We start from the raw sequence: 288,358 nt of genomic DNA, 5'->3' as shown, positions 1-288,358 counted from the left end.
GAAATTCACAAAGTTCGATCACTGGAGAACTTCAGATGGCCTGTAATACCAAAAACTGGCAAAACACTCTGGCACTGGTGTGTAGGCTGCCTCCTCCTCTTATGCTCCTCCAAATGAGATCATGCAGTGCAGGTGATGAATATCAGCTGGTCCACGCCCTCCAGGGATGGCTGCCAGGCGCCCCCTGAAGGATGGACAGGGAAACAGCAACCCCAACCACAGACAGGAAACACCCAGGAACCCAACAGTACCCCCCCCTCAACGACCGCCACCAGGCGGTCCAACCGAAGAGGAGGAAGCATTGAAATCAGAGATCAAAGTAGAATCCAAAAGGAAAGACCCAGGCACCCAAGAGCGGTCCTCTGGGCCATAACCCTCCCAGTCAATGAGATACTGCCACCCTCTACCCCGCCGCCGGGAGGCCACAATCCGACGGACCGCATAAGCCGGGTGCCCGTCCACATCAAGGGCGGGAGGAGGGGGCTCGGCAGGAGGGCACAAGGAGCTGGTCTGAACAGGCTTGATCTGAGAGACGTGGAAGGTGGGGTGGACACGAAGAGAAGAGGGTAAACGGAGACGAACGGCAGATGGACCGATGACAGATTCAATAACGTAAGGACCAATGTAACGTGGAGATAACTTTCTAGACATGGACTTCAACGGAATGTCCTTAGAGGATAGCCAAACCTCCTGTCCAGGTGAGTATTGTGGTGCAGGACGCCGCTTGCGGTCAGCCACACGCCGATTCAAGGCCGCAGTACGATTGAGCGCAGAAATGGTCTTATTCCAAATCGACTTACAGCGGCGGATGTGGTGCTGAACCGAGGTGACAGCAATTTGGTGTTCATCAGCAGACAGCAACGGTGGTTGATAACCTAGGGACACTTCAAAAGGAGAGAACCCAGTGGATGCAGAAACATGAAAGTTATGTGCGTACTCCACCCAGGGCAGAAACTGAGACCAGATGACAGGATTGGAGGAAGTAACGCATCTGAGAGTGTTCTCGAGTTCTTGATTCATCCTTTCAGACTGACCGTTGGCTTGAGGATGATGACCAGAGGTGAGAGACACCTTAGCTCCAAGAGCCGCGCTAAACTGTTTCCAAACCTGAGAGGTAAATTGCGGGCCTCTGTCAGACAGGATCTCAACAGGGATACCATGGAGTCGGAATACATGTTTTATCAAGAGTTGAGCGGTCTGGAGAGCTGAAGGCAGTTTTCTGAGGGGAATAAGATGGCAACATTTAGAAAAGCGGTCGATAATGGTGAGGATGGTCGTCATGCCCTTGGAGGGGGGCAATCCAGTAACAAAATCTATGGAAAGATGGGACCAAGGACGTCTGGGGATGGCGAGGGGTTGTAACAGACCAGCAGGACGCTGATGTGAAGGTTTGTTTCTGGCACAAATTGGGCAGGCCAGGACATATTCTTTGATGTCCTTATGGAGAGAGGGCCACCAAAAACGACGAGATGCAAGAGCAATGGTGCGACTGATCCCAGGATGGGCTGAGAATTTAGAGGTGTGTAGCCAATGGATTACTCGGGCCCTAACGGAGGGAGGAACATACATTCTGTTCGGGGGACCAGTACCTGGATCAGGTTCGGACTGTAGAGCCTGCTGAATAAGACCTTCAACCTCCCATGTCAAAGTAGCCACGGTACAGCTGGGGGGCAAGATGGTGGCTGGAGCCTTTTCGGACTCATCTGGGGAGAACATTCTGGAAAGGGCGTCTGGTTTTATGTTCCTGGAACCTGGACGGAAGGATATAGACAGGTTGAAACGTGAGAAAAATAGGGACCAACGTGATTGGCGGGGGTTGAGGCGTTTAGCGGACTGCAGATAAGACAGGTTTTTATGATCCGTCCAGACCAGCACAGGATGTTGCGAACCCTCCAGCCAGTGCCGCCATTCCTCCAAAGCAAGCTTTATAGCAAGGAGTTCCCGATCGCCCACATCATAGTTGCGTTCAGCGGGGTTCAACCTACGGGAAAAAAAGGCACAGGGGTGAGTTTTCCGATCGGATTCTGAGAATTGAGATAGGACTGCTCCTACTCCTGAGTCTGATGCGTCCACCTCCACCACAAATTGCTTGTCAGGATTTGGCTGAATGAGAACAGGAGCACTTGAAAATAGACACTTCAGTTGAGAAAATGCAGCATCTGCCTCTGGGGTCCAAGAAAAGGGTACTTTGGATGAGGTCAGGGCAGTGAGTGGTAGGGCTGTTTGGCTGTAATTGCGAATAAATCTGCGGTAAAAATTAGCAAAACCAAGAAATCTTTGAAGTTGTTTTCGTGTTTCTGGGATAGGCCAGTCAACCACCGCCTTAATCTTTTCTTCGGTGGGTCTTATCTGTCCGCCCTCCAGGATGAAACCCAAAAAGGTGACTGAGGATCTGTGAAACTCGCATTTCTCGGCTTTAACAAAAAGTTTATTCTCTAGCAACCGTTGAAGAACCGAACGGACGTGACGATTGTGGTCAGACAGATCTTTGGAGAAAATCAAAATATCATCCAGATATACAAAGACAAACACGTTCAAAAAATCACGCAGCACATCATTGACCAGGGCTTGAAAAAAAGCCGGGGCATTAGATAATCCAAATGGCATGACTAGATATTCAAACTGTCCAATGTGTGTCTTGAAAGCCGTTTTCCATTCGTCACCCTGACGAATACGGAGCAAGTGATATGCGTTTCTGAGATCAAGTTTGGTGAACACAGTGGCCCCAACAACCGGTTCGAATGCAGATGAGAGCAAGGGCAAGGGATATTTATTCTTAACTGTTATCTGGTTCAAGCCTCTGTAATCAATACATGGTCTTAATGTGCCATCCTTTTTACCAACAAAAAAGAATCCGGCACCTAAAGGTGATGATGAATGCCTGATGAGTCCAGCAGCTAAAGACTCCTTAATATATTTCTCCATGGCCTCCCTTTCAGGACGTGAGATATTAAACAGACGGCTGTTTGGGAGGGGGGCACCAGGAAGGAGGTCTATGGAGCAGTCATATGGACGGTGTGGAGGTAGAGAAAGAGCATGTGACTTACTGAAGACTGGAGATAGGTCATGATACTCAGCTGGGATTAGGGACAGATCGACAGGGTCTGCATCCTGCTGCTTCGCTGGGGAAGGACCTGAAGGAACTGCGGAATGGAGACAAGTAGAGTGACAAGAAACCGACCAGGATTCAACATGCTTTTTAGACCAGTTAATGTGTGGATTGTGGAGCTGCAGCCAAGAGAATCCCAAAACAATGGGAGAGTTAGCAGCAGGAAAGACAAAAAACGAAATGACTTCACAATGGTTCCCAGATAATATCATTTTAACTGGTTTGGTCTTGTGGGTGATCTGGGACAAGGCTCGACCATTCAGAGCGGAGACCCTTAATGGGGTTGAGAGCGGAATAGTCTCAATTCCCATCTGCTGAACAAACTGGGAGTCAATTAGGCTTTGTTCACAACCCGAATCTATCATGGCCGATATCGAAATTGACTGATCTTTGTTGAATAGAATGGCTGGGAGGAGAAGACGAGGGGTTTCATTCTTTCTGAGATGGTCCGCCAGTACGCCAGCACCTACTGACGGACCTGAGCATTTAAACGCAGCCCACAGTTTGAGATGAAATGCCCTGATTCACCACAATAAAGACAGAGTCTTGACTTAAGCCTACGTTGCCTCTCTTCTGGCGTTAATCGGGCATGCCCGACCTGCATGGGTTCGGGTTCCGGTAAGTTATTCTGCGGAGTAGGAGTAGGAGGGGCGTTTGAGAGGCGAACAGAAGGAAAAGTTTTTGTCGGAGGATCCCTTCTCCGCCTCTCCCTTTCCCTGGAACGAATTCGATTATCTAAACGGATGGTAAGATTTATGAATTCATCCAGGGTAGCTGGCTCATCTAATGTAGCCAGTTCATCCTTTATTTGTTCGCTTAGGGCGTGGAAGTACGCACTTTTGAGTGCAGATGGGTTCCAACCCGAAGCTGCTGCTTTAATTCTGAAATCGATCGCGAATTCAGAAACTGTACGTTGACCTTGTTTTAAGATCCATAAATTCCGCGAATCGGAAGTCTCATCTGCATCTAGCGAAAAAATCATCTTGAATTCCTTTATAAAATCATCGAATGTGCAGCCGTAGGTTAGTGACGATGAAAATCTAGATTCTGCCCAACTGAGGGCCTGACCAGAGAGCTGGGAAATGATAAAGGATATCTTTGCATTGTCATGAGGAAAACTTTCGGGTGAATAATTGAAAAGAATTGAGCATTGTAACAAAAAGCCCCTGCATTTACTTCTTTCACCAGAAAATCTCTCAGGGTTTAGTGGGCGTAGTTGAGAAAACATGGGCTGGACCGTACTCACGGAACCGGTGGAAGCAGGTGGTGCCGAGGGTGGTACAGAAACTGGAGCTGGAGTCGTGGACGCCGCTGATGCGGAAGCCAGGGAGGTAGGAGGCTGGCGAAGAAATGTGATTAGTTCCTCTAATCGGCTGTTGGTTTCAGCTTGGCGGTTAGCCAGCTCTTGTAAAGCAGAGTCATGCATTTGAATTTGAGTGTTTTGTTCTTGAATGGTTCTCCGAAGGGCTTCTGCTGAGTCAGATTGTTGGCCAGAGTGTTCTGTCATGTTGGGTTTTAATCGTCTGACCCACATGCAAGAACACCCACAGAACAAGGGAAATCAGTAAAATGATATTTATTGCAGGGAATGACAGTCAGAGGAAAAGGGGAAAAACTGGTCCGGAGAGGATTCGATGCTTCTGGTTGGAGCTAAGGGTGAGAGAGTATGGTGAGTTCGATGACTGGAGGAAATGGTAAACAGCAAAAAACTTAACGTTCTTACTTCAGCTGAGATGATACGGACCGGGGGGGGGAGGTCTGAAGGATCCTGGGCGGATTACTTGAGGTTGAGTGTTGCTGCTTCGCTAATGGTGGTGGGGCAGCTCTGGAGGGCGGACGAGATCTGGGCGGGTTTCGTTATGGCCGGAGAGAGGAGGGCAGCGAGCGTGGAGATCCGATCACCAAGGTGGGATTCAGGGACTTGGGCATCCGGTGGGCAATAATCCACCGGCGTCACAAGGAGAGGTTCTGCGCTGGATTTCCACTAAGGGGTTCACAGCTTCAGTAGTGAGAGTTCCTATGGAGGCACAAAAAAAACAAAGAATCACTAGAAATTCACAAAGTTCGATCACTGGAGAACTTCAGATGGCCTGTAATACCAAAAACTGGCAAAACACTCTGGCACTGGTGTGTAGGCTGCCTCCTCCTCTTATGCTCCTCCAAATGAGATCATGCAGTGCAGGTGATGAATATCAGCTGGTCCACGCCCTCCAGGGATGGCTGCCAGGCGCCCCCTGAAGGATGGACAGGGAAACAGCAACCCCAACCACAGACAGGAAACACCCAGGAACCCAACAGATTTAGGATTGTAATGTGGTTAAACTGTATAATACTTATTAGTTTGGAAAAACTTTTCATCTTACAGTGATTAATTAGCTTAGTTTTTTTGTTTGGTATCTATTTATTCATCTTGATACCACTGAATGGGGACTAAGGTTGAAGGTTTGTCAACAATAAGCCATTTCAATTGTTTTTCAATATAGATACAAAAAGAATTCTTTCAACTAAGAACAAAAAGTTTTTAATGGATATTCCTCCTTATTACAGATGACACAGATGAGGTTTAGATGATTCCTTCTTTAAATAATGCAACATAAAAAGAGGGACGAGCAAACTATACCGATCATATTCTGATGACTCACCGGTATCACCGCCACACTCGTCTTTATTCACACGCTGCGCTTGCATTTTCTGCACACATGTTTTTTTTTTTTTTTCCACAACACGCCTACACACAGAAACACACACTCTGAAGCTGGGCTACGGGTGTTTCTGCACACAGTGTTGGTGGGTAGCCTCTTAAGCAGTCGGTCTCATTCTGACATGTTTTCTGTCTCAGTGAGTACAGGCAGGACAGCAAAAGCAGATAGGACTCACTCACTTCTGCTCTTCCTGACAGCAATGATGATCACTGGGAATCTGCATTATATCCTGCAGTGTTTTTTTTTTGTTTTTTTTTAGGTGGATCTTATGATTTTTTTGCCTGTAAGCAAAACAAGATAACAGATGGCTGGGAAAGCTCAAACTGAAATTAGGATCTCACTCACATTTTAATCAAAGGGATGTTTCTGTGATTATTTAGGGATATAAAATGTGTTCATTATCTTAAATTCAAAATTTCACACATTTAAATGTAAATCTTCACTGGTTAGACCAGTGGTTCCCAACATTTTCAGCTTTTAAATCTCAAAAATACAATTACACAAAAATTTTCAGCATCCAAGATTTCCTGTTAAGTAGTTTCTATTTGTCAGAATTGTTTTTTTTATCTCAATATCCTCTAATTCATTCTAATGGATTGTTTTCTTACATTTAATTTTGAAGAGGATCTCAATACCTCATTAATATTGATCAAAAACACACAAAAAAAGTGAATTTAACACTTTCTCTGACCTACCTCAGTTAACCAATATAAATGCATAATAAGCATAGAGTCAAATCTGGTCTGAATTATTTTACACTTATTATAGACTTTTGATGCAAAACAGCACACACTCTGATTAGATTGTGTGCTGAGGCCTGAATGATGGTGGGATTAATATGATTCCATTTATGATTCCTGATATGGAGTCACTTCATGCATATTTTACTTCTCTTTTCTGTCAGATTAACATTTATTAAAGTTCTCTAATGCCAAAACCATAAAAAAAAGAATGGAGGTAGAATGGGAGTTCTCATCAAGCTCATTTCAAGTATCAAAGCTTTTTCCTGGTTGTAAAGGTGATAAAAAGGGGAAAAGCTGAAATGAGATCCCATTGGTGGTGGTTGAGTTTATGAACAACTTGATGCACTTTACAAGAACTGTGAAAGCAATTATACTCAGCAGGCCTCAGAAGTTTGTTATGTTAGAAAAGTGTTCTGGTTAAGTTAAGACAATAATGAAAAACATATGGCTTATTTTTGGACGATTTCTCACATTTTCGGTTGGGGAGTTGGAGATTTGCTCCTCCAAATGATGCAAACGAGGCTTGAAAAGGTTTTGGAGTGAAAAATGCAAAGAGTGCAAGAAAATGTCTCATGCAGCTGGTAGGACAGTTTTCAAATCTGATCTAAAGGTGTGCTGGATTTACCTGATTTACCTGCAAACAGCTGCTAATATGGATTATTATAACCAGGACTCCATACATAAGCTACTTTGCTCATTAACCTTTTAAAGGGGAATTTTTTAACTGTAAAATGAGACAATTTTTTATACACGTGTTGATGTAATCAATGTTTCAATGCAGAGAAACTTTATGTACAGTATTTTAGTTCATATATAATTTAATAATAATGACCTGCTGTAATTATCCCCAGGAGTGCATGGCTCAGTTTTAATTACTTAATTCATCTTCAATTAACTTAAGTTTGATACAATTATTCATAAAACCATATGAATGTTTATTTTATTTTACGTTTTATTTATTCAATATAAGATTAATTTTAAGGTTTCTTCTGTTTCTGTGTTTTTTTAAATATAGTTTAATAAAATTAAATGAAACGTTGCTTCTAAGTTTGCCCCTCTTTCACAGGGGCAACTTTCAAGTTGCATTGAAACAGTCAGCAGGATAATGAAAAGCTGATTAATCGTGTTAGGACCTATATTTTTGGCGGAGTGATACCCAGAGACGAGGGAATTTCCCCGTCTCCTTTTCAGTGTACAGTGTTACTATAGTAACCAGATGCCAGTTCTATTTGAAATAAAGCTCCTTGGCAACCATGGAAAAACAAACGACTCTTAAGTTTTGCGGGCACTACGTTTTTATCGGAACAACGTCACCTTTTTTCAACAGTTTTATCTTTTCAGCTCAGCTGAGGAAGGAGCTGTGACATGTCAAAAACCAAGAATGAACTGAAAGCTGACGGTTTCACCGTTAAGGCCTTCATGAAGAACTCCGTGGTTGGAGCACCTCCACCAACAGGGGTGTTTCAGAAGCGTCCGCCCAAACCCACCACCTTCCGGGTTTACTACGAGCGCAGGGAGCTCCCGATCTCCGTGGACCATAACAACAAAGGCAATGCCATAGCATGGAAGGTGGACATCGAGAAACTGGACTACCAATACTACCTGCCGCTGCTCTTTCACGGACTTTGTGAGACTGTGTACCCATACCAGTTCCTCGCCCGAGAGGGGATCCGAGACATGCTGAACCGGGGAGGCCCCAGGATCCTCCCGGTGCTGCCCAAGCTCATCATCCCCATCAGGAACGCCATGAACACCAAAAACCATGACGTGATGTGCACCACCTTGAGAGTCATACAGCATCTGGTGATGTCCGCAGAGGGGGTCGGTGTAGCTCTGGTGCCGTACTTAAAACAGATTTTACCCGTTTTCAACCTCTTCAAGAACAAGAAGAGAAACCTCGGAGATGCCATCGAGAGCCGGAGGGAAAAAGAGAGCATCGGTGATCTGATTGAGGAGACTCTGCAGATACTGGAACATTACGGTGGCAAGGATGCCTATAAGCAGATTAAATCAATGGTACCCACGTATAGTCCCGTGTAAAGACTTGCCAGAGTGAGAGCTCTTGGACAGTTGACTGTATTTCATTTATTTTGTTCCTTAAGAAGTTTGTTCCAAAGCTCTTGTTTTAAATATACCAGCTTGTCTGAAAAGTACATCATGTTAGTGTTGTATCCATTTATTCATTTAATTTACTCATATCTGTAAGGAAATTATTGGTATAGTGAGCTTGCTTTACATAGTTTTACAATTTTTAGATAATTTTAAGTCTGAATCCCATAAAGTTGGATTATCCTTACCAGAGGCTGATTCAAGAGAATGTGAGCACGTGGGCTCCAGCTAGTTTTGGTACCCATATCTGCACCATCTCCTCAAAAATATTTTTTTATTTGCTGTTGCAGGATGCAGTTTCCTGAATCTATATAAAATAAATATATCCAGAATAACTTTCATTCATTTTAGATTTGTTGCTAAAATTTTGTTATGACAAAGCCGTGTTTAAATCACCTGAAGAAGAGTAGCATTTGCTCTTATTGTGAAGAAACCAGTAATTGCCAGGATTTTTGTTCTGAGGTGGAATGTTTTGTATGTTTGTGTGTAATAATAATAATAATAATAATAATAATAATAATAATGATAATAATAATAATAGTAATAACTTGATGAAATTTTATAATGAAATAATTGTATTATGCAAACAAATATTACAAACATATCATAAACAATAAATAAATACATTTTTCCCCATCATCACAATCTAGCAGATACAAGTGGAGTGGATTTTTTTTTACATCAATCAAACAGCCTTATATTTATTGTTTTCGATATATTTATGATCACCTGATCTAATACATGAACACATGATTAATCACCTTGCACAAGATCTGAATTCTTGTGCAAGAATTCAGATCTTGTGATCTGAATCACAAGATTCAGATCACATGAATCTTGATCTGAATCTTGAATTTAAATATTTTAAATTAAATATTTAAAACAATTTTACAGAAAAATGATGTATAATTTTCTTCTTGCATAAGTTAAGTCTGCTCTCAGTACAGCCCATCAATGCTTCAACTATTATGTAAATGATATTTTCATATTTTCAGACATTTAGATGTAAGAATTAAATGAAGATATGATGTCTTAGTGTATTTCTTAGACATTATATATTTGTTTATCTGTGCAGCATAGTGAGAAATGATTGATTATATAATGTTATAAATAATGTGTGAAAAGGTACAAGAATCCAGAGAGAATAAAACGCTCTTGATGCTCTCATGCTGTTGAACCTTCTGCTCCACACTTTGGAAATCTTAATTAAAACCAGACTATTAGCATAATTGTGTCCTAAAATTATATCAGTGGAAATGTTGTTTTGTTTATTTAGAAACAAAAAGTTGTGTTTTCTGAGACAACCCAAAACAACTATGTATTCTTGTTTATAAACAGCAGCTTAAATAGATAAAATGAATACATATCTTAAATGAAGAAAATATGTACTTTAAACATGCAACTGCATTAAAGTGTCCCCACTACTGCAGCTTTAAGTGTTCATTTTAAAAATCAGAATGAAGGCATCTTTACATTGGTCCTGACTGAGTGATTTTGACCTTCAGTATAATTTCTGAGGATCTGTGACGAGAAACAACCCTTTCTCTAACAAGGACAGGCGCTGAGTCATGCTTATTGATGGGGCTGTTTAGCTCCAGATTGAATGTGATTATTCAACTTCTTTTCTTTGGAGAAAAACCCACTCTCCGTTCTGTATTAGAGGTTTGTTCTTTATGTATCATTTTCAGACCCAGATACAGAATCATTATCTAATTAGTTTCTTCAGGCTACCACAAATAATTACTTTGGCTTCAGGGGTGAAGATAAATGTTGCTTCACACAGGGGTTTTCATTACCAAGTTCAGCAAAACATTGTGGGTGCAGATTCAGTAATTCATATTCTTAAGGTAAATTCATTTAGTAGTGACAGGATTTATGCCAAAGAGCAGCAGGCAAAAATGGCCAAAAAAGTGTTATGCTAAAGCACATGAATGCAAAAAACATTATTTCTTTCAATAAAGGATTTCTTCTAGCAACCCTTCCACTGAGGGCAGATTTGTTGTTTGGTTTACTGATTTTGACCCTTTATCTTAACATTGTTGCTCTTCCAGAGTTACTTCCTTCCTCTTGGATGTTTCTTTAAATATTGCCCCTGTCAAGGAGCCACACAACCCAGCTGTACCACTTTTACAATGATTTACTTAGAATATGTTATTTTTCCTTTTCAGATTTTTATACCAAAAACGATGGGTGCATCTTCAGGGAGGACTTACAGTATGTCAAAATAATAAACAAAAGGAAACTATCTGAAATATCAACCAAACTTATGTACTCAAAATAAAATAAAATAGGTAGAATTGAAAAAAAAAAAAAACTAACACAAAAATACATACATTTAAGGAGAGAATATGTAACTGTAGGTGTTGATTTTGCCATGCTGGTATCCATCATACAATAATATCGACCTGAATAGTTACTATAGTGATAGTAACTATCACTATCAGAATAGTGATAGTTACTATCACTATTTTGGATCAACCTCTAGTTTCTGCATATGTTTCTCAATCATAATCATCTTGAAATGGTTTGTGTGTCTACATGCATGTTTTCCACCTAATGTTTAGCAAATAATTGGTGCAAGAACCTCTCAATACTTATTTGGATTTTGCATCACAACCACAAAGATACAGAAATGTTTTATTATAGGTACTGGTTCTGCAGCTTTACGCTTCATAAATTTGGAAGGAAATTACACCCAACAGCGTATGAAACACAGCAAATCTGATACAATCATAGCCCAAATTGTCAGAAAAAAAACTTGACTAAAAGTTTAGTTCACAGACACCTACATTTCCCTCTTTTGCGATTTTGCTTGGAGCTGATCTTGCTGAGAACAATCACACAGTGACTCATGCCTTGAGTGGGCCTATGTTTGATTAATGAAACAGTAAGCTGCAAAGGTAGAGTTAAAATTATGTTACGGTCCCCTGTTGCAAACTCTCTGTGAACTCTGGTCTTTAGTACTCTGTTGGTTTTTCATTTTTTAGAAGCTAAAGTAGGAAACATTTGGATATTTGAGTTGCTTTTCACCAACATCTTTATTTTGCTACTGGCAAGGAGGCTGCTTATGAAGTGGCAAATGTCAAGTTAGAGCTGCCAACTTCTGAGAGAGATAAAAAATAAAAACAGTGTCATAAAAAAATACTTATGGTAGCTTTACATGATCTGAAGTTGTATTAATAAAAAAAAAAATCTTGTTCCTGGAGTTTCATCCTGTTGTCCTAATTTCCTCCACTTTCTCCTCAATTCTCTCTCCAGACTATTTTGGCAGAGGAATTAATCTGCCGTTGGTGTGCGCCTCTGTAATTACAGTGGAAGTCCGTTGCTGGTTGGCCTGTGCATGCCGATGCTTACAGCTGGCACCCCAGTGCCGTCAGCGTGATGATGAAAAACTAGGTCCCTCATCTTCTTAATCACACATATGCAGTTAACAGTGATTTGAAGGTGTTGATTAAACACATTGTTGAAGGGTGGAAAAAATGTCCTGAATTTAACTGAGGATTTTAGCTCAGAGGTGCTTTTCAGGTTTGCTTTTGGCTATGAGATTTTAAATTAAGATGTTAATTTATGCTTTAATAGGAGAAAAGAAAGCAAGATGGGTGGATATCTCAGTTCTTCTAAACATGGTCCTGCATGGTTGAAGTGATGCACAATTGGAATCATCTACGAAAGTGGAAGCTGCTAAAAGGACAGCAGAGTTTGCCTGAAACAAAAGAACACGATTTAAGATTAAATCAAATGTATAACATATTCCAGTTATAAAAGAGCTCAAATCTGGGGACAGTACCAAGAAGATTACTGAAACCACTTTATTATAGAGAGAGACAGAAGGTAAACTGTTTGATATTGTTTCATACAGGTAATGAGAGAAAATGACTCAAACCCCCAAATTAACATTAATAAGGCACAAACAGATTCACAACAGTGTCCTGACCACATATTCAGACCTTCATTTTTATGGAAGCATTTTATTTGCTTCTAGAAGTTTGAACTACTCTATGCAGACACAACAAGCACAGAGAGTTCGGGTGAGTGTGTCTTTAGTTAGCAGGGTTTATGTGCTTTAAATGAAAGTAAACAATAATGATGAAATGATGTGGAAAAAAGTCTGCTATGCATTATCTAAACCTGATCTGTAAACAGTAACACTATCAGTGATTCTCGGAAATTGCGCATTCCAGCATCTGGTTTGTATCTGCTGCTAAGGGAAACAACACAGACTGTTGGAGAAACAGGGGCCTGATCCATAACATCTTAAGTTTTTTTTTTTTTTTTGCATATTTAGGTCCCACAGCAGCATGAACAATCCATTACAGATGAAGGTCTCTATTTTTTAGGAAAAAGAATGTCAGTGATGAAGAGAGTAGAGGTGGGACAATGCATCGGAAAAAAATAGTTCTTTTAGGTTTCTATGAGGTTAGAAATGAATTTCAATGGTAAAAATTCCTTTAAAGAAAATAATTTGGATCCAGAGATGTTGAATATTATGTTATGGCTTATTGTTTTTTAGAAGGTTAGGGGAAAACGCTAGACAGAGAAGATGTGATCATTTTCCTATACAGGGTGGTTATCCAATCAGTAACTATGTGACAGCAGATTTGAACAACAATGCATGGAGTACAGTTCATGCATCTCTAATAGATCCCTCTGTACATGAGAGCAAACCAACTTTCTTTGTGTAAACAGTATTTGCAGGAAGCAGAAAGATGCATTTGCATTCATTGTAATCATGTCTGTGTACACTAGTGTCCATGAAGACGACCCAGCTCACTCCTCTCCAATAGGAGAAACTGACGTTCGCTGAATTAATGAAATTCTCTAAGTGTGTGTGTTTCCAGAACAGTGGAATTAATTCTCCATTTGATCCCGTTTGATTGTAGATTACTCAGTGTTATATGGTAGTGCTTGTGTATAAGAGATGGAGCTCAGAGGAGAGGGGGTGTTAGCAAATCCCTCTCATTCAGAAGCTGCTGCTTGATCTGTCATTCAACTGAAACAGAGTTTGACAGAGGGTGGAGCGGTGGGGAGAGGTCCTGGAAATAAGAAGAGAAGTTGCCAAAGGAGAGAAATATTTAGATATAGTAATGAGAGAGGTCAAAACTGTGATAGCAAAATATTGTCGTGGGAAAAAATTGCCTGCTTGCAGATTTCTTCTGTTTTCTCAAACTTGCATGTCTTAAAGCATCAAAACATCCATGGATAGGTTTCAGTAAGGAAAAACCTATCCAGCCAACCTGGCCCTACAAATGAAAAAGTAATTACTCCCTTGAAAAATTCTGAGTCAACTGTGATTAATCACATTTTTTGAAATAGCATTTTCAATTTCACTAGTTACAATAATGCCTGATTACTGCCAGATTTGTAGAATGAAGTAATAATCATAAGTTGAACATGTCAGAAAACATGAAGTAAATCTCAAAGAGCAACCCATCCGCTAATTCAAGGTCATTTAGAAACAGATAAGAAACAAATCTATCAGACTGAAAAGGTTTACCAAAACATTTCCAAGTCTTTGACATAACAGTAGACCACAGTGAGAGATATTAGCCACTAATGGAGAAAACATGAAAAAGTGGTGTACTGTCCTGAGAGTGTCAGGCTTTCAAAAGTTACTCCAACAGCGCATTGAGAACTCAACCAAAACATCACAAAATAGCCCAGAAGAACTTCTAAAGTACTGCTCAACAATAAGAAAGAGACTGGGTAAAATAGTTAGCATCACAGAAGGGCTAATTTTTTACCATGATGCCCTAACAGTGACTCGCTGGTTTGTTTGTGGAGGTGTGAATGTGTACTCGACCTGTGATGAGGACCAAAAATGAGAAGTCTAGTCCGCCTAAAAACATAGGTCTCAGTTTGGTTGAATTAAACTCTGGCACAGTTCGAATGCATCAGCGACAAGTGGACGAGGGATCACTCCAAAAGCAGGAAGTGGACAACAGCACAGGACATTCTGGGTAAATACAACCCAAAAGATGCTACGGGGAGAAATAGCTTGTTAAAATTTGACGGCACTCTATTTTTGTTTACGTTGAAGAAGGAAGTTGTGTTGAGTTTCTTCTTCAGCAATTTTTGTGTTGTTTCCTTCAAAGGTTCTTGGTGCAGCGCCATCACAGGCAATGGAGGGGTCAAGTTTCTCAAAGCGAACGATACCAGGCTGAAAGAGTAACAAGTGTTGCAATTTTGTTCCCCGATCGGACCAAGTCTATTGGATTATCAGGTGTGACACCCAAGCAAATACTAACTTGATTTCTTCAGAAATCACAGAAATCAGAGACGAAGATCCATAATACAGGGATCCAAGTATTATGGATCCCTGTTGACATTCATTTGTAGGTAAGTTCTGTACATTCATTATCATCTTACAATTAAATGTTGGTCATTATAAAAGTTTCAGAAAACAAATCCTTCAGTTTCAAGAAAATATCTTCTGTTGTCCCCCATTTGGTCAGATCTGGGAGTTTTTTGTATTTTTTGTAGGTGTATGCAATTCATCCAACATTTCTGCTGCCTTTCACATTGATGAGGTTAATGCTTTTCGAAAGTGAAACACAATCTGTTGTTTTTGTCTTGTAGAGCAGGCCTGAGCTCTGGCGATCCCATGAGAGACCGGTCCATAACTGACTGTATGCCAGGGCTTCCACAAACTATCGATTCTCTGGTGCACTTTAGCTGTAACCCAACTCCCTGCCTCCTCATCAATCATTTCTTTCCCCTCCTCTCCCTATCTGCATCCCACTGCAGCATCCAAACTGGCCTTCCAGGGTAGTGGGTCTAACTGGAAAGTATTGATCTTGATCTTGGCACAGCCCATCTGATTACATTGTGTTTTATGAGTTGGTGGATGGAGGCTTTATTGTTTTAGTTGACCACATCTGGTTTTCTGGTGATGGTCTTGATGAGGTCAGTGCAGGGGGAGAGGAGCAGGGAAGAGGAGGCGAGAGGGAGGCAGAAAGAAAAAAAAAAAAAAAACAAGGGAACAATGGAGAAGGAGAAAGAGGCAGTGATGTGTTAGACCGAAGAGTTTAATCGATACACTAAAGCATGACATCATCGTTTAGCCGGTCAGGAGGGACACCAGGCACTCTGCCAGTAACCGACAACTACCAGACCTCCATCATGAATCATTAATGTTATCCGCTCATCCATCCCTCTACGCTGCCTGAGTCCGGTCTGAAGTTACAGGCCGGGGCACCTTCAGGCTGAGCTGTGTGTTTGTCAACAACAACAAAGGATCCTAATTCTGCTACGCTAAAGAGCTATAATGCATACACTGCAGGTCACAGGTAGATGCTTAATGCTCATATTGAAGTGAGTTGTTGTACATTAGGAGGGAACTGAATTGAATAGAAATAGATTTTATTGTCCCACAGAGGGGAAAGTCAGAACCTATATGCAGCATCAGACATATAGGTTCACAAAAAAGTTCCAAAAGGGTTGAAAACATATATAAAAAACAAGATTAACAATAATAGTAATACTAACAAGATTATAACATGAAAACACTGTGGTTTATTAGAATGGAAATATTGCACTCACTATCCAAATAATATTCTACTGAGTAGGAAGGAAAAAATAGGAAGGTGTGATCAAAATAAGAAAAAAATTCAATATTTTGACCCTTTTTTAGCAGTTGACTTCAAATTTATATTGTGTTATTCCAGTAATTTAAATACCAAAATTGTACAAAATTTTTCAAAACTCTGAATTTAGAATTTTTTTTCTTTAAACAAATTGTACTAGAAAATGTTTTATTAATTGTGTTGTAAATGTACAAAATGCAATTTATTTATTTGGTTTAATTTACTTATTATTTTTGCTGTTGCATATATTTTTATATTTCAGTTGCTTTCCCTTTTTTGCCTCTATTTGTAGCTTTAAAATGATTGATTAACAAAATGAGTTAAACAATGTTAAATGTTTCAAATGTAAAATAAATTTCATAGACCTGATTATAAAAGAAAGAGAGAACAGTTTTCTGACATAACTGTCAGATGGGATATTTTCTGTTAAATACTTTTGGTCCCTGTTCGTCAAATGAAGACTTGCAAAGATTTGGGAGGTGTTTTGTGGGACGAATGACAAAAACACTCAAACAAAAACTTTTTTAAATGTCAATTTGAGCTCTATTTTCCATCCACACTGGGCCATTTCTTGTATGTTGTTGAGAGTTTATTTCTCTTGGTAGTTGCAAATTTTAATGAGTTAATAACGTTTTTATTCCTCATCACTACTTTGTTTTTAAATGTCCTAGATATCTGAAATCATTCAACACATACACACACACCCATACCACAAAAGATCACACATTAACTTAACAAAGCTATTAGATGACAAACAGTAGACATCTCTCAGCTCCTGCAGCTGACCTCCAGACGAAGCATCCAATCTCGTCTAGAGGTCATTTATTTAAAAACAATCTCACGTATGCGCAGACGCTCAGGTGCTGCAGGTAGACGACGCGTACGCGCTCAGCCGACACAGCAGACAGACAAGCTGAAAGTGAGAGTCTGGATGGATAAAAGGAAGACATATGAAGTTAGTTAGTACTCCTGTCTGGCAGTGAATTGGTCTTAATTAAGTATTAATGAAGCAGGAAGAGCCCCTTGTAATCCAGCACTGACTGCAGCTTTGGCTTTGATGAACCAAACATGTCCAAATAGATCCACATTCTCTCTGCCGCAGACGATGGGAAGGTCAAAGATGGTCAAAGCATGGCGGGATACAAACACATTTTGTGATGTGAAAAAATAATTGCTCCCTTATACAGATTTTTCCGTAGTGAAATTCGAAGCGCTTGTCAAGCATTTCAACTTTTTCACACTGTGGAGAAAAAACAATATAAATGAACTTAAGAAGACAGTTTAAATTCACTTTCATAAGATATTGTTTATTGCTGTTATTAATAATGACTCGTAATAGTATTCTACATAGCAGGGACAAAGTAAACTAAAATATGAAAAAATATATTTTTAAAAATTCTTTTGCACACCCTACATCTGATTAGTCTAAGAACAAAATACAAATTTAATAAAAAAATTAGTAATAATCCAAGGTTTCAATAACTGTAACGTATAAAAATATAAGACCTCCTTGATTTCAGTTACACAGATCAATAACTCATTGAGCCATTAGGAATAATAAATATTTATTACACTGGGCAAATCGGTTTGTGTGAAGGTGTGAAGGTGCATTTCTCTGCAGATGAAATGCTTAAACACAATGAAAATAACGACTTGACTTTGTGTAAAGAATCTTTTCTTCAAAAGGTTGATTTGCTTGAATCAAGCAAATCAATATTTCTACCAAAATGCATGCTTTGTTACCTAAAATATTAATTGCAAAGTTAGCAGAAGCCTGCTTTGTGATGGTAGGTAGCGCTTACATCTGCAGTCTGCAACATTTAATCAGTTCAACAGCAAAAACGACCTAATTTCAAATTGTCACATTTGCAAAGAGCAGAAAAATGTATGTCCAGAATACCAAATACACTAAAGAGCACTGAGGTGACAACCAGCTAATGATGCTTCAAGAATTAGATTGTAATTCTTTGGAGAGCACTTACTATAAGGTTAGTGAGAGCACTCAAAAAAATAAGAGATGCTTTAATAAAGAGCATTTTCATTGAAGGTATTAAAGCTTTAATAAAATTTAATAAAACATCAATTCGATGAAGGAATCTTTCATTTAAAATCCCACTCCTCTAGTCCAGTCAAAACAGTATCTATTAAAAAGTGCCTTTTTGTTATCGTTCATTAATGTAATTGGCCATATGAAGTAATTTTTGACATTTTAACAACAGCCCACTTGTTGACAAATTACTGCAATACTCTTGCATTTGTTAGAGGTCACTGAGAGAAAGCAAGGTGAATTTTCTCTGACTTGATTTAAAGTCTGTGACGCATCCATCTGGCAGTTGGCTGATGGGAACGTTGGGAGCTCTGGTGACCTCTGTCAGCATGGTTCTGACCCAACCAGTTCAACACGTTGATTCTAGATATTGGATCAGGGTTTTTGAGCACTTTTGACAAGTTACAACAGGCACTGCTGAGCAGGAACTGAATATGGCTGGGTTTTCAGCACTGCTCTGCAACATACATTTTCTCTTATACTTTAAGGTGACCTATCGTGCTTCCTTGCTCAGGTTAGGGCTATGTGCAATGCAGAACATGTTAATTACATGTTTTGCACAAAATCCATCTTAGATAATGAGATTTTAGTCAGTTCTGCCTATTTTGAGCTGCTTTAGGGCATCTTGTCACTTTAAATCTAAATAAGCTGCTGCTGGTCACGCTCCCCAACTCAACCTTTACACTCAAACTATGAAACAGCTGCAAACAGATACTCAGTTATACAACCATACATTTTTGAAAAGCATAAGTACACAAAAATGTAGCAAGTGGTTTCTGGATAGTAAGTCAAAAACAAAACAATTGGGTTTTGCAGCAGCCTGTGTTCGGCTTATACAGCAGTAAAACCAGCTGACCAAAGGTGCTGGAGCCCCACTTTGGTTGCTAGGTGAGGGGCTGGGCTTTGCTAGGGTTGCTAGGTAACAGTGCAGAGTGATTCCACAATAGGGAGGTTTTGGAAATGACTCGTTTTCTAGATACCAAAAACATAAACTTATTGCCAAAATGTCTGGGTGTTTTTTTTAAGCGATTGGACTGTTTTTAAAAGCAGTTGAGACCCAAATGGAAGTACGAAAATGTGTAAAATATGAATTTAGTATAGTAGGTCCCATTTAAACCATGAAACATGTCTGATAGGCTTGTGTAGACACAGAATGCTGGTCCTCAACACCGCCTCAGCTTGGTTGGCTGTTAAAGAAGTTTCTATTTGTGAAGAATAGCAAGTCCTGTAAATTCTTATTTTTTGTCTGAGTTTTAATAAGGAATGAAACATTTCCTTCAAGAGAATACCTTCTCACCGTGAAGGTTAGTCACACATTTATACTGACAGTAATTTAATTACATGCTTATGTACACAGGCATGTATGTGGAGAGATCCTTACATTTTCACATATAAACTGTCTTCCACTTGAGGATACTGGTGATTTCTGGGGAGCAGTTGCCATCGTGACAGGGCGACAGAATATCAGACCCTCCGTTTGTGTGTGCGTCCTGTCACACCCCAGTCTGAGCCAGTGTTGATTTGTGAGGGTTTCATGAGTGCTTTGGCACAGCACTGCATGTGTCGGGGTGTGCGTGTGTGTCTGGGTCAGTCTGTGAGTGTGTGTTGCTGGTGACAAAGCAGAGGAAACACTTGAGCATGGCTGTCGGCACTCCAACCAGGAATAGGCCTGAAGAACACCTACTCACCAGATAAGAGTCTCTTTTCCATTGAGCCCCAGACTGAAACTGCTTCTGACAGCTTTGACTCAAAGATGAATCATTTTCTCCCCCAGCACTGACTGGTGGTGAGGGGACTTCTACAAGCTTTATATGCTATCTTCCAACTTTTATTTGAAAACTAAAATACAGTAGAGGTGAAAGGATAAGAGGGTATTCAGAGTTTGCTTGAAGAGAATAACCTGTGAGAGTGAAGCAGTTATGTAATTACATTTAGATACAGAAACAATGAGGACACCCCGCATTAGCATGTATTTATATGCTTCAAACATATTCTCTTCTGTGGATATTAAAAATAAATTTTAGCAACATGAAATTGGAATTGAATAATTGATCAATAAAAACTGATGCAAAGACCATTTTACAGGATTTTGGTAAGTTTTGACTTGTATCGAGGTCTCACCTTTCAAGCTCAATCCTGAAAGCAGACTGCAAGATGCTAAAATAAGTCTTAATTAATCATGTGAGGCCCAAAGAAAGGCAACTCATACATTGTTTGAGGATTGGGTATGACATTTTTAGTACCAGACTTTTGATATTTCACAGGAGAAAGAGATGCTAAACGTTTCCTAATGGTACAAACTAAATGTTTGCTGAAGAACCATGCATGGTCGAGCTGACGCTGCCTTGATGCAGTAATTACTGGAAAAAAGAGTCTTTTACTAATATTTAAAATGGTTTGATGTTCTGAAGCTGTTAAGCCTGACAAACATGCAAAAAAGAGGAATCAGGAAGGGAGCTAACACCTTTTCACACCGCTGTAAATGTTTTGAGATATAGCTGTCTGTACAGAGCAGCATCACAATAAGAGTTTGAAAGACAAAATTATGTTGTGACAGTATAGAATGAGACATAATCTGTGACAAATATCAAGCACCACTGCCTTCTCCCAGTGCTCCAAGTGCTAACTACAAACAACCAATCAGAGCCAGGAGGCAGGTCTTAGTGCTGTCAATCATGCCTCTGTGCATGTCGCTCATCCCTCTCTTGCTCACCCCTTGCTCTGTGTGATGATACAGCTCAGTCTCCATCAGCAGAGCCTGTCGTGAAAGCTAAGGCTAGTTACCATGGCCAGTGATGATGGCGGATAAATGGTTTTCCTAAGGTTGACTGACAGCACTAACACGCACCTTCTGGCTCTGATTGGTTGTTTTTTCAACCACAAACAGTATATTTCTTCAGATGACAAGGAGCTTCACAGATTATCTGTTTCACAATATACTGTCACAACATGTACATTATGTTGTGACATAATATTCATGATAGTTGTAGCAATTATGTAAAAATCATATTTTTTTTATAAAAGTTACTTACTGCAGCATTAACATAGAACATTTCAAATGTGTGTAAAACCCAGTTTACTTCAGGTGAACCATCTGTATCTCCTCATTGCTTTAACAGGAAGCTCTATGGATCACGTTATGTTGGATATTAATGGCTTAAGGGTCTATTTTCAGGTTGAGTGCTGCAACCTGAGACGACTGGCAGCTGTGTGGACCTGGGCTGGGCTGCGGATCGCACGCACTCAGACAGGAAGACAGATTGGACGCCAGGGTTTAGGTGTCCTTTGGTGTGTTGGAGCGCGCTCGTGGCAGTGTGCCCCAGAGGGCAGGAAGTGGACATGGACACCAGAGTCGTCTGATATGTGGAGAATCTGTCACATGGTGGAATCTGTTGAGTTGGGCCAAGGACAGGCCAAGACTTTCCCACAGTGAGAATTAGTCAGAGTGAAGCAGACAGGCACACTCAGACCTGCATGTTCAGCAAACAATCTCTGATAAAATACACATTTAGATATGAAAACCAGGTTGCCTGACTAAATGAAACTATTCTCAGAATAAAGGCTCAAGGTAGAAAGACAAACATGGGAAAAGAATAAAGCCCTGATTGATAATATGCTGATAATCTGAAGTGCAATCGAATTATTGTACCTTTGTAACAAACTACTTCAGTGGGAATAGTCACAAAAATGATAACAGATTAGATTCACACCACCATCAAGATATTTTTATTTATTTCATAAATTCAAGGACTTGAGTCCTTGAGTGGTCATATTGGACTGAAAATGAAAACAAGTAGAAATAATGACTCTGCTGCTTCTATATTGAGACTCAAGGCAACAAAAATAACCTCTAAAAACTGATATGTGTTCCTGAAGAAAAACGTTGAGGACAACAGATGAAAATGCTTCAAAATTCTATATTGTAATCCTTTGTTAAATTCAGAAGGTCACAATGCGGCATATGTTTATTTTCCAAAGAAATAACGCATATTTTAAAATTACAACTGGCTGGTAGATTTAACATGTTTTATTTGGTGCAGTCCTCTATTCCCTCATTTTGTGCTCAACCTGTGTCTCTTGGATACACACATAAAAATACAAAATTTTTTCAAATATTTTTACTAATGAAGGTCATTATTAACACCGGTTCTCTGCATGCTGAACAAATATTCCTAATTTTCAGATGAGCCTGGCAGAGACATTTGCAACAATTCTGATTCTGATCAGTATTTATTTTTGTGCAAAACTGATTAAAGTTAACTAAAAATGGATGTTTTGAATATTATGTACTGCTGACCACTTGTATTTGCAGGGATTTAGGACCATAGCCACCAGAGAACACCAAACATTACTGAATATTTGATAAAAATGCTGCTTATTTAGTCCAACTCCATTTTAATTTTGTGAAACTTATAATTCGACTTCCTTCTTGATTGCATTATCTAACACTGTTGTGTTAATCTGCCCAGTTGGCAAACACCTTTTCCCTGTAAATAGAAAAAAGAACAAAGTCTGCAGACAACAGCTGCAGAGTAGCGGATAACCATCACGAAACACAAAAAGTCAAAACAACATATCAATAAATAATCACAGATCAGAGACAAAGGAGCAGTAAGCAAACAGGAAAGGCACCTCTCCTCCTTCACTCTGCAGAGGAAAATCTTTCTTCGATGCTGAGGGTCTTTTTCGACATGCATGGGTGTCTGCTGCCTGTAATTGATTTGACTTGACCCCATCATACACTGCTACTCATCACAGCTATTAGCTTGAACTCAACTTAGAGGCAACTCTGAATTTGATTCAATCTTACTCCTGCAGCTTAACAGAAACCGCCTCCTCCTGAAAGACAACCTGAACAAAAAAAGTCATAAAATGTTCAGAAACAAGTGACGTGAGTGTTAAATGCATGACAAATCTCTGGATCTCAAGTCTTTCCATGTGGTTCAAACATTTTCTTATATTGTTTGTGTTGGTCTTGCTTTCTGCATTGAAATGACTCCTGATCCTGATTTCTGCATCTATTTGTCGCCGAAATTTAATTTCAGGAAATTAAATTTTCATGTTCTGTTGAATTTTCTTAAGCTGCTTTTCCTGTTCAGTCTTTTGTTTTAGATTGTTTTTGACATATCCCTGTTATAAAGAGGTTCACAAAGCCTCCAAATGAATCGTATCTTATGAAGACTTGGTGAAGATGTCACTCTTTGCTGTGGTTCTTGAAGAGTTTTCAATACACAAATTCATATTTAGTCTTTTCTAATCATGCATGTTGACAAGATATAATTAGCGGATTGGCCTTTAGTAAGATAGTTTGTTTTTTCATTTTTACCTTCATCACACATTTATACACTAGAGAATAAGGACGTGTGGATTTATGAATTTAAATGTTTCTAAATCCTGGTTAATTAAAAAAAGTAACATTTCATTTTCAATTTCAATTCTAATAATAATCATTATTATTATTATTAACTCGGAGGTCAAAAAACAAAAACGTTCTCAAATTAAAGGATGAATTTCTCAGTTTCTTTTTCCACAGTACTGCACTAAAAGAGGAATTTATTTAAATCTGTACTTATTAACACATTTTTACCAGGTGTGCCAATAAGTGTTGAAGACACTTATTTTTAATAACATCTCAACTATATAAAAATCAGACCTCGTTATGGGGCTCTTCTCTTAACAGACTATATTTAGCACTTTTTTTACTGGCACTGCAGGAATCTCTCCCCCACTTAAAGGGATTCCTCTCAGAATGATAGAAACTAATTTGTGCGAGCCAGCATGCTCATTCGCACAGTAGCAGATGTCTCAGCTGCTGCATCGTAAAGCTCATATTCACCAATAAGCAGCTCTGACATGAAGCTTGGACCACAACATGACCAGGGCATTTGTAGCTCATTATTTCCCTCCACACAACACTTACACACACAGAGTCTCGTACCTCCCGCAGGAAATGACTTGTTGACATCCTCATTCTCAACGCCGCATCTACAGCTCTCCCCACAGATAACTGACACTAATTAGGTGAGACACACATGCATGGGGTTTCAGAGTTGAGACAAGGGTTTAATGGATGAGTGGAGGGAGGCAGAATGCAGCGGGATGCGTTAGCTACAGATAGTTTGAATAAAACCAGAACACCCTGTGAGTCCATAATGAGATTAGAATGTGGAAAGAACATTTATGATTATTTTGAATCCGCCAGGGAGCTTTGATTCCTAAATCGTGTGTACTCCTCAATAATAAAGCACTTGACATGCAGCCTGCACACGTTAGCTCCGCCTGAGCCTGACAAGACAGAAAAGGAATTTAAAATGATATCTACCCACTCTACAACTTGTTCCCGCCGAACAGTTTAGGTTTACACGAGAATTTAAGAAGGCTGAATAACTGAGCAGAAAGCGTACAAATGTCTTAAGGACCAAAGGTTTCTAAACTCTGGGCTTGCAGCACTATGATGCAAATTGTTTACACTGATGTTTGGATCATATTAGCTTATGCTGGAGGGATTATGTTCACTTTAATGGGTTTTTTTGGTTTCAGTTTCTGCTTAGACTAAACAAATACCCACTTTCCCATGATATGAAGAGCTGAGCTAGTTTATACAATGTGGTAAATGCAAAACAATTCAGCTGAGCTGAAAAATTGCATGTTGATCTGACTTACATTAGCAACTATTCAGGTTAGATGGCCACTCACACAAAGGCAGTGTCTCAGTGTGCTTTGTGTAAAATCCTATCAATAAATGAGATTGCTCATTTGATAAGATTCTCCAAGGACTCGCCAAAGATTTTAAAGGGGATCTTTTATGCAAAATTTATATTTCCATTTGGGTGTCAACTACTTCTAAAAACTTATAACGTAAAAAACTTATTTTTTTGGCAATAAGTTAATGTTTTTTGGTTGTGCCGTTTCAAAAACCTCTTGATTGTTAAGTTACATTCCACTGTGTCATTACTTAGCAACCCCAAGTCAATAATCGCTACCCAAGAAAGTTAAATAGCTTTACCGCTGCATGCGCTGTATAAAGGCAAGTGATACTATTTAGAAACTACTTGCTGCATTCTTGTTGGTTGTTGCCGGAGTCTCTTCTTCTGCTCTTCAAAAATGTACTGTTGCATAATTGCACATGTTTTTGAACCATTTTCATGTGCAAGTGTGAACGTTGAGCAAGGGGGCGTGGCCAGCAGCAGTTTTATTTAGATTTAAAGTGACAAAAGGCCTAAAATAGCTGATTCTGAAAAGTAGCTCAAAATAGGCAAAACTGAGCATACTAAAATGTTCTCTAAGAATTATTTTGTGCTAAAAAATGTAATGAACATCTTTTGTATAGCCCATTGATCTATCCTAATGTCTTCAACGAAGTATAATAGGCCGCCTTTAGTACTGCATTTAAGGAAAAGGGAAATGAAAGACATGGAAATTGTGAATTATGTGAAGCCGATTTCCTCCTGTATCTCAAGTATACTTCAGAGGGAATCCTACTGCATTTTTTAAAGAAACTCAACATAACACAAGGCCTCATTCACTGTGCTGAACAAGCTTTCTGAAATGTAGGCCAGGAAATGCTTTAGCTTCACCAGAAAGAAGGGTTTATCAGTGAAATACACAAATTCATTGAAGTTTTATTCACGCCCATAAAATATGCTAGACAATGCAGTCAAAGTGAAGGATGTTTGGGTTTTCCTCCTTTACCCAATCTTGTATTAGTAGAGGATGAAGGGATTTAGATTTTTCTCTAAAAACCTCAAGTTTAATTGTTTTATATTTGGCGGTGAATATTTTTCACAATAATCTCACCGCTATTGAAGTCCTGTGAAAAATCTGTCCCTTTGTCTTGTATTGGTGTTATTGTGAAGTGTAAAAAAAGAGGACTTTTAATTATTTATGATGGTTTTTCTCAAACATCAAGTTTAAATCACACCACTTGTATGGATCAGTATGGGCAGGTTTTGTTTGCTTTTAAATAATTAAGAAATTAACCACTTATTGTGTGATTATCATCATAACTTTGCTACTTTTTCTTTGGAAAAGCTTTTTTTTTTGGTAATACAGTTATCAAAATATTGATTCCTTAGTCCAGTGCAAAGTCAGGTCAAAGTACAACATGAGATCCTGACTTGCTTCACCAAAGGAACAAGTGGATGCTCATTTTCTCGCTGAATCAAGCAGGGATTATTTATCTGCACAGAGGGCTGAATTACTCGGCCTCCCTGCTGCTGGCTACTTTAATAATCAAGGCACAGTCTGGTCTGCTGTGCCTCTCTTCATTTGATCCGGGTTTAGTTCACTGCAGTTCTGGTCAGTGGCAGTTTGCAGGGTTTCGTTGTGCAAGCATACAAATAATCTAATGGGGTCAGATAAGATTCTGGCTAGAGTCCAGAGCTCAGTGAACCAACCAGAGAAACACACGAGTCATATTTAAGTATTTCCCCCCATGCCTATCCCTGGTGGTTGATACTTCTTCAGGAAGCTGAAACAACATCATCATCATTTCTCAGTTTCACGAAGAGACAGGAGATCAACATGCTCAAATCTGGTACATATGAGGGCTGAGGAGATTAAACCTTCATCCCACAGCATACTAGACATAATTAGAACGGTTGCTTTACTCTCCGGCTGCAGCCCAAAACAGATTGGGACATCTTTGTGTAAATGTGCAGTACAATGGATGAAATCTGGCAAACAAGTCAGAAACAGAATTACCAGGTTCTAGTAGAAGCCTTGACTGCTTGCCGCTCTCTACAGTCATCCTTAACATGAATGCCGTCGCAATTATGGGCTTTTATTAACACATTTCAACCATTTATAGTGCAGTTTAATGTCATAAGCATTGGGTCACTTGAAGTCATTAACACATTTACTTTCATATCCTGAAAAGGAGTTTCTTTGAATCAACCAAAAATATCTATAGCTAATTTTGCTAGCTTTTCTCAATGATGATGTAATGGTGACATTGCATCATAATGTGGACATAAAGGCCTTTCACAAAGTATCTTTGTAGATTGAAACAAGTCTTTATGAAGGTCCATAATTCAGGAATAAAGGTTGGTTGGCCAATAGAGATGAAGCTCATCTTTGCTGTAAAAATGCATTTAATGTAATTTGTCTTGTTGTTGGCTGGAAATAATTTAATTCTATTATATTAATGAGTTTTTTCCTATGAAGATATTTTACAGCTTTTGTCTATAGAACAAACAGATCCAGTCTATATAGAGAAATATAAAATCAATGTAACATAATCATAAAGACAGATGCCAAATCAATTACCTACATCCCATAGTGATGTTCCTTATATGAAAGCGCAGTTAAGCTCAGTTGAAAAAGTTTTCTAAGGATTTCCCAGAGGATTGCATCAAGTTGCTGACTTTGCAAGCAATACGTCTTCCTGAATAAACGTGTGGCAATAATGCACAAATAACTGCATTCAGTCAACTTTGCAGCAATCCTTCATAATGAGCATGTTTGAAAAGTCTTGTGCAAAATGGCATAAAATAAACCTTTTTGCACATATTCTGTTAATCCAGAATACCTGCTCTGTAGAGGCTTCAGATACCATTTCTCCCTTTATTTCCAAGCTGTTTACTACACATTCTGTCTACTACAGGTAATATGTTGCCTCATAATGACTACTTGATTGAACCCCACTGAAAAACATTTTGAACTATTCCTTTAACAGGTCCAAATGGACAAATTTTCCCCCTGAAGGCAGTGATCCTGGTATTGTTGGGCCTGCTCAGTTCTGCAACAGTTCAACTTCCCTTTTTTTTTTTTTTTTTTGGTTCGTAGTTACCATGGCAACAGCCAGGGAGAACTCTGTTATCATCAGACGGATCAGCCTACAAAAATTATTTTTATCTCCACTTCCTCATTTCTATGCCTCACGCAACCAGAGGACTGAGTGTCCTCGTGGGTTTCACGCTACAGCTTGAGAGTGCGGCAAATTTTTCAAGAGTGTGAGAGGAGCTGAAATAAAGGAAGGAAAAAGGACAATCGGTGGATTGTTACTCGCAAAAAACGTCTGAGTGTCCATTCGGGCCTTCATCTGCAAGAACAGATAGAAATGAACACAGTGGAAAAGTGGTGACTGTAACAGAGCGTGAATATGGGAAGGAAGTGAGCACAGAACATATATTTAGATGAATGGCTTCGCTCTTCAATTGCTTCACTAATGAGTAATCCTATGGTTCATTCTACAATAAAGAGCTAACGGAACATTTACCACAAGTTCTGCTGGTTTTTAAGAACATATCCTGAAGAATCACAACCATTTTTAATTGATCTGAATTTAATATTCGGTTAATTAGAACAAAAAATATGTGTAAATGTATATTGTGGTAAAGACGATTCTTCACCACATCAAAACAACTCTGCATCTCATTTCGATTCAGACCCACATGCATAAAAAGTGATGCATGCGAACATCCTGCACAGCATTTTCTAGGTCAGGTGCAGGACAGGAGAGCTAAAGTGGTGCAGAGTTGTTTTTTTTTTCTGTAAAAAGGTAGGCAGATTTAAACTGGTACCTCTGTCTGTCAGGTTCTCTAGAACTATGACAGGCTGGGATTCAGACCAGAGAGCACAAAACCTTTTTCCTTTAATTTTACACACACGCAATTCTGTGATCAAGATCACTGACATTCATCAAGTTGATACTGAAAAGAGTTTTTAAGTTGTTTTCCTGAAGGAGCATTTATTGCTAAGCATATAATCACTGATGTAAGTCATTTTTGAAACCTTAACTTCTTTAAAAAACTGCTGCTAAATATATTTGACACATTCTCTATAAAAATGCAAAAGGCCTGGAAAAATATTTATGTTATGATGGACTATATGAGATTGAAAACACCGGGAAAAATTCAGAAACAACGTTTTGCTGAAAACATCCAATAAACACACACGTTATAGAAAAATCAACAATTATTTCTTCATCAAACTGCAGTGCAGCTGTTTCTGACTCTTTAATGTTGAGGATTAAAAGGCTGCGTCTCAGTGCTGCTCAAGTTTCAAGATTATCCAGCTGTAGAGTCGTGTGTGACTGCATGGTGACTGTCTCACATCTGGCCGTCGTTTCTACTTCAATTTGTTTCCAAGGGGCAACAGAGGTGAAATATGAGGACTTAGATGCTCTGGCCTTGACAGGATGGGGCAGTTCAAAGGAGTCTATGTGCTAATGGGCTACAAATCTGACTCTAGGGGATATAACAGATGTTTCATTCATCAGTCATTAATACCAGATAGGAGAATGAGTCTAATAGCTACTTCTTATGGGGGGAGATGGATGGATCTTTATGCAGACAGACTTAAAGTGGGATTCATAGATGACAATTTCTATTTCTCTGAATAGTGTAGCTGGAAATGTTAAAAATGCATTTAAGGAGATGTGAGACATTTATAAAGTTAAACTGAAGAGCACAAAAAACATGCAATCATCTACTCTTCCTAAAATGATTTTTTTTCAACTCATTTGTGAAAAAAACAATAGTAATAAATCTTATTTCAATTCTGAATCAGTTAGGATGAGGTCTGAAGTTTGATTTGGTAACGCAGGTTTTGAAATTAGTTTTACTGGCATTGATTTAGACAAGTTTCAGCTGTGGAACTTACCTCTTCCAAGGCCTACTTATCACCCATCATTTGCTTCAGGTGAGATGAATCAGGGCAACTTCTAAAACATGAAGGACGTCTGATCTTGAGGAATGAATTTGGACAACGCTGACCTTTGGTAACTAAAGTGAACCTAAATACTATCTTCCAAATCCATTCTTAATTTAAAACAAAAAACAACAAAAAAAATTGTATTGATCCCAAAGGGAAATTAAATAACAAATCCAATTTGGTTTTCACCAAACATGCATCATGAAAAACCTCTCTGGAGTCTTGAGTTTAGATTTTACTTACCAAAGCCAAGCCATGTTACGATATTTGTTTTAAAAATAAGTCGCCCAAAGAACTAAATTCATTCAGTGATTTTTAAAAAACAAATTAGATTAGGTTGATTTCAGACAACAAAGCAGAATCTGCAAAATAAATAACATAAATTAATAAATCTTCAATCTCTGCCTGTTATTCATCAGTTCATTGTCTAAAAAGGAGCAAATAGAAGTAAACTCTCATATAACTCCCTTATTAACTTCTTTCCTCTACTCAAACAAAATGTAAATGCCAAATTTCTAAAACTAACTAAAGCATGTCAAAGCTGATTTATAGCTATTTAGTTGTTGTTTTTTTTTTTGTTGTTTTTTATTTTTGCAGTTTCCAGAGTTAAAGTTTCTTCAGGTCTTGTCAAGGATTTTGATACTTTTAATTGATGTCACTCTGATATCTATGAAAGCCAAAGGACTTGTAAACTCAACTCTCTGTGACATCAGTTGGTCACATTTGCCAATTAAAAGCCTGAATGACCTTAAGATACAATCAGTTTGAAAGGGGCGACCAGAGCTCTGTGGTAGAAGTGCTATAAGTTGACTAAATAGTCATATAATGAAATATGATCTTATTCTTATTCTATATCTGTTGATTTTCTTTTCCCTTATTCTAAAAAGAAGACAGAGAATGATATCATGTTTTGATTGTATCATCTCTTCTTTATTGCAAAAAAGGGCACAGTTTTGTTTATTTTTATTTTTTTCAAGATTAAATAGTGTCTCTTTCTGGAGTGTTTTTACCAAAATGTTATAATTTCTGTCACTTAAAACCAATTTATTGGACTTCATTATCACTCTCCAGAGATATACCCGCATGTTTGCGAGTCGATGGTCACGTAGAGCGGTAATCAGTCGCTGCTGTTAACCTTTAACTTCTGAGCGGATGTGTGACGCACTTTCTTGGGCTGGTAAGCATCTGACCCTCGCCCTGTCCAACTCAACTTACAGCAGAGAGGAAGAGGTGATATCGGGATTAAGTGAAAGAGACACCAAAGCAGAAATGAATTAAAGAAAACGGAGGAGGTTTCAGAGACGGTTTAGAAAGATTAACGCTCGAGAGAAGAAAACTAATATATTTAAAATCATTTTGCCTTGTTAGACACCTGAATTCTAGCATTAGGATCATTAGTCTAAATCTATTAACAAGAAAAGCAACAAAAAAAGAGTTCCCACTGGCCTCTGCTGATTTAGGGGACAAACAAATAGAAAACCTGAATTTGTTTGCTGTTCAAGAACAAGGTCAAAGTAAAAAAACTCTCACATGGCTGCTCTTGCGTACATAAAGACATCCGGTGCCCACAGTCACACACATCCTTCAGTACACATTAGCAGCTGAGATCAGAGTCTGAAAGAAAACTGATCTTCCTTCCAATTTGATTACGTCTAACCTCAGAAAAGCTGCTCTGCACAACCAAGGCATGCATTTACTCCTGAAATGAGATTTCACGGCGCTTTTACTCTTTCGGCAGCTGGCGCTGCGTGCCGATGAGATGTCAGTGATTTCTTTTCCTCAATGTTTCTTTCTAGACAACTCACTGTGGCTCAGCAGCTGACAGGTAGCACGACACAAGGTTTGCTCTTTACAGCTGCTTCAAACAGAGCCATTTGAGTCTCAAAACAGCTTAAGAAATGCCATCAAGTTTTCATAAATCTAGTATCTTAGCTTATTTTCCCCATTAGTGACATTCCTTTACGTAAAATATTACTTTAAAAAACTTAAACTGAGGTTTTTAGAAGTTAAAAATAGCAACAAAGTAATTGTTAGACTGTTCTGGTTTAAAGATTTTATAGTGACGTTCTAGAGAAGTTGTCTGGAGTTTTCTCATGGATCCCAAAACAGTGAGCTACACCCTCCCCCACATGTTGCTTAACCCTGCTCGTCAGTAACTGGCTGGAGGAAGACGGCTACTCTTTTCCCATGGTTACAACACAGAGAAAGTGTCAGTTTGGAAATATTTCCAGTCGTTGCAAACATGCACAGACATGGCGTTAAAACTAGAGGAGCATCACTCATCAGTCCTATTAATGGGAGGGTGTTTTAAATCTTTATTAGACAAGTTTTAATATTTTGTGCAATCAGTATTTCAAAACTGCCACTAACTTGAGTGGATGGTTTTTTTCTCCCCAAAGTCTGTTTATAAAAAAAATAAAATAACTTTAAATTATATCTTTGAACTTTTTCAAATTTATCAAACTTTAATGAAAGTTAACTTCTTTTTTTTTTTTTTTTTGCAATGCCAGCACTAAAATGAACTTTTACAGGTTTTTTTCCGGGTGCATCTCTCACATCAGTCTTAACATTAACACAACAGCTGGTGCATTTCTCTATCTAATTAGTACAAACTAAAAAACATGTTTCAGCTGCAAATAAATATCAGTGGCTCTTAAAGTAAGTCATTCTTGCACATCCAAAATGAAATGGTGCACAATATGTCACTTGAGTACAGCTCCGGAAGATATTAAGAAACCACTTAAAATGATCACTTTCTCTGATTTTACGTTTCATAGGTATATGTTTGAGTAAAATGAACATTGTTCTTTTATTCTATGAACTATTGACAGCATGTCTCTGAAATTTCAAGCAAAAATGTTGTATTTATTTGCAGAAAATGAGAAATGGTCAAAATAACAAAAAGGATGCAGTGGTTTCAGACCTCAAATAATACAAACAAAACTAGTTGATACTCATTCAGAAACAGCAATACTAATGTTTTAACTGAGGAAGAGTTCAGGAATCAATATCTGGTGGAATAACCAGGAGGTTTTCAATGGGGTTCACTGCAGTGGGCTCTTAATTTTTGTCAGAGCTGAATATCATGAGATTCAGTTCTAAGTGGTTCTAACTAATGCTTCACACACTCCTCATCATCAGTGAATGGCAAGGTTCACCTGAGAAAAATTGCTCAATTTGGGAGACATTTTCAGAAAGAAATGTGTTGGCAGATTGTAAATGGGGAGTGACCATCACAAAGTGGTGAGAGGGAAAAGTTTAATGAGATTGAGGCGAGTTATTATAAACCCGACTCAGTTTCATCTGTTTTGTCACTACTGTGAAAAGATGTGGAAGAAAACCCAAAACATTTGATCAAAATTATATAGATTAATAGCAATTCTACTATACAAAGGAAATGTATGCAAATATCTTGATAAAAACAAAAAGTCTGAAACATAATTTTATTTATTGTCTTGACAGCAAACAAAATCATTTTGGTCATCATAAACAATAGACGTTTAGTTGTATTTTCTGACACAGCTAGAAAAAGAGTATTTACTTTTTAATACAGTATTTGTTAATATTTGGTTTTAACTTTATGAACTCCCAGTTGTCTACAACCTTTAAAGTTTCACTTATAAACAGATTGTCTCCACAAGTCTCTAAAGGTGCTCTGAGGTGATTAGATCCAATTATTTTTATAATAAAGCCCTTTAAGCTCAATAGGTCTTGACATGCGGTCTTTTTGTGTAGAAGTTGGATAATTACACTCTTTAAATCGACTACATACCAACCTGAGTTGCATCTGAAGTGCAATTATCCACAACTAGATTACCTTGTAGAGCTGGAAATCCATCGTAAATCATGCATCTTTCTTTGTCAGCCAGCCTGCAATCTGTTTATGAGCCATCGGATTTATTGTTACTATGAAAATAGTGTCATAGGAAACCGCACTCGAACTATTTCAGATTACGCAATGCTGATAAGCGTGTGGGAAACCCTCACATTGTGCTACCAGGAGGCCCGATCCTTCAGCTTTTAGTGTCATTTCTGTTCAAACAGGGTGGGGTTTTAATTTCCTTTATATCACCTCCGCTGTCAGTGTAATATCCGCTCTCATTTACTATGAATTAAACGGCTCACTTGGTTGTGCAACAGCTGAAATCTTTGCCAAGGCGAAGCCGAGCAATTGTAGTGGGAAGAAGAAGCTGAGAGGGCATCGCTGGAAGAGACGAGGAGGGAAGAGCAGAGATATTTATAGCCAGCTCATCTCACGATGGCGTCTTTGGAAGCTTTTTTTCCTCTCCTTTCTTCCTAACTGTCATTTACTGTTCACATACACCAGGGGTGTCAAACTAATTTTAATTTTGGGCCATATCAAGATCATTAATGTCCTTAAATGGCCATTTGTGCCCAAATGTATTGATAAAACCCATTAACACACCGCTAAGATATGAATAAATAGCTCTCTGTGCATTTGATGAATACTTTTTAACATTAAATTATCCTGAATCTCTTTTCATATTGATCTAATTTGGCAGCATGCACATAAAAACTGCTTTGATTGGTAAAATAATATTTAAGCACAAAATTGTTATCGTACAAGTTCTTTTTATGTGTTCTTCTAGAGTTTGGAAGGTATTATAAAAACTTATGAGTGATTAAATATTTTAACATAAACCTGGTGGTCAGAAATAACACGAACACGCGTTAAAGAAAAAAATATTTCAAGATTTATTTGCTGTATAAACATGTCTTGAGTTGCTTCCATACACTGTACAATACGTAAGGTCAATCACTTTTCTCTCAGTAGACAGAAAGGTGACACTGCCCTGGTTAACATGCCCATCCTTTTTATACAGAGACAGATTGCATCTTTTTTTTTTATCATTATTTTTAAAAAAACGCTTACAGCACAAAATAAAACAGCTATTCAACGTGACTTTTAAGCTGTAACACGATGCAAGATGCATTGTCAAAAAAGAAAAGAAAACAAAAAAAAACAATATCCCTGAAGAATTCCTCACTGAGGTAACATTTATCAAGTCATTCACTCCTCCTTTCATTTTGTTTTATCGTGGCACCGCCTCCTCCCGCTCCTCTATCTGCTCTCGATTTTTCACACAACCTTCCTCTCTCAAGCGCATGTACTGTAGCTACAAGTTTAAGGACACGGAAACGTCCGTTCCCGTGATCTGGGAAATTTACAAACAGAGAAAATGACTCTATTTCTCTTTTGATGTTAGAAAGACACCAACACACACACACACACACAAAAAACCATACAACAAAAAAAACACTATTCAGAAGAAAGCAGCTCAAAATAAACCATGTTCTCTTTAAATAGAAAAGCTGCGCCTTGAAATATTCCTGTCCTCTGGTGCAAATGATCAAGTTCTCGCTGCTCACCGTTTTATTGTAAATGGGATACGAATCCAAACAAGGAACCTCGATCGTATTGTTTTCGTAATATCAGATCAACTTTGCATATAAATTCAAAATGTATACATATACTGAGATTATACAGTATATTCATATTGAAAGGCCACAGGAATAGCATATTATATCAAAATATGAGGAAAAAGAAAACATTTGTAATTATTTAAGCTGGGTGTTGAGACAAATACTGGCATGCTGAAGCACAGCTCTGGCTGTGTAAAGCTTTGGGTGTGTAGGCGTGTGGAGGGGTGTGTGTGTGTGTGTGTTTGCAATGGCCTCTGATGATGGATTCATTTGCACCAGGTGAAATGGTGCTTTAGTCCAAAAGCTCATGACCCCGAAGGATCCTGAACAGTTACACAGAGCAGATATCGTACAAAAGGAGAGGAATTTAAAAACGTTGAGGTCTTAGATGTACAAAATTCTGCAAAACAAGGTGTTCTGATATACTGCAGAGTAACAAAGAGGACCTCGTGTGACCCGTTACGGTAAGAAGGCAGCGTGCCTCTCTGCTATTACCGTATTCCTATTTAAAAAAACCAAAAAAAACAGAGAAATATTTTTTAATAAGTGCGATTACAAGAGTATTGAACAGTCAGCGTTAGAAAGGTTATATAAGGCCAGCTTTAAACCAACGAGGAGATCCAAATGCTGCTTCCCACAGAGACCCGGAGCTTTGTTTCTGTTTAGACCCCGTCCACATCTGCTCTTTAACAATCAGTTACTGATAGACGCTGGGCTTCATGGAAAAATGTTCCTGATTTACGAGAGAATCACTTTGGATTTAAACATCCTGTACTTTATTTTTTGAAAAACTGCTTTAAATCATCAGCTAAATGAAAAGAGATGCACCAATTGGTCAGGCCGGAGTTGAATAGGGTAAACTTTCCTTTGAATGGCTCTGCTCAGCAATTTGAAACCTCATTTTTGGTAGTGATTCATTTTCCGCAAAGGAATATAAAAGCCCAGATGAAAGAAAGGAAAGAGTAAAGGAAAAAACTGAAGAATTATGCCCAATAGACTATTGTTTTTTAAATGCGTCCACATAATACGGCCTGTTATCATTTTCTAAATGTTGCATTCAGTTGCAAGCTTTGAAGTTACAAGACAGCTAAAATGAAAATGTCAACTCTAAATGGTTATGTGGTTTTAAAAGGCTTAGAATCTGTAAGCTAGACTATAAATTAATCAGGAAAAATCACTTAATTTTGTGTTTTTACAATCTTATCTAATCTAATCATATCTTATTTGGTATGAAAACGTTTGCATTTTGTGAAACCGGGTGGTGGCAGAATCATGCTGTGGGGATGAACTGGAAAGCTGGTTACAGTTTATATGAGAAGCTGGATGTTCTTTTTAATCTCAGTTCCTGAAAGAAAGAAGAAAGAAAATCTTCATTGGTCACAATTGGCACTAAAGTTTGACCTTAAAGAAGTCAGAAAAACTTGATTGGTGCATCTCCATAAATAAAGGAAGTATTAGTCAATCAAACATTTCCTGTCTACTTTTAGCTTTTTAAAATCTGACGACTGCCTTGTTTTAGCTCTGATTATTTGGCTTCCAGCTTTGCGTGCGATTACAAATGACTCCATGATTACACAGACTATTTTTTCCCCTGGTCAAATAAAGGGAAAGCTGTGTGGCATTTGGTAGATTAAGAGCTAGAGCAGAAATAGCTGCTTTATTTCATTTCTTTTAGTCTAAATCTTAAGATAAGATTATTAAAACCTTCAGCTGAGTGGCATGGTGTATGCTAAGATGTTATCCTGCGTCCAAATTGACTCAAAGAATGAAGGAAATAATTTGCAAACAGAATAGAGCCATTTGTTGGGAATTTTTCTTAATTCTGTTGTTTTGTTTTTTTTTACTTTAGCACTTCCTCTAAGCGTAGCAGATGTGCATGTTGTCCCAGAAAGCCATTTATACTTTGAAAACAAAAAGTCCTCCCATGTTTTAAAGTAACATCCAACCCTTTGTTACAAAGACTGTTAGAGAGCACACAGCACCACAGCATGCTCAGGTATACAAAATAAGATCCATTTGCTTAATACCTGTAATATATAAATTCCCTTTTCACTATTAATATATCTCTCTGGTGATACAGCCAAGGCTTAAAACTATCTTAAATGAAATGGGTGATCCTTACTAAGAGCCTTCTCCTTTGCTGTCCCTTAATGCAGTGAAGGGACAGTCAGTGCAGTCTGTCTCTGAGGCCGGTCCCAGTCCACAACACAAACACCAAATTACGCCCCCGCTGTCCCTCTTCCTGGTGTCCTTTTTGGCAAAAGCAAGACCGCTCAGATAAGGTGCCCAAAAAAGTTGCTCTGAACCGTTAATCACTTCCTCCTTTTGCTCTCAGGGAAGTTTCCACAAAGAAAAACATGAGAGTCTGAGTGGGCAGAGACCAGTTTTGGCAAAACAAGCTTGTGATGCAATAACGGAAATAAGTTCAAAAGAGTTTGGTTTCTCGCTGAAACGACTAAGCTGGTGGACACAACCCTGTGGCTCCTCACCGGCAGCTGAGCGGGCAGTGGTATGGGGAGGGAAGCCAACTTCCAACCTTCACCCAGACCCCCGACCTCAGTCCGGGACTCCAGGTCCCCGTTCCCTCCCCACTGCACTGCGCAGCTGTCCGGACTAGTCGCAGCCTGGGACTGGCCTCTCCTCTGTCTGCTCTTCCTCTTCTCTGAATGTCTCTTTATCAAGTGCCAGCACATCTATGTCGGCTACACCACTGTGCAAACTGCATTGTGTCACAAAAAATTAAAAATGAGTCTGGGGGAAAAAAAAAAACAAACTCCAACAACTCTTCCCTTTCTTTAGTTTTACAATCTCTTAAGCCATTTTCAGATTGAATCACTTTGTTTTTGGACAAAGATAAAGAGTATATCATTATATAAACATACAGATCTGTGCGTAAATGTACATAAAAATATACAAAAATGCATATAGACATATTGAATTTGTTAAGGACTTCTCATACATGTTCTGCGTTGTACGTTACATACAGTACAAACTTACATACTTTTTTAAGTGTGTGTGGTGTGTGGGTGTGTGTGTGTTAAATTCCTTGGTTTTAAAAAAACTCTACATTTAGTAGAGCAAGTAAATCCCAGATTCTCCACAAGACGACAACAAGCTCAGCATGACAGTGGCAATGCCGTCGTCTCTGTGGATCCTCCATTTTCCTTTCTTTGTATTAAGCTGTCAGTTCTGCTGCGGTCGTTCAGTCAACTTAGTCGAGCCTTGACAGCTCAGATGTAAACCCACAGTCCACTGCTCTGGGTTAAAGAAACTCCTCTCACATCTTCTTAAACTTGGCTTCAGTGACCCCTCCGGTCGCTCCAGAGCAGCTCTGTGGCCAGGCTCTCGGAGCAGGAGCCTCAGGAGGTGAAAACTTTCAATAAAACCGGCTGCTTTCCTCCCACTGCAGCCGCTCGTTACCTCCTACCTCTTAAAAAAAGAGAGGGGGTTGGGACAGTCTCAAGTCAAACTCTCAAGTGGACTCCAGTGTGTCCAGCTGAAACACGTTGTGATTGGTCGGGGTGGTGAAGAAGAGCTGGTCGTGCTGCGGGGAAGTGGCGCGGTTGTCGCAGGGGCTGTTGAGGCCCAGCGTCCGCTCAAAGTCCAGGAGCTGGCCCATGAAGTTGAAGTTGGGGGAAATGTTGGACTTTTTCCGCTTGACAAAGTCGTAGGCGTCGTTGAGCGACAGGTTGAGCTTCTGCATCAGGTAGGCCACGGTGACAGTGACCGAACGGCTGATCCCGGCCAAGCAGTGGACCAGGATGCCGCACTTTTTGGAACGAGCCTCGTCTGGAGAGGGAGAGAGAATAAAGGAGAATAGAAAGAAATTAGAAGATTACCTTGAAACTCAGGATTTACTTTGATACATTAAAATGCAAACAATCAGGGCGGGAACTGGTTAATCAAATGAATCATGATTAATCGATAATTAAAATATTCATCGAGTAATTTAGTGATGATTAATTAATTGTTAACTGGAGTATACTGACTCAAATGACATATTAAGAGCAGTAAAAAAGTACAAATAATATAAACACTTGGAAAAAGTTTTAGCTTCACTCGGTTTAAATTCTGCAAACACAAATTTCCTACTAAGCACTTTTTGATATCCAATCAATCAGTTAATCAACAGATTAGGCCTACACTGTATTGATGATGAGTCCAGCAAAAGGGCTGAACGTTTTCACATGTTGATGTTAGAAGCATTTTTTTTCTGCAGATGTGACAAATGATCAAGTGCACAATTCATATAATGCTGTTTTTGCATTTTAGACAATAAGCTGTTTTCTGATAAGAAAAACATTTATTTACATATTTTAATGTATTTTTTTTTACATTGTATAAGAAGGCTTAAGTGGTTAAATTAAAATATTTGTAGAATCTGCTTTCAGATTAGCTTTCAGGAAGCTAATAATTTTTGGATTGGGACATTAATCATTTCTATAAGGCTGGGTGACTACTTAATAATCTGGAGGTAGTTCTAAAATGAGCTAAAATAAACCAAAAAGTTAATTTATTAATCAATAATGACAAATATTCATAAATATAAACAACATTATTGTCCATTCTACTCCTTATTTATTTTTGGCTATCTTATAGATGACTTTTGACTTTAAAATGACTATTTTATTACTTTAAAACATCCTCTTTACCAGCATTCATTAGATCAAATACATTTTGCTACAGACTGACTGTAATGTTTTTCTGTCCGCAGTTTGTGGATTTTTGGTAAATATTTAGTTTTGGGGTAAATGTACGACTGTTACGTCTCCTTATTAGAAACATCTTTGTTACGATGCATTAGAGGAAACACTGAGAACAAAAATATATGTCATTTTAAAAATTTGCATAATAATTATTATTTAAATGTTACGTCTAAATGATACGGCTCACAACTGGTTTTCTCAATGACACCGTAGAACACGAGTTCCCTTCCACCTCTCTGTCTGAAGCAAACTGTGAATAAAAAAGCGTCCTACATTATTAAGCGGCTGCACCCATGCACCTATCAGTTTCGAGCCCTTGCACTCACATCCAGAGGCCATTAGAGCGAGAGTTAAGTGCTTCTTTCCTTCCTTTCTTTCAGCCTCTTCTCGCTCTCTCTGACTGCTTCCCTTGTTGGAGGATTGAGGTCAGTTGGCTCGCGAACTGAGGCAGCCGCGCTGATGCCAAATTAAATTTATATGTGATGTATGCTCACATTCCACAACGACGAAAAAAAAAAAAGGAGGGAGATGGGTGTAAAAATCATCGTCAGGAGAATTTATCCAAGCTCCAGACGGCTCAGAAGTGGAATAAATAACCAGTGGTTAATCTCCTGGAACTGATCTGAGAGCTGAGCTGCATTACTGCTGCTTTAGAACCACAACAACGCAGAAATCCTCCATTTATCAAGATGCTTAACTACCAGAATAACAAACTCCTTTCTCTTCCTACGTCGTTGCATAAACATCCAACAACATGTTTTAGTTCTTCAAGGAATTTTCAGCTTTCCGGCAGTAGATTGTTGACACATCCGTGTCTCCTTAATTACCCTACTACAACCAGGAGGATCTGATGTAATCTCTGCACATTACAGCTGGGCGGACAGCTCCATCGAACATCAGCATGACCCAAATCTGCCATGACCTCCTGGTCAGGCGTATGTCACACTTACTCCCACCTAAGGAGATTTATTAGTATAAAAATCCTGGCCTGCAGAGGGAATTCATTCATTCAGAATAAAGTCAAAGAAAATGAAGGGAAATGCAGAAAACCGAACCAGATGAGCGGAAAAGTCACGATTATGACTCTGTTCTCAAAGAATCAATGTTTTATTTACAACCTCATGGATGACGAAGCTTTTCATGGGAAGTAATTTAATAACAAAAACAACAAAACTTTTTTTTTCCTACACTCACCACAACTTATAAAGAATATATTAGGTAAAAAAGATAAACTTATTATTTAGAAGTAATCCAAAACTTCCTGGAGATTATTAAGCCTGAAGAACAAAAACAAAAAGGAAAAGTTGTGCTTCTTGAAGAAATTCAGTAATTTCTTGAATTTCCAGAGTTTGCCGCTAATTTACATATTACAATTACATATTTTTCTAATGTTGTACACTTTACTTAAAATGAATATTTTTCCTCAAATGTACAGTAAACTGTACATGCCCTTTGAACTGCCTTGTTGCTGAAATAGGTTAAACAAATCAGCTTGATCGATTGATACAAAGTCAAATAATGCAAAAAGACTAGAAGCAACTTTCTGTCCTTTTTAAATTATGACGCTTCAAAATGTAATTCCATTTAACGCGGTCCAAATGAAGTGAGATATGATGCAGTAAAACACTTGTCTTTGCAGCTGAAGTTGCATCACTAAACTTTGAACTTTTTGGATTTGATTGTTGAAGATTTTCAGACACACTTTTTGCAAAATACCACAAGGACAGTTTAGCAGAACAAAGTGCATTTCTATGGTCTGTAATTCATCAATAAGTGGTTGGTATTAATCCATGTATGTGTAAATTTACTGTCACAAGTCAATACTTTTAACAGTTTACTAAACTGACCACAAAGTAGATTCTTCAGCTGAGAGTATTAAATTCAGAATCCATGGTGGCTACATTTTTCTTCTATTTATGTTTTTCAGAGAGAAACATTTAAACTTTTGGTTATGTGGATTCATTTTGGACAATGAAGATGAATGCATTCTTAAAAAATATAGCATTAACACCACATTTTTCCTCTGAATAAGTAAAGTTCTGAATTCCTCTGAATAATAAGTGGTTGTTCTGCAGCAAGGCATAAATGAGCACCTAAAAAAGAATATGACTTTTGTTTTCAAAGTCCCCTGAAAGTGGCATGATGCAACATTAGAGCTGGAGAGAAATAAAGATAAATAAAGATGTCTGGTTTTATTCCTCTCTGAGCTCAGACTCTGATGTAGTTCACAGTCTGCAAATCAGAACTGCCTTCTAAATCAGACAGAGTCAAACCAAAACAGGCTGAAAAACAAACTCACAGCTCGTTTTCAAGCTTAAGTTTTGTGTTGGTAGCGACTTCACATGTCAGTATTAACTATTTTAAGTGCAAAAATTGAAATTCCTCTGGTCAATTTTAACTCAACCTTTCTCTATTTTGGACATGCTGCCTCCACTTACCAATAAATGAAATGGCCTCAGGGAAAAACTGCGAGAGGTTCTGGCTCCAGTGATCAGAGATGGGGATCTGTTTGTACTTGAAGTCTCCCTCGTGCTCGAACATGTTGGGCAGGTTGGGCGTGACGTTGAGGATGTACTTGATGTTGTACTTGCTGAGCACATCCAGGTTTGCAGAGTCTTTGGCACAGCCCAGGTAAAGGTATGGCAGGATCTGGACGGGGAAGGCGGGCTGGTTGTTGGGGAGCGGGCTGCCCTCCGACTCCGTCGCGCTGCTCGGCTCTCGGTCGGACTCTCCGTCCGAACAGTCAGAGCTGATGCGGAGTCCGCCCAGGCCCAGGACTGAGGTCGGCGGGGAGCTGCTGGGGCACGAGCAGTCCAGATTGGTCTCACAATGTTCTGGATACTCAGACTGGAATTTGTTGAATCCTCCTGAAGATGATTAAGAAAATACAATAAATGTAATTTAAACGTCATTTTAAAATGTTATACTTGATCTACCATGAAAGGCCGTCTAATCATTCATTTTGATACAGCTGCTTGAAGAGGAAAATAAAATTTATCAGCCCAAATTTTTAATTTCCTTCTGCTGTTGCATCCTTTTTGATGATCACTTTTTATTTTAAAAACTATGAAGCCAACTTCAAGTCCTCAAGAAATCTTTGACCTCTTTGTTTATAAAAACCTTTGACCTTATTGGCCCTCACATCCTCTAAATCTATCTATTTTAACTTGATCTGTTCCAATCCTGCTGCTCAAATCAAGGCTAAAGCTCAGATGAATCTCAGCCAAATAAAGGTAAAAAATGCAGCAGCCCTTCATTTAAATTACCATTTTCTCTAACTTCACACTCCTTGTTTTGTTAGATCAACCATTCATGTTTGGGACTTCCAATAAAAACTAATGAAATTATTTTATTATTGAAATATTATGGGTGATAAGTTTCATTTTATGATTTTAATTATTGAAATTAAATACATTTACTGAAATGCTGGTGCTCTGCGCACCCTTTATCGTTTTTCTTATGTTTATCTTCTTTTATATCCATCTTTATATCTTGTTTTTCCTTTGATTTAATTTTTCGCTGTTGTTTTTGCTTTTACATTGTGAAAGCTGAAAAATAAATAAATACTAATTACTTTACCGTGGACGATGAGACGTTTTTTTAATTTTTTTGCTAATTTTCTGTCAGATCTCATAAAATCTTGGCATCAAACTCCAAAACATTTTATTTTCTATATCCTTCATAAACTATGAGACAACACAACACTGAAGTTAGCTTCTGATTTGGAAGTGTGGAAAAAGCGGCTCTAACCTGGATCTGATTCAAAATCTGTAAAACAACCCAATACATCGAACCTGGATTAACCAACACTAATCACTGCTTCTCTCGACATAGTCTGCCATATTTAATACAATAACTGTTGTTTGTAAAAATGTTAAATTATTTTTTGTTTTATATTGGAGTCAGTTAAAGAAACATCAGTCCAGTGTTTGGCCTCAGGGCCAAAGCACAGTGAATCTGCTGTTTTCTTTTAATGACTAAACATTTATTTGTCTCAGTCGCTCAGAATAATTAGACTGATGCACCAATCAATTGGCCAGAGATCAGAATAAACCAGTTTCCCTACACCCAGTTGTAAGCTGATAAAATGCTAAAAAAAAATCTTACTTTCTTAAAATTTCACTCATGTATCAGGATAATCAACTCCCACCACATCAACTAGCAGCATGTACTGTATATTGAAGAGTAATCACATAACAGTTAAGGACATGTGTCGCATAGATCCCTTCATTTTGTTTTTGAGAGTTTTTACAACTATCAAGGAATATGCAATATTGTTTCTAAATTATATAACAAAAAGAAAATAAATTTCTCAAAATGGAAAATGGCAGATCAGACCTGAAACGATGTCACTCAAGTGTGGGTCGGTGTACAAAGCCTTGTATTTATCTTTAAAACTTTTAGAAGAAAGGAATAAAGGAACATTTTTCCATTTTTTTAAAATTCCTGCATAAGGATAAAAGCAAATTCAATACTTTTATGGGCTGAAAGAATAATAATTAAAAAATGTCTGCCAGTCTTTATAAAATAGAGGACAAATATTTACCATTCTGAGCTTCTTACCAATGCAATGATGAAGTTAGTTTTTGACATGGTACCTGACTGGATTGGATAACAGAGGAGCTATAACACTTAGAAACCTTTCAGATTTAAGATGTAATAATTTATACTAAGCACAAATTATTTAAACGGACATTTGGTGTGTTAGAAATAGAGAAAAATCCTGGAAAAGCATGTCTTCTTTGACAAACATTCAGGTTGTAATACAGGATATCATTTAAATATAAACTTATCTTTCCTCATATTCCATCGAGCCAGGATTAAGGAAAGAAATTTCTATATTTTTCAAGTTTGTGTAGCAAATCATAGATCATAATATGGGTGTGCAGGTGAATCCGAATCAAATATCTTGACAGAGCAGGTGTGTTTCTCGATCTCCTTTAAACAACAATCTGTCCTTTCACAGTGATCAGGCAGATAAAAGGTAACAACATGTCATTTTCTTGAACATAAGCATGAAAACAGGGCGGCCAGACGCGCTTCATTGAGAAAAGCTGAGCGCTGCGGAGAATCAGGACAGCCAGGCTCGGCAGCAACACTTCACAGCTCAGTGGACTTTTTGTGAATGGCAGCCAAGCTTGTGACTCCCCGTCAAACACATCCATTATCCACGGCTCACATACACTCAGGTCCACTCTGTTACACCCGTCGGGTTTAAAAGCTGCATTTTCTTTAATGTAGAGCTGGGGGGATCTCTCTAAAGAGCGCCGTGCGCCCTGGTTCCTCTCTCCATTCATGAAAAAAAAAAGGTTGCCTTTTCCTGAAGGAGCACAACATGGCGGGGCTATTTCTACTAAACACACGGTGTTTATACGCAAACATGCATTCATGAGTAGTATAGTTTCTGAACAAACTCAGTTTTTGTATTTTTAGAGGAATAAAATGCGCGAGGAAGATCAAAGTTTGAAGGCAGTTCAAGTTGAAGGGTCAGGTTTAATAACCAAGAGAAGAAGCCATAAAGTCAGACTCATTTCTAGTTAATTACAGCTTTAGTTTGCGGATTAACACCTAACAAATGTTATATGGTTGTTCAGGAACTAATTGGTACCATGTGTGTTTAAAGTGACAAGTTATAACCTCAAATCTGACAGAATAAATGTAAATAAACCTCTTACCCTCCAGATAGAAAGCCTTGCAGCCGTCGTCCCGCAGCTTCTGCAGCAGCAGCCCCATCACGGAGCTCCCCAGCCCGGACTCGTGTCGCTCCGACGTCGCCTCGTCGTACAGGAGAACCACGTCCGTCTTGCACCGCTTGACGAATTTCTCCTTGTCCTCGTTGTTGGGGATGATGGAGCGGATGGGGAGGTTTCCCTTCTTCAGCCTCCGCAGCATGAGGCCCGGGATGGCCAGGTTGATGGCAGACTCGATGTGCGACGACTCGTACAGCTCATGGGGTCTGCAGTCCAGCAGCAGCAGCGCGCCGGCCCCGGACTCCAGCTCGTCCTGCAGCCACTCCACGCTCTTACTCGACATCATCATCACAGTCACGATCACTGAGCCTCTGCACAGATGATCCGTTTTCATCGGGGAAACGTTAGCCCACCTGTCCACTTACGGGACATTATGGCGACACAACAGAATCGGAGGGAATCGAGCGAAAAATAAACAAACAAACAAACAAACAAAGAGAAAATCACGGCGTTAAACTTCGCTCCACCTCCAGCACCGCCGCCGCCGCCGCTCCAGCTCCAGCTCCAGCTCCAGCGGGCGCTGCGCACCCAACACGCACTTCCACACGCATCCAACACGCACACCGCGATGCCGCTCTGTTTGGAGCAGGAAACTTGAACACGCAGAGCTCTCTTTCGCTCCCTCGCTCGGTCCGACTGAAGTGGATGTCAGTCCAGTCCATCGACGTCCATTCAGCGAGTCCACTCCAGCCCCCCCTCCACCCGCGGGTCGTCCGCAGAGTAACGAGCTGGACCGCAGATGTCCACTTAGCGCATTCACATGTGAGTTAAGGCTGAACGGCTGAGGCTAAAGCCCAGGATCAGTGTTAATATTTGACATGCCTACCCACAGAGCGCCTCTGGTTTGTCATTTCCTCTGGATGCATTAAAGAAGAAGCTCTGCGGGCTTGTCACTGAGAAGAGGGAGGAGCTGAGAAATTTAAAGGTGCACACATTCAAGCGACTTTAACCACCCAGCATCCATTCATAGTCTAACTCTGAATTACACACTCAGAAATTATAATCCGATTCATGGTTCTGATCGTCCTAGTTCAAATAGATACGCTAATATAATGTTTAAAATGAACAGAATCCTGGAAAAGAGGACTGAAAATTTACTAAAATGAAGTCTACTTCCACTATTACCTAACTCACTTGTAGAGTTTGTCATGTTTCAGCTAAAACTTTCAACATATTTTATCGCAATCTTTTGCAATCGTCCAACACAGTGACAGACTGCTGCGTCCTAAATGCACAAAGGAGCGTTACTGCAGATCCTTCCTCCCAGCAGCAGTCAGACTTTATAACCATCACTGCTCCTAAAAACATCAACCAGCCTCATTAGCACAATCATCTACTCTGTTGTTACTCAACATTTATGCTCTTATTGCACATCTATTTTTCTGCACTGATATTAAAAATAGTCCATATTTTTAAAGTTCAATCATACACATTATGTAATAATAAAAAAAATCAGACTCAGTTGCACATCCCTTGGATCATGAGTCTGATATTACTATTTTAAAGATTTTATTTCATAATATAATGTATAGTAATGTATATAGTCTTGCACATTACTATTATTACTATACTGTCTGGGTTAGCCTTTAGAAGGGCTTGCAGAGGCAGTAATCCATGGCTGAAGATTTTTTTCTTTGTTAGGCTCTACAGATTTTTATTTTTAAATGAATGTGTGTTTTGCTGACATTGTATTTGATATAAGAGTCATCAACCCATATCAGGGGAGTTGTAATAATATTTGGGGATTTCTGAATATAAAAAATACCCAAGTATTTTAAAATTATGAAGTTGTTATAATGTTTTGAGGGAACAACATGGAGTTATTAAACTTACCATCATCAGTTGGTATCACCAGTTTCTACCAAATTATGTATAGGACTACATATTAATGTACTTTTATTTGCATTAGCAAAATAATTTTTGTTTAGTGGATAGGGCACTAAAACTGCTTCCAGCCCAGGGGAACACATTCTTGTAAATCCAGCCCCGATTTCTGTAATTGTTAATCTTGTTTGTTTTTTATATTTTACTTCAACACTGGGAAAATGCTTTATGTGAACTTTTATATCTGTAAGTCCAGTTTTGCTCCTAATTCAGCTTCAATAAAACATGCCACTGGCCTCAAATTTAAATTTATGTTTGCTTAGTTTTACTGTAAAATAACTGAAATACGTCTATACTTGTATGTTTTGTGTTTAGTTTCACAAATTTAAAACCTTGAGTAGGATATATACTGTATATCAACAACGATAAAGAGTTTAGTTTTCTTCTTCAATCTCACAGAAAGAAACTAAACTACGTGCCTTGTGAAAATGTGCTTCCTAAAGCACAATTACCAGTTTTTCTTTGGTATTCTGAACGCTCTCACTCAGGCCACCCACTGCATACACCTCCACATGTTACACTCTTAAATAAATTACTGGAAGCATTTCTCACTGAGAGACAGCTTTTATTCTCTACAATCACAGAACAAATCACATAATCAAATAATGGCTTTCTGCTCTTTTTGAGTTGTATCTTCAGATTCTGCGTGATGATCAGAAAAACACTCTGGTTCTATATGTCTCAGCAGGTGGACTAAATTGTGCAAACAAAAACATCCTGCCGATGTTTAAGACCAGCTGGAAACTCCAAATTCAATTTCTTTTTCTTTTCGATAAATGTATTGATTGTATGTAAGAGCAATAATATTGTGTTAATTACAACACTCTTCAAGGTGAAAACTGGGACTGAGGGAAGAAAAGGATTTAAAATAAAGCCGGAGAAAACAGATGTGGGGCTATTTAAAAAGAAACCATTCCAAGAAATATCTATGGTTCATTCAGACTGCAAGAAAGAGTGTTTCTAGCAGATAACAGGAAGGCTGAGTGTGTTACAAAAAAGCTGATCTGCTTTATACTTTTCAGCTTTTAATTCATCCTGCCACAGAACATCTCAAAGTTAAAGTAAGGATCTATTTTATACCCAAGGAGAATGCTGATTTATTAATGCTACTCACACCAATATTTGATAAGACAGATCTAATGACTTTTGCCTTTCATTAAAATGATATTAAGACCCTGTTTTACAGTGACTGCTCTCCTAAACAAGAAGATGACGTGGCCTCTCTTCCTATAATAGGCCTAAATAATTAATGAACGCCTGTAGCAGGAAGGCTTGGAAGAGAAGAATCAAAATTAGCAGGACAAATCTTACAAAAGCTGAACAGTATCTTCTAAAAAAAAAGAATAAAATATATCCAAGGCAGCATACTAATGATTCAGCTGCCATTGTGATGCTGTTCATTTTAAGTAAAAACTCTTAATGCAATGTGTTTATTCGCCATCTCAACAATTGTTTATAATTTTTTTACTTTAATCCAGAGTCTTCCTCATCAGTTCTCTTCATCACCGCTACTCATGAAAAATATATTATTTCACATTCTTACTGGGCGTCACGATGGCGCCATGTAGGATATTCCTCCATATGTAACAGCTTGGCGGTTTGCCTACTACTCTAAACAAACCATCACTACACATCACCATGGATGACCTAATAAGGCATCAGCAGGTTGTGACAGAGGCAGAGAGGAGGAAAAGAAGAGCGTTTGATTTCCTCACAGCTGCACAGAGGAGGAGTAGGGGGATGCACCAGCTGCAGACAATGGCTCTTTATCCTCTCCAGTGACTTACACACAAACACAAACACACACTCGGACACATGCTTAAACTTTAGGGCTCTTGTGTTTCCACTCCCTTCATGGACAATAACAGGCTCTCTGAGGAAGAGTGTGCGTGTTTTTGTTTTTTCCACAACTTCACTCCATTACTTAATCAAATTATCATCATTGATTTAGAGAAAAATAAGCAATGCTTAGCAGAGTTTTGTCATGTCAACAACCGAGTGGGTGACAGTATTCATACGTGTTCTTCTAAACATGAACACAAGCAGCCGTTCCTTTAAGCACTTTTGTTTACTTATAGCTAGTTCATAAATAAAGTTTGGTTTGCAATAATACTTTTTACTTCAGCTGAACATTAGTATTTAACTGCTTACACTGCAAAACTCAACCTAACCAAGTGTTTTTGTCTAGTTTCTAGTTCAAATATCTTGGTGCGCTTAAAATTAGAGAAATCAAATTTAGAAGTAGCTTTTCAGCAAGATATAATATCCTTAATATGTATACAAAATAATTTACTAGCCCGACCAATCATATGGTGAAATAATCCACTGGCAGATTATTTCACTTATGGTATATATACAATAATTTAAGTATGATCTATCTATCTATCTATCTATCTATCTATCTATCTATCTATCTATCTATCTATCTATCTATCTATCTATCTATCTATCTATCTATCTATCTATCTATCTATCTATCTATCTATCATATATTCTTCAACTTTACCTAAAGTTAAAGAAATAACTTTAAGCAAACTGGCTTTGAAAACTCAAACTAAAACTTACGATATTGCATTACAATCAGACTTCAACTGTTAAATATATATATTTACATTGCAATAAATAATTGAATCATTAATTAATTTAACTGGATTGATTTGAACTGACCAGATTGGATTATGTTTGACGTTAATTAATTTGTCTTTTTGGTTTGTTCAGTGTCTTAAACCAATATTTACTGTGAACTAATGCTACATAAACTGAATTAAATGTAATCAAAAACATGTTTTGACACTCTCTCAGTAGTATCAGGTAATTTCATTCAAATAAAAGTTTTTTTTTTCACTAACATGAGGTGTTTAAGAAAGCCCTGACCTTTACATTGATGACCAGATTTTCTGACCTCTGATTAGGTTTTAAATGCATAAACATCAGGTGATCTTAAATAATCCAAAAATGTGGATATATCTGTTGCATTAATCAGTTTATTAATTACAGCAAACAGTTACATTTTTTGTTATTCTTGATGTTGAGGTTCTCTGATTTTCTTGTTCTGTCTCAGACAAGTTTAGGCTTTCACAGCACACATGTTTTTAATTGATGTCTCACCATCGGTCTCTCACACTTAATTTGCTTTGGTGGGGTAGACCCCCTGAAAGATCACTCAGGTTGTTACACCTGACACTATTTCTTAAAGCAGAAACACATGTGCAATGTATAAAACTTGTATTCTCTGTTTTAATAAATGTCAATAAAAGGAAACATTGTACTGTCTGTACAGCTAGTCATATTTTTTTTTGGTCCATCTGGAGTTTTTCACTCTTGAACAATATTAAACAGACGATTTCTAAAGCACATAATCAGCTCTAATCTCTGGAAAATTACAGTCAGAGTTCAGGGAAGTCAGCATGACAGCCCAGAGGGATTTAAGTTTTATGTCCTCAACATAAAAAGTACCTGTTCATTAAAACAGCAGATGTAGCTGTAATTCATCCTCGTTTCACAGGATTTGCCGTACTTTATCCTGTATAAATCAATGCAGTTAATCAAATAATTAATCTTCCTTCTAACCATCTCTGCAGACCAGGATTTCCTTTTGGTCTGTGGTCTCTTTAAAGCAGCAGACTGTGGTTTAAACCCACTCACCTTAGTGACAGAACGAGGGGCCGCCTGTCTCCCACACAAACGCTGGCATTTCCTCCTCTGTTTCCTTTACCCTCAAACATCATGTTGTCAACACATAAAACAGCCTTAGAAACATATCACATATCTGCTCTTGAATTTAAAACTTTTAATAAATCGGACATAAACAACCACTGACACCAGAATAATAATAAAAAAAACATTACCGCTAAACCTTTAACAGAAGACGCAATCTAGTGACTAGTGAAATCAAGTTACCTTAAATTTAAAACAAATATATTTTTCATGTGCTAAAACTACATATTTGATCCATTCTTTTAAAATACATTTCTATCATTTTTGTGTCCTGAAAAGCTTAAAATATATATTTCTATGTTCTTTTAATTATATCTCACTTTCCCAAAGTTTAAACATTTATCAAAATGTATTATTTCTACCTAATATTGAAAAAACTAAATATACTGCTGTATCCAATAACATATTTTATTTAAATTACCGGTAAATAAGTTAAAGATGCTCCTAGCATATATATATATATTTTTTAAATAAATAAAATTAAGAAGAAAAGGAACAATATGTACATGCATGTGTATTTACATCTATTTGTTTTATAAATAAAGAAAAAGAAAAAAAAGAAGGTAATTTGAGGTTGTACAAATATTTAGTTTCACAGGAGACTAGCTGACTGCTCTGGCTGTAACGTGTTTATTGAGTTTGTCAGAAAGAAAGTCTGGGGGAACAAACTGTCTCTGTAGTGCTGACCTGAAGGTAAAAGCCGAAACAGTTTGTGTCCAGGATGTGTGGGGTCTGCACTGATTTTAGCTGCCCTTTTCTTGAACCTTGACTTATATAAGCCCTGGATCGAGGAAAGGTCAGCTCTGATCTGATCTTCTCAACAGATCAGGAACATGATATAAATTCTTAAAAATAGTCTATTTTACATAATTTAAAATTTATATTATTATGGTAAAAGCCCAAACTTTACAAAGTAAAAAAAGTACACCCCTATTAGATTCTAACCTTAGTGATATTACAGAAAATTAGAGATGAAAATAAAGAGCAGCAACAGTGAAATAAAATATATTGGCCAAGAACAGCACAGGCCTTAAGCTGGGTTTGAATGAGGTGTATGAACCAATCTGTCAACAGAAACATTAACCGAGGAAATCCACCATAAAAATGACTCACCAAACATGCCCTAAAAATCCCTCTGCTGCTCTCAGATTGGATTATCTACAAAAAACACATTTAAAGTATTTGTTCACAGCTTGCAAGAGTAATTAATCAATCACAGCACCAACAAGACAAACACAACGACTCTCTTCACTGGGCATTTAAGTCTTTTGTATAAAGAAACCATAACCCTGCCTAGTGTATCTAATCCCCACGCAGAACAAACACACTGTACCTACATAGGCAGGGTTGTAAACCCACTGAGGTGACTCATCGTATGTTAACTCAGTATTCACCTCCCCATCTTTCTCTCTTTCATACTCTCGCACATAAACTGCAAACCTCACCCCATTATATAACAGTGAAAGCTCAAAGTCAGGACCATAAAGACAGATGGTCAAAGGTGGCCAAATCACACTTTAACGAGTTGTTCTACCACCGTCTCTTTCACTTTTCTTCCCGATGCCTAAGCTCAGCTCAACCAAGAAATGTGGTGGAACAGCCCATCGACACATTACTGCTGAAAACAAATAAGAAGAAGGCTTTTCTATAACTTTCAGTTTGATTTAATCTAAATTTAAATACAGCCAGACAACAGAGATGAGGAAGATGTGAAAATTTGGAGTGAAAGGAAGCTGAAAAAGAAGCCGTGCAGAGTCCTGCTCTGGGTGATGGACATGTTTATTTGGGCTGCATGGCTGCTGTTGTGAGCTGGATGTTTATAACCGGTGTCAATAAGTGGTCAATACGTCCAACAACAATAAACAACTTGCAAATGTTTAATGGGTTTTTTTTTTCTGGTGCGCTGTTTATTATGTATTCACGTCATTTATGAAACTGTAACACAACACAGCTATAAAATAAAACATTAAAACAGACATGAAAAACATTTACATTTTTGCTTCAGTATTTGACTTGAATGTCTTGACGTTTTTCTGCACTACGTGTTTCTACTTATTCACGTTTTTAAAGGTAATCGAAAGAAAAAAGTGGACTGCTCTCTGTTATTTTGGGTTTTGTTTTTATTCATGAGTGTTGTCAGGAAATCAGGAAATGGATTGATAGATTGGGGTCTCATCCTCAGTACTGCAGGTGCTCAGGTCTCATAAAGAAAGAGTCGAGCCAAAATGTGAACCTCTCTATTTACAGGAGAGTTCATGATCTGAATCCTAGTCTATGTTAACAAGACATGTGTCCCAATTGAAAGAACAAGATTTCAGATAAAATCAGAGAAATGAGCTTCCTTTATCGGATGAGAAGCACAGAGTGACAAGTAGAGACAAGTTGAGATGTTTAGGTTTTTATGTTACTCCACAATTTATATACTACATTTTTACCTCACTTGGAAGGCTAATTTTTAATTTCACTTGAGTAAAGATATGTTAAAGTAATACTATTTTTGAGTATTACCCACCTCTGGTTATTATTTATAGTGGGTGACATCTGCCATCGTTTAGGCCTTTTCAATAATGATGGAGAGATCATTCCAACAGGAATCTATTTTCAGAGACTGACCTGAAATTATTTTGAAGCACAGAAAAACATACAGAGAAGCCCAACATTATTCATATGCTGACAGATTTACATTTAAAAATATTTTTATTCAACAGCTGGAAACACACGCCTGCCCTCTCTGACTCTGCAAGGCTAAGCGAGTAAAGATGACAGATGATTCTTATTAAAGTTTCTTTTAAAGAATGTAATAAAAGAAAAAGATATTTAAAAAGAAATGTATCTTATTTTATTGACACTTTTTAGCTCTTAAAATGTATAAAAAATCTTTGACATTAAAGTCATCAAGCTCCTCCTCAGGTTTCTGCATGCTGCTGTAGTTCCCTCAGCAAATGTTCAGATTATTACTGTATATTCTTTTTAAATATCAACTTGTGTAAACCAAAAAGATTAATAATTTTCTGACGATAAAAATAAATCAACAGAGTATGGTTTTAGAAAAACATTCTACCTGGAAACACGTAACATTATACTCTCCCTGACTCTGAAAATTAGTAATAAACTTTTCCTTTTATCTAGTTAATCTGTGAACTTCTATCTTGTATTAAGGCTGACCTTGGAGTGGGCTTTGAATTTATGACTTTCTTGTATCTAAAACCTTAATGTCCAGAGTCATAATGTTAGATTTGTGTTTATATAAGACAGTGAGCTCATTGTGCACACGGCACAAAAACCAGTGAACTTTGCAGACACGGTTCATTGTTGGTCGTCTTAAATTATGGGTGTGTGTCGGAAGTTTAGAGATCCAGGTGAGGTTTGGGTGAGGCAAGGCTTTAAGAGGGGGGCTGGCGCTTTCTGACTTATCACCAGGTTTGCTTTATGGGCTTGGTCGCTGTGAAGCAGGTCATTATTTTAAACACTTAGCACACCTTTACACACCTTCAAGTGTGTGTAACCTAGTTTTGTGTTTGTGACTTTGGCAGTGGCAATACGTAACCTTAGAGCATTCATGATACTACTTATTATTACGATTGTAGCTAGAAACTGTGGCTCTAGTAGTAGGACAGATGAGGCAGAATAAAAAAAAAAGATCCCTTCCCCTTTAGGGCTGGACTTAAAAGATGGTTTTGAATCAGAAGCTGCAGCGTGGGCTTGAAGAGCAGAGCGCCAAACCTCAGCTTTTAAGCAGGGCCCGGTTTCAGAAGGGGAACGTAGGAGAAGCATGGGGGTAGTAAAAGCAAGAAGGAAAAGGGGTGGAGAAAGAGACGAGGATAAGGGGAGGTTTGATCACAGAAGGACAAAGGCTCCAGTTTCTATAAGTTACTATGAACCAGTAACACAGCTGCTTCGCTTTCATGTCTTAGACATGAAAGACATTAGTGAGACTGCACAAAGTTGATCGAAAACCCTCAAACCTTTAGATAGATAGATAGATAGATAGATAGATAGATAGATAGATAGATAGATAGATAGATAGATAGCATTTATTGTCATTGAACAGAATTCAACGAAATTTCCATTCTTTAAACTGATCCAAGAGTAAACACCCACAAGGAAATGTGATACTGGAGAGATGTCAGAGGGAAAGAAGGGATTAAATGTTTAACCTCTCAGAAAAAAACACCACTAATAATATTTCTTATCTGTTTAGTTCATAAAGAGGTGAGACTATTCTGACATTTATGAAAATTAGCATAATCCTAAAAGAAAGAAACAGTTTTAGGACCAAGAAATCATGAACAAACTATTCTTTAAATATCATCCTCAACGTTCTGCTTTAAAATCAAACAACAGACATTGAAGGGAGCGCTCCCATGAGATTTGAGAACATCTGTCTAAATGTTACGTTTAGTACTAATCATAATAGGAAGGAAACATAACCCAGTTTTAAAATTGAAGGCCGCTGGTCTTCATGTTGCTCCTCTTTCTCTAATAACCTCTGACACCTTCACTTCACCAATCAGAAAAAAAATTATCACAGGAAACTCTGAATAATTCTGACATTGGATTTTATTTAGGGAAGTTATCTGAACACAAACACATGCCACACTAGATTTTATCAGAAGAAATAAAACTGGGATTTCACTTCACAGATAAGTCTTATTTGTCTTGTTAGAGTTTGACCTCAAATCCCCACAAATGTTTTAAAGTTTGTTGTTGTAATGGAACAAAATGTCATAAAGGTTAAAGCGCAAGGCACATCATTGTCCATTTACAAAACTAAAAGGAAACGGTTATTCAGTATTAGCTACTAATAAAACAATTATCTTATACTTTTAGGAAGAGACAGCTTGAACTATTTTCTAAATGTTATATTCAACATTATCCCCACTAAGTGGTGTGTCTCATAACAAAATGCAATTGAGTTTTATCTGATACATGTATTCAGGTATGTTTTTACTCAATATTTGAAGTACTGGAGAAAAAAATGTCTTTAAACTTGTAAAAATGTTGCTTTGAATTCTGGGCTGTTTTTCGTCATTCCACTTCCGTTCTTCCGAAATTAGTCAGGAAGGCAGAGAGCATGAAACACTTATTTCATACATCGATTTAACCACAACTTCCCTTTCTGTTATTAACAATGATTACAAAATGTACACTTCAGTGTTTTAGCCAGTTCAAAGTACAAGACCAAAGCCGGTTTAACTTGTGAGTCTAAGAATACACCCTGGCTGAATAACGTGGATAGGTTGTTGATAAATCATCCAGCAGGGGTCTGGGTGTTATCTCTATTGCATAAGAGTATAACATAATGTTCGAGGAAGAACAATAAAAAGGAGAAAAAGAGTGCAAAGACCTGACACACTGAACTAGAAAAGCACTAAAACACACACACAAGGAGGCCAAAAGCAGCTTCAGCTACAGCACACCAGTGAAAATATATCCAGATGTTCTCCTCATAGGATAACCAACCCCCTCCTACACACACACACACCCACCGACACACACACACACACACACACACGCCCGCATGTGGCCACACATGGGCTACATAAAGCAGCAGCCTTCCCCACAATTTTTTTTCCTCTCACCCACAGACACAACTAAGCCGCTACATTGGTACTTGTGAGAAAGATACATGACACAATGCATCTTGTGGAGACATAAATACTAAAAAACTAAATATTATCCCAATTTCTTTATAGCACTAGCACAAAACTAAGAAATATGATTTAAAATCTTAGAAGGAAGCGTGTTGGTAGATGAATAAGACACAGAGTTGATGTTAATGAGCGACAATCTGGCTTTAATTATGGAAAAATGTATGACATTACAGCTTAAAATGAACAAGAATCAATACTTAGAAACTCACGCAAATTATTGGGGGCTTAAGTAGAACTGTGTCAGCCGATAAAACTAATATCAACTAAAATTTTAGGAGTAGAAATCAGAAAAGTTTGTCCCAAAATCTAAAATCTTTGAAAGACGTTTCTCATTTAACCCATATTCTCTCTCTCATGAACTAAACTGAATCCTGGTCCTCGTAGAGGCATCCATATGAGAGAACTCAAACACACACACACACACGCACACCCCCGTTATTGAGCTTTCTCTTTCAGCCCCCTTCAGCCGGAGCTCCTGGCAGGCTGTCTGGTTGAGGCCCATAGCAAAGGGAGCTGTTTTCTCTGGCTGGAGAGCATTTTGTGTGTGTGTGTGTGTGTGTGTGTGTGAGTCCGCGGGCCCCAGACAGGAAGGAAGAGAGTGGGCCCGGCAGCACAGCTCCAGAATTCCGGTTTTATTTTCTTCTTTTTCCATCAGGGCAGAGGCAGCGTCGAGTCTTAAAGGAACAGTTGTTAATATTTTCTTCATGTCGTTCTCTCACATCTGATACCCCCACCCGCCTCCCTTCCACTCATCCTGACTCACCAACCAACTGCACATTATTACCTCTTGAAAAAATAAGAAATAAATGAAAATAAGATGGATTGTTCAAGCTCAACTCAGACAACACTTTTACTTTGTGACCAAAACTGTAGCTTTGGCTCATTTGAAGCTTCTACTAATGAAATTACTGCTCTGGGTCTAAAACATATGGATTTTTGGATTCAAACACACCTGTAGTGTCTTTTTGTTCTTTGCAAAATATAATTCGACAGATTCTGGCAAAGCAAGGGTTGGAAATTACTCGCTAGGATCACCTGATGACACAGCTCACAGCTCATGAGCTTAACATCTCTTCTAGGGACAATTAAAGCAGGAAAGTCAACCTCCGTCCGGTAACTGTTGCAGCTCAGAGGACCGCAGCAGTAAAAAGTAACCCATGACTTCATTAATCTGGTTCAGAAGACACATTTTCTTTGACTCAGCACACAAACAGCCCTCACTGTTACGAAATAAGACCCAGTATCTCCTAATTAAGGTTGAGAATGTAAAACATTTATTAAGAGAGAGGAAACAAAAACAATTACTTCAGAGAATAAATGGTTGAGGCACAGAAAGACCAAAAATAAAATAAAATTAGATTTTCTGAAGAAAAACTATAAAGCAATTTAAAAAAATTTCTGGCCGTCAACAATTCTCAACAGAAAATAAACAAATTCTTTAATTTCGCCAGGATTTTTCCAGACCCTGTAATGCTTAAGCCCAAAACTAAGAAAATTAAAATGTAAACAAAAGTTTAAAGGAGCTTCCCAAAAATACATCAAGGCCTCTAATATCTTGTAATTGTTGGTTTGTTTTTTTTTCTTTACTACGGTAAGGAAAATCTAAACCATTATCAGACAAATGAAAGGCACTGCATTGTCTCTTTAATTGTTGCTACGTTTAATTATTTACTAAGTTGAAATAATTCTTTCTACGCATGCATGTTGCAACTGAAGTTTGAGCATTTAATCTCAGTCTTCGCTTGGCAAATTGAAATGCAAACGCTAAAGAGAATCATAAAGGTTGACTACAGGCAGTCGTTCTGCACACACACACACACACACACATTATATGCACGTATAGAAGGGGATAAGGCCTTTGTCAGCAGAAAACAGCCTGCACACTCAGCACTGCTGTAGGGGAACTTCTCTAATATTCAACTCTTTCACCTCTGATATCTGTGTGTGAAGTAACCTGTGCATCAGCAGGAAAGCTCAGAAAGCATTTGTTTGGTTATGCAGCTTGTTTGACTGCAATTGTATGCTGGCATTTTTTTACGCTGCCTTTGCAGCATTCGCTTAAGTCTTTTTTTTTTTTTTTTAATCATCAACAGTGTTGATTTGGCCACCTTCTTCCTTCGTCTCGATTTTGGAGATGCAGTCCAATCTCCATCTGGTTCTCCAAACACTCCTTGAGCTTGTCCTCCGTCAGTGTCAGCCGCTGCTCGAGGATCGAAACCGTCTGGGTGGAGAAAGACGGGGACCAGAGAGGGTACAGATGGATGTTAGAGAGCGGCCACACAGAATCAGAGTGAGGGTACTGACCTTATAATGGTAATGCAGACACATGTTCGACACAGAGATTCTGCCTGCTAGATGATCCAGCTGTTTTTTTGTTTTTGTTTTTTTTAATCTGCTGCTTGAGATGGCAATGCAAGAGTCTCTGTTGTCGGAATGCAGCTCGTCTTGTTTTGCACACAGACGACACAAGAAAGTCGCTTTCCGATCCAGGGCCGGCATGTGTGGGTAGTGAGATCACAGTAAAACATACTTTTCCTCTGAGCATCATCCAACACTGACAGCATTTGTTGTGTGTTTGTGCTTCTGTATTTCAGCACAGGGCTATCTGAACCTGTTTATCAAAGGAGCCACCAGGACCTATTTCCAGAGAAGACAGTATCTAGTGGAACAGAGTCCTGGTTTTAAGTCTTTTCAACATTTACTTATATTTTTCAGTTTTTAAAAGCCACAAAGTGGCAGTATTATGTATTTTCCAGGCACGTAATGCCATTTTGTAGCTCAATTAAATAGCTGTCTTACCTTCAGTTGTTATAAAAATGCTGTACATATCAAACATAACTTAAAAAAAATTTGACGTCACAATTTGATGCCTTGAAATTGGCCCTCTGTCTCTAAGAGTAATAGTTCATATGATAATCTAAGCAAATGCATCGTTCCATCAGGTGTTTGCTACTTGCTGTTGTCGCTAGTCTGGAGGAGCTGATTGGGAGAGTCGTAGGGGAGGGATGCTCCTCAGTACAAATTAATATAATCAGAACATGATTTTATGATATGCAGACAAATCTCCAGTTGCTGGAGAGTTGTCTGAGATCGTGTCTTGGCGTCATGTCAATTCAGTCTGACTACAGATGGATGCTTTTGTTTAGTTTATGCAAAGTTCAGACACTACAGTTTGAATGTTGTGCATTATGAGAGGATTCGGCATACTTGAGTTGTAAGAAGAGGTCATTTGAGATCTGTTGCCTTGGTATCATCTCAAACAAGTCACTCTATTGTTCTCTAAACTCAACAAGACATTTTTGTCCACTGTATTTCAGTAAACCATCTTCACCATCAACCTGAGATGCTGTCATTTGTTTGGCTGAACTATTTCTGGTAACAGCCAAATGAACTGGTGTATCACACAAACTGGCTAGAGTGTAGATTTAATAAAAACGTAGCAAAAAGGTGATACAGTTAGCTTAACTCTCTGTAAGAAACAAGTGTCAATCATCCCTTTTCCATTTTTGACCTACAGTAACTTATTTTCTGAGCTAATGTTGCCTTTTGGTGAACACAGTGGTAAATTTAACCAGACAAATGAAGATGTTCAGGTTTGGGGCAACAGAAACATCCAAGTATGTCAGCATGTCTTGACCTGAAAATCTTCAATATGTTATTTCCTGCGCCAGCGAGAGTAATTTAGACATTCCTCATTTCTGGAAAGCGGCAAAGATGAGTCACTTCCTATGCAATTACCAAGCAGCCGAGTGGGGAGAAACACAACAACAAAACTCTTGTTTCATGACTAAATATTTAGCCACGGCGTAGTGTACTAATCCTCGCCTTTTCACAACGTTAATGGCTTTGCATCAAATCCCATGCTATTTAATTTGCGTCATTTTGTTTCTCTGTTCTTTAGAGATGTCGCACCAGGTTTCCATAATGATTGCACTCATTTATAGGTAGGTTTCAGGAAAAAAATATATATACAGGGGTTTTCCACTAAACCAATTCCAGTAGCAGATGTTAGAGCGGGTTCCCAACTGGTTTCATAAAATTAGTCAGGAATTGGTTTTGTTTCCACACCCAGAGGGCATTAATATGTCATTATGTAACTTGAGACATGTCTTTCAGTGAATGTGTGATCTGGCCTCTGTATTCTAAATTTCTGTCAAAAATAACAGTGCAGAAGAAGAGTTCATCACCATGAAATGTCCCATTTCTATAGCCTCAAATCTGTTTTTATAAATTACATAAACAAGATTAGGTTAAGATTTGAAATATTTTAATCTCTTTAAAAGAGAAAACAGCAACACTCGCTGATGGTTTATAATTGTAGCTGGAAATAGTAATTAAAAGTGCCCCATCAAGCTGGTGCAAGAAATCCATTGGTTTTAATAAATACGTTATAGATTATCTGGGTAAAAATGTACAAACAATTTAGTCTTGTGTACCTTCCAGTAATCTCTAAGAGGACTTTATAGTGGCATTTTCAGTTTCTATATTTAGCTGAAAAAGTAACTTTCAAAACAGAAACATTACTGAAATTTAAAACTAAGTTGCATTAAATAACAAATACATTATTGAGATACTGATTGTCTATATCACAGGCTTACATAGAAATCAATACTTTAAATATTGCATCTTTGCATTCCTTTGTAATTACAGTATTGCAAATCACAGCAGTGATAAAAAGTTGATACATTGTGCAGCCCTAGATGGAATTAACATGTAATAAGATCTCAGAAAATGTTGTTGAAACCAAAATATGATCAAACAATGCATCATTACCACAACAGAGCAATGGGTTCAACTTTGAGTGGGCGAGAGATGTTTTCATTCGGTTTGTTCAAAAAGATAACATCTCCTGTTATTTCACCCTTTTTTTTTACTTTCTTTCACTCTGCCTGTCTCCATTTTCAGGATCAATAGAAGCTTGTTCATCTCCCCGACCTGCAGCAGCTCCCCGTTCCCCAACACAGCCAGGGATTGGTGTCTGTGTCTGCGACTCTGCATCTGCACGTGTCCCCGAGGCACCAGCAACAATATACAGCCCTATGGTTTTCATCTGGAGTGGAAACCAAATCTTTATGCTCCTAAAAATAGAGTGAGCTGTTGCCCTCAGCATTACTGCCCTCTGTTAGAAAGTCGCATAACTTTGGGATGGCGAAAGTTACAATAGTCTGAAAGTCAGAGTAAAAAAATCTGGTAATGGTGATACATGAGGAGAGAGCAACCCTTTCATCTAGATGTGGCAAGATGAGAACATTATACGTCAAAACGAAGAGATAAAAAATAAAGAGCTCAAGAGAACAAAACTGAGAAACAAATATAAAAACTTTGTTTCTGGTCAACCAAAGAAAAAAGGAAGGCTCTTAATGATCTAGGAAGTTTTGGCCTGGAGCTCAGTGTTGAAGAAAAAGAAGTCATCATGTGTCTCACCTTTTTATGAAATGTTAGTTTACTAGCAAAAGATGCACATCTATGTCCAAATAAATAAGACTATTAGGACCATCAACCATCAACAAACCAAAAATGACATGATGAAAAAAAAAAAGAAAAAACATAGTTATGCAGGTTTATCAATGATGTAATTACTTGGTAACAAATTTGGGTCCTAATCTATTTTTAAAAATTTTTTTTTTAAGATTACCAGACTAAATTTCAACTCCTGATGGCTGCTTAATATCAACAACACAGCAACATAGATTCCCCATATGAGTGTGTCAACAAGTCTGGTAGGTGGAAATAGTTTAGAGAAGTTGTTAAAAATAACAAAACTTTGAGGCAAGTGGGCAATTTTGCTGATCTAATGAGTCTGGTTTTTCCATACTAATTCATAAGAGTGAACTGGCTGCTGCAGATCCAAGTTTGTTGCTCTCATGTGACCTCCTCTATGCATTTTGCTCAGATATACAGTACAGACCAAAAGTTTGGACACACTTTCTAATTGCATTCAATGAGAAGGTGTGTCCAAACTTTTGGTCTGTACTGAATACAGACCAAAAGTTTGGACACACAGTTGTGTCCAAACAACTGTGTCCAAGTTGTTTGGACACAGTTGTGTCCAAACCAAACCTTTGGACACAACAAAGGTTTGGTCTTTGTTGTGTCCAAACCTTTGGTCTGTACTGTATATCTGAGCAAAATGCATAGAGGAGGTCACATGAGAGCAACAAACTTGGATCTGCAGCAGCCAGTTCACTCTTACTTTTGGACAACTGTGTGTCCAAAAGTTTGGACACACAGTTGTGTCCAAACTTTTGGTCTGTACTGTATGTCACCGTCTGGGAGATCACAGCTAATCAACTCAACGAAGTTTGTGATGTTTATGAAGCAGGAGAAAAACTTTATTGTTAATTTCTCTTTGCAAACTCCACTGAAACCTAATTATCAAGGTTTCATTTCAAAACATTGCTTGAACATGACTAAATTAGACTAGGACTTCAACAACTGCTTGGCATTTAGAAAAAAAAACATTATAATAGAAAAGTGCCAGTTTGTTGAAAACTGTATCTGTATTTCCTGAGTCAGAGAAAGGTTTACAAAGTCAAGATAAGCATATGGAAGTATCTAAAAGTTTCAGCGAGTTAAATTTAAGGCTTTGTTATTCAGAAAGTTTACCACATCGTGATTTTTGTCGATTTTCAATTACAGATCACTTCCTCCTTCATTACCTGTTTGCTAAATCCTGCTTAAGTCCATTTTAACACAGTTAAGAGTTGAATCTAAGACCTATATGCATTATTTAAAACGGAATCATGAATTATTTGTAACAACTTATACTGACCTTTCTTTAAATTTAAACAACTTAAATATATTTATTAAATTATTGTGGTGTTTCTCAGACATGAGGGTCTGATGCCTTTACCCACAGATTAATTAACTTACCTTTTACTAAGTATACAGTAGAGGTGTAACTATTGTACAAGATCTTGTGACATCAAAACATTATAATATTTCTCGTTAAGGTAACTGATTTTTCAAGCAATAGACAGTCCTGGGCAGCCCAGTTCAATGTTTCTAAGACAGGTTCTCAACGGCGTAATAAGAAACATTGTTGTGATGAAGTGGTGAAAGCAAAGTGTTGGAAAGAGGATGAGCTTCTTAAAGAGACAGAAGGCATTTTAAGGCATCAAATTACATAGTCAAATCACTTTTAAGCAATGTTTCATACAGCATTTTTTTAAAATGGCACTATGTGACTGGAAAATACATAATATTCCTTTAAAAACCAAAAATAAGGTAGTTCCAGAAGTTTGTGAAAAAAGACCCAAGTGGATAAAATCATCATAAATTGGCTTACTTTGATAAATATCAACAACCACACACATTTAGGGCACAACTAAATTAAATCCAAGACCTACAATGGAAAATCTCCACATACAGTGGACTCACTGTCTAGAAAAAGAAAAGTCACTGGTGAGTGATATAAATAAAAGATATTTAAGAATTTAAGAAGACCTTGGTGGGTGGCTTGTCCCTTGTCAGTAGGTAACTATTATTATTTAACCATGAAGTGCAAAGTAATAAAAACCTGCAGGAAAAAATTAAATCAAAATCAGGACATGCAAAGAGGTGTGAGGCCAAAGCAAGAGCTGAGGTTTATTACCATTAATCTGGTAAACCAGCTCCAACTATTATTTTTTAAAATTCTGTTGACAAAAATCTGAAATCTGTCGTGTCCTTCGATGTTTGGAACAAGAGTCTAAAATGTCTTCCATCTCTTATTTGTCGTTTTTAGTGATCGTGCATCACTAAAAACCACTTATGGGTGTAACAAAAAAACTGTGTGGTGCTTAAAAAAACACAAATTGATAAGAAGCAGAGCTTTTAGGGCTTAAAGTGGTTGCTGTCCTTTTCTGTTTTGTTCGATAATCTATTTTTAGTGCTGTAGGCTCAGGCTTCACACTGTGCCTTGCCTTCACCAGACGCTCACACTGAGAGTGGAGGCTAACTAGACACACTGGCACAGTGAGTCAGTGCAGAAAAAACAAAAAGATTTCTGTGTGAAGTGAGGTGAGTTAGCAATTATGGGACTATTATAAAGCGACGATTACAGAGACCTTAAGAGATGCCAGCTTGAGGTGGAGCAAAAAGTAAAAGTAGAAATGTATATTTCTGTTTTCTTTTTTCCTTGATTAGTTTTCCTAAAGGCAGCTATACTACATGTAATTTAACCAGTGATGCTTCCCTTTATATCTTACTATAGATATAGTGGTTGCTAATAAAACTGAAATGTTGCTATAAGTTTAAGAAATAAAACCTTATCTGTCAGAGTTGCTGATCAGTCTCTAAGCAGAGTTTTTTTAAAATATTTTTCTTTTTAGGCGAGTTGGTGTGAGGCACAACCACATGTTTGTCAGTACAGATCAGCACATCTTCTGCTTACCTGAGTGAGAACGTCCAGTTGACCTATGATGTGCTCCAGGGTGTTGGCTAAACTGGAGGGAACCCTTCCATCCAAAACATCAGACAGGCCTTTATCCTGGTGTGCAGGTAGTTGTGAACCCTGAGTCTGCTGGGTGGAGGGTGACCTGGTGGCGGCGTCTCTGTGGGCATGGGAGTGAGTCCCTCGACTGTGGCCGTCACTATGGCCGAAACTAAGAGTGCGAGCCGTAGTTTGAGTGTTTGGTCTGTTAAGGTGCTCGGCTCTTTCGAAGGTCTGGAAAGAAAGCAACAGGAGAGAAGTTGGACAGTAACTCTTACTGGATTTCATCATGACAGGAAAACTATAAACAGGGAATTTAACACACAGTCAGCTGGTGACAGGAATTGACTCCGACAGCAAAAATTTGACTTATCAGTCAGTGAATCCACAACAACTAAAAGATCTATTTGTGCTACCAATGCCGGGTAATTACTCTAAACATTAACAATAAGAAACTAAGTTAACCATTTATATTAGTTTTTTAGTATAAAAAAACCTTTTTTTTAGTATAAAAAACTAATATAAAACTTCTTCTGACTTAATTCAATTTTAAAATTAAGTCAGAAGAAGAACAAAATGTGCAACAGGCTAATATATAGGAAACTAAAAAGGTACATGCGTTACTGATACATGCAACCAATTAATTCAGATTAAATTAAAAAAAAAACATTTTACTTTTAGAGCCTCAGAAAACAGAAAGGCTGAACAGATTACAGAGAATTTTTTTGATCCTTTTGAGCTTTCAACTTCTATTGGTCACAAGCATTTTGGAGATAAAACTTTTACAGTGGAAAACTTTTAACCACTGTATAGTTAAATACAACAGTGCCAAAAAATAAATAATGACAAATTTACTGATTTGTATTAGGTTCAAAGGTCACCCTGGTCCTATGAAGCTTTCTGTGTTAATGTGATCTAACAGACTTTAATACAGAAGACAGTTTCCATCATGTTTGAATGTGTGTAATTTTAAGAATCCTTTATTTCTTTATTGGCTTCCCTCTATCCATGTTGATATTCAAACTCTCTTCACTGTGAACAGTGAAAAATGTTTTCCAGCTTTTTTTGGCAGCGTTAGGTTTACTCCAGAAAATCTCAACTAATGTCTTCTCATGTGAAGACATCAGTTTGGGTCAGATGGCTGAAAGTCGGTGCTACAAAAAGGATCATTTTCCCATCCCACAATAAAACTGATTCCTAATAGTCTTCCAAAAGCTCAGAGTTCAATCATTTTTTCTAAAAGAAAATACCTAAAGCAGGCATATGTCAACCAGTTTAAATGAACCAGACAGAGTGGTGAAAAACCCAGTCAGAATTGTCACAACCCTTTTGTTCATGTAGAAATTTTGCCTGGCTTCATTGTGTTCTGCTCTTAATTGTGTACTAATGTTTTAACACTTAAGATGTAAAACAATTTAAATGAAATGCACTATCACTGAATAGAAAATGGTCAGGAATGAAGCAAATTATTAAAAAATGAATAAAATTATGGAAAACTACCAATAGAGGCCAAAGTTAGAAGTTGCTGACTATTGCTTCAGCATATGCACACACAGAGTCAGTCTTCCTATGTTGTGATTGATTCAGTGATGCATTAACACATGAGCAGTCACAATTCTACTTGTTTATGTAACCTTAACTATATCTATATGTTCCTTCATATGTCTCTGTTTCTGTGGGTGTCTGTCTGCTGGGGTATCACTCATGCATATAAGCAAGGGAGACAACAATTGTGTTACTCATCCCCACACAGCAGGAAACCTATTCTTGCTCAGTGGAACACGACATCAAACTGTGCTTCTTCTAAATGAAGCCAGATGAACAGAACCGCCAGCCGTCTTTCGACTCATCACGAGCAGGAAAAAATACCCATTGCCAGAGGAAAAGTGGGGAGGCATTTCTTGAAATAGCATGTTATCTGTTTCAGGGAGCTGACTCTTTAAAATTCTCAAAAACAATAAAAACTCAATGTCATGTCATTAATATCTGAAAACGACAGTCACACAATCAGCATAGCTGATGAGATCAGACAAGAATCTTTTGTTAGTCTGCTACCATTTGAAGCAACATCTTCATAGCTAATAAAACAAATCTAATAAGCTAACAGAATTCATCACATAAACAAAGAAAGAAGAGGCTATAAAAGTTGCTTTCAAAATCAATGATGCAATGCAGAAGAAACATCAAGTGAGTAATAATTATTTTTAATTATACTTTTATTTTGCAAAACACATGTCATTAAGATAAATAGTAATTTTAAGTCTAATATAAAATCCTTAAAAATGCTTCGGTTAGGGAAAAAAACAAGACATTTTACTTTCCTATGAAGGATTAGTTCAAACAATAAAATATGTTGTCAGGAAAATTGTTTCTAGCGACGGGTGATTTAATTTTATTTGAACATATTCAAGCCAAACTCAGCCAGTTTGATATGTTAAATCAAATTGACTAATATAAGTTCTAGGGAAACTTATATTTCCCTAGAACTATAGGGAAATATAGTTCTAGGGAAATAGAACTATATTCTATATAGTTCTATTTACTGTATTTACTGTAAACAGTAAATACAGAGTATTTACTGTTTACAGGCAAACAGTAAATACTCTTCTAATGAATCACTTGAAGTGGAAAACCCAAGGAACATTTCCTTAGACCTAAATTAAACCCTGACACAGTCAGTCGTCGCTACCCCATAGAAAACCAGTCATCACAGACATGTTCACACAGAGTAGATTACTTAACTGTTCGTTCCAAGTGTAAAAACGAAACCTTCGCTGTCTGCAACAGCAGCTGCTTCCACCATCTCTTTCTGTCTCAAAAGGACAATAATACCGCCTGAAGCCAATTTACTCTTTTTTTTTATAAAATATTACAGTGCTTCTGTTTGCATCCTTCACCTTCATTAACAATCAACCACATAAATATAACCTATATCCAAAAGCTATATCGCAGATTTGATGTGGGACTTCAAGATACCTTGAGCACTTAATATCTAACATGCAGTAGATAACGATCTGTGTCTTCACACTGATGACAGATTAGTTTTCGAGCCAACAAACTGTGTGACTTTCAAAGCAGTTCATGCAAACACTACATTATAAACCTTTACACTTCTAAATATTTTTAGATTTAGATTTAACATTTTCTATCGCCTCTTTAAATGATAATGCTGTTAGTGATTATTTTTCCAGATAAGTTTTGAGGGTGAATCAATTTATGTAATGATTTAAATCTGAACCACACTTTCTGGATGTTCTCGATAAATTTAATTCAGTAGTAGTATTAGTTTTCAGTTGGAGAACTAATACTAGTTAGTAGTTAGTATTAGTACTAACTAGTACTAAGTATATGTATATACTTCCTATATATATATATATATATATACTGTATATATACACGTATATACTCATTGAATTCAATGAGAAAGTGTGTCCAAACTTTTGGTCTGTACTGTATATATATATATATATATATAGGAAGTATACAAGTACTTCCTATACGTTTATTAGGAAGTAATTAAAATAAAATATTTGGATAAAAAAATGCTATTCATCAAAATAGGTAATACCTCATCAACTCCACATTTTTACTTAAATGTGATCACCTTTTCAAGAGAAACCATTACAATTTTTAAAATTCTTGAATTAAAAGATACAGAACAACATCCTGCATGACTCAGAGTTAGACACCAGCTTTTGGCCGTGATCCTGAGGAGTCTTTGTACTCCACTCCATATTAATATTCTTGGGTTTGGTGCTATAACCGCCTCTTTTTCCAAATACTACCTGACATTTTTATTTGCGTTTAAGTCAGGTGACCATGGTGACATCTCTAGTGTCGGGTTGTCTTCTGAAATCAAGTCTACATGGACTTTGAGATATGCTTGTTGTCACTGCCCTGTTTGAAGGCTTGAATGGCTCCCGAGATTCAGCTTCCTCAAAGACAGCATCGCATTTCTCCTGACAGTAAATTGAACACATCTTGCCCTCAACACGTCTCCAGTGACTAACAGAGCAAAGCAGCCCCAGAGCATCACTGAGGCATGGCGTTCTTTTCAGAGTACACTCCAATCTGGCTCCTCAAGACCTGCCACTGATCCAAAGGCTCACAAAGTTCCAGAGTTAATTAATAGCTTCACAGCACAGAATCCCTCAAAATGATATAAATACACCTCTTGGGTTTATTTATATAGTTGTGCACAAATTGAAGTTGACTTTTTATGTGCTTTTAGGTCAAACACAGAGCTCTTCAGCATTCAGTATGTGCTTCACTGTGAAAACTGTAACTACAGTGTTAGCTGCCACCAAATCTTCCTGTAGGTTTTTTGCGGTCCATCAAGGGTTTCTGACCACCTGACTCTTCAGTGGCAGCTATTCATGACTGAGAATCCTTTTCCTTAAATGTGAGCTTTTATGCTTTCTTGAAAAGGTTAGGACAGGTGTACGGGCTATACAAAACATATTCATTATATTTTTGTTCTTAGATAATGAGATCTTTGTCCAGTCAGTTCTGCCTATTTTGAGCTAATTTCATAATGAGCTGTTTTAAGGCCTCTTGTCACTTTGAATTCAAATAAGCTGCTGGTGGCCACACTCCCTAGCTCAACATTTACACTCAGAAAGGAAAATTACTGCAAACAGATCCACAATTTACAACCGTACATCTTTGAAAAGCATAAGTGGAGACTCCTGCACAACCAGCAAGAATCCAGAAAGTGGTTTCTGGATGGTACATCAACAAAACACTCATATTTTCCACCAGCCATTGTACAGCAGTTACAGCTGTAAAACCAGCTGACCAAATTTTGATAGTGTTGCTAGGTAGAAATAAATAGGATCTAAAAACAAGCTTGTCAAACAAAATGGTAGTTCCCGGGTAGGTTAACGTCACTCTGAAAACCCAAGAAATTTGTTGGTGGGAAAAAAAAAATCCAGATTTTCCAAAAATTTAACTTTCAAAAACAGAAAATTCAATTAATTTATCAAATCAATTTATTGCCCAGCTGTTTGTTCTTTTCCAATCTGTTTATTGCAAACACCTGAACATTTTTTCATATATTTTGATAATAAATCTAATATGCAGTAGGAGTTAAAAAATAGGGTGCAACTGTATATTCATGCTAAAAGTCCAGGGGAATATTTTTATATTCTACTTGAGTTCCAAATAAAGGTTTGTTTGTTTTTGGTTTAACGACTATGGAAAGTGTCAGTTTTCATCTTCTCCTATTGGACAATATTTCTCTTTTGATCAAACAGGAAAAGCTGGTAGGCGTGTGTGTAAGTATAAATGCACTTCATAATATCACCCCTGAATGAAGACAAACATTTTCACCAGCTGCTCAACTCAGTTAATTACAGCTGAGCAAACATTTTATGAAAAACTGTCAGCGAGGCTCTTTCTTTATTTAAGCCGGTTGTGGTTCAGGAACTAACGATAGTTAAAGATTCAATAAGGGATGGAGTATCTCGCATTTCTCTCTCCATGTTTCTCTAAACTCTTCCTTCTGTTATTTCCTTCCATATTTGTTATAATTTCTCTTTGACTGTCCATCCTTTAACATGTATAAACCATTGCCAGCTCTGGTTCCTTATGGTGTTGCATGACTTGTTCCTGTATTGTCTACCTGCTCCCCCTGCTTACCTCTACCGTCATCTCCCCCTCTGCCAGAACAACACTGTTGCTCCTTCCCTTCACCAGACCATTATTTTACCTTCACTGTTATCCTGTCTTCAACAGTCCCTCATCACAACTCCTGCCTCTCTCTTTACCTCCTGCTGCCAAATGCATTCAACTCCTGCTGTCAAAATCATACCACCTGCCTTTTCTGTGCCTGCACCTTGAAGCTACACGGCACAAAAAACCTGCACCAAACTGATCAGTATATCTGTACTGTTTTACTGCTGCACAATGCTTTCAAGGGAAAAAATAACCTAACCCTACATAAAATAAGGGTTAAGGAGATGAATTTCCCTTCTATCCATTCCAGGTCCTAAAGCTGAACACTGTGGTGGTTCTTATATATGAGTGTGTGTGTGTGTGTGTGTGTTGAGCCGTGGGGAGAAGCCTGCTCAGAGAGCACTGCTCGTCTGTCAGCACACGTGAGTGAGAGAAAGACCCAGATGTGGAGCTGGAGACGGAAGGAAAAAAGGAAGGGAGGGCTGGAGCCAATGTGATCAGAAGGAGCTGATCTGCCTGTCAGCAATGGTTGGCACTCGCACACATCAATGCATGCATGTTCTCATGAAAAAAAGCTGCGGCAAATTAAGATTTGCTGCAGCTGTAGCGAGGAGAGAAAGATGACCAGAATCAGCCAAATGTTTTCTCAGTCTGTAGGTGGACAGACTTTGTTTTGAATCTGGTTTGTTGTTTTCAACAAATGGACTTTCGTGTTTCTGGTAAGGTGACCATAAATTACACATAAACCTGCTATGTTACGTCAATCAAAGTGACAGATGAGCACATAAAACCCTCTGAATTTCATTTAGAGAGAACAGAAGATGAAATTAGCTTCTTTTTAGAAGTTACAGGTTTACTGTGTCATTTGTCAACTCCTGTTAAATCTGGGATTTTATTTATATTATACTGATAACGCTGGAGTTGTAGAATAAAAACACCTATGACTTATTGAATGCAGATGTATTTTATTAAGTTAGAGTATCAACCCAACAAAATAAATAAAATAAATGAATAAGTCATATAAGAAGTTATGTTCAATAAATTATGGGTTCCAATGAGGCTCATTTGTCAGATTAAAAATACAATTTGAGAATAACCTTTAAGCAGGTATAAAACATATCTTTCACTAAACCCACATTTCTGATTTAAAGATGTTTTTTACTGGTCTAGTATAATATTCAGTATCTCACAAAATTTGACAAATTACTGTACACATAGTTATTAAAAGACATTACTCTCACTGCCTAACAATAACTCAGACTAAATTTCTTGTTTTAAGTCAATTAGAGTTACTAATTGACTTAAATTTGTCAAATTACCAAAAATAGTTAGAGTTCAATTTATTTTTTATTTACTTTCTTGAAATTCAGTAAGCTTCCATACACCAAAAATACTACCGGTATTCCTTTAAACAATTTTTGGAAAGCCTAGACGATGAAGTAACCTGTTTGTATGTTTCTGACTGGTTATTTCACAACACTAATGTTAATTGGAGGGACACTTGTGGATGTATGTTACAATGCTCTCTTGTGTGACGTCATGGAAAAATCTAAAGAAAGCAGCCAAGATATCTAGAGAACTGTGGACCTCAACATGTCTGGTTCATCCTTGTACTACGCTCAGATGCATGCTGGTAAACAAAGTTATGTTTTTATGAAGATCATGGCAACGTCCAACAGTCATACTGTTCAGGAAGGAACAGTACACTGCTGAAAGATCACAGTTCTGTATTAAAAATTATTTTTGGGAATATTTATTATTTCTGAAAAAGTGAATGTTGGAGGGTTTTTAGCTGTAAGATGTAAATCAAGTTCATTGAAAGACTTAAAATAAATCTTCTGTATTTAATGTGCATGTTCTACATTTTTACATTAAAAAAAGTTAAAGAAATAAAGCTTTTTCACAAAATTTAAGTTTGAAATACTCCTGTAAGCTGATGATCACACAGCATTGTTAAAATAAAAGCCCCTTGTACACATCTTCAGTCTGTACAATGTTTTATTAGAAAAAGTTATAAAACATGACTTTGTTATACTAGATTTCTTCTTTATGTTTAAACTTGTCGACATATCAGTCATCAAAGTCTTTTTCCTGTTCTTCCTCTAAGGCAAGAAATGACTGGCAATATTCGAGAAAAAGGAGTATTATTAATGATAAATTATGAATGAATAAATTATACATAAAAGATAAATGTAGGCAGCTTTTGGCTTCTAGGCTAAGCTCACCCTATTATTATAACTACTCAGCCAGAGGCTGTCACTGAATCCATAAAGAAAGATTAAATAAATGTCACTTTTATAAACTATTTAAGTTTAAAGAATCCAGTCTATCTTCTTAATCCTTTGCCTTATTAACATTTCTTCTAGTATAATCCCTGACCATATTGGCATCAAACGTTCTTTAGAGCTTTAGTTATCAATATTTCTGTAATCGCAGATAGTTATGAGCACCTAAGATCAACTGAACTTATTTTCTGATTCCTGAAAAAGTTTCAAAAATCCCTCTGAGGAAAGACACCTTTCTGTTGCATTTAGGGTTACAGATAAGCAAACAATGTCCTGATTCAAGACTGTTTTAATTAAGCATAAAGCAGGTTAATAAATAGGGATCTTATGTTGCACTCAACTTTCCACTTAAGTTGAAATTTAAATCTAGAAGTTTCATCACAGATAAGTTGAGCCCACAGTTGGAAGATGTAAAATCTGTAGCACTTGGTAATTGTGCAAGCAAGTATGTAGAATATAAACAAAGTATTTCTCTCTTTTCTTTCCCCTTAAAACTCTAAGGGAACCTGTTCACAACTAAAGGCTGAACAGAACTGTGTGATGGAACATATTCAGGTAGAAAACATAAGATAAAAAAACAGGTTTAATTATAGATTTTAATCACAAAAGTGGTTATTTCAATTAATAACTATTAAAAATATGATTTTAGTAGGGATTGTGCAGGAAGTGTGTACAAATGTGTGCATTCTTCTCTACTTTTATAGTAAATACATTCTCATTTACTGGAAATTTTTGTTTGTATTCCATAGCCTTTTTTTGTTTGTATTGGATGATTCTTAGGTTTAAGGTCTAAAGGTCTAAAGGAAATACTGTACAGTATTTTTATTCCATATTCTGTTTTTATATATTATAAATTTTATCTTTGTGTGAGTCTATTTGTTGTAAATGCCTGTCACGTTGCTGCTTTTGCGTAGAAGTTTCTCCATATCCTTTATTTTGGGACAATAAAGGATATTTCTTTTCTAGTTTATTTTATTTACAAGTCAAAAGATGAACTTCAATCTCATTGTTATGGAAATTTACATGAAAAAAGTATTCCATTCTATTCTGTGCTATTGGTTTAATGCAACAAAAAAATCAAAAGTGTACATAACCAGTGCATTTCTGCAACAATGGACATTTTATATGTGCAGGAGCCATAATAAATTGGCCAGTTGGCTGTTGTTCTCTGACTTTCCAACTTCCAATTACAAATGAAACACCACAAACTGCGGGAGTAAATGGTTTATGCCTCCATATCAGCATATAAACAAAGAACTCCACAAAAAATCTGGTTCTTATTTCAGTCAAAACCAAATGAAAACAATGTGAGACCTAACAAGAAGAACCACAGTAAAACACAAGCATTCAGAGACATGTATGCATTCTCTATTAAGATAATGCAGATGCAGAACAAGATACAAAGCTACTGAAGAACTACAATCACACACTTGAGTAAAAAGATTTAACTGCAAAAGTGTTTTGTGTTAACAGCGGTAAAGTGTTTACTTTGCAAACAGATCCACAAAATGTCCCTACTGTCGCCTTAGTTCCTTCAAAATATTTCTAGAAGCAAGTGCTGATATGTTGGAACAATAAATCATTAACCTCCTGTTTTATCACCACAAATTACAGCCTCTACCTGTGGGGAAGAGCTCACAGTTTTAGATTTAAAATCTGAAACTGTCAATAAAACAACTGAAGCTGTTTTAAATTAGTTTTTCTTCTACTTTTTGTCTTCTGACAAAGAAAAATTCAAAACAAATAGCAACGTCAGTTCTATTGTCATAAAGCAGAAGCAAATCCTGCCTTTCCATTAGTGCTGATGCTTCAGATGGATTTAGAAAACAACATTTCACAGATAAAAAAGGTTAACTCTTTTACACAAACACATGAATCCTCAAGAACATGCTTCACACACTGTGTGACTCCACCTTCTCCACATGATCCAGCTGGCCATTTTGTTATCTTTCAGACTCATCAGTAATAATAACTACCAACCTGAGGAGCTATTAAAATCAATTTACAGCCTTGCTTTCACAGCTCAGCGAGCGAAAAAAACAGCCATATAGAGAAGAACAAAAAGTATCTCAAGAGTTCCACGAAAAATATTAGATAAGAAAAAGTGTTTCAAAGATATTAAAAGCTTCACACTCAGGCTGCCAAAGCCCATTTTAGGTCAGTGTACACATAATTCTGATTACAAATCATCTTCAAATGCCTGTTTCATGACACTTTTTCACCAGATCTGGGCAGAAGAAGCATAATGTAGCCTTTTTGTTACTAAAGAACCCCACACCCCTTCAAAACTCTTCAGCCAAAAGGCAGAGGCGGCAAGGAACAAGAGAGAAGACATCACATGGCGTCCAAGTGGGTATTTAGGTGTCATAAGCTACGATACACATGACATGGCCTCAAAAGCAATTTTTTCTTCATGAACAGCATAAGGGAAATTATCTTGTCTTTTGGACATCAGGGAGGTTTTCAGACAAACTGGAGTCTGTGTTCAATTCTTCTTTTTAGGGATAAAGTAACATTGGCAGTGAACCTGCAGATTTCTATGAAACTAAGGCATAAATGAAAAGCTGTATTCAATTTGACTAAGTTAAACTCAGTTTGTTTATATTGCACTGGTTTGCCTTACAGGATAAACATGGTCAATTTAGTCCAGCTCCATTTCAATGTTCATGCTGACCTTTATGTTCATGTTGGTCAGATTCAGATTTTAATTAAGTGCTGTTATTATCCTTAATTTTGTTGGTTTTTTGTGCTCAAGCTACTGCATTAGCGCCCCCTGCAGTTGCTGGCTGTGGAATGTAGTGATTTCAGCCTGTCCAGGACTCTTACAAAACGGTCGGACTTGCAGTCTATCTCTGCTCATTTATGCACAATAATAAAAAAAAACATGAATATAGTGAAAACTTAACCTGTGAATTAAAGAAAAAAAATCAGGATTAGGAGAGAGAGATGTGGTTAACCTCAAACAGACCATCATAAAGTTACAGACATTAAGTTGTGCTAACATTTAAAAAGTTACCTACCAGTAAATGTTAAAAGCTCAACTACACACCTGCTCAAAGTGTTCAGAAATAAAAACTGAAATGTGAAATAAGTGTTTCTGATGTGTTCATTGTGTTAAGGATAAAAACTAATTAAGTCATGGTAAATTTGAATTTTAAATGTAACTACTATTAGCTTTTAAAACCTACAATGGCATTCACCAAAGTGGACTAATTCAAGGCACCACAAACAATGAGTGGATGCGCAATGAGCAGTGGATCCGTCCTTGCTTTAATATATGCTCCGCTGAAAAGCAATAAACTACTCTATTCCCCACATCATTGGCTGCTGAGGCTACTGATGATGTGGCTTTAAATATAACACAAGCTTAAAATTGGCTTCAAATGGCAAAAACCAGCAGCCAAGTGATAAAAACAAACATGAAGGAGCTAAAACGTACTTTACAGCTGAGGCTGGGGTTTTATTCCAAGCTGGACGTTTTAACTGCTGAATATACCTTTACATGTCCTTTCTCCTACCAACACTGTGAATGAGAAGAGAAGCTGTTCTTTGTCTTACCTGGTTGTTGAGGACAGGCGGTTGTGAGTTAAAATGAAGATGAGCTGTTGAACTGGCTGGCCGAGACTGTGAACTCGCTGCACTTTTACATTGCGATTTGACACCATTACTGCTTTCAATACATTCGTCAAAGTTGCTCTTCCACACCAAAACCTGTAAAAACATAAATTGTTGTATACTGATTTATACACCACAATAAAATTTTAGAATTTAGTTCAGTATAGTTTCTGATGCCCTTTTCTATTAGCCAAACAGTATGAAATCTAGTCTTAAAAATCAGACGAATAAACCTTCACCTGTTCATCAGAACCTCCAGATGAAAAGTAATCCCCCGCTCTAGAAAAGGCCACACATGTGACTGCACCCTGGATTAGAGAAAACCCACAAGACAAGATAGAAAAGTGAGTTAACATGGTAATAAAATACAAATAAGACAATAAAATCATGATCTTTTAACATCAGCAACACTCTTGTTTTTAACAAAATACATAAAGGTTGTCTAACTGAACATCAAACAATTGATGTTTGTATTGATTTAATGAAAAGCTTAATGCAATAAGACATCATTCCAACAAAACATGGAATCTGAATCAGCTACAACAACGCAACACCTCCACCTACAATGAGCAGGTCTGGGCATTGACAGATATAATTGAGGAATTTCGGTATTGCCAGGCAATAAAACAAGGAACAAAATGTACAATATTAACATTAGCATAAAAAAATTCAGTAAGGCAGTCATTAATTGGGTCACTATTTTTATAGCATCTTTACAAGATGGAGATCAGATTGAATAAATAAATCTAACTTTGCAAAAGCACCTATAAATGTTTAGGGGCCAATTAGTTTTTCCACATGGGGCCAGTTTGGTTTGAATAGCCATTTTTCTTTATTAAAATAAAATCATTTTAAATTATTAAACCAATAAACCTAATTAATTCTAATTTTTAAGATATTAATAAATAAATATCTCTCATTATTGTTGCATTTATCAAATATAAATAATTTTGGTAATTCTAACTGACCTAAAACATGAGAAGTTTGGACTGATTTAATTCAGCCAGTGAGGAATAAAAAGCCTTTTATTCAGTGAATGTACCCTTCTGGTTTAAACTGTAATAAATATAACAATAAACTATCTACTTTATTACAGAAAACACAACAGATCCAACATGTTTTTTTATATATGCATGCATTACATCCAGTTCATTCACTATTCTATTAAAAGAGCACCTTGAATCAAATTTAAATCCAAGAACTGTTTCAAACAGAAATTGACTTTATTTCATGCAAAACAAAAACAAACAAAAAAAGGAAAGAGATGAGAACATAATCTCCAGAGTGGGAGTACGTATGTGTGAATGTGGGTGTTTAGAGGACGGGTCAGTATGAAGGCTTACAGCTAAGCTATTAATAAAATCAACTAACAATAAAGACTAACATTGGGTCACAAATGGTTCAAGAAAACAACTTTTTTTTTTATAAATAAATAATTGCATTCAAATATCAGGACTTAGCTTGCTACAGGAAACTGAAAAAGCAGTCCTAAAACTAAAAAAATCCCACATTACTTGATAAACCATTTTGTATTCAAAGAAAAGAATAAAAAGACCTGAAAAATGACAAGAACATGGAGGCTGTTAAGAGGGGAAAAGAAAGGAGGAGCTGTGTCCTGTAGCTGGCACCCAGACAGGTCAGGTCTGGCTGAGGATAGTTTCCCAGAAGCACCTGAGAGAGGCAGAGAGCAGTGCTATGGCAACGCGACGGTCTGACAGACAGCATGTTCTGTCTCTGCTCTGACTAATGCGTGCTGCCAGGCTGGCACTTGCCATGGACACACACACACACACACCCCCCCACACACACACACACACACACACACAACAATGAACCTAAATGGCCCATTTTGTCTTGTGATACAAGAGCAAGTATTACAGCGACCAGACAGAACCCATATGGTCCCGTCTAAAAAGGAATGATGCACATAACAATTACATACTCTTCATGTTCCAAAGCAGCTGGAATAAACAAACAATAAAACCAAAACCTTATAGTTTCTATTACTCTAAAAATCAAATAAACATTTCTATTTTTATTGAATTAAAAAAAAAATTATATAGTCATTTTCCAGAGGTTTGCGTTAGTTACAGAGTTCTATAGGCTATAGGTTAATCGTAGACTGAAAACCAGACACAAATGCTGAGTAACACAACCATCAGCACAGTGTGTTGCATATTGTAATTAGTTCCACACACTGCCTCCATGAACCCATGTCTTTACAGTGGGACTAGTATTTCATGTTTCATTTAAGTACGTAAAAGTTATGAATTTTCTCTTAGAAATGCCAATTTTAAAGAATTCTAAGAAATAGATGCACATAAACCCTACCAATCTGAATCATGCATACATTATGTTGCCTTACCAGAACTACAACAGATTTTTGCAATGTATTTGGACATATTAAAATAATAATCATTTTCACCTCAGCATGACCAACTACATCATGAAACAGAAGTCCTGCTTATAGCACACAACCTCATATATAAAGCCGTGAGTTAAATATAACTTTATGAAATTATGTTGGTGCTTTTCAGCTCAGAAATCTAACCTTCTTCTCCCAGATTATGTAAATTCAACTCCTTTGTAAACTAAGCTTTTACATAGTTATTGATGGTAGGCTTCTACTTACTGATAAAATCCCTATTTTGAAGCCAACCCTTGTTAAAATGAAACCTTTTCTATAGCAATATTAAACTTACAAGAATATTTTGATTCTTATTCCATATATAAACAATAATAAAAAGTTTCAAGGGCAGAATTAGGCCTTGGAAATTCGGAGAATATCTGGTAACCTCCAGTGCTATTTGCAGTGTTGCATTACGGGCCTTGTAGTTCTTTTTTCAAGGCATAATGGCACTTGAAATCCTTACCAACTACATCACAAAAGAAGTAAATGAATGTCATTCTAAAATGTCTCAAAAAAATAAATGGCAATGAATTCACAAGCAAATAAAACAATCATTCTAACATATTATTTAGGTTTATATTAAAGCAGACACACAAAATAGCTCACTTCATCTCCAGCCAGGTAGAATCCTCCTCCGCCTGGGTAAGCAACACATTAATCAGGTCCAACGGCAAATCACTTACATGGTTTCATATGAACAACATGTATGCAGCCAAACACATGCAACCAGACACAAACACACCAACCTAGACACCCACGCAGAACAGATGGGGTTCTCTCCCATCTCTCGATCTGCAGCAGGAGAGACAATTAGCGCTCTGAGTGGTCCCGGCACCAACAGATTGGTGGTGTCACCACAGAGCTAAATAGAACAACAGAAACTGAGACAAAGTACAGGAGATGACAAATCTGGAGGTGGGAAGAGAGAACAAAAAAAGCTTCTTCATCCCAACAAAAGATGAACCTTGGCAAGTGACTGCAGAGAAACACAGGTGAAAAGGGAAAAAAAAAGACAGAATGAAAGACGGGCAAAGTGTGCGAGGGGATAGATAAACAGATGGACCACATGTGGTATTGGCAAGCCACCGATTTCCACAACCAGCCAGCAAGCCAGTCCATCAGCTGTTCAAACAAACAGACACAGTCAGCGTGCCGCCCGGCCAGCTACTCCAGGCAGCCAATGTGAGTGCATCAGATGTGGGACAGAAAGATGCAGAAGGTCCAAAAGGAAAACTAGGGTCATTACGAAGGTGGAAAAGAGAGAAAGAGAGTTGTCTCAGTTGAAAACTCAACACAACAAAACCAGAGAAGGAGAAGGAAGAGACATGATCTGGAGAAACGGGGGCAGAAACAGTTCTGTTTCCTTCCAACAACCATGAGATGACTCATCCTGAGTGGGCTGCCTGCTTGCCAGGCAAGTACTAAAATACAACAAATACAAAAAAGGCATTATACGCACACACTCAAATGCACACAGACCTAAGCAGAGATAAACATTCGTATTGGAGATGTCAAACACACGTAACAGTTCGGACCAGCATAACCCTCCCTGCGTTTCTTTTCAAAAACTCTGGAGGAAAAAACAAAAGAAAAACTCAACCTGTCCTGAAGGTACTCTAAACAACTAAGCCTATAGGATAGCAGTGGAGCGGGCGTGTGCGTGTGTGGGTGTGCGGGTCTGTGTACCTGATGTCCATGTAGTGTATACAATAGCTTTCCCTCCACCAGGTCCAGTATTTTCATTGTGGAGTCGCTGGATGCAGTAATTAGGAAAATTACCACCAGGATGGAAAGACAAACTGTTCACAGCACCACTGTGGACTGTAAAAGACAAAACACACAGAACTTGTAGCAGGAAATGCACATTTACTAATGTTCTTTTATGTTAAATACTTCCTTAAGCATGTGCTCATCTTCTTTAAATTATGGAATTTCTATGATAAAAAAACATCATAGTAATCATCTCTAAAATATTATCAGGCTTCAGTCTGTGTAGTTTAATCATTGTGCAAATTTAAGGACCTTCTCAAACTTAAAGAAAACACAAGTTAACCATCTGAGACAAACTTCCATTGTTTAAAGAGGTTTGCATATTCCTACTTTTATTTCCTCCCAAAAGTGATTTCTTGGTGTGAAATCAAGAATGAAGGGTAAACATTTAAGAACAAATGTTCATGCTGTGTACAAACTAGTCTAACTGACAATTTTTAAGAGCAGAATAAAAGGAAAATCTATTGTGTTTTCTCAAATAATCCAACAGAACAGTTTTCAGTAACCATGCATCATTATTTTGAGGGTCTGGATGACTGAAGGGAAGGAAGTGGATAATTATTTGCAGTTCAAATCTGAACACGGATGTCAAAAATGACTAAATAAGTGAAGTGCAACGAGATTTCTGAAAGTACAAAATACTGAGATGAATCAATATAGGGGGATCATTACGTCACTCAAAACCTCTATCTCAATGAAAATAATTTACATGAAAAGATATTTAAAAAATCAGCTAATCAGAAAAGTATTCTTTTTTTTCTTTACCTAATTAAAACGTTTTTTATAATAAGATACAAAAGATTACCATGTATGGTTTGTCCTTAGTGCTAGTTACGTATTGCAGCAGTGCATCTGTGGACTTAAACTAGCGATACAATCTTTAAAGATAAAATCAGGTATTTTACAGCAACAGTTTTTCTTTACTTCGCTCAAACACACATCAGCAGATCAGTCATTTGGAAGCGCATGACTGCGGTGCATCACACTGCTTCAGCTACAGTTTAGACAGAAAACCTTGACATCTCAGTTTTAAACACACCAATGCATCAGAAAACAATTAGTTATCCTTCTGAATTAAAATCACCACTTGTTTTTTAAATGTCTTCATCTCACAAACAGCAAGAAGAAAACATTTAAAAGCTTTGGGTCCCCCTGCTGGATGAATGTTGCTAAGACTTAGAAACTTCTAACTGGAAAAAACAAAGCAGGAAGCTGAGATTAAATGGCTGCAAAGTGAGAATGAAAGAGAGAGAGGCTGTGTCCTTAAGAAGAGGTTCATTTAAGGACAGAAAACAAGACTTACAATTCAATAATTAAAGAAGTAACTCAATAAATCAAAAAGAAAGTCTCTAAGGACTTTATATGAGGTCTCAAGTATTCAAGGGTAGCTGTGGTTCCTAATCCCCACCAATGCAGGAGTGTCTACTGTACAGACCTAATCTTAATTATTTATTATGTTATTTCAATTTATGTCAAAAACACAAATTGTATTTCATGGACAAAAATGTAAACACTTATTCAAGCGTAATAGCTATGAAAAATTAGGAGTGAAAAAAAAACACAAAAATTATTCCATAAATATTAGGACCTTTTAAAACTGTTCATAAAGCTAGAAACATGCCACAGCTGAATGCAAACTGTTATTTCACTGAAACAAAGGATGGGTTCTGAGGCTGTTTTTACCTGGATAATGCTGAAGCATTTTGTGGGTTCTGATGTCCCAAATCTTAACAGAGGTATCAGTACTTGCTGCAGCAATGCATGTCCCACTGGGATGAAAGTCTACATAGCTTGCATAACTTCAAAGACAGAGGAAAACAGACATTAAAGCATCAGTTCAAGCCACAAAGTGCAAGACAATAGTTTTAGTTACTACTTTTAGTTTCTTCTTCAAAGTAAGAAATATGTTCATCAACATGTTTTCTCAAAGCTTCACACACTCATCATTCTAATTGAAAGCCCTTACCCAGCATGCTCAGTAAAAGTATGAACGCATTCTCTACTTTTCTTGTCCCACAGTTTTATGGTTTTATCGTCACTACATGACACAATCAAACCATCATCTGGAGAAAACCTGAAAGAAAAAAAATCACTTAAGCAATGTCCCTCAATAACTAGTTGGATAATTAAAAAAATAGATAAAAATAAACTCATTATACTTTTTGTATGGAAAATTATATTTAACTCCAACTATTGTATATGTGTGTGTCATACTTAGCACAGCGGACCCAGTTCATGTGTTGGGTGAAAGAGAAGAGGAACTTCTGCCTGTGGACCGTCCACAGTTTGATGGTCTTGTCATCAGAGGATGTCAGCATAGTCTGTCCATCACCGGAGAAATTAACACAGCGCACAGTCGCTGTGTGAGCCCTGAATACTGTTGAATCTGCCTTCCTGCACACACACATCACTTAAATGTAAAGCAGTCAGGTTGGGTCAGGGCTCTGTGTTCACAGCAGAAGATTCGCAATTACTAAAATTGCATCTTTATTAAATTGTTTTAGTTATTCTGCAGCATTGTCCTTTGTGGTAGTTTCAGGTTGAACTTAAATAAAAGAGGAGCAGAATACAGAAAGTGATGCTTCATAAAATCTTACATGCTGGGCACCCAAAGGCGTATAGTTTTGTCTCTAGAGGTGGAGGCTACCAGGTGGCCAGATGGAGAAAACTGAACACAAGTGACAGCTTCTTTGTGCCCATCAAAGCGATACGCTCGCATCTGAGGCTTCATGTTCCAGATCATCACACAAGAGTCCACAGAGCCTGTAGCTGGAGGACGGGGAAGCACACTTGAGTGAATTGTTCAAGAGCGCAGTGAACAGTACAGACATAAAAATGATTTGAAATATGAATAAGGCAGTTACCAATCTGTTTCATGTTGCAGCTGAAGTCCACACTGGTCACAGTGTGCCGATGACCCTTAAAATGTCTCTCAAGGGTTGGATCCGACTATGTGGAGAGAGAAACACAGAAATCTATTAAGTGACAAAATTAAATCTGTAACTAAAAAAAGTTAAAAAGAAAATTATTATTTATAAACATACACTGATAAGAAAAAGACATCAAGTTTGATACGATAAGAAACAAATTCTAAACAGATCACAACATCTGATGGATTGAGTAAGTAATAAAGAGCTAAATACATTAAAAATGTTATAGTTTTATGCATTTTCTGTGAAAGGCAAATAATAATAGTCATTCATAAACTTCAAAAAGTGTATAGTGATTCCTGCAATCATTAATGTGCAGGATTATACAGGAAGGAGAACATAACCCAGAGAAGAACCAGTGGAGGAACATGCCTCATCAAACACAGAACCATTTGATCAGACATGCTGGCATCTGTCAACAAGAAAACCTTAAACCCATCAAACAATACCTGGACACGAAGAAAATATACAAGCTAAAATAAAAATTTAAAACAGAAAGTGGGCATGATGACTGAGGATATTGGTGTGGTTAAAAGTAAAATTAAAATATGTCAATTATATGCACGAACCTTGGCTGTCGTTTCTGTCCTACTTAGCATATCACTCTAAAACAGCCCTTTCCTAAAAAAAAAAAAAGTGAAGCTATAGATTCATTTTGTAAATGGATATTATGTGCGGGGAGGTAAATGTAATTAAGTGAAGGTACTTTATTCTGAGTAAAATGACACATGCAAATAAAATTCTCAAGTGAGCAATTACTTTATTAACATGACATATAAAGTAGTTAATTTATTATGGTTTACTTGTGAGTTTAATAAGTGAAAGGTGAACTTGATGCCAAGACAAAACCCACTGTGTGGCGCTGTTTCACTCTGATCTTCCAGTTCCAAAGCTTTATTTTAGAAAGAGAGAGAAAAAATAAATACTAAAATTTGAATGTTTGTCAAAATGATTTGAATTTATTTGTATGTTTAAATCATTTATTTTCCAACCATCCATAAATAATTATTTACATATACCTCCAAATCAAACACTTAATTTTTAAATATAAGTCCTGAGCTTAATCTGCCAGGTAGAAATATCTAACTTATGTAATCACAACCAGCCATCATCTGTCAATTTAGCAATAACTTTAAGAACACGTTTACTGAAATACAAAATATTATCTGTCTAATCCGGACAAAGATAACGTGTCCATTCTGTTCCAAAGACTTTAATTCAGATCTAAAGAGTCGTTGCCTGAGCCTGACAGTCCTTACTCAGGGCAAATTTCTAACAGTCTAACAGAGGCAGCCCGGGTTACCAAGGAGACGTTTCGCTAGCTTCCAGGTTAGCCGAACAGCCAGAGCCACCGCTAACCGTTAGGCTAGCCGTTATTCGACAGAGTGAAAAGAGGAATTGAAGAGCCGCATGTTCTGGTTAAAGCGGACAGTTGTAAAATGGCAGAGCTTCACATTATAGGACAGATCATTGGGGCCAGCGGCTTCCCGCAAAATAGTCTATTTTGCAAATGGGGAGTTCATACGGGAGGAGCATGGCGTCTTCTCTCCGGGCTAAAGGAGGGACAGACTCAGGTGGACATTCCTCAAACCGGAGACAAGGCCTACTGGAGTCACCCGATTGATTTGCACTACGCGACCAAAGGTCTCCAAGGCTGGCCCAAGATCTATTTGCAGGTATGGCACCAGGACTCGTTCGGCCGCTGCCAGCTGTACGGGTACGGATACTGCCACGTTCCTTCCAGCCCGGGACATCACCGGATAAGCTGCGTGACCTGGAGGCCGCTCGGCTCCTGGCAAGAGCAGCTGGCCCAAATGTTTGTCGGGGGAGGTCCCCAACTCCGCAACCCCGACCTGATATACAGCGGAGCGGACAGATACAGACTGCACACCGAAACAATGGGGACTGTGGAGCTGGAGCTGGGAATTATTATGAGACACTTTGACAAATATGGCGTCGAGAGCTGAGACTCTTGAACAAACTTCTGAACATTTATCGTAGAGTGTATGTTGTTGAGGCAAGAGCCATGAAAAACAAGCCCTTAAAAGAAGTTTGTTCACTTTTTTTATTTTTTCCATAAATCCTCTTCACGTTTTTATACATGTGATAATAAACTATTGTCGATAAAGATGGTGTCATACTAATATCTTATCCATTGACTTACTTTTAAGCAGTATATTTCTCTATTGATCTCTTGTTTACTTATCACACACACACACACACACACACAAATTTTGAAGTGGTATTTCCTAACCTATTCTTGAAATATATTACTGAGCATCCTGCACTTACAATCTCTTGGGGAGAGGCACCCATTAACATAACACCAAATTCTCACAAGGTAAATACTTTTTCAATATTGACTGATTATATTAAAAGAAGTTTATAAAACGGAATTATAATACCTATACTCCCTTCGATGTATTCAACAGTTAACGTAAGATTATGTGAACATTTACTAATCTGAGGTGAAGAACAGATTAACCAATAGAAACTCATAAGTGGCAAGTAGCAATTGATGAGGTGGTTTCAAAAAGGGGTGTGTCAGGTGTAAGATTTTTCCCTGTATAATTATCTTGAGTAAAGAAATGCAGCTATACAAGAACATAAAAACAACAATAAATTCCCTTGTTGCTAAAATGTTATATATACACAACACTGATCATTGCAGCTGGAATCAGGAACACTTCTATGTGTATCTAAGAGATGCAAATGTTTAATCGGTCTTAAAAGACCTTAAGGTATGCAATATACATTTTCCCCTAACATATAACTTTACAATTTAACTTTAAGTCCTGGAATTTTAATTTCTCATTCAAGATTCAGTCAGATTTTGTAGATACTGTGGATATACAGATGTACCAGTTAATACATTTGGACTATTTTAGAGACACTGATCCAGAGAGTAAAAACAGAGCAAATATACAAATAAACATAGTAACCAAAAGACACTAAATGCAAACATTACATTGCACAAAGGTGCTGCTATTGCATACAAACTATTATCCAGTTTCCTGAAGCTCAAAGAATACTTTGCGCAATTTTGTATTATTAGAGTCAAAGTCTTCATATTTTTCTTCAAGCAACTGAACATGAATAAAGAAAATTAGCTGAGTAAATCATGAACAGTGGGAACATTACAGGAAGCACCCATTTGACTTTCGCCTGCCCATTTTGTTCTTATTTTAGAAGCGTAAGCTTCTAAATGCATCCTGAAAAGCCATCCGAGGTTGTTTGATGTAGGATTTGCTGTGATTACACCACAGGTTAGCTGCATATGAAGAAGTGCAATATGATCTAAACCTGGTCATTTAACATCATCTGAGCATTTCTAAAATATACTTACCAACATACTAACCTGTATGCACAACCTGGAAACAACTTGTGCACATTATTTTTGACTCATAAATAATTTATTATGACATGACCAAACTAATTTCCTTGGGTCACCACATCAGAAAGATGGTTTGCTCATCATGACATTTTTAGTTTGTGATCCATCTTAGTTGTAGCAATCATAACACTTTTCAGGGTTTAACATGATGTCATAACTGACCACAATAACAAGCAGACAAGTGTTGCAACTCAACATTTGATATCAGTCTTATCAAATCATACAGTCTTAAAAATCAATTAGTTTTAAATATCTAAATCATGAGTGTCCACTTCCAATCCTCAAGGGACTCCTTCAGTCCTGCCAGATTTAGGTCTCTGCTCCTACATAGGTAATTCAAATGGTTAAACTACCTGTTAAGACCTGCTAATGAACCATCATTTGAGGTGTTTTGAACCAGGGAAAGAACTAAACATGCAGGGTACTTAAAAACTTACTTTGAACACCACTGATATATATGTTTTATGTGTTTTAAGTTACGTTTAAAGACATTACAATAGTTTCCAGTTTAAATTGTATCTCAACTGCACAATTTAGTGCAACACTGATATAGACTTACATGCCTGTAAGTTGCACTCTCTTAAAACGCATAGTTTATGCAGTTTTGTTGGAAGAGTGACATTCGTATATTGTTACATATTTGTCGAATATTTTTAAGATACTGTGTGACACATTCACATCTATTGTAGGACAGAACAATCTGACAATTTAAAAATAGCAACTAATGTTTAATTAAATATGATACAGTAAAGTGTACTCAACAAGAGGTTCGTTTTAAACAACCTTTCGCTTTACCCGAAAAACTATATTACACTACAAATATGAAACTCATTTCACCTCCGTTGCTCTAGTAAAAAGTGCAAAACAGCCAAACTCACCAGTGCAGAAGTCATTTTTTGATTTTGTTGAAGGCACACACTGAATAAGACTTGTTCCTCTTACTTAAATGACTAAATGTTAACTCAACTTTAATTCGCTTGAGATAATCAAATGTCTCGCACCGTTAGCTCTTCGGTTTGCTAACATTAGCTGAAAGCTAGCCGCTAGTTGCTAACAACAACACTTTCAGTTTACGCGCCGCGATTGGGCGCTGAGACCGTTGGTCCGTGCTCTTAAAGGAGACGCCCTACAGTAAGGTACTTTTAAGTCTAAAATTTGATCAGCAAGCAGAATAACGTAAATTAGATTAAAATATAAAACCTTTTCGCACCATTTTTAACAGCTTTAACCAGACAATAAATGTAAGTTTTATCACCGAAACATCTAGCAACTTCTGACCACCAGGTGTCATCAGTAGCTCATATGAGTTTCTTAAGAAATGGGACCCTTATTGTGAAGCTTGATGTACTTATTTTATTTTGACATTTCTTTGACCGAGATCACAATTCAGTTTTCATACAGGAAGACGTGGGATGGATTGTGTATTGTAAAACGAAGAACAAAAACATAATATTGACACATTTGAAAATATGCAACTCAGTTCAACTTCATTAAAAAAAAAAGTTGAACAGTATTATTCAATAAAAAATAAATTCACATTTATTTGAGTTCTTTTTAATGGAGACTGCTAACGATACATCCTACTTGCAAATGCACAATTGTCATATCATTCATGTCAGGTTTTTATTTTACGTTTTATAAATGTGATGTTAAACTAGCAAAGATACTGGAAGATGAAATAAAGGATATACCTTTTTACATCACAGTAATCACAGTTTTTTAATCTTCACGTGGTGGACTTATTCTATTTAAGAGAAATAAATTGTGTTGCACACATACAAATTTCAACTATAACATATATATTTATATAATTGGAACCATAACAACAACAAGCCACAAAGCAATCACATTGTCAAGTTACTTGGAAGTGTAAAGGTTTTGTAAGTTTCATATTTTTCTAAGACATAAAAATAATTAACAAAAACCATTAACGACTGCAAAAGATTTGAGACAATATTTGTAATTTGGGAAGAAGTTTTTAAAAAAAGTATATTTCTGTATGACGTTATGTCTAGCAGCGGGTAGGTCAAATGGGATCTTTTCACTCCAACATATACTTTACCTAGATCCTCTTGTGGGCTGTTAAAGCCGTAAGGTTGCTTTGTCACATAGCAAATAAGACTTGCCACAAATGCTTTCAGAAGTCATACTTTTTAAACTGTGTTTATGTGGATTTACTGACTGTAATTATGTTGGTTTTGCCTTATTTATTATTTTTAGAATCTTATCTCAAAAATACCCAACACACCTTCTTCTAACACAGGAGCCATTTTACCCAAATGATTTTTACAAACTCATAACATTAGGCCATTATTAGCTTGCATGCAAGGTATGTGACACATTATTTTACTTAAACACATTTTTTATAATTGCAGTAGCTCAGAAATAAGGTATTTTTGTAATATTGATCATCATAGTTTCTTACTTATTTCCGCTCCACCTACAGACCATATGGTCAGTGGTTAAATTTCTTGATTACTAAACCCCTCTAAAATTCTGTCCCTAACATTAAGATAGTTATTAATACACCAATCGACGTCACGTTCGTTCAGTTACAGCAAAGTGGACAGGCTCCAGATAATCTGTATGAGACACACCCATAGGTTAATCTTTTGCAGCTAAGTAGTTCCCATCAGATCTCTGGAATGCTTAACATGAAACTTTGCTGAGAAGGAAGTTAGAAGCGAATGAACTGGAATCCTTCCTCACACAGTAGCCGTTAAGAAGTGTTTGTCTCTATTCTTATTTTGGCCTGTGTCCATGAACACATTTCCGTTTGAGGCAGGGGAGGATGTTCTAGAAAGTTTTATCAGTAGAAGTTCTTGACTCATTTATTGCTGCTGCTTCCAAATACCTCCAATCTTATCTTCCCAGTTCAGTTTACTTTCTCTGGGGCTTCTGTGATTTTAATTATCACTGCATGATAATTTTGTTTTCTATACTGCAAAATGAACATTTATAGTATGCAAAAACTGTTAGCATACATAAACGTTGTAGCTGAGAGTAAAGGCAGTTTTTTTCTACACATATCATTGACTACAGGAGTAAAACTTTCCATATCCTTTTTCCTGGGTTTTTTAAAAGCATGTTTTAACTGTATGATCTCCTTTCAAGTCAAAAAGCCTTCAAATGCTTCATTGTTTCACAGTTTTAGGACCTGAATCCTACAGTTAAAACAATGCTGGATCGCAGCAGTGGTTTATATTTAGTTACAACAATGCCTTTCATGAATGAGTAACTACAAATACCTCTGAGCTCAGCTGGAGAGGGTTGTGAACATGATCTGTTGCACTGCTTTGTGGTTTTCTTTTCTATCATTAACTGGAAAGAACCAGCATACTTGAAAAATAAAGTCTGTCAAAATTACATTTTCAGAGGTTTCATTTTACTTGAAGCTCAGAGTATTTATTTGACGATTCAAACAAAGAGTCATTTGTGAGGACGGTTGCCTCCCAGCTGCGTCCTGGGTTCAAATCCCAGCTTCAGCCTTTCTCTGTGAACTTTAGTATGTCAATTCCTGTGTGGGTTTTCTCCCACCATCCATTGACATGAAAAGGAAACTTGCCACTCAAAATTGGCCTTAGTTATGATTGTGTGGTCGTTTGCCTCTGTGGCAGCCTGTACAGAGTGCATCCTGCCTCTTACCTAATGATTAATAGAGAAACCAGTCCCCCCATGTCCCTCTATTGATTGGGTAACTGTAGCAAATTGATGGATGTTTTATAAAATAAATAATAAAAATCATGTTTTGGGTTTCTATAATGAGCTTTATTTTAGGTCCAAAGTGTCTACTCAGCAGAGATCAGGGTGGAGTATTATGCTTAATGCCAAAGGCTCCTGTTCCTCGCTCACCTATGACACGAGTGCCCTCAGTCACACTCTTATGTATTGTCAAAGTTCACAGCACGGAACAATAAAAGGTTTACTTTGTCAGGATCTGTGTTTTCTGTGTTCATTTAGAGTTTTTTGTGTCCTTGAGTCTCTTCGTTGTCCTGTCCTCCCCTTGATTGTTCCCAGGTGTGTCTCGTTCTGTGATTACCCTCCCGTGTATTTAACTCCACCTGTGTTCCTTGTTCCTCGTCGGGTCCTCGTCAATGTTTCGTCAATGTTTAGTCTTATTCATCGTCAGTGTGTCCATGTTCCTGCCGCTCGTTGTTTGGACTGTGATTTTCTTAATTAAATCATCATTATTCATCTTACCTGGGTCCGCTGCATCTGCCTCACCAACCCTCACCACACCTCATGACATACTTACCTGACTGTGCTTGTGTGTACAAGTGTATGTTTCCCTTATGATTTTGTCCACTAGTCTTGATGAGGTCAACAAACTTATGGTAGTATTATTGATCCATATGTGCTGTTTGTATTGAGTTTTGCTGTAATATGCCAGAAACATTCATTTTGTGTTGACATCTGCTGTTAGAATATTTCCCATGTGGCCTTAAAATTCACAGCTATGATTGGCTGGTTTGCACGAACAGATCAGTCTTTGGAGATTTGAAAGGGGAATACAAAAAACTGCTAACTCATTGCCACATTTTACAACCTAAAATAATGGTTCTCTGTATAGAGAAGCAACCACCTGCCAGCTACCATAAAAACAGACTCCAAATTCATTAAACCCAATTAGTTGCAGCTGGTCAACATCAAGCAGAACAGGGGGATTTCTAAGTAGTTCAATCCTACATGCTTGTTTTACTTCTCCTCAATGCAAGCTAAAATCATATTGGTATTCTGCTGAGTTAATTTCTGTTTTGTCTGAAATTAAGGAGGTTGATTTTCCCACATCTAATCAACAGAAAGTGATCAGAGAATATAGGGAACAAGGAAAAAGCTTATCCAGTTTTGCCCTGTGTAATATTAAAAAATGTACAAAAATCTCATCTCATCTAAAAATTAGATCACATTTTTAACGTGTTGGTGAGAGTATTGTTTTTTTTTGTTAGTAAACTGCAACAAGTCTATTAAAGCGCTACAACTAATGTGACACAGAGCTCTTACAAAAGCCAAAGAAAAAAAAGCATAATATTGTCACATATCCCTTCATTACCAATTTCAGAAACATCTTAAAAAAGCTGAAGTACAATCTCTTCTGACAAAAATGGTTCCATGGAGCTAAGAGGGTTACAATAGTCCTCAAAGAGAACATCACTTTAATCTCTTTTCTTTCTCAATCCCACTATTTATGCCACGCGTTTCAAACTCTTGATATTTCTAGGTCATATTTACGTCACTAACATACATAGTTATTTAAATCAACTGCTTTATCTACATAGAAAAACAACTGTGTGCATGAAAAAATATTTATTTATTGAAATGTATGTTGGTGCACAATTATCATATTTGCATATCAGAAATTGCACGTTTTTTAGGTTAAAGAAGTGATTTCATGCAATTTCTTAGTTCTTTCTCTTGTACATCAACTAGATCAGACATCAGAACATTTTTGTAGGATTAAATAAGAAATGTGTCACTGTAGGAATAAATCTTATATATCCAGTATGTAGTCAAACCCAGTAGTCATGTTGTGTTAAAGCAAGTCAGGGTTGGGTCAATCATGTTTGACCCAGATTTGGGTTGGAGAAACTACGCAAATAGTAGTTCTTCATATGCGATTGCCAACTTTAATGTATTTGGGGTTTTTTCAGTGGAATTTTAGGTCTCTCTGTGATCACAGAAAAATAGTTCATTTTCTCTTGCTCTCTACGTGGCTCTATCTTTACATGTTTTTGGGAGTTGACCCCATGCTGTAAAAGCTAAACCTGTCGAAGTCAGTTTTTTTTGTAACAGTTCAAGGAGGAATATAATTGTCCCAGTGAACACGTCTTTATAGAGGTGCAGGAAATGCATTTGTGAACTGTCTGAGTGACCAATTTGCATCATAAAGTACTTATTGTTACTACTACTAACACAGATAAGTAATTTCTGAATCATTTATTCGGTGACGTATATGCAGTTCATTCCAGTAAAATGAAGACAGCCATAAACAGGGGCCGTCCCATATATGTTTACTGCTGGAACGTGCGGTTGAAGGTTTTGTGGCTTTCTATTGTTTACTGGAAAGCCTTTTATCTCCAAGAAGAACAACAGCACAGTGACAGAATCAAAGTGAAGTCATGATGTTATTCTTTATATTGTCTCACCACCTGCAAAGTTAACAGAGGACTTATAAAGTGCAATATAATGGTTTTAGCAGGTTGTCTTTGGTTGCAGTGTTTTTTTAATCTGAGGGTCTACAATCTCAAAGGAAGAAGAATGTTTCTGTTGGCCTGAAGAGAGGAAAAGGAACGCCTGGATGGCCAGAGAGTGGCTCTTATCTGCTCATCAGAGTTTGGAGTCACGCACACAAACATACAGTATGTACTGAGAATATAACAGAGCACTGTCTGTCCCAAAAACACAAAACTTTTAAGTTTTAAATCTGAAAAAGATGAAAATAGGTGTTGCTACCATTTTAGCTCAACAAATAAACAAGTTTGGAAATAAAGACATTGCAACATGGTAAGAGAAATTACAGTAACTGCTCCCAAGATAACAAAAGTCTCTTCAGGAAGGAGGGTCCTTTATGGCATGTTTCTTTTAGACATCCTTGTTCCTCGTCTGACTTCTTGAGATGACATTAAACTCTGAGTCACATGCTGGAGAGTGAAACGTTGCAACAATTGCAAATAACTGTGGAAGTTAAGAGATCCCCTTTCCAAGGAGAAGCACCAAAAATATAAACTGTTTTATTCAGTTTGTCTATGTTAATGTATGTCCTTCTCTATCAAATAAACCTTTTAATCAAAATAATAATAATAATAATAATAATAATAATAATAATAATAATAATAATAATAATAATAATAATAATAATAATAGCACATTGTGGCTTTGTCCACCCAAAGTTTTTTTCAACTGAAGACAAGAGACATGAAAGGCAAATGAGAAGCTGGAATGTCCAGCTGGGGAGCCGGGAATATGGGCCAGTCTGTGTCCATCATCAAATCTTAAGTTTCTTGTCTGTTCTTCATCCTCCCAATCTTCATCCATCAGACTTTTAAGGTTCTTGGCTGTCTAACTGAAACCTAATTACATTTATTTTTCAGTGACGTCCTGATAAGTCCCTAATTACTTTACAGGATTAAATCAGACTCTTAGTTCAGCTCGGGACTAAGGGGAAACCAGGAGATGCACAGTGAATGTGAAAATAATAGTCAAGCAAGCATAAATGTCAGACCTGCAGGATGAAGCACTGAATAACAATTTCACATTATAAGTACTTTTTGTGTCAATTGCTTGATTTAATATTTTGTAGATTTTAACTGTGATTTCATCTGCAGTATTTTAGGTTATATCTCCACCAGCTTTACACATCTAGACAATGACATGAATTTGCTTTTGTAGGAACTCATACAATTGCAGCTTAGGTTTTACGTTTATGGTTGTTGTCTTATTGGAAAATATAAACTTCTTCCACCCCAGTCTCAAATCATTTGCAGTGTCTAATGTATTTTCTTTCAAAATCGAATTTAATTTATTTCCATCAATATTCCCATCAGTTCTGGTCATCTTTCTCTCTGCTGAAGGAGAGAGTCCCCACACCATGATGCTGCCAAAAACCTTTTATCATTTTTTTCTTATTATTAGACCTTTCATCTGTTTAGATAATGTATTGATGCATATTTGAGATGCTTAAAATTCATTCAAACTTAACACGGGAAGCCAACGGGTGACATGACTCTCTCCTTCCTTGAGCTATGCAGGCTTTGTGGTTAATGTTTTGCACTGGTCGTAGTTTCATTCATCTGCTTTACAGTTCCAGTAAGCATAAGAGGAAATGGCTGCAATATTTTCAAAGAATTTGAAGTAGACAAACAAATCCTCTCTGTGTGGTTTCCAGTCAACTATTAATAGCATTTCCTCTCATGGGCAGGCCAGAAGGTAATTAGTTAACACAAATCAGCAAAGGTGAGTACAGGTATAGTAAAAAGGCTTAAAGGCAGTGGCTTGTTCTGCCTTGTCTTTTTTTTTACTTTCAAGTGAGCTTTGCCCATATATTTACAGTGCAGTTCTCTTGACGTTCCTGACTAAAATGTTAGACAGACTGAGGAATCTGTTTTGAATTAACACTGCAATATATATATTTCAGTCATTCAGTTTTAGACTTGCTGTCTGCTTTGTTGCACAAGAGAACCTTGAATAACAGGATTGTTAGTGTTACTGTCCATGAATACAGTACACCTACATGACATTTTAATGGCTGCTGAACAACATAAGCAAACAAATGTTTACATCAAACATATAGATTCACACTCTTCTTTGGGCCACTTTTCTGGGACTGGGTTGGACCATGTTTGGTCTTCCCTACATGGTCCAATTAAGCTATATAAGTATTTGTTATATAGCTTTTAAAATATATCAATCTGAGATTGTGGTTCATAATGACATGATAGCACCCTGCAGTTGTTGCAGATTTGTTGACATCCATGATGTAAATCTCCCATTTCATATCAATCCACCAGAGGTCTGGTGACAGTGGAGGACAGTGAGTACAGTGAACTCATTGCCACGATCAAGTTACAAGAAGATTAGAGCATTGTGGTACTGTGCTATGTGCTGCTGGAAGTAGTGTACCGTGGTCACCAAACAATGGACCTGGTCAGAAACAATACTTAAGAATACTGGAATGCTTCGTTGGTGGCTGTAAAATAGTTTCCCACTGAATTACAACCAGCCTGAGCCATTGACAGAAGACAGGAAGGATCCATTCTTTCCTTCATTTTTATACCCAATGCTTATTAAATTAAATTTAAATGTTTTTCAAGAATACTTTCTTAATGCTGCAGGGGTAATTGGATGTTGTAGTGAATTAAACTATATTTACAATTTATTTACAGTTGTTGAAAGACAAGCTTCTTTATCCATTTTCTTGTTTATTTTAAATTCCACATTTTAATTATTATTCTTTTATACCCCTTTTTTTATTTTAACCACTTTGTGTTGGATGCATTGTGTAAATTAGAAGGATTATTACAGACGGTTACCTGACTGCAGAGGGTAATGACATGTGAGGTCAATAACGAGATAAATGGATTCTGTGGGATCTGTCATAGCACTACTCACAGCTATTAAAAGCCAATAAAACATTGCAAACATCTGAATAATTACCACCTGACATATGTTGACATATGCAAGAGGACTGTGTGAAAGCAGCGTATGTTAGAAGGAGACCTGATCTGAAACACTTACAGAGTTTGGATTTCACAAACTGGCTTATAATCAGATCTGCCCCAACCCTAATCCTAAAGACGGAAGACAGTTGGCTGACTCCTAGAGAGAGGATATCCATCAAACCTCATGAAAAGCAGACAGTGATACTATAAGACAGGTTTTTCCCTCTTATGCAGAGCGCTGTACCCACATCTTTAACCAAGAGAAGCAAATATCATCTCAGGGGAATAAAGCAGAGGTTAGACATATCCAGGAAATGCTCAAAACTTAAACTAGGATTTGGAGGGACAAGTTAAAGATGTCAGACAATTGTACAGTAAAACTGAAAGTGCTACTTTCTTCCCTGATGATATGGTGTGTAACAGGACAGAGAACATTTAGCACAAATGTGTAGAAATCTAATTGAGTAACTGTAGATGAATTTGTTTTCAAACTAGAACAAATGATATTGTGAAATGTGAGTCTAAAGTCCTTATGCAGGACCTTTTGGTCTCTAAGCTAGTATATCTATCACCAGCCGATTACCAGCTGTCAACGAAGGAGCCTGAGAAGTTTTTCAGGCTATCTAATCAATCTCCATATTCAGTCTCCTGTTTATTAGTGACACACCCGACAACTGCAGGGTCATCCAAGTATTTCCGTAGACGACAGGACTCTGACCTGTACCAGAAGGCAGAGATGTACAGAGTGAAAAGGACAGGTGAGAGTACAGTCTCTTGTGGTGCTCCTTTATGCGGCTGAAATCTATGCTCATCAGACCAGGCATTGTTTATCCAGTGTATTGCTGTCCAAATTTGGAGAGCCTTTGCAAATTCTGGTTTCAGTTTTCTGTTTTTAGTCAACAGAAATGGACCTGGAGTGGTTTTCTGTTGCTTTGTCCTGTTTGCAGTACATTAGCTGATGGTTTTTCACCCATAATGGTTGCAAGTAAGTTTTCATTTGGACTCCTGGTCAGCCATGCATTTCTTAAACACTCAGCCAAACCCATCTGCACCAACATCCATAGCTGCGTTTCCATTACAAATGTCTGCAAAACTTAGTTGATGTTCTGCTAATGTCTAAAAACTACAATTTTGCAACTGCAGTGTTTTCATTAAATAAGAAATGCAAATAAAATCACATGTGAATTAGCTTGTTCAAGTGGTAATTAATTTAAATTCATAGCAATGGCAGATGTAAACACTTATATTCATATATTCATATTTCAATCACAGCACTATTGCTCATTATCAGCCACCAGACGCTGATGTCTTATTGAGGCGTTGGAGCAACAAGCTCCTTATACTTGGAAGTGGCTATATCTGCAACGTTTTGGGGAAATTGCAGTGAGCAATTTTACGGAAGCACTATGAATTCAACCCTTCCAAATGCCAAACTGAACATTTGACGAACTGTGTGATGCTGTAAGAGCTCTGATAGAGCCAGATGAACATTGTCCAAAGAGGCCAGTACCAACAAATAAGCTTGTTGCTGCTGCACACAAATCTCCTTTCTTCTTACTTCTGATCAGTTTCAGCAAGTAATTTCAGCAAGTAATTTCCCCTTCATCTAGTAGCTTGAATCTAACAGGGGTGTGAAGCTGCCAGTAGGTGCATAATGCAGAGATCTTGCTTTATGAGTATAATCTGACACTGCACGAAGGCACGTGGCCTCTACTGACTCTGTGAAGCAGTCAGATGGAGACATGCATGAAAGCCCCAAGGACCAGCTGTTATCAAGACCCTGACAACAGCAGTGAGATAGATAGAGAGGTCGGTGTCAAGGATAAACAAGAAACAGGACTGGATTCAACAGCCGTTTTCACAAAGTTAAGGAGAAATTAGTATCATAATAAACTCTAATTATGAGTTGCTTTCATTTAAGTCATTAAGCCGTTACTTTTTTTTTTAATGAACTTCCTCTTTGTTTTTCAGCAGCCTATTTGGAAATATGTGAAATGTGTTGAACATCTTTCTCTTTTAGTTCTGTCAAGCAAGGATAGAAAATATGGCCATAAAATGATCTCATATTACATTTCAAAGAAAGTGTCTAATAAGAGATGTATTGTTTTCAAAACTCAGGTGCAATTCTGGACATTCCCTGAAAACTGACTGGAATGTTCAAAATCTTGAAACTTGATGCAGTTTGAGCCAGTTTTCATATTATGGCCGACAACCACAGAGACACGATGACATGGATGTTGACAGAAATTTAATAAGAGACTTTGAGGTTACGTTTATGAGGTTACGTCAGTGCATGTGTGTGTGTGTTACAAGGCCATCTGTATGAACATCTGTGGTGTGCTGCAGGCTGTTTAACCAGTTGTCTTGCTTACTGCAGTGCTTTCCTGTGTAATGGGGAAGTGAGCTACTGGGAGAAATGATCGGATCACAGCTTCCAATCAGTTAGGCTGTGTGGTTGAAGTCACAGGGATGATCCCTAATGTGACTCTGAAGAAAAATTTTTATATTTACTGTCTTAAGATGCTTCAAACTCCAGAATGCGTAAATATGCCACATAGTAAAAACAGACCACCACTCCTTGTGGATCATGCAAGGTTTCAAGTCCCATAAATCAACAGCAAAAGGAGTTCAACACTTAAAGCTCACACAACTCTTTAATGAAGCTCATTTCATATTCAAACCTGCTTCTTTTTCTTTTGGTTTGAACTTTTTCACATAATTCATGTGTCGTGCAGTTTGGCACACCCCCAAGTACCATCTCATTAGCTGGCATGCTATTAGAGCATTTTTGCATAGTGCAATAAGTTCTAGTAGAGACAATATGTCTCTACTAGAACAAGACAAACTGAGTTGACTTTTACCACCTAATGCTTGTCCACAGCTGGCATTCCAGGTGAGCCATGTAGACAATATTTAGCATGTGAACACACATAAGATATCATAAATACTAAACGTTTAATCAAGTATACAAAGTACTGTATGTGTGTAGGAATAAAATGAAAAACAGAAAAAACAACTACTATTTTTAATACTACAGCAGTAGGAAGATCATGACAAATGGTCTGCAATGGATCTAGTTGTTGTTTCAGTGTCTAAAGAGTCAAGAGGAGATTGTTAAAGGTTGAATACTGTGCTGTTAAAAGAGTCTGAATCCATCCTGACATTACCATATGCTGATGTTGCCTTTTGTTACCTGTTAGCAATCTTCAGGAAGCAAGGTGTGGCGAAACATTCAGCTACTAACAGTGATGCGTATCACATTTCGGTCACACCAACTTGAAACATGAGAGTGATACAGTCCCTAAGCATCGGATTCACTCTGTGGGGTCACATGAAGTGAAAAATAAAGTCCTTGCAGGGTCACAGCTTAATGTCACTCTGACAAAACTGTCATGTTTGATCCCACTACTACGTACATAGTGCTATTGTTTAGCATAAATAATAAAGATAAGTTATTTCTTAATCAAAAATATTTTACCACACACTACTGTTTGGACAGTGACTTTCCAATTTCTGAACTAAAAAATGAAAAAGTAGGAGGGTCATGACCCTGACTCATAGCTATGCATATTTTATCAAGTCATTTATTATAAAGCTAATGTAGCTTTTTGTCTTTTTTTATCTATAGTTTTACAACATTTCTAAAATACACATGCTTTGTCTTAGTCAGTTTCAGTATTTAGGTAAATTTCTATCATCCTAAATGGGGTTTGGGTACTACTGCATTAGGATGTGTAGTTTAAAGTTGGCCATTTTTATTCTTTTGAACTATTTTCTCAAAAACAAAAACATGAAATAAACTGAAGTTTTTAGTTTGTTGTATTACTTTTGTTGTTTCACGTTAACCGGTACAAAAAAACACAAAAAAGGGAATGCAACTCAAAGTACCTTAAAATATCTAAACTTGTGGGAGTGCTGCACTTAATCCCTGTGAAGTAGTGAAGGCAACATGTATGCATACAGTCAGACCGCTGTCAAAGCAAATCAATGCTGGTTGATCATTTTCTATGCATATTGCAAATGCTGCTGATTAAACAAATAAAAAGTCAGCAAAGATTCTGAATGTAAAGTATTCTAGATATGACACATGTTGTTTAGGTACAACCCCCCCCCCCGAGCTGTTTCAGTTAACTGAGACAATAAGTCATGAACATATGAATGAGAATTTATTAGGAAAAGGCTACTTTGGACATTTTGTGCATCTGGCACAAGAGAAGAATGTTTGTAGTTCTCTTCAAACTCCAGGGAGTATTTAAGTTTTGAAAAATATTCACCAAACAAACTTCTGAAGTATTGCCCTTTTACACTAAAACAGATCTGCTCAGTCCTTTGGTGTGCAAACTGAATCTTTTAACAACATGTGTGGGCTCTCTCTTCTTTGCTCTGTACTTTTGTCTGGATCACGAGAGCTGGCAGCTGTTCAGGAATGAGTAGCCATGGAAATTCAGCCACTATGCTCACATCTCACAAAATGTAAACAAATAGCTCCCAGTGAAATGTCTTTCACAAGACTTTCTCACACCAGGACAAAAATGTCTATCATTTTAATGAAGCACTAAGTCAGAAAAAATGAGTGAGCATTCACAAAGCCAGCACCATCAAAGATAAATTGTCCTGCAATGCTGTTGACATGACAAAAGACCACAGTACTGGCTGAACACCAGGCTTACCATTACATCATAATGTGCATTTATTTTGTATATTTTTTATGCAAGTTTCTCTTTTTGTTCTGCTTAAGTTTACTCAAAGAGTCCCTTGTTGGTGTCATCTAGGAATTCTTTGAAGATCACATGAAAACTTTGATCACTAGATTTTGAAATGCAGTCACTGACAAGCATGAGTTTATTCTCATTTGTCTCTGTGTTAATATAAATAGACGAGTGTATCGGTGAAACTTGTTTCTAAATCACACGTGGGAAGTAAAAATTGTGATTAATCATAGGATTCACTGTCAGATGTGATGAATTCTGCATGAGCATTCCCGTACACCCAGTTCCGCTAGCATTTAAAAGTTAATGTGGTTTTCTTTTATGATTCAGAATCCACAAAATATGCATGGTGGATATTGATATTATGCAATGTTGAGTTTTTCTTGGTTTAAGCTTGGAAGCACAATACTTAGAATGTACCAAATAATTTATTGACTAATGATTTTATTTTTCATTATAATATTTTCAGGTAAATAAATATAAAAATGCAACATACGTTGTCTTTCGTACTGCTTGCTCTAAGTGAGATTTTTCAGGGCTCCCAAATAATACAAGGCTGTGTTTTTTATAAACTTACCCTCAATGAGCACACTTTATATCGTCTCTGATGCCTGGAAATTGAGTTGATAACATAAATGACTGTAATGAGACTGTCATACAGAAACAGCCTGAGGTCAGAGGTCTCTTCTGACATGTTGCAAGACTTACTGCCACAAAAGATCCTTCCTGGCCACAGCATCAACATCTACAAGAACTCTGAAGATAAAACATGTAATTTCCCTTTGTGGATAAATAACGTAGTTTTTAATTAAATTAAAAACTGTCAACCACCTTGTTCAGTAGGCATGTGACTTAACTCAAGATTTTCATGTGTCCTCACATGAAGGAGAAAAATCCAAAATATTTTGGTATATATTGTTTAAGTTTTGGTTTTACTACTTCTTCTTTACAGAGTAACTTCCCTCCGTCAACCTCTTCTTTCTGTTTTGAAATGTATTTCATCACGTTGTGTGTCTTAATGTTCGTAGGTGTGAAATTATTTGACAAATCTTGCAACTTTGGATTCCCAAAGTCGTTTTTGGTCACAATTGATTAATGTATAATTAGAAGTATAAATTATTAAGGACAATTGTCAAATTTCATCAGGTTATAAAATGCAGGATACATTTTTGCATACAATTCCTGTAAAAATGCATTTTCTTGAGATTCTATGTAAGGCAATATGGGAAAGCAGTTGTGCAGTAAAAGAAAAAAAAATAATACATGATTTTCCATGTACAAAAACTTTAATGTGAAAAATTGAAAAGTGGTGTGCATTTGTGTCCACATGCTTTACACTGATGTCTCATAATTAATTCACATCAATTTCTTCAAGTAGCCAGCTAGTAGTGTAATGTAATTTAATCAAACATGTAAGTCTTAAAATATACAATGGTTTTGATTGAAGTGAAAGGTGGACGTATTTACTCATGGTGGCTGATTTCAGATCCGCATCACCATTTTCAGATATTGTTTTTTTCCATTCCCAGGTATGCACTATTTTCTGTCAGTCTCTCTCATGACATCCTAATAAAAACACTCTGGAATGTATTTGTAAATGTGAACAAGTACAAGGGTAAATCATTCTGCAAGGCACTGTACATATATGCTGCCACTGCATTTGCTCAGCTTTTGCTTGCAGTCATAGTAGGACTCGCCTCAGAAGTGGAAATATTTACATATTGCAATGGAAAACCTCAATTCTTGTAACAACCAAAGGCAATTCTCACTTCCATTTTCAGAGAACTTCTGCCTTTTTCTAAGGCAGCTGTGACATTTACTGCACCTAACAAGAGGGAACAAATGTTGGCTGTGTGCTGATGTGTTGTGGTGATGATGAGCTGCGAAAAAAGCTCTGTAAACTACCAATAAATTTGTTTTAAAAAGGAATCAATGAAACCGCCTTTAAAAGGTTTAGAAAGTGGTGCAATAGTTTGAGATTTTGTGTGGTTGTGTTTATTATTATCAGCATGATCTTTGTGGATTTGTGTCTTCCAAACAAATTTATGTAATCTTTACCTGAATTTACAGGTTAGTGGGTCAGTGGGTCCTCCACTCAATGTTACGTTGCACACAGCAATATAAAACAATCTAGTTTTTGAAGCTAAGATGTGCAAAAAACTGAAAAGACTGAATGAGGGACTTTTATTCAAATCATCTTTTCTAATTTTAAATAATAATGAAAAAAACAAACGGATATGATAATACAAGTGCAGAATCTTTTATTTGTCCTTTGCATAGCAGTGATATCACTTTTTGTGTTAATGAGAGCCAAATAGAAAAAACGTGTCTACGTCCTGCTTTTATTATGAACCAAACCCACAGCAGTGCAACGAAATAATAAGGCTGTTCTATCAGCAGTGAGACAAAGATTCAGCCTTTCAGTGAGCTGAGCCAAGCTCATTATAGTGACCTATTTCTAACAAAGTATTAGATTCCACTTAATGTACGTGGCTAAACATCACATATCTGCCCTTTTGTTGCTCTGGAAGACTGTGGTTTCAGATGAAACACTTGATTAAGCAAATTGAAAAGCTCCACTAAGGAAGTATTAAGTATTTTCTATGATAGTGACAAAAAATGCTATGTCTGCATTCATTAATTCAAATCATCTTAGCTTGTGAGTTTAGCACTTAAATCAAATGGCAGTTTACAAGACAAAAAGGTCTCAATACATTCACATCTGGTTTTAATTCAGTTCAGATTATTACTGCTGATTCCAATATAATCCAAATTTACAGCCAAAATCAGATCCAGTTATACTTTTTTCCGTGAATGGTCCTGCCCTTAACATATAGGTGAGCTGTAGTTTTAAACTGGAGAGCTGGCACCTCTTTGATGTGCCATGAGCTTCTTAAGTCCTTGTTAAGAGGCTCATGGTACATCATCAGCATTGACTAAATAAAGGTTTCTGTGTGTCGCACAGATCCTAACAATATGCACGCCCTTCTTACTTTTTCTCATCATTAGATATGGAGGTACTTCCATGTTCAGGTCATCTAAGAAATTTACAAAAAAGGCTTGACTCTGATTTTCTAAACCGTTCACACGTTGATTCATGTAATCAAAACATCCCATAAGTTGGCTAAGGTACTTAAACAACTTACAGGTGGCTAAAATCACTCCTAAGAAGCTCATGTCTTAACTGCAGCTTATAAAGCAGTTAATCAGAAAAGATTAACCCTTTCAGGGTAAAGGCAGCTGTATTGTCTGAAACCAGAATTTACTGTGCACAGTTGGAGGTTGGGGAGCATCTATGACCAGCAGATTTAAAGCATTGCTACAGATTCTCAGTTCCATTGAGGTCTGGACTTTAACTGGACCAATGCAACACTTCATTCAACAGTAGCTCTGACTGTATGTTTACAATTGTTTTAGTGCTGGAAGGTGAACCTCTCTTCCAGTCTGATGGCTTTTGTGTTTACTCAGTCAGGTAACAAGAACCCAGAGTTTAGCACTGTATCTCTTACCAAAAAGCAGCCTCTCAGCATGATGCTGCAAAAACTATATTTTACTACATGGACCGGTGCTCAGGGTTGGTTTTAGAGCTGTCAAAGTTTTGTATGTAGGCCAAAAAGTAAAACAATGCTCTCATATAACCACAGCACAATTTGTAAACTTTGTCATGACCCCTTCACAGTCTGAACAAGTTTGAAACAGGACATACAATAGATTTAATCTGGTTAGTCTTCAGTGACTAATAGTTTTGGGGAGCAAAACTGGGGAGCAAAACTGAACCATTTGCTCCCCAAATCTGGGGAGCAAATGGTTACAAAAAAGGCTTGACTCTGATTTGCTCCCCAAATCTGGGGAGCAAATGGTTCAGTTTTCTTTTCACCTGATTCTCCGACTGAGGTGTAACTCTCTGCAGCTTTTCTAGAGCTACCATAGATACCACTTGGCTGCTTCGCTGATTATCGCTCTTCCAACAAACCCTGCTCAGAGTTCATTCACACCATCATGCCAGTCCTCTCTACTGTCTTCATGATGCTCAGTCCCCAGCAATAGAGCTGCATTTATACAAAGATTAAATAACTTATTTTCATAATAAATGTCTGAATACAACTGGTAGCACTAGATATTAAGGGTGTCAGATTAAAAGGGGTTTGAAAACATTTTGCACTCTACAGGGTTTTTTTTTCAAAAATTCATTTGCAAGATTCTGTAACCTCTGGGTCACAAGCAGCAGCTACCACTGTTAAGCCACTTAGGTGTCTTGCAGCAGAACAAATTTACTTAAGGATATAAACAAAGTAACCTGAACTTGAACCTAATGATGATATACAGTTGGCAAACTATGATGGGATGACTATGAGTTTATGTTGTTGTGGTCATTTAGAAACTAATTTCCATACTTCTTAAGTAGTACTAAAACATTCTCAGCCTAAACCTGTTTCTAAAGTCCTTTAGGGCCGGGCTCTTGTAGTTTCACAAACTGATGTCTGCACAACTATTTACCTGCAAAACTAAAATTTTATTTAAATTGTTTAATCTCCAGTAATCACCAATTTTTCTCCATTTTACAGAACACAAACTGAGTATTAATGTTTAATACATTAAGTTCAGTTTCAAGCATACACTTAAAAATGTAGTCACTGATTAAGAGCATTGACTCAATTTTTCCCCTGCGTTTCAGTTGCACTATTGTTTATTCAAAAATTGCTAAAACACGCACACATAAAAACACAGTGAAACAGTTTTCCTTTAACATTTTATTTGAAGCTTATAGAACATCTGAAGATAGAATATCTTAAATATTACATGTAATAAGACATATCAAAGATAATTAATACATTCTATGACAGCGACAGAGGAATGAGTGTTTATGTGCCATTTTAAGCTAGCAGTGGTGTGTAGTGTTATGCGTGGGCTGAGATGGGGTGACTGAGGCCACTGAAGTACGACTTCTCTCGTTCACTCATCAGCTCAAAGTGCAGCGGCTGCTGGCAGAAGTTGCATTCTGCCGATGAGTGGGGCTTCAGCCCGAGGCCCGACTCCTTCCATGTTTGCACCAGCTTCTCTGAAAACAAAACAAAAAAAACAAGAGAAGCGTCAGTAAAGGTAAATATGCAGCCTGTTACAGTTTAATTGAATCAACTACTCAATCTTAATATTGTGTGTCACATGTAGATGTTTTATCATCTTACCAACAAAGTATTTCATCATCTCCGGGGTATGGTGAGGGGTTGGGGCAATGCGCAGAAGCTCCTCCCCTCTTGCAACAGTGGGGTAGTTGATGGCCTGCACATAGATGTTGTGGCGATTCATCATGATGTCACACACCTCTGTGTTTTTCTCAGCGTTTGCCACCTGAGAGCAGAAAGTCACACAAGATGATTAAAGAGCAGTCATCAGGGGTGTCTTATGTGGAGCTTAAAGCTAATCAGGCTGTCTGTACTTAAAGTGTTTTCGTTTGATGAGATTAAGCTGTGAACTAAATCGTAGATTACCCGAACGGGGATAATGTGGCTAGGGCAGTGCACAACAGGCAGCCCTTCGTCCATCAGCATCTGTCTGAGCAGCTGCACGTTGCGCTGATGTTTACGTCTCAGCATGCGGCCTTCTTCCCCTTTCAGGGTCTGGATCGACTGCCGGGCCCCGGCCAGAAGCATCGGGGGCAGGGAGGTGGTGAAAATGAAACCGGCTGCGTAGGAGCGCACAGTGTCCACGAGGGCAGAGGTGCTGGCGATGTAGCCCCCGACACATCCAAAAGCTTTCCCTGGAAAACAAAATGGCCAATAATTTTACAAATGCTTCCAGAACTTAGAATCAAGACAAAAACATTCGTGAAACCAACAAGCTTCCTGAAGCAGCCGATGCACAGAGTAGCAGAGCTGATGGGTTAAGCTCGACAGTGACACAGTAACTCAATAAGAGTGCACTAAGAGAGCATACAGTTTCCTAGCAACAGCACAACTACTTATGCTCCTTCAAGCACACAGGCATATTGGATGGCACTATTGAGGCTTAATCCTCAGACAAGCATAAACACAAAGAGCAGGATGAGTCATGCAAACTGGGAACAGCTGTTTTGGTTTAGAAATATAGTCCTGGATAAAAACAGAGGTAGCTCAATAATATCCCAAAAGGAATTGAAAGCCCAAATATCCTATTAAAAATCACTACTTTGTTTAGTAGATATTGCATGCTGACCTAGAGTTCCTGAAATTATATCCATCTTGTGCATTACGCCATCCCTGTCTCCGATTCCTCCTCCTCTGGCCCCGTACAGACCCACAGCGTGAACCTCGTCAACGAAGGTGATGGCACCGAACTCATGAGCCAGGTCGCACATCTCCTCCAGGGGGCACACGGCACCTGTTCCAGAGAAAACCAGCACAACATAGGTCACAATGCAGCACTTCGAAGGACATTTGATAGGTGTTGCCAGACAAGTAAATGAAAACTGACCATCCATGGAGTGGACAGTCTCAAACGCCACAATTTTGGGTTTGGTGGGGTCTCCTTTCTCCAACAGCTCTCTGAGGTGAGCCACGTCGTTGTGGCGGAAAATAAACTTCTTAGCACCACTGTTCCGGATGCCCTGGATCATTGACGCGTGGTTGCCTGCATCCGAGTAAATCTCACAACCTGATGTTGTAAGGAAAGATAGTTAGTGAAAAGTTACATTTAAAAGCCTAGGCAATTTTGCTTCACCCCCTCCAAAAAACCTACCAGGAAGCATCTTGGCGAGGGTGAAAAGTGTGGAGTCATTGGCAACAAAGCAGGAGGTGAAGAGCAGAGCGGCATTCTTGTTGTGGAGGTCAGCCAGCTCTTGTTCCAGCTCCACGTGGAATTTGCTGGTCCCAGATATGTTTCTGGTTCCCCCCGCACCTGACCCGTGCTTTTGTAAAGTGTCCCTGAAAGAAGAACACAAGCAAAGGGAAGTGTGATAATTTTGTCTGGTTTTCTAAAGCAGTACCGCAATAACAATCCACACCTTTTTCTTAGCTAGAAACTTAAGTAGGTGTGAAATTACAATGACCGAACAACAAGTATTATAATTGAGCTGCAGCATGTGTCAAAGTATGAAAACAAGGGCAGGCTGAAACAAGTTGAAAGGAAAAAAAAAACTTCTCATCTGAACTCTGACCAGCTACTTCCACTGAACCAGAGACCTGGCAGCGCTCCTGGGTGTCTGGTCATATCTAATCATCATGTAGTGTCTCTAAGCAGTTCTAGTTCTTTCTGTCCGACCTCAGCTCTTACACTGGGGCAAAAGCCACAGAGCAATCAGAGGCAAACAGGCACCATACGCAAATATTTTCTTTATTACATAACAAACCTTGAACCTAGAAAGTAGAACAAATGTTACAATTTGAAGGCTACACCTCCATGCTCGTTGTCTTTGACTCACATGATGGACTTTACGACTCGAGGGTGTCGACTCATGCCCAGGTAGTCGTTGCTGCACCAGACGGACACTTCCCGCTTATCCTCCAGCGATCCTGTGAAGTCGTCTGCCATCGGAAATTCAGTGGCCAGGCGGTTCACAGTCTTAAACACCCTGTACGTGTGGTCATTCTTCTTCTCTACTATCTTCTTCTCAAAAAAGTCATCGTACTGGAAGCGGGACACTGCAACAAACCAGGAAGTTAAGACTTGCATGATATGTTGCAGAAGTAAATGATGCAAAGCTCAACAGTCAAATAAAACCTACTTCTGCCAAGCAAGTTGTCCTGCAGCAGGTGGGTGACCCTCTTGGGATGCTGCTTCAGGAGAGTCTTCATCAAATTACTTTGCTCTCCCACTTTACTGGTGATGGTCAAGGGTGGCTGTTTCAACTTGGCAGCGGAAATCTCTAAAATAGGTGAAAATGACAAAAAGAGAAAAGAAAAAAACAGTATTAGATACAGCACAGCAGACAGAGTTAAAATTTCCTAAATTTACCATACAGCTCACCTTTCTGAACAGTGCGCACTTCCTCAACATCCTCCTGGAACTCCATGGTAACCTGGCGGACCACACCGCTGTTCTTCTGCTTCATCTCAGCAGCCAGAAAGGGGCATTTGGAAGCCACCGCCTGGCCTGTAGTTGGCACAGGATGACCAGTAGGCAATTTGGACTCTACTCCCACTACAGGGACTGGAAAAAAAGGATACAACATTTGATGTGCATGGTTAAAACCAACATATTACAACTGGCAAGCTAACTCATTCCAGCATCTGTAAGATTTATCTCATTATTAGGTGGCTTCAGTGTATTTATTCATGCTCACCTTCATTTCCAGTCTTGATTTCAGTCGTCTGATTGGAAGTTGAAGAGCACAGGGCCCGTGCCATTGATGGAGCCATAGGTTTTGAAGCCAGCTCCATCATGATGGGACATCGTTGAGCATACGTCACCATGGATTTCCTGGACTGCTGGAAAAAAGCCTGTGGCACGCATGCCAGAAAGGGACAGCGACGGACTATAACTTCCATTATCGTCAACGATGATGAACGTTTAGAGACCTAAAGGAGAGAGAAGAAATGTAACCAACATAGAATAAGATGCTGAAATCGCATGCACTAAAAATGATCCATGAGGAAGAAATATTAAGTGAAGCTACGTTAAGTATCGAGAATCACCTGTTCTTAATAAAAGATTTCTCCTAGACAGTAAAGTGCACATAAGACGCTGAAAATCCTATGACATAATAAAATAAATCTTCGAGGATCTAAAAGTTTGGTCAAAATACAAACATAATAAAAATGCTATGTATCTAAAAATAAATAAGAAAAAGACAACTAAATTTCTTATACTGATCACGAAATGTGGCTGTATGTTATAGAGACATTATGATCATGCATCATGTTCCCTGTTTTTTTTTTTTTTTTCTGTGGATCTTGATCTTAAATTTAGGTCTGTGTCATCGTAAGATTTATTTTTTAACAACACAGAGAATGATAATTTTGGACATACAAGACTGTCCAAAACAAAACATCTCTAAAGAGTGTTTTGTCTTGCTTTTGACTTAAGCTCATTAATCATTACCAAACACGGCAACTAGGGTCTGATGACGATTATTTAATAAACAAAAGAGTTGCCTTTTGCGAAATTTCCGAAACTCTGATTCCCACCCAGACGCTTTTTTCCAGATGACGCCGGTTTGACGACATTCCCGGAAATACAACTCACCACGAAGTATTCCATTGTTCTAGTGGAAGAGCTCAAAAAGTTGGAAGGACTTTGTAATAAAAGGTTAATTGAACAAATAATATAGTATATAAACGTTTTATTTCCGGTTCTAATGTTATCATTTCAGACTTTTACCCTCTCAACCCCACCTCAAGGAAAAACAATCACAACGCTTAAGATATTAACACAACCACTGTGACGACCTTTGTAATTTTGATTTTAACTTAGGTGCCGTTTACTAAAGTTATCGAAATCGCATCAGCACACCATAGTAAAAATAATGTTATTATTATGTTAGCTATAATAACATAAATATATGTTGTAATTTGGCAAACCTTAGACTTTTTTCCTAACAACTAAAACAGCTATTTCGACACGCGTCTGGTATTACAGTGTAGAAAATAAATGAACGGTATATTTTACGCGCAATGTGGAAATAATGTGAACATCAGAGCCTCTTCGTTGATCCTTGCCGGTTGACCTAGCTTGACGCTAGCTGCACTGCCATATTAAGCAACCAGAAGTAAGTATGCAACCGCTAAGAAAATACATTAAAAACTCACCTTTTAAAAATACGAACAGAGTAGCAAATTCCTCACGGGTTCGGTAGGGCGGAAGAAATCAATATAAATGTTAAATAAATGTAATGCCTGGTCAGAATTACTTGTTGTTTCTGTTAATGAAGAGAGCGAGAACGCCGCGTTATCCTGCACTGAGGACGAACGAAGAGGACGAGGACGAGCAGGGGTTTATAGAACTGCACGGCATGGCTGAGTCTCGCGATATTTGCGTCATATACGTCATTTAGTCAATGACATGATTACGGTGGAAAGAGGTTTTAATCACGAGTAAGCTTTAGTTTTTATACCCCAGAGAGTTAAGAATGCGAAGAAGTTGATCTTTGACTATAATGCATAAGTATTTAAAGCCACGATCAAAGACAACTTGTAATCTATAAAGAAATCTTATGATAACTAATCAGATAACTAATGACAGAATTTTCGAGGTAAAATTCACACAATTCAAAGCTTTTAAAAACCATTTTAAACTATTTTGTATTTAATCTAACAATTAAACACCTTTTTTGCAATAATCAATTTGTATCTTTTCAAAATTTAATGCTATTAAAAATATTTAGGCCCTTAAAGATTATGTCTGTTTTTCCCCTTCTGGCACTTTTACATGTTTCAGATTTTAAAACTAATTATATGCTAAAGTCAGTTTTCACATGATTATGTCATTTATTAGGCAAAACCTTTCCAAGTCAACAAATCCAAGTTCATATTGGAAAAGAAATAATTTCCCTTTCTAAATCACTTTATGTTAAAAAGTCTCAGTCTGTCCTGAGACTTCTCTTGTTGTACAAAGTCAAGTATAATGCAACACTGCCACTCCCTAATCTTTTGCTGCCCACTGCTTACTAGTTGCCTGAGAGACCGCTTGTAAACCTTATCCTGTGTACAAGAAAGACATTCAGCTGTTTGTCAGTATTTCTAATCGTTCTGCTAAAGAAACACCACTCATTTTTACTCAAAATGATCATACTGTAAGATTATGGTCAGATGGTAAAATATTAAAGAAGATAAATAATTTTTATGATGCACATTACAATTAATGATAGTAATTATGAAGGTCAAAAGACTATCCTGGTGCTAGATCAAATGGTTGTCAGTTCAGACATGACTCAAAAGCAAACATTACAACACTGTTTAGTGGGATTTCAAGTCAAAGGTCAGTTTAGACAGTTCATCTGACATACAAATATGTATAAGTTGCAGCAGCACAGTAATGGATAGATCAATATTTCACCATATGGATACATGTGGAGAAACATATGCTTCTTCTATATAAGGAACCCTGAGTGTGGGGATATTTTACATGATCACGAACAATACTGTGATTGACTTGAATGAATTTATCAATCATGCATACAAAACGTATGCATGACTGATAAATTCAGGTCATCTGTGGCACCTCAAATGTGCCACTCTCGCCATCCTATTCACTCAGTGACACCATCATGTGTCACTGATTAAATAGAAAAAGTTAAAAGTAACACAAATTTGAGATTTATGAAATTGATTAATTCTACTGATATTTTCCAATAGCTAAGTGCTCTCATTCTCTAAACCCCCACCATAATCACAAACTGAGTGCAACAGCTGCCTAAGGAGGTTTTGCAAGAAATTATTTCTATTTCTATTCTATACTACAGACCAGTATTATAATTATTTCTCAGAGGTTGACAAGAAATAATTACTAGAAATCCTTGTTCTGTTCTATAAAACAGATTTGCAAAACACTAAAACCAAAAAAGGAAAAAACAACTTAACTCAGACTGAAGTTCAGAAGGTTAAAAATTAACTTTACATGTAAACAAATTCACATTACCATTATTTAAGGTTCCCCTATTTTTAATAAGTGGAGGTTTAGTACTTCCTAATGAACTTTATGCTCAGTAGGAAGTAAATTACAAAATATGATACGACTATGACACATGCACAAATCAATTTTAAAAGCAAAAAAGAAAGAAGGATAAATATATAATAACTAGAAAGATGGAAAGGTATTTGCTATCTACAAAACAAAAACAAAATGAAAAGGAAAAGGTGTACATTTTCTACAAGATTCAACTTTTCTTTTATACTAGCATTTACAAATATTGCTCATTGAAACATACATAGGATATAAAATAAATAGTTAAAGAAGTTTTTATTTTATATTGAGGTGAACTATTTTAAATGTAGAAAGCATTTGTGCCTTCTGTTGTTGTTCAATCTTTTGCACCTCCAGTGTTCTGCTGCCCCCTGCTGTTCATACCAGGCTACTAAATTAAAGCTATATAATTATTGTATTTTATCCAGTTGAGAAAATACAATAATTTAAAGACTAAAAGTTGTAAATAATCTACAAGTGCAAATGATTATTGAACAATTAAACGTTTTTAGTTTACTAGATTATTGGAATGCTAGAGTTAACGTTTGTTCATTCTATTTTATGTTTTGTCTATAGCTACAACTTCTCATTCTTTTTAGCAACTTATCAAGAGTTTTTATGTTTGTGACCACACAATAAAAACTGAATAAATATAATGTGAAGTTAGAACCAGATGACTGCATTTCCAGTATTGCCTCAGAGGCTTTTCTATCCTTAAAGGGAACTTTTCAGTCTTGATGCTTTGTTTACATTTCTGGCCTCATGTGACTCTGACCACTTCCATATACAGCTAAGCAAGAAAGTAATTATTTAAGATAACATGAATCCCATAGCCCCGTGCCTGTGGGGAATCACTTTTTTAATCAAACATTTTAAGAGCAGCTCAGTTTGATTCAATTAAATAAGTACATGAATACAGAAACATTTACAACGGAATTCATTTAATTTTGTTTCTTTTTGACTGGTTAAAACATTTGTATCGGTGCAATACAAATGTTTGGTACAATACAAAAACTTGGTATTGGTACAATACAAAAACTTTTGTTTTTGTTCAAAAATCAGTTTGAACAACAGTAAATTAACTCAAGACAAGAAAGAAAAAATCCAAAATATTAAGTAGTTGTGAACACCTAAGGGCAAGTTTTATTCTAAAACCATGATTTTAGATATATATAAGATGTTATTCTTGTTTTAAATTGTTAGATTTTTTTTAGTGCTTCTTTTTCCCTGACCAAGTGGTCAGATGATTAAGGAGTATATCTAGCATGACATATCACATGACAGCCATAACTGAATGACGCTTTTTGTCACTACTTTTTTTCCTGTCCGTGTAATAGTTGATAAAAATAGATGGCAGAAAATAACTATAATCTTTCATCTACAGTCAAGAACAACAAAAAAAAAAGAATTGTCCTTTATTGTAGGGATTAGGATATCAACCTACAATAAAACATATTTGGTCTCTAAAATTATTCAAATACACAAACCCAAACAGATTGTACACTGTCATTATTAATTAAACTGAAGGCAAACCAAAATGGAAAAACTTTTTTTGTTAATCTATTTTTAGCAGTGCCAGCCAACAACTGATTGCTTCACCCAGAACATGTGTATGTTTACATGTTTCTGTGGAATATCCTCTCTCCTGCCTTGAAACTAAGCAATGAGTGGAAAACTACATATACAAAGTAAAATACCAGTCCAGTGAACACAACTGACCTTTTACTTACTTGAATGGAGGGGACTTAAGAAGAAACCAGTTTAGCCTAATTTGGTGTCAACTGGTGAGAAACAAAAACTGCTGTTTTATACTTTGCATGTAAATATGTGTTTTACATCATACGCTGCATGTATCAAACTCAAGGACCAAATTTGACCAGCCCTAGGTCTTTAAATACATAATATCTCCAAGACAAGTAGCTATGTGCTAGTGATATTGATAATATTGTAATATTGATAAATATTTTATCAAAGCTGTTTTTCTCTACTGCCAAATTAAATCAATATGAAATATGTTCAACATTAATCAATTTTAAGAAGTACTCATTGAATAGACAGGTGCTTATTACTATTTTAACAGTTTAGTCGGTAGTTTTACCAATAAATTTAGCCACATTCATAATCTTGATATGGGCCAAATTGAAAATGAGTTTACCCTGCTGTATGTGATTTCAAATTGTTGCATGTTATCACAGTATTTTATCTACACTTTACAAATTTACATATTTTTTGTTAAAGAAATAAATATTTAAAATATTACTCCAGCTATTTCAGATATACTTTTTCTAAAAAAGAAGAAAAAAAGTATCTATATTACGTATTTTGGTTTGTTTCGGAAAGCTTCATGCTTTCCTCAGAGTCGCAGACTGTGTTGACGTTGCTTTATCTTGTCTTTTCAGTATGTCTCTGAAAAATGGAGGCAAAAATAATTTATACATTTTCGTAAATAAGAGGACCCTCTTCCTCTCATGAGCTACTTCATGCTCCACCCTGTGTGAACGCTGGAGGCGGGCGGAGCTCCTTGGCTACTCGCAGCAGTGGGTTCAGGACGGTAGACTTCCTCCTTCAGTCGGCGAGGTGGAGGAGATTTGTCGGTTTCAGGACGGGTTCTGGGATAATAAAAGCAGCCATGGTGCCAGGCGTGTCCGGTGTAGTCGTGTTGGTCATCTGTGCCTCCATGTCCAGTCTCTGTCTTTGGTGAGTGTGGCTGATTAAATTGATAAACCGTCGCCGCTTTCTGACAGCTGGTTAGCCGCAGAGGTTAGCTTCAGGCGGGGTCTCGCACGGCACACGTCGGGACGAAGCAAACCTACAGTCCCTTAATTAGAGGCTGACAGTCTCTGAAAAATGGTTATTTATTATGGAATTTTGTCAACACTAAAACGTTTTTTCTTTAAACTATTTGTTTCAGCAATCTAAAGGAATACTAACCAATATAATCACTTTAATATCGGGTTGGCAGTTGGGAAAAGCCTACGACAAAACTAACTTGTCGAACTTTTAAGCAAACTAATTTAGCTACAAAGTGGTCGTATATGTATTTTATGTACTTATGTTATTTATTTAGCTTTCTTTTTAAAAAATTGGGGAAAACATTAACCAGAGCATTTTACTTTTACTGGAAAGGTAGGGGCCGCTTTCCCTATTTGTGATTGGATCCAATCCCCTGGCAACAGGATGTATGTCACTTCCCGTCTGTCTAAGGCCAGAATATACTTCAAGTTAATGTTGACGAGTTTATTATAGAATTAGAGAAAATGTAAGTGTTGCGTATTTTTATTTCTTTTAATGAAAACTGAGTTGTATGTAAATGATGCATATTTATTGTTCTAAATTATAGTTGCTATGTTAAAATAGGTTAGTGAAAGTAACTTTTCTTATTGACTGTTCTTATTTACATCTGAAAGAAAATCAATCAAAGAAACAAACAATCAACATACTGAACCAAGCTTTCATTTCTGGTTGTAGTGAAGAAAATTCAAAGCACTATTTCCACTTGGAAACCACATCTGCTCTTCAAAATATGTAATCTTCTAGCTTGAACAGCCACACATTTATTTAATTATCTGTTTGTCTATTTGAGTTGAATTAAACCAATTAATCATTGTGTACGTATGAATGCGTATGTGTGGTTTTGGTTTCGACTCTCTGAGCCCAACAAATGCTGATATAAAGCCTAGCCATTATCAAGTAGGCTATTTCAATGCACCACTTACATTACGTAGTGTGGTTATATTGCTAAAGAGTATACAATTACCGCCTGCAGCAATACTTTTAAATATTATGTTATTCATTGGAAGTCTCACGGAACTAACAATACAAAAATAGTTCCAAGATCAAAAGCAGCAATCCCATGCTTACTTTTAGTTTGTCTGAAAGTAAGCCTGGTAAACAGCAATTAGAGTTTAACCCTATATGGTAAGGAAAACATAAAATGTAGTTATTTTTAGCAGTATGTAAGTCTAAGAACAAAATAGAACTTGCTGAAAACTCCCACAAAGTTTTGCATATCTTTACAGGGCATTTCTAAAGTACTCATTCATGTTTAACTTTTCCACTTTTTTGTCACACTGCAGCCACAAACCTCAGTGTATTTAACTTGGCATTTTATGTTACAGACCAATACAAAGTAATGCTGAATTGTAAAGGGAAGATATGTTTTCTTGATTTTTAAACATGCTTTGTAAATTCAAATCTCAAAGGTGTGGTAACCATTTGTATAAAGCTCCCCTGAGTTAGAGCAAGTTGTTCATCATTATTCTCTTCACTCTAATTGAAAAATAGATCAAAGTCAGCCTAGATGGAAAGTGACTGAACATCAATTTTCTTATTGGAAGGTAAACTTCATCCCTAAGCCAAAGGCTTTTGGCAGCCTTTGAAAGGTTATCTTCCAGGCGTGATCAATATTTAGACAGTTTTATCTTCCTATGAACTCTGACCAGTTTCCCTTCCCTACAGAAGTAAAGCATCCTTACAACATGAGTCTACAATATAGATATGGTGTGTTCAGGATTGTGTGCAGTCTTGGTTTTCTGTCACTGCACACATTTTGTTTGCATTAGTGCCTAAAAGTTATCCTTTGGTTTGATTTGACCAGAGCACATTTTTCTGAGTTTTCACAGTGTCCTATAATGCAGAAGTTTTCACGTGTGGGAGAGCTATCGCCCATAAACATGATCATACTTCCTTGTTTTTTTGTTTTTCATTTTGCTTGGTCCAGACCAGTGATCTCCAACTCTAGTCCTCAAGGGCCAATGTGATGCAACTTTTAGATGTCTCTCTGCTTCATCACACCTGGCTCCAATATTAGCTCTTTAGCAGAGCTCTGTAGGGCTTGACTACATGCTAGTGAGACATTTTCAGTGTTTAGTTCAAGTGTGTAGGACGAAGGACACATCTAAAAGTTGCAGGACTCTGCCCCTCGAGGACTGCAGTTTGAGATCTATTCATTTTGCCTGGCATAGACTTGATGAAGTTAGCTAAATGTTTAAAGTTACTTATTCTGGTTTATTTATTTCCTCATGTGTCAGAGCTGTGGAGGAGCGGCATGTAAACAAGTGTGATTGACAGCACTGACTGTTAAACTACTGGTTCTGGCTGGTTGTTTCTAGTTAGCACTGGGAGAAGGCAGATGAGTTTTTTTCTTTTTCTCAGATTATCTGCCTTGTACCATACTGTGACAACATGGTGGCAGTTTCAACAAATATGTAAAATAAAAATATTTTTCATAAAAGTTATGTACTGCAATTTTAAGAAAATGCTGCTTAATTTTACAACATGATAGGAATGTTTTCTCTTAATGCACACACACGCGCACACACGCCCCCACACACTCCTACCCTGTCTTCAGTCGACAACAGCCTGGAAACCCCAACTTTCTCAATAACCTCACTTATCTGAGGCACCTGAAGTTCCCCTTTTTGTGATGTCACAATCTCCTATTCATTTTACTCGAGGGTTATATACAAGAGAACAGCTGAGTATCTCCTCAGTAACTGTATTAAAATATTTCTTTTCTTTAAAAGGCGGAATATACCGGATCTGTTATTTAGGCAGGTTTCATGTTGTTTCAACATGTATGTAAGGTCAATCAATGTCAGGGTTGTATAAATTTGTTTTTCAAGTCAGCTCACTTTAATTTAGTTTTCTACATAGTGTCAATTTGGTGCTAACTCTAAGTTCAAACACTTTACTAGTGCAATTCATCATGTTGACTGAGTTGATTTCAGGATTCATTTTTTTCTTTCCTAAGCTGATTAACAGGATATGTTTAACCAAATTAAACTATATTATAATAATATAAAGAAAATGTTCAAGAAGATGGTTAAATGGATAATTCTAATAAAGAATTTAAAAAAATCCGATATAAATGAATAAGACTTAAAGAATATGGTGACCCGATGTAGACATTTTAAATAATTGCACATTCAAGGGAAGCCTTATTGGTGTTTGTAAATTCATGCTGGTTTTTAAAATTTCTTTGAGAAGTTGTTTCTTTGCAAGTAAAATAGTTGTGTCTTTTTTAGTGTGCCATATGTGCTTTTCTTTGTCTGTCAGCAATAGGTATTTAAATCAATTATGGTATTTCTTTTGTCCTATGGCAGATAAAATAATTTCAGTGTCCCTTCGGGTACTCTTTAAAAATATATTTGTTTACCACAACCATGTAAAGCATGACTGAAAACTGCACCCTCTAAGCAAATCAAGTTAAATTGACTCCATTTAGAGGATTATCATTGTCATCTCTTTGGCCTGCAAATCTGCTCCAACAGGACGTTGTGTTGTGACTCTTTTAACCGGTGTAAGATGGTGCTGATGGTAGCTGAATGCTGCACTCCATGATCTGCAGTTTGCTAATTTTGTTAAATCAAGATTATTTTATTCAATGTCAACATGTAAGCAATTAGTAAACTTGGGGGTTTAAATCAAGAAAAATAAAAAAATGATTTTTATGTGAATATCAAAGCTACAAACTGTTCCAGGCCACATGTAAAAAACATTAACTCAATCGTTAATCATTGTTTCAATGCCATGAAATTTAACCATTTAGTCATTCATGTAGATGCCTATAAGTATGATCGTCTGCCCTTTTTTGTATAATGAATAGTTTAAAAACCATCAAATATTTACTTACTTCATTGCATCCAGTATATTTCCCCATGAATTCTAATACATTTCTCTTGGTGTTTTCTCCTACAGCATTGGATTTTGACTGTTTACCATATAGGGATTCATACAATAACTACCATAACTATAAAGAGTGCAAGAGAGGATTTTGCTGTGGTTCCTGTACAAGCAGAGATTGCTGTTCCGATTTTAGTCGAAGACTCAGTGAAGACGCTCAAGAAAGATGGTAGGTGATTTAATTTCTCTTTGTATCTTCATATATCAATTCACAATGTATATAAATGGGGAGCGAGTTGGTCCAGTAGTTGTAATTTTGCATTAGATGTAACCTTTTGATTTTTATAATTGAGAATCTTAATCTTGAAAATAGTATACAAAATGTAGGACATTCATTTTTTAATTACATTTAAAAAATTTATTTTTTAAAATGTATTTCTAATACATTCTAAATATATTTGATATTTCCTATTTTTTTATTTGGTATATTTCTTATTTACAAATAAGCACAGATGATTTTTCAGATCAATATAAATGAGTATGTGTGGGAGTCAAAAAATGTCAACAACAATTTAAACAACCAACTAATGCTTATTTTTAACTAATATTATTAAGAATAATATTATTCTTAATAATATGTCATTAGCAGTATTATCAGATTGGTTTCGATTTTGAGAGAAAAAAATACAACCTTTTTTATTTCAGTCGTTTTGCCAAAAATAACCAAAACTTTCATATAATCAACATTTAGCCCAATTTCCACCAATTGAAACTGAAATCTTGTCGTTCTGGTAGTGAATATATTTACTCATCTTTTTTAGAAGGAATCTTTTGCCTTTCAATAATATTTTTCAGCTTTGAATCTGAAATTTTAGCATTGTGATTCCACTAATAAGCTGGCGTTTACTACTTTCTGATTTTATTGAAATCTAACCCAGAGTTGTCTTGATTACTGAAATTTCAAACTCAAGACCAGGCACTAAGAGAAGCAGCTCCATACATGATTCAATTTTTTTGATACCACAGCAACATTGAAGGCACAAGGATTCTTTCTGGTTGAGAAAAAAAATTACAACATTGGCAATATTTTAACTTCTCTTATTAGGGTTAAAGCCAGTACGTAGGGTACAGAAAATATCTCACTTAAAATAGTCACTTCCCTGTTTGGCAAAACAGGAAACAGACTAGAAGACATGTAAATAAATAGTGTAAATGTTATTATCCTTTAAAGATGGGCTCACCTTTGATTAAGTCCTGTAGTTATTTTATTTGATTATAACTGCTTATCTTTAGTGTACCATATGTGCTTCTTTTTGGCTGTCAATTTGCTGTTGATACAAATATGTTTTACTGATGAGGGACAATTGAAGGATCATTGTACAATAAAAAAAAAAGCATGGATCTGTTCCTTGCAGGGCTGATGTATTCAACATCAGTCGTGTACAAGATCTGTCTTTCTGGTAATTTTGCAAGGTATTATCTTTAGTGATCAACTATAGTATTAGGGTCGGTAACTTTTGTTTACAACTTTTTTCTGCCCTGATTGCCTTAATTGGCACTGCAGTAAAACAGAATTTAACTGTTCGGAGTTTTGTACCTGGGAAGCACATCTAGATGCAGAAAGCTGCAGGTTGTATAAATGGACTGAAGTGTCCATGAAGGCTTTTGGCATTTTATTTTTTTTTCCGTCTGCTTCATATAGAAAGTAACGTCAAACAATGGTTTTGTGTTTGCTATGGCAGTGAAAGAGGATTGCTCTCGTTTATTTATTTTTTTTCTGAATTTTCCTGTTTGTTTAAAACCTACTGCATCTTATTATTCTTGTGAGAGGGAAGTGGCTTAGTGTCTCTGCTGTTGCAGCAAATGCTACTGCTGGAGCAAATGCAGCAAGTTGGGGAAATCTGGATAGGTACGTTTGTATAAATTTTCATGCAAAAAAAAAAATATCTGAATTTTTTTAAAGAATAAATTATATCAAAATATTGTCAATTTTGACAACCAAAGTCTGATTGTAAGTGTACAAAACAAACATGATGCAGGAGCCTTAAGAACCACTTTCAGAACAAAATGACTTGATATTGTAGATTTCTGAATAAATTGTTCTCTCACACTGTTTTTGAGGACTTTGGGGCAGCTCTTCTTTATAGTTCTGCTTCAGTTTATTGGTGGTTGCAGATATGTGTTTAAACCAGGCGGTCTTGGGGACTCGGCCCTAGAAAATTTCACACCTTCTTTTGGTTTGGTTCGCTTCAAATCTGCACACCTGCAAGCACCACAAGCCACCTAAACAGTTTCTCGCTGTGGAGTTTTACCTAACAATAGTGATATCGTATATGAGAATGATGCAACAGTACTAAAAGACAGAGAGAAAGAATCAGATTTCTGCTGAGAGATTACATAATCATTGATGTCTGTTTTTCTGTCATCTTTTTATTTTTTTTAGTGCGGAGAAATTCCATGAAAATTTCAGGGATGCCTCACATGTGTACATGATTTCTGGTATTGTGGGCTCCGTCCTTTTCCTTCTTATCCTCGTCTGCTGCTGCATCTGTCCCTGCTGCTGTATTTACAAGATGTGCCGCAGGCCGCAGCGTAAGTAGTTCTCAGGAAACACCTGATTTATTTATGACTTGTATTAAGTTTATTCAGTTTTAGGATTGGCTTTCTGAATGAAAACACAAACAAAAAAGGTAGATATAATTGATTTGACTTCCACCCTATAACTATTTAAGCCTTAAATGCCATTCTCCATTCAGGACTCTACACTAACTTAACTTTTTCAACTGGTGCGCCAACCCTTTTTTATTGGGTACACTTGACTTTTATTTCAGATTGGAACAAAAAAATTGATTTGGAGCAGAAAATCTGAATTCTTCTTCAAATGTGACCTTCTCAAAAATAAGATCACATTTGCGACCTAATTGGTTACAAACACGCACTATAGATCAATGCATTTTATTATTATTTCTAAGATATTCATTATCAATTTACTATTTGCATCTGTAAATTATTAACAATCATTCTCAAAAGCACAATTGATGAAATCTTTGCTGGACCTCCTGCTATACTTTAAACTTAAACAAATATTCAGTGATTATAATAATCGTTATCTTGTCAGTGTAAAAATGTAATAAAAAATTGTTTTTGCTAAGTTTGGATAGTATACATACATTACTTTCTTTTCTTTTTACTTTCAGAAGTAGCTGGGATCTTTAAGCTGTTGCTGTTTGTTAATAATAATAGTAATAAAAATTTATATTACCTGGCACATTAACATATCCAACTAGCTAATCATTGGAACAAAAACTAAATGGAGGATAATACATTGACATTTTGCAGGCATTTGCTGCAGAGTCTGCATCGTGCTGCTGCACACATGTAGGCTTCCTGCACACAACCAACAAGAAACTCACTAGAGCTGCCGGCTGTTTGCGAGCCTGTCAGTGCATGTAGTGGTGTGGCTTGAACATAGTCAGAATAAAACTTGCACTCGTGGTTTTCAGTGCATTGGAGTGTAAGACGGAACATCAGGGGACTCATTTCAGGACGGTTGGCCCACCCACCACCTGACTTCCATTACAGAAATAACACAGACGTGACATTGAGGGCAAGCTGAGCAGAGGCTCATGAAGCCTGATAAGTAAAGTTCTTTTTAGTCATCATCCTTTGGGATTATGACACATTCAGTCGTCAAAGATAATTACTGCTTGTGGTCTGAGCCAAACTTGATAGTATTGCTTGTTTTCTTGGAAATTTGCTTTAGTAAGTTTGGTTTAGTAAATTTGGTTTAGTAGCTGCTGCCTTTTGGGAAACATGCACAGTATCTCAGAGTGTTTTCATCTCATCAAATTTTATAGTTTTTGCTTTTGTCACATTTGTTTAAGATCATAAAACAGTTTTGGATTTACAAATATGAGCTACTTAAATGCAAGAAGCAATTTTCAAATAATAATTTCTTGTATTGATGAGATAATAAGCTATCTAATCTACCTGGCCTTGTTTGAAAAAGAAATTTCCCTCTTAATCTAGCTGATTCTCCCAGTCTTGGCAGCAACAATTGTCCTCAAGTGTTGGCGATAGCTGGCTAGTAGTAGATAGTTTGATTAATTAAGTAATCAAACTGGCCTTGGACAATTGTTCTGCTGCAGAACCAAAATGTGCTTGAGCAGAAAGTCACAACATTACATCCAGGATTCAGGATTCAAGATTTTCTGGTAGAGAGCAAAATTCATGGATCAATAGTGAAAAGTTGTCCAGTTCCTGAAACAGCAAAGCAGTCCCAGAGGAGCTACCACCGCCATGTTAGGCTCTCAGTGTGATGCTTCTTTTCTAATATGCTGTTACTTTTACTCCAGATGGAAAAATAATATATACCTTCTAAAAGATTATTCCTTTTGTCTTAGATTTGCACAAAATGTTTTTCCAAAAGTTTTCAGAATCATCAATAATCTGGAATGCGGACCTTAGCTGCGGCAGGAGGAATTTTGTTTGGCAGACCGCTTCAGGGAAAGATCACCACCGTTCCATGTTTCCTTTGTTTATGATGTAACTGTGGTTTGCTGGAGTCACAGAAACCTAGAAAAGGCTTTGGTGATTGGGTTTCCTCAGATGTATGAATTTGTGATATCTTCATATTTGGTAGGTTATATTTGAATTATTTCTTCATAGTTTAAAGCCTGGCAGAGAAGTGTTTCTTCTCTAAGTTCAACAGAGAAATTGAACTTAGCTTTCCAGAAAATAGTTTTTGAATAGCTTTTTACATCTTATAATAGAAGTAGTCTGTTGAGAACAGCTTTTTGTCTTTTCGTGACATTCAGTTTTTTGTAACTCTGGAAAATTTAAGTGCGACAGAAGAGATCTGAAATGGAGCCAATATTTTTTTACAGGATAGTATTTCAGTCTGGATGAATATGGAAAAATAAAAATGGAGTACAGAAAAATATTTGATCTTCCAGATTTTTTTGATTTTTTTTTTTATCTTCAGTTTTTTTTTTAAAGGACTCAAGTCTAACAGTAAATAATTTCAGAGTTATGTAAACTGATTTAAATTTAGATGATGTGCTTTATCTTTGAACTGCCACATTACTCCATGACTTTTTCTGGGTCTTGACAAAATGCCAAACTAAAACTGCTGTGGTTTTGAATTTCTACAAACAAAATAGAGGCAGAAGTTCACAAACTGTTTTACAGAAACTGTGTCTATTCTGGAATAATCCAGTCCATAAATGACAAGTGAATAGGTTACATAATTTGAACTAGAGCAGCCAGAAAACATTATCTCTAAGCAGAAGCCAGTTCCAGTATTGTGTTGTTTGCTGAATTGCGGAATGAAGCAATGTCTGTTTAAGGTGAATGCTTGTTTACTTACTCATATTTTGAAATGAAATGTGTAGAGACTCTAGTATTAAAAGCGCTGACTAATTGCTAGTAAGCTGTTGACCTAAAATGATTGTTGCACTGTAGCTACTGTTACTAACATCGGTCTGCTTTTAAAATATTTTTTTGTAAAAGATTGATATCTTTAGCAGAAAGTTGAGTGCTACAGGCACAGTAAGGGTTGAAAATGTCCTTGTTTAGTCCTTTTATAAGATTTACTGAAAACAAGGAATATTTCTGATGAAAAATGAGCGATGAGGTCATTATTTTAATAATACAATGGCTGTACACTTGTAGGTTTTTTCTGAATTAAAGTAAATAATTAGTATGATGCACTAGTACATAATTTTCTGTGCTAGTGTGCCATGTGGTTTCTTTCGCTAAATGCTCCACAAGGCTGATCCCAGGCATGTAAATCTGCTGCTAAACATTTGATGTTACGGTTTAACCGCAGTTGTTGTTTGGCTCTGACCTAATTGGACTTTGGTACTGTTGCAGAGGTGTTTGTTTTTAATTTTAGACAAGACTGATAATATTTTTACTCAAAAAGCTCCTGAACTATATTTACTTCCAGCAGATTAAGTAGAAAAACAAATAGTATGTTCAGACATTGTAGAGAAGGATAGAGAACCACAAGACAAAAAAATGCAATACAGAAAATATAAAAAGCTGCTACTGAAAAAGAAAAAAACAGCTACTAGCGTTTTTTTTTAAGCATAAAGCACAAGTAAGCCAGACGATGTGGCTTTCTGGCCTTGCATTCTGGGATCAGATACAGGAATGTTCAGTCTGAGTCATTGTTTCCATGACAACCATTGAGGGGAAATCTCAAGAACTGTTGACGTCACTTTCAGGAAGCGGTTGTGAAGATGCCCACCCTTTCTTTAAAGGATAAATATAGACATTTTCTTCATTGAACCTCGGTGTAATGAAGAAAATGTCTATTTTGTGGTCTTCAAGCAGAAATAGTGTGAGGTTTCTTTCCATTATAGATGTTGATTTGTCATTTTTTTTATTTTTGAAAAATAACTTGTATTCAGTAGAAGACCTAAACGTTTGTTCTTTTGATAGTTGTCATATATTCATGTTTTATGCTCACTTATAAAGCATAATCGACTACTCTCTGATCTTTAACTGTTTCAGTCTTTCTAAAAAAAATCTTTATCAGCATTAATGATTACAAAAACACTCCTTATGCCGAAATAATAAAATAAAAATAATAAAAGTTTGCTTATTCTCAGATGTGAACGAGATAAGAGATTCAAATAAATTCATGGTTCTATAAATTAACATTTATTTAACATCTTGTGGTTTCAATTGATGGGTATAGTTATGTGTTATAATCTATTGTAACTTTTTCATGTTAGGAACACCTTTTGATTTATCACATTTAGTGAAATCAGTTGACTTTTTCAACTAAGCAGTTCCTTAGATTGTGTTCCTTAGATTCTTCCCTACTGAATCCTGTTATGAGAATCGTGCATTTACTTTTTTCAGACATTCATCATCCTTGCTTGTGATTTTCTTACAGCTGTGGTAGCTACTACCACCCATACCACAGTGGTGACCTCTGCTCCTCAGCAGTACCCCCAGCAGCCAATGTCAGTGCCTGGACAGCCTCAGACCTACCAGGTGGCCCAGTATCCACCCTACCAGCCCATGCCAGTTCAGCCTGGCTATGGAACACACCCCATGCCTACGCCGCCTTATAAAGGACAGGCATTCACCCCAGGACCACCACCACCTTATCAGGAAGCCAGTGAGTGTGAATTGTTATTTGAGTCCAGATGAATAAGAAAAGCCTGGAAGCTGGCCACATGTTTGTGGTTGTTTTAAATAAATATATCCAGTCTACATTATTTTTTTTTTTTAAATCTACAACTGTCATGCTAATGTTATCGCATATCTAAAATTACATAAGAGTATTTAGCCAGTCTTTTTTCTCAATGTAGTATTTATGTCGCTTTATAGCCATACAAGATTTCTCAATTATTCTGCTGTCAGGTTAAAATTTCCTCTGAACAACTTTCTTCGAGTGTAAGCAGTGATCCAGATGATAAATATTTCATTAATGTATTGTCTGGTCAGCAGTAAAGCTAGCATGACAGTGACTAAGCGTCTGTTTTAGGGACTGGAAACTAAATGCAAACATTTATTTTGCAATAGAGTGAAAAACACATATTAAAAATAAAGATAAAAATAACACACTTATTTGTAACCACATATAGCAGATTAAAATATTTTCAAGTTTTGTTCAAAATGCATAAAGGAATAAAAATTTTTTATTTGATCTCATTATTGTGAAACTAGTTTGCATACTCTGTATAAAAAGACACATTACCTGTTTTTCACTAATTGGTTGTCATTTAGGACTGCCAAATCTATTTGTACGACATTTTTGAATTCTGAAATTTATACACATTTCCTTAATTGTGTAGAATTTCTTCTAAACTGTTTAGGTTTTACTTACAAAAGTTTTTAAAAATAGCTTGTTGTAGATTTTGCCTGTTATCTCTGAAAGAACTGATGTAACTAAGTCAGGTTTGTAGGTTGTCTTAGTTTATGTACACCTTTTCTGCTCTGCCCACATTTTTTAATTTACTGAGTTTTTCTTTCTGATGTCAACGCTAAAACATTGTCCAAAAGCCAGTAGGTAACTAATTTGGCTGTATTCTTAGAGTCCTTGCGCATACGGAAGGTTAATCTGTGCCCATCATGCCCTTTCTGGCTGATGTCTTTAGATGTTGAATCAATATGTCATCATAATGTTCTTTCCTCATTATGCCATCTATTTTATGAAGTTTACCATGTCCCTCTTGCAGCAAAACACCCACACAACATGATGCTGCCACCCCCATATAGTTGTGACAGTGTTCTGAGGTTTTTAAGCATCTTCCTTTTTCTTCCAAATATAACAATGATCATTCTGGCCAAACATTTCCACTTTAGTTTCGTCAGAACACAGAACATTTATCCAAAAATAAAAATCTACGTCCTGTAGTATATTTGCAAATGTATCTTGCTTTTAAAAAGATGGCTTTTGGGGTGGGGTTTACACTTGAAGGCTCAATTAATAAAATAGCACTTTTCACCAATCTTATGGTTGGATAACTAATAGAGTATAAACAAAAAATAGTTTTGTTGTTGAGCTCATATGTTTCAAAGTCAATATTTTAGTAGCAAAGAGGGTATTTGAATTAAATGTTGCTTAACTTTGTCGGTTATATGGTTTTTGAATAAAATTTGATAAATTGTGAATAATTAATTACAGATCCTGCAATTAACTTGATTAAAAATTTTAGTCAAGTTCTGCCTGTACTTAAAATGCATCAATAAATATGCCTTCAGTATAACTCAAATGTTGCAATAACTTGCAAAATCAGCAGAAAGCTGATTTTACAAAAGCCTGCTTGCTTTTGTGTCATCTTGTTACTCCAGAATAGCCGGAGAGGAGGTGGATTAATTACTAGGTTATGTTTGAGGGTTTTTTTTTTTTTTTTAAGTAAAAGGAAACGGATCATTTCCTGTTTACTGAACTGTTGCAGACTTCTTATGTGGTTAAAGGATATTTCTGGCCAATTCATTCTTATGCTTTTTCCCGTTCTATTTCCAGTCGGTCCAGCCTACCCTCCCAACCAGCCCATGCCTTACAGCCAGGCTGCGTACAACCCCGGACAGCCAGCGTATCCTCTACATCCTCCCACCTACCCACAGCCAAACGCTCCATCCTCTCACGCGGACTTCCGGGCACAGCCTGCATACAACCCAGATTATGTTGCACCACCCACAACCGGGTAAAAGTACTTCATACCATAAATAAACTACAACGTTCCTGACATTGGCAGAACCTGAAGAGAAAGTGTTTATTCCATCAGTTTTATGGTAAACATGGCAATGTAATATAATGTTGAGCATCTGTTGTGTTCAGTTGTCTCGAAGTACAACGTGTTGATGCCCTTTGACTTGTTTTGCATAGACATTCAGCATACATATGTAAATATTGTCTGATTTCATTTTGTTGGTGGATCCTTACACATCTTGGGAGAATGACTGTCTGACTTGAGTTTTTAAAATGTGCAGAAATCTTTCAGCTTTATGAAGATGCCTCAAAATTTCCTGTTTGCCTTTTAAGTCCAGCTGAACCTACAGGGACTCCTTCATTCACCTTCAGACTTTGAACAAGGTGCTTTCATGTCTATGCTCAACACCTCAAATATCTGCCAGGTTCTTGCAGAAGTGCTTTAAACTTTCTTCTTTTCATACTCTTGTTTCTATAATGTTGAAACAATTGTATATTAGTTGTTGAAATACTTTTTTTCTAAGCACTCTTTATAAAAGGGAACACTTACTTTCTCATCAGTTAGGAAAATGTTATTAAAAAAAACAATAGCTTATATGTGGTAGAGTTCATAGGGTTTGGTATTTATTACAGTTGCGCCAATAAAATCATCCTGTCATCCTGTGATTGGCCGATGCTAGCATGTTCAGCCCCTCTTGTCCACCGATCTTATCTGTCTATGCCGTGAGAACGACTTGACTGACAGACACACCTCTGAGGTCATGTTTGCAGTTTACAATAGTTGCCCCACTGTTGCCAACTCGGTGACTTTGTTATATTTAGCGGGATTTCAGACTTCAGAAACTGTTGAAAATCGGAACCAAAATCAAAATCGGTAGGTTAGGCTTTTTCTGCCAGAAAATCGCAATCGGTGCACCCCTAGTTTTTATTGATTGTCAAATGTACATCTGTACACTTTTGTATCTGTAGCTTCATTTAGTGTTACTTCAGGACTTTTCTCTTGAGTCTACCAAATATTCAGTCTAAACCAAAAAGGAGAAATGTTAAATTTTTGAAGACACAAATGTGCCTTCATAGCAAGGTTGTGGAACCCAGATGAACATGTCCTGGCTTTGAGAAGTTTAAGTTATTTTCTTTAGAACTTTTGTACTGTTTATTATTTGATCGCACCTTATAGTAATTTTGTATCCTTTTTATTTCAAACAATGAAACCTGTTTACATAACAAATTACTGTCTTTGTCATTTAGACATTCAGATTAGAGATTAATGCATTTTATTTGTTTTAACTCAAATTAGACACTAAAATGGTTTATTTCAATAAAATACCCTTGTACCTTAATTGCACAACTTAATTTATGAATAGTTGATGCCTTTCCCAGCTTTTGTGTATTTCCTGTGAAATTTTGTGTGGTTTCTGTATGTGTTTTCTTTGTTCAGTTGTCACTAAAAAACTCAACTGTTTTTGCCATTTACAAATGTGTTGGTTTTACTTTCATTCTTTAAGAAAAACAAGTTGTTCTTGGTTTGCCTTTTGCTTTAAACTAGCTGGATATTTCTTTGTTTTTCAGATTTGTTTGAATCATTGTCACTGGGAAAAGAAAACAACAGCTTAGGTTTTACTGTTTTTCATATTGTGATCCAAAATATTTTCCTTGTCATATGTACCATTTATCTTACAGACTTTCATAAAATATATTTTTTCTGCTTGCATCTGGTTATTTAAATTCACTTTCAGTGAAAGGGTTAATGTATAAGGCATTTAAATATTTTGGTTGTGCCCTTTGGAAAATAAAATTGAGAAGAGGAAGGAAGAGGAAAGATGGGTGTTATGATCTTATTATTGAAAACTGCAACAAGCCACCGTTGTTGCAATCACAGCTGCAGATCTTTTTTGGTGTATTTTTACCGGATCTGCATATCTAAGCACTAAAACTTCTGTTCAGTTTTCTCTGAAAAGAAAGTTCATGCTCAGTCAGGTTGAATAGAGAGTGTCTATAATCACCAATTTTCAAATCTTGCTAAAGATTTTTAATTGAATTTATGTCTGGACTTTAACTGGGACATTCTAACATGATTATTCTTTTATCTAAACTTTTCCACTGCATCTTTGGATGTATAGCGTGTTTTGCAGCCTCCAGTAGGATTTCGCCTACTGGAATTGCCTTGTCTTTAGCTCAGTCTATCAGCTGCCCTTTCATGATGATGTAAAGTGCACTATAATGGTGTCCTCTACTTTCAACAGCAACAAATTGGTCCTGTGGATGTTTCCAGCTCCTCCAGAACCACTTAGTGCTCTCCCGAGACTTTCAGTTAGGTGGACAGACATGCCTTGGTAGTATTTTTTTTGTTGTCCCATAGTGCTTTGTTGAAGGTTTTCATAAAATTAACATCTTTTCACACTGATGTAATTTGGTTCTTTACATATTAAAACTGTTTTGACTGATGAAATAAAATTTAGGTACACAACTGTCAATTTCTTTGGCTGTAGAGCCTTGGTGTCCAAAGTATGACCCAGAGGCTATTTGTGGCCCTTGAAATGGTTCTGATCAACCCAATAACCATAAGCCAAGAACAAATGAGAAATAAACTGATAAGCCCAAAAATTTTGAAACTGACCATTTTTCTTTTAAGGTAACAATTCAGAGACGTTTTTATAATTGGATCTTTAAGGAATTTATAGATTTCTTGCATTTTTTTTAATTATAGAGCAGGTAAAACAAAACAAAAAACCCTCCATCACTTTTGCATTTTTAATTTAATGAATTTTGTGGCTTGCAAGTAGCTTAAATGTGCCAGTTTTGACCCCAGGGTCAAAAGGTTTGGACACCACTGCTCTAGAGGGCCACAAAGATACTTGTGGCAGGCTAAATTTTAACCTGCAGGTTGCGAGTTTGACGCCTTTGCACAGAGGCATTTAACAGCTGATTATATACTTGGATCAAATTAATTAGGATATTTATAAAGGGAGATATCACAGTAAAAGACATTGATATTTGCATGTCACACTTTTCAAAAAGTTTATTAACATTAACGTGATTTTTTCTTTTCCACACTATGATCACAACTATGCACGACTATGTCTCTACATGTTGATATGTTACTTATCTCCATATCAACATGGGATCAGTAAATAGTCCAGGGAACAAACACTTCGATTGCAGACTGTTTTAAGTAGCCAGTAGTTACTTTAACAATGAACTGGACTGGATTTTTCCACACACTCTACAGTAAAGGTCAGGATAGGGCTATACCAACTGTGGAGCCTGAGGCCTTTTGGAGAGCAAATTGTGCTTTTTGACCATGTTTAAATCCATTTTGTCTTTAGTGATTTTCCATGGTGCAGGATAAATTGCTGGGTCCCAAGTGAGGATAGTCTTATCCCATTTTCTTGCTCACAGCACACCTCACAACCTACCCCCCCAGGGAATAGTACATCACAATACAAAGATTTCAAATTATATTTGTGCAGCCACTGTAATGACACAGTATCTATTATTAGTCTGTAGTAATCATGCTGGCAAGTACCTCAGTTTTTCTGTTTTGCAACTTTAGTGTACTTAAATTTAAATTTTAAATATAAAGTAGTTTTGCATTTGTTTTCTTGACCCTGTTTAGTGTTTCTGGTATCCTAGAGCTTATTTCCAGCAGTCAGTCGGCAAGGTTGATCATAAATAACTCATCAGTTCTTCGTAGGCCGATTAAAGGGAGAAAACACAGGAAAGGCAACCATGCATGCACTTTTCACATCTCTTCCTATTTAGAGGAGATGCTTAAGTTAAATATTCACATTTTCTGCCTGATGGAGGAAACAAGTGAATGTGACAGCAGTTGGGAAAAGATACAGACGCCACACAAAAATGTTTGGTGAGATTTAAACCAAGAAACTTCTTGCAATGGGGGAAATAACTAATTCTTTTACTTTCAGTATTTGGTTTTGCTGCTCAATTTCAGCTCTCTTCTCTTTGGGTTGATCTTTATTGCTCTAATTTTTTTTTTTACACAAATGTTGGTTTGTTGCAAAATATGACATTAATGATGGAAATAAACTTTCCTACACTTACCTCTTGTGCTAATGATGAGGCCTGTTCTAATAAGCAACAATAGTAGCTTTTTAAGAGTGACTTGTTCAGTTTAATGTTTTCAGAATTATTGTAGGTTCACATCTGAGACTATCGGGATGATAACTTCTGCTGGAAATTGAACCTATACTGTGTCAATATTTTCCACAACTGTAATGACAAATCAAATTAGTTCATACCCTGTCAAAATAATTTCGGAGGGAACATTGTCCAGATTGACCTATCTTAGCAGTAAAGCCAGATGTCGGGGGGATATAAGGTTCTGCAGCCTTGCAAGAACAGCAAACTACTAAATATGCTTCTCTTTGAGGAATGACAAAGACAGCCTTTTAGGTCTATGAAGGGGATGCTGCATTATTGGAGTCAGATGCTTAACTACAAGAACACAGATCTGTAGAGATTGGGTGGATGCATGAAAAACAGAGAGGTTTCGAGCAAATTTGGGTGGCGTCACTTATTGCAATCACATGTTGCACAAGAGAGAAAAAACCCTGAAAGTTATTTTAACTATGTCTGAATCTGGTTATGGCCAGAGTTTCTGTACTAACCGGTTTCATTATCTGTTTTGTGTTAGAAAAAGTAAATAAATGTCGCTTTAATGAAGACTAATCTCACTACTCTTAAGTTATTGTGTAGGGGGCATACTGACACATTCATGTAAGTTTTACTTGTTCTTTGGTAAAAGAAACTGTTCATTTAATAAAATATAGCACTATTATTCTAAAAGTGGGCCAAATTACATAATTTGGTGAGAAATTGTGATCTAAATAATAAAGCGTATATTGTTAAAGGGTGAAACTATCCAGAAAATCTTGACCTTTCCATTTCTGCTATTACATTAATGCTTCCTTTCACTGGCAAGCATAACCTGTTCTGTGACTGTTTGTCACAGACTGTTTGCATTTAACTTCTATCTTCTGGGCTTCAACCGCCAAACCCCCCTCCCAAAAAAACCCCTTAATTAATCCTTTCACTGAACACCTAATTTAAAAATACTCAAATCTAAAAGACTGGCAGGAGTACACATCACTTAAAAGTGTTGACCCTTATCTCTATCTCACACTGAGAAGTGTTTTCCATGTGTTGAGGAATGCTGTTGAGTGAGTTCTTTTTGGGAGGGACACACAAGTTCCAACAACCGTCTCCTTGCAGAGTAATTTCCTTGGTACAGTGCTTCATGACAGTTATGGTCACCGGTGTTTGGGTCAGAGTTTTGTGTATTTTCTGTGTGATTGTGGTACCAGAAGTAAGATGTGAGTTTTTCTTCTTATTTGCATTGATTGTTCGATGTTAGACAGTCCTTTGTCATATGACAAGGACAAGAAAAACAAAGTGAAACTAAGATCGAGGTGTATGTGTAAAGTGTGCTAATGATCGTGATTTACAGACTGTAGGTTTTAATCAACTTGAGTTCTGGTTCTGCTTATCAGGTTTTACAGGTAGTGACTGTTACATTTTAATGATACATATAGTTTTTTAAAACAGTCTAATTCTCTCTTAATCTATGTGTTTCACAGCTCATCGTTGCACTTCGTACACAGATTCACAAGATAAATACCATGATCTAAAGTTGTGTGAAAAGTATTGCTGTGGTAAATGCAGTAATAAATATTGCTGCAGAAACAAAAATGAGCGTTTCACTGAAGAACAGGCCAACTGTCCAAACTTGTGTGTCCCTGTTTTTCTCTTCCTCATTACCAAATGTTTAATCATAATTCATAGTGTGACTTTCAAAAAAATGTGAAAACATTGCTTGCTTTCCTTTTTTGAAGGACTTCCCCGTTTCCAAGCTTTCCCCCTCTTGTGACTGTATGCGTTATTGCTTCAGTTATTTTCATCCTCATCTGCGTGTGTCTTCTCACCTGCTGTCTGGCTCCTTGTTGCTTGTGCTACAAATGCAGAAAACAACGCAACCAAAGACAGATAGGTAAGCCACAATTTCTCTATTACTTTAGCTTCTGCAATTAGCAGGTTTTAGTGTTGCAAAGATATGAATATTGGATCTTGCAGCAATATTCACACTTCTTGAACCTCTTCATACTTTGTCATGTTATAAACACAGACTTTATATCAAACTATATCATTTTTTTATGTTAGGATTTTTTATGATTGAGCAACACAAAGAACAATGAAGCTAGTAGAAAATGGAACACAATCTGAAAAGTGTGACAATCATTTTTATTCAGACCGTACATAAAAATGGTCTGACTTGTTTTTATTCAATTATGAATATATTTACTCTATCCGTAAATTTCAGTGAAACCAATTGCCTTCATATGACAGTTTGTAAACAGGGATGTAATTTGACTTCGGGACAAATATAGCTGTTCTGTGAAGCCCTCAGAGACTTCTTGTAAAACATTAATAAACAAACAGCATCATGAAAACCAAGAGAGCAGACATGTCAAAGATATTCCAAGCTTTGAACATCCAATGAAGTAGTGTTCAACAGTTTGTTCAAAAATGCAAAGTGCCACCACTGCAAACCCCTAAAAAGCTTTAACATGCATTAATATGCACAAAGGAAATCATCTTTGGCACTGTGCCACAGAAGCTAGCATCCTCTGTCTTTATTATCTCTGCTCTTGGAGATACAGGCAATGTGCAGAAAGGAAAGTAAACTGGTGCTCCTGAATTTGCTGCTTTGCAAAACGCAGCAAGTAGTGTGTCCACTACCATTGAGCTGAGGTATTTCAGCTGCCAAAGCTGCATTTTCTTTTCAAATATTTTAGAGAAAAAGAAAATAGGCACATTTTTGAACCGCCAATGGGTAAGGTCCTCTTGTATGTCAGAAAGCTAACTCCTAAAATCACCCTAAAACACCTGGTACATGGTAAAACATAACAGTGATGGCATCATGCTGTGGGGATGCTTCCCTTTCACAGGATTAGTCAATCTGTCAGTTGATGGAGCTAGAGGGCAATCAAGGAAGAAAACCTGTAAGTCTGTAAAACACATACTGGAGGCTCAGGTTCCTCTTTCAGCAAGACACAGACTTGACCCATGCCCAAACATATGGCATGGGTCACAACAGAATGATTTAGAAAAAAGCATATTTGTGTGTTTAAGTAGCCCAGAGCAAAATCGTACACTCCATCCGACTGAGCTCAAATCTTTTTTGCTATAAAGAATTTACAAACATTCATTCTCTAGATTTGCAAAGCTGGTAGACATAGCTCAAAAGATTTGCATCTGTAATAATAGCTTCTACAAGTACTACAAGTACAAGTACTACAAAGTACTATTTTGACTTAAACTAAGGTTTATTTATGTCTTCCATTAAAAAAGTTGAAAACTTTAGACTTCACTTTAAGGATTAATTTGTGTTGGTCCATCACACATAATCCATATAAAACCCATAAACATTTGTTGTTGTGATTTTACAAAATGTGAAAAAGTTCAAAAAAGCAGTATAAATTCTTTTGCAGCAGTAAAATCCGTGGATTATATTAATAATATTGTTTGGAATCTTGATGTTTTTGCTTTAATATAAAAATGTTTTGCTGTGTAAAATGGTGAAACTTTAACTTTTGATGTTAAGTCAGCAAACATATCTGGCGAGAGTGTAACAGTCAAACTAAATGTGTTGCTTTCTCTAGTGGAAGCAAACACTGCAGCCTACATGCCCCAGCCTCCCTACTCACCTTCTGGATATCAAGCTCAGCCTCCAGGATTACCAGGCCGTAGCAGGATACGAGGGCTCCACTCTGCCCTCCATCCCGCCACCATCATATTGGGAAATCAGTAAGTTGTTTCATTAGCTGCCAAACCTTGCTTCAACCTCTGACTGTACGACTTATTCATACAGACAATCAAAAGATAAACCTAGAAGTCCAGGTCAGTCTCCCGAGAATATCTAATTCAATTCTTCAGCATATTTCTAGTCTTTTCATTTAGCATGAAGTCAGATTTGGTCCTGGTGTGTATGGGTGCCAAAACAAAATGTGATTTATGGGAGCTTCCAGTTAGCATTAGGCAACACAGCTCAACTAATATGCTTTTATATCATTCTTCTGTGCCAAAATCGAACCCTTACACATCTAACAATATTATAATTAATATTATCCATTAATATTTGCATTCTAATGAAACAATAAATCCAGAAAATTATGTGGAAAGCCAAATTCTTTTCCTGCTCTTGAATTAGTTTAAAGTAGCAGAGAGGTGTAGTGTTAAAGCAGCTTGCAAAGCTTGCAATTTTTACACAAAATAATATAAAAAGACGTGTCTCTGTTATGACAAGCAATAGAAACTGTACATCTGGTACATCATGCTCTGAAGCTTTGCCCCTCACTACTATGTTCTGGGAGTGACAGCTGTTTATCATTTCAAAAGATAAATTAATAATTCTTTCTTGCTTCCTCAGTTTCTCCAACGTACCCAGCTCCTTTTGTACCAGGGCAGGAGATGTATCCTCTCACTCCTCCCAGTCAGCCCAGCGCACCTCCACTACCTTCAGATGAAATTGCAGAGTCCCCCTTACTATCCTATATAACACTGATCTGAAAGCTTGCTACTCAAGTAAACTGTATATCTCAAATACCTAGTTCAATCATTTTGATATTGTCAGTGTCATAAAAACTCACTATGAGGTGTTAAATTAGAACTGATTTACCCATCAATGTTTGTAGAGAACTGAATATGTACTACTGCTTTATTGGTGTGTGTGTGTTTGTGTAGCTGTTGTCTTTCTAGCGGACACTCTTGTGTAAAATGTGAACAAAAGCCAGTTATCCTGTTCACATGCAAACATTTTCTCATTAGGATCAAATATGCAGTGTGTTCATATTCATTTACCATTTCTGCAGAAAAGTTCCATTAGTTCTTGGTTTTTCTTTGTTAATATGTTCAGATTTTGTTGCAATAAAAGCATTATGGACACAATATTCATAACACTTTTATGAATATTTCTACATTATATATACATATTTCTACATGTATATATAACGGATAGCAGATGTATGTTTTATATATATTTGTTTATTATTACATGTCTCTCCTTTAGATTTAAGAGTAAATTGACCATAAAAGTATATGCAAAACAAACAAAAAATGCGTTTACCTGACATGACTGGGATTCTTATAGGAACCCAGCAGAGGGCGCCTCTGACCCTTTTTTTTTATATATATATATTTTCTAAACCCTGTTTCTGCTTCCTGTTTTTCTCTGTTTTGTCCAGTGTAGCAATGCATTGTTGGGTGTTAAGTGGGTTTATGGTCACAAAGTCTGTCATTGTTATATTTCTATTTGGTTGTTAAATATTTGCATAAACTCTGCAGAAGATCATGAGTAAACTATTTTTTTAAAACACAAACACATCTTTCAGTTTTTGTTGTTCTTGGAGTAAGTATGAATGCAGTCTTTCAGGTAGCATACAGCAATTTTATTTACTTTAAATTATTTATTAGACATGGACTGTGGACAGCTTTCAATTAACTCACTCCCCATCCTATGTAGCTCAGCGTGATTTTTCTTCTGCTGTTTAACCATTTTGGTTAATTGGAAATTTTCCATAAATACTCGCTGACATGATTAGACTCCCTTGTACAGCCTTTATTATCCTGCCATTGATAAAGATATGGCTTCACAAATCCCCTTTGTACAAGGAATCTCTGCATTGGATCACATTCCAACACAGTTTAGCTGAGTTTTATCCTGATTCAATTTTGGTTCACACTTGTTAGTTTATTTGTGCCCAAAACAGAATACATCCATTCCAATAAAATACAGTAGAAACAGATAATATCTGGCAAAAAAAGCCAAATCAGTGAGTGTGCGGCCAAGATTTGTTGATTGATCAAATGCATAGATTTCCGTCAGGTCATCCTGTATAAATAAATAATTCTAGATAAAATAATAATAAAAAAACCATTAACCACCTCTAACCCCAATTTCTCCTCTCTGCATTTGTTATGTCTACATAAATCCAGTACCTGCCAATTGAAATCAGGTGTCATCAATGGGACTGGAGAAACGATAGAGGGGAATTGTATGATATTAAACTATCACAGCCAATCCTCCATCAATTAGGATGTATGAGCAAGTGAAAATCTTCTGATATTGTCATTAGAGTAAAGCCTGAAACATGGGTGTGACCCCTTGTACCTAAAAAATCTATATGCTTACTTTCTACTTTCTTTTGACATCAACATTTTCGTAAATGTTCTTTATGTTTTTTAAATTGCATCAAAGCTTTCTCAGTAAAACGATTAGTGAGCCAAAACACTGTGGCTAAATTTAACAAAGAACCTTGTTTGGGCTTAAGGCACAGTTTCATAATGTCTACCCTGCACTCTACCCATGACTGATTCATTAATATATAGTAAAGCAGCCAATGCAGAGTAAATGTGGAAGAGTTCAGTATTTAAGAAGGTCTATAGAACATCAGCTCTTTGGCCCTTGAAAGCAAACAGACAAACACACCAGTATGCATGAAAGTGAGACGGTTTCAAATTTGGCCCTGCAGTAGAGTAGGATTACTCACAGAGTTTATGTTTGCCTCCTTAAAGCTTTTGGGGGAAAGCTGAGTCATAACCCTACTTAATAAATTGGCCTATTGCAGATTTTAGATTACATTCATGTTAAATGTCATTACCAGTCCACCACAGCCTTGCAGTCCGTTTTGCCTTTTCCTGTGGGCTTGTGTGTAGTCAAGACTTTGTATGCATACATTTAATCCCATAATAACCAGCACCACTCCCTCCTTTTGCGCTGTCCATTAATCAATACAGTCACAGTGCTGACTGCAACTATCTCAGTTATCACACTGATGGACTAAATAGGGAAAGCTGACCCTGACTGTACACTGCTGCTGCCACCTTCAGAAACAAACCGTCTCCTTGAAGTGTGGCTCAGACTGCTAATGAGCCTTTTGTAGTGGGATTTTACCCTGTCAGATAATCTTTAGATGTATTCATCTTTGTAGTTTCCTTTCTCTTTAATGCCTGTGTTCTGTTTTAGCTTCTTCTCTTCCCACTCGCTGACTGTGCTTTGTTCTGTCTCAAGGTGTTTGGCTGTCTGCCCAAGGTGCCATTACAATATTTTCAGCTTGTTTCTCAACATCCCACAGGTCCTGTTTTCTTTTTACTGCTCTACAGCACCTGTAGAGTCCTTCAGATATTTCTGTCTCAAAATGAAGGTTTTCAGCACACATGCAGTAACATTAAATATCAAGTTAAATTTACCTGTAGAGCATCTACATGGTAATACTGGACTTCATGTGCATGAAAAAGATAAAAAATGAACAAACATAGACATAAAAGAAGCACAAATATATGAAACACAACCAAGGAGTATTACTTATAAAGCAGAGAAAGATAATGAAATAAATAACACTTATCCAAGTAAAACATGTGAGCATTGTTAAAAACTTGACAGTTCAAAAGAACAGAACCATAACAACTGAAAGAATGATTGAGATGATATTGGGTTGATTTTAGTTAAGACCAGAAAACCTTTGTCTGAAATGTATGCAAAAACTGTGTCACAACTCACAAACCTCAAAAACATGGAGCTTATCACCTAAACTAAAAAGCCAAAATTCCAAAATTGGCTAAAACTAATAATTTGATTGCTATAATGCCAATATATATAGTCATATATAGTTAAATATATAAGTTAAAGCTAGTTAAATAAATATATTTATATTAAATGTGTGTGTCTTGTGTGTGTATTTAAACATATATACACATAATGTGTAAATATATATATATTTAAATTATTTTCAAAACAGGCACTTTTTATTTTTGTTTTTTATTTTGTAAATCTAAATTTCCCAGTGGTGTGAATAATTTGGGCTTAATTGTACATTTTATGCTCTAGCCTTTATTATTCCTTTATTATTTGTTTGTGTCATCTAAGTACCATTAGATTTAGGGTTAGGGTTAGGGTAACCTTATCCCTAATCCTATTTTTTTTTCTGGTACTTAGTAAAAAATTGCACATTAACTTGACTAGTACCAACAAACCTGCCTAGCATGGTCATCTTCAGATGAAGATACAACCTGTGGCCTCACAGAAATAAATGTACAGTTTAGCAGCTAAAAATAAGCTGGCATCACATATGTAGAGTTTTCTAATGAAAGAGCTTTCTAAACAGGTGGTGAGGACAGAAAACTGCTTTCAAATGGTGCTATAGGAACAGCAGGGGGCAGATAGAGTTCAACACCATAGTTGACAAAACCAGACAAATCACATGAGGAGATTTTAGCCTCCTGTTAGTTGAAGCTGGTGTACTGATGCTGATTTATGAAGACACTAATCTGGAGATCATTTGTATTCAGTCTTGATCTGCAAATATTTTAATATAGCTTCAACTTGTTGATGATTGCTCAACAGGAAGTAGCGCATTATTATGAAGTGCTACTTCATAGCAAGTGCATTGTTTCCATATGAAGTGGAAGTTCAGGGCTGAAAATCGCTAGGTTTTTCTATCTGCAGACTTGTTCAATTAAAATGTATAAAATTTTATGCTTAAATACAACAATGATTGCTGCATTAAAAAGAGAATTAGGAGACATTAAGACCAGCTAATGTTAACAACATAGGTCAAAATTAAAAGGCATAGACTTAAAAACAGGACTTAGGAACATCTTTATTCCAAAAACTCAAAAATGGACAAATGTTGCTATTTAACTCAGGGGTCCAGATAACAAGGATGAGGAGGAAAAGAAAATGTAGAATATGTATTTATGTATTGTAAAATATAAGAGCCAGAAAGGGAATGATTGAGAAAAATAGTAAGAAGGATAGGACTGTACTAGAGTCTTGAAGGAATATTAGAAACATAGAGGATATTTATAGATTAATCAAAGCATTATTTATTTATCTTCACTAATACAAAAAGTAAAAGATACAATTTCATGGATGTGAGGTAATGTTGCTACACACTCATGTACAGTAGGTGGCGGTATGCACCTGGAAGTTGTTTGCAATCCGCCATTATAGAAGAGAAGAAGAAGAAATTACCCGAGGGCTCTGCCCCCATGCGAAATAGAGCAAACCTCCGACATACAAACCATGCATGGTTATGGCAGAGGTAGTGGCACTCAATGACCCAAGATATTTTTACCTTGTCAGCCATCACTGAGGCAAAGACTGACAGGCAAGAAAATTCTCCAACAAGTCGTACATTAGGTCTATAAGGTTATCAACTTCAAAGCCCAAGTCTTCGCAGCCAGAGGAAGAATGAGGGGCACAAAGTCCCATTGGCTGTGAGTCTGTGAAAGCTGTGTTGGATGCATTTCACACAAAAGAGGTGAGTAACGACTTAAATAATACCAGTTTGTGAAAATCTGCCTTTAGAAAAATGCTTAAAAATAAATGTTAGCATAAAGAAGTGCTTAAATGTAAATACCGCAGTTACTGCAGCACGTTTTCATGTTGCCATAGAGCCATTGGATTTTACACACTATCAAGCATATTCCTTCAATTATTTGATATTAGATTTGACTATCATTAATTATCACTATCATTGATTCTGACAAAAAATAGGATGTTTGCAGCTAGTTGCATTGATGAAGATGAACATGTGACAGTTGCTGCCATTGACCACAGTTTTTTTTTTTTTTTTTTTTTTACTAGAAAGTAGGATAAAAATAACTATTTGGGACAGGTCATGGGACAGGTCACATGAAAAATATCTTCAGCTTAAGAATAAACCATAATTAAAATGACTGTAAACTTTTAATTTAGCTTTAATTAAAGCAGTTAATTTAAGCTAAACAACTGTAAACTGGGCAGCCTTTGTGCTCCACTAAAATCATGAAAGCTCCATTAACAAATTACACAGAAGTCTACACCAAAGAAATTTAAGTCACTCTTTCACTTCAACTCCAACAAAATGTGAGAGAGACGTCTTCACAGCACGGTCCAAGAATCTCACCTGTTTGTGCGACTGCTATGCATCTGTTTGTGCAAGGTTTATTGAGGCAAACAGTTGAAGTGACACACCGACAGCTGCTCACAGACTTACCCAAGCGAAACAGAGCTCAGTCACTTAAAAGTGCTACGGCCTCTGCCTCATGTCCAGTCAGTTTTTCCTGAGGCCCACATCTATTATTGTGCCTGGCTGTCCCTTTTAGTCTCTAACGTTTCTCTGTTCTCTGCTTGGCTGCACTTCATGACCACAGCTCAAACTTTCCTACTCTTCCTTACAAACCTCTTTCACCTTTGCACTTTATATCCAAAGGTTTGGCACAATACAAGCCTGTCTGTTGCACAGCTTTTACAAAATTTACAAACAATCCTATTGAGGTTTCAGTGCTTTGATATTGTCTTGCTTATTATTTATTGTTAGTGTTTCTTTGCCACAGTGTATATATATATTCTCTCACACTTCTTCTCAGGTAAAGGTGGTGAACTTTCTTGGACCACTGTGTAGATGTCTTCTTTCTTTTGTGTCTGGGATCCCTTCCAGATTACTGCAACTAGAAGTGAGATGAAAAAAGTCTTAAGCTTTATTTAGCTGTTAACGTTTTGACTTTCAAGGATACAACTCTTAATTTTTCTCTTCTTGGCACTCAGCCTTACATGCACCGGCTGCAGAGAGGTGCAGAAGAACCCAAAATGGACCGTGTGAACTCGACAGGTAAAACAGTCAAGTGTCTTTATGCCCTCTCTCACTCTGTTCACTATCCTCCAAGTATCCTGACAACCTTGCCTGGTATTTTGGCTCCGGTCCCCTGAGTGTTGATGTCAGCTGAGTGAAGAAGAAGGAGGGGAGGGAGGAGTGGACAGGCTGAAAGAGAGAGGGGAGGGGGAGGAGTGAGCGGGCTATTCAAGGCACTTGTCCTCTGTCTCCCTATGAGCATAAAGGAGGGGGAGGCGCACATGAATTGAGAGGAGCCCTCTTGCACACACACATAGTAGTAGCAGCCAGCATTTCCACAGCCCTCTCTTCAGACTGACAGCAGCAAACGGAGTTGAGAGCCAACACAACAGAGAGGAGGACAGAGGGCTGGAGACTAGGAAGTCATCTACAGAGGACAGGCAAAAAGAGATTTATTCAGGATTTGCAGCTTTTTCAGCACCCTGGGAACCATAAAAGGAATCTCCCCTCTGCTCTTCTTCAGCTGAACTTTCTCTGCTGGACAACCTGCTCTCTGCTATGGCAGCCCTGATGGGACATGGGGATCCGGCGGCTTCCCTCTCATCTGCCTCCTCTCATCCTACGGTGTTCTTCCTCTTGGCTCTCTCCTCTCTCTTGAGTCAGGTCTGCTGCTTTAACCTGGACACCACTCACACACTGCACAAGCTGGGCGACCGGGGTACTTTCTTTGGTTTCTCTGTGGCACTTCACCAGCAGCTTAACCCCGAGTCTAAAAGCTGGTGAGTTGATCAATGCTGGGCTAAGCTTGCTCTGTGTTATTTCTTCAAAATTTAAGCATGGGATTTCTTGTAATTTTAGTACCTGCTTACTTTACAAAATATTCCCTAAAACTTTGAGGTTATACTTTGCATTTTTGTGCTGCATCGCAGTAAAAGATGCCAGTGGTCTGAGTTAAACGAGAATGATTTACAGTAAATGAAGAGTGGATGAAAGTGGGTCTGATGAATCAGCAGAAATGGTTTGAGTGGTTTAACATTTTCTCCAAATCCCAGACTGATAGTCACAGTCAGAGAATGGTCTCATTAATTTTAAATTGATTTGTTTCACTGATTTCACACTGATTGTAAGTATTTTTTTGATGCAGCTACGAGAAATAAGCTCTCTTCAAGCCCCTCTAGAAATTCGTCGATAAATAATGATGACACGTCTTGTGTGCTTGTAAATCTACTGAAATGTTTGTTGCAGGACAGTAAATAAAAGGCAGTTCTCTTGGAGCTTTGGCATTGATATTACAGGAAGGAATGCAGATTGTCCACTTTATTTGTTGGTAGATTGAGTGCATGACTCTGTGTGAGTCATTAAAATCCTGCTTCCTGCGGGCATGTTTCAAACTACTCCAAGTCTGAAAACATGGTTTTTGTGCAGCTTCCAGATATTAGACATATTTTACATTTGCTTTAAATATCCATATAATGTAATCTTTGTAAAGTTTTCAGTTAAAATCTTTATTTATTAGTTTAATGGAATTAAATGTAAAAAGAAATACAGCAAAGTATAAAAGTACAGCAAATCTTAAAGTAAAACATTTAGTATAATGTGAAACTAAATCGTTTTTCTCAAGGGGAATTCATGTTCTATTTGCTCTTGTTTTGTGGCTCCATATTTAACCGCCAGCTCCTCAGTTTACCCGTGCTGCAGTCGTCCTGACGCCTGGTAAGTCCAGGCCTGTGACATCAGGCAGTCATGTCACCCCTCTAAAAACCTGCTTGTATGTCCTGCAGGATTCCCGTAACTAGTTTTGAAAATTGACTGTAATAGTAATAATTTAATACGGCTCACTGCGGTGGCCTGCAACAAAGAAGAGGGATGACTTCGAAGATTTGGACATGAGTAGTATTAGAGCCTGGACACAGTCAACAAATGGGATGATGCACCAGCTGGCAGAGGAAGTAGTATGAATAATGCTTGCTTTTAGTATGCTGTTACATCAGTTTTTATATTCAGTACTTATGATGATTTCATCTCTGATATGATTGGAATCTGATGGCATCCTGGGCTGAAGCCAGGACTTCAGAAATACAGAGTTCATCTGTGCTCAGTGCCATTTCTCTAATGTGCATTTGACAAACTATCAACATTTTCTCAATATTGCAGTCGTATGATTAACTAGTGTTGGTATTTTAGGTTTATGACCACGCCTGTTGTTAGGAAAATGAGCAAGATATATTTTTTCATCTACAGCATCAATTTCCAAAGGCATCTTTGGAACAGTGAATACTATTAAACATTCCAAATTCCTGTTATTTGGCTGATATTAATTTATGAATCAAAAAATTCTGTTCATCAGTTTGATCCTCAAGGCTTTGAACCAGCATTCAGAAGACACTATAAACAGACCAAGAGTATATCGTACGGGACGCAAACGAGAGTATCAATCATGGATGCCAACAAGAATGCAACCCAAGGGATATCTTTTCAATTTCAAAGGGATATCTAAGAAATTAAATGAAACATATGTCATAATTTTTACAACATTTCCTTACTAATTATGCATAAACTTGCATTTCACAGATGATATTCTTGTTCATGTCTATGATTGAGAAATAATTTTAAAAAGGCAGAGAAAATAAAGGTTAGCACAAAGTATCTGAGGATAAAATGAAAAGTTGTCAATGATGTTAAGTTTGTAAGCTCAGCCATTATTGCTTCCAAACTCTTAAAGCTCAGTCAGGCTGCATGGGGGTCAGCTGTGAACAGCCTTTTTCAAATTTTGCCACAAATTCTCTGCGATTGAGAGCTGTGCTTTGATTAGGCTATTCCAGTCAACACAATTTTCAATTTTTGTAGCTTCATCTGGATGTTTCAGATCTTTGGCTTGCTGGAAAATAAATAAAGTCGTACTTCTCTTGAAGATGGAAACAAATTGTCATCCAGGATTTTCCTGTATTTTTCTGCATTCATTTTACCTTAATAAGCTTTCTAAGGCCTGCTATCGTGAAGCATACCGTACACCAACATACTTCACAGTAGACATGTGTTTATGTGATGATGTACATTGTTTGGTGTCCGCCAAACACAGTGTCTTGTCTGATGGCCAGAAAGATTAAAGAACTTTCCTTCACTTGATTATGGAGTCTCCCACATGCTGTTTGGCTAACTCTAGTCAAGTCTTGATATGAGTTTTATTCAACAGTGTCTTTCTCATTGTCACTCTCTCGTGAAGCTTTGACTCAGGCATCAGTTGTTGTCTGCAGACTGCCTCCCATCTCTGCCGCTGCTAGTCATGATGAGCTGATGTCCTCTCTCTATAGTTTCACCTGCAAAACACACAATTTTACCAAGTACTTTTGGTACAAATATCACTTGGAACAAGACAAACTAACTTAAAAGTAACTTTTCAGCAAGATATATGCACTAGTTTTAAGTGAATAATTCCTTAATATTGATGAAAAAGTACTTGTTTCATTGACAGATAAATTAACTTATTGCATGGGAAAAATGTCTTGTTATAAGTGAAATAATCTGCCAATGGTATCAGTACTTCTTCAGCAATATTAAGGAATTATTTAATTAAAACAAGCCTCTATATCAGGAGTGACCAAAGTTGGTCCTCGAGGGTCGGAATCCTGCATGTTTTAATTCTCTCCCTGGTGGTAGTTACAACCTTTTCAGCATGTCAGCTGTTCTTCTTAGGCCTTCTAGTGAGCCATCATTGGATCCAGGTGTATTAAACCAGGGAGTGAACTAAAACATGCAGGATGTCGGCCCTCGAGGACCAACTTTGGGCACCACTGCTCTATATCTAGGTAGAAAGGTACTTTTACGTTAGTTTTGTCCTTATTTCAAATCTACTAAGATATTTGCACTATAAACTAGACCAAAAATGCTTGGTAAGGATTTTGTGTGTTTACAGTGTTTCTTCTTGCATGGTGACTCAGTTTGTGAAGTCAGCCTGATCTAAGCAGATTTACACATGGGCCATATTCCTTCCTTGTCTTTATGTATTTAACTGACCTCCAGGAGATGTTCGATCCTTTAGACATTTTTTTTATCCATCCCTTGACTTTTCATAACCATTTTCTCTGATTTGCTTGTTAGTGTTCATTTATCTTCATGGTGTAATGGTAGCCAGGAATACTGATTAACCAGTAAATCCACTCTTTATGCTACAATCACCTGAGACACACTCAGGTGATGCACTCTCAAGCACCAGTACTACTAGCACCAATTAGCTGAACCTCTGATGAATTAGTTCAGTCAATTTAAAGGTGGTAAATATTTATACAATCTTGTATTTTATGCTACATGTTTTTATTTAACATACAACATAAAATATTCTGTCAATATTTTGTAGGAATCAGTTCTCACTTTGACATTAAAAGGTTTCTATGTAAGTTTTTTTGTCAAAAAGCAAAATTTTCTTTCTCAAAATTGATTTGTAAAAGCAACAAAAGGGTAACACAATCATGTGATGAGTACTTTTTACAGACACTGTAGATTATCTTTTCTATGAAAGTGCTTCACAAAAATATGGCATTATCAAAAAGCAGCCAGACATTTAATTGCCAAATTCCTGTTAGAAAGATATTTTTGCCAAGAGAACAATGTGTTTTCTGTCTACAGCCTTAGAGAGCAGCAGGCTTTGTGGTTACAGGTCCGTATGTCATCATCCATATAGGGTAGTATCTTCAGAAAGAGAGCGTGTGCGCTTGGTGTTTGTCCTGTATTTCTCTGTGATGGACTGAATGACCAACTAACCAAAATTTCTCCTGGAATGGATCGATGACTTGTCCAGGAGGATGAACCCAAAAGTAACCCTAGTGTTCATGATTCAACCACAGTAAGGAGAGTGGGCAGAAATGGCATCTTGTAGAGGGTTCCAAGCCAAAAACCATTGCTGACCCAAAAGAACATAAAGACCCCTGTTACATTTGCCAGAAAAAAGAACATAGATGATCCACAATACTTTGGGGAAAATAGTCTGTGGACTGTTTTGGAAAGTGTGCAACCTAATATGTGTGATGTCAAAGTAACAGAGCAAGAAATCAAACCAATAGCCAAACATGCTCCTGCTTGCTGCTTCAGGATGTACAACTTGCTATATTTCATAACAGCGTTTAGGTTTTGGGGCAATTCCTTTTTTCACAGAGTTAGATCGGTTTGGATAGCTGTTTTCTCATTATTGGAAAAGGTTTTTTTTTGTATTTAATTTGTGGTGGAAATATTTTTTCCCTGCACTATATGTGGTGATATGCCTGAACTCAAGCTGAAACAATTGCTCTTCTAAATAGTAAAGACAAATCTAGAATATTTCATCAACATTAATAACAACAAAATCATGGTTAATATATCATTATCTCATCTTCATAAAATGAAACCTCATGAGACACATTATTCATTTAGCAAGCAATGAACATAGCAATTCCTGCTAAAATACATTTCCATGAAACTTTCTTTTAGAGCTCGCTTTGTGTTCAGTGCCGTTTTCTTTTCATACCATTCTCGTTATCAGTTTTGCTTGAAGCAATCCGTTTGAAACTTGCTGTAATTAAATGCTGGTGAGTCATTTTTTTTCTATCAGGACTGTCAGGGTTACTTCAGCCTGTGGCCATGCTGTTCCTACTTCATTGTGTGTTTCATGTCACCTGATTCAATAGTGAATCTGATATTGGTGCTTCGATGCTCTGTTACTCATAACTTGATCACACAACTTGTGATGAGTAAGTGCTGAGCTACCTCACTTCAGTGGAGTTTATATGATGTAAGAGATGAAGATTAGATTGAATGTGGGTGAGAAATGTGAGTTCTTATTGGCTCAAGGGACTGTGCTGTATCTCCTTAGTTGGCTTTAGTATGGCAGCACAGGTCAAGGCAAGTAAGACCCCATGTAACACAATGAGCTCATATTTAGTGTAAATAGATTTTTCCCAGACACACGTCTCGATGAAACAACTGTATGCCGCCCCAGAGAACCTCTATCTGGTGTAGTAAACCTACAAACATTTTAACATTTGCTATTTTGGTTGTTGTGATACAGAGTCCTTAAATCTGAAGGGCTTCTGCTGTTAATGGCAGAGTGAAGATAAGAGGAGAGGGTATTTGAGTTATGTGCTTGTTGGCTATTTATAATGACATGAGGAGAGCTTCTGCTTATAGTTCTCTAATGGTTGAGGGCAGAGAAGATCCTGACGTTTTTCCCCTTCACCTACATTGTTTCTAAATTGCTGCAGCAAATTTTATCTCTAGAGCAACATATGAACAAAAAAGTTCAATTAAGCCCTTGTAAAGAAGGGTTTAAATGACATTTGATAATTACACTAGGAAGTGTTGTTGTTGTTGTTTATTTTTTGTTTGCTGCTGAGCAAGATGTGAATTCACAAATGTTATATTGCATTTAGGAAGCTGCACTCAGATGAATAGAGATTAATATTTATATGAGCATTCATCCTTCTACAATATATTGCAAATAAAAAAGCATAAGTCATGAAGCTGTCAGTCATTTACAAAAACAGTTTTGTGAAAAAAAAATCTTCAGAGTAAAATAAAGTTTATTTTTCATCATAAACCTTTAACACAGGCGTTACGCTAGCAGTTCTGCTTTGCTGAAACCACACAAGTCATCTATTATTGTTTCTTGTTGAAAGATGTGTAACTGGTACTGACAGACATCTCTGCTCTGATCTTAATATCTCCCTTTTCAATGTGCAGCAAGTTTTCTTTCTCTGAACAGCTTTTCAATAGTTCTTGACCAGAATTGTAAGATTTTGATTTATTTCAACCTGTGGCTAGTTGATTCAGTGCGCTTAAAATGGACTGTGCTGCATTACTTTCAAATGGGACAGCAGAAAGATCTCCGGTTGCAGAGAGGTTCATGTTTACATGTGGACTTGCTTTGGTGCTTTTGCTGGCATGGACACTCGGTCTCACTCCCAGGATGGTCTCGTGCAGCCAATGTGGACATAGACATGTTGTCTGGAGTTTGGTGTCACCGGCTGAGTACAAATCTGAAACAAGAATTTCTGAGGCTGAACTAATCCTCTCATTAAACCTCAGGCTTCATTAACAACCTTAAGAATAAGATCGCTGGATAAACTTGAATCCCAGTTTTCTTCTAAAGACGGAAAGTGAAGTCACTTAAAAAAGATAAGAAGGTCAATATAAAGATGCCAGTTAACTAAACATGTACGAGACATCCATATTTTTGCACTATAGAGAAAAAAGTAATGCTTGGTGAAAGCCTCTGCAATCAAACAGCTAAAAGTACCTACCAACATCACCTCAATAATAACAAAAGAAGTAAAACTGAAGTCTTTCTTATGTAACTTCAATAAACTTCTACTTAGAAAAGAAAACACAGAACACTTCCTGTTAAATTTGTCTTAGTCACAGTATTGTATGCATATCACAAATCTCCACTTTAGCCAATGTAAGCAGTTTATAAGGAGCAAAAAGAAATTTGTCTGAAAGCCGCCTCTGGTCTCTCATGAATCATCAGTCATCAGTCTATCTGGTCATCAGTTCATTTCCTGCAGATATGTGAGCTTTCATAAATGAATCTGGCATTGTGTAACTACGTGAGTCGTGGGAGGGAACTCTGTATGGGTCCATTGATTTTAAAACATTGCTGGTATTCCACAAGCTATTTATGACAAATGTTCAGTGATGATTCTCCTGTCTTCAGTGCAAACTGTTCAGGTGTGCTAATGTCAAGAATTTGACAAGCAAAAATAATAGTGTGACATTCTGGTATTATCTTAAGTTTTGAAGAGAGTTGGTCATATGGAGGGAAAATTGCTAGTTATGTTTTGACTCAATGTTCTCCCTCTGTGATGTTATTGCTTCCTGCATGGCACAAGCATTCCAGTATTTTTCCTGGAGACTAATTCTCACATAGGTAGAGGTATTTTGGTTAGAAAGATGATAACTCTAGGTTATTTTGGGGTCACAAGCTTCATTTTAACCTAAGAAAATGAGTTATAAGAGAATAGTAGTGTACAACTACAATAAATTATATAGGGAGTCTGGGCATTTTCATGGCCTTTTATCTTCATAATTTAAAAACCAGCGAAAAACAGCTTGGTGTTCTTTTAAGCAGTTGGGCTGTTTTGAGAAGCACTGGAAACCCAAATGGAAGTACAAAAACATGAAATTGGGAATTTTGAATTATAGATCTCCTTTAAAAAATAATCCACTTTTCACATGGATACAAAACAAATTTGCTGATTGGATTGAAAAGTGAAATTACCCACCATCGCCCCATCTTTACCATTTACTCTGAAGTGCAATGCCCAGCAAGTAGATTTTCCTAGATATCTGAAAAGGGACTGCGTCTACGTTTTTCTACCTCCCCGTTATTGACGGTTTTGAACAATTTTTACCTTACAATACTATGGAGGACCAAACCTGACACACTCCATACATACACACAATACTCTGAGTTTATAAACAGCAAAAGGGAGAACCTGGTTTAGCAGTTTCAGTTTTACAATATTGTACAATAAACATTTTAGAGCAATAACCAAGCACATATTTTCCTTATTTTCTGTTTTCTCTGGGTTTTTCTTTTCCCCAGAAATAGAGTTTAAATTTTGTTTCAATATCACAATGGCTGACAGTAATTATTGTCATTGGTCATGAATGAAAAAAGATTTAGTGTTGTTTATTTTCTGTTGAACAAAACACATAAATGTATACAAATGGCCCCAGTGAACCTGCCTCACACAGTCACAGTACAATAGTGAATTTTAGTATGCTAATTTACATTAGAATAGGATGACTGAAGCTACTTTTCATCCCCGGTTTAGGAGTTCAGACTAACCCATACCCTTATTTCACTCCTCCATTATTTCAATTCATAATTTTTGTGCTTTTTTATTCTCTTTCTCAGTTGGTCTCACAGCATCTGTCCTGTAGAGTGTATGAGCTGTTGTGCCGCTTAAATTTAGTGGAGATCAGGAAGAGAGAAGTATCTACATTCTCTCACACACCCCTAATGTCCTTTCTGCCTCCCACTTATTCTCTGTCTATTTAGCATTCTTCCATTCCTCCACAGTGCTGCCCGGGCGTGGACAAAAGCTCAGTGGGAAGCTGGGCTGCCTGGATCAGGGCTTTCAAGAATATTGCTTTGCCGACCACATGCTCACTGAAAGCACCCAGACAATCTGCAGAGTCAGGGGGAAGCATACAACTTAACTGGAGAGGCAGATAAAATGCACAATTTGAACTGTGTTCAAAGAACCGAAGCTGATTATGTTATTCAGAAGCAGTTTATGTTCTGAGTTTACATTAAAATGTTTTCTTTGTACATTATCTCAGTTAATTATGATTGTTGAGGTTTGATTCCAGCTTAGCTTCCACGGTGTCTTGTATTTTTCTTCTGAATATGATGCGATCTGTGGGGGAGGTGTCCAGTGTCTGATAAAAATAGGGGGTTAGGAGGGGTGGCAGGGATGAATAAATCACTGCAGGGTTCTCTTCAGATTAAATAAGTGTGTCTATACTTGTTTGTGCATGGAGGCGTTTGGGTTGAAACTCATACTGACGCAGTTTAATCAATCAGCCGATGGCAGCTCGACTGGGATCTGATAAAATGAAAGACGTCAAGAAAAAGCCCAATAGGAACGGAAATTACAAGGGAGGTGGAGGTTTTATGTTTGGAGTCATCCTTGAAACCAATCAATCATTTTATGAGAATATTTTAAATATGTAAATAATTGGAACAATTGACTATGCTTTCATTCTAACATCTCAAGGCTTTCAGCAAATTCTAAAAATACACTATGAGACAGCTGAAGATGTAAAAACCATACACATATATAACAAGTGGGGTTAATGACTTTATGTTATGATTTGCTTCAAAAGCACCTTTGAAAGTTTTCAGTCTTTGAGGACCAAAGAGGGGAAGTTAGTTAGTAAGTCTCTCAAGATTTTTTCTGCAAATTAATAAAAAATATAATGGAAGAAATTATTCCTTTAGCAGACAAATTTTAGCATAAACTATATCAGTTCAGCATTTTTATCTGACATTTACAAATACCCAGCGTATATTTCGTTAGTCACCCACACAACCAGTTAAGTTCAGTCAGTGACTTTGACACCGGCATTAAAAGGTGCCTTGAACTGCAGCTGGTTGGGCATTTAACACTGAATCAAGACATTCATGCTTCAAGTAAGACAGATAACTTACACTGAATGTTTTTGGATTGTTACACAGAGTAAATAAAATGCAAAACTTACCGCAAAACTGATTTGAAGCAAAGCTTTCGTAAGTAGATCATTGTCGAAATAATTTCCACAGCTGTTTTAACACGGTGCTGGAGTTATACTGTTTATTTCCTTCAGAGAAGTTTTGCAGGATAGGTGATAAATCCACTGAACAAATCCTTGGTTCAGTGATAAATGCTGAACCAAGAGAGAGGACTCTTAAAACAAAGAGTAAATTTAAGACACCAGATACACATAAACCAATCAATACATGGATAAGTGGATAGGAACAGCGACAAAAGAACAACATTGGGGAGGCCCTCTTTATCTTATGCCTGAAAATGGATCTTCATTTATTGATCAGTGGAGCAGGTGGGGATCTTGGGGGCTGTTAAAGATTAATATGCATCACATACACAATTACCAATTACTTTTATAGGAGGAACATTGTTTTCATTCACTTTTTCAACTTTTCCAGTAGTAGTGTAAAACCTTTGTTAGATTGAGATATTGCAGCTTTTGGGATAACCACAAACTAATCATTTTGGCAGGAAGTTGAGTCACATCCACGGGCAGTGAAGCGTAATGTCCCAGAGGATTTTGTACCCAGACAGGCAGCTGTTTCTGTCTCTCGCTTGCACTTTTTATGTTTTGCCAACCATTATCTGCTCTCTCTGGAGTGGGAGACATCGGAGGTGTTAAACGTGATGATACAAGGTTTGGTCATCCAAATTATCAGCTGTTGTTTTCCCATCAGGAGATGTAAAACGAAGACTTGGTGTTAGGTGTGGAAATTTGGATTTTCTGAAAGAGGGTTTTATTCTAGTCCACATTGTTGAACAGTACATTATATAGAATAGACATATCTTTTTTATTAAATGTAGTTATTAAAAAAAGACCCATTAGTTTTTGGCTGTAGCTCCCATGTCTGGTTTCAACTGGTACCCAGAAAGGAAATTAAAACAATAAACAATATGATCAAAAGATTAAAAACCCATTACATTTTAACATGCACAGGAAACACATGGTTGAAGAAGCTATAAAGACAGCTAATTTTATTCATTGTAATATCTCCTCTGGCTGCTCCTCTTAATAGCACCCTCCTTCTTAAAGCACACAAGAACCTCCAGAAGAGGAGAACCAGCACAGACCCTGCAGATTAGAAAAACATTCCTAATTTTCTGAACTCAGGAGAATACGGTTCCTTCAAATGCAACAGTGATGATACTAAATAATTTCAAAGACAAAGTTCTGAATGCCAATCTATACAATGTTAATGTTGAAAAACTTGGTATTCTAATATGAATGTAAACACTTTTGAGAGCTAATCTATAGATTAAGGAGAAGTGGAACAGCTTTTAAGTCCACCTTCTGAGAAAAACTGGACTTAAAAAAAATGTTCTCGAGAATTTTATGGTTTATTATGTCAAATGGTTTTTGAAAAATAGAGCCTAGAATTCTACTTTTATCCCTAAAACATTACAACTTTTTAGTAACAAATCATGCTGCTATTTCTGTAGAATTGATAAGCCTGAAACTAAATCATGTTGGATGCAGCACAAAAAAAAGTTACTTTAAGATAATCAATGATTTGATATGCAGCACATTTTTCTTGTATCTTTGGTAATTCTGACAGTCCTTGTCAGATGAGTGCATGTTATAAATATTGGATCCATGTGTACAGTACCTGTAAGCTCACAATCGTCATGCTTGCAAATGTTTTCTACTGCATGTATGTGTGTGTGTATCCAGGTCAGAGGTCATAGTCTTTTTCTCAGGATGACGACAGAAGGTCTAAAGTACCTCTTGGCACCTTGGGGATTTCTTAGGGACAGTGTATAGAGAGGAGCAGATTCACACTACTGTGGGATTGACAGATGGTAAATGATCTGAGCACACATTAAGAGGAAGAATCAAGAAACTAACTTTTAGAAGTGTTGAGGATGGGTTTGATTTGGCTTTTAGGGAATTCATTATCGAGTTAAAACTCACAGCTGCAACATTCCAACAAAGGGCTGGGTTTCCTGAGAAATACCTACACTAAAACCACAACACTGAAGAATCCTCTTGGTCATTAAAGAATAAACATATTGTTTGGCTCAAATCCAGATTTCCTTTGTTTTTTTTCTGGTTTGAAGTTAAATCTCAGTCATTTTTCATAAACTAACAAAAGAACTTTGAGTTCTTCTAAGAATGTGAAATAACTTCTTGCAGATGCTTGAGTGTCTTTATTGTGTGTCTTGATTTAAATGTTTCAGCTGTTAATGGCCCGTTACTTCAGCAAAATGTCTTGGTAACAAAGAGAAGACAGTGCTGTTTGGTTAGCTTAAGGGTTGTTTGAGGTTTGATCATATGAGACAGATTTTATAGACGGAAACTCAAAGAGTTGAGACATTTTTATCCCTTAAATGACGATGTAATCTGGCAGACACACAACCTCTGTTTTCAGTAACAATTTATTAAAATGTGTCAAGTGACCTAATGTTTTCTCCTTCTTGTCTGTAGAAATTGAATATGTTCCTAAATATATGCTTTGTGGGTGATATCAAGTGTTGGTGTGAAGATGTATAAGGGTTTGTATGCGGGGGTGCGTGCATGTGTGTGTTAAGGGGGATAAAAAGAGGCTTGGTGGGGGAGGGGTCATCAGGACGCTCAGGAGAAAGTGTTGGGGTCACTGCACATGCTCCCCTTAGTGAACACATCTGTGTGATGAATGCAGCGTAATGGATGCCCGTGTTGTTTTTGTGGCTATCAACTATGAAAACAAAGTAGACTACTGTAGAGATGGAGCAGGGGTCAAAGTAGAGACCAGAGAGTAAAGCAAAAAGCTGTGCAGGTTTCAATAGCAGTGTTTTAATCAACACAAAAGCAACATTTCTTTCTTACACTGAAATCTTGATCAGTACATTCAAACAGTAAGATTAACAGTCTCTTTAGGAGCTAGCTGCATTTGGTGCATCCTGGAAGTCTCGACCTACATCGGAATGTTGTCACACTTCACTTAACCTTGCTTATATTATACATAAGAAAAGCAGGTTAGCCATACATTGCTCAAAGGCACATTCTGAATAAAGTGAAAATAATATGGTTAAAATGCCTTTATGTTATATAGAAATTCCAGTAAAACATTATTCTGACCAAAGATTTGAGACCTGGATCCCCTGTTTGCTCAATCTAATCTATGTCCTCATCCTGGAACACACTCATACAGATGCTGGTACCGACGCTGGTGGCACCACTGGGCTCATAAGGGTATTTCTTTAAGCAGTCGCCATAATTTTAAACACCCGTATATCTGCAGAGCCAGACTGCAGCAAAACCAACATAGCCTGACGATGATACACACCACACACACTCACCATGCAGACCATCTCAAATGTGGATTTACTGAAAATTGAGTTCAGTAATGGGGATTAAGATGGGATGGTCTGAGTCAGCATTAAACAATGAGTCTGCACAGACTTGGCAGAAGGGCAAATAGATGAAAGTATTACTCACCCTTGATGCTTCAGGACAGGTGTACATGTCTGTGTGCTGAGCTGCAACCACTTTACTTTATTTCAGTATCTCTGTTTACATTAAATGCTTCTAAAATCCCAACCCAATGTACCTTACTGCTATAAATAAGAGCAGAACAGATTTTAGTACTCTAAGAAACTCAGTACCAGTAATATTAAAGCCTACCTTCAACGTTTTGGTTTGCTTACATTCCTTCTCTATAAATGTTCTTGTGTGACACCTGCTTGATTTGTTTGAAATGAGCTTTCCTTTAGCTTTAAATAGACCTGCTTTCTTTGCCGAAAGTGTACTGCATAATTGGACCGAGTCCTTTATGCTTAGAGTGCTGCTTAACAGAGATACTTTGCTGATTTTGTTTCAAGAATGATGAATATTATTAATTTTCCAAAGATCCAATGGTGTTGTGTGGTTACTATTCGGTCACTGTGGCTTTAAAACCCCTTTTGCTGATCACAGATTAGTTTAGGAAACAACAGCTCTCCACGTCTCCTTCTGTATAGGGGTGGTATAGCGGATTACTCGACCTCCCAGAATGACACCCCAACACCTGCATCTGCTCATGAATGAGCAAAGAGAGATATCTATCATCTTTACTCACAGACTTAGAACAGAGCCTACTGGAATGTTAAACTGGATCTTATCACGTTTTTACTGCCTTCGTTCCCCCTTTTTAAAAATAAAAATGTGCATTTACATGACATTAACCCTATCACTACTGCAGGTTTACCACTGATGAATTGTAGCATTCTTGCTAGGCTTATGTCAGATCTATTGTGCTTGATACTGGTTATTTTATTCAAATTTAGGATTTTTTACAGAGATGAGCACAGTTAAATCTCAACAGGATTCTTTATCAAGTAGCACAAAATAGAGTTAAGCTGCACTTTAGGTGATACTCATGTCTATGAATTTTCACTTCTTGAGGACCTGTTTTATATAAAGCACAAAGAACCGTCAGGTGATAAATTACAGCAATAAGTAATTAAATCAGAGAATCTAAATATCCTAAATCACCATGAGAAAATGGTTTGGTCTAAACAAATGATCATCTTTTTAGGTGAATCTTAGATGAACGATGTGTTTAACTGGCTTTGGCTATTAAAACTATACAAATCAGACAAACACTTAACTTTACTGTAACTGGAAGCTGGGAGATTTGCAGTAATACAGTTACCGTAATCTTTGGAACTGTATGATGATTGTAACAAAAATGCCCTGAAAAGATTGTATAAACAAATTGAAGGATGTATTTTGATGAACATCACCCACCTTTCCTGATAAGTTGATGCGTACCAGAAAAAGCGTTTTTCATACTTAAATATCTATTTCTTTAATTGAACAAGATTGCTTGACTAAACTTTAGATTATCTGTTATCCCTGCATGTTCAGCTCCTTGTCTCTGTCATCTTTTTCTGTCCTCACTTCCATGCATATGCTGTGGCTGATGGTGTTGTAGGGAAATGAAGCACAACGCTGGGTTTTTAAATAGCATCCTTGCCCGAATCAGCCGTTCCTAATATGGCAGAGTACAAGGACACTAGCCCCAAAATATCAGCCACCCCTCACTAGAAATAAAACTTGTGCCATAATCGTAATCGTGAAAAGTGCACCAAAAACTCACAGAACTAATCAAGACTTTATGGTATGCTGTACTGAATTTTGACAGTTTCACTTGAGCTCCAGAAGACTTTAGAAATAGCCTTAAAAATCTGTGGTTTTGAATATACATTACCTTGTTTGTTGAAGAAAATGCCATCAAAAATGGTAAAATTCTTCTTTTTTTTTGTTAGGATCTTGGTGGGAGCGCCACAGGCAGCAGGGCGGGGTCCACTGACGGGAAGTCGGCCTGGAGCCCTTTTCCGTTGTCCGATCACGCCGGAGGAGTACGACTGTGAGAGGGTTAATATTGATGGAGAAGGTGAGTTTGTGCTCAGCTTGGAAAATTCAACCAGTAATTAACTAGGTGATCTACAAGCAGCTTAATTGCTGTTTGTGTTTTTTTATATAACATTTTTAACTAAATGTGTTCTGTGTTCTATCATTTGTAATATCAAGAAAAAGTCAAACTTTGAGATTGTAGTTACATGTGAAAACATTTCTTTCTCGACAGTCGTCAAATGTGACTGTCCTAATGCTTTTAATCCATTTATTGAGTTGGGATGGTTTCTTGAAAGCTAGAGTGCTTCAGAAACAATAAACACGATGACTCAACATGTCCTCCACAGAAAAAGGTCTAAAAAGCAGAGCTGCAGTAATCATATGCAGTCTTTGGGTGCAATAAATACATTGCGGCATTTCTGTTATTGTTTTATTATTTTTTGTTCCTTTCACTGATCATATAGGAAATATACACTACAATGCCCTGCAATTACCACTGATATTTCTCTGTTTGTTTCATTTGCATAGTCTTTTAGAAGGTCCTTACATTAAGAAAAAATGGGCCAAAGTTCCATAGGGAAAGGTTGTGATAGTTTCATTTAATATTGCAATGATTACATCAGTTAAGAGTACTGCATGTTTTCCTCATTCTTCTTCAGTATCAGTATATATTCTGCAGCTTTAGCATTCTGTTCATTATCATCATCAACATTGACACTGATGCTTCATTTTCTGTTTTTACACAGTAAATTTTGACAGAGAAAGCAAAGACAATCAGTGGTTGGGAGTTTCGGTAAAAAGTCAAGGAATTGGAGGCAAGGTGGTGGTAAGTATTATTCTAAACATCCATCAGTGCAGAACGGTGTCTTGTAATTGGGCAAAAGCATATTTTATCTGAGCCAGGCTGAAGGAATAAATGTCATAAATTCTGTTTCTCACAAGACCTGTGCTCACCTGTATGAGCTAAGACAACGAGTCACGCAACCTTCGGAAACTCGGGATCCCATCGGACGCTGCTACGTCCTGAGCGATGACCTGACGAGGCGGGACGACTTGGATGGAGGGGAGTGGAAGTTCTGTGAGGGTCGACCGCAGGGGCCACGAGCAGTTTGGCTTCTGTCAGCAGGGCCTGTCTGTCAGTTTCACTCCAGACAGAAACTTTATTCTGTTTGGAGCTCCAGGAACCTACAACTGGAAAGGTAACAATTCAGCATTAATATATATTTCAGATTTTACAAAACATCAAAGTTTAAAAAAGCATTATTGCAACATTCAGAAAGTGTGAGAAGTGGAGAAAAATCTTTATTGTAATCTAAGAAAGAAAGGCAGTCAATGGAATTATTATTAATATATTACTGACTGCAGGACAGAGCTCATGATTATAGGCCAATCTACTGATTGAACACAAACAGTGACAGATACTAAATCAAATTAAGCTCTTTGATTTATCTAATGCAATTATTACTTAATGGATTAGTTTTAGTCAGAGGTAAAAATATAACAGTGTTTTCTTATTGCAACTCCTCTATGCATTTTCACATATAAATTCAACTGAGCTCAACTTAGTTTATTTTTGTGATGCAAATTCACAACAAATTTAACCCAATTTACTTTACAAAACAAACATCAAATTTGTATCCAGAAACATGTCAGGAGCACATTCTTTGCTAAAAAGTTAAACATTTGTTTGCAGAAGATGAATAAGCTAGAACTGAAAATAATAATAATAAGAAATACTTGTAAATATTAACCTTTCCAATGCTCACATTTCAAATTTGACTGTACGTTTCATCCTTTTTTTTTTTTTTTACTGATAATTGGCATAGAAAAAGATGTTAGTGTTCAGCCAGCTGAAACTGATACTTTCAACAAAAAAAGTAAAATACATCGGATGTTCAAAATAAGTGCTTTTTTTTCTCAGTTCCTCACTAAAATATGATTTTATAATTATTAGGTATAGTAGAAAAGCTAACAATTAGCTCTCTGTCACTGTGTATTTATTACGCTTGATTCAAGAGCAACAGGGTGCAAACATTTGGAAAGTTTATAATGTTACCCTATACAAGCTCAAAGCATAAAATCATAATATAAGATAATGACGTTTTTGTTGAGGTTAATTGGCTTCACCCAAATATGACAAAAAAATTGTCTGAAATTCTACCAGTTTGAGTAAAAAGTCAGTGACTGGTGCATCAATATTGCATCATGTCATAATTTATTAAACAAAAATGAAGCTGTGGTAGAAAAGTAATTGAAAAGTACATTCCTAAAACATGCGAGAAAAAAAACTGAAATTGAAATGTGTTGTGCTTTCTGCTTTATCATCACTGTAGAAAATGTTTTCTTGTTGTCCTGCTGTGCCTTCACCTGCTTCCTTTCCAGGTGAACTGCGAGTCGAACTCCTGAACCAGACCGTTCTTGAACTCGGTTTCTATGACAACGGCCCGTACGAGGTGGCAGATTACAATGAGCTCAATGCGCTGCTCATCCCCTTGCCCTACCACAGTTACCTGGGTAGGATTCGCCCTCTATGCTCACTGCTGCCCGAGCACAGGAGAGAAAGAGAGGGCCGTGGGAGGCTGACGTCCAGGCTCAGACTGTAATCTGACTAAACACAGGAACAGTAGCAAGACCTCAACCGCCCCTGACTGGAAGAGGGTAAACTTGTTTTAGTGTCACTCCCATTCCCTGAGGATTATTTCTGGCTGAGCCCGTGACTCATAAAACCCAAAATATGACTCAATATCTTTGTGTAAGTCCTTTCTCACAGTGGGTGGACATGTTAAAAACGCCTGCAGCTGACAGTGGCCTGAGATGAATTCTTTTGATGCCAGTGATTACTGGTTTTCTTACAGAAACAAGAGAAAACATTGTATGGTCCAGCTTCAGTGCGATGGTGCTGAACTCATTCCATGTGCCACCCTCTTTGAAAAGCAGGAAGGGAGAAAATTTGTCACATTTTTTGTTTGTGGGATGCAGTCTGAGCCCGAAACGTCATCCTTTCCAACATGAACTCCATGGTTCTGCAGACGAAAGTGCTGCTGCGCCACAAAAACAAAGCATCAGTCAATCACAGCTTGTCTCACCTGCACTCCCTCTTCTCCTCTTTTTCCTCCCTCATCATTTCACCACCCCATCACTCCCCTCCCACACTTGTTCTTCTGTCTTTCTTCTCCCATTTCTGGGCCACATAGGGCTCTTGTTCATGGCTAGCGCCGTTGAAGATACACTGCTGTACAAAACTCTGGAGCCTTCCACATCGTTTGAGGACGTAGCTCATAATAGCTACTTAGGTTTGTAGGCGTGGAGTGTTGTTTGGATCCAGTTGGACTCTTAGTTGATGTAGTCTGTGTTCTGTCTCTGTCTTTGTCTTTATCACTTGTCCTCAGATGTAGATTTTTACTCTGTAGTCTTTGTACCATAATAAGAGAAAGCCATCTAAAGCTTTCTTTTTCTCTGAACTCTGATTAACTTAATTTGACTTAATTTGATATTTTTTAGATTAATTTCAGTCAGAATTCCCAACTTTCTGTCTTTGAGCCAAGAAGATGGTTGTCTCTCTGTGTTTAGTAGCACGAGGGTGTTTGTCTGTTTTGTCCAACGTCATTAGTGTATTTAGACCATTTGTCAGTGTTTGCTTTGGTGAAACTTTCCAGAGCATCTTGGTGGTGGGTTTTCTGTTGATTGTTGGAGTTTCACTTAACAAAACTGTGTTAGAATTTAACTAACAACCCCAGAAGCATTGTTGCACAGATGTGTTTCTAACTAAACTCTAACATAGATAGTGTAACAATAGTTATGCTGTTTTTGCAAAGAGTATTTTTCAGAAAATTGAAAAAACTTAAATGTAGTTTTTTGTTTTTTTGTATTTTATGTGATAGACCAAAACAAAGAAGTGCATAAAAAAGACAATATGTTTTTCTTTTTTGTTTTGTTGTCCATTTGTTTTAAGACCCATTTACTCTCATTACCCAGGATATTATCAATTGAACCTATGTCTGAAGTCATCTAATCAATAGACTCAGATTGGGTGTAATTTAATCTCAGGATTAATCCAACTGATTTGTGAAAGCCTCAACAGTTTGCGGAAGAAAAGGTGAAAAAAAAACTGCACAGAAACAAAGAAACACCACAGACAACTCAAGGATACAGTTTTGGAGAAGCAAGATTAGACTTTATTTATCTCAGCTTTAAATATCTCATTGTGCACATCTCATCGAAAAAAGAAAATGTTTTTCTTCCATTTCACATTTGTGCACAACTTAGTAGTCTGTCATATAAAATAAATTAAACAAAAATTCATAAAAGTTTCTATTTGTAAAGTGGAAAAAATGTTGAAAAGTTCAGTGGGTATAATATCGACTGTTTTATTTCATAAAACGTTACCATATTTTGCAGGATCTTGAGGACGTCTGACCAGATAAGAAAACACGTTTTGGTACTGGGTGGCTTGTAGATCGAAAAAGAGAATGTACATAAATATTACAACATTTTTTATTCAAAAGGCGTTTATTTATTGGTTAGCCAATCTTAGTACATTTCAAGAAAATATATTAATCTTATGGTGGAGCTACAGTACATGAAATCTCTAGGCATTAGAGATTCAGTGGCTTCCGTTAAGCTTCAGAAACAACATTTGGAAGGACGTCTTTATCAGGCATATTAAAACTGTCTGTTGTCAAAGAGCCAGCGTCTGCTAAACCAGACCAGTTTATATTTATTGTCGATTTTCAGTTATTATTCTTGACTGTGTGGATCCACTATAAATCTCTCTCTATTCACATTCATCTGAGCCTGAATACCCTCGCAAAGTTGAGCTGTCTCCTTGACAACACTAATTCCCTCCTGACCTTTTAGCCCTCGTTTATCACTCACATGCTTCCATTTATCCTGCAACCAGATGACATGACACACCTATGCATGCTTGCTAACATTTCAAGTCATTGCTCTTAAGTATCACAGGATTTATGCATTTTGTCACAATGTGGTCACAGCTGATTAACAGTGCAAATTATCCTTTCAAATTGGTGTGTTTTTCTGAATAATGCCAGGCATCCTTAGTAAATGCCTCAAGGCCAAACCAAATGTCACCACAGAATGTATAAAAGCACAAAAAGCAGTTTTATAATACAGTTTTAATACTAGCCTGGTTTGAAATATTATCACTTTGGGTATTTGCAATTATTGCCAATTTTATGCAGATGACTTAGTTTACGATTTAAGGCCAAATTATTTCAGATCACTTCATTTGTTTGTTTTTTTTCTACCAATAAATACCATTAATTACAGGAAGATTAAACAAATAAAATGATTTTTTTTCTTAAAATTGGAATTAAAAAAAAAGTATGTGTGATTTTTGCATAGAATCTGATTAAAAGCAACAATTATGTAGTTACAATATATATAATCAAAAATATTAGACATTTTATTATTCTGTGGTGAAACTATAAATTCCATACAGTTCAGAAGAGTTACCAAAGTGGTAAACAATTTTTCTGCTTCTGCTCCACAGTTAGTTTTGCTTAAGCTTGCTGGTAGCAAAGTCACCATGTGCAGAAAAAGTAACACCCAGCCTCCATTTATTGGTTTTAGAGGAGCTGCAATGTTAAATTCCACACCTGCCACCCTGGAGCTGCTCTCGTTTTGTGTCCTTCTTTGTCTTCTTTTGCATGTTTACTCAGAGCTAACAAATGTCCTTTGTGTTGTCATGGATTAACCCCTCCATATGAACCCTCCGCCTGCTTTTTACACTGAAAAATGTATGTATTTGTATAAAAGACTTAAAGTGATTTGTAATTTGTTTTACATCTTGATAAGAAAATGCTAACACAATATTTTATGAAGTAAATACACACTTGCTACTCCTTTGGATCATGTGATTAACATTCAAGTGTGTTTTCACATTCCTGCACACATCAGGTTGCAGAGAGCACACATAAAGACGGAACAGATGCATTTGATCATAAATCTGGTTAATGTGCTTCCACTTTATTTACACACTGACCCCGCCAGACGCATGCGCTGCAGCGTCATCAGTCTCATCAGACCAAAACCAAACATCTCTTTCTGTTACTGTCACAATTAGCCCGTTTGCTTTTACCGTTAGACACAAACACAACCCACAGCATTTACACACATCATGACTCTGTCATAAAATCAATAGTCACTTAAGCTACACATTTCATTAGTAAGTAGACAAGTAGATCATTGCACATACTGAAGAGCTGCCACTAAACCTCACAGCCAATACTAATGTCTGAACCCTAAATCCGTTACTCCCCAACCCCCTTTTCCTCTTCTTATGCTTTTTTCTCCTCTTACACCAGGGTTTTCTGTAGACTCAGCTAAGGGTATAATGAATCTCAAGGAGCTGACCTTTGTGGCCGGCGCACCACGTGCCAATCACACAGGGGCTGTGGTGCTGCTGAGGAAGGACAACGTGCACCGACTGGTGCCACAGCACATCTTCTGGGGGGAGGAGCTGGCTTCCTCGTTTGGATATTCAGTGGCCGCCACAGATCTTAACAAGGATGGGTGAGGAAAAGCTAATTCATAATTCATTGTGAAATTTTATGAGAGACCTGGTGGCCATCTGGCTTACTGTCAGTTCCCACGAGGGGTCGCCGCACATTTTTTGGCCAGTACGGGGCCAAATAATACGGGTTATATTTGAATCAAATAAACATAATAAAAATATTTTTTGTCCGTATTGGTTGATTTTCTTGGAAGATGTTGGGGAAATCCAATGAACCAAGAATAATCTATCAAATTCAATGCTCTTTGTGGAAATGGACAAAGGGGAAAAGCTGAAAGGCTGCTATAGAAAAAACAGCTAAAAAGCAAACGGCTAATACATTTGCTATTGTCACTACAGCAGCAGATGAGATTTGACTCAGGGACAAATTGAGGAAGAGGTCAGATTAACTATTGTCGACCTGCTAAGAAGTAGCCGAAATGTTCATATAGAGGGAAGTTTCCTGTAGGGTTTGTGTATGCGAGTTTGTGTGTTTAATAGTTCTTTTAATATTAAAAAGAAATAAATAACAAAAAAATACAAAAGCATTCTTCAAAATGAGCATCAAGAAAGTCTGCTTTCTGAGATTTAACCACATAAATCAAATTTGTTCAAAGATGAGGAGAGTGGTCTATAAACCTTCAAGCTCTAAATATGATTTAAATATGTGAAATTTCATCTATTTCTGTTTCTAGATGGACAGATGTGATTGTTGGAGCTCCCAACTTTTTTGACCGCAAAGCAGAGATTGGTGGAGCTGTTTATGTTTATCTAAACCCGCTTGGTCACTGGGATGATCAGGCCAGACCGATCCGCCTCAACTGGAACATACGACTCCATGTTTGGGATGACAGTCGGTAGCATCGGAGATCTGGATCAGGACGGATATGGAGGTGTGAGCAACACTGATTTTTGTTTACAGAGCTTATGGGTAAATCATGAATCTTAGTCAGAAACTTCATGTATTAATAACAAAAAGGTTGTGTTTGAATTGTAAGATTTTGAGACTGCGGTTTCTGAATTTTCAAAATGAGATGTGCTGTTGGTGTTACTTCAGACTGGTGTTGGCATTAACAGGTTGAAAGGTGCTCATTAGTTGTGCTTGGGGAACCAAAAGAGGTGAAAATAAGTTTGTCTGATATTTGCAGATATTGCTGTGGGAGCTCCATTTGATGGAGATGGGAAGGTTTTTATCTACAGAGGCTCCGATGCTGGAATTGAAACTAAACCTGCTCAGGTCAGTTTCAGAAGGAAACCTAATAAATTTGCATGTAAGCAAATGCAAGCAGTGAGGATATTATAAATGTAATCTATATCACATCAGGTTCTGGATGGCCATGACTTTGATGTGACACGTTTTGGATACTCCTTCTCAGGGGGGCTGGATATCGATGAGAACCATTATCCAGATTTGGTGGTTGGTTCTCTTAATGACTCAGTGGTTCTCTTCAGGTAATAAAAAAAGTACAAAGTAAGAAAAAACACAAAGTACTTTTTTTAAGTAAACATCTACACAGAAAGTCATAGGTCTAATCTTTAGTTAATGTTTCCTAATTGTAATCAGTATGTAGAAAATACTGCAAACAACTAGGCAATAAGGACATCTAAGCGAATGATTTAGTTTCCCTTAATGCATCATATTGTGCTGTTTCTGTGTCCTCAAGGTCTTGTCCAGTCATCCATGTGGTCAGAGAAGTATCAATTGACCCTCAAAATATTGATTTGGACCAAAAGAACTGCAAGGAAAGAGACGGCGTCTGGTATGAACAGATAATGTGAAAACCCTCTAAGACAACTCAGCCCTAAACTGAAGGATTTGTTGCTTTAGAAAAAGTGTCTGCTAATATCTAACTGGGTTTTGCTTTTCTCCAACTTCCTTTTAGTGTTGAGGTTGAGGCCTGTTTTATGTTCACAGCACACCCTCATCATTACTCACCACACATTAGTAAGTCAAACTAAAGTTTTCAGCTTTTATATTGTTTAATGTACCTACTTCACAACATAATTTGTATCGTTTGTCAAGAGTTTTATACAAACATTAGAAACCTCTCTTATTTGAAGTATAATTACATTCAAATGAAATGCAGATATGCTTTAGTTTTATTTTGACTTTTTATTTTGACTCATTTCTTTTTGCTCTCCTCAAGCCCTGGTAGTGCAGTTTGAAGCAGACACAGAGCGCAGAAAGCTGGGCCTCCCTCACCGTGTTAGCTTTCTGGGACGCAGCTCGCTGGAACCTGAATACACCCAGACAGAAGAAGTGGAGCTTCATCGGCAGCGCGAGACTAACTGTGCCACTGCTCTCTTCCAGCTGCACGTGAGTTACTAAGTGCAACCATTTCTAAGTTTATGCTGCTTTTTACCGCCTGTGTTTTTTCGGCTAAACATTCCTGGTCTGTTTTGCTTCCTGTCCTCCAGGAAAACATTCGTGACAAACTGCGTCCCATTTCATTAACGATAACCCACAACATCAAGCCTGTGCCGCCACGCAGAAACTCTGCCAAGAGGCCGCAGAAACTACCGCCTGTGCTGAATATCTCTCCATCTAAAACGCTAAATTCTGAGGTTTGTAGCAAAAGTAAGGGTAGTAGATCTTTTAATTGAAACCCTTGAACTAAATGCTTCTTCTGCTTTTTTTAAATAAACTCTGAAGGTGAACTTCCTGCGAGAGGGATGCGGCAGCGACAAAATCTGTCAGAGCAATCTGAAGCTGAGCTACCAGTTTGGAACAACGCACCTTAACTCTGACTTCTTCACTCCTCTGCCAAAGTTAGTGCAGTCACTGGTTAATACTTCAGTTTGATGAAATCTTTCACTGCAATAACACAAAATATTACCAAGTATTTTTATCTAACTTATACGTAACTCTTCAGCAAGAGGACCTTGTTAATTGATGTAAAAAATCCCTTAATATTAATGAAAAATACTAGTTCCACTGGTATTTTTTCATCAATATTAGGTTTTATCAATATTTAAGAAGTATTGACTTAAAACAAGCTCCTAGGCCTTCTTAAAAACTTACTTGTAAGTTAGTGCTATTGTATTCCAAGTGTACTAAGATATTTATCCTACAATCTAGATCTAGAGAATTCTTGGTAAGATTTTATATTTTTGCAGTTTAATTATTATTGCTGTCAGACTACTTGTTTATTTTATATCTAGAAATGCTTGCTTTCTCCTAAGGTGAAAGACATATTTGCTACAACCCAGTAGGTTTAGTTTAGAAAGATTGTGTGCTTATATATATTTCTTACTCTAATGCAAAATGTTTGCTTTTCAACCAGCTGACCCAATCTTTTTTTGCCTTGGTGCAGAGATAATGATGGCGTTCAGGTGTTTTCTCTGTCTGATCAACGACTGGTGGTGCTGGAGATCACAGTCACCAACATGCCCTCAGACCCTCTGAACCCCGAGGAGGACGGCGATGATGCTCATGCTTCCCAACTGTTCATCACACTTCCAGACACGTTGCCATACGCCGGCTCCAGGGTCCCACCGCAGGTATGCCTTAAATTAAGGAGTTAAAGGAATCCCTGTGTGAATCAGTATGTCTGTTATGAAGGTATGTGTTTGATGTCCTGCAGATGATATGTCAAGCGAATCAGAATGGATCCCAGGTTGAATGTGATCTGGGAAATCCTGTCAAGCGAAATGCGAAGGTAGAAAATAGTTTATTTTATCTCGTCTTGTGAATGTGTTGCTTCCTAGAAGCACTTTTAAAAGAAATCTGGCACAATCCAATGAAAGATACATGTATTATGACCACTATAGAAGCTCAAACCAGACTAAAACCTCTGTCTGTTTTACAATTATATTTACACTTCATTTCAGCTAAAATTCACCATCAACCTGAGTACATCAAATATTACTACTGAGACCACTGAGCTCACTGCAGGTCTCCAACTGGCAACGTATGTTCCAATAACCCCATCTGTAACAACCAGTGGTTAACGCATGAACACTTTCATCTATTTAATAAGTTTTTATTGTGACTTGTTGATGTTTTCTCTCCAGGATCAGTGAACAGCTTAATCTGGATCCTGTCACAGCTTTTGCTAAAGTTGTGATAGAGCTCCCCCTGTCTGTCAATGGGTGAGTAAGCAGTTTTCCACAAATAACTCTGTTGGTCTTGATACACAAAATGGAATGTAAATATTGCATTCTGTTTACAATTAGATATCTTTTAAAGACAGTTGAAATGGATTTTACTTACAGATATTGGAGTAAATGTTGCACACCATACTTTATAGACGTTTATTTGAAAAAAAAAAGATTGAAAAATACAGTTAAGTTTTTGGTTGTAACATGAGAAAATGATCCAGAGGTATGAAGAAAAGCCTCCAAGCTGAAGTGTTGATGTGATTGTGTCTTTTTTTTTTTTTTTTTCAGACTAGCTCGTCCTCACCAGCTGTTCTTCAGCGGTATCGTAAAGGGGGAGAGTGCCATGACCAGCCTGGAGGACATCGGCAACCCTATAGATTTAGAATTTGTGGTGAGTTTATGCCTATCTAGGTTGCCTGTGTACTCTGCAAAAACATAAAACCTTGCCAAGTATTTTTGGTCTAGTTTGCAAATATCTGACTACACTTCAGCAAGATATAGGAGCTTGTTTTAAGTCAGTAATTACTTAATACAGATTTGTTTTAGAAGTTCTTGTTCCACTGGCAGATTTCTTTCACTTATAATATTGGAAATTTTTTTTTGGGGGGGGACAAAAATCTGCCAGTGGAAATAGCACTTTGTAAAATTAATATTTTGCTGTAAAGTTACTTGTAAGTTAGGTTTGTCTTAGTTAGATGTAGATATTTGCAGTAGAAACTGGACAAAATACCTGGTAAGATTTTGTGTTTTTGTAGTGTATCTTATGAAAGAATAATTTTCTGTGATTACTACAATTTAATTACTCAGTTTAACTAACGTTGGAGAGACTTTTAAGCAAAAAGATAAAACAACAGCTGTTTTCTCAGCTCTCCAATCCTGGAAAAGCGCTCCAGAAACTTGGCTCCGCCTTCCTCAACATCATGTGGCCTATCGAGCTGCCCAATGGGAAGTGGCTGCTGTATCCCGCAAGCCTGAGGTTTGAGGGTCAACCAGACACTCGCTGTAGTCCTGCTGAGGCTGTGAATCCTCTAAATCTACAGAGCTCATCGGCTGCTAATCAGGTGGTAGGTGGAACTGGAGTTAGGGTCATTCAGCTGTTCTCCAACCTCCACTTACATCCAAAATTACATGCTTAAAAGATAATTTATGGGACTATTTACAGGTGGGTAGAAGTCGCCGTTCACACCCAGAGGAGAAAGATCAAGTGATTACAAAAGGCAGCGATGGAGACACCACGCCAGCAGTGGCAGCTTCAGAAAGACGCAAGTCACTCAAACTGGTAAGAGGGACAAGAAATATGGAAAAAAATAACTAACTTTAGTTAATTATTGCAAATGATCTCAGGAAACTGAAGGTAGATACATTTGATTTGCGGAGATTATGTCGCTTTAATGGGTAATCTACTTCAGATGTCCTTTTGCTCCTCAGGATTGCCTGCTGGGGTCAGCGCGCTGTGTGCTGTTCCATTGTCCACTCCACAGCTTTACTGGTCAGGCTGTTCTCAAGATCCACGCCAGGCTATGGAAGAGCAGTTTCATAGAGGTAAAAAAAAAAAGTCATGTCTCCTTTAAATGTCTTTAAAGGCAAGAACTGAAGGTTAGCTGGAACTCATTTTCATTTTCAAAATGTTGTGATGGGTTGAGATGGAAACTGCAACCTAAACATATCCACATTTGAGAAATTAAAATCACTTTTAGGGTTAAAGTTTAATTTGTTTCTCTGTCTCTCAGGATTTTCCAACAGTTAGTGCTCTAGAGCTGCTGATCAGAGCTAACATCTCTGTGAAGTCCACCATCAAACATCTGGTCCTCAGAGATGCATCTGTACAGGTACTCAGCTAACCTCAGAAAAGTAAAGAATAAATTATTATAATATATTTAAACACATTGAGAAACAAAAGACCTGAACATGTAAGTTCACTGAACCAGAGACCAAGAAGATTTTCATGTCAGATGTTGTTATTGCAGAATACATTAAAATATGTGAAAAATATATTTTGCATTTTGTAAATTGTACAATTAACTCTCTCTTCCTCACCAGATCCCAGTAATGATCTACCCAGAGCTTGATCTTGCAGAGCAGTACATGATTCCCTGGTGGATCATCCTGATAGCCATCCTGGCAGGCATCCTGCTGCTGACTCTCCTTGTCTGCATATTATGGAAGGTAACTCACAGGATATCTTGGTGTTGTTGGTGCTGTTTGAGAAGTGGTGTAGACTTCTTTATACTCTAGATATAAACTTTATGTATATATGTTTTAGATAAGGGTCAACTCTCTAAATTAGAAAATTACTGGAAAGATTTTGTGGCTTACTTTTTGCTGGACGATAGTATATGGAAAGTTTAGTGGAAGGAAAATGTGTGTCGGAGAAAAACTGTATGATCTACAAGGACAAGCTTTGACAAGATGAGAGGAAAACTCGTTCAAGAATTGTTGGAGATTTACTTGGTGTGGATTGGAGCTGGACTCAGAGCTGCAGGAGATGCCAAACACAGATGTTTTAAAGACATTACCTACAACTATCGCTTTACTTGTATTAAGCCACTTCTGATCCACAGGGTATGCAGGAAGCCCTTTATCAGGCTGAGGAGAAAAATGACTGGATAGTTATTCAGTGGTCCAGAGTCCTGTTTTTAAATTTTGCATTTTATTTAGAAATTAAAGCATTACTTTTGAAATGAATTAATTTTAAGTGAAATTTCAATTCATTGAGATGCATCTGTAAATAACTGTTAAATATTAAATTGTGATTAAGCATATTTTCAGGACCTACGTGAAGAAAACATTTGGTACTGGTACTTAAATATGCCCTCAAATACTGTCTGTAGCTAAAATGTTCATCAAGGCTTTCTAGAGATCAACATCTAACTCAGAGGTTAAATGTGTAAATTATCCCATCACTTAACTTTCAGTGATGGGATAATTTACACATTTAGTATTCAGCATTTTCTCTGCACTCAATCTGTTTATTTCTTATCTTTCTTTTATCTTCCAGTCATATAAATCTTTCCAGCTGTCTCTAAATTATACTTTTCCCCTTTTCTTCCTATATTTCTTCTACGTTTTCCCATTCCTGTTTTTTTTTCTTTTATGGATCATTCTGTTTGTGAACCTGTCACTTTTCTCTTTGTTTCTCCACTCCCTCTCCGTTATGATCTGATGCCTCAGTGCGGCTTCTTCAAGCGCAGCGAGCGGCGCCCGCACTATGAGACGGAGTACTACCGCGCCCATTTGGTGGTGCAGCCCTCGGAGGTGGAGAAGCAGGCATTAGAGCTATAATATCAAACCTATTTCCATCTGGCCTGCTCTCCCCTCCTCCTCTCTCTCCAAGCGGTAAAACTCCTCATGCACAATTATTCTGCTGCTCAGCCCACAGGAAGGCTGGTGTTGTACGTCATAGCGTGAAACAGAGATGAGTGCTGCTCTATTGGCAGTATGGGTGTTGTGCAAAATCTAAACAGTAGGGCTGAAAATAATTGTGTCCTGCTAGTTTCTAATACTCAGATTTTGATTTTTATCTTTCTGAATCAATGAGTGAACGTTAAAGATGCAACTTTTTTTGTGTTCCGATGTGTGATTACGCCACTGCAGTAAAAAATATATATTTAAAGACTTTTTACACTTCTTTACATATACCAATAATTATTGAGTCTGTTTGTAAGTTATTCCACAAAGCTTTCGATAGTGTCCTAATTCTTACCTTTAAAATGCACAGTACGGTAACAAATCCTCTATATTTGCAACGCAATAAAAAAGAAAAGTTAAAACATTACATTTCTCTCAATCAAATTAAGTACATCCAAGTAAAAACATTAAGTTTACTAAAGTTGTCATGCAAAACAAACGTAAATAAAGTACATTTGGGAAACCTAAGTCAATTACATGTAACAAATTTTAAAAAAAAATTGGGTTGGAGCTCCATTCTCTTTTTTTCAGTGCAATCTTCAAGACCGGAGACGCTTGTTAGATCAATCATCAGTTCCACAGGATGATGATTATTAGCATGTGAAATAGTCCCATTATTGAGGATCTCATCTTAATTAGTGCTTGTTGAACACCATCCAGTCGCCTCTGCTTCAGGGCTTTGAGCTGCCTGCTGTGCTGTGTGCGGTGCCGCTTACTGTTTATTGACCTGCACCTGTTCATTCTGGCATCACTATGTGAAGATAACTCATTTTCTCACATAAACACTTGTGCAACATTTTTTTTAACCATGTTTGGTTTGCATCCCATGATACGCTATAACTAACTGCCAGGATGAACTTGACAAAATCGCTGGGTGTTTTTATTCGGATTTTTTAATAGGACGGATGTTTGTTTAGTGGACTTTACGTCATACGTGTGTATAAATTTGGCAACAAAGAGCATGACAATGTGCTTTATGGTGTGTGCTGTTTTGACTGCGGGTAATCAGAGCATCATCTAAGTAATCTTAAAGGATTAGATGAGATGATTAGGTGATTAAATCACTGTTTTTCTCTTTTATTCTGTGATCTCTTTCTATCTCCTCCTCAATTTCTCTGGACTCGCTCCCCTTCCTGTGTGGATAGTGTGGCTTCTTCCGACGTGCCCACTACAAAGACAAACTTCCTCAGTACCATGCGGTGAAGATTCCTCGCGAGCTCCGGCCACAGTTCCAAACGGAGAAGTCTGGAAGCATCCATAAAAAGGAATGGGCCACGCACTGGAGTGATGGGACCTTGTAACTTTAAAGCACTGAATTTGAATCGGCGTGTGTGGTACTCATTCTGTCTTTGCTTCGTAACTAACTGACTCAAAAAGGAAAAAAAACAAAAAAAAAGCGCGCCAAGATTGGGATCATGAGATTTTGTGCATGTCAGAACATGCAAATTGGGAGCCTCTGAGCAGATATGTATTCTCCGAACTGCAGCTCATTAACATCTTGGCCTCAGATATTCTGTTTACACTGTGTGTCCACAGTGTTTCACAGTTTGACAGCGAGTACTGAAGCCTCACAACCAGATTAGAACAAGTCTAGCGGCTCAGTATGTTTCCCGGCCTACACAAGGGAGCGTTGACGCTTTGCCGTCTGTCAGTGAGTTTGACTGGCAGCTCAAAGGAAGACTGGAAAATCAAAGACCTGCATGAATGCACAGACATGGAGGACAACATTAGATACCAACAGACATGCAGATTGATGCAGGAACCATGTGACAAAGACTACTTTTTGCCTTAACTACTGGGACTAATGATGAATATGGGCAAAGAAAAACAGCTTTTTAACAAAATGTGTGCAAAGTATTTTTTTTTGTTAGTAACAATTAAAGGAATGCATTGTTTTCATGGATACTTGAAAATGTATTTAATACAAGTGCATCCCAACAAATTAAAGTAACATTGAAAGATTAATTTATTTCAGTAACAGTTCAAAAAGTGAAACATATTTATAACATACTAATTACTTCAGTTTAATTTGATGGCTTAGAACTATTGAAAATGTTTTAAATTTCCCACTTTGTGTTTCACTTTTCAAATTTAGTTATGGAAATAAACTTCTTGATGATATTTTAATTTCAGATTCACCTGTATGGTCACTTTTTTTTTTTTTGCTGTCATGATTTAAGAGGAGACCCCTGTGTTACTGTTATTTCTTTTTTTGAGTTATGTTAGTTAAATCTGCTGAACATCTCTGGTCTGCTGCCTGGGTTACCTTGAATTTACAATAAAATACAAAGAAGGGAATGAATTGCTGGGGCTTGTGGTAATGTTGTTGCATGGAAATCAAATGTGTCAGAAAGCTAACCCAGAGTTTCTTTTTCAACAATTTTCTGCTGATAACAAGAAATATAATGGTCATTATGCACAAGACAGAATGTCTACAACAGGTTTTCAGGTAAATAATTTTTTTCATCAAGTGTATTTTTCACCCTGCATTTTTAGAGCCTTGCAGCAAATAAAGTAGTTTTTTAACTATACAATCTCACTTGTTATCCTGATCGCTACTCGTATAAATTCACGTGAACGGGTGTAATAATTTCAGCATTGATTGGTCTAATTTCAAACATGTGCCTTGCAGTAAAAATGGCAGATGGAGATCTACTCATTACAAAGACAAGGCTACTGCTAATTAGATGATGGTGCCCTCAGACATCTGATGATACCGGTGGATTATCACAACCTCTTTCAGACACAGAGCAACACAAAGAGCAGATTTCCTGGTTTTGTAAAACAACAACAAACAGAAGGGCAAACTTTTTTTCGTTTCATTGGAGTTGGCTGAAAGCACGAGGAGACAGCTTGGATTTTTAGGTATTGCTGGACAATCGTTTGTTTTTTGCATGAGGGTCCTGTTGCTGTTCTGACGTCTCCAACTCCAGTTATTTTTGTTGCCATTTGTTTTATTTATTTTTGTTTGGCTGTACGATGTCAACATTGTAAATAAAATACAAGTAGGTTCAGACATTTGTTGTTGCTAGACTTTCTTGATCCAGCAGCAAATAAGGAGTCTTGAATTTAAAAAGGTTGCAGTTCACTACCACAACACAAGGCGGCGGCAAAACAGTGAAACCGACACTAACAAGAATGCACACAAAATACACACCAAGACTAAAAATAGATTCAGCGCAACATTGTTGATGAAATATGACGCAAGTTGACAGTTGACAGTGCATGTCAAAAAAAAAAAAACAGACAATGAAGTCAAAGGAATTGCTTGTAGCCCAGTTGATTGTGTCAAAGCAGAAATCTGGGGAAGGATACCAAAAAAATAAAAAATAAATCAGCATTGAAAATTTGTTTATTTATTGGTTTATTTAAAATTTGACACGTGTAAGTTTATATTTTTTGCTTTTAGGTGCTTAAGGAGACATATCGTACAAAATTTAAAATACAAAACTGTATAGAAATTGTGCGGATCATGGGCACAAACCTGCTACTTCTATGTAACACAAATTCTGCCACAAATTAGTTTCATTTCAGCAGCTAAAGAGTTGCACTTTAGTCCCTCTAAAAGAGAAGGCTGTTTGTCTCCCAAACCCATCTAATAATTTTCAGAGGAATGCTCTTCAAATCACAGAAGTATTAGCTTTAAGAGGAACCAAAGACATGTAATGAGTTTGATCTTGTAAGCACTTAGAAATGGGCTTTAGGTCTTGAAATGTCTTTTTTTATTTTTCATATTCAGTTTTGTAAGGAACTCACAGTAAAGTGATCTGTGTGATTTATTTTTATTAGATCTTTATCAGACAATTATGCAGTAAATCTTCCCTGTGCCATGGTTGTTGTTGCTTCTTGTGATCAAGGTTACAGTGTAATTTAAACCTGAAAAACGTCACTGAATGCATAAAAACTTTGCCGTATGATATGGTAGGAAATCTAATAAGTCTGAAGCAATGTAATTTTACTTTTGCAAGTTTGCTATAGATCTCAAATTTCAAATGTGATTCTCAAATCATATATTTTACATCAGAGATTTGTTTTAAACTTATGTCCTTGTAGAGAGAAATGTAACAGTTTTGCTAGCCTTTAATGTGAGACACGACTGTCAAAATTGTGCTTTATACACAAAGACAGTTATGATGAAAGTAATAAGATGTCCTGAACAGCAATATTAAACCATATCAACAAAGACCTTAAGACTCACAACAGGACACTAGAACAAAGCGTTGGGATACACCTGTATTATTTGATATGTATGGAAGCCCGTTTCTGCCACTCTGTTAAAAAAAATAAAAATAAATTATCTCATTATAATGAGATAGTATCTCAAAATAATGAGATAGTAACTCAAAATAATGAGATACTATCTCAAAATAATGAGATACTATCTCAAAATAATGAGATAGTATCTCAAAATAATGAGATACTACACTGCCTGGCCAAAAAAAAGTCACCACCAAAAAATGGTCACTCTCTAATATTTTGTTGGACCGCCTTTAGCTTTGATTACAGCCCGCATTTGCTGTGGCATTGTTTCAATAAGCTTCTGCAGTGTCACAAGATTTATTTCCATCCAGTGTTGCATTAATCTTTCACCAAGATCTTGTATTGATGATGGGAGAGTCTGACCACTGCGCAAAGCCTTCTCCAGCACATCCCAAAGATTCTCAATGGGGTTAAGGTCTGGACTCTGTGGTGGCCAATCCATGTGTGAAAAAGATATCTCATGCTCCCTGAACCACTCTTTCACAATGTGAGCCCGATGAATCCTGGCATTGTCATCTTGGAATATGCCCGTTCCATTTGGGAAGACAAAATCCATTGATGGAATAACCTGGTCATTCAGTATATTCAGGTAGTCAGCTGACCTCATTCTTTGGGCACACAATGTTGCTGAACCTAGACCTGACCAACTGCAGCAACCCCAGATCATAGCACTGCCCCCACAGGCTTGTACAGTAGGCACTAGGCATGATGGGTGCATCACTTCACCTGCCTCTCTTCTTACCCTGATGCGCCCATCACTCTGGAACAGGGTAAATCTGGACTCATCAGACCATGAGTCCATTCCTCCAGAGTCCAATCTTTATGCTCCCTAGCAAACTGAAGCCTTTTTTCTGGTTAGCCTTACTGATTAGAGGTTTTCTTACAGCTACACAGCTGTTCAATCCCAACCCCTTGAGTTCCCTTCGCATTGTGTGTGTGGAAATGCTTTTGAGTTCACAATTAAACATACTCCTGAGTTCTGCTGTTGTTTTTCTTCGATTTGATTTGACCAAACGTTTAAGTAATCGCCGATCACGATCATTCAGGATTTTTTTCCGACCACATTTCTTCCTGGAAGACGATGGTTCCCCACCATCCTTCCAGTTTTTAATGATGCGTTGGACAGTTCTTAACCCAATTCTAGTAGTTTCTGCAATCTCCTTAGATGTTTTCTCTGCTTGATGCATGCCAATGATTTGACCCTTCTTAAACAGACTAACGTCTTTTCCACGACCACAGGATGTGTCGTTTGCCATGGTTGTTAAAGAAATGAGGAGTTACTCATTGCATCAGCTGGGGTTAAATAACTTGTTGCCAGCTGAAAGATAATCGCCTATGCAGTACATATCCAATAGGAGGCTTGTACCTATTTGCTTAGTTAAATCCAGGTGGCGACTTTTTTTTTGGCCAGGCAGTGTATATTATACTTTACCTTTGTAGCATGATCATGCACTTAAACTCAAATATTTATGCAAATTACAGCAGTAGAGTTCAGCACTCACTACATTTTCAAAGGAAATGCAAGTGATCAAGTGACTTTGCAAGGAATTAATCAAACATATATCTATGTGTAGAGATTAAATTAGTTTCAACTTTAAGAAAAGATAGTGATCTTTAATAGAAAACAGCCACAGCAGAAAATAGAAAAATTATACAACTATGACAAGCTACACACCAAATTATTGGAGAGAATAATCACACATACTTTGTACAATCAAGCACAATCAATGAAGGAAAATATGTATATTGTATTTTCTAAGCAAAAGGGCATATTAATTTATTTGAAAAGCTTTTATATAGACTGGTTAATATAATTTGAAACAAATAACAGCATCAGTTTCAGTCTAGTTTTGCTTTAAAGACAAACCTATCAAAGATTTTTTTTAATACAGTAAATTTCAAAGTGCAAAACAATTACCGTAATGAAAATCTACAAAGAGTGCACAACAGCACATTTTATTTTGGATTAAAAATGTATAAAAGTAAACCTCATTCACCCACTCATTCTTTCCATACAGAATAATACAAATCAATACTTCAAATTCATATTGTACATCTCTAAGTATCCAAATGTCAAGATCCAAATTATCACATTTAACAAATTAGAAACATAAACCATTTTCCCACTTTATAAACAAGAAAGCCCTCCAGTTTTCATCTAAATGACTTTTATAATGAACCTCAACATAGGACAAATATGGAAAATACTTCTACGGCTTTTCACCAGTGTGAATCATCATGTGCCGAGTTAAATTATGTTTTCGACTAAAACTTTGTCCACAGTTCCCACATGAAAACGGCTTTTCACCAGTGTGAATCATCATGTGCCGAGTTAAATGATGTTTTCGACTAAAGCTTTGTCCACAATTCGCACATGAAAACGGCTTTTCACCAGTGTGAATCATCATGTGCTGAGTTAATTTCTGTATTCGACTAAAACTTTTTCCACAGTTCCCACATGGAAACGGCTTTTCACCGGTGTGAATCATCATGTGCCGAGTTAAATCCTGTTTTTGACTAAAACTTTGTCCACAGTTCCCACATGGAAACGGCTTTTCACCAGTGTGAATCATCATGTGCTGAGTTAAATTATGCTTTTGACTAAAGCTTTGTCCACATTTCCCACATGAAAACGGCTTTTCACCAGTGTGAATCATCATGTGCTGAGTTAAATTCTGTTTATGACTAAAACTTTTTCCACAGTTCCCACATGAAAACGGCTTTTCACCAGTGTGAATCATCATGTGCTGAGTTAAATTCTGTTTATAACTAAAACTTTTTCCACAGTTCCCACATGGAAACGGCTTTTCACCGGTGTGAATCATCATGTGCCGAGTTAAATGATGTTTTCGACTAAAACTTTGTCCACAGTTCCCACATGGAAACGGCTTTTCACCGGTGTGAATCATCATGTGCCGAGTTAAATCCTGTTTATGACTAAAACCTTTTCCACAGTTCCCACATGAAAACGGCTTTTCACCAGTGTGAATTCTAATATGATCATTGAGAGCATATTTGGCAGTGAAACGTTTTTCACAGATGACACATGAGAAAGGTTTGCTTCTTTCCTGATTTTTCTTCTCAGCTGCAGCAGCTTCCTGGAAGTTGACTTGGTTCCCGTTTGGTTCTGATTCAGAGTCTTGTGTTTGCTCATAAACAGTAGCCCCCATGAAGGTATCAGCCTCCTGTTTTGATGCAACCTGTTCTTCACTCTGACTGCAGTAAACTTCTTTCTCTTCCACTTTTTTCTGCTGATGTTTTAGATCCTCCTGCTCTTCTTTTCTCTGTTGATCATCTGGCTCTTCCTGTTCTTGTTTCCCCTGCAGAGGTTCTAACTCCTCCTGGTCCAGAGTGGAGCTCCTCTCCAGGTCACATAGCTTCTTATAAACGTTATGTCGTTGGCGATCTAGAGAAGAAAACAGAAAAAAGAGGAATTGTTAACTTTATTTATTGAAGTAAATGAGAGAAGACTTTAATTTAATCCCAAATTTGTAATTGGAAATTTTTAATTAAGTGCAAGTTATAATTATTTCTGTTATTTAGGAATTATTACATTTTATGTTGGTTATGTTAGTTAAATGTCAGTTTTATATTCAGGATTTATTGTTGCCAGTGGGAAACTACGTAAACTAATTTACACTAATCTAATCTATTTATACATACAATAGATTAAATTGTATGTATAAATAGATACATACCTTTTAAAGGTACTGAAGACCTTTAAAATGTCTTCAGTAGAAGACCTTTCAAAGAACATATGTACAAGAAATTTTACTTATAGTTGATTATTAAAGTATTTTATGGACCTTACCAAGCTCCGCCCACAACCGACCCCGTGACCGCAAGTCTCACAAGCAAAGCCTCACAGCGCGTTGTTTCTATGTAAACATGACTGGATTAGTGCATCATTTCTACCGGATTACCACAATATATCAGCTACTACAATGGACAGAGGAACTAACAAGTTCATGTCATCATCTGGGAGGAGGTTACTGGTTTCTCAGTCACAAGCTGGTTGCAAACCTGAGGCCAGCAGGTGTCAATCAGTTATGGTAGATCTGACATTTGGTTTGATGACCTCAATATGAGAAGCTACAGACTGATAGGAGGAACCAAAGAGCTCTGTAAAGGTAAAGGCAAATCTTCTGAAGTTGGGATATAATTAATTTAATTTCACATAATTACCGCGGTAGAAGCCATTTGTTTGTTAAAATTTTATTAAATATATTTGTTCTATTTGATGTTTGTTGTGAATGACGTAAACTCATAAACGAACGAGGTAATTAGTCCAACATTTATAAACTACAGCGGCTGTAATGCGCCACAGCAAAGGTAAACAAAGGTAAAATAACCCGAACAGGTGATCAACTCAAAACCACTCGTAGGCTACCTTTTTACTCTCTCTCTCTTTGTAGCTTAATCACACCTGTTACCGTGGCAACCGCCTGCGCCCCGCAAGCCGAGCAAAGATTACGTTAAAAACATAACATTCAGTCCGTTACGATATCAAGTTTCCAGGCTTGATATTTATTTCTCGATTATTAATCATGATTGACTAGCTGTACTTGGTGCTAACGTGGCTAACACGAGTAACAGTTTAGTCCAAAGCCTTTTCTGCTAAAATAAAATCTTTAGTGTATGTCAGATACAGCACACATTGCATATTGATCTGTTTACTAACGTAAGACTGTGTAGCAGACAGGCTTTAAGGTGTAGAAGTTGTATCAGTTCTGCCATTATTTTTTTTATTTTTTATTTTTTTTTTTTAAACTTTATTTATTGTAATAAACAACAATACAAATGTACTGTGAACAAATCTCAGGAAGATAACAATAATTTACCAGGGGGAGCATAAAATAAAGCAAGAAGATAAGAAAACGACAATAAATATAAATATGTATAAAGGAAATAGCACAAATTGTGATACGTGTGCCAGATGTCACAGTGCATTAACTTAAAAGATAATCCAAAATTCCAAGTTGATTACAAGCCCGTATTGTTGATTCTGCTTTTTGATTAGTGGAGGATTGAATTGTTGATAAATAATGTTTAAGTTCGATCAAAAAAACTAAAAAATTTGGTTTTTTCTTCAAAAATTTGCATTTATGTAGGTGAAATTTAGCCTTAATAATTAGTAAATTGATAAGGAGACTCTTTACATTCATTCCTCCATTTTGTTGAAATCCAAATAAGACATTTTCCCAATATAAGTGAAAGCCTGCTGAAATTTTGGAATCAACAAAGTTACAAAAATGTTGCCAAAATATTTTAGAATGAGGGCACAACCAGAACAAATGAGTGACCGATTCTGGGCAAACAACACAGAAGGAACAGTTCACCTCAATGTTAGAATTGAATTTCTTTAAATAGACTTTAACGGGGTAGATTCGGTGAATGAGTTTAAAAGAAACTTCCTTTATCTTGTTAGAGAGAAGAAAGAGATTAGGGAGCAGCCAGACAAATTTCCAAGACACAGTAATATGAAAGCGATTCCAATAATGAACGACCACAGGAGTAGAGGTCACGTCCTTCAGAAACAGGGATCTGATTGACTTATTATTGTTACAAGGAAAAGGATTCAAACAAATTTTGCCAACAGGAGAATGTATGGGAGATAAAATGGGAGAGTGATCAAGGATTCTCGGCTTCTGCCGAAATAACATACAGATCTTTGTAGAAACGGCACCAAAAACTTTGGCATATTCTCCAGGAGAGACAGGAAAACTGAACTTACAGAGAAATTCTTCATAAGTCAACAACAGACCATCACTGTTGAACAATTGGTCAACCAAAACAATGTTATTATTAAACCAAGAATCAAAAAATATAGTTTTCCTCTTATATAGAATGTCCTTATTATTCCAAATAAAGTATCGGTGAGGAGAGAAGTTATGCTTGTAGATGAGTAACCATGATAAAAGAGCCTGCCGATGAAAATTAGAGAGTTTAATTGGTAGTTTCGTTATATCAAAATTACAAATTAGAAAGAACTTTAGACCACCGAATTTGGAAAAAATATGAAAGGGTATAGTATTCCAGAAAGACGCTGGAGAATTAAAAAAATTACGGATCCAATTTATTTTAAAAGTATTATTTAAGATAGAGAAAGATAAGCAGTTAAGTCCTCCGTTTTCATATGAATTCATTAGAGTAGATTTTTTAATATAGTGAGTCTTATTTTTCCATATGAAGTTGAATAGCAGTTTGTCAATTTCCTTCTCATTTTTATTGTCAATGTCTAATGATTGTGCAGCATAAATTAGTCTGGAGAGGCCTTCAGCCTTTGTAAGCAGAATACGGCCACGCAAAGAAAGATCTCTAACTAACCATTGATTAAGTCTTTTTTTAGTCTTTTGAATCAGCGGGTCGAAGTTTAGGGAGCTTCTTTTTATTTGATCCTTCGTGATGTTTATACCTAAATAAATAACCTCATTCTTAACTGGTATAGCTTCAATTGAAGCTATAGAACAGTCCTTAATGGCCATTATCTCACATTTTTTAAGGTTAAGAGAAAGACCTGAAGCTTTGGAGAAAGTACCAATCTCCTTAATAGCTAAAGAGATTTGGCTCTGGTCTTTTAAAAATAAAGTAGTGTCATCTGCCAGTTGTGTTAAAGTAACCACTCTATCAGCAACAGTGATCCCTTTTAAAGGACCAGTTTTAATATGATCGGCCAGAAGTTGAGCCACTAAAAGGAACAAATATGGGGAGACGGGACAGCCTTGTCTGATTCCTCTGCAGAGGTTGAATCTAGGAGAGGAGCCGTTTCTTAATTTGATGGAGCTGTTGCTGTTTTGATATAAAGTTTTAACAACAGAAGTAAAGAATTTCCCAAACCCAAATTTATTTAGACTCTGAAAAATAAACTCATGTTCGACCGTATCAAAAGCTTTATAAAAGTCTAGAAATAAAATAAAACCATTATCACAAACAAGATCAGGATAATCTAAAATATCTAAAACAAACCTTATATTATTTGTGATATGCCTATTTTTCATAAAACCGGATTGAGTTTCATCGATAATTGAATGAAGGACAGATTTTAATCTTTTAGCTACAACTAAAGCAAAAATTTTGTAATCATTGTTAAGAAGACAAATGGGACGCCAATTATCTAGAAGTAAAGGGTCTTTTCTTGGTTTTGGTATCAGAGTGGTTAAACCCTGAGTGAGGGTTGTAGGGAGCAAACCGTTTTCTATACTTTCATTAAAAACTTGCAAAAGAAAGGGAGCGAGGTCGAACAAAAAGTGTTTGTAAAACTCAGCACTCAGGCCATCAATTCCAGGGGATTTGTTCATTTTGAGATGTGAGATGGCGTCCATAATCTCTTGTAAAGAGATTGACTCTTCACAGCATTCTCGTTCACTATTAGAAATTTGATTAACTGATAAATTGGTCAACAGGGCATCAGCTGAGGCCTGACAGAAGTTGGAGAGATAAAGAGTTTCATAAAAGGAACTGCAATATCTAGCTATATCATCAAGGTTATCTGTAACAACATTATTAATCTTTAGACTGGTAATAGAATTAGTGGTTGAATTGTGTTTTTCTAGATTAAAAAAATAATGAGTGTTTTGTTCTCCCTCTTCTAACCATTTTCTCCTTGATCTAATAAACGCACCTTTACTCTTATTAATGTAAAAATGATCCAATTTAAGTTGTAATTCAGTTAACTCTTGTAGTTCGAAGTCATTTAAATTAGAAGGATTCGACTGAGTGAGTTCAAATATTCTCGTTACAATTTTGGTTTCTTCATTTCTATTTGTCTTAGCCTTGTTACTACCAAATTTTCTTAGAAATTTTCCAGATTCAAATTTAAAAAGTTCCCAATTAATACCATAAAGATTATCTGCTTGAGCTTTATGCCAGAAGAATTTCAATAATTTGTTTATCTTTATAGTGACCTCTTTATAGTTTAATAAAGAATTATTCAATTTCCAGTATGAAGGAGAATAACTAGAATATTTACCATCTGAGAGTGTTATAATTATTTCAACAACTTTATGGTCCGTAAGGGGAGTAGGTAAAGTATTAACAGTCACAGATTCTTTCTTTATTGAATCTGAGATCAGCCAGAAATCTATCCTAGATTGTTGAGATAATGACTTATTACTCCAGGTAAATAAATAGTCATGTGGATGTTCAGTTCTCCAAATGTCAATTAGATTAAATTTTTCCATAAAATCTTTAATAGTCGGGCTTGAGGCATTTGGTCGACCAGGAGGCCATTTATCAAGGTTACCATCCAGGACAGTGTTGAAATCACCTCCCATAAGAATTATAGCATTTGGCCATTTTTTTAACCATTCTATAAGGATCTTTTCAGCTGTGATAAACAGCTTATCGTTATCTCTTTTATTATTGTAACCATAAATATTGGCACAAATGAAATGACGATTTTCATAGAAAAAGAGTTGAAAAATAAAGTGACCCAGCAAATCACATTCAGTAGAAATAATATTCCCATTAAATCTATGTTTTAAAGTCATGACTCCTGCAGAGCGCTCAGACCCATGAGAAAGCCAAACAGAATTACCCCACTGGGATTTCCAAAAAGTAACATCATCAACTGTAGAGTGACATTCCTGAAAAAAACAGAAATCAGATTTAAAATTTTTGGCAAACAAGAATAATGCTTTTCTTTTTAACATATTGCGCAACCCCCTGGCATTAAGAGAAATAAGCGAAAGAGATAACATATAAACAACAGAAAAAGTAACTTAATGAATGAAGGTATTTATAGACGACATAAACACCGTGAGTCAGTACCTTATTAAAGTTCCAGATCTCAGTTTGCAACCTAGGGTAAAGTTCCAAAATAGTGGACCCATCAATGAGAATAGACTTGCAATTATTCTAGCATTGGAGTAAACACTGCGGGTATCTCCACCCCGTTGATAAAACCACGACCCCCTACGAAGTAGGCAGATTTTCCCTCTTCACGAGCCTTCTGGATACATGGCCAAAGCTTCTGGCGGGATTCACGGTCTTCTTTACAAAGGTCTTCGGTAAAACGGAGACCATTTCTCTTCAGGAAGTCATTTCCCTTAGCTGCTTTCCATATGGAATCACGATATCTCCTCGCAATGAAGCGAATGATGATAGAACGAGGGCGGGAGTTGGCAGCGACCTTTCTACCAACTCGATGAGCGACATCAATGAAGATCTGAAGCCTTTCTTTATCCTTCGGAAGAATCTCCTGGCACACCCGCAACACCTCCTCCCGAACATCCTCCTTCTCGGTCTCAGCGACTCCATGAAGTCTGAGGTTCCAACGACGACCATAGCGCTCCATCTCAGTAACACGGATTAAGCAGGACGTTGTATCTTTCTCATTGAGCTCCACTCGTTTTTCCACTGAGTTAATTTTCATTTTAATATCTTTGATTTCTTCTAGCATACTTCCCAGCTTTGTTTCTAAAGCATCACTTCTCGTGTTGATCAGGTTAGCAAGCATAGCAATAGCATCATCAGGATTTGAGTTGCTATTTGTTCGTAACATATTTGGAAAAGGCTTCTTGGCAACAGGAGGCTTACTTGGAGTTACCGGGAGCGGCGGGAAATCCTCTTCACCAATCTCCGGTTGGAGAGCCGGACCGACATAGTCGTGGTCTTTCTCATCAATACCAGTGCAGGTTTTTTCCAACTTGCTGTGGTCACTAGTTCTTTTTTGGGCTGTTTTAGGCATCTTCCCGAGAGTAAAGTAAACTTACAAAGTAGAAAAGTACTCGACTGAGCGCTTGTACACTCAGGAAAATTGCAGAATAAGAGTGCTAGCACTGAGAGCACGGCATAGAGTGACTTACGCTGCCGCCATCTTTTCGTTCTCCTCCTCAGTTCTGCCATTAGCTAACGGGAAGCGTCTGTTTGTGACACGGCCACGCACGTGACGACGTAGAATGGACATCAGCCAATGAAAAGCGGCTCCTCTGGTAAGGTCCGTTGACTTGTTCTTGTACAGGCAAAACGTAAAGATGCCTGGTCATGCGACGATTCGCCGTAGCTAGATGAAACTGATATAATTTAAGAGTAGAGAACCATTATTTTAAAACTTTAACCAGGACCCAAAATGTCAAAGCAACATTTCTAGATTCCAAAAGTTAGAAAAAATGTCTGGCCACAATCGTTGCCGGCGAGACGGAACACCAAACGTTGGTGTTTCCTACCTATTCGGTGTAAGATTATCTGGGGAGTCCGGGAAAAAGCCAGCAGTCTGCGCTGATCGTCCATCTCTTCCTCCGACTCGACGGTTATTTCGTTAAACTCTGTGAATGTTTCTTCCGCAGCACTTAACCACTTGTTCGTGAACTTGTTTAAGCTGGACCGAAGAAATTTTTAAACATTCACACGTTAAACAAAACAGACCATGTGCCCTCCGTCTTCATCCTCTACAACGGCTTCTTCTTCTTCTTCTTCTTCTTCGATTTTTTTTGGCGGTTGGCAAATTTATGGAAGTATGGAAGCCCGTTTCCGCCACTCTGTTAAAAAAAATTATCTCATTATTTTGAGTTACCATCTCATTATTTTGAGTTACTATCTCGTTATTTTGAGTTACTATCTCGTTATTTTGAGATACTATCTCGTTATTTTGAGATACTATCTCATTATTTTGAGATAGTTATTTATTTTTTTTTTTTTTAACAGAGTGGCGGAAACGGGCTTCCATAGATATGTACTCTATTACTTGGAAATTATAATTTCCTCTTTAATTTATGAAGCAATCGCTTTAAGAGGATACCATGCCTTTAAAAAATCCTAATGGCACAGTTAAAAGTACTGCATAATAAGCTGCATTGAGCTTTGTTTTGTACGTTCAGCAACATGTTACTGCCATATATTTTGTTTTAGCTACACATTAAGACATGGTTAAGATAAAATACCTGAACTACATAATAAACTCTACCAAGCTGACAGAAGAGAGTTTAAAGTCCAACAGTTTGAAGTAAAACCGAGCAAACTAAATATGCATTTTACTTTTAATATTTAATGTCAAAGTGAGCAAATAAGATTTTTCTCTAAATTCAAAAGCTTCTGAGCTCATTATAGTAAAGAAAGCTAATTCCCTTATGAATCCTTCAGATGTCATCTTGGTTGCCATGGCGGTTAAACTAGACCAGGGACACGGCGTGTGTGTTTAAGCGGATTGTCACCCATTAAGTGCTTTGATGAGCCAAATGTGTTGACGTCTCATCCATTGCTGGGGAAGTGACTAAGAACTGTATGGAAACACAGGCACAAACCCACACTGAAGCAAATAAAGAAACAAAGTGAACACATACGGAGCTAAGAAACTCATAGTGACAATTGCTAATCCAGAGAAACAATGTCTTCAGTTCATATGACGCTAAATGTTGAAAACTGGCTCTAAGCAGACGAAACTCTTCTCTGTATGGAAAATATTGTCTTCCAATAAATTTGTAAGACAATAAATGCTCAGCAGTATTGGAAAAGCTTGTAATAATGATAATTTGTGGTGATATTTTGGCTTAAAGTCTTTTATATCAAACAATAGTGATCATTGTCTTTTGCAGATAGTGGAGAGTGAATGTTTTCCTGTTAACCCATCTATTCATCTTCTATCTCCACTTATTCATGCATGGACAAGGGTGCTGCTGGTAGTTGGAGTGTTTATTGTTAACATAAGTATTCTGTTTATGTCACCAAAAAGATTTTATTGGCCATTATCACTGATGGTTAACAAACCATAAACCTACAAAATAAAGACATTTTACAACCTTCAGCTCTACTGATCAATGATTTAGACAAATGCATATAAAGTATTTAGCCAGTGTGTATGCTTTGACCTGGTGTATTTTTGAAAACTTGATGCGAGTCGCAGGGTATTTTGTACTGACCATACATTGATTCATTACCAAGATATTTCCATCATGTATTCATAGTCTGAAATAAGAATATATTTTTGTATTGGTCCAGTACATAACATCTACTGACAAGAGGTCGCCTAGATTTATTTTGAATTCATCGGGGATTATAATCTGTTCATCTTTTAAGGGTAACTTTGACATAAATGGAAATACAAAGTTTTCAGACCAATTTAAGCAATTGAGCATTAAATTATAAATTGCATCCTAGCAGTTTTTTTTTCTGTCTGATAATGTATTTCTATAAATAATAACATTACAATAAAATGTTAAAATTAATTAATTGCTGTGGCCTATTTAAATGGGTTAATGTGGTTTGATTTCAGCCATAAAGTAGAGAGGGATTAAACAGGAATGTGTGAAATGAGGGTCAAACTGTAGCAGAGCCACACAATATTTTACTTAAAGTTTTGTAAGGATTACTTATTACTGAGTGGCAAACTTGCTTTTTTCTACTTTGATCACTTTCTTTTTATATTTGATCATTTTACCACTTATGCTCAGTAAATCTGTCTCAACTAAATTCTCATATTGAAGCATAATTACTGTTTGTTTTTCCGTTTTTCATCCAGTGTGAGCAACAGTACATCAGGGGCTGATGAATCAGCTTCCATTTGTGGGGATTTATCTATTTAATAACTCAGAGTTGTGTTTTCTCACCCTGAGGACTTCATAACAATTCGCCCAGGTTCTCAGTCATCATTAATGTCTCATATTTTCCCTCCATCAAGTCCCATGTTACAGTAGCACATTTCTCCAACTCTTCAGAGGTTTCCAGCCCCCTGACCTCAAGGTGTATATAAAACCAGAGAGCATGATGCTGCCAGTGAATATCATCACGACGCCACAAAGAGAGAAAACCAAACCACGATCGGGGTGATTCTTTCTTTTGCTTTGCAGGACTCCAACCTGTGAATTTCAGAAATTCACTTAGCCAACCTTTTCTCCTTCAGTTTGACCTCCTCTCCATCTTCAGACCATGGACACAGCTGCAGTGATGACTCTTCTGGCTCTAATCCTGGCGATGGCTGGCGTCAGTCAGGCTCTTCACATCCAAGGCGGTGGGGATGAAAATGACATGCTGCCTGGCAGCTCGGAGGAGAACATGGCCGACCGCCTGCTGGGGCTGGTGAGGCAACAAATCAGGCACACAAACTCTTTGACCAATTTATTCTGCTGTCTTATGTAGTTTAGGTTACCTTTTGAAAAATAAAATTTTTGTCAAGTGCAAAATCAATTTGGCATCTTCAAATAATAAAAAAAAAAAATACAAAAGTTGAAAGACATCATGAACACACATGGTGTCCCAATATTCAGTCTTAGTAAAACATGGAGTATCTGCCACATTAAACTGAATGAAAGACAGACAGAAGCCATGCCAACATGTTCAGAGTCTGTCATTTCATGTGGTGCAGAATTTAAATGGGAAATGGGCCTTTTAAGGATGAATCACAGAGCCCATTTTATATTTTAGAAGGCACTCCTTGTCATGCAACACGATGAAATACACTGCTACATTCTAATTTCTTCTACATGTGAGAAAAGACTTGGTTTCAGATCAAAAGTAAAAGAAACAGGATTTTCTCTTCCTGGTATTATGGACCAGACATATCTGAGTCTAGATTTGCATTGAAATTAGATTAAATTGATTGATGGGAAGCTCTGTGCTGTTCCACCATCTCAATTTCTCACAGCGCAGCAGTTCAGATGGTTTGGAGTTTTGTTGTAACACGAAACTGATAAATTTGTGGGACTTTTCACAAACTTTTTTTTTTTCAAACTATGCTTTCTATTTTTTAAAAATGTGTGCATGTCTTGATGTGAATGTGTGCTATGTGCTTCAGGAGATTGAGAGCAGAGACACCAGCCTTGATGATCGCCTGCTACTTTTAGTGCTAAGAGCACTGAAGCAAGCTGGTTTCCCTCTGGGAATCCAGAGAGAAACCAGGGAATCTGTCCTCCACCAGCCACAGAGGTCAGTCAAGATGGTTCGTTTGTATGACAACATTTTTCAACAAGCTGACACTGCAACTTACATGACACCTTTTTTGTCTTATTTTTGCAGCCTGAAATTGCATGCCTTACAACATAAAACTAGAATAGAAAAGTGCATTTTCTGTTTGCATCATAAATATGGTTTAGTTTTTCTCTCATTTTCAACCAAATATACAAAAATGCTTTGAGGCTACAGGATGCAGATCTTTTCCCTGAAGTGCCATGATGTCTGGAGTTTAAGTTAAAAGTTAACTGCATGAAAGAAAATATCTATATTTGCATTTTTAAATGGCGCAAGGTGTGATAAGCACCATAATTAACTACATCACTGAGGGAACGGTTTGGTATAGGAGAAAATTGCAACTATTTCTATAAAAGTAGGAAGATGTTTTTCCCTTCCACAGTCCTATTGGCGTCCAAAGGCTGCACATCATTCTGAAATTGTTGGCTGCAGGGTAGTTTTTCTTCTTATGTAATAGCAATTTGAAGTCTGCTCTGTAGCATATAATTTAACTCTGAAAGAAAAATAAAGTAAATGCATTCATGTTTTTGTAATAAACCGAGGTTTGATGTGCATTGAGCTGAAATGCATTGCAACTTTTATCTTTTTAATTGATACCAGTAGATTTTATTTAGATTAAATAGATTCTTACACAAACTTTGTGCCCTTGTGTAACTTCACATTTTTTATTCTGAAAATACTTGTATTCTTTCTACTTATAAGAATCTTCACTTCTTATGCAGGGTCCATTTTTAGCTTAACACTAAAATCTTTTCTTAAAACTCTGATTCTACTTTAGTCTTGCGTTATACAGTACAGACCAAAAGCTTGGACACACCTTTTAATTCAATGAGTTTCCTTTATTTTCATGACTATTGACATTGTAGATTCACACTGAAGGCATTAAAACTATGAATAACACATGTAGAAATATGCACTAAACAAAAAAAGTGTAAAACAACTGAAAATACCCCTTATATTCTAGTTTCTTCAAAGTAGCAACCTTTTGCTGTGATTACTGCTTTGCACACACTCTGCATTTTCTTGATGAGCTTCAAGAGGTAGTCACCTGAAATGGTTTTCACTTCATAGGTGTGCCCTGTCAGGTTAATAAGTGGGATTTCTTATTAACCATTTAATAAGAAATTAAATTAAAAACTTAACAAGAAAAAGAAACACAAAACTTTTACAAACAATTGAGTTTTTAAAAAACACGCAGTCATCTATTAGAAAACGATTAACAGAGAAGAATACAAGGATGGGAGGAGGGGGGGAGAGTGGAGCCTCATGAAAACAAAGAAAACCCATTGAATTAGAAAGGTGTGTCCAAACTTTTGGTCTGTACTGTATATATTAACAAAGTAATGACGTATAGCCTACCACATATTTTACTTGCAAAAAAAGAAAACAAACGTAAGAATCCCACAGTACATAACCTTAAATATTTTTTTTAATCTAATTGTTGCTGATCAGGTTTGGCCGCAGCTCCAATGGGCAGGTTGTGTTGGAGGATAAGATTCAGCCCCGGGACTGGGAGGCCGCCCCTGGTCAGATCTGGAGCATGGCCGTGCCCCAGAGGTTTGGCAAGAAGTAATCTGGCAGCTGGACCCACGTGTCACTGTTCTGGAACAAGGCTGAGCAGATGTCTGCAGACTAAATTAAGATGAATAAAATCTGAAAAGTATTAGCATATTTTTTTCCTTTCTGATGAATATTGTAGTCAGCCACACAACATGGTAAATTTTGATTAAGAATAAAATTAGCTTTTATTCTTAAACTTCTAGCATACAAAAATATGTTAACTAATGTTTTGTATCTACTGAGAGGATTGGGATTAAACACTGAAAGTGTTTGTTGTAATTTGTCCAATAAAACAGCTTTGAAGTAGAAAACTGTGTGAAATATAATAAAGGTAAATATACATACATCCTTCAGGATGTATGTAGATTTGACAAACTAAAATAAACAAGTGAATAATTTAGCAATAAGCTGTACATGTTGACGGGGTACTGAGTGAGTTCAAAGCAGTGAATATGTTGATCCTCTGTGTTACACTGCAATGATCTCAACACGTTCTGCTTACAACTTACTAAACCTTTAGCCTCTGAGGTATATTTGAGTCAACTTACATAAAGCAATCTGTTTTACAACTTATTACTCTGACTGCAGAATTTAGCCTTTAAAATGCATGGGAGATAAATGCAACAATATGCTGTGTCTACATTACTATACATTTCATCACTTCAGAGCAATTAGATAACAATTTAATAGATGTATTGTGAAGAGGATGGAAACAGTCTTATTCAGCATCCGTCCCTTTAACGTGAAGCCTCTGTCCTCAGCCACACCGACGGCTGTTGTCTGTGTTGGATTTACAAGCACCTGGGGAAGCAGCATGCAATAAGCTTGAGCTCTAATTAAAACACAGAAACATGCAATTACTCTGCGAGTTAATGGTTTCCACAGCCAATTACTGGGAGGGGATATATGTCCTTCCCTCTTAGTATGAGCCTTTTATTAGGATGTCCTCCCATTTCCTTTATCAAGGGCCAGGAAAATGAAAGAACTAGAAATTGCACCACTGGTGCAATTCAGATCTAAATAACATCCTTAGTGGTTAATTTTTAAACCTGTCAATGGCTTCATGCCATGTGACTATATATGTATCATACAGTGCACAATAATTACAACAGGGCCTTTTATTTGTAACTTTTACACCTTTAACGGAAATAATCTCTAAACATCAACAGGGCAGCCATCCAATGATTCATTAAATCATGAATTGAAGATTTATACATAAATTCAGATTAAAAGATCTATCTCTTCAAAGTCAAAGACTGAACCACTAGCAGCTCAATACAATGCTGTTTTTGTTTAAACTTAAACAATAATTTCTCAAATAACTTACTCTTAATAAAGATTTAAAATGAGTTCTTTCATTTTTATTCATGAAAGAACAAAGGAAACATCAAACATGACAGAAGGATCAACATTCCTCACCTTCCCCTTCCCCCCACATGTAACAGTGAGGATATAGACAATAATAGGAACTGATTGCTGTTTTTTTATGGTCCCCACGCAATAACAGCCTTATTGATTGGTGCCCCAACCCCCAACCCCTCTTTCCAATAGCTGCTGCACAATGATGTCCCAGTCAGGAAATGCATTCAGAGACCAATGATCCTGCAGGGAAATACACTTTGAAAACAGATCACAAGGCATAGATGAGCAGAAGTAATTCTTTTAACATATTTTTTTCTGTTCTCTTGTAGACCTCTTAGGAGTCACTAATGTTTGACAATATTAGTACAATAACGCACATGATTATATGGAGCTGTTCACATAACAGCTCACTTGACTATTCTCTGTTGTACAAATTAAACTGTTGGTGGCTTTAAAGCAAAAAGAGCAAACATGAGGCAGCAAGAAGGCAAGCATAGGAAAAGCTGGGTGCTGTTTTCTACATTGTTGGAAGCCCTTCATCAGCACATCTGGGTTAAAGAAGGTCTGAACTCATCTGAATTTCATGAGTCCACAGGGGGGCTCTGGAAAAAAAAACGCCCTTGTGTGCACTACAAAGAGACAGACTGAGAGACAGACCAAGGGAAGGAAAGTAAACATATAAACTGACTTAAACATTGTGTCTTGTACACTCTCTGGAACTCTAAGAACAACTCTGTCCAATTTAAGCTTTTTGACATTTCTCCAACCCTCCTCTTTCCCTCATGTTCATCACCATTCTCTAACAGCAAAGGGGGAGGTGGAAGTTCAGTAGTCAGCACACTCCAGCATTGTCTGTCACATCAAACAGAGTGTAATGTTTGCTTGGTGACTGAATGGAACCAAATAGGAGAAAATGAAAAGCCAAGGGAAGCAGGGTTTAAAAGTGACCCATGCAGCACTAGAGGGCAAACATGGTTCCTCAGGCTAATACAAAGCTTTCCCTGCCAGGCAGGATCTGAACCATTTACACTGCGTGTGTGTGATTCCTTATGTAAATGACAGACTGCTGTTTTCCACATCATGCATACATTTCTACCTAAATCCCAATTATTGAGCAAATTCTTGCTGATAAAAGGGGCTGACATCAATGCTATTTTTTGAGATCAGAAGAAACAAGTCATTATCAAACTTTTTTTTTCTTGAACAGTGGGCCATTTCTTTATTAGGTGATTGTACTGCAAGCGATTGCAAGGAGAACAGTAGTTTCCCAGCTTACTTTATTTACTTTATTTCCCCCTTTACAATCCGGATGTAAGCCTACTTTTTTTAATTTCTTGTGTAACAGGCATACAGGCGTAAAGAAAACTTGGAAATCTTAAATAGTAATTTGTAGCTGCAGGATTTTACACAACAACTGCATTCACTGCAAGAATTAATGGTTAGAGACTTAAGAAACTAAATAGTTTTGAAATCAAAACAAACCACAGAACAGATGGGGCCTAAATCAGATCCGCAGCATCTGAAAAAACATTACACACCCAATACAGAATTTAATGCAACGTATATGAGAATCGGAAATATACAGTATTACTTTCTCTCAGGGGTATTATTGCATTATTTATCAGCAGTTTTTACCACCAAGGAAAAACTGCCTGTTTTTTAGTTGTGCTAAAAATGCTTTGGGATTTTTTTCCACTAATTTCATGCTTAAATGGGGAGAAGACATCTTGCTCATATTCAAGAATGAAATAGATTTTTTTTATGCTTTTCTCTCAAGGTTGTTTGGGAGAACATGCAGCCAGCTGCTGCTAGCTCTTTGTTTTTAACAGAGAGAGCATTTAGACTTTTATTAACAGTTTAATCACAAATACATAATCAGAAAGCCTCCAATTACTGTGGCAGGTTTTCATTAACATCACAGCTTTTCACATTCAGCTGTGCCGCAAGAAAGAAAAATGTGGTTGTTTTTGTGTTTAGGCAGTTTGTATTTGCAACATACTTTCTAAAATGATAAAAAAGGATTCAGAATTTGTGCATTTTAGCACTCCTGGATGAAGTTACAAGCTTTTATATTTGATTTGGAAAGATATCTTACTGCAGTTTATAAGTCTGTTTTTTAAATTAAGTGTTTTGTGCACGCTCTAGAAATTATGCAATACAACGTGACTAATTGAGCCGAGTGAGAACATTTCTCTATGTTACATTTCCCATTTTATCAAGGCTGAAATGTGAACACATGATTGAGTTCTTTTACATAATACATTTAATTTTACATAATGCAAAATTAAATGAGTGATAAAAATGTAAAGAAAAGTAGAATGTTTTATCCCTTTTTTGTTATGTACCAATGTCCCTTGAACACAAAAAGTGCTATTTTAAAAACCATAAAAAATTATGTATCACTTTTTAAAAATATTGTTTTACTTTATGCCATTATTAACTTCAGTTCTCATACACATAAGACACTCAGAACGTAACCTCTCATGTGATAGTTTTACAGATTAAAGTCTCTCGTGTTTCTTTATTTTATTTGGAAAATGCAACTAATTCTATTCAGGAAATTTTAAAAGGACTTCAAAGCCATGAGAAGAAAAATACATATTTTAATGTAAATAAAATTGCAGCTGTATTGTACTTATAATACACTACAGCTGTATATATATATATATATATATTTCTGCTGTTGTAATAAAGTCTAACATTCATGCAGAACTGATGGTGATTTGTTCATAAGCAATATCTCTAGCGATGTGTGCAGAGTTAGAAAGCTGCAAGCTTTTACTGTATTTGATTTCTTTTTCATCAGAAACGCTGCAGATCCGATGCACCATATGCTTCTTGGTGGTGTCAGATATCAGGACCCAGCAGACGTGTGATATGGGGGACACTCAGGCTAAGACACGATCGATAAAGACTGGGGTGGCCGACAGACAAAGAAAACATTGCATAGACACATTTGAACAAAGCTCAGATTATTACATAAGTTTTGCTTCCAGACAAACTTATCTAATGTTAAAAGTAGCAAACCTTTCAATATGCATTTATTCATTTACTAATTAAGCCACTTTATCTGTCAGCATAATTGCAGTTTCAAAATTTTAACCTTTATTTGCCATCTAGATGAGTGAAGATGGAAATAACTGAGGTTAATTCTGTAAAATTATAATCAGTACACTGATCTCTCTAGAGCCACTGAAGGCTAGAACCAGTGTGTAAAGAACACTGTGTGGGTTGGTTTTAAGCATGTGTAGGTTGCTGATTTTAAAAATACTCCCAAAGCAGCGGTCGACTCTTTCCCCCTTCAGCAGAGATAGAGAGAGCGTTTCTTTGTCATCCTGACTCTGCCATCTGTGCAGAGGATGCTGCAGAACAGCCCTGAGATGAAACAGCCAATACAGAGACACAGAATGGTGAAGAGAGGGCGGGGCTTCGTGTGAAGGGGAGCGTAGTACAGCGAATGGGAGTGAAGGAGAGGAGAAGAGGTGTCCCTAGCTCAAAATGCCCTTGCCTGAGCACTGAAGGCTTGGAGAGGCTGAGAGGAAGGATAGGGGAGCTGGGAAAGACACGCCGGCAGGTGCTGAAGACAGGACAAGTGTATAGGTCAGAAATAAGTATAAGAAAGCTTATTAGGGGAAGGTGTAGGCAAGAGATAAAATAAATAGAAACTAAGAAAAAAGAAACTGGCTAATTTTTGGGAAAAGCTGGAGCCCACTTCTTTTTTTTAAGCCTGGTTCATTTACCTCTGCACGGATTCTCCTCTTCGTCTCCTTGTTCTTGCTCTCCCCTCTGACAGACAGCACCACCATGGAAACTGGGAGCCCCAGAAAGATTCAGTTCACCGTCCCCCTGCTGGACACCCACCTGGACCCAGAGGCAGCAGAACAAGTAAGGCGGAAAGCAACAGAAAATGTAAAAGGGAAAAAAACGGGGAAGAAAAGCTGGCTGTGTGGATCAGTCAGAACCTGGAATGTCTTTGTGGATTCATGTTTGGAAAAGTGAAGGATTTATACTTTTAAACAATTTGTTAAAGATTATTAGTAAGAATAAATTATTAGATTTAAACAGTTGAGTGGAATTAAACCAAGATTGAGTTATGGAGAGTGTGTCACAAATTCTGTGTAGTCTTTAAGGAAAGCACAGTTAAAACATTTAACACTTGATGTATGTCCTGAATGCAGAGCAGTTGTAAGGCCAATGAATTTATATTTGATTTTTCCACCTACCTAGACTCACAGCTTGGCAGATTTGTAGTAGGCACTTAGGATCCTAGCAGTGTTAAAAGTGATGTTGGACTTCAAAAATGCATCTCCAGGGGTTCATCTGGTGAATTTTTGATTTCACAGATTGACTGCTCACGGTTCCAACCTGTGAAATACTGATAGGAATTCTGTTGCATCATAGGTTAAAAATTAAATCACTATTGCTGGTGTAAATATTTCTTCTTCCAGTCTAATAGTAACATCAGTGTTTGTCATTAGCAAACTAATCATGTTTGTTTCAAAAATATGGGGTGATGCAAGAAATCTGCATTTCATGATATAGGAGGGAATAAGGCTTAGTCAGTGGAAAATCCCAGCGCGTGCAGTAGCTTGTGTCCTGTGGAGAATACCGTGTGAAAATATGTCAGGTTTTCTTCTTTTTATTAATATAAAATGAAGATGACGGCTCATTCATAATGAAAGAGTGCTGAGTACAGCCTGCAAAGCTTTAGGAGTCTGCCTACACCCCATCTGCCTCTCGTCTTCTTCTTTCCTGTATCTTTCTACTTTTTAGTGTTTTCTCCAGTCTGACTGAAAAACACTGGGGAGCCGTGGAGGCAGGGTCATCCTGGACTTTTTGCCAGGATGACCCTGCAACCAGTCCAGGGTTCTGCATCGCAGCATTTATAATATATAATAGGTTTATCATAGAGTAAAATGTTTCAAGCTTTTAATTTTTGTAATTTTGATGATTTTGGATTACAGCTAGGAAACCCACAAAATGTAGTATCTCATAAAATTTTAATGTTATGAAATAAAAATTGGGAACTTGTATCAAACACTAATCAGCTAATTAACTCAAATCACCTGTAACAGTTTCTTTAGCATGAAACAATCTCAGTCTGGGTCAGTAGGCTACATAATAATGAGAAAGACTGCTGGACTGGACAAATGTCCAGAAGACAGTCACTGACACCTTCCCAAAGGAGAGCAAGTCACAAGAAGTCATTGGTGAATCATATTCATAGAAGGTTGAGTGGAAGGAAAAAGCATGATACGAAAAGGTGCACCAGGGACAACCACAGGCTTGAGAGGATAAACCAGCTAAATTCATTCAGAAATTTGGGGGAACTTCACATAGGGTTGATTGACTACAGTTTGGATTCATTTAGAAACCAAGTCTGAAGGAAGAGTGAAAAGGCACAGAATCCACATTGCTTGAAGTTCAGAGCATTTCAGTCAGTGGTGACTGTTTCTCTTACAACCCAGATCCATCAATTATGGCATGTCTGTCAGGTTCTGAGGCAGCAGAGCCCCAGACCATCACAATGTCACCACTGTGTTTGACAGTTGGCACAATGTTTTTTTTTTTTTGAAATGCTGCATTATGCAGCAGAAGTAACATGATAAACACCTTCCTAGTGTTTCCCCTTTTGTGGAAGCTATTTTAGTCTCTTTTTCTATTGTTGAATTATGAACGCTGATCTTTACTGAGAAAACCGAGGCACACAGTATTTTAGATTTTGTTCTGTGTTCCTTACTGATCTCCTGGATGAGTTAGGGCCATTTTGGTATACATTACTCATAAGGTTCTCCACTGTTTCCATGTTTCCTCCATTTCTGAATAAAATCTCATTGGGGTTTTCTGGAATCTCAATGTCTTAAAATTGCTTTCTAGCTCTTTCCAGACTAGTAGATGTCATGATTTAATTTCTGATCTGTCTTTGAACTTATTTACTTTGTGGCATACTGATTTTGGAGATCTTTAGCCAACAACATGTCAGGTCTGGCAATTTTAAGGCTCTCATATGACAGCTCAACTGAATCAAAATGTGTTTACTTGCAGTTAATTTATGATTCAACAAGGTAGGCTGTTATACTGTATTTTGTCACCAAGATCAGGTCGGTTTCAGGAAAAACCAGCAACCATTTAATTAAGTTGTTTAACAGTGTATAAAGTAACATAAAATATCTGATAATTGCTGATTAAAAGTACAGTGACACAATGAAAATATGAAAGTGCACATATAAATGCAGGTATAAATGTCAAATAAAATATTTGGCAAAATATCATGCTTTCTAAATAAAAAAATAGAGTTGATGCAAAGAGCTGTAGTTCAGTGCATTATAAGCAACGCATCATTGAAGAGACCTTCCTCTACCAATAACCCCTTCTTCACTGCAGCCTGGAGGCATTTAAAAGCACCTTCACTATGGAAGAAACACTGTGTCCATCTACATTATTGTCAAAGTGACGCCAAAGATGTTTATGCTCAGTATACCACAGAAAACAGAGTGTGATCTAACCAAAGGACTCAAAGACAGAAAAAAACCTGTAACAAAATCTGTCCCTGTGCTGTTTCACTGCTTATAAAACGTGATTGTATTGATCTATCTCAAAAATATACATTTAAAGTGATAAAGAGAAAAAGTCCAAGTGGTATGGGGATTTTTGTTATGTACTGTATATAGTGTACATTTTATTTTTAGGTGGCAGCTGTTCAATAGAGGGGCTCAAAATAACCTCTGATCTTGTGTTTGCTTCCTTCTACTCAATAATACACATTTCCTTTTGGCTGTATACAAATAAAATAATCTGTTTTCTTTGACCTATAAAACCCAGATGGGTTTTAGCTCACAACCTCAATGCAAGCATGATGAAACCTTTCATGATGTGCCAGTGGGAATCTTCCTTTTCAGGACGCATTTTTAATTTATTTCAGCATCACTATGAGCATCTCGCTCTCCATGCTGGTTCTCAAGTGGTGTTGTACTTTTATTATAAGTATTACTATGACCAGAAAGCCCAGCAGGAGGTAAACAAACAGAGAGGAACCTCTGAATGTGAAAAAAGAATCATGTTTATGAATTTCACACCAAAGGGGTTTCACTCATGCTTCAGTAATCCTTGCACCCTGACACCTCTCAGCATTGTAAACCAGCCACCCTGGAGACCTGGGGTGTCAGTCAGGACAGCCTCTGTGGGCTCTAGATAGATAGCAGCAAAAGCAGCCTCATATTTCACCAATACGCCAACATTGCATAAATACTCACTGTACACCTAAAAGAGCATATTGGCAAAACCATATAGAGGCCTAATGATGTCAGTGACTGATGTAACTAATTGAAAATTCTCAGTTTGGGAACTCAACCTAAAGCAGAGAGAGTAAGTCCTCTACTACTGATAAAGACTAATTGAAGACACTTCCATTAGACATTTTAGCTGAGTTGGTGCTGCGTCCTCTACAATTACTACATCTGCAAATATGCAGAAAATCTAGATCCTCTGTTTTCTATCTCAAGCTGTTGGCAGTCATTTTATGACAACTTAAATCAGCATCTTACTGTGCCATGATATACTTACAACAACATTGATTCAAAGACTGCTTCATAGTGTTTTGTGCTTTTTGTACTTTAGGATTTTGTTGAAGGATGACAGGGAGTTAGGTTAAGGAGCAGTGTTACCTGCTGATTTATGTTGAAGTATTAATGAAGACGAAAGGTAGCTGCAATACTTGCAGTAATATCGTGAATCTTATGTGAATTTAATATCAGTATTTCAACCTCTGTGCAGCAGGCATTGCTGTAATTGGAAACAGGGACATGACTGTACCCTCCTTTAGTCCACTGTGCTTAAAATTTAGGTCAATATCAACAAAACAAAGCTTAGAACTTATGTATTCTGTTAGCAAGCAGATTCAGCTGTATTACAAAAGTATTCAAACAATTTTTTTTCAAGTCAAAACTACAACTGAAAGTTTTTCCCATTCTTCTAACAAACTAATTTATGAATGGATGAAGAACAGCTGTGAACAATGTTCAAGTTTTGCCAGAGATTCTCAATTGGATTTAAACCTGGACTTTGATTAAAACATGAATCTACTTTTATCTAGTACTTTGTATATGGCTCTAGAGTTACCACAGGTCTTTTAGCTACTCCTCTGATAAATGACCTCCTTCTCTGTAAACCATTGTTGTTTAAAACCTGTAAAGCATTACAAAACAACTGGACTTATACTGGAATTAAGTTATTCAGGTGGACTCCGCTCATTCATATTATTTCTGAAGGCAACTATTTGCTTTAAATTTTATTGATGGGTGTGAGAGTAAAGAAAATTGAATATATATGAATACCACACCTGTGAAATTTGTATAAAATATTAAAAAGTTGTGTATTATTTTCCTCAAATTTTGCAGTTATGCAATAGCTTTGCATTCATGAAATAAATTTAAATATCCATGTTTGTAGAATAGGAGCCCTTTAAAGACTTAAATGTTGAGTACACAAAGATGTTCAGCAGATGGGTCAAGAATAAATTAATATCAAAACACTACAATCTAATTTGCTCTTAAATAAATTTTCAAGTTCTTTTTAGACACTTCATAGTCTAAAAAACAATAGACATCTGATGTGCTTTGACATAGGTCTTTCTCAGGACAGCAAACAGATCACTGTGAATCATGAGTCATTTTAAAGAGAGAGTTCATCATTATGAGTATTCCACCTGTAGTCAATCCTTCATCACTTAGACTCTTAAACACCTGAGGAACTTGTCAACACAGAACAATAGAAGACTGAATCTGATAATCTGCAAGTGTGCAATTTGTATATGTTATATTAAATATTGCATGACCAAAACACTATTCCTGAGCAGAATAGTAAAGGAGAAAGCAGAGAAAATTGAAGCACAGGGAAATTTGGTGATTTATACATCCAAAATATTTGAAAAGATTTACTTTGGTTTGAAAAGAGCTTGCAGTTTGGAAAGGAACAAAGCTTAATCCTGACTGTTCATCCTTCAGCATTTCAGGTGGATTGATGCATTAGGCTTGGCTTTTTTGTCATAATGACAGCTGAAAAAGGTGGTGCCATTGTAATCCAGAACAAAGATGCTTATAGATTAGAGATCCTGAGACAGTGTGGAAGTGGAGTGTTCTATACACTGTTGAGCCATAATCCGACATTGGCTCTTGCACAAAAGATAAAACGTTTCTTAGAGAAAGCTCTTGAGGATAGTTCTGAATACAAAAAACATGAATACAATTTTCTATGGTAACAACATCATGTAAGGCCTACTTATTACACACTGCCTGGAACCTGGTGGTCCTATAGTTAATCGGTTTCTAACATAACATTGATTTTCAAACCAAGTCACAGCAGCTTCGTTCTACATTTATAGGACACTGCATATTTTCTGAAACACATTTTGTGCATTGTTGATCTTTCTGAAACTGATCCACTCTGCATTATGCATGTTGCAATTTTATATACTGACATATTGGAAAACACTTTTACATTACAGTAGCTATCATCCTTCCAGCCTAAAGAAGAGTCTTCCTTTCAGTCAGCCTCTGAAAGTCAGACGTATTTATAATACTGATGAAGCTTTTGACATGCAAGCTAAAGATCTCTGCAAAATATTTAGAGACATAGGTTAAGAGAATCAGTTACTGAAGAAAATGTTGTGAGGAAGTTAAAAGTCTGAACAGGGATGTAGCATTAGCCCCTAAAACTCCTTCCAACAAGTAGTTAAACATTGTATTGGCAACTACATTCTCCCAACTTTCTAAGGACATAAAAATGTAGACACAACTTCCAGAGGCTTCCCATTATTGCCAATAATTGGGCCAAGGATTTGGGAGGCTTCTTAGTTAGAGGAGACAGCTATGAGCCTTCTGCTCACTTTTTGTCTCAATTACTTGGTGGTAATTTCTCTTGTTCTAGCTGAGCTGAGTGTAGTGCAATTATTAAAGGCAATGTGTTCCTACATCCTCATACAGATAAAAGCTTTTCTGTTTCACACAGAAACACTTGTCAGACTAACTATGTTATATAGTTATTGAAATCTCCTTGTGGACCTGATTTCTTTAGCTTTTGTGATTTCATGTATTTATATATGCTCATGTTTGTATAGAATATTTCATTTTATTTTTGTTCTTTGCCACTAATCATGCTAGTTTCTCACAGATGTCTCTTCTTTGGGTAAATTGCCTGCTTGTCTCTGATTGGCTAAGATGCCCTTTAACCTCTTTAAAGACACATCGTTTGTCTGAGATCTGTAACAAGCTGACGACAGCACTTGGCTGAGTTGAATCCTATTTTTTTCCCCCTCATAAAATCTTAAGCATATTCTCCAGTGCTTGCTATCCCTATTTCTTGTGTGTCTTTCAAAGGGGCTGATGATTCATTGGGATCTGTTTGACTCCATGAGGAAGGCTTATGTCAAAACTACTGAAATTTTCTTCGTATTTTAGACCGTGTCAGCAAAGTTTTTTTTTAAAGAGAAAAGTGCCCATAAGGAATAGATATTTAAAAACTGCAGTATTGCAGGTTGTTTTAAGTTGACAAAATGCTAAGAAATTCAGAGGTGACCAGAAATGACAATAAACATGCTTGTTTTCAGAATGTGTATGAATATTTGGTTATTGACATTGGACATTGAGAGTAAAACTGAAATTGCCTATAAGAATCCAGAAGGTCTTTGTTATTAGCTACAAAACAGTCTACTACTCCTTCACACATATGGTTCAGTTTAATTTTTTCAGTTGAGCTCCAATTTAAGTAAAGTGATCGCAGCCAGGGGCGGTCCTAGTCTGTGTGGCATTCAGGACGAACAACGCCCCCATAATTAGGATGGGTGTAAGAGGGGAATATGCTGCCCCTTGGCGGTTTCCCATGTCACCCATATCAGAACTCACCACTGATCACAGCTTACTTGTTATACTACTTTGACTTAATAATAACCTCTTGCCATTTCACAACTTGAAATGGCAAGTTTTAGTTTAAAATCTTTAGATTTCCTTGCTAAAGTAGCTGAAACATGCTATGAAAGTAGATTTAGAGCTACAATATGGTTCAGGGCTTTCTGATTTTCTGAACATATTTGGAAGTCAAACATGTTTTTGTTGCTTTTATCACAGTTACCAAAAGGTTCAGACATCAATTGGGGTCTTTCTACGTTAAGTATGCATGCTGTGCCTCTGTATGCTTGAGTTTTCTTCGTAACACCCTTTTCATTCCACTCCAAGTCCCTAAAACATTTACTTGCCAGGTTAATAGAGGTCACAGAGATCTCAAAATGGCATTATGTTCATGGAGTGCTTCACTGAGTGATAATTATGAATTATAGGAATGGCTGAAAAATAGGAAAATGAACTGAAATGGCTGATGTGCATTTAACTGTATAAAATTCCCTGATTATCTCTTTACAAAGTTCTGAAAAAATAGAAGGTGAAAGCTACTTATTCAGTCCAGAATCAGAAGCCTGAATTTAATTAAGAACTTTGTCAGTACTAAACAAAAAGAAGTCATTATTGAAATTTGCAGATGAACTGTGGTTTCCTGTATAACCAGGTAGATTTTACTGCCTTCATGCTCTGTAAATTTTTCCAAAATATCACCCATCCATCCATCCATCCATCCATCCATCCATCCATCCATCCATCCATCCATCCATCCATCCATCCATCCATCCATCCATCCATCCATCCATCCATCCATCCATCCATTTTCTAACAACCTTGTCCCTAGTGGGGTCGGGAGGGGTGCTGGTGCCAATCCCTAGCTAATGAGACGGGGTCACCCTGTCTCATTAGGGACAGGGACCCTGGACAGGTCGCCAGTCTGTGACAGGGCAACACAGAGACAGACAGGACAAACAACCATGAACACACACACTCACACCTAGGGAGAATTTAGAGAGACCAATTAACCTGACAGTCATGTTTTTGAACTGTGGGAGGAAGCCGGAGTACCCGGAGAGAACCCAAGCATGTACAAGAAGAACATGCAAACTCTGTGCAGAAAGACCCCGGGCCGGGATTCGAACCCAGGATCTTCTTGCTGCAAGGCAACGGTGCTTCCAAAATATCAGTACATTTAATTTCTGTTCTGCTTTTAAAGTGTCTAGTGCTAAATTTTGTTATATTACCAATGTTTTGTGCTAAAATAAAATTGTTACACTTAATACCCAGCAGATAGTGGTAGAAGGGAACTCTTGTACTATCAAATGAAGTACAAGAGTTCCTGTACAGAAAAATGACATGGTTCCGGTTGTTGGGTGTCCACAGGGTGTGCATGTGTGAGTGAACATGAGGATTATTATGTGGAAATAGAAAATGGAAGGTGATGTATGTTCGCCCTCATTAAATCTATTGTACACTGACCTTTTCTAAAGTCATCACTAATGCTGAAAAATGTTTTAATCTGAACTGGACTTTATGTTTTCACCCCACTTTAAATCTAATTAATGAAGTTTCATTAATTAAACAATCTTATTATCAATCTGATATTAATTAGTTTTGTTTCCCATTGATTGATTATAGTAGATCTTTGTTATGCAAATCTATTATTTCTAGTGCTTTGTTGGCTTTGACAACATTTTTCTTTAATGCCAATTTATCCAAACAAGGATTTGAACTGGGTTGAATTGAAGTTGTATTTCTTTTTTTTATTTCTATTTTTACATATGTCCAGAGTGACTCAGAGCTTTAAAAAGATATAAACTGTGCTTCTTACTACAACATAAAAGACTAAGGAAAACTTTAACATAAAGCTATAAGCCGCAGTTCAGGCTTTCATTTAACAAAACCAAACGTGAGAGTGCAACCCTAGCAGACCTGAAAAATAAGCACTGGCCTTATGTCGTGTTTTATTGCTTATTTTGCTCATCATATCATACTCTCATTACATATATTTATCTTTTGAATCAAAATTATTAGTAGTTGTATAGCTTTTTCATTTACTTGAATGTGATTTTTTTTCTCTTGTTATTGATGTGGAAACATAATCTTACTAAATCACAATATACAGATATAAGTGCTTTTTAGAAAAACTACATATAGTTAGAAGTATATTGTTTCTTAATGGGAGAGTGACTCATGAAGTTAGAAAGCCATCTACTGCATGCAATTCAGCAATGAGACTTTGTACTTTAATGTTCTCTACAATGACTTTGTCTTTCTGTCTTTGCTCTTCACTGAGAACATTCAGAGCATTTAGGTCATCATTAGTCTTCAGTTAATGTGCAGACTTAAAAAGACTTAGAAAGACAGAGAAAAACTGAGAGGGTATTAGAGGAATGCAAAACCCCAGGTAGTGATGTGGATGTTTCTGGAGTAATTCATCTTAATCAAATCAAAGTCAGCCCACTGTTGGAGAGTCTGAAAGATTCATTATGGAGGAGCTCTTGTCTGAACAATGCCAGGATCACATGTCAAATGACAGAATGAAAGATGAGAAATTGTAATCTTCCTCCTGGACTGATATAATCTCTCTACTTTGCACGATTTCTGATCTTCTTTGGCTGCCTCAGTAACAAGCCTTGGGGAAGGTTACTTTCACCTTTTATTTATGCAGTTTATTTTTTTTATTCGGGAATAATATTTCATCATTAACCAAACCCCTCTGAGGAGGGATGAATCAAACACAAGCTCAAAAGAGCAACTTCCTGTTCAGACATTTTAAAATAGATTTATACTGAATCTACAAAGTTTACTAAGTTTGATGAACTCTTACAGAGAAGCTAGGAAGATCATTAATGTTTAAAGCCATACAATGTGAACAGTAGTTTTATTTTAATTAAACTCTCCTGGTTCCAATCAACCAAGATTTAAGGCAATTAAGAAATTGAGCATTCCAAATAAATCAAAGGCTATATCTGTAGCTGAACCAAAAACCACATAAAAAGCCAGATATTTATTTTATTTTAGTAGTTGTAAATGTAATGTATCTACAAGTTTGCTCTGATCTATGCACAGATGGGAATAAAAACTAAAAAAGCTAGTGAGTAAATTACTCTGTTTAGCAATGGAAATATTACACATACAAATTGAGTCTCAGTATGGTCATCACTGTAGTCATCAATCATACATATCTAAGTGATGAATTAATGTAGAGGACTGCCATTTATCTGATCTAGAACATAAAGCACTGTTTCCACAGCAGTATCCTTGAATCTAATTTGAATGCATCGCTTTGTAAAACCAAAAAGGAAAGACTTTTCATCTCTCCAAGGATTCTTTTGGGGGGATGACTTAGAGATCAGATAAGAAAACAGAATCATCTAGTTGTAAATAAATTAATCTAGAGAGTTTTAGTTATCCTATGAAAATAAAAAGCATTTTGATTTATTTCCCAAGATTTGTTCTTCAGGTATTTTTTTCAGCTTGAGGACAAAGAAAAATAAAAAGAGTAATTAAGACACTCTAATGTCTATTTTTGCACATGAAAAATTACAAAGCAGAGCCATGAACATAGTAGTGGAGTCACAACCCTGCCATTTTTGGCTTGACCTATATTTTACAGCTACGGGTTTTCCTGCCCACCAGTTACTTTCAAAGAATGCTGCTGTCCGTTGTTTCGAGATGTGACAGGCGTTCATTATTAACAGACTGTGGGTTGAAAGGCAGGCATGGTGGCTTGAAGGGCAAGTCCGTTCAGTAAGTGCTGCTTTTTGTGCGAGTGGAGGATCAGGGAGTTTCTCTGCTGCAGGGTGAGAAGAATAACAATGACTCTGGTTGTAATCAGTGCTACACAGCCATGGTTGTCCTTTAAAGTAGGCCAGTGGGTTGGCTTTTTGGAATGGATAAAGACACAAACTACTAAAACTACTAAAAGTATTGTGTAAATTACACAACATTTACAGTCCAAGTGTATAAGTACACTCATCAATGACATGGATGCAGTAGGACAGATTGATGCTACTTTTAAATCTCAGTAATGAATTCTCATTAATTAAACAATCTTATTATCAATCTGATATTAACTTTTTATGTTTCCCATTGAATGATTAGTTGCTTAGATATTTAAAAGGACCCAGGGTTAATCCATTTTTTAGCACTGTAATTAATTTCTGTCATAGAGATAATCACATAACCCAAGATCATAGAAAAAGAAAAAAACAGAAGAAGCTACTGGTTTAATCAAAGTGTAAATTTATTTGTAGTCAATATAATTTATGATTATAGAACTTTTCTGATGAGAAACATGGGCAATGGACTAAAGTAAGAAAAACAGAGGAATCCAAAAAAAAAAATACTTAGTTTAAACAGCTTTGGCTGGAATAATTAACGGACCTTCATCTTATCAGTCAATCGATTCAAGCTCTAAGAGCTGTAAGACCTTCATAGACATTTACTTGATCCTGTGTGTAAAGGCTTCTTGTCTCTTCTGATTACTTGTTGGTTTTTGTTTTAAAGCTACAAGCATATATTGTTGATTCTTTGTGCAGATTGACCAGCTATTAATACTTTATTCTGTCATCAGCGTATGAGTGGAGGGTGGACCAAAGTGCAAGATGGATTCTGGACGAATATGAGGAAAAATATTTTTAACAAAAAGTCCAAAAATAAAACAAACTCACAAAAATCATGGAGAACACAGGGAGCCAGAGCAGAGCAAAAACACAGGAACCAGGTAAAAAGACAGTAGGGTAAAAACAGAGAAATAAGATCCAGCTAGGACTGAAAGCAGGAGAGGTGAATAAATGGAGAAGACTGGGACTGATTAGATAATGGTAACTCTAAAGAAAAAATAATGACATCACAGTAATACAACAGTGTAAACATGTTTTAAGCCAGCAACATTTTGGGTAATTGGAACCAGAATTACTTTTAGCAAGCATAGCATAGTATATTTAATGACACCAGAAACAAGCTTTTGTACCTGAGGTTTTATCAGACTTTCCACGCATCTTGACTGGGAGCAGTAATACATAACCGAGTCACACTGGCTCAAACCAAAGGCTGCAATCATCACAGTTAATAACTGACATCTGTTTTAAAATGAGAAGCTAGCAATTCTCTCAGAAATTACATGCAGTTGTGCCCAGGAGCTGCACACCTCCGCCTGGCTGCTATAGAAAAGAAAATACATTCATTATCATCACATATTCACACCCTTCTTGTTGGGCAGGGTTGTGTTTTAAAGATGATGATCGCCCCTCATATCTGAATCACAACACTTTGAATGTACTATAGAAAGACAGAACTCACTCTGCTTTTTTGTGTCAAGGGACTTTTTTTTAATCTGTAGTCACATTTGTACCTGAAGTCAAAGCGTGAAGCTTATCAGTTCAGGTCTACAACCTTGTGAAGCTCCAAAATCTAATATCAGTAGCACATGTAAGAGAGAAAATATAAAATAAATATTAACTCGTGTTTGAAGAGAGACAGAGAGAGTAAAAGGTTCAAGTAGGAGTAAAGATTAATAAAACTGAAAGCAACAATGTCTGGTTACCACTATTAAGTACATTTAGGTATAGTTCAGAGTGATTTTACTTGGTGGAAAAAAGTAAACCTTATTGACTTCTGGTTAAGATGTATATTTTTGAGCATAATTTTAAAGTCCCTTTTTGATAATAAAAACTGATCATGTTTTTATGCTGCTTTGTTTTGGATGAGCTCTTGCTAAGTGCACAAGCAGGCTTCCAGAATGAAGACCAGACTCGACACCCAGCATTACTCAGCAGCCTCGTCAGCTGCAGTACAATTGTTTACGCTTGTGTAAATCAAGAGGAGGAGATGTGACGGTGCTAAAATAATTAACGCTATTTAAGCTAACCTTATTGTGGGGCTTTACATTAATTGAGCAATAAAATTAAAAGCAATCTCCTGTTGCTGGATTTGTCTGAGGAATAAAAAATAAATTACATTTTCCACTCAAGAGCGTTTGAGAGAAAGTACTATTAAGCAGTTCAGAAAGGTTTTCGTTTTTATTATTTAATTTTCTAAATATGTATTGATGCACATGATGAATCTTGCTCTCAAGAGGCTTTATTTTGTTTGTTCTTGCAATTTTATTTCCATTAAGCCCCTTCTTATTTTTCTCCCATATACTCATAGTTCTAACAAGGTCTTTCTTTTATGAATGCTCTTTTTTTTTTCAGAGCACAAAAATAATGCACACTAAAGTCCTGCACCACCTCAGAGCCGTGATCTTTAAACATTATTGCTCAGTTATTTTCCTCTCTAAGTGAATGTTCACTAGTGAAAATCTTTCTTTAGTCACTGCGTGTTGCTGCTTCTGATCCCAGAAATAAGCAGGAGGTGAATAACTATCTGATCTCATTGCTCAGTGCTGCAGGATACAGCCTTGCCCTGATCCAAATCAGCCATCTTCAAAGTCTACAGAATCCCAGTTCTTCTGGACCTCCAGTCGTCTGAAAGCAGCAGGATCCTGGATGCTGGGCTGACCTTATTAACTGCTCATACTGGGAAAGGGCTGCAGCCATGCTGATGAAATCTATTCAAATAACTTGTTAAATACAAAGCACTGCTATTCTTACCATAGTTTTATTATTGATTGTATGTCAAACTGAACACCTTCTGAAAACGAAGGTCTCAAGAATATTGACAGAAAATGGAGAGATTTGTGTGAACATTCATACACCTGTCTGTTACTAAAATTGTGTCAATAATAATTAAATCAATTCCTGAACAAAACACTATATTTTTCAGATCAGAAGACGCAGACCCACACCTGCAACTCTGGTGGCATCCAGTGATCAGTCCTCACCAGGTAGGAGACTCAACACATGAAAATAACATGCTACAAAGAGACATTTTTTTCTATTTTTAGTTGTTTCACACACACACACACATATTCTTCAAGCTAAAATTTTATACACAAATCAGGAAAAAATATTTCTGTTTTTCAGCTTTACTGCTGTTATTCTGCATCTCATTCATTGTAACCACAAAATGAATCTTCCTGCTGCATTACAGCAACAAAAAACAGCTAAGAGTCCTCTCATGGGATCTTGACGATCAAACATAACAGCGAACCTCTGAGGACTTTTCTTGCTGTATGAGTCATCCTCCCTGCTTTGCTCGCTGCCTCTGATGATTTGGGAATATATTTGTGTGTAACGTGACCCACCACAGAATTAAAAGATGAACGCAGAGAGAATAATTTTCTCCTGCTGGTATTCTTTGGTCTGATTGAGGTATGAAGTGATGAGTCATGATAAACAGAAGACTATTAGTATGCTCTCATTCTTTATCTCACAATTTGATATTTTCCCCACAGAAAGTCCAGCAAGGCAAATATGATTATTGATACATATTTGTAGTTCTTTTAAAATTGTTTCCTTGTGTATAAAAATGCATTTTTCATTTTAAACCATAAAAGCCGTTTTAACAAAAGCCAAAGACCATTTGAAATCAGTTAGCTGAATAAGTTATAACAAACTAAGGAAGCTGAGCTGAATATCTGCAGAGAATGATTAACTACATGCAGATGAGGTTGGAACATTTTAGTTTTTTTTCATGAATCTCACCCTGGGCAATCTTCTCCCTAAGAGTAGGACAAAAAAAAAAAAAGTGTTTTCGGTGCTTGACTTAATCCCAGGTTGCAAAAATACCACACAACATTTCAATTAGGTTTTAATGTAATCCTATTCTGTGTCGAATATCTTAGCTTGGATCTGAGTTGCTTTAAATATTTTAGGTTTTCAACTAGAGATAAGCAAAATGCAACCCAGATTATTAAAAAAGGTGTCCCTGTGAACAAGCACTTTGTTTTACTGCAGAACCGAAAGCTTCACATAAGATGCCAAACACGGTTTCATTACCCAGCCTTGATGTGCAGCAGCCATAGTTTCTATGCCTCACCTGATGGGATGTCACTCTGGGACTTGATATATTGTCGACATTAGTGGGTATGATGATTAACAATCAGGAACAAGCCAAAACGGGATCAGCAAATAAACAGCAAAACTAATATAATGCAACTAAAGGTAGCCGTGAACAAATTATCTTAGATGAAAATTCTATTGTTTCTGTAGACATTGATCATTATTCACAGCTTTTAATGCTATTTAAATTAGTTTAAATTTATTTTTAAATAGTTAGGTAAAAACCCTCACAGTTGTTTAAAGTATTAAATCTTTCTCATATTCATCTTGAGGGATCAATAATCACTCCTAATTGCCACAAGCGGCTAAAGAAGTTTCATTGTTGAAGTGCAGCTATGTGGCTTGTTTCTTGCTTAGCTCTCATTACACCTCCCACAAATGTCAAAGCGAAATTAAAAACTGAACTAATGAGCTGGACTAAGTCAAGCAGATGTAAAGACACACTGAATCAGATGCAGACACACAATATCACAGCAGTCGTGATCAGCTTTGTGTGCTTTTGTGTGTGAGAGTAAAAGCTTGTGGGAGGGGGATGGGGCTGAACAGATATGATGATCAGAAAGAAGAGCTGCACTGGTGCAGTAATGGTGTGCTCCACATCAGATAAATCCCTGCATTATTAAATGTGCTGCATATTGCTCTTCTCTACGCACTGTGATCCCCAAAAGCATATCAGAGGAGCAGAGACAACTTAGTGTGTAAAATAATGAAGAAGGTCATTAGGAGACGGAGGGAGACTTTGGTTTTCTTCAAGGCTGACGCTACAAACTGGGGGATTTCTTGTGTTCACTGATTCTTGAAGTAATTTGATCAAGTGGAAGAAGTGCTGGCTTGGTTCTCACTTGAAGATTTATTAGTGAAATCTAAATTACTTCTATTGTTCATGCTTGTGAGACAGAATTAGAAATATGCACAGCCATCATTCCTCCTAATTTAGAAAGTGTTAAATATTATTAGCTATCTCATGAAATTTTATCAATATTGGAGTTGCCTGTCATATTGCATTGCTTTATATGCAATTTATAAAACCTAAGCATTTTCCACAGTGCCAGTGACTGCAAGATCTTCCTCAGTCTTTGCAAAATAAAATTGATTGGACATTCTACAAGTGTTAGGATTAGACTGGAAACAAATTTTCAGTTATCAGTCAAATTTTCTTTGCCACAGATTCACACTTGTCCAAATTGCAAATGTTATTTGTGTAACCTAAGGAATGGTAAACTCTCTATTTTGCTAGTTAGGTGAAGACTGAATCACAAGACGAAGAAAAAGTGTGAGAATTTGACTTGTCAGCAGTTTTAAAATCTTTTAATAGTGGTTTGTGTGTTTTCTATCAAAATTAAAAACATTAACACATGTATTGCTACAGTATATATGTTTATTATTCAATTATTAGCATTAATGAGAGAGAGAACACTCAGATATAAGATTTTGTGTCCTGTTTAGGATTTGTTGGAATAAATACAATAAATAAAATGTCTTGTGCGTCAGTCCACAACCTTCCCACCGTTTTCTTCTAGTTTTGGCTGATTTGTATATGAAAGAAAGCATGCAGACATGAGGTACATCATGTTTCTATTTTCTTCATAACCTTATTGCTATCATTAATTCTGTTGTGAGCTTATATCTGCTTCAGAAGTACATTTGGTGGTTCTTTTGTTGAAAGACAAAGAGAAAAAGCAAAGGAGGCTTGATGCAGCTTCAGCATGAAAAGAAAGAAGCCACTTCTGTTTAAATGTGCAAAAATAGACAAAACAGGCTCTTCCTTTCATACTCTAAAGGAGAAGCAGGATTACACATGAGACACTTATTTTTATTTAGTCTTTCAAATATATCAATAATTCACTGCAGCATGAATTTCCAATCATTTGTCAGACAATGCAATTGGTTGTCAGTATTTACTCAAATTCTCCTGAGCAACTTTGAACTGAAAGTGGTTTATAGTTTAAACACATTAGAGATGAGGACGACTGGCTGCGAGTCAGAGGAGTGTCTCTGTTTTCATCTTGTTTTATTTCAGTCGGCCAGCTGGGAGTTGTAGTGATAGACTCATCACTACCAGAAAAGCTTTTTTACTGGCTTTTTTCCTCATTCTGCAGCACAGATGGGCCGCACACAGAGATGAAACAATCTGATAATCAACCATTTTACTGCCAAACTTTATTTTTCTTGACCCAAATTGTTTTCAATTTTTGTTATAAATCAAACTACAGCTTCTTGTTGCTTTCAGGATTTCATTTAATCCATTTTAGCAATTGAACCATGACGACTTTGTTCCAGTGTAAATGCATCTGCATCTGATTATAATTTCTTAATTGCCCAGCTCCCACTATGTTGTCTATTTCCATGTTTTGATGATGAAGGCGGCTCGTCTTCTTCCACAATAATGTCTCATTTGGCTCTCTGCAGGTGTCTGATTACTTGAAATACTTGAAAACAACTGAAAAAAGGGAACTGGATTTACATTTTTCCAAAATATGAGATTCAAATGAGATTCCAAGCAAGGTTGACCCATTTTACACTTTATAAACCAATTGTCATAAGGACCTGAAACAAGAGCAAACTCATTATTAAACAGAATGTAGAGAATTTTAAATGAAGGGATAAGAGTAAATGTTTCTTTTTTGTCCTTTATGTTGCTTGGTTGTTGTTTAAAGAGCCATATTCATGTTGCTTTTCTAAAGCTTTATGCAAAAGTATGAATTAAACTGAGAGAAAATTAAACTTTTCCAAAAAATTAAAAACACGACTGAATTGGGTGTATTTTTGTAAAGAAAGAAAAATGCATAACAAATATAATTAAAATAACATTTAATAGCATTTCTGAAGGTCTTTATTCACTTCTGGATTAGAGTTTGGTGCATAAAGAAAATGAAAGAAATGAGGGAATTAAAATAAAAGCACTATCTTTTGAACAGAGCATACGTTTAAGTAGGAATATTATATGCAAGTTGGCACGCAAGCACACTCACAGACACACACACACACACCCGCATACACACACAGACGAACATCATTTGCAGTGCCGAGGGATGCGTAGGTTGCCAAGCAACTAGGTGGTGTCCTAGAAAAAAGTTTCAAGGCTGTAAAACATAGATTTTGATGTAAGTTAAAGATGCTCACTGTTGATCAGAGGTTTTACTGTACCAGAGTCAGCTGTTTCATTTAACATGTTTTACCGCGTCAGCTCTAAGGCTATCATGTCCTACATAATACATCTTCCTAGCTTCTCTTTACTCAGAAATGCCTCTGTGAGTTTTACAGTTTAAATGCTGTTGAACGTTTCTTTGGACATTAAGAAAAACTGTTAACAGCAAAACAGTTCTGCAGTCAGGAAATAGATTTGGTTCTTAGGCCGGCACCAGCCTAAGAACCAAAGCTCACTCAGTGTGAAAATGTCACACTGAGTGAGCTAGATGTCATAAAATTTGAGTAGCAGCTCGCGTCACAGGTTGCCACAGAAATTAAAAAAAAAATCAGTCTAAAGAAGGTCAGGGATGTAATTGACGTGTAGTGGCGTTGCAAGGCTCAGTGCTGGGTAAAAATCAAGTCCTTGTATCAGATAAAGTGTGATGTGGGCAGAGGTCATCTTCTCCTCTCTGCTCTCTTTGGATGCACAGCAGTGCTCCATCTACAAACACAAAATCTGAAACAGTTTTTTTGTTGCAGTTATGTTTTTTTTTCCTATTTCTGTATCCAGAACTAAAGTGATTGTTTGTTTTGTGACAGAAATAGATGAAGATCGGCTTCCAAACCAGTTGTATAAGGTAATTCAATCAAGCTCTCTAAAACACAGATTCACTTAAATGTGATTATTAAAAATAAAAAAAATAAAAAATCCCTAGACCGTTATTTTCATTAAATTGAGTTTCAGCTCTATTCCATCTTTGTGCTTTCTGCTTAGCTGATATGTAATGTTGATATTTTCCAGGCTGCTCTGTTGAATTCTCCCCGACAACGAAGAAAAGGACAAAAGGGAACACCAACAATGAAAGGTACACTGTTTTATCAACCTTATTATCTCTGTCGCATGTGTGTGTGACGGTGACAATGTGTTAAAAACAGTACTTTGTTTTTAGCTCCCATTGTAGAGCAGCTTCTGTAAAACATCAATCTCTTTTAAGTTTTCACATTTAATTTTATTTCTGAACATGCTAACCTGTTGCTAAGGCAACAAGGGAGTTGATAAAGTAACCTGCCTAAAGTTTTGAAAAAGAGAAATACAAAATGTATTTAGAGTAACCTGAAATTTTTGTATTGGCCTCAACTTTGACTTGTTGACCAAGAATCTCTTTTCACCTGTAACTGTTTTGCTGATGTAGAACACATTTAAATAGTAATTCAAAGATGGAAGGATGGAAATTATATTTGGTTGAGTTCAAGGAAGCTTTTGAGTAGTAGGACACACCTTAATTCCCTTTATTATGGTAAAAATAAACTTTATATTTGGAGATTAAAGAGGAGGAAGGGGTTTCTGTGTAAAATCTGTGGAAGAAGTTTTTATCCGAAGCTGTAAGATTGAAATGGAAAAATATATTCAATTCTGCTAAACAGTAAACTTTTCTTTGCAGTGAAAGAGACATAAGAAAAGTAATGTTCCCTTATGATGTAATGTAAAACACCTTTAGTTATCTTGTTGATGAAATGTGCTATGAAAATAAACTTGCCTTGTCTAATCCAGATGTGTTAGCAGATGAACTTTAAATAAATTCCTCTCCCAGAATTAGATTTTTGTTTTGAATATACATTATTATTATATTATCATTTTGTTTAATGAAAACATTAAGTAATATGACCAGAAGAAGGAACCATTGTTGCATCCCATTTCCACTTTTTAGGTTTAAACTACTTCCAGTCACTATTGTCAGCACAGTATAATCTGCATAGAGTTGGCTAGTTAATGAGGGAAGTAGCCGTACGCTGCCATCCGACGGCTCGGTTTCGCCATCCGCTTGGGGCTCCTGTTGGACTACTGGGTTCCTCGCTTTCCGCACCCGGGGTTGGTGGAGTTGCAGAGGGAGGCAGAGTGGGAGCGTATGGCGGCTCTAGCCGTCATGGCTGGCGAACCTCTGCCTCCCAAGCCGCACAGTCTCTCCGCCAGCCCGGATCCAGCTCCACCTCCGGGACCAGCACCCCCAACCGGTGCGGCCGGCGCACCCGGGGCCGTTTCAGCCGGCGTTCCAGCCGGCGCACCCGGGGCCGTTTCAGCCGGCGTTCCAGCCGGCGCACCGCAGGCCGAATCAGCCGGCGTTCCAGCCGGCGCACCGCAGGCCGAATCAGCCGGCGTTCCAGCCGGCGCACCCCAGGCCGAATCAGCCGGTGTTCCAGCCGGCGCACCCCAGGCCGCCCGGAGACAGCGACGTGAGCCGCCGGTGGACCCGGCCCCTCGTCGCCTTCCGGAGCTGTCACCTCCGCTGCCGGTTCCCAGGCTTCGCTGCGGCTCGCCCCCGCAGCCGGTTCCCAGGCTTCGCTGCGGCTCGCCCCCGCAGCCGGTTCCCAGGCTTCGCTGCGGCTCGCCCCCGCAGCCGGCCCCGAGGCTCCGCTCCGGCTCACCTCCAGCCGGCGCACCCGAGGCCGAATCAGCCGGCGTTCCAGCCGGCGCACCCGAGGCCGAATCAGCCGGCGTTCCAGCCGGCGCACCCGAGGCCGAATCAGCCGGCGTTCCAGCCGGCGCACCTTCCGAGACTCCCAGTGTTCCTTCCGAGACTCCCAGTGTTCCTTCCGAGACCCAGACTCCCAGCGTTCCTTCCGAGACTCCCTGCGTTCCGACTCTGACTCCCTGCGTTCCGACTCTGACTCCCTGCGTTCCGACTCTGACTCCCTGCGTTCCTCCAGAGACCCTGACCTCCAGCGTTCCTCCAGAGACCCTGACCTCCAGCGTTCCTCCAGAGACCCTGACCTCCAGCGTTCCACCCGAGACCGAGACTCCCTGCGTTCCACCCCAGACCGAGACTCCCTGCGTTCCACCCCAGACCGAGACTCCCTGCGTTCCACCCCAGACCGAGACTCCCTGCGTTCCACCCGAGACCGAGACTCCCTGCGTTCCACCCGAGACCGAGACTCCCAGTGTTCCACCCGAGACCCCCAGCGTTCCGACCGAGACCCCCTGTGCTCCACCAGAGACCCTGCCTCGGGGGGCTCGTCGTCGCCGTCTGTGGGCGGTCCCCGGGACTCATCGCCACCTCCTGCGCCGCGGACGGCCGCCGGACCGCCTCCGTGGTTCCCGCCTCCAGCGCCGCGGACGGCCGCCGGACCGCCTCCGTGGTTCCCGCCTCCAGCGCCGCGGACGGCCGCCGGACCGCCTCCGTGGTTCCCGCCTCCAGCGCCGCGGACGGCCGCCGGACCGCCTCCGTGGTTCCCTCCTCCGTGGTTCCCGCCTCCAGCGCCGCGGACGGCCGCCGGACCGCCTCCGTGGTTCCCGCCTCCAGCGCCGCGGACGGCCGCCGGACCGCCTCTGTGGTTCCCGCCTCCAGCGCCGCGGACGGCCGCCGGACCGCCTCTGTGGTTCCCGCCTCCAGCGCCGCGGTCGACCGCCGGACCACCTCCGTGGTTCCTGCCTCCTTTGCCTCCGCCCACCCTGTGGGTAGTTTTTTGTTTGTTTTGGACTCTTGGCCCTTCTTGTGTTTCCGCCCACGATGGTGGGTAGTTTTTTGTTTTTCTGGACTCTGGCCCCCCGTCCAGCGCCCCTCCGCCCACCCTTGTTGTGTTTTTGTTTTCTCTGGACTCTGGCCCCCCATCCGGCGCCCCTCCACCCACCCTTGTTGTGGTTTTTTTTTTTTGGGCGTCTGGTAGCCGCCCTTGAGGGGGGGGTACTGTCAGGATCTGTGTTTTCTGTGTTCATTTAGAGTTTTTTGTGTCCTTGAGTCTCTTCGTTGTCCTGTCCTCCCCTTGATTGTTCCCAGGTGTGTCTCGTTCGTGATTACCTCTTTATTTAACTCCATCCTTGTCTCGTGGGTCTCGTCATTGTTATAGTACTTCGTTTCGTCTGTGTTCAGTGTGGCTGTTACTGGACTATTTACAATTAAATTCATATCAATGTCACTTACCTGGGTCTCAGCGCTGCTCACAACCTCAACACCTTGACAGAAGTTCTTTCTATCTTTAGGGTTCAATTTCTAACTTAGTCTGTCAGTGTGGCTCTTCCTTCGCCGAGGACTCATTATCCGATTTTTAGACTGGATCTCCCCTCCAGGCTCTATGTTTTTGGTTATAAAGTTGGCCTATATTAGAACAGTTGTATTGGTTTTTGGAACTTTTATACAATGCTAACAGTGGAGAAAACGTATGCCAAGGAAAATGAGCAAGTCGATTTATTTTTACAACACATCAATAAAGAGGCTATTTTAAGTGCACAGTTCTGAGGGAGGCAGGATCATATGTAGTCAAAGTGACAGAATTTTTCATTAGATTGAAGAATAAACATTTGGAAACATATTTTTGAGTGTTTATGTCTTTTTATTTAACAATTTGTTAGAGGTAATTTCTGATGGTCAGAAAATTTTGGTGGTTTAGTTTGAGCATGTTAAATCAGTGTTAAGTTTTTTTTTTCCTCTTCTTAATCGTGCAGGTGGTTAATTTAATAGAAAACCTTTTAAGCTGCTAAATGTCTTTAGCTGAATTTCTTTGTCCTCCGACAAACTCTTCATCCTTAAACTTGTTTGGTCACCATCAACCATTCTTTTCGTCCCCTAATGTCTTTCTTGACCTCCCTCCTCACAGAGCTGCAGTTTCTTGTAGAACATCACCTGTACAGGCAGCAGCAGGGAGCTGGAGACGAGTGCTCCTCAGAGAGCTGTTTGTCTGACCGGCCCAGTCCCGACTCTGTTCCCACTGGTGAGGAGCTCCCACATGATGACGAAGCCACTGCAGAGGCCTTTGAAAAGCTGCGCTGCCAAATGGAAGGTAAGTTAGAAACCATAAAAAGTGATTTTACTGTTTGCTTTCAATGAGTGCATTAGTATAAATTGGTTATGTATGTAGTTCTTAAAATCTACATTATAAACAGTCATTGCGGGGTACTTTGACTGTACACTAAAATGTTAAGTCGTTATTTACTTATTGACACTGATTTCTTCTCTTCAAGCTATAACATTGCAAATGTTTTTGTTAAACCCACTACATGCAAAAACATCCCTTTTTTGCAGATGCTGACTGTCTGAGCTAAACTATTTAACTTTCTCTGACAGAAATAGCCTTGCCTGGCACAACTAATTCAATGTAATGGCAGGTAGAGCTAACAGCACACAGTAACAACACTTGTAATTGCCCTCGACTAAAGCATTCTGAGTGTACTGGGCTTATTTTTCTGAAGCAGTAGCACTGTGTAGTGGTTTAAATTTTATATCGGCCCACACTGTGACATACAACATGGAAAACCCTTTCAAGATTACAAGATGATTGTCCTTTATTTGAAACTTTCACCAGTGGAGGCTTAGATGAAGTTCTCAGTCTGGATGAAAGAAGCAAAGCGGAAGCTGGGGAAAGCTAATCAATGACCATTAACACCAGTTCTGTCGAGTATGGATTCACTCAAAGATCAGTGGTTTAAATTTGTTGCAAGGGGTAAATAACCTTCAACTGTAAATGTCAGGTGGCATTGACTGATGAAAGTTGGAGCAGCTCTGTTCATCACTTGAAAACTACTGCTGCAGGATGTCGTTTCATCTTTAGCATGCTGAGTTTTGTCTCTGACTGTAGTTTCTCTCTGGTCAACATTTATCTGCCTCTCTGCTCCCTGCAGAGTTCTCCAGAGAGAGCCTATTAGATGCTGGCGGTGAACTTGAGTGCCCCCTCTCCAAGGAGAAAAACGATTGTGTGGCCACCGTAGCAGATCCCTCGTCCCAGAAAGAAAATGCACTTACAGGTAAACAAAGATCAACCTCGCTAAGACGCAAATCTTTTCCTCCCACATCTGTTTCTGTTTCATGAAGGGACACTTTCACTGTCCATTTACCAAGTACACAGGGCTTATTTATGCAAGGTAAACAAGATTTGGTCAGTGTCAAGTAATCATGGCTTGTCAATAAACAACTGTGAAGTGGCCTTGACTTCATGTGTGAAATATCCAGGAAGACAGTCACTCAGCTGCTGGAGGCATGTAGCTGAATATCAAGGTTGAATGTAGATGCTAAACTCTAAAGTGTTTAAACCAAATCTAAAAAAATATTTGTCCTTGCCGCTGGTAAAAATCTTTTGTTTACTATTTTAAAATAATATGCCAGCTAATATGTTACTAGCTATTTTACAGGATCCTAAGCAGGGCTTAAACACTCTGCAGATTGAAATAATTGTTACCTTATGCAGCAGATGGCTTACGAAACCAATCTGGAAAACTATCACTGGAAAAAGACAAAGATTTTGTGTGACACTTGACTGGATGCAGGATTTGCAAATCAACATGTATTAATAGGCTCTTTACACAGTAAAATCTGCAAACATCTTCATGAAATAGCAAGGAAATAACGCTTCTGTCAACCCAACCAGAAAATAAGCGAACGCTAACTTCTGTTTTTTTTTGTTTTTTTTAAAATATATTCTTCATATTTTTGTTTTTCACACATTAAAATTCCCTGGGAAAATTGGAACTTTTCAGCTGCCTTTTGAATAAGGCAAGACCCTGAAGGCAATGTAAAAACAAAACAAGCTTGTTCACTTGTTATTAAAAAAAAGTACAAAACAAAACAAAAAAGACAATAAGGGCATACAAGACCTGTGATTTTACAATGAGTTAATGTTGAGCATGAATATTCTTCAGTGGGAAAATATTCTTATCAGTGAGACTCTTAACTGTATTCCAAATATATCTGATGTTATAGAATTGACAAAGAATGCAATAACTACATATACTTATACAAAAAATTAAATGAGGTAAGATACACTCTCAAAAGAATGATAATATATGTTACCAAATATTTATTCACTTTTCATGAAATTTCTCTAAAGAATATTGAATCGAAAGTGCGCCTCTGTTTCTCAACGCTTGGTATTTATTGTTTGTCTGCATTTTCAGACACAAAGGCAGGAGCATCCAGTGCAAATCAGCCATCAGGGAAGAAGACGAAGAAAGTCAGCCTCGAGACAAAGAAATAAAGACGTCTGTGCAGCCAAATGTTGTCCAGTCTGCCCAACACAGTGACAAAAGATTGTCCATGCAGATTGAGGAACATCAGGGCATCACTATACCTCTGCAGCCAGGCTTTAGTTACCACCTCAAGAATAAGACAAAATCTTTCTTTATCTATTTGTGAAAAATTAAACCACATTTTTAACAGTTTTTACTGTACTGCTCTGAAGCTAGCCAATTGTGTGTATAAGTCTGAGATTCATGCCTCAGTAACACATTCATAACCGTGCTTCATACATGATATTGCCTCTTATTGATCAAAACAAACAAACAAAAATAGCATAAGACTTTCTTTTAGAGATGTTTTAGTTTGTGTTATTAGTTTCCTATTTCACGTTGGATCGATAAAATGGATCAGCACATCATAAACAAATGGAGCTAATGATGTTTAAATTGTAATTAGAATAACTAGTCCCTAACTGAGTGAGCAGTGTGTTGAGTGAAATTCATATTATAATGTATATTTACATAACATGCATCACCTAAAACATATGAGCAATGCATAACTTGCTGAGCTATGATAACTGGTTAATTATTAATGAGTTCAAAAAGTGGCCAAAAATAAATAAATTGACTTTTAAAAATTCCTTTTTTTCCCCCATTTTTACAGTTATGTAATCACTTTTTTTTTTTCCAAACACACACCTATATAAGAAGTATCATCACAAAGCCAGTGTTTTTTTTTTTTTTTCCAACATTGTGTCAAGCATTTTTTTACTCATTACTGCAGCGATTGTTTGGCATGATTAATAATACTTAAGAAAGAAAAATTTACACCTTAGTAGAATTGATGAAAACATTTCCTGTGACCGGTATTAGCATTCAACCGTACTACTTAGTTTTTCCAGCAGCTACTTAGACTTTATTTTCCCATAATTAGCCTGTAGTTGCTTTAAACTAGGAAAGCTGGCATATTTTAAGATGAAAAAAATCAATTCTAACATTTCCCTAAACATTGCTACCACCTCACAGCATAACATACTAAAAATGTTTACTTACAGTACTGTATCAAAATCCTGATCAGGATTTTTTTTGTCCTAATATCAACCAACTTAATACGCTGATAATTAGAGCCAGTTCAATAGATGTAAATGTTTGTAAACTTAGTAAACTAACACACTACACTTAATCAGTTTGACACTCAATAACAAATCACAATTTTTTCTTCTTCTTATGATTCTTACCTTTTGTAATTTTGTCCAAATTGCAGTTTTAGCTGGACAGTCTGAAAACGCTGCTCTAATATGTAGGTTCATAAAACACTTCACATACACATACATCATCTTCATCATTTCCTTCTGAAGATGAATCTGACCATACAGAAACAGTTTTAATAAACTTAATGTTTACATTTTTGCTCCCTGCTGAAGTGCTGTTCATTCCATTTTGATTACTTATTGATTCATCATTTAATGTGGTTCTAGTAATTTCTGTGCACAACAAAAAAAGCTGTTCTACTCCAGAGAGTCACTACTTTGTTTTACTTGTCCTGCAATTTAATGTCAAATGTTTAAGCTGCGGTGTGTGTATAGCAGGCCTCCTGACACACACACAGTGACCCACTGCAGCAGCTTTCTCTCAACATCTTGGTAGATTCTCAAAAACTTGATTAGAACAACAAAATAAACTGCATAAATTATAATGTTTTCCAAGTTGTAGTGATTAATTAAAAATTGGCCATGCAAAAGACATCTGGTTGGTGTGGCAATAAATCAACATCATGAGGAGAGTTTTGGAGATTTTGTCCCAAAATCAAAATGGATACTTCTCTCAAATGATTTATTTCAAATTGAACACTTGAGTTTGTGCATGTATTTTTGTTTCTGTGGTGACTCTGTGAAGGGCTGGAAACTTGTTCAGAGTTTATCTCAGACCTGCCTAGTGACTGCTGTAATAAGCTCCAGCACACTCTTTAACAGACAGCAGTCAAGTGTGGAAAATTAATCATTTGAGTATTCTACTTTTCGAACAGTGTGACTTTTTAATGAGTATATTATTTCACTGCATAGACAGAGTTATATGTGAGTTACTGTATATGTTGCTCCTTCATACGGAAAGCTGTTCAAACACCAGGTTGTAAATGTGTGGTCCATTACATTGGGATAAATCTGCAGATTAATTTACATATTTTGGATTACCAAGGGGAAACTCATCTCCACTGAGCAAACTGCACCATCATTCTTAACATATGATTGCTTATTGTGAATCTGAACCCAGGCCATAATAAACATCTAAATGCATGGCACTGAATGTAAAGTGATGATATTCTTAGGTCTGAATTTGAGGCATTTACTATACATTGCTGTATTTTATACAACAATCTAAATATTTAAATATGGACACACATTGTAATTGCTGCGTTCTCTGTAAAATATTCTAGTTTTGTATGTGCTAAAGAAATTATGAAGCGATCACCACTTTTTGAATTGTTCTCATCACATTCTGAGGTATTTGTTTCACTGCAGTGGCATTATCATGTAGATTATGTGACAATAACCTTCCCCTCATATTTACCATGTCTGAAAGAAACAGAACATCTTTAGTTAACAGTTGCAGCACTCGCAATTTTCTCAACAACAAACAAAGACTGTAAAACATTCCTGTAAAAGCTTTGATTTCCCCTCCCCCTTTATTTATGAACCTTGTAATGTTTGTGTTTTGAATGGTAACAGTGTACTTTAAATTAATTATATTTGGAAGTTTTTGTTTCTGTTTTAATTGAATGGATAGCTGATTTGCGTGTGTAATCTACATTTGTTTGATACAATAAAATGTTTAAGTTGGTGATGGGTTATGTTTCTTTGACTCGTATCCAGGGACACTTTCTAAATTCTTGCAGGTTAAGGCTGACACCTTGTTTGAGAGTCGCTGTCAGAGTCAGGATGTGTGACATAAGCACAGTTTCTTCAAATGTCTCCTAAATTGTCAAAAATAAGGCTAAACTTACCACTGCACCATTTGTCGTGGGTTTATTTGGGGTAGAGTTTGACTTAACCCTAAAAATAGACCTTTTAGCTTAAATAATTCAATATACGTAGACCCAAGAGTATAAAACCACATGCATTTTTTATGAAGAAGGCAGGATTCAACAAATGCATTTTGTGACACTGCAGCAATTTAAGTTACAAGTGATACCGCTACAGACAAAAATAAATGCTATTTTTAGAGCACTTGTAGGTAAAGTACATCATCATATCTTCATATAGTTTTTTTCAAATCTTTTCAGAGAAAAAGAGTTGTGATTAAAATATGTTGCAAAAATTATGTCGTTTAGATCTATGCATAACTTACAACGTTGAGTAAACTGGACCAAACAGTTTGCACTTTTAAAAGTAAATCATGAACACCAGAAAATGTTTGTTATAAGCATTGAAGTGAGGCATGAAGCAATGGTCATCTTACAATAAATGTACTACATTTAAAATAATAAAAAGTACTTACATATTAGAAACCATTTACATCGTAATGCCTTTAGCTTAACCTCTGTTGAAAACGACCTGAAGTTTAATACTCAGTTGTGGCAGGGTTAGAGCAAAATATGTTCTCACTCTATGCCTCCTCCTGCTGGAGGAGTAGAAAATGTCAGAATTTCAAAATGGTCACATTTCTAGTAAATCGTGTTTTGGTGTCACTAGTTCCTGCCCAGAACAGTAGACCAAAAGCTTCATTGTAATGATTTTAAATTCTTGCCTGGATTTATTTAGAATTACAATAACTACAATGCATCTGGAAAGTAATCACCAGAGGTGTGACCAAGTCACTGTGTTGCAAGTCTCAAGTAAGTCTCAAGTCTCTGTCCTCAAGTCCGAGTCAAGTCTCAAGTAAAGACAGGCAAAAGTCGAGTCAAGTCTCAAGTCAGGAACCTTTAATTTCAAGTCATTTCGAGTCGTTTTTATTTTATTTTTTTTAATAATTTGCAATTATACATAAAATTCAAATATTAGACCATTTGTTCTTTTTAAAATATGTATTTGAGGTTCATTTGTGATCCTCTTATTCATCTGGTATTCTTCAAATCTGTCAGAAGTAAACAGATGTCAGAAAATAAATTACAGCCTTTCATGAATTACATTTGACTTCAGTTTACTCCTTCTATTCATAAATAAACATCAACACTACAACAATCATAGTTTTCAAAAAATGAAATAAGTATAAATGAAGTTATCACAAGTAAACTCAGGAAGGTCTGGTGCATTTATTTTTCTGCTTTTATTTCTAAGTATGTTAGTTTCAGTCCTCCGTAAATATGGGACAGATATTCTAAACACAAAATTTATTTGGGACAGTCACTGTATTTGGTCTTTTTTTTTTTTTTCCCAGCAAAGCTTGGAAATGGGTTCTGTGCGACATGTGACAGTCACGCCGGTCAGCGCATTAAGTCAAAAACAGTTGACTTAATGCACTGACTGCAGTAAACAATATATTGTCAATATAATTTCCCAACGTAGATGTCTTCAAATACACCAACCATCCTTAGATGATACTGGACCCGGCTCATCATCATGATGGGACAGAGAGACTCTGTTCCCTGTGTTCAGGTCCAGAATCTGCTTTCTGTTCCGGAGCCCCGCTCACTATCCCCCGGCTTCCTGAGCTAACACGGTGCACATTATTTGTGGAGGCATTTGAAGGACCGGATTTATGGTAAATCATCACCAATTTAACCCGGAGTACACATGCTAACACGAAGTTAGCTAAAGTCAACTATCTTACAGCAAAAGAAAAGTGCCACCTACCGATCTTTGTGAAGCTTCAAATGCCGGACAAAGTTGGACGTCGTGGCATCTCCATCCGATATTCTCTGCTTGCATGTTTTACAAGTTGCAGTTCGTTTTTTAGTCGAAAGTTCATAACCTACGTAGCCAAAAGAAATTACTCGCGGAAGCATATTCGAGCGGTTATTTCGTATTTCGTTCCCTGAGCTCTGTAGCTTTGCCGCGTTTTTTTAAACGTCCGAATCCTGTTAATTTGATTGGTTGTGCTGCAGCTACGTACACATACGTACACATAAGGAGAGAGGAAAGACATAGTGACGGTCTGCGCATATTGATACGGAATGAGTGACATTAATTAATGACGCCACTTTATAAATAATGTGTTTTAAATTTTAAGACTTTGAGTAAAAAATATCAAGTCTTTTCAAGTAAACAGCTTCAAGTCGAGTCAAGTCCCAAGTCAATGGCATGAAAGTCAAAGTCAAGTCCGAGTCTTTGAGCATTTTTTCAAGTCAAGTCTCAAGTCGTGATTTTAACGACTCGAGTCTGACTCGAGTCCAAGTCATGTGACTCGAGTCCCCACCTCTGGTAATCACAGTACCTAACATTTTACACAGCTTGTGTTTCTGCCTTTGTCCAAATTGGATTAATTTATTTCCTCAAAATTTCACACACAAACATTGCATTATCAAAAAGTGATTTTTTTTTTTGATTGATCTTGAAAATTTCTTATAAATAGAAAACCAAGATTTCACAGATTTGGCTTAATATTTTATTGATCCACCTTTGGCAGCAATTACAGCCTCAAGCCTTTTTGAATTTGATGCCACCATCTTAGTTCACCAATCTTCAGGCAGCTTCACTCATTCTGTTCTGTAGCTCCGTCAGGTTGCAATCATTGTCAGAGACGTTCAATAGGATTCAAGTCTGGCTGTTCAGAACTATTCGGAGTGGTTCTAAAGCCTTTGGGATCTTGGCTACGTGCTTTAGGTCGTTGCTCTGCAGAAAAATGAACCGTCACCCCAGCCTGATTAAGATTGCTCTGGAGCAGGTTTTCATCCAGGTTGTCTCTGTAAATTATTGCAGACTTATCTGCCAGTTCCTGCTGCTGCAAAGCATCCCCATAGCATCATGCTGCCACCTCTTTGGTTTACCTTAAGGATAGCATTTATCTGTTCATGAGTTCATAAAGAAAATCATGACACCTGGCTTTCTTATAGAGAAGGCAAACTACCCTAAGGCCTTACAGAGATAGCCGCGGCATATCTCAGACACCTAGATGTCACCAAAAGGCTTCATTTATGATCCTTGGTGCCTCTTGAATAGACAGCATGCACCAAGTTGGATGGGTAGTGGTTGGAGGTGAATTTGCAGAAATGTCCAACAAGGATTTAGTGTTTGTGTTGCACATCCAGTAAAAATAAACATGAAAACAAAATTACTGCAATCTCATTTATAAACAAACATACATTCACTTTTTTTATTATCATACTCATACTTCTTTAAATCACTGTTATTTAATATAGTCTCTTTTCTTTTCTTACTCTCAGTTTTCATATTTTCTAGCTTGGTGTGAATCTGCATGCTTCAGCTTTTCTGTCACTTTGTTGCTGGTGTACCTTAATTTTCCCCACTGAGGGGCAATAAAAGTTATTTCTGTTCTATGTAAAACTCTTGTCTAAATCCAAAGACTGAAAGTTAATTTTATTTAAATTGCATTCTGCTACTACTCCCCAGTTATGGATGATCTAGAACTATGACTGAATTGTTTTTTTTTGTTTTGTTTGTTTTTGCTCTTCATAGAAGTTGCAACTTGCTGAACATTTCTGAAAAGCTATGGCACTTTTTTGGAGCAGCCGAATCAGCAGAGCTATGGTTGCCAATTGCTTAAAATTCTCTCTGAAAATAATATTGCCTGTCATCCTGTGTTTACCCTTGCCAAACTTTTGGGAAAGCCCAGTGAAAAACCAATTGCAGCCACTAACTATAAGTATCTGCTTTTCATCCCCTAAGTTTAACAACTGGCTCAGTTTAGCTTTGTTTCTCTCCCAGATGAAGCCACTAATAGAGACTCCTGGGGCAGGATTAGAATGTATATTTATTCCCCCGTCAGATTTAAGTTCAAAAATTATCTTTGCAAATCTGCCAAAGTAACTCATTTTTGGAATGGCCCACCCAGAGTCCCGGCTTTAACAGCAAGCCTGCGAGTTTTTAGCAGATCTAGAAAATAAATCTCTTTCTATTTGACAATCATGTAAACCACTGAACCAGAATGCATCTGTAAACTTTGAATCAGAAAAGGTGTTTAGCTTATTACAAAACATCAGCTGCCCCTCTAAATTCTGAAGTACAAGTCCATTTTGCTACATTTGTAATGTTGATAGTGGAGCAAAAATATGTGACTTATGGGTAATTAATATGCCCATACAGCAGGAGGCGTTGTTGGACTCAGTATTAACAAACTGTAAAAACACCTTGCTTAAGATTGTGGGGACTGAGAGTATTGTTGGCATCTTGCAGCTATCCGTCAGCCTTTCAGCACATATTAAATCACCAAACATTGCATAAACTCTTTAGGAGTTTATGCAGGAGTTTTATGGATAAATATTTATTAGATGTTTATTTAACAGAACAGAGAGGCCTCTCGGAACCATACAGAGTCATGCGAAGTTGAAGGTGGCTTCTGGTTTTAGTCCGCCTTGGGAAATGGCTAAATGGTGATTCCACCTGATTATACCTTGAGTGTATTTAAAAACTGTTTTAACTACAAAGTCAAAACTTTGAAGTGTCAAAACTACAAAGTTTTGACTAAATTGTCCTACACTAATAGAATTATTCAAACCCAGTTCTATGTGACTTTACAGTTACAAGGTACAAATACTTTGCACCAAATACCTCCACATGATTACCTCAGACAAATATTTGCAAACCACCAATTTAAATGCTAGAAATATATAAAAAGTAAAAGGCCAGAATTTAAAACCATGCATTATAAATCTGGAAACTTTTGCAAAATAAGTAAAAATACTGCACTCAGCCCCCATAGAAACTCTTAAATAAGTCACATAAGTCAAAATGTTGTATGTTTAGAGTTTAATGCAGGATAAATATGTCTGTGTAGTTCTATAACTACAACTGGAAAAAGTTTCTGTTGTGTTTAAGTGGAAATTTAAATTAAAACGTCTGACAACTAAATGACATGACCAGCATGTCGACTTTCCATTTAAATTACTGTGGTGTACTACTTACTCTTGAAATAAGACATAATGACATAGTATGTATTGCACATCATCTTACCTTTGGAAGATGATCTTAAGTCTAATCATGCCTCCTTCTCTGTCACACATTATAACAAAAAAAATGTGTGGTTTTGTTACAAAAAGTGATTCCCAGCCTCAGTTTAACAATGTAGAAATTCTCGGTAACAAGCCCAAATCATAAGAAAGTCCCTTCTACTGTTTTGTATTTTCACTGCTGTCTTGTAGAGATTTTTCTGACCTCTCCTCCTCCATGGATCGTTGTTCTTTTGTAACGCTGGAGTCAGAAAATCCTGGAGGAAATTAAAGGTTGGAAAAGGCATTGGAAAATTTTGATAAGCTGAAAGAAAAACAAAGTATCCCTATCTGCTACTCTCAGCATGAGATCACTCTGAAATGAATTAAGATAACAAATCAAATCAAAGGGATGGAGCCAAGATGCTTCAACTTTGCCAGAATGCGGGATATTTTTACAACAAATCATCTATTAGACTGCAGCAGAAGTTATCAAAATTGTATTTTTGATACCATGAATTATTTCTTTACATCAGAAAAAAACATGTCAGAGTTGATTTGCTTTAACAGTTTAACAAAAGTGCCTATACTTTTTTTCTTTTTGTGAAGTATGTGCTTTTAGAGAAAGCAGCCATACACAGAAACCTACCATTTGAGCCACTCTCTTTCCATTTGAGCTTGTTGTCTTCTGTGTGTCGAGTCCAAGTCGAGCGAAAGCTCACCAGCTCAGCTGTGATGTGTGCCAGACTCCACTGCAGACCCCTGGAGCTTTCCTTCCAGAGATTACTGAGAGCAAATAACAATTGTCATTTATGCTTGTATTGATTTTCATGCTGACATTCAAATGAATCCTGAACACTAAAGCAGTCCAGACGTTTATGTGACCCACCAGGAACAGATCAATCAGACATTGTTTTCCCACTGAACAAAAAGAGGAGAATCTTTAAATATGCTACATACCATTAAATCATGGACTTTTCTTTAAGTAAATTGTTGCTTTTATAATTATGTTTTCACATAATTCTTGAATTTCGAATATCTCAAAATGTATAACTTTTGTCTTTTTTCTTAAATGACCGTAAATTTGGTGTGTAAGTATTCAGTTTCTTGTGCAATTTGATCTTGTTAGGCCAAAAGATAAAATATGTTTATCTTTTTTAAATTTTTACAATGAACATAAGTATTTTCATGTCTTAATTTATCCTTATTATTCTTTTAAAAAATACACAGACAATTAAGTCCAGTCAAGAACAAATTATGGGTCAGTTTCTTTTTTTTGTTTTGTTTATTGATGGCCTCATTTCTGTGCATTGATACCCTCTTTACATTCAATTCTGTCGAACAGCAGCTAAACAAAAACTAATTTACATACTGTCACATCTTTATTTCAGAGAATGTAAATGTGGGGTAAGATTGTCTGCTGTGTCTCGCTCAGTTCGGACTTCCCTTTGTCAGCAACTGTCGTTCTCAGCCTTGTATCGGCTATATTTTGTCAACAGTGCAGATAATGCTATTGTTAAGGAGACTACAGTCTAAGTGTCTAAGTTATTTTTGCTGAGAAAGAGACCAGAGTCTCACCTCTTTGCTTGTTGCCTGTAACTAGTTTAATCAGAAAAGCACTCTGGCTCTAATAATAATCACAGATCTCCTTAATTTTATGACCAAGTAGCTACAGTATGTCAAAAATGTTTGCAAATCAGTGCTGGTTCACTTAAAATTCAAGCTAAGGTTGTATTTATATAAGTAGATACAAAACAAGTCAAAGACCATATCTCAAGATAAATAAACTTTTAAAGTCTTTAGTTATGTATCTCACAAGATTAGTAAGTGTAAAAGAACTATTTAGGTTTTGTTAATATCTTTTGTCTCTCCCTAATGCTTGCTTCTTGTGGTTTTTAGGTATTGACCCAGGCCTGTTTAATATGAATTTAAATCCTTCATGTTTCAGGTATAACAACTCTGGAAAGATGTTAATTCTTGATCCAACTTAAGAATCAAATGTAACTTCATACATAATTTTTACAGTTCACTTCATCCTCAGGTTATATTATTGTAGCATGTAAACAGCAGTTAAACATGAGAGGGAAAAGAAGCTCAAAAGGACATGGAATGTCAAAGCCTTGACTTTAACCAATGTCAAGTTCTTTTATTTGAAGGTTTAATTGATTGTATTGGATTAATAACTGATTAATTAGATTGTTGCCAACACCTAAAGTCAATTTCACATCAGTAGCCCCATTTTAATTACATTTACTGAGAAAAAGTTTAAATATGCCTTGTTTTAGTTATATGTAATTCTGTTTTGTTATACATTATTCTGTAGGTTTTACAACATTTTGGCTTGTTTTCTTTAATCTCTATTACTACATGTTAAGTCTATTTTAGGTTTAATGTTTCCACCCCTCCCCTTTCTTCCACCAGATTATTTACTTTACAGATTTTATTCCTACAGTACCTGTGTCTGTTGCAGGGATCTGGGGGTCCTGGGTTTTCCTCCACCAAAGGAATAACAATTTTCTCTGCCATGTCCGTCAACAGGGAAAATGTAGGATACACAATGAAGTCAATGAAACCTGCAAGAACAAATGTCAGCATGTAGTTACTGAGGTACCTAAAGTATATCACATTATAATTAATGTATTTTGAACTACTGGGATTATGAGTGGCACACCAACACATAGTAGTACTTAATTCAGAAGTGGAAGGGAAATGTTACACGGTTTTCCAAATTTTTGCAAATAATTAAAAAAAACTTCACAGTAAATGCCACTTTTCAGGCTTTGCCACAGTCTTCATGATGCTGTTTGTTCACTAATGTCTGCCAACAAACCTCTGAGCCACACACAGAACAGCTGGTTTTATAATGGTTAAATCACAAACAGGTTGATTATTTACTCTTTAGGCAAATTATCAAAGCAAGTACTTGAAAAGTTTTGGCAATAATGTGAAAATATTTGAAAAAGGTTCAAGAGGTCTCATCACCTTTATGAAGGTGATGAGAGCTAATGTGTTCATAAAGTACCTTTTGCATCAGTAAAAATAAACATTTCAGAAGTTCAAAGTAAATGTTTGGACCTCACTTAATGCAATAATGCTTACATTACAAGAAAGTATTATGAGGCTGCAGGTTTCTTCAATTTTGAAAAATACTGACAAACGAAAAACCTGACAAATAAGAACATGTGTTTGTTCTTCTTCAGAGGCATTGTAGACAACAACTATATCCTGCTTAAAAGAAAGGAACATAATTGAGACATACCTATCTGGGACTCAGCTACTAAGGTACTTTTTCGATCACACAGTGGAGAGAAGGGAAGGCCGAGCTCCGCCTCTCTATCGCCCTCACAAAGATAGAGAGAACAAGAGAAGATTCAATGGCATCCCACACATGACCTGAAAATAACTGTCTAAGGTTAGCTTATTCCAACAAACACCAACTGAAACTTTTAGACAGAGCGTTTTGTGAGCAGGTGGCTCTGTGTTTTTAAAGGTACAAAAGAGCCTATTCAGAGTTTCCACATCTTGTTGTCACAGAGACAGAAAATCTGCCCAACATCTGTCATGAAAAAAAACAAAAACATTGTTAAAATAATTACAAGTCTCACATCAGATTCAAGTTGAGGTAGCTTTTAAGCAAAACATGTTTTGCTTTTCAGATTACAGTGTTTGTAAACTGTCACTCATTTCTAGATGCACACATTTATAAAGACTGACTTTTTTGTATTTACATAAGGTGAACAATTACACTGTAGTTAAGACAAGTGCCATAAATATAGTGATGAAAAGCATTTAAATTGTTGTAAACATTTAATATGTTAAACTCAAGTAGAGTGCATCTCAACTGTGTAAAGTTTTAATGGCCCAGTTGTACCCTAGTGCTCTAGTCTATTTTTGTCATTTCCTGCAATAATGTTGCCTCAAACCATACCAAAGGAAATTCTTAAATAAACCCCAATGACTACCAGACTTTAAAGTCAACAAAACATAAACTCAACATGATTCCTGAAGGTTTTTCAGACCAAAATACTGTGAAATAAGGAAACTCATTTTCTCAGTTCAGAAAAGCCACTAACATTACAGAAATTTAACTCTTCCAGAAGTATAATTCATACCTATAAAGCTATTCAGAGATTTTTGTTTTGTAAAAATAATATCTGTTAAGCTTTTAGAATATTTTGCAAACTTTGCTGAGGTATTTCCCACAAAACCATGGCAAAACAGAACATAACCCGTAATGAGAACCAAGCAGTCAAAGGAAACATTCTTACATTGTTATTTTAATGTGCCAACCCATTTGTAAAAACTGATGCGTAGAAGTCAGAGGTGAATTCTCTACTTTTTATCTATAATGGGCATTTTTCGGATCTTTTTGCAAAGTTTATTGTCTCAGGTAAGTACTGAAGTGACACCACAAGAACCAGGTTAGACTGCATATTTTCCCTCTAATAACATATCAACCATTGGTGAAAAACTTATTTTTAACAGATGTGTCTAAAAAACAATAAATCTGTAAAGCTGCAAATATTTTTTGCAGCACTGCAGGCGCCACAGGACTTTTTGATTTTATTCACATGCTAACTCTTTGGGGAAAAACTCAGATTGTAATGAGATGGAGAAATAAAAGATTGAAATAAAGAATTCAAACATGTTTTATATTTCCAAAACTAAAAGTCCTATATCACAGTTTAGCCTCTTTAGCAATATATGGTGGACATCAGTCAAAACAGGAAGCAATTGGAGAGATAGTGGAAAATGTTTATACAGTTATAGTTATCAGAGGCAGTTTGTGCATCAGTTGGTGAGTTTTCAGAGGACATTTTTTTTTAATAGCAGGAAATTTTACTGCCCTTTTTACTTGTAGATCTAGATGGATCTAGATTGGCCATGTGAACTAGTGAAAAAAGTTTGAATGATATTTCCACAACTTTGAACTTTCACTTTATTCAGGATGAACATGACAGCTTTCTAGGAATCCCTACAGAATCAAATTACTTGTGCCAAAATCTAATTGTGATCATTTAATTTAGGAGGAGTAAAAGTAAAAAAAAAAAAAAATTAAAAAAAATAAAAAATGGCCTGTGTCAGATCAGAGGACATTTATTCAGATGCCTACCTGCCTGAAAAACTCCTCCATTAAGGCTTTGGTCCAGCGAGAGTGCAGGGCCCAGGGCTTGGATGGATGGCTGATGTCAGCCGTGTGCAGTAACAAAGACAACGCTTTGGGCTTATCCATCCTGATGGAAAAAGCATAATACTTTGTTTATTTTGCCTGCGACAAAGCAGAAAAGCAGTTCTGACACAGTTCACTAAGTATAAGACACACAGTTCCTTCATCCAGATTTTAGTTTGAAACATTTCAAACGCCTCTAAAGAACCAATACGTAAATTCTGGGTTTTGCACCTACCGCTCTTGTTGTTGTAGACAGGATTTCATTGCTTTCACTTGAAATAGGTGGGAGGACATGTCAGTGGCCAAAACCATCTCTATAACAAGTGATCGCATCTCCCTGTAAATACACACACAGACATACAAAGACTCGCAGTTTACTGGCCGGCCTTGAATGATGTGACGGAACCATATAAAGTAAAAGTGGCAGTCGGGAGGATTCTGTGAGGTTGTAACCTTTTTAACTTTACTGATGGATTTTCTTGTTCTCATAGCAACACTAACTGCAAAAGGAGCCTGTTGCGGCATGCTGCTGTGTTTATCTCTGCACAGCTCCACAGTGAATATTACAGTCGCACCGGGTGTGTGAAGTATGAAGCAAATGACTCCATTAGCGCAGACGGTGCAGATATTGTAAATGATTTCCAAACACAAACTACACTGATGGCGTTTAGGAGGCATCAGTTTTACCTTAAAGTCAGCCATCAGTTTTTATTGTAATGGAAACTCAGCATTGCAATATCATTATAGTGTCTGACCGATGTAGCTGCAGACTTAGTTGCTAGTGAACAGCTCGTCATTATAAGTAAAATTATCCTTTACAGACTCTTAGGAAATTTAAGGGGAATGTAACGTGATTTACTGAGAATTGTGGGTCATCTTTCTTAGACACACTACTTTAGCTCTGCCAAGAAACTTTCTGTGGGATTGAGATTAGGACTTTCTGTCCTAGACCCACTTTGTAATCAATTTGTCAGTTTAATTAATAAGATCTTTATCCATTAGGGAGACCTAGCTGTGGCTGAAATCTTGTGATGTTGGTTCAACATTTCTCTATAATGTTTCCTATTCATTATCTCAATCATCTCGTGAAGTGTTTTGCAATAAAACAGCATGCCCCTGGAGTTCTCACACTCAGAAACTTCCCCTTTTTTCTCCAAATGTAACAATGATCATTATGGTTAAACACTTCTATTTTAGTTTTTTTTAGACGATAGGGTCTGTTCCTGTTTACTTTTCATGTTGCCTTTGGGGTGATAGCTTCTTTCCCTCTCTGTAGCTTCTCAGCCTATGTTGTTACAGGAATCATTTCACTGCTGCTTTTGTTGATAGACACATTTCTCAGCAAAATTAATAATAAATAAAAAATTACAGAAAATAAACCAAGGAAAATTCAGGCACTGCTTTCGAATTGGAGTTAAACATAATAATTAGAAAACAATAAACTAATGAAATGAACCTGGACAAAAATAATGGTACCTCTAGAAAAGACTAAAAATAATTTGAACACAAGAAAATGTTAAACTATGGTGTTTCATCCAGTGTTATAGGCCTCTTGAAGCTTACAGTCAGTCAGTGCCAATTTTATTGATGACAAGTAATCACTGTGCTGTTTGGTGACATGGTGTGTACCACATTGAAGATGAGAAGAAAGAGATTTTTGTCATTGGAGATTAGAAAGACAATTATAGATAAGCATGTTAAAGGTGAGGGTTTTAAGATCGTCTCCAAGCAGCTCCAGTGATCACAGCTGCACATTTTGTTCAGATGTTTAAGGTCCAACATGTCAGGTGAATCGATAATACTATAATTATGATAAAGGGGTGTCATGTTTAACGTACTAAAGTAGTCTCTTGCCAGCTAATATAAATCATAAAGTAAGTAGAGATTTGTTTATTTTTTATTAGGCAAGTAAACCAATAAAGTATAAATGTCACAGCCCCTCTTCTGATAACCACTGTAGAAAACATTATGCACAGCTTGTTTCATTATGCAGTATGATCCACCTACATTTTATCTTTCGTGTTCTCTCAAAATTAACTATGAATGTTGATAAATTTTAATATAGAATAAATGTAATGTATCTTACATCCACTCTTCTCGTGTCAAATTAATGAAGATGTTCATCTGGTCGTCCTGCAGCAGGTGAAATGCTGCACTTAGGTGATGACTTTCCTGCACAGATCTGTCGTTGTAAATCAGAGCAAACTCTGACCTGGAACACAGACAGAAAAATAAAGACGAGTTGGTAATAAAAAGAAAATCTTTGATATCAAGGCTTTTATGCCTTTTTTTAAAAGGCATAAATGAACAAAGATTCAGTCAAACAGTAAAGTGACTGTTTGGTATGAAGAGTTTGGAAAATGTGATTAAAAGTAAAAGCCTGAGGGAGCAATTAAATAACTGTGACTGCAAAACTATAATGATGACTTTCACACTGAAGAGAGCGTGAAATGTTGGGGAAAAAAAGGTCAGCCATGTGCATGATTGACTCACTATTATAAAGGTAATTAACAAATTATTTGATTACCTGCTTCATGTTAGGGTCTTAAAATTAGAACTAAAGGAGATTATGTGAAATTTTTCAATCAGGACGATGGAGGTGACGGTGTTGGGAGTTCACCCCGCAATTAGAGGGTTGCTGGTACAATTCCTGTTCCACCCGCCTCTGTCGTGTTCTTGGGTAAGACACTTCACCCGCCTTGAGGATGGGTGAATGAATGACTGTCATGTGAAGCACTTTAGCATTCTCTGGACTTGATAAAGCTCTTTACAGACACAAACCATTTACTATAAGGTTTTATTTTAAAGCCTCTGAAAAACTTTCCACTTAAAGAAATGATTGGAAAAGAAGGACTATATGTTTGATCTATAGATTCAGAAAACAAAGCCAGGTTTTACTTTTATTGTAAAGCATCCTAAAAGCTGCTTTATAATAATATTGCTGTTAGCAATATTATTTTAAAGGGGGAAATACTGAGGGTAGAAAAGTTAAAAGTAACTGTTGACTGACAGCAATATAACAACATAGCAATATTACATTGGACAAAAAGAACATTAGTTTTCCAAGGCACTATATTATGTTAATCATAATTTAATATCTTCAACATCTGATCACAAAAAGATAACTTAATGCCAAAGAAGCATGATTGACATGGGGGTAAACATAGAAAAGTAAAGAGACTGTGTTGGAAAAATCTAAAAATACTGTTTTTCCCTTCATAAAGCCATGTTTGCTTTGGAAAGATCTCATCTCATTCCCCAAATTCCTTAAAAGCTATATGTATATGTTTTGTCTTACTATTTCTAAATCTATTCTATCTCTAGCTCTGTTTTAAAGTTTCAGAACAGGATGTGACATTTATGCAACAGGCACTTTACAAACAATACACAAGGTTTATAATAGATGGAGCAAGAAATAAAGCCGACCTTGTGTGGATGTGAAAGTTATTTGTGGTTCCAGTGTGTTCGAAGTCGTGAATGGCTGCAGCAAACAGGGATGCCATCACTTCAAGCTCTGTCAGCCAGTGCTTGGTGAAAAAAAGGGACACCATTAATGGATAAGCAACATCTCAGTTCTGAACAACGTAAGAAGAAGCTATGCAGACAAGAAAAAAAAGAAGAAACATCAGAATAACCAAGACTTTGCTATGATTTTTCTTATAAATGGAAAAGAAAAGTATGTAGAATCTCAAACTTTCTGGGGCATTCTATTCATATGCTGGTTGAAATTAGATTTTTTAAGTAAAATCTTGGGTCCCTCTTTAAAGGACAAAGTCCCCCACATCCTGTTTAATTAATGGATGAAAAAATTAATGAACCTTTTTCAATTCAAGTCAGTCACAACATCAGACACAATTTTGCCAGTAAGAATCCCTGATTCCTATTTTGCCTCTGAGGAGTGCTTTTGTATAAAGATTTCTTTGAATGTTGAGTGTTTTAGTTGTACATTTAATCAAGGATCAGACTATTGAAAGCACCACTTTGAAATAAATTCTCTTTAAGCCACTCAGTGCTGATCCAGAAGTCATTGATGATTTACTGAGTCTGACACTCAAAGGATAAATCAGAGGGTTATTCAGACATAAGTGAGAATGCAGAAAAAACAAAATAGAAAAATATAATTTCATTGATGCTTGTTATGTCATTTGTTCCTATTTCTGAATCACAGACAAAATGTAAAATGAAGAATTTTGGTAAACATACATAGGTAAACAGAAAGATGAGTTTTGTGGCCATTATTAGCTACAAAGAGATGATTGAAAAAAAGTGGGTGGAGTCAGTAATTATTTTGAGTGAACGGTACCACGAGTCCGGAGCGCAGCAGCAGACAGTGCATGGTCTGAGTCACATCAGCTGCATGAACGAGGTTGTGATATGGATTATTATATTTGCAGTATCCTTTTTCCAGGGCAGATAGGAATTCAGTCAGGCATGAGATGGGAATCTAGAGAAAGCATTATGTAATCAATTAACATCTGTACCTGGATTAAACTCAGAAAACAACCTGAATTAGGTAAAATGGTTAAATGCCGCACATGATAGAAAGATTATTTTCCAAGTACTATAAAATGGAACAATCCTTCTATCTGATTATTTTCTACACATTACACACAATTGGAAGTGAGAGTTCATGTCTCTGAGGGACGTTTTGTGCAATCTCCTACTTGCATATTAAAAATAAATTTGCTAAAAGTCAGCTCGATACAGCATCAGTTACAGACCTTAAAGCGGCTGTTGAGGTCATATCTTGTGATCAGTTCAAAGAACAGAGTTTGTAGTGCGTGATCAGAGCTAGCGGAGTTCAGAGCAAAAACATCAAAGCTCCAGCGGTCCACATCCTGAAGAGAAAGAGAGAAAAGTAGCAGCCCCACTGGAGCATACCTGCACTGATCCTTTTTCTAAGAATGTGCCATTTATCAAATAAACCTGCTGCACACTCTGAGGTAGTAGGTTAGTGTGGACTTACCCTAAGGCAGTTTACGACTGCCTCAGGTTGGTCTGGCATAGTTGCTGTGTAGGCCCTCTTGAACATCCTGGAATAATGCAGTGTTTATGTTGAGTTCAGTTAAAGTTCAGATGTTGACACTGTGCAGCAAACTTGACTCAGGAGGTGTTTATACTAATCCCCTAAAGCCCCTGCCCTCAGTGTAAGAATGTTTTCCAGGAAATAAATGAAGGCTAATGTTTCACAGTTTAAATCTGCAGTTGTAAAATAAACTTAATGAATATTACGAGTCAGAATACTGAGAGAGGAAACAAATAATTTACAACTTCAGCTAAATGGCATAAAGAATACAGGCAAGTGGTTCTATTGGTTTCCTGTAGGAGTTGTGCTGTTAGCGAAACACCCACTTATACCCTTGAATTGGTGACACAGATCCAAATGGAAAGTTTGAACTAACATACCTCTCCACAAATATGCCAGCCTGCACTGCATGCACAATGCTGCGAAACTTGGGCTTCTCATCTGAACGTCTCAAAGGCCGTCGAATCCTCCGGGTGAAGGTGGACGCCAGCCAGTCAGTGACCTCTGATGGCACCCCATCTGACTGCAGCTGCTGAAGATCGTCCTCTGACTCCAGACATTGTCTAAGATCACACATTGATTATTTGAATGGAAACAGAAGTAAGGTCATAAAATAATAAAGGAACAATCTGTTCTCATTGGACTAATTCCTAATTGCAAAGGTCAACGTACTGAATGACAAGTAAAACCTTGGCTCATGGAAACTATGCACTCTTTTTGTCTGCATTTCACACAGACAGCCACTCACTCCTCCCAAGTGACAGGTAAAGGATTAGACTGCGTGTTTCCAACACTGTCAGCAGGGGTTCTGGGGTCCTGGGGTCTCTACCTTTTCCTTCGAGCAAACAGGGGAAATTGTTGGTGTCATGCAGTTCCACCAGCTGTCAGCTATCAGTCCTTTGCAAGTGATGCATGATGCTTCTTTCAAACTGATGATTTATTGTCTGAAGTAGTCTTGAGTGCTCATATCATCCACTCCAACTTACTTGGTGTGTAACTCTATGAAACATCCAGAGCCTAGGTCATGGTAAAACTTTTCTTATCTGGACTTTTCAAGATTTTATAGGTTTATGAATCATACATCTAACCTTAGAAACACTGCACTTACAACTGTAAACAAATGGTAGAAAGTGAGCAAACAACATAATACAATAACTTACTGTAAAACCAAATCTGTTCTTTGAATGTCCTGAGGTACTTCACATGTCGATACAAATACCATTTGAGGTAATCTGTTTTTAGAATATGTTTAAAAGGGAAAATGTGATTATTATTATTTAGAGAAATCCTGTTGTTGATTCTGATGTTCAGGAGTTAATACTGGCTTAGCAGAGAAAAACATATTGCTGACACAGATTTTTTATTTGGACATTTGTAAACCTGACCTTTGGTGCAGAGCTGTTAAAATATTGGGGAAGTCCTCTTGGTGTGGTGCACCTAAGCAGCTTCGCAGTTTGATTCTAACTGGAGCCAGCTCTGTTATGTACGCAGGATTAGGGTTGTTTTTTAACAAGCATCATGAACCCGTTGACTTGTCATAATAAGATAAGATTGATAAGGATTGTGGTCTCCTCAGCTGTAAAGTAAATCAAGTTAGTCTGCAGGATTATTTGTAGATTTTAGTTTTCACTGAAGACGCATTTTACGACAGTATTTTTAAATTATGCCTTAATCCATACATTTTTGCAGCCCTATAGCTTTATTTTGCTTAAGCAATATAATCTTCATAAAGCCAAAGCTGTAGCTACATAATTATAAGTGCTACTTGGGACATCAGACTACATCTTAAACTGCAATTTTCAAAAAGACATTGAGCAAATCATTTCTTTCCTATTTTACCGATTAATTGCACACAGTTTATTTGAACCATTTCCAAGAAACTCTACACACTTTGATAAGGATCGGTCTGCTGAGCAGCCGAGGCGGGCAGGCAGAATTGACACATAATAACCTTACGTAATGAGTGCTACTTTGATTTGAAGGCTCCCATAGTTTTGTGAATCACAGATATTTCTGTGGTGTTTTTTTACTGGAAAAACAAAAGAAACTACAATAAAAGACTTCGTAAAAAATATAGCACATACTCATTTGCAGATAATCTTGCCAGTTTTATTACAACAAGACTGAGATGGAAAGTAAAACAACATTAGCCCTTTTTACACTGAAGAAAATGAAAAATCACCATAAACCTGTCTGAGTTTAGTTGTTCTCCTTGATCAGTGGCTTGTAGTTGATGCTGTAAATGTATGTCCCATTGCAATTTTGAATTTTAATTGTGTTAATAGCCTCAAATAGACTGCAGATGCTTTCAGCACATCAAGTTCAAAAGGCTCAGAAATTAAGAGTCACAAGAGAATAAGTCTTGAAGATTGTAAAATGTAATTTCAATAAGGATTTTGTTCTTTTTTTTTTTCAAAATTACATGACCACTGTGTAAAATGTCAGATTAGGACACAAAATTGTAAATATATGTAAGTCCCATGAACGTTGGAGTAGATTTTCTTTTTAAACTATAAAGAGTGACTAACTGTATATTGGGATCTTTTTTGAATTTCTATTTATTGTCTTACCTCGGTCCATCGAGATATACTGCCTCCAGTAACGATGCCGTGAAATCCAAATTTTGTTTGATTTCTTCAAAATCGACATCCTTCTCCTCAATCTGCTTTAGCATGCTTCTCAGCCTAAAAACAGAAAGCACAATCAAGTTATGGGGAATTCGCGTTCAGCTAAATAAAATGGTAGATTGACCAGCTAAATGTACCGGCGCTCACAACAGTTGAGATAAAGGGAACAGTTAGAGGTAATAAAAACCTTTTGAAGAACTTTGTATTGTATGACGAAGTCCTTTATAAATTAACTTAAACTTTAAGAAATTCAATAAAAAAAAAAGCTTAATAAATTGACAGCTCTTTCTTTTTGCCATGATCGAGTGAAAAGTGCACTGCAATCTCAACAAGCAGAAATGAATCATTGGGAAATTACATAAATGTCAAACTATCCAGAGACAGCCGGTGGTAAAAGGGCACCATCAGAGCCAAGTTTTCCATGAGATGGAAAACATTCCCTTGTTTAGGGTATTATGTAACAAAGATTAAGTCAGTATATACTGAATAAAGAAAAATAACCCGGCTTGAATTTTGAGGACCTTTCAGACCAAATTGCTCATTCCAAATTGGTTTTGAAACTTTTTAATCACGTTATGAGTGAGAACTGGAGGGGAAAAAAAATAAGTCCCTTGCAGTGGAACAAAAAGCAAATGCTTGCAGCATGTGTCACCTACATTTTAACCACCTCCTGTTTTTGGCTTAATTTCAAATGTGTTGAGACATGATAAAGAAAAAAAACGGTGTCTCAGTTTGCAAAAATCGCAATCTGTTTGAAAACAAGACTATTTTACTGTCATAACAATTATTTGCCATTAATAATTCTTCTAAAACACTCTCATTAACCACCCATATGGCGTTGAAACTGCGCTGGGCCTATATATGGGAGCCAGTTCCTGTGGATGAGATGCTTGCGGGTTTTTCAAGTGTTTATCACACTGGCAGGAGCTTTCAAAAGCTGTGGAGTCATAAAAATAGCATGCCTCAGAATGCCACGGCTCACTTTCAATCTCAAGTAATCTCTCCTGATAAGCTAGTCTTTTTTGTTTTGTCTGGCCAGAGGTGGAGAACCTCTGACAGGATTTTTACTACTCAAGAAGGCTCATACAACCGTGTGCATAGAAAAAAAATAGAAATCCGCTTTCGGCAGATAATTTGGTAAGTGTGTTGTATGTCATCCTAAATATAGTATAAGTTGCAAGTGTGTGGAAGATCACCTGCAGAATCATTTCACTTTCTCTGTCATTTGTAAGTAGATCAAGAAAAAAATATGTAATTGTTATACATGAGTAAATCAAACCAACCTGTGTTGTTAAAATGCATCTGAGCATTATATATTGTACGGAAAGCTTTGAGCTGTGACCCTTACGTATAATTGTACATCAGTGTGTAACCAAAACAAAAACCACATGACCCACCACTTCTGCAGCAGCTTTTCCTCCCACACCAAAGGCATGGGCAAGACAAGTGTTTATGCCTGCAGCCAAAATGACAAGAAGAACTTTTCTAAGAAATCCACTTACACCTGAAGCAAACAGCAAGCAAGCAACTTTTTAAGGTAGAAAAATACTATCTGGTTCTTTGCTCCTACGTGGCAGGACTAATATCTGCTGAAACCATCTGTACCAGAGTTTTTTTATTGAGTCACAAGTTTCCATTTCTGCAAAACAAGAAACCGCCACCTGGAGAGATATGAAACTTGTGGGAAAGAACATTTGCTGTGTCTCCAATTCAGCACTTTAGCATTTTCTGTCTTATAATATATGCAGATGTTGAATTCAGTTTAAGCGTATAATGTCATCTGTATTAATGAAAACCCTATGTCTTACCTAGAGATAGGTATTTGGAGTCTTTTCTTTCGAATTCGCACCAGTTCAGCCATTCCGCACTCAAGTTCTGTTCTAATCGACCCCAGAGTTCAATAAAAAAAATAAATCAAGTTGATGAAAAGGAAAGTTGTTTTAAAGGAGTAGTAAGCTGAAAAGTTCTGCAAACCACCAACGCAAACTTTATGAGTCCTGAAACAGCTGCAGCAGCTCTCCCACCCACTTCTGGGGGGACTTACTCCACTTCTCTCTGATTGGTTAGTAAGCCCCAAACTGTGTCAGTATGAGTCGGCGTGAGTGTGTGTGTGAAAGACAGAGACATAGAGAGGGAGAGAGAGGGAGAGAGAGAGCTGCTGTTTTTATTTCTTCAGTGACTGAGTGTTTGTGTATCTGTGTACACCCGTTGTATGAAGTGTGAGAGAGTTGACCTCACTTACTGATGAAGTGTTGACTGCAAAGCTTTCAAGCTGTGTACGCGGGTGTGCGGGGGTGAGTGTGTGTGTGTATAGCCAAATCCCAAAGGAGAATTTTCCACCATAGCCACAAATCAGGGAACTGCACAGGGAGGCTTTCACTGACACCCACCAGAGGCACCCAAAACCAAAACACACAAACAAATATTGTCTAGGCAAGAAAATCCACCATTTAGACCATCTAAATCGTTAATTTTAATTTAAAATTTTAATACACTAATCTGTTATTGCATATGACGATAAACACAAACTTTAGCTTTTTCTTAAATGGAAGAAAAATGTCACAATTTTAAGTTTCTTTTTTTCTAATTAAGAATCTAAAACATACAGAGTACAACGTCAAGTCTGTGATGGTATTTTTCTACCAGTTTTGCATGTTTAGAGGATTTTTTATTCTTCATTTTCAAAGTAGCTCAAGCTGAGTCTGATTGCATGAAGAGCATGTGCAAGCACCTATTTTCTAAAATGGATTAAGGGGTTGGCTTTTGACTAGACCATTCTGATACATGCATATGATTTGACCTGAACCAATTCCATTATAGCTCTGACTTTATGTCCAGGTTTGTCCTGCTGGAAGGTGAAGCTATTTTAAAGTTTCTGGTGGATTTTCTTTGAAGATTGCCTGTCCATCCTCCCAGTAGTTCTGATCGGCTTTGTTGTTGCTACTGAAGAAATGCATGACCACAGCATGATGCATCCACTACCATGTTTCACAGGATTGTGTGTTCACATTGATGTGAGGTGCTAGTTTTTCACCACACAGAGGTTTAAGTTTTTTGCCAAAAACTTTAATATTTATACCAATCATGACTTTTGAATAAAAATGGTTGCAATGGATTAGGTGTGTCAGATTCAAATTGGCTTATTAAAAACAAAAAGCAACATGAACGTTACGAGTCATTTTACTTTCATGTTAAAATTGTGACACTTTTTGTTGGTCTACTCCACGAAATGGCAATGAAATATTATGAAGTTTTTAGCTGTAAAGTGACACAAGGTGGAAAAGTTGAGGAGAGATGATTTCTTGCACAGGGGACTATAAAATAAAAAAATACATATAATATAGCAGTAAAGTCAAAGTAATTAATTAGTGCTTATGTGTGACATGAATAAATGTCAACATAGTGTTTTGAGATCCAGATAGACAGCACGCATGACTAAAAATGGACTTTTATATATTTTTAGGCTCCATATAAGGACATCAGACAACTGTGTAACACAGTGTAGACATCAAAAGTTGTTTCTAAACACGTTACAGTTGTAGGTCCTAAATCTATTAGTAGTCTATATTTATAGTGTTGTGAAAGCAGTCTGACAGATTGGCTTGGGAAACCCCCTGCCTGCTGTCCGTCTCCTGCCTTGCCTGTTGGGTCAGAGTGACTCTTACGCTCTCATGCTCTTTGACATGCCACAACAAACGGTGGACAAGGAGAGATGCAACATCGAAACATGTTGCTCTTCATCCAGTGTAGCGCAAATTAAGTATAAGAAGGCAATGCACGAAAAGACTTCTACTCACAAAAAGTGTTTCACCTCCTTTCAGGGTTTTTTTTATTTGTCATTTTTTAAGCAGACGCGTCATGATTGCTCTCTTTTCACAAACTATGTTGAGCCATTTATTATTTACCACTTCATTGGAAAGAAAGAGAGGGTGAGGGAGAAAGTGAAAAGAGCAGAGAGGAGAAAGAGGGTAAACAATTTCTGGTGAAACACAAACTGTGAGAAGTTTCATAACATGACAGATTACTGTCTTTCTTCAAAATTCTGGGTTTTGTTATTGTTTGTGTAGCTCAGGCATTCAGATGCCTGTACAAAATGTTTTCATTTAAAGTGTCCATTCAGTAAAATTATAATACATTGAGGTATTATTAGAGAGTGAAAGTCTAACAGTGAAATTTCTTACATTTGAATAGATTAAAAAACACATGTACAATAACATTTATCGACTTAATAGTGAATAGATTGCAGTAAAAGTTTTAGTCACACCCCGGTCTTTTAAAATCCAATAAAAATCTGGCAGAAAAGAGAGAAATCAAGTGTTTCTTGTGTGTAGCTGAAATGTAAATTTCCATTATCCTGGATTAAACTTAAAATATTTTAAACTTAATCTTAAATATCACAAAATATGTAATGAGGGTGTAGTTATGTCTATTGGCCTTATTTTTTACAGTGTAATAAAGCAGCAGTGAATGGGATTTCAAACACAAATATGTATTAACAAATTCATTGTAAAGTTTTCCTATAAACCTCATTTGGATGCATATGTTTTTCAGTGTTGTTTTTATTCAGAGGGGTTAGTTGCGTCAGCTGTAAGGCTGATGAAACAGTAGTACGAAGGATCAAAATATTTTGTTTTTGTGCAATTTTTTGTTTTACTTTCTCATATTGTCTTCTATTGAGCAAAAAGTTAAAGTCAAGTTTGTTGCTAAAATAACAATACAGAAAAATAACAACATACCTACAGGCATCATGTATTTCCTAAGTAACAGAGAAAGGTTAAAAAAGGCTTGCTCATGTCTGAGGATCTATTTGAAAAATAGGTTTATTTTTGGCCTTATTAATGGCTTTGGCAAAACCAAAATAGATATCTTATTTCCACTGACAGCAGGAGTGTAATTATTATAATGCGGACTTCTCCTTGATAAGTCAAACTAAAACAATACCCAAAAGACTCATTGTTTAAATAATAAATCTTGATCGTTATAAATGACAATATCAAATGCAGTTTAAAATTCAACATTTTTAATGAAAGTGAAACTAGTAATAAAGAGAGCCTTACCGTTCCAGAGTCATCATCCACGTCACGACGCTCAGATTTCTATCAGATCTTCTGTGTATCTTGCAAGCAGGTGTCATAACTCCCTTTTCCAGATCACGTACATGTGTGTATTTGTCAGTGTTGTACAGAAGCACAGAGTGAGTTTATTCCAGCTGTGTCTCTGTAAATCCAACACGTGGTTATTTGATGTGTGTAAACTGCTGCCAGTTTATGTTTTTTCAGTGCCTTTGATGCTCACACCTTCACATAGCTCTCCTCTGTGTATTGAGGAGTCCTGTGTGGATTGTGCTAAAGTGTGTGAGTGTGTAATCCTTAGTGCATAACAACTCAACAGAAGGGGCACTGTGTCACCAACACCATCAGCAGAGAGTCCGTATGTTGGGACCAGAGTTTCCATCATTAACTGTCCCACTGGGTCTCAGAACAAGGAGAACAGTTTGCTTGCATGCAAAACTTAAACATGCAGAAACGTTACAAGGTAACAGTTGCTTTTCTGTATGTCTACCTATTCTAGGATTTTACAGAACACAATCTACTGTATATGGCAAATAATTATTTTAAAAAGTTAAAATTGTAAACTCAAAATGCAGCAAACACAATATCTGGCCAAGTATTTCACCTGCTTAAAGTTAAGTGAAAAAGTATTTGCCGTCCTCCAGATTTCTTTTCTTTTTTTCATATTAGATGAATAAAACATGATGAACTACAAAAAATATTTTATGTCATTATTTCATAAATAAAGGTAAAAAAGGACAATTATGCAAACATTCATGGCTCTATATTGAAAAGAAGGAACTGTCCCTAATTGCTAGATAGTAAGTGGTTTGATCACCGTAGACAGCAACATTTGTCATCAAGCATTTGTGATGACAAGTTTTATGTTGATTAAATTGTTGTGAAGAAATTTTGGTCCTCTCTACTCTAAATAATTTTTCAAAATCCTTCCACATTTTTTGCAAAACTCTCAATTGGCTTTATTTGCAGTGTTTGAGAAAGACTCTTGTTTAAAATAAATCGAACGACCAAATATTATTTAAAAAAAAGCCAAGCAAATATTGTGACTTTTCAATTAAACACTGTTACCAATGAAATGAGCCAGCATTCTGTAGTGTCCTCGACGTAGTGTGTGTTCTGAACAATTTACAGCTTTGTTGACACAACAAACACTAACAGTGGCACATCCACGCTATAGGCCGGAAATAGAAGCAAACTATTCCATTAAAACTTGACAGAATTTGGAAATAGCATGAAGTTCCCATGAAACTTCCTGAATTTATGCTGATTCTCTTAATATAAAAATAGGAAAATGTACTAAGCCTGAATGATGCAAATGTGTGCTGCATTGCAAAAACAATTTTAAACAAACATTAGTCCATTGCTATAGAAATTCTGCTTCTGATTTTGCAATATTATTCTTTGAAGTGTTGTTTTCATGCTTTCTCATCTGTGTATTCATGCAAATGTTCCCTCTAGTGGGAATCAAACCTCTTCAGCCCTCAAGAGGAGGCTCAGCCTAAGATACTGAAAACATAAATACATTCACCAAGACACCAAACACACACACATGGACCTACACATACATGCTTGAGCTAGATAAATGTGTGCCCCTCTTGTGTGGAAACTGATCATACACACAGCAACTGCAGCTCTAGTTGAATGGGAAGGGAGGAGGAAGCAGAGAGGAAAATAATGGGGAAACATGGCTGGTTTGCAGAAGATAATTACAAAAAGGAATGCCTAAGCACAAGCATTATTATTTCTACAAAACTGGAATGCATTATACAAATTATATATGAAGCATGAAAACACAACAAAAAATGCTTATGTTGTTGTCACTGTTTCACTTTATTCATGATTTTAAAAAAAACACTGTGAATGATTTTGGAGATCAAATATTAAAAATGATATTTTTTGCGCAGAACATACCTGTCTTATTGCTTTAAATAATTTAAGATGATATTAGAGACAGGAAAGCTGTATACCTATTCAATCCCAATGAAAGTTATATTGCATTTGTCTGTCTAAAACTAAAATTAAAATGGATTCATGTTTTACTGTAAGTAAATAAAATGCATTTTCTCAGCAATCAACTATATCAAAAGTCAAAGTTATGATTAGCCAACATAGAGACATGGGTGAATCCAAAGCAGAAAGGAAATGCAAGCAACACACACCTGTATGAAAATACTATTTTAGGTAAGCAAAGGATTCTGGACAAAAGGTCTTCAGGCTGTAGGCATGAAGACAGCCTTGTGCACCTCCCTATAGGCATTTCGGAGAAGAACGTACGGAAAGCAGCTTTCCAGCATGTCTTGGCTCAGAAACGGAGAGTCTTCCACAATCTAGATCGATCAGAAATGAAAAGATTGTTCTCATTCAAGCAATGTCATGATTTCTAGAGCTGCATACAGATTATTTTAAGCCAGTTTACCATGTGCAGGAGCAAGTAGATGGACTCTCGGTTCTTGACTTCCACTCGTTCCACGTTTTGTCCCAGCTGAAGCAGAGTGGAGGAGGCTAGCTGTACGAAGTCACAGGGGTAAAAAAGAGAAACATCAAAGAGCTGGAACAATTTTTTGGTACCAATCATGGCGTGCAATGAGTCAAAAGGTTGTCAATGTCTTGAGAAAGCTTTTTTTTTTACCTCAAATATTTTAGGGTAGTTTATAAAAACATCCATTTATTTTTGTCTCATTGAAGTGGTTGAAGCTTCTCTCTAGTGTATAAGCAGTATGACACAGTAAAAGCGATCTCTGAATCTGAGTGCTCTCAAGTCTTTAATGATTGTTGCCCCGTTATTGAAGAAACTTGATTTATTTAGTGACTTTCCTTTTTAATAATTTTCATCTGGATGTAGTTTAGAGGACTAAGCTGCAAACGGTATTTCTGATTAACTAAAAGGACCACTGTAAGTAGCTGAGTGTAAGTACCACTATAGGTAATACCTCAGTGGGTAACTCAAATGTACCAAGTAAACCAGTAACATAGTCTAAAAGTAACCAATAGCTACCATAGGTACTTAGAGTTTGACACATTCCACTGTGTCAAACAAACCAAACCCTTTGAGCAACTTGTTTACCCCCTCAGTTGTGGCGGTACTGTACCAAGAACAACTGATGGAAACAATACAAAGACCTCTGAAAAAGACATGAGTGCACCTTCCTTATTCACGAAATGTAAGCAAAAATGGAGTGGTGTCAGATTGTAGCAGTTATAGGATTTCTCTTTCATCTTTGGCAAAAGAAGCCATTTTGTCTGCCAGCACTAGATATGTGGATTTATTTTAGTTATTTTTATCCAGAATGTCCTGTGCTAAAGTCCGCTTTCTGCTTTGGGAGCGATCTCTGTTTCACTTGGCATTCACATATGCATTCAAACTACACCAGAGTTTACGTCAACTGAGCTGAGACCCAGGGTTTAAGGCAGACCAGAGTTTGATGTTTAGGTCCACATCAGAGTTTGATTGTGCATTCACACTTTCCCAAACAAAACAGACTTTCCAGGGAAACAAAACTAGAGATTGATCAAAGCAGACAAACCAGGGCTGGTGTGAATGCACCTTAAGTAGCCCAATATGCATCCTGTAAATACCACAGAGGTACCCTAACATTTCCTTGTCTGGTGAATGCACCTTAAGTTGCCCAATATGCATCCTGTAAATACCACAGAAGTACCCTAACATTTCCTTGTAAGTACCAGTAGGTATCAACATTTTTTTTGCTCCAAGGAATGTTTTTTGCTTACCAGCAGAAACTCTTTGAGTTGCTGCTCAATGTTCTTGTTCTGGACGGTGAACATGGCAGCAGTCAGTTGATTGATTGCTGCAGCTAAACAGTGGATGTTGTTCTTGTGACCTAAGAAAAAAAAGGAAGAAAAAATTGTCACCAGAAATGCCTGGAAAAGAATGTCCTCTACTTAAGCCATGGGTAGATGATATTTTGTGGCTGGAGTGATTGGAGAAATCTTTTTAATGACCTGTAACTTAAGAGGAAGCTTGCTGAGCATATTTCCACAGACTCACAGGGTTAATTTATTTCAATTATGTCAATGGAAAATAAGGACAAAGAAAATAATCAGAGACTAAAGCCACTGTATGATAGAAATCTTGGTAATTTGCTGCTTTTAATGTTTCAGTCTAGGCTCAAAGCCAAGAAGTTAGGGTCATCAGGGCTGCATGCCAGGAGTAACTGCATCAATGCACGTCAGCCAGAGTTATCTGTAAACGAAAGCCTCTCAACAAAATGTGTTTCTTATTAACGTACGGGCTTTGCTCCGGACCGTGTCAGACTGGAAAGTATGATGCTAGTCTTTCAGGGTGGAGTACTCCATATATACACTATCAGCAGCTGGTGAATAATTGCTCAAGGAACAACTGATTAGTGTTTACTTGTCTGTCTGGTGAGAAATTACTGTCAAGCAAAGTCTACAGCAGCTGAAATGAGCAAGTGGTTATGCACCTCCGTGTTCTTGACTATACAAGGAGTTGGGGTCCAGAGCAAGGGTAGGCAGCGACACAGCGACGTAGACCAGTAACAAACGAGACAGCTTGAACTCTTCTTCAACTGATGTGTTATCTGCAAGTTTTTGACACAATAAAATGTTAAGTCCTCGGTTAAGTTAATTATTTGTAGCACGGCATGCTGTGTAAAAAAGGAGAACAAACATTTTACCTGTTTGCATATTGCTAATAGCTGCAACAAGGGCAGAGTCAATATCACATTTCAGTCCTGCAGCAGAAGCCAGCTCAAAAACACCCAGAGTCACCTGCAGGAGCATGGACATACAAATTTCAGACCTTTAAATGTAAATAAAAAAATTCACAGGAAGTTCATTTAACCACTCACATCATCAGTCATCAGTTTCCCTTGTCAAGTTCACTAAGGTTCAAATATAAAGTATTAATGGTTTGAGTGTCGCTGTACCATCCAATCACTCTGAAAACAGTCAGAGGGACTGGAATTTACACATTTTCTTTCTTGTGACAGAAAAGTGAGCACACCTTTTCACATACTTTGGTCTATGGACTGGCAATAAATGAGTGGTAGGTGTCTTTGTCTTGACAAGACTTTTGATCTTGGCCTATTTCTGGTTGCATGCAAAGTCAGTCTGTCTAGGCAGAATGTTTCCACTGATGTGGTTCAGAGTGCAGCGCTGTAGCCACGATCAGTCTCTCTCTCACGGAGGCATGAGAGAGCTGCTGACGTCTTTGGAGTTATCCTGGCCCATGCTGTGGCATGGCTGTCATGCCTCACTCAGAAGGCAGACGTAAGTAGGGGGCAGGAGAGATCATGAGTCACAGTCACAAAGATTGCTCCAGAGGGAGATCAGGAATTCAATTTTGAATTTGGTGGGTACTGAAGAACTGATACATCTCGTTCCTCTCAGGCTTCCAAACTCAAATACGCTGTTAAATATCATCCATTATTTAGATGCGCTTTGCATCATATCGACACTACGTTCTGCAAAAAGACATCTCACTTTCACTGTGGCTCTAAGGAAGAAACTTAAAAACAAGCTTTTAAAATATGTTTAATTAGCCTAGATTAAACATTTAAGAATTTGTAATCCTTGTTACATTCTCTTTACTTATGAATGCGTTTTTAAAAAAAATCCAGCCAACTTGAATACAGGAGTTATTACCTTGATGTCTGTTTCAGGGGAGATGAAGCTCCTTAGACATTCAATGGGTGCCATCAGGTATGGACAATGTTTCCGCAGGATCTAGATTACAATGTCACAATATGGTTACAATGTATATAGGAGACATAATTGTGCAATTATAGAAAACAACTGCATAAATGTAGTGTATGAAATATCTATGTAGCTCATAGATATTGGAGGAAAAAAAATCTTATTACAATGTGGCAAGAAAGTACTAGGACTATAGGGACTATATAAAGTGTTCTTCAGTTTTCTCTCTTTGTCACATTTTTAACTGTGTTTGACTACATTTTGAATAACCACAGTTAAATTTAATAAGACCCAGGTGTAGAGTGATCTGGAGAATCAAGAAATCACTTTAACAAAATCTGGCTGACAACATGAAGTAGGCAAATAGATGTTGACAAAGCAACAAATTATGCCTTGATCTAAGGAAATTCAAGTCAGATAAGAAGCAGTCAAAGGCATCTATTAGTTTGGAGACAGTTACAAAGCAATTTAAAGCTTTGAAACTACTATGATATAAAGCAGGGGTCTCAAACTCCAGGCCTCGAGGGTCGCAGTCCTGCAGTTTTTAGATGTGCCACAGGTACAAAACACTGGAATGAAATGACTTGATGACCTCCTCCTTGTGTAGATCAGTTTTCCAGAGTCTTAATGACCTAATTATTCTGTTCAGGTGTGGTGCAGCAGAGGCACATCTAAAAGTTGCAGGACTGAGGCCCTCCAGGACTGGAGTTTGAGACCCCTGATATAAAGTGAGAGTAATTGTGCATAGGAGAGTTGCTCCTGTGAATCTACACATGAGCAACTGTTTCACCAAACTTACTACAAGAGCACACTGACAACCCTCCAGCAGGTCATATAAGAACTTGTACTTGTTCCTAATTCTACAATATGAGAGAAATCAGGCAACATTGCATTCCATGGAAAATTTTCAAAGTAAAAACCACTACAGACATTAAAAAAAAACAAAAAAACACAATGCCCCGTCTCACATTTCACAACAACCCGCCCCCGGTTGACACCTTTATGGATGGTGGGGATAAGAAATGAGGGGGGCAACAAACGATCCTAAAGACGAATATCAGGCCATTCATTCATGATTCTAAGGCTCATGCAGCAGTCCAGCTCTTAGCAGCTCAAAGTAAAAAACCCAACAAAAAACAATGAAGTTTTGGAGTGGCCTTGTCAAAATCTTAACTTAAATCTAATTAAGATTTAAGTGTGGGAGGACCTTAAACAAACTGTTCATCCTCAAAAACCCTCCACTGTGACTGTATTAAAACAATTTTCCAAATAAAAGTAGGGCAAATTACTGCACAAAAATGCAAAAGACTTGCGAGTGTTTGACTGTAAAAGCAATTAAAGTAACAGGCCAATTCCTTATTCACATACAACCACTTAGGCTTACGTAGCAAAAACAGAAGAAAAATGTAAGTAGCCATACATGTTCTTGCAGCACCAAACATACTAGCTGTTCATTTAAAACTATGCTTTTCTGATCACATACACAATATTTATTTTAAGTTGATGTTCCAAAACAGGCCAAATGTACTGAAAAGATGAGGAGAACATGCACACAGAAAGTCATGCACAGCAAAGGTTGCACCTAAAACTTTGTTGGTGTGAAGTGGCTATGGTTACCAACCCACAACCTTTGTGGTTACTTAAGCTATATGGTTATTCTGAAAAAACACCAAGATAAAATCTTTATAATGTGATGATGTCAGCTGAAAAATGTTTAAAATCTTTCATTTTTGACATTTACAGAGGTCCACTTTGTGATGTAATGTTTGCATAGTTGATGTTCAGGGTTTATGTCTTATAGCTGATTTGTATCTAAATGTGAAAATATATATTAAATAATTTTAGTAGTATTCTAGGTACAATTCTAACATCAGTTTTATGATAGAAAAACTTTACATCTTTCAGGGAGTTCATTGCCATGGATCTGAATGAGAGGATCACTCCGATGATGGTCATCCTTTTCAGGACATTTTCTCCTCCTGGAAGAGCACAGAAAACTCATCAGTATGTCTGAAAGGTGCTTGTAGCCACATTTAGCCACACTTGCTTTGAGGTGCAGCAGTATGGCTGAATGTGAAACAACTTGTGTCATTTAGCAGCTTCAATTAATATGCAAGTGGTAGACATCTCATATGATCACTTGCTTATCATTTAACCCCAAAAACTGTGACATATGAGTAAGAGCATAAACAAAATTTGCAAAAGTGTTTACCACACATTCAAGTAAGTTATTTTTAAATTCTTGTGAACATCTTTCTCATCTTTTTCTTCTTTTCTCTTGCTTTTCAGCTGATCTCTTGGTGTCTCTCAGGTCAATTTTCACACTTCTGTCTCTTATCCCCTCATCGCCACTTCTCACCTGTCAGCTTCTTTTTTAGATTGATCATTTCCTCGGGTTTGTCAAAGTTGTTTTTCATCTGTACCAGGATGTCCATGTTCTCAATCACCATTTTCTGACAGAGAAAAATCAAGTGAAATAAGAGATAAAACCACCACCTTCAAGTTTGAGGTATGAAAAGCTGCAAAAGTCATAGCTTTGACAGATCTTTTTAACAGTATCCCCTGCAACATCTTGCTTCAATCCCAGGGGAAGATGTTGAGCTTTGCACAGAACATCAGTATTAACTGCTCTCTTATATGTAGGAATCAACTATTTAGCAAAAACCTTATAGGTTCATAAAGGTTTGGCATATCGAATTGAGATAAAAATTATCAGTAAAGTTTTCCACTGAGTGAAGTTCAATTAACTCCCCCTCAGACTGTCAGGAGGGAACTACTCACTTTCTCTGAGCTCATATCCTCAACCACATATTTGTCCATATAAGTAACATTTTAGTGGACTTAGAAAAAAACAGGTTTAACAAAATCTGAGTGTAGCACTGAACGTTAAGCTGATTACCTCTGAAATGGAGCATGATGAGAGTTTTCCGTTTCAGAGCAGCTGATCAAAGTAAGTTTGATCAACTGATTTAAGTGTGTGCACATAGAAAAAATGCCAAAATTATTGGAGCTCAGATACTGTAAGTAACCATAGCACTCGGTACTAAACGAGCAGAGTCAGTCCTTTATTTTATGATGGTTTTTTCAAATAATTGGATAATTTATGGCGCTACAGAGCCCCATTTCAGAATTTACCTATCTTTTTAAAAAGATGTTGATAGTTATTACGTCTTAGTTGTGATTTGAAGGCTTAAAAAAATTATCGAATGTCATTTGTTGGATGCAGATTCTCCACAAACACCTCTAACAGAATACACACCTGAGGGAGATGAGTCTGCACCCAAGAGATACCGTTCTGATAATGGAAAAGAGTTCAGCTTTACCACTTACACTCTGGGATGCACATTCCATAAATTTACCACCTGTAACTGAGAGGACGTCTGTCGCTTTTTATGACAATGTTTGGTGTTATAATCTTAATAAATGTTGTTTTGATTCCTGCTTTACAATGTCAGTAAATATCTTCACTTTAATATTTTAAATATATGCCTTTCATCAACATTCATGTTTTTTCTTGCATATATTTGAACTAAATCTCAAAATATTTCTGTTTTTTTCTCTGGAACATTCAGTTCCTTGATGGCCAATATTATTTTTTATATTCATCGACAATGGCCGATGAATAGAATCAGCCATTGTCGATTATTTGAATAAATAGTTTTTTTCTGAATATTTTTTGCTTAACTATCTTTATTTCACGTCACACTGTACCTTCAGCTCGCTGACTTGAGAAGTAATGTGCCACATCAGGTTCTCCCCTAGAAACTTCATGCCGTATGGACCAATAAGTTCTGCCAGGGCCTGTAACTCTGTAGAAAACATTTGATTAAGTTAACAGTTACGCTGTTCAGAGATGGTGGAACAAAGGTTGACTTACTGTACTACAGCTCCAGTAAAGTGACACTGTTTCCTAATGTGCTGTTTTCACATGAATTCAATAAGGAACTTGACTCCCAGTCTCACCTTCCACACAGTAAATTTGATCAGGGAGTGCAGCTTAATCAATGAACTGAGAAAACTGTAGCTCTTACACCTCTTTACACTTACAACTCCCTAGTCTCACCTATTGTGACTAATCTCTACATATAAGAAGAGAAAAGCAGCGCACTGAACTCATATGATGGAACATCACCTAGTCATGGGTTTAGATGTATGGATGACACCTGGGGTAAAATTGTAGCCAAAGGAGTGGAAGCCTTTCCTGAAGGGTGTTATGCTTCCTTCACCAGCTAGGACGGGTCTATGGGCTATCCAAAGCATGTTGATTATATTTTTTGCACAAAATCCCTCTTAGATAATGAGTTTTTAGTCTGGTCATTTCTAAAAGTTTTGAGTTCCTTTCAGAATGAGCTGTTTTAGGGGCCGCTTGACACTTTAAATGCAAATGCGCTGCTGCTAACCACGCCCACTAACTCAACGTTTAGACCTGCATGTAAAAATGGCTGCAAACAGATGCATGATTATACAACTGTGTAGCCAAACAGGTAACCACAAAGAGGAACAGAAACGACAAAGAAAGTGCACATGCACATGTTCAAGTATTCAAAAGTTCACACAAACAGTCAACTAAGGCCAGTGTAAGAAGAAAGAAGAGGAGGCAGAAGAACATTAGCATACATTATGTGGCGGGAATGTCTGAGAAATTAAGAAGAATCTTTTCTAAACACAATATTTTGGTATATTTTAAATCTTGGTTACACTTTCAGACAGAGAGTACTTCATCCTTAGGGACAAAACACCCAAGCACAAGGTCAGTGGTGTGGTATATGCAGTCCAGTTTGGAGAATATTGTTGAGCCCTCTGCATTGGAGAAACAAAGCATTAGCTATACAAGATGATAGTGCAACACTTGAACTCATCAGGTTAGGGTTCAGCAATTTATCTACATCTCAAGGACAGAGGGCAATCACTTGAATACAAAAATGTGCACATTTGGACAGGGAAGACAGATTGGTTTGAGAGAGGAGTGGAAGAAGCAATCTGTGTTGAACCTGAAAAGCCAATCTTGAACAAACACAATGACCTAAGGTTCCAAATTTTTAACATAGACAGTGCAGCCTTGACTCGTCTCCCCAGGCTGTTTCACAGAAACTCACGCCTTGAAACGTAACCAAAACAGCGCACATGCTGGCAGTGTTGGGAACTCGTTAGAATCATCAGAGCTAACAACACTTAGAGGGAAATGAATAGAGAGTAGGGCCACAGTCTCATGTGGCCTCATTAGTGACGTTAGTGACCTCTATTGCCTAATCAGTGTGACTGCTCTGAAATCTAGTTTCATAACCGAACCGTAGAAGAAGGACGAGAGGTGAAACGTCTTCAGGGTATCAAGAGAAGAGCAGTTGCCTTCATACGTGTCTCTATGTCCTAAAATAACTGAGAATCTACACCAATGTAATATGGTAGGTAATGGACTGGACAGGGAGGAAGAGTAAAAATAGAGATCAGGAATGACAATGTGTGGAGGCATTACCGAAGCACAGAGGCGTCCTTGTGATGCATGTGCAATGCTCAAGCTTGCCAGTGTAAACATTAAAATGTGTGTGCAGTAGAGTGAATACAGCCTTCATGGGAAGTTCAACCACTGCTTTGAGGTAATGTGGAGGTGGAATGAGAAGCTGTGTGGAGGAGAGACACAAGTGATGCTATTGTAGTTATGTGGAAGGGCCAGAGGAGGACGGTAAATAATAGGCAATGACGTTTATGTAAACCAAGCAATGTCAGGATGAGCTGACAAGCGGTAAAAAAGAAACCACTGCACACCAACACACATGCAAACTCCACATCCTATTGAGCAACAGAGCTCATTTTACATGCACATTATTAACAGACATCTGAAGTTTTGCAAACTGTGAGTCATTTCTGGAACCTGTGGGCTTATGATAACTGAACAGAATGTTTCTTTCCTAATTAAATAACTATTAAAAAGACAAAAAAATTATTCTTGTGCTTATTTTGTTGTTTTCCAATGGTATAATTGAAAGAAAAAAAATAAAGTGTAAGAAGGCCATGCACCCTCTAATAATAACACAATGCCTTAAAGGAGATCTATTATAACATGTTTATTACTTTTTTTTTTTGCATGAAATCATTCTCATAATAGAAATAAAATTTCAGCCGCTAGGTTCTGCCTATTTTGAGCTCCGTTAAGAATAAGCTGTTGGCCTCGCCCTTGTACTCAATCTTGCACTTGCCCTTTTGTACACATGAAAATGGCTGCAAACAGATGCACAATTGTACAACAGAACTTCCTTGACTCTGAGTCAGACCCAGAAGCAGACGATTTGGTTTCTTTTTATTATTATTATTATTATTATTATTATTATTATTATTATTATTATTATTATTATTATTATTATTATTATTATTATTATTATTATTATCATTATTTTGTAACGAAGTTGCTATGTATTGCAGACTTCTGCCCAGGTCCCTCTTGAAAATGAGATCTAGATCTCAACAGGGATTACCTGGTTACATAAAGGAAATTAAAAATAATTTAAAAAATCAACAACAAAATGCTTGCCATTTTCAGAAGTTGTTGTACAGCCAGCAGTGATAAAACCAGCTGACAGAGTCTGCTGTGGTTGCTAGGTAAAAGACAGTGCCAACCATTTGTGATGTTATAATTGGGAGGGTTTTTTAAATGGCTTGTTCTCCAGACACCAAAAAACCATTTGGACTGTTTCTAGAAGCAGTAGAGACCCAAATGGAAGTTTTAAAAAAAAGAGCAAAAAAGTGTATTTTGTGTAATGTATCCCCTTTAAGGATATAAGTGAAAAGATTGCCTTTTAAATTATAAGTTAAACAAATAAAAATAGACTTGAATAGGTTAATATTTTCAGCTGATAATGTTTACACATTGAAAAGATACAGTTTTGGCGTTAGTCTGGGAAAAGGGTTCCACTTTGCTCATGTGAGAATTATTGGGCTGGAGATCAGACGAAAGGGATCTCCCAGGGTAGTAGTACTGCAGGCAAGAATCATCACTGTGATGATGTTCACTAACCTTAAGAACATTTTTGTCTTTTATCTTTAGGTTTATGTCTGATCTTCTAATGGGTTGAATGTCAGTTTTTTTTTGAAAAAGCTAAACTGGAAATATGCGGTAGAAAGTTTCCTTCAGCAATAGAAACTGACAAGAAAGACTATTGAAATGTGTTGCCAGAAAATATTCTACTTTGGTCTTTACTGACAGTAGATTAATATTTTATATTTGCACGTCATTTAAGCTCTAGGGGCTGACCTGATACATCTGAGAACTCCTCTGCTCTGAAGCTCAGGTCGTTGTCGGCACTCTGGCTGACGAAGCACTGCATCGTAGGACAGTGGACGATCAAGGAACTGCTTGCTTGACGTAAAAGAGCCTCCAGATACCTGAGGTGTGGAAAACAAAACATAAGAAAGCAGAAAAATGCCTTTGATCTTTACAAGACGAGTTGAAATGAAGACATTAATTAAAAGATCACTTCTCTGGATAACTATGGATGACAAGGTGGAGAAGCGTCTCTACCTTGTTATCTTATTTATTTGGATCCACGTGCATAAAGTACACTTACAGAGCCAAAGTTTTCATTTCCCTTGAAAAATGTTTTATTCTGTGATGCTACAGCCTCAAACTTGCATTTGTTTTAATGGGGTTTATATGTGATGGACAAACACAAAGTAGTACAAAACTCATAAAGAAAAGTTACAGGATTTGTTTACAATCAAAATCTCAGAAATATGGTTTGCATTTATATTCAACTCCCCTGAGTCAATACTTTGTAGAGTTGGTGTGAAAGATTTTAGAACCACTTTATGTTGCAGTTACAGCTGCGAGTCTTTTGGGTATTTATTTAAGGAGCCACACAGTGAGACTGAAATAGTCTTGTTTTCTTTCCAGAAAAGATTAAACTTTGTCAGTCTTGGCACCAATGCTCAGTTGTAAACAGATGTGACCTTTGATTGGGTCAATCTAATAATTGTCTATGCTTTGATCTAAACTTTAAACCATTCTGGCTGAATGTTTAGGGTCTTTTCCCATCTTTACAGTCTCCAATACCGTGCAGCAGTGATGTATATAATACGCCAGTTGGACATTATGAAACTCACCGGAAATTGCCTGCACTGTAAACAATCACTTCAAGGAGAGGAATCCAGAGCAGAATGAGGTAGATATTAATATTAATACAGTATTTAGAAGCTTGGCCAACATGGACTGAAAGTCTTTGTTCATTTCCTCTGCTGCCATTGCTAAAACTAAAGGCAGACTACAATTGTAAAATCAACGTCATCTTTCATAACTTCTCCTGTTCGATGATTGGCCACGTTGAAATCCTACCAGAGGGATTCATGTCACTGTGACAAAACCCAGACTGAGCACTGAAAAGAAATGAGAGGACAGCAGAATTGCATAGGAAGGCAATAGGCAGGCCAGGATTTATATTGTGATTAAATAAATCCAATTAGACCTTTTACTTTACTAATCAGGTGTCTTCTTAAGGCTATTTGATGCAATGGATTTTATTTAGATGTATGTGAGTAAAGGGGGCACAATTAATGTGCATGCCACACTTTTCAGTTGTCTTTTTACAAAAACTTTTGTAAAGTATGTATCTTTTCCCTTTCATTTATGCACTACTTTATGTTGAACAGTCAAATAAAACCCCATTGAAATATTATTAATGGATGTAAAATAACACTACTAAGGCTTATGAACAGTTTTGCAAGAAGCTGCACACCCACCATGTTGTGTAGTAGTGTGTAACCGTGGGTCCTCCGTGGGAGTCCAGCGGCTGTGTCTGCTGCAGCAGCACACTCTTCACCAGCCGGGTGACGTCCAGGTTGATGTAGCCTGAGAGGCAGTGCATGCTGGCTGTGTAGGATCTTATCCCTGCCAGCAGGTCAGAGGGACGTGTTATTTCCTGGGTGGTCTGGTTGTAATTGGTCATCTTGATGATGATTCTGGAGAAACATGTTTAAACAGTGTCACTTCTCAGCATGCTGACAGTTCTCAGATGGGATCTTAAAAGTGGTTAAACGAGCCATGGTGGCTTGGCAGAGAAAGTCAATGAGTCCAGGGTTTCAGGGCTTCAAGGCTTCACTTTAGGAAAATTAGTTTACTTCTTCGTTAAGGCCTGGCTTTCTCTCACTTTCTCTCACTTATTTTATTTATAGCTTGAGCCACAGAGGCCATTCACTGGAAGAATGCTGCTAGGGAATCAACTTTGATGTGACAAGGAAGATAGTCATCAACTATGACATAGAGACAAAACAGAACATATTCAGAGAATCATTAAGTCACCTTGGGACCAAAAGCTTAAACAAACTGTTAGAACCTAAACAGGAAGAGCCAAGAAATGACATCAGGGATTTCTGCTTAGATTTTTAGGTGTGTTCAACACAGGTTAACATGAAGGAATTAAAAAGTAAACCAGACTTCATCACCGATCTGAGGAAAAATATTTTCCCATAATGACAGATTATTTCGAGATGAATGAAAGAAAAGGAAATAAATAGTACAAATTAAAAAAGTTGATAGTTTTAAAAGAATGATGTGAAATACGATTAATAGTTTAAGGGCATCATGTCACATTCTGCTATGAACCACAAGATATTTCAGTTTTTTGTGTATATACTTACAGAATTTATTTCTATTGAAGATCACTTTGTTGTGTGGGAGATTAAATAAGGGAACATAGTGGACAACATATCACTTCTTAGCAAAATGTTACTTCCGGGACGTTATAACCATTTTTAAGATTCATTGGGTCACCTTACTCTCCTAGGTTTTAGTCTTACTCTGTCAGACGCATCTCCAGCTGGGAAAGGAGGAACTCTGCTGGCACGACAACATGTTCAAAGACAATAATGTCTGCACTGAGACTGTAGGAGGAGCACAGCTCTGTCAGCATCATGTGCAACTTGTCCATGCTAGAAGATAGAGAGACACAGGGAGGACATTTCAATTCTCGAGGAGGTTAGAAGTATTTTAACACTGACTTTAGCTTTGATGTTCTGTCACACGCAAATAAGGTAATAAACAGAGAACTGAGAGCATGTTTTCAAACTGAGCAGAGGGGAAAGAAAAAAAAACATGTTTAAATTTCTCACTTAGGTTGTGGTTAAATATAAATAGAAAGGGGATCAAACTATGAAACAGTAAAAAAAAAACACACCGCCAGTAAATTTGTACAGTACATTTATATATAAAGGGCAGAGGGGTTTTCTTTCTAACTTTAATAAACTGGTAACCTCTTATAAATCGACGTGAAGGGTTGTAAAGTTAAAATCATGTTATGTCTTTTAGGTAAAGCCTCTTTAGTAATAACAGAAACAAAATGGCACCATAAGAAGTAACAAATCTTTTGAAAATGTCAAAACACGTCTTAAATTTAACATATTCAAAAAAACAAGGTGGTAGAGTTTATTACAATGTTTGATTGTTCATGATTGAGCCATTTTACATCTCATGCTCATGAGCGTCATCAAATGCGTTTTGGTGGCAAATTAGCAGTTTGTGAGTTGAGAACTTTTTTAAAGTACAAGTTGTAAATTATTTTCCCCCTAAACAACTTTTCAGTTGCTTATTGGCATGTCTAATGAGTATGATGTAGGCGAGTCCTGGGGTTGATTTTTCACCATGAAATAATATGACTGAACACTGAGGATTGCTAAAGTTACTATCAGATTTGTAGCTTTTGATCTGGCAGATTAGTAAAAAAAATAATAATCAGTACTTTTAAGGGTTTGAAACCAAATTCAATCATCTCTTTCTAAAATCTAAAATGATCATAACTATAACATTTTGAGCTTTTTCCGGCATTGTTTGGCCACAGAAGAAATGACAACATGCGTCTTAAAGAAAAAAATGATTTCCCACACATAACATTTAATAATTTTATATTCTATTCTATTCTGTTTCAGAGGTTTATAAAGAAAGATTTGGGAGAAAAAGTTCACATTTTAACAAAGACTAAATTGTGTGCATTAGCAACAAATATTTAAATCACTGAGAAACATAGTATTATTTTTTAAATAATAAGAGTAAATACCGAAATGTACTTTGATTAGTACATTAGTGAGCTCCTTGGTTTATGTGTTTGTATTATGTAAAGGGAATCTTATCTCAAAATCTGTTTTATAAAAGCAGGAGATTGTTTTGTCTCTTCTGTTTGAAAAAAGTTGAAGCCATCTTTAAGTGTAAATAGTTTATATATTTAAACTTTACAAGTGAGCAGTGTTTAATTTTTTTTGGCTCTATTTTTATAAAGGTAAAACTTTTCTAAAAAGTGAAACTGCGTCAATCTAATTTTGTATTGCAGAAGTAGTTTATTTCTGACTGGGTTGATAATGCTGTACATTCCTGGAAATCAGGCTTCCACCACCCCAAATTTCTGCTGCGTTATAATGTTTTTTAAGGAGCCAAACAGTGGAAAAATGGCAGGAAAGTTATTATTAGAAGGAAAATATAGTAAAAGCTCACTTGGTGGTCACCGTCCGGTCTTTTCTCAGGCTCTCAGCACCTGGTTTCTCTTTTTGAACCTCTCCTTTCTTTGGCAAAGGTTTCTTCTGCTTTCTGTAGCGAGCAGCACTGATGGACTCTGCACAGTGCTTAGGCAGCAACTTATTTATGATGTAAATAGGGGCAAAGAAGGAGAAAAGAGGGGAAGAAAGAAGAGGAAAGATAAGGTAGAAGAATTAAACCTGATGTACAAAAGAACATTCAGCTTCTTTTTTTCACACTGCTGGGAAAAAAAATGGAAAATGTGCTATCTTAACATCGCAGGGAATTAGAAAATGAACACAGCAAAATTCCCTCATCCTTTTGGAAATTCCCAGGTTTGCTCTCTGCCTCCAGCTAATCACACACATGCCAAGTTGTGGTTAGTTCGATTATGTGTGGATGTAGACTTTGGCAGAAACACACTCTTCTGAATAATTAGTTTTCTGAAAGTTGAAATAGACTCAGACTCCACCTGGTCATTAAGATTGCGCTGCTCAGCACATATCTCCAACACAACACTGCTCGTCTGCTTTGCTATCTGCTCCAAGAAGGTCACACACAGGCGCAGACTTCTCTTCTCCAGTATCTCTGTCTACACAAAAAACACAGACAAACAAGGGCAGAGTTTGGTTTTGCAAAAACAGAAGGTTATAAATCCATCGCAGATATGTTCTCTAAGAAAAAGTAAAAAAAAGTTGACTGAAATTAAAAAATTCACAACAAATACATGTATTTTAGTTTTAATAATTTTTTACTAGAGTCAGGGTAATTTATGTACTTTCATATGAAGAGTAATTCATTGTCCCAACTGTTGTCAAGCATGTAATTTCAAACAGATGACATAATACTGACCTCTTCTGGGCAGAGTGGGTGTCCACACTGACTGAAGTGAGAACAGACAGAAGGGAAGGACATGAGGTACCGCTTCATGGTCATCTCCTCACTGCTCTGGGTGAACATCTTCTCAAAGACACGAGGATAGGAGCTGGGGATAAAAATAATGAATATCCCCTTTGAACATGCAGGGAATGGAAGAAAACTCAATGCAGAAGAACATAGAGCAGAGACTGACCACAATATGGAGAGCTCTGAGGTTTCATGGAGCATTTCTTCCACACTGTCCACCATCCTGGTGTGAAACTGGATCATGTTCATCACTTTAGCTAAGTCAGAATAGTCTTTCAGTGGAAGAGGTGCCTTAGTTACACTCGTATAAGCCTGAAGTCAAATTACAAGCCATGCTTATTAGAAAGAATTTACCCTTTACTCTCAGTTTCATTTTTTTAAATACATGTGAAAAAACACAGAAAAAAGGAAACCTGTAGTCTTAGCCAGTCCATTCGCAGTCCTCTGAAATCAAACTCCTCTTTGTTGTCCACTGCACAGAAGAATGCATTCAAATATATGTCTCATACAACACACTTTTATAAAATAGCTTGTGAATGTTTATGCAATCACTTATTTTATGTCATTTATTTAAAATTAACTGTTATTGTTTTTGTAGAAATCAGTTTTCCCTGTTTCATTGAAGGTTTTTTTTATATAATTATTATTGATCCTGCTTGATTTGTAACAGCAAAAAAGAGTACAACTTCAAAGGGGGGGAATGCTTTTAATAGGTACTTTAGTTTAGGGTGATGCATCATTACAAGTATCAAGATTATTTATTTAGATAATCTTCTACTGACTCCTGTTTAACATACTTAAATTTGAGAGAAAAATCTTGTCAGGTGAAATGAAATAAAATATTAATAGAATATGTTTCCCTTTAAAGTAAATTTGTTCATCCCAGGATATTGCAAAAGCTTATGGCATGTTCTTCAATAATTACTGTGCTACTATTTTTATTTTTAGGTTTTTGGAAATAATTATATTAACACATATGATGTTGATATTACAGCCTGTTACATTTTAAAATAAATTGCCTTAGTTAAGCATTTTTCCACTATCTAAAAAAAATGTTGGTATAAATAAAAAAAAGTTCTTGCTTCTGTTATTTTCACATCTTAGATCATGTTTTGTGGGCATTACCTTGTTTAATAGAAAGAGCAGAAAGGGTTGACACAAACTGAGCTCAACAGAACCGACTCCTCCTCCGGACAAACGTACATGTTCTGAAAGAGCAAAAAAAAGAGGTCATCATTAATGTTGCTGATGTAAATCAACTAGATGCCTCATTCAGAATCCTTATCTTTTTCCCAGTTTTGGCCTGAAGATTTATAAAACATGCCTGGACCTGCTGTTAATGTTCTGTACCTGTATGGTATCATTAAGAAGCAAGGCATCAAACTGTGCAAGATATTGAACATGGTAGCGCTGGACTACATGGTTGTACTTTTTCATCAGTCCTCTTAACTTCTCCATAAAAAACAGCAGCTCAGCCATCTGACTGAAAAAGAAAAAAACAGAAGAAAAACATACTGGACTCAGATGTATTTTGGCAGCTTCTTTTTCATCACTTCAGACAATGATAAATATATGCTGCTCTCAGTGAGGGTTCATGAAAATCAAATAATTAAAAGAGGTTTACAGGTAGGTTAGATATGCCTCATTTACTCTAGAGATGGCGCCTTTTGTAAGACAAAGCTTTAGTTTACCAATGCCAGACATCTGCACGCTTGTATGACTGCAACAACAGCATGTAATTGCAGCAGTCTAGGGTTAAGTTCCTGGGCACCTACTTGTCATTGTAGTCATCTAGCGTCTTCATCTTTGGCATGTTCTCCGAGTGTCTGACGAGCCACATGACCTCGTCACGGGAAAATGACAAAGCCATCATGACAAATAGGGCCTTTGGGATTTGATTAGTCCAAAGAGCAGAAAAAAATTAGAATATTAGGAAAGGTCAACATTTTTTGTGGATGGAAACTGGATCAGGAAAAGTAAACACTTTAGTCCTCAAGCTTCTCATGAATTTCCTACCTTTGGTCCAAGAAGTCCAGGTTCATCTTCCAGAACTTTGAACAATTCCTTCAGTGCTACTCTCAGATAATGCCTCCGCTCTCTGTGCATTGCTCCACTGGTAACATACAGTAAAGCAAATCATTAAGCCTAAATACATGGCACTGAATAGTTTCAAAAACAAACATGGGATTATTCTTTTACCAGTTGACCAGAACGTGCTCACGACATTCCTTGATGTCTGCAATGCGCTTGCTGTATCTGATTAAGAAAGAGGGAAGCAGTTACAAGCAGTTTATGGTTTATAGAAGGAAACTGATAGTGATCAGAAGATGTCAGTCTTAGATTAAATCCAGTTTTAGATTAAATCCTGGCTTAATTTAGCTCTAGCAATATTCTTTACTTCAATATAATAAGATGTTCAATGCAGAAATAAGGCACTAACTGGGCTGTGATCTGTAAAACATGTTCATTGTCACAGAGAACATTTTATAATTGCTTGTCAACTTGGATTTTCTTCATTCCCAAAATGTAATCCTTTGATGTTCCAAAGCTGTCAATGTGGGAGGAATGATTAAAAAAAACATGGCCTCTGTGCTTCCCAAACATTTAAAAAAGTGTTCATCATATCATGTTACCATTAATTTCTGATCTGATATAAAACCCTTCCTCCAAAAATATGAAAGATGCTAAAATACTAATCTAAAACAATTCAATCAAAGCAAAGATCATTTCTGTAAAGTTTTCAAATGATGGTCAGATGGGGATCTCTTGGGATGGCACACCAAAATGACAGTATTTGCAAAAGTTTTATGAAAATGTTTGCCATGTGTAAAGGTCTGGAATGAGGAATGGTTGCTGTGAATGAAATCAAATCTCTGTGGATATTGCATGTTAACATATTTTCTGTTTCTTTTAGACTTTTATTTTCCAGACATGTCTGACACAAACTAAAGTAAACAATTGAATATTGTGACTTTGTAAAGCTAATTTATTGTTCTCCCACTCTAGATTTAATTATATTAAAAAAACCTGCATAAAGTCATATGTCCTCTTGGTGGCGCCAGTGATCGAAGCAAGAATTAAGCAGAATTGAAATTGAAGATTCTGAACACATTCTATCTATGGGTTGATATTAAGAGAATCAAGATCATCAGTGAAGACTGTACCCTTTCATGCCATCAAAGAGGTCCTCAGAGACTTTGTGTATGTTGAGGACTTCTTCTCTGGTGAGGTTAAGGAAGAGGCCGCTCCGCAGAGCCATCTTCCAAAGCTCCTGGGAGGCCTGGTTTGTGTTCAGACTGCTGTGGCACAACAGGAAACCAACTAAAGAAGAAACATCAGTAATGGTGATCAAACATTTTTGACAATCTCATTTTTCTACAAGTCATACATAATCTCAATTGCAGTCTTAACCAAACCTAAATTCACTACCATTTTGTCAAAATCTATTGTGATAGAAGATAAATTATAGAAAGCTGAAACTATTTTGAATGCTTTTAAAAATAACATTTTACCTGATGATTTTACCTGTCTAAATAGATAATAAAATATCTCAGGAAAACCTGTTTAAATGAACATGTTTTTCTGTATCATCTGACTTTAAAACAAAATGGAGCTGTAAGTCGTGCCCAGACTTCCTAAAGTTATTTATCTCACTTTGTAATTTGATTCTGCAACAAGTCTATGTTATGTTATTTTTTAGCAATTCAGACAAAGGCTTCATTCAGAATAAGAATGACTTACTAATGATCCAGCGCTCCATTATTTCCATAGACAGGTATTCACATGCCATCTGTGGGGATGACAGTTCATTAGACACCAACACACATTAACATTCTTTATCTGAGAGTTATGAATAGAAATTAAGCTGTCATACAATCTGTTAAAAGAATCCAGGGCACCCCACTGAAAAAAACGTCTGTTCTTCATTAAGAAATGTTTAGATCTTGATGTCTAATCTAATGATGTCTAATGCCTTTTATCTTTGGGAAATAAAGTGATATATTTGCGTTTACGCAAACAATTAACCTTTTCTTATTTATTAAACTAGACATATGTTTCTTGACCAAGAAAAAGTTAGGACACCCTCCCATAACAGCTATTGCTACCCCCTTTGGCTAAAATAACTGCAGTGAAATGCTTTTCGCAGTCATGTACCACTCTGATGTTGGTCTGTGGGAAGTTTCCCCACTCCTCTCATTCAGCTGTGAGAAGTTGGAGGAGTTTCCGGTATGTCCATGTTTAACATCCCACAACACATCAGTGACGTCAAGGCCTTTGACTTGGGCTATGATTTCCATTTCCTAGTTTTCAACCTTTGAATGTTTTTGTCACTTCTTTCTATCTTTTATCTACTCCAAAATTAATATATTTTCTTTAAACATTGAAATATATTCCCTTTTTGCAAACCGTTAGCTCATTAGCTATTATGGTTCCTCCTGTTAAAGCTTGTGATTTCCTACGACATTCTTGTTTTCTCTGTTGGCTTTTGGTTCCTTGATTGGTGTTTTTGTTCTTCTCTGGCTCCATGGGCTCCCTGTAATTTCTGTTTTTTTCTTTTTCTTTTTTAATCAAATTTAAATCAACACAATGTCTAAGCCTGTTGCATTTGGTGCTCATCACCAACATTCGCCATGACACACGTTTCATTGGAACCGTTTGAAGTTGGCTTCAATGTAAGAGGGCTGATTTACTCCTGCATAATTTTATTAATTTTTGCACAACACTTTGAATCTGTTCTCTAGTTTACATTGCTTACATTTTTCACTGTTGTTAAATTCTATTAAATAATCATGTTTCCAAATATATTTGAAAATCCCATTTAAGCACAATTGTAATTCCTATTTTTTTTTGCAAAATCAAAATTAAGATTCTTGGTAAACCAGGTACTTTTAAAATTAACATTCATAAATATTTGCGAAAATGAATGAAATGACAAACAAAGCAAACAAAAACATATGTAAGTCCTCCAGACAAACAAGTAAAACTTTGCATATATCAATTTTTGGTAAAGTCACTGCAGTTGTAAACAGCAGAAGTAACAGGAACAGGAAGTTAGGCTCACAGTTTCGCAGCAAGCCGGGTCCAACATGGAAGCTGGAAGTGCTGAGTAAGCTGAGGAGCTGTGCGCTCCTCCATTGCTCTGCAGGCAGGTTCCTCCGAGGGTAGACCATCTTTAGTGAAAGCAATGCTGCTGTCACAGACTGAGGATGGGACAAAAGAGGAAAGACTAATTTAAGAAGACAAAGTTAAAGATTTGGATATACTATGCACTAAGAACAATTTTATGCAACACTTAATAACACTAAATGTGACTTGAATTTACCCTTGTGTGAGGGCCAAACTCTTCAGTCAGTTTCTTCCATGGATGGTCATACTCCACAAACATCTGTCCAAGCCGTGGGTATGAGGGATCACTGCAGAATTTTAGCGTGGCAAGCAGAAATGCAATAAATTCCCGGGAGAGAAATAGAAAAAAATTCTCATATGAAACTCTGATGGACATTTTACAGATAGGTTGTTTAACATGACATGTAAAAGAGAATTTTACTGCGTGTGTGGGGGCGTGTTTGTGTGTGTGTATGTGTATACTTGCTCAAATGAAATATCACTTACATGTCAAGTGTGAACAGCTTGCTTTATATGTTGGTATCCTTTCTATAAGAAATCTGCTTTGTTGTGTAAAAACAAATATCCTCCACATTGAGTTTACTAAGTAAGCTTAAATGTCACCTGCTTGTCAAAAATTTATTGTAATAAGGCCATGGAGAATCTGATTTATGAGTAATATTGATTGATGAAAATGAATGAAATTAATTATAGCTGCCTTCAAGAAATTTTCAAGTTACCTCATGCAGAAGATGTTCTCCAGGTTAAAGCTTGAGACCAAAATACAAGCTAGTGATTTTTATTTTTATTTTTTAAAATCCAGCTTGAATTGATGATCTAAACGGCTATTGAGATATAAAAAGCTTTGTCCTTTTTATTCATGAAGCTTATAAATGAACACTGTATAAGCTTCAGTTAAACAGTGTTTAACTAAATACTGTTTAGTTAAAACATTAAGTACATGATATTTATAGTTAAACAAGGTAAATGGTACAACTGAGTTTTAATGGAGATAAATTTTGTTAAATGCCTCAGTAAGGCCAGAGGTACAAATACAATCTACTGCTGGTTTGTTTTGGTCAATAAATACTAAGTTAAAGGTTGAAATCTAAATTATTTCAACCTTCAAGTATAAAAAATATCCCTGATGAAACAAACAACCCATGTTTTTATGTTTGAAGTGAGACAAGGATGCGGTTATAAGATCCGTTCTGCAATTTTCTCACCTGCTGCCATTGGTCATCTCATGAGCACAGTTGAACATTCCCACCAAAACCTTTTTGTCATCAATGCGAGAGAGCAAGATGATAACAGATGCATAGGTGGTTATCAGGTCCAGATAGTTTTTGGTGAAATCGAAGTTGGAAGCCTAAATTGAAAAAAAAAGCAGCACATAATCATCCCTTTAATTTTTTTCCACACTACCTTAAAAGTTGGCTTTTGAGATCTTACACACAACAATGTTAAAAGCACCTGACATAAAACAGGATGTAAAATGAAAGAGTGATCTACAGTGGTCACTAAAGTAAACTAAAATATGTCACAGGTGACATTTTTTATAACATCAAGAGGCAATGTTTAAAGTCTTAAGGTTTTGACAAAGCAACTCTGTAGGTACATACAATATCAAAGTAGCACTGGCAGGCATCAATGGTGTTCAGCAGTTCATAAACATGATCCTGAAAGGAAAACAGAGAATTATTTTTTTTGAACAATAGTAATGACAATAACAAAGTAAGTGTTTTAAGCAATATTTCAAAATAATATTTCAACTGGGAGATATAGTTTATTGGCATTAAGAATAAATGTCATTATTGTTATTGTTCACCTCTCATCACATTTTCATGGCTTCAATGCAATGCCAAAACATCCATCAGAAGATTTGACTTAATAATTTAAATTTCAAATGAATGTGAGGAGATAATGATTTTTACCTCAACTTTATGCATTAGAGACAGACGGACAAATGGAAATAAGTCGAACTCTAATATTTTTCCAATATTCTGTTCTATTCATCCTGCTGTAAAGTAACTGAACCAGTTCAGTAATTGCACCATCTACTGACCAAAAGAGGTTACTGCAACATCTATAACAAACTAATTTAAATCTGGTTAGTTTTAATTCTTTCAGATTCTTATTTGCTTCCTCCTGTGATAAAATAAAAGCTTTACGTGATTTAATAAACAACTTGTGAGAAAATGAGAATCAAGGTTTTTTTTCTTCTCTCATTTGGAAACTAAAGAATGACATATAATTGACATATAAATGACATAGTGGGACATCAACTTAATAAAAATGAAACATAACACATGAGCCGCTAGCATTATCAGTGGCACTTTTTATATAAAAATATCAATTGACATCAAATGCATAAATCCAGAAAACTGACTTGTTTACTATGTCAGTTTTCTGTTCATGAAACATTCATCAGAGTCAAGCAATGTCAAAGTTATTATGTTTATATTTATGGAAAAACATCACTGAGCAGGAGAAAGATGAAAAAATATATAATCACCCTGAACTCTATGACATCCAGGAAGGAGTCGTAGAAGCTTGCTGTGGCTGCTAATACCTCAGATTTCTGTCGCTGGATGCAAGTCAGGTTTTGCTGTAATATTGAAAATAAGAATTATTGGTGATATGTAAAGGTACTGAATTGATATGCCCAAATAACTAAGTCAATGAAGGGAAACATAATATCACATGAGGTAATTAAATCTGCTTACAATGTTTCCTCTGTAGTCAATATTAGGAAATTTCTTATTTATGTACTTGACAGCAGGTTCCATCACTTTATCTGAGAGGAAGCCTGGACGCAGCTTGGGATCTGCACATAGCTAGAGAAAGAAAAAAAAGAAAACAAATGATTAAATAACTAAAGTTGCAATTGTAGAAAGTGATTAAAATATTAATGTTTTAGATTTAAGCAACTTCTAGATAAAAGTTAAAACATGTCAGTCCTCTCTCACTGATAAGTAGAAATCTTTAGCACAATGACTAAACATACAGAGATCTTTAAATAATATATCAACACAAAAATATATTGGGTTGGAGGAGAGTTGAAGCAAACAATTGGGACATCAACTTAATAAAAATGAAAAATTACACATCAGCCGCTAGCAATATCAGTGGCACTTTCAGCTGCCCCTTCTGTTCATGTACCCATTAATCAATATCAATAATGTGAATAAAAATATCCATTGACATCAAATGCATAAATCCAGATTGAACATCAAACATGGTGTTTCTCCAGTCATTTCACAAGCAGGCCTCACTGTTTTTAAAAGTTTCACAAGTAGGCCTCTTGAATCAGCTTTGGGCTAAAAACAACAATCTTCTACATTGCTAATAAAATTGTATTTATTTTAAATATTTGACTTCTGTCTTCTTTGTTTTTTGTTTTTATCTGTCTTTGTTTGTGTCAATCAAACGTCTGGTTGTCACCGCTTGCAGCTCAGAATAACTGAAATTTCAGATGACAGACACCACTGACTTCCTGTTTGCACTTCCTTTTTGGAGAAAGAAGCTCACTTGCAGTTTGCAAACTGTACTGCCTACAGTTTGAGCTCAGAAGGTCAAATTAGTTCGAAACAACAGAAAGTTAACCTTAATTTGCCTTGTTGGAACCTGATCATGGTGTCAGTTCAGAGTGGATTCAAGAAGTTCTGCAGTTTTTACCATCACTATTGAAACACACTGAGTGAGAGTCGACTTAGCGACTGTGTAATAAACAAAACGTCTGTCATTTAGACAAACGTTTGTACATCCTGATTGTTTAGAGATGAACAATATTTGCTAAAGCAACATTAATTAATCACTCTAATTAAAAATGAAAATAAACATTTATAAGCTACCAGTAAATAACAACAACATGCAAGTAATCACTTGTCTTATTACTTTGTAGTGTAACTTTTAATAAAAAACTTGATTAAAATTCTTCATTTCATTTAAAAAAACAAATTTGAGGAAATGTAAGGAGTTCCTTATTTCTTGTCTTTGCTGTTCATCCCTTACGCCCTTTAAAGCTTTCTTCTTCCCCTTACCTTCTTAATGTAGTTCATACGTATCAACACCCCACTGCCCCTCTCATTGAGGATAGTAAGTTTTTCAGCCAGTTTCTGCTGGTAATCCATGGTTTGGGGCGAATAAAATCTCTCCCACTGGTAAAAACCCTGGCCTCCTGGTTCTGTAAAGAAGTTGAACCCACAGAAACAAGTGCACTCGAGCCTCTTCCTGTCACTAAGTCACATGGGACTGATGGGGGGAGGTGGAGCCAAATGTTGAGCTAAGTGTGAAATGCTCAAATGCTGTGGGTAAAAAAGAGAATATGCAAAACTTACACAGACTAATTAGATAAAATTAAGAATTATTTCTTATTTTCTGTATGAAAACTTGATTTTGTGTTGGAGATTAAAGATATTTTGATCAAACTGTTGCAATGTAAGTCTATCCCACAGTCATGCTTCCTCAAATCTAAATTTATTCTGTTGTGTTTATTTCTAAAGTCAAATTCTTCCTTTATTCTTGTAAATAAAATAAAGCCTTCAACAAGCATAGCACAAAAGTACAGAGCATTGAAGTGGGTTACAGTGATTTAATGATTACCAAAGCTACTCTAAAATCAAATATATAGTTTGAACAACTGCATCTCAAAGAATTTATTGAAGTAATTCAATGCTAAAGTGATACTCATCTAAATTAATTACTTGTAGAATTGTATAGTTAGAGCATTATTACTGTTAATCTAAATTGTATTAATCAGAATGTTGTAATATGGCAAAAGACAAAGTAAAATGTTTTTAATATAGAAATGTTACATTATGACAGACACAGTCACTGTAACATCTGCTGACATGACAATCTTTGAAACTAACTAAAGAAACTGGCCATTTTACAGATGGCTTTATCCAAGCATATTTATTTAAATTATTTGGAGCATACATGTAATAAAAAATTTATTGGTCTTATAAAATATTCTACGTTTGAGAACTTTGTGTTTTCATTTGTCATGATCATCAAAATCAACAAAAATCATTGTCTGAAATTTACTTCTGTCCGTAAAATGAATCTGTATAACATGTGAACCTCACTGTTTTCACTGAATCAATTAAATTAATTACATTTTCAATGATTTGTTACTTTATTGAGATTCATCAAAGTAAAAGCCAGGAGAAATTACCAGCACAAGCTGTTTTTTGTTAAGCCACAAGATGGCAGTATTTAATAACTGAAGTTTTCTGCTTCAGCTGACAAAGGTAACATACAAAAAAGGCTAACTGTTCCCATTTATGGAGTATTATAAAATTGCCCTAAATAAAATTAATAAAATAAATTAAAACAATACATCAAATCTAAACAACTGTGCAATATTTGATGTAAGGGTTTTTAAGTAATTGGAACCTATCCAAGAATTGCTTTACTAACAATGGCTGTCTGTCCTGTGTAATCTCCAGTTTGTGTGACTGATATGCATTGACATCTGGGAAGATCCTAAGTTAATTAAGAGGCCATTCAGTGCTATGAAAACATATTTGTCCTGTTTTTCCCTTCTGTTTTCTCATTTTCATCACACTTACATATTACAGATTATTAAATAAATGTTTACGTTGCACAAATATAACGAGTAAATAGTCAAATCACAATTTAATGCATTGGGTGGGAAAGGGTAATCAAAACCAATATGACCTTTTGTGAAACTTCGATAGAACTGCCCAAAAACTAAGCAGCAATTCTGCAAAGAAGAGTCGTCAAAATTTCATCATATCATCATGTAAAAAACTTATTGCCAATTATTGCATTTATTGATAGTTGTTAATGGTTGCAGCATTAACAACCACCTCCACCCCTAGTCACAACCTGTGCCTAGGGTGGAGCTAGGGATCATATTTTTCTCTAGCCAGATTTATAGATTATCTTTGTCTGATGTACGTTGTTGTTGTTGTTGTTTGATAATCAATAATATTTAAACTGGACAAAAACACTTCTATTTATCTTTTCTGTAGATTCCTACAGAAGCTCTCTATCCTTGCAGTCCTGTCCTAAATTACTCAGACAAAATATACTTTGTCATGTAAACTAGAGAGTCCCAAAGTTATTCCACATCCAAGTGTTGTTTCCTGTTTCCCCCACAAGACTCCAGGAACTTCTCTTGGAGTTTTTTTAAGTGTAAACTGAAGGGTTCAGAGCACATTGTAAAGCCATTCTCTTAATAACCTTTACTGAAAGCAACTTTTACGTGGAGCTAAATAAATAATCTGTTTATCATTTCCACATTGGCTGAAGCAGAGAGCTGCAGGCTTGTTAACAAGGCTGCTGACAGAGTAAAACAGGAAATTGGTGATATAGGAGGAGGAGCAGACGATGGATGGTGGATCAGGACTTTCTTTTTTCCTGGGATCACATGAAAACAAACACAGACTTCTCTGGTTGGACACTTGTGATCTCGTCAGCTTATTGCATTACCCTGTTGATCTCACAACTAGTTTATAAATTAGTGAATATTAGCAAAAATAAGACATCATTTCAAAGTGTGCACACATAGAGAAGCACCATAATTTTAGTGTAAAACAAATGAGATTTGTAATTACAATTACACATGTAAAATTCAATTCAGCAATTCAAACATCTTCTTTTAATATTGCTAACCCTCCTTTTTCTTCAGCTTTACCTCAAAATAGAATAGTTTGGTGCCATATATCTAATTTATTTAGCAACTAAGCATCATGATGTAAAAGATTTCAAAATTAAATTCTTTTCACGCATGCATTTGGATTAATAAAGGATGCATATACTGAAGACAACCCTGCAATCTGTTATGGTAATGATAGAGGAAGTGCAGCAAGCCTCGGCTGCAGCCCATATGTGAGTGGAGGAAGAAAGAAGATAAAACACATGGTCTGTCTAATGAACAAAATGTGGGCACATAGTATTGAAGCTGCTCTAAGGCTACTGGTTGTGAAATTTGGCTGGGAATATATCTACATTTGCAAAAATTTCACACGTTTAGGGAATTTAATCCATGTTCTAGGTAATTTCATTTGCCTATATTTAGGCAAAATGCGGTTTGCCTGCTTACGAGTTTAAGAGTCTTAGAGCTTCAGGGTTGAAGCTGTTTCTAAATCTACAATTGTTGCTCTGCAGCATCCTTCCTGAGGGCACCAGAGTAAGAACTGTGTGCTTAATGATGAAGATGGCTCTCTTTCTTCTTCTAGGGGTTTATATGTCCATGGTGGTGGGTAGATTGACTCCAGCAGCTCTCTGTGCAGTCCTCCATCCTCTGTAGAGCAGAGCAGATCCTGCGCTACACACTGATGCTGGAGTACAGAACATTCTCCACTACTCCTCTTCAAAAGAAGGTGACGACTGAGCTGCCAAGTGTAGCTCATTTCAGCCACCTGAGGAAGTAGAGCCAGGGTTCAGGATGGAAGTAGAGCTGCTGATGTGCTTTCCTAATCAGACAGGAAGTGATGTTGCCCCCAGGAGAGGTTGTTGCGCTCAGGTGCACACCCAAGTACCTGTAACTGAAGGCCGCAAATCCATATGTGCAAAGGGGAGAGGGTGTGTCTGCACAATTTGCAAGGATTTTAATCATATGGACAAGACAGTGAGAGGATTGTGACAGAGAGTTTAGCTGAGTACAGAAAGACATCTTCTGAATAGTGCTGAGATGACAGATATGTCAAGCCTCTCCCCAGTCTCACAACCACAGCTTTGTGCTCTAAAACTCCAGTGCTCAATGATTTTAGCAGGTGAACATGAATGATGGGAATGATGAAAGTGGTCTGCAAAAACAAACTAGAATCTTAAAGGGGCCTATGAAATACTCTGTCATTATTAACATACAAACACCTCTTTCAGATAATCTGCAACTTTCTCCTTGTCTGACTAAGAGCTAGAATTTCTTTTAATATAACACAGGTAAATTTTGTGCCTCTAGCTACAGCACACAATACTTCATCTAATTACACATCTAACTGTTAAAACCTTTAGAGGAGTTGAAAGCGTCGACATTCTTTCTTGGCACGTTGGGACATGGCACAGAGACAGAAAGTAAAGGGGTGGAAAAGGATAATATATGTAGTACCTCCAGAAAAAAAAAAAAACTTTAAATACTGACAAGCTGTGACAACATACAGCTGTAATCTTTGGTTTTATTGCTTTTATGAAAAGTGTAACATATTTGATGAATGACTGTACATGTAAAAAAAACATAAGTATCACACATTTATATCACACCTAATATCAGGTGTGATATAAATGCAGTCAACAAGTACTATGGGTCCTCTGTAGTCAAAAAGTTTTTCAGCGGAGGTTTAATACTGATAAAAATTGAAAGTTAGAATCCTGATTATTACTTACTTCCTTATTGTGGTGCAAATTACAAATTGCAGTACACTGAAGTTGGCTTATATGTTTTTAGTTCTTAATTTCTAAAGTAATATTAGCATTTAATCTTTAATCTTTAGTTCAATTCAGTTTAGTTCAAATTAATTGAACTGAGTTCAGTTGATTTCAAATCTGTTGCTGGATATTGTTGAAAAGCTGTACATGTCCTGTTTAAAATTGAGAAAAAACATTATCAAAAAGTTTTTAAAACTTGTTAAGGTGAACATATGCATATACATACAGCAGTCATTTTATTAGGCACATCTGCTCAATTCCTTTTGAAACACAAACAGCAAATTAGCCAAAAACATAGTTTGAAAGAGAAAAAAAATCCTATCTCTGGCAGTTGTAGTGGATGAAAATGTTTTATTTTTTCTTAAGTCAGAGTTAAAAGATAAATGAGCAGATTGGTTAAGGATGACAGTAGGGCAACAGAGAAATAATACATCTCAACCAGGCTGTGAATATCATCTCTGAACAACAACACACTTAGACTTAAAGCAGATGGACTGATACAACACCAGATACCCTTCATGCCAGGAAAGAACTGGAACATGAGTCAGCAGTTTACCAAAATTGGATTAAAACATGTTGAAAAACCATTTAATTTGTATAATTTTATGACCACCACGTAACTATTCTAGTCTAACAAAATCACAAGATCAAATCAATTCAAATTGGTTACATTTCTGTACATTTATATCTATTTCTACTCGCAAGCCTTTTTGTGTTAACTCATCAGGGCTCATTTAGCCAGGGTGGGACCTCTAACCCATTGTACGATGCACTTTCCAAAAGTCAATTTGGAGTTTTATTTATAGACCAAATCTACTTCGTAGAACAATCCCCACCTCAGCCTACTTTGTCTCGGTGTGCTGACCAAGATTATGTTTTGCCTGCCAGAACCCAGAAATACAACATGTAAGATCCACGTCTGGATAACAGCGACAGTCCTGTGCTTCAAAACATTGCTACTGCTATCTGTCTTTGAGGTTGATGTATTTGAAAAATTGTCAAACCTTCAGTAAAAAGAATGCAAATTGCTCCCAGACAGTTTGGCTCCACATCAGAAACAGGTCAGCCGCTTACCCTCCTCTTAGCTGGTAGCTCAGATTTAAAAACAGCTCCTTTCATTTGATTTTTTTTTCTGTTTATTTTCTTAATTTTTACATGAGTAAGGATTATAAGAAAGAATTAAGTTATTGTACTTGCAGTGTCTTGAGCAGAAAAATTATTTTATATATTCTACAAATATAAAGCCATTCAGTCAGTACTGTCACAATTAAAGTACTTCCCCATGAAAACTTACTGCTTTTTATTTGTTTTAAAAATATTTAGGAGTGACTTGGTATGAGCACAGCAGATGCCTAACATGTGGAATGTGAGATGATAATGAAAGTTGGAGGAACTAGAAGAAAAAAAGGCCAAGAAAATGGTGGGAAAATTGATGCAGAGTAAGTGAAAGCATAGTGGAATGTAAAAAGAGAGAGACGGTGAAGAGGAATTGAAAACGGAAGACAGGGAAAAGATAAAAACGAGAGAAATTCCTGCATCAATGGTAGGTTTGCTTCCTCACATGTGGCTGCAATACAGTGAGTGTCTGCAGTGCAATGCTACTGTGTGCACGATCTGCGCTTTATGTAACACTTGGCGATTTTTCCATTATAGAAAACTAAATCTTCCCAGCTACCTCCTTCCCTCCTCTCATCTTCCCTCATTTTAGTCAAAATGTTTCATCAAGAGCAGCAAAGTTTTGCCAAAAGGAAATACCTGCAGCATGGAGCACAACCAGACCTTCTAAGAGCAGCGGCAGAGCAAGCCTATTTTCTTCCAAAAAAACAAAAGTCTTAAAAAAGGCAGCAGTTTTGTACCAGTAGTGCTATGATTGGTTGAATTAATACTGTTCTGTCTATCAGACACACAAGTCAAAACATTTGAGTTGAAGAGAATGAATGCAATTTTGTCATATCAGTATATATGCATTTATGCAAGAGTATCTAAATGGATGCTGGCTAGTTGTACAAATAAATGAAAAAAGTTCAAGTGAGAATTATAGTCACATTTACTGAACTATGACAGCTTCAACCACAAGATCTCAATCAGATAGAGGTCTGGACTTTGACTTTTCAGGAAACGTTTCAGTTAATCTCTTGAAGATTTATTGATATAGTTTGTATCATCGTCCCATTGCATGAACCAGTTTTGAACAAACTTCAGCTCTCAAAAATATGGCCACACATTTAATTGCAGAATATTCTGATATGCAAAGGAATTCATGGCCGATTATAACTGCAAGGGGTATAGCCCATGTCATCATTCCTCCTACACCATGCTTGATAGAAGGCCTAAGGTGTTTCAGCTGATATGGCAGGTTTGGTTTTTGACAAACCATTGTGTTGTACATTATGGTCAAAACCTTTTTACTGTATCTGTCCGAGGATTGTTGTTCCAGAATATGTGAAGTTCAAATCATGCAAAATAAGTTATATGTTACTTTCAGAGAGATGTGTTTTTTTCCTGTCAAACCTTTTTTTTTTAAAAAACTGTTCTTCACATTGTGCTATTATGAATTATAATATCTAACCTTGCTGACCAAGCTAGCTGGATAAGTATTATAGATAAAGCAGTCTGTTTCTTCCTATTTTAATTCCTGTCCCTGCCTGTAGGTGACAGACTTTTCCTGGCAGACAGTCTAGCTGAGCAGTGTGGTTCAGTAGGTAGACCTGTGGCTTTGGCCAACTGTCTGTTTTGTATGAGGCCTTTGTACAGACGAGGTAAAGATAGCATCTCTAACTAGACATCACCTTTATAGGCACAGAGAACCCAATGTTCCCATCCAGCAGCGCATGAATAAAATCACAGTGAATGGCTGATGATTCTATTCCCTCTCTTTCTGCTTTATCTTTTTCCCCCCATGTCCCTACTTTCTTGTTGTTTGATGCTACATTCTAATCTTTAATGTCATGTTTTCACTAGTTGTAAGCAGAAAATCATCATAATTGACAGAAATATAGAGTTGGGCTGAACAGTGGTGCAGGTGGTAGCACTGCTTGCCTTTCAGCAATAAGGTCCTGGGTTTGAATGCTGGCCTGGGGTTTGTCTGAATGGAGTTTACATGTTCTTCCTGTGCATGCTTAGGTTCTCTGTAGGTACTCCAGCTTCCTCCCGTAGTCCAAAAACATGACTATCAGGCTATTTATCTATCTAAATTCCCCTTAGATGTGAATCTGTGTGTGCATAGTAAGTTTGTCCTGTCTGTCTCTGTGTTGCCCTGCGATGGACTGGAATCCTGTCCAGGGAGGACCCTCCCTCTCTGAACACGTCATAAAACACATACAAAAAAATAAAATAAAATAAAATAAAATAAATAAATCAGTAAATAAATAAATAACACAGAAGCCTCAGTGGAACATGCCCGTACTTTTTGGGACATGCAATAAATTTAAACTTGAACTCTGGCAAATAATCGGTGCTGTCCTACTTTCACACAATACAATATGGCATTAAAGCAATATGTACTTAAAAACAAATAGAAAATATTAGGTGAAACATTTTCCCCTTAAATGAGTGGGAATGTTCACAAACAACTAATTAGCACACTGTTTATACTATCAATGTCAAGAAATAATGCCTAGTAGCATAAACTAAAGGCAGACAGCTACAACTTTTAAACCTTTGATGTAAGATGAGGAACATATCTTCAAGTTTCTCTCTAATTTACTTGTTGGTGCTTTCAATGGTGATTTACAAATTTGATAGTCTATTTGGTAAGTCCCTCCAAATACCTTGAATAAAATGTCATTTTCAGAAGACCGGAAGTGACTCAGCTGCATGTCCCAGAACTCGAGAGTTGATGTGCACAGATTCTGGCATTAGCTTGTGTTTGCTTATCTATATAAAGTATGTTGTTGTTCTGGTGACATGAACAAGGCGTGTCTTACCTGCTTTCACGAGTTGGAAAATGGAAGATAGTTTAATCATAACAATACATTTTTGCCATAAACCCTGCATAAACCTTCGACATGAATAGCCATCTGTTTCCATGGTGACCTTAACCCCTCAGCTGAAGGTCAAACCAGGTGTCTATTAAGTTGTCATCACATGTTCATGGCTTCTGATGAGGTTGCTGCAGGTGGAAAGTGATGAATGACAAGTAATTGTCTCTGGCAGACTGAGAGAGACCTAGTGATCAGGTGGAGCATCCACATTTAGTGAAGTGCGCCACACAGGTATGTATCCAGATAGTCAGTTACTTTATACAAGGAAACTGCAAAATGAACAAGCATATAAGCAGAGTCTGCATTACTACACAGGTACGTTTTCTTCCTTCAAATTTGTAGATTTTCCTGGGATGCTGTACATTCCAAACTCATTGTTTTGAGAGAAAAACGATCATATACTTTCTATAAGAGGAAGATATATTCAAGTCATACCTCTGGTAAATCCTAAAACCAAGCCCAGCTACATTTCCTCCATTCATCCTCATCTTAACACACTCAAATTACTGCATTCCTTACCCCCTAATCTGCTTCTTAGAGTTTAAGTGTGAAGGGAAGGATGCCTGTTTTAGAACACTCTGTGCATGGAAAACGCCTAAACATAAAGATAATTGTTTCAGTTGACACATGAGAATTATGTTCTTATGTATGCTCATGTTTTTAACAGAGAAGCTAAAATTTCCACTTTTATGGCAGACATTATATCTGCATATTAAATGAAATAAAATCTTAATAATACTTTACCTATGTAGCTATACCAGCTGTTGAGGAACGGCTGCTTTTGATGGGTTGCTTTCTGATCAGAGCTTATGGGGGAGTGCAGCTCTGGCTGGCACCCTTGACCTTTACACCCTGAAATTCCTCAAGATTCCTTGAATTGTTTAGGGATATTATGAACTGAACAGGGAGAAATGTGCTAATTCCTTCCAATTATATTTTGTGAAACATTGTTTGTAGACCTTATAATACTTTTCTAACACATTTTACTTCATTATTTAAATACTTAGCCTGTGATTAAAACTACTTTTGTAATTTATTATGTCTTTAATATACTGTTGACAAGACTTGACTAAGTTATCACTTTCTTTTGCCACTTGGCTATGTTAAAACCATTTTGGACATTTTTTAAAATTGTTATAAAATGTGTGTATATCAGAGGTTTAGAAAAGTTCAGGCTAAATATTTAAAAAGAAAAAAAATAAAAGTATTACTTCTTTTATTCTGGCATCCGGGAAAAACAAAAGGCTTCAATGAAAGTTTTCTGTATTCAGTAGTCTCATTGAAGCTATTTTCTCCTCATTTTATTCTACAGGAAAATTTAGTTAATTAATTTTTTTTAAAAAGCATGCTTTGTTTAAAAATGGAAAAAGAAGGAGCTTTTGTTCAAACGGATACAGATTGTATTTATATGTTGTTTTTCTTTTCTGCAGAGTATCAAAAGAGGCTCTGCATTGTGCTTACAGAGATGTGAGTGCTTTGTGTTCTCGGCTTCACAAGTCATTTATTCAAATTGTTCTGGCAACCAACTACAGTAACATATTTTTTTCTTTTAAGTCACAAGTTCAAACTTATTGAGATATACAGAGGTTGCATGAACTCTGCCTTGGATGTTTAGTAGATATTCCATAGATGCGCTCATAAATGCTCTGGAGTCCTTCCAGCTCTAGTTGCACACAGCTCAAGTGGTTGAAAATCAACAGGCAATTGAATAATCAGCATTTTTACATATTATGAACCTAAATAAAGTCAAGATTGAAAAATAAATCTAAGTATCACCTCTCACATTCATAATGTTCTAACAAATATGTTATAATCAGAGACAAAAAGAAAGTGAGTATCCAGAGTTACAGCTTGCAGATCAATAATTGGAATATCTTTGTCATTTTGTACTGAACAGAGTACTAAAGTATTTCTGGTGAGATTACTTCCAGAATCATTCATTTTGATGCAAAAGAACGACTTGAAGCAATACTACAGAAAAAGAACGTTCTCAATTTTTATTTCTCCAGGATTTCGGCACACCGACAGCCACTCTTTGATACACAGACCATACTAATGTAGTTATCTTCTGCTGGACACTTTCATCTCACATCCAAACACAACTCAAACACATTTTTATTTAACACATCAACAATCATGGCCTTCAACTTTGTCCAGCACTGTAGGGAACTCCCCAGGACAGAAAGGGGGGAGAGACAAACATCTTTCCCTCAGGAAACAGGATGTCCAGGCTCAGGTTGGTGCCCACAGAAAACTTAGACCCCCCTAAACATAATAAAGCTTTTTCCAAAACACAATATGGGGCAATCGGAAGCTCTAAGGCCACCCAAAGCTCATTCTCCCTTTTGATCATCGTCCCATCTTTGTCTTTCATATTACTGTAAAAGCAGATGTGCTGCCAATGTAAACAGGCTTTCATCAAACTCATTCACAACAGAGAGATTGTGCTTTGATTAGAAAAAAAATGTATATTTTGGATTATCTGTTGATCAAGCATGGCCAGGACGTCTGGCCCTCGGATGGCATTCTTTGCATAATTCAACACCAAGAAAGAAATTTTCCTTTTTGAATCTGGGACAGTGAAGTAACAAATTGTCATCATTTGACATCTATTCAAGTACTTATCAAAGATCTGAATAAGATAGAGTAAATCTAAAGATTGATTAATGATTCAAACACACAGTTGGTAGTATCACAGGCTCAGGGTTGAGGACTGCTCTCCTTTCCTCAAATTCTATATGCTCCTTCATCCTATGGAGGAAAAATGTCTGGCCTTTTATATCCTCCCTGCAGTCCTGTGGGCTGCAGATTCATGGCTACTTTTGCCTGTGTGAATATTTGAATGTGACTGACAACAAGCAGATCTTAATCCACAGCGGCAAGGATCTTGCCCCATGTGTTGTCTTAGCAGATCTGCTCAGGCTCTGCTTTCAGTGTTTAATAAGAACATTTCTTCTCTAAGAAGGAGAATGAATGGTAGTTTTGTTAGAGGATCTCCATTAGGTTAGGGCTTTGAGTTCTCCACATAATTACTATCAATACCTCACAAAAATCAATGCATTATCTATGCTTGCTTATTCTTGCAGGGTGGCAGGTTTTTATCTTCAGCAGTTATTGGGTGAGAAGGCAGGGTACATGCTGGACAGGCTTGCTAGGAAAAAACCACGAGACAAAAAATCATGCCTACACCCTCTTCCCACAAAAAAATGGTTAACTATCTGTACTTGTGTAGCGCTTTATCAAGTCCAGAGGACTCCAAAGCAATTCGCACTGACATAAGTGAGGCTGCCATGCTCCAATGCCACTGTCCCTCTAACCACCACCAGCAGGCAAGGTCGTCAAAGTGTCTTGCCTAAAGATGGCTAAGAGAAATAGAGTGGGAGTAAAATAGTTTAAAAAAAACGTCTTTTATCCAACTGTTTGTTTTCCTCGTCACATGAGGAAAAACTACATGCAGGACAAATGAAGCTTTGATCCAGATGGGACAGTCTGAAAGCATGAGTAAGACCCAAGAGTATGATTCAACAAAAGAGTCTCAGTCCTGCAGCCAAACCTACTATTCTTTACAATGAATGATTTCATCTCTTTTGAAACAACTTTGATGCATTTTCTACTGAGAAACACCCACCTGATTTCTGACCTCTTCAGCCACAAATTGATGATTATAGTTTTTTCTGCTTGTGCTATTTTACCACAAACCAGAGGCATCGCCTGGACATTGGAACAATGTAGGCTCATCTGGACATTACTCTAATGCAAAACTTTCCAAG

At 37.1% G+C, this 288,358-nt stretch overlaps 11 protein-coding genes and 3 long non-coding RNA genes across 17 annotated transcripts; 6 read left to right on the top strand and 8 right to left on the bottom strand.

The window, feature by feature from the left end:
- Positions 1-4,669: 4,669 nt before the first annotated feature.
- On the bottom strand, positions 4,670-5,405 carry LOC116709766 (uncharacterized). Its single transcript, XR_004336955.1, has 2 exons — positions 4,833-5,405; positions 4,670-4,759 (listed from the first exon to the last, which is right to left on the bottom strand). It is a non-coding gene; the product is annotated as an uncharacterized LOC116709766 (long non-coding RNA).
- A 2,346-nt stretch (positions 5,406-7,751) lies between these two features.
- pacrg (PARK2 co-regulated) lies at positions 7,752-9,827 on the top strand. The gene has a single exon (XM_032548423.1). The coding sequence runs from the start codon at positions 7,920-7,922 to the stop codon at positions 8,592-8,594; it is 675 nt and encodes a 224-aa protein (XP_032404314.1). The 5' UTR covers positions 7,752-7,919; the 3' UTR covers positions 8,595-9,827.
- A 24,813-nt stretch (positions 9,828-34,640) lies between these two features.
- Positions 34,641-46,729, bottom strand: dusp7 (dual specificity phosphatase 7). The gene is made up of 3 exons (XM_032549155.1): positions 45,775-46,729; positions 42,538-42,966; positions 34,641-39,182 (listed from the first exon to the last, which is right to left on the bottom strand). Exons 1-3 carry the CDS (start codon positions 46,181-46,183, stop codon positions 38,866-38,868), a joined length of 1,155 nt encoding a protein of 384 aa, XP_032405046.1. The 5' UTR covers positions 46,184-46,729; the 3' UTR covers positions 34,641-38,865.
- Positions 46,730-57,226: 10,497 nt separating this feature from the next.
- On the bottom strand, positions 57,227-88,837 carry poc1a (POC1 centriolar protein A). The gene is given in 12 exon segments (XM_032550548.1): positions 57,227-59,325; positions 65,479-65,751; positions 77,037-77,189; positions 77,333-77,401; positions 81,190-81,276; positions 81,278-81,324; positions 82,957-83,072; positions 83,240-83,347; positions 83,488-83,667; positions 83,871-84,042; positions 84,138-84,222; positions 88,476-88,837. Coding segments are annotated over 12 exon segments (1,440 nt in total). The 5' UTR covers positions 88,491-88,837; the 3' UTR covers positions 57,227-59,190.
- Positions 85,484-86,347, top strand: b9d2 (B9 domain containing 2). The gene has a single exon (XM_032550549.1). The coding sequence runs from the start codon at positions 85,643-85,645 to the stop codon at positions 86,168-86,170; it is 528 nt and encodes a 175-aa protein (XP_032406440.1). The 5' UTR covers positions 85,484-85,642; the 3' UTR covers positions 86,171-86,347.
- A 17,355-nt stretch (positions 88,838-106,192) lies between the features above and the next one.
- alas1 (aminolevulinate, delta-, synthase 1) lies at positions 106,193-111,357 on the bottom strand. Of its 2 annotated transcripts, none has more exons than XM_032550172.1 (11): positions 111,184-111,357; positions 109,719-109,953; positions 109,403-109,585; positions 109,161-109,301; positions 108,858-109,077; positions 108,176-108,360; positions 107,912-108,091; positions 107,654-107,818; positions 106,951-107,219; positions 106,648-106,810; positions 106,193-106,520 (listed from the first exon to the last, which is right to left on the bottom strand). In XM_032550172.1, the coding sequence occupies exons 2-11, from the start codon at positions 109,921-109,923 to the stop codon at positions 106,360-106,362; spliced, it is 1,872 nt and encodes a 623-aa protein (XP_032406063.1). In that variant the 5' UTR covers positions 109,924-109,953; positions 111,184-111,357; the 3' UTR covers positions 106,193-106,359. The 2 variants fall into 2 exon arrangements, with proteins under 2 accessions (XP_032406063.1, XP_032406066.1); XM_032550175.1 differs by having other exon boundaries at positions 109,403-109,586; positions 109,723-109,953; positions 111,184-111,356.
- A 4,328-nt stretch (positions 111,358-115,685) lies between these two features.
- LOC116711248 (protein shisa-5-like) lies at positions 115,686-130,674 on the top strand. Its single transcript, XM_032550658.1, has 5 exons — positions 115,686-115,746; positions 119,756-119,909; positions 122,124-122,272; positions 126,588-126,815; positions 128,670-130,674. The coding sequence occupies exons 1-5, from the start codon at positions 115,686-115,688 to the stop codon at positions 128,852-128,854; spliced, it is 777 nt and encodes a 258-aa protein (XP_032406549.1). The 3' UTR covers positions 128,855-130,674.
- LOC116711249 (uncharacterized) lies at positions 117,723-118,958 on the bottom strand. The gene is made up of 2 exons (XR_004337196.1): positions 118,730-118,958; positions 117,723-117,881 (listed from the first exon to the last, which is right to left on the bottom strand). It is a non-coding gene; the product is annotated as an uncharacterized LOC116711249 (long non-coding RNA).
- Positions 130,675-143,752: 13,078 nt separating the features above from the next.
- On the top strand, positions 143,753-176,126 carry itga7 (integrin, alpha 7). The gene is given in 27 exon segments (XM_032550656.1): positions 143,753-144,264; positions 158,998-159,125; positions 159,832-159,911; positions 160,028-160,173; positions 160,175-160,284; positions 161,468-161,599; positions 165,412-165,619; positions 166,295-166,421; positions 166,423-166,492; positions 166,748-166,836; positions 166,924-167,051; positions 167,264-167,359; positions 167,483-167,544; positions 167,747-167,916; positions 168,018-168,164; positions 168,253-168,368; positions 168,914-169,100; positions 169,184-169,258; positions 169,431-169,510; positions 169,614-169,691; positions 169,989-170,091; positions 170,567-170,764; positions 170,863-170,979; positions 171,129-171,242; positions 171,431-171,529; positions 171,741-171,866; positions 174,254-176,126. Coding segments are annotated over 27 exon segments (3,363 nt in total). The 5' UTR covers positions 143,753-144,043; the 3' UTR covers positions 174,410-176,126.
- A 13,937-nt stretch (positions 176,127-190,063) lies between these two features.
- Positions 190,064-193,138, top strand: npffl (neuropeptide FF-amide peptide precursor like). The gene is made up of 3 exons (XM_032550657.1): positions 190,064-190,379; positions 191,095-191,225; positions 192,720-193,138. The coding sequence occupies exons 1-3, from the start codon at positions 190,230-190,232 to the stop codon at positions 192,838-192,840; spliced, it is 402 nt and encodes a 133-aa protein (XP_032406548.1). The 5' UTR covers positions 190,064-190,229; the 3' UTR covers positions 192,841-193,138.
- Positions 193,139-197,633: 4,495 nt separating this feature from the next.
- LOC116710831 (protein phosphatase 1 regulatory subunit 1A) lies at positions 197,634-225,931 on the top strand. Its single transcript, XM_032550081.1, has 7 exons — positions 197,634-198,074; positions 211,847-211,907; positions 216,754-216,791; positions 216,956-217,019; positions 220,744-220,926; positions 221,765-221,887; positions 223,034-225,931. The coding sequence occupies exons 1-7, from the start codon at positions 197,994-197,996 to the stop codon at positions 223,111-223,113; spliced, it is 630 nt and encodes a 209-aa protein (XP_032405972.1). The 5' UTR covers positions 197,634-197,993; the 3' UTR covers positions 223,114-225,931.
- Positions 215,819-220,883, bottom strand: LOC116710832 (uncharacterized). Its single transcript, XR_004337133.1, has 2 exons — positions 220,770-220,883; positions 215,819-216,655 (listed from the first exon to the last, which is right to left on the bottom strand). It is a non-coding gene; the product is annotated as an uncharacterized LOC116710832 (long non-coding RNA).
- Positions 225,932-229,630: 3,699 nt separating the features above from the next.
- On the bottom strand, positions 229,631-249,177 carry LOC116711169 (calcium/calmodulin-dependent 3',5'-cyclic nucleotide phosphodiesterase 1B). 3 transcript variants are annotated; one of them, XM_032550553.1, is made up of 14 exons: positions 249,015-249,177; positions 243,901-244,014; positions 241,711-241,893; positions 241,271-241,337; positions 241,026-241,142; positions 240,608-240,748; positions 239,731-239,831; positions 238,391-238,516; positions 236,540-236,641; positions 236,248-236,368; positions 234,394-234,475; positions 233,590-233,707; positions 231,784-231,920; positions 229,631-231,459 (listed from the first exon to the last, which is right to left on the bottom strand). In XM_032550553.1, the coding sequence occupies exons 1-14, from the start codon at positions 249,089-249,091 to the stop codon at positions 231,263-231,265; spliced, it is 1,683 nt and encodes a 560-aa protein (XP_032406444.1). In that variant the 5' UTR covers positions 249,092-249,177; the 3' UTR covers positions 229,631-231,262. The 3 variants fall into 3 exon arrangements, with proteins under 3 accessions (XP_032406444.1, XP_032406442.1, XP_032406443.1); XM_032550551.1 differs by having other exon boundaries at positions 229,631-231,412; XM_032550552.1 differs by lacking the exon at positions 249,015-249,177 and adding an exon at positions 245,766-245,966 and having other exon boundaries at positions 229,631-231,412.
- Positions 249,178-250,835: 1,658 nt separating this feature from the next.
- Positions 250,836-276,433, bottom strand: nckap1l (NCK associated protein 1 like). The gene is given in 33 exon segments (XM_032550384.1): positions 250,836-251,356; positions 251,446-251,535; positions 252,759-252,868; positions 253,472-253,588; positions 253,685-253,778; positions 254,655-254,735; positions 256,602-256,684; positions 257,065-257,158; positions 258,417-258,514; positions 261,952-262,082; positions 263,433-263,651; positions 264,489-264,620; positions 266,173-266,312; positions 266,666-266,785; positions 267,046-267,178; positions 267,266-267,411; positions 267,513-267,571; positions 268,225-268,261; positions 268,263-268,307; positions 268,450-268,582; positions 268,875-268,984; positions 269,116-269,212; positions 269,299-269,355; positions 270,264-270,420; positions 270,841-270,889; positions 272,162-272,197; positions 272,199-272,300; positions 272,423-272,513; positions 273,432-273,574; positions 273,828-273,884; positions 274,721-274,813; positions 274,932-275,042; positions 276,249-276,433. Coding segments are annotated over 33 exon segments (3,372 nt in total). The 5' UTR covers positions 276,339-276,433; the 3' UTR covers positions 250,836-251,239.
- Positions 276,434-288,358: the final 11,925 nt, after the last annotated feature.

This window comes from Xiphophorus hellerii, chromosome 20 (genome assembly GCF_003331165.1).
Source record: "Xiphophorus hellerii strain 12219 chromosome 20, Xiphophorus_hellerii-4.1, whole genome shotgun sequence".
Taxonomy (NCBI): Eukaryota; Metazoa; Chordata; class Actinopteri; order Cyprinodontiformes; family Poeciliidae; genus Xiphophorus; species Xiphophorus hellerii.
Note: the sequence above shows the minus strand (reverse complement) of the source record. Positions and strands in the feature narration are given on the sequence as shown.

Excerpts from the sequence above, each read along its gene's own strand:
- pacrg (XM_032548423.1), top strand. The coding sequence starts at position 7,920 with ATGTCAAAAACCAAGAATGAACTGAAAGCTGACGGTTTCACCGTTAAG.
- dusp7 (XM_032549155.1), bottom strand. The coding sequence starts at position 46,183 with ATGAAAACGGATCATCTGTGCAGAGGCTCAGTGATCGTGACTGTGATG. Across the intron at positions 42,967-45,774 it reads CAAGGCTTTCTATCTGGAGG|GAGGATTCAACAAATTCCAG; the intron begins GTAAGAGGTTTA and ends AATCATCTTCAG. Across the intron at positions 39,183-42,537 it reads TGAGGCCATTTCATTTATTG|ACGAGGCTCGTTCCAAAAAG; the intron begins GTAAGTGGAGGC and ends CTCCCTCTCCAG.
- b9d2 (XM_032550549.1), top strand. The coding sequence starts at position 85,643 with ATGGCAGAGCTTCACATTATAGGACAGATCATTGGGGCCAGCGGCTTC.
- alas1 (XM_032550172.1), bottom strand. The coding sequence starts at position 109,923 with ATGGAAGTTATAGTCCGTCGCTGTCCCTTTCTGGCATGCGTGCCACAG. Across the intron at positions 109,586-109,718 it reads AATCAAGACTGGAAATGAAG|TCCCTGTAGTGGGAGTAGAG; the intron begins GTGAGCATGAAT and ends CTTTTTTTCCAG. Across the intron at positions 106,521-106,647 it reads GATGATGAAATACTTTGTTG|AGAAGCTGGTGCAAACATGG; the intron begins GTAAGATGATAA and ends TTTTGTTTTCAG.
- LOC116711248 (XM_032550658.1), top strand. The coding sequence starts at position 115,686 with ATGGTGCCAGGCGTGTCCGGTGTAGTCGTGTTGGTCATCTGTGCCTCC. Across the intron at positions 115,747-119,755 it reads TGCCTCCATGTCCAGTCTCT|CATTGGATTTTGACTGTTTA; the intron begins GTCTTTGGTGAG and ends TTTCTCCTACAG. Across the intron at positions 122,273-126,587 it reads GATGTGCCGCAGGCCGCAGC|CTGTGGTAGCTACTACCACC; the intron begins GTAAGTAGTTCT and ends ATTTTCTTACAG.
- npffl (XM_032550657.1), top strand. The coding sequence starts at position 190,230 with ATGGACACAGCTGCAGTGATGACTCTTCTGGCTCTAATCCTGGCGATG. Across the intron at positions 190,380-191,094 it reads CCGACCGCCTGCTGGGGCTG|GAGATTGAGAGCAGAGACAC; the intron begins GTGAGGCAACAA and ends TATGTGCTTCAG. Across the intron at positions 191,226-192,719 it reads GTCCTCCACCAGCCACAGAG|GTTTGGCCGCAGCTCCAATG; the intron begins GTCAGTCAAGAT and ends GTTGCTGATCAG.
- LOC116710831 (XM_032550081.1), top strand. The coding sequence starts at position 197,994 with ATGGAAACTGGGAGCCCCAGAAAGATTCAGTTCACCGTCCCCCTGCTG. Across the intron at positions 211,908-216,753 it reads CAGTGATCAGTCCTCACCAG|AAATAGATGAAGATCGGCTT; the intron begins GTAGGAGACTCA and ends GTTTTGTGACAG. Across the intron at positions 216,792-216,955 it reads TTCCAAACCAGTTGTATAAG|GCTGCTCTGTTGAATTCTCC; the intron begins GTAATTCAATCA and ends GATATTTTCCAG.
- LOC116711169 (XM_032550553.1), bottom strand. The coding sequence starts at position 249,091 with ATGACACCTGCTTGCAAGATACACAGAAGATCTGATAGAAATCTGAGC. Across the intron at positions 240,749-241,025 it reads ACCTCAACAGCCGCTTTAAG|ATTCCCATCTCATGCCTGAC; the intron begins GTCTGTAACTGA and ends TGCTTTCTCTAG. Across the intron at positions 238,517-239,730 it reads AACTTTCACATCCACACAAG|GTCAGAGTTTGCTCTGATTT; the intron begins GTCGGCTTTATT and ends TCTGTGTTCCAG.